Source organism: Trachypithecus francoisi, unplaced genomic scaffold (assembly GCF_009764315.1).
Source record: "Trachypithecus francoisi isolate TF-2019V2 unplaced genomic scaffold, Tfra_2.0 Lachesis_group1, whole genome shotgun sequence".
NCBI classification, from domain to species: Eukaryota; Metazoa; Chordata; class Mammalia; order Primates; family Cercopithecidae; genus Trachypithecus; species Trachypithecus francoisi.
The window spans coordinates 84,327,319-84,615,676 of NW_022681454.1; the positions used below are offsets into that span (position 1 = coordinate 84,327,319).

Here is a 288,358-nt window from a genome sequence, read left to right on the forward strand (position 1 = left end):
AAGTTTAGTTGAGTAGTTAAAATCTAATAGCCTCACTAATGTCACCCTGCATATTTTATCAATAAAATGTTGATATTTTAATGTCAGAACTGACCTATTACAGCATTGCAACAACAACTTTCATTTTATTTGTGTGTTTTTGATAATATAATATTAACTATTTAAAAGAAATGGGCTAGACAAATTACTTCACACAGTTCCAGTTTAAGACTGTGTACTATGACTAAAACAACCATTTGTAATGCTCTGAACTAAAGATACTACCATGGATCTATAATCATAATTCTGATGTTTAGAACAATTGAAGAGGGACTCAGATGTAATTAGTCAAGAATGTTTTTGATGTTTAAATAAGTTGAGCATGTTTCAAAAGCATCTTGCACAAAGTGCTTATTTTTATTTTTATTTTTTTAAGATGGATTCTTGCTCTGTCACCCAGGCTAGAGTGCAGTGGTGCAATCTCAGCTCACTACAATTCCACATTCTAAGTTTAAGCGATTCTCCTGCCTCCGCTGAGTAGCTGGGACTACAGGCACACAGCACCATGCCTGGCTAATTTTTGTATGTTTAGTAGAGACAGGTTTTATAGTGTTGGCCAGACTGGTCTCAAACTCCTGACCTCAGGTAATCTGCCTGCCTTGGCCTCCTGATGTGCTGGGATTATAGATATGAGTCACTGCTCCTGGCCCTTAATAAATATTGAGTGTTATTCCAGTTGTCCATTGCTGCTTAACAAAGTTCCTTGAAATTTGGTTAAAAAACAAAACAACAAAACAAATAACAACAACAAACACTGTTTTTAGTTTTCTTATTCATTTTTCTGTAGGCTTACCTGGGTGATTCTCACTTGGGATTTCTTATGAAGTTGCAGTGAAATATTGCCAAAAATGGAGCCATAGGAGTGCTTTTCTCACTCACAGGCCTGATGCCTGAGTGGAGAGAAGTACAACAGTAGTGGTTGTTTGAGGATCTTTCTCCGAAAGTGGCTACGTTGAGCTTTCTCATAGCATGGCAGTGTCAGAAGTTAGACTTTTTATGTGGCAGCTGGTTTCCCCCAGAGTAAGCATTCTAAGTGACAGGAAGTGGAAATAGCAAACCCAGCTGCCTGCCCAGCCAAAACCACTACTGCCCAGCATACAAATTAGCATACTATTACTTCCGCCATATTCTATTAGTCAGAGTAGATACAGAGTCCACTCCAATTCAAGACAAAAGGATGTAGGCCTTGCTTCTCTATGGAAGAGAGTCAAAGTATTGTGGCCATCTTTAATTGTCATATGTTTTGACACTACTCAGTAGTTTATTTAGTGAATGTCATCATTTCACACCTTCTTGGCTGCTGAAAAACTGAAATTTAGATGACTTGGCCCTAGATCCTCTACAATGAAATGTTAAAAATGTGATTGAGGACTGGTGTGGTGACTTATGCCTTGTAATTTCAGTACTTTGGGAGGCTGAGGCGGGTGGATCACGAGGTCAGGAGCTTGAGACCAGCCAGACCAACATGGTGAAACCTTATCTCTACTAAAAATATAAAAATTAGCTGGGTGTGGTGGCGCGCGCCTGTAATCTCAGCTACTCAGGAGGCTGAGGCAGGAGAATCACTTGAACCTGGAAGGTAGAGGTTGCAGTGAGCCAGGATGGCGTCACTGGACTCCAGCCTGGGCAACAGAGCAAGACTTTGTCTTAAAACAAACAAACAAACAAACAGAAACATGTGATTGGATAATTTGCCTTATAGTTAGTATATAATTGCAGCCTAAGAAAAATAACCCTAGCTATCATTTCCCTTTGACCAGTATTATTTGGTATGTTTTTGTGTATGCTGCCACTACCTAATAGTCAAGCACTAATCCAGATAAGATAATTTAGAGGAAGAACTATTTATTCTTCAATGAAACCCATAAGGATACATATCTCTACATTCATAACACAATAAATAAGACTGTGAGAGAACTGGGTCATAGATGTTTTTCTAGGCAGGGTGTTAAAATTAGAGGTCATTCAGGTTCTAGCAAAAAGAATTGCCAGAGTAGAGGGGCTTCTTTCTAAACCTTCACTAAAAATAGCCATACAATTTAAGAAATCAAGGAGACTCTGAGTTTTGGGACTGTACCTCTGAAGCTATATCCTTCCTGCCGATATTATGCCATTCCCTTAACTGTCCCTTTAATTAGTTGATTAGTTCCAGATCTGATAGTGGGCAGTAATTGAGCTATTAAGTGGCAATTTGAAACTAGGCAAATTTGAAATTAGTTTTTGAGGTTCAAATTTCACAAAGTTAGATGGTCTATGTAACTAAGCAGCTCATAGGATCTAAATAAAGATGCCACTTCTGCCAAATAACTTGCAAACCATTAGTTTAAAAAACAAAAACTTTCCAGAAAGCATGAAATAGAGCCCTTTATAATGTCATGCAGTCAGGCTGCAGGGCTGTGCAGTCTGGTATCATAGATAAAATACATTTTACAAGTGCTAGTATAGCTAAATAATTATTTTAGATTTTAATTCTTTCTTGATCAAGACATTATAGTATGAATTTTTTTTTCTAAATTCCATTGGTTGCTCTCTTTTTTATCTTATTGAAATCAAGAATAACAGCACAGTGATACAAATTAATTTAAAAGGAAATTTATTTACTTGGATTCCTTAAACATCATGAAGTGTGTACATATAACACAAATGAACACTTTTGAAAAACTCCTTTTATCTCTCATCTTTTTTCCCCATATTCCACATTTACTTCCATATCCTTGCCCCCAAATATCTCTATACACATTTTCCTGAGCTTATCCTTCCTGTTTTCCTCCTGGCCCTCTAGTTTAATTTCTCCTCATATTCCATTACAAAAAAAAAGCTAACCTGACAGTTGGCCAAATCTGCTTTACAGAGTTCCAATCACTCATCTCCCTCAAATTGGATTTATGAGGGGATCTAGACTGAGAACAAAGGTAGGATGATTGGTGTTTTGCAAACAGATGAGACTTACATGAAAAGAAGAGGTGAGCACACTGTGCCTCTTCTCACTTCTAAGACTAAGACCTGGGAAGGGGTGGGAGATGGGAATGTAAACAAAATTTGTGTTCTGAAAGATGTTAGGTGAGAGAAGATCTTGCCATAGTAGACTTATATGTGTACTTCATCTGGCAAGTTCTGAAGGCATCAGGCTCACAGAAACACACCATACAAAAGAATGTGTATCTTATTTCTTGGCATCTTGTTCAACACACTATTTATCCCAGATGTTTTATTTTTGTTGAAAAATTACTATTTATATTTGCATTAAAATAAGTCAGTGTGGATTTGTTAGATCTTGACTTTGTACTTCTAGCTTCTGCTATCATCTCATTTTAAAAAGTGTGAAATGTGTGCAGTAAACAATATTATGATTTTAACACGTGGACAAACCTGACAGACAACTAGCAATAGCCTGTCTCTGTTTATCTGACCTTTCCAGATCAAACCTTACTCACCACTGATATAGTTTGGCTGTGTCTCCACCCAAATCTCATGTTTAATAGCAGCTCCCATAATTCCCACGTGTTGTGGGAGGGACCCAGTGGGAGATAATTGAATCATGGGGGGGCAGTTTCCACCATATTGTTCTTGTGGTAGTGAATAGATCTCAAGAAATCTGATGGTTTTATAAGGGCAACCCCTTTCACTTGACTCTCATTTGCTTTTTGCTGGCTGCCATGTAAGACATCACTTTGCTCTTCCTTCATCTTCTACCATGATAGTGAGGCCTCCACAGCTACATGGAACTGTGAGTCAATTAAGCCTCTTTCCTTTATAAATCATCCTGTCTGGGGTATGTCTTTATTACCAGCATGAAAATGGATTAATACACCTACCATTCTATTAAATACATCATTAAGGATACTTACTAATGAAGGAAGGTGATCTAGGACACTAGCAGCACAGGAAAGTTAGAAAAACTAACTATATTGTAAATATATATTTTATTATTTACTAAAACGTACTTTAATTTATGCACTCAAATTAAAACATTGGAAAATTCATTCTTCCAAAGAGTAAAACATCCGCTGCTATTGGGAATGTGATTTTATATTCAGTTCAAGCAATATTTAAAATCAATTATTACAGTAGAATATGAACTTGAATTGGGAAGAACACAAGATCCTAGGAGAAAATAAATATTCATATTAAATTGAGAATCCAGTGGGATAACTATATTCTTGGAATGAGCTGTGGTATGCACACAATTAATTAATGTATCTAAACTGCAGTTGAAATATAAACTGTAGGCCAGGCGCTCTGGCTCACGTCTGTAATCCCAGCACTTTGGGAGGCCGAGGCGAGTGGATCACGAGGTCAGGAGATGGAGACCATCCTGGCTAACATGGTGAAACCCTGTCTCTACTAAAAATAGAAAAAAGTAGCCGGTGTGGTGGCAGGCCCCTGTAGTCCCAGCTACCAGTGAGGCTGAGGCAGGAGAATGGCGAGAACCTGGGAGGCGGAGCTTGCAGTGAGCCGAGATCGCGCCACTGCACTCCAGCCTGGGCTACAGAGCGAGACTCCGTCTCGTGGGAAAAAAAAAAAAAAAAAAAAAAAAAAAAAAAAATATATATATATATATATATATATATATAAATATATATATATATATACACATACACACACACACACGCTGTAATTGTTAATATTCACAAATAGTGTTATATGTAATAATTAGATGAATCTTTTTTGTGTGTGATGAAACTGGAATTGAGTAAAACAAACAAAAAAGTAGACTTAAACATAATAGCATGTTTTGTTTCTTTGTTGCTTCCAAACAGGATTTTGCAAACATTTGATCCTTAAAGAAAACTTTGTAAATAAACTTAAATTATCTACAAAATTAGTAAACTTTTTATGACAGAAAAAAATTGTTGAATTGTGTTAAAATCATTTGAAAATTTTCAAAGAATTCAATCGTTGTGCCAATAAAATATGGGTTTTGAAAATGTAGCAGATTGTAGTTATTAAAAACAAAGCCCATGACACAGGAAAATATTTCAAATACTCACTCAAAATCAAGGGATAATATGAACAACTTCAATTGTATCTTAAATCTTATATAATATTTAATTTTCACATTCTATAATTGTGCTTTGGAATATTTTAAATTTATATAATTTTTTCATAGGATTTCTGCTATAAGTAGTGTAAATTCACATTTTTAGCGACATAAAATTTAAAAGGCTTTCCAATTTTCAGGTTCTAAATATGTAAAACCTTCAAAAGAATCATAAATAACAAAAAAGTTAATGAAATTTGTCTCATACAAACATTTGCTGTAGATAGGTTCCCTTAATAGAGGCAAAAAGAAGGTACTTGCGAATATATTTGGGCTGAAAAAATTACATATTTCAAAATAAAAAAATAGAAAAGATATTTTCTGTTTAGCAGGATTTCTATGAGCTTATTTTCTCAATTTAAAATGCTATAATACATGGTGAAGAGTTAAGTGAAAATGTCAAAAATTTTACATATATCACCCATAAAGTACATATATGAGAAGACTATAGGCGATTTAAAAAGTTTACATGATACCATATTAAAAATACATTCTTTAGAAAATACCAGTGACCCAATCTTATAGACCAAAACACTAATTAAAATACATCAGTATACGGCAAGAATGATATATATATTGAAATGGAACTTCGCTCTTGTTGCCCAGCTGGAGGGCAATGGCACGATCTCGGCTCACTGCAACTTCCGCCTGCATGGTTCAAGCAATTCTCCTGCCTCAGCCTCCAGAGGAGCTGGGATTACAGGCGTCTGACACCACACTGAGATAATTTTTGTATTTTGAGTAGAGACGGGATTTCACCATGTTGGCCAGGCTGGTCTCAAACTGCTGACCTCAGGTGAGCCACCTGCCTCCGCTTCCCAAAGCGCCATTTTATAACGTTCATATTATCAATACAGGCTTTAAAAAACATTTTAGCTTTAATATACTAGTTATATCATTTTAATTTTAAGAACTAATTTGCTTTCCAAAATGAATTTTGAATTGCACTTTATTGGTCCACCAATATAAAGTCTCAAAAATCTCAAAAAATAGTAAAACACATAATTTTAATTAATTTCATTGCCCTCTTTCACTTTCAAGGGTCTCAGTTTGGGCAAAATATTATGTGGTCATCATAATTAGCATTCTAGCATGCTTAGGAGAGATCAGATGGGCTACACTGGATTTATGACTTGCTTTGGGTTGCAGGCCACCTCAAAGTTCCCTCATCATCAAGTGGGATAAAGATGTAACACGGAGCCAGGGGGCTTGCCAAGAGATAGCTGCGACATGGAAAGAAAAGATCCCAACAGGTGTTACTAGGAATTATGTTGGTAGGTAGGAACTCCTATCTCAATTCTTTTGTTTCCTTTATTACAGAGGTACTTATATTAGAAGAACACTCCTAATGGCTGTCTTTTACTTTCTCCTGTGGAGATAGCAATAATTTATCTGATTGGTTAGTTTGGAACGCACAGTCCTTGGACCGCCTCTTCCTTTTGCGGAAACTGCTCATCGGAAGTACCTGTTTAACCGGACCCCTCCAGGCTATAAAACGGAAAGACTGAGAATTTGCCTCTGCGCCATCTTCTTTTGGCTGTTACCCGTGACGTCCTTGGTAAGTTCCTCTAATTCTGGGGTTCGTTATCAGTAAGCTGACAATTATAAGACACAGTCTTCACTCGTTGCTCTAACAGTTATCAGGAAATATTTTGGATTTTTTTTTCCACTTCTTTTGTTTCATTTCTCCCAGAGGGAATGGAAAGACGTTATATTTTGGACCTTCTGTCACTCTGACGTCTAGGACATAGGATGGGAGTAAAAAGAAAATGAAAAGGAAAGGAATTCCATGTTGCAGAGCGATTTGTGTAGTTGTAGCTTTTGGCATGGCTAAAGTGGGAAGTGTTACGCTCTGGCAGAATTCTAGGTACTGATCCCATATGTTCAGTGGTAGTGGCAATTTTGCCCACAGGAGAGTGGCTGTTTGTATATAAGCAGGTTTGCCTACCTTGGGCTGTAAGAAAAAGCCAACAAGCTTTGAGGGACTCAGCAAACAGAATCTGACCAGGAGTGCTGAGGCATGCTGGTGTTGGTTAAGTGATTATTGCTGCTTGGCTTTGAAATCTGTAGACGCAGTTTTTTCTAAGTAGCCTTGACTGAGAGAAGGGTTTGATTATAGAGTCTTTTTGTGTGCGAGCCTTATAGATCTCAAAGTGTTTCTAGTATGGCCAGTGGTATTTTCAGGAAATGTTTAGTGCCAGGCCTACATAGGGGGCATATATAGTCTGCTCAAATTCTCACGGGGTGTGGTGGCTGACACCTGTAATCCCAGCAATTTGGGAGGCCGAGGCGGGAGGATCACGAGATCAAGAGATAGAGACCACCCTGGCCAACATGGTGAAACCCCGTCTCTACTAAAAATACAAAAATTAGCTGGGCGTGGTGGCACTTGTCTGTAGTGCCAGCTACTTGGAAGACTGAGCCAGGAGAATCGCTTGAGGCGGAGGTTGCAGTGAGCTGAGATCGCCCCGTTGCACTCCAGTCTGGCCACAGAGAGAGACTCCGTCTAAAAAAAAAAAAGTCTGCTCAAATTCTGATCTTTTATACTGTTTTGACTCCTATTCAGAGATAAGAGATGGGAGTTTGGAGTGACAAATCTTGGAGTTATCTGACTTGGCCATAGATTTAATAGTTGTTCCTATTTTGTGATCTCAGGGTGGCTTTGAATTGAACAATTCTATGTACTTTGATCATAACTTTTGATCTTTGAGATCCACACTGTGACTCCATCCATAGGAGGTGCATATGGATATCAAATTATGGACATGGATATTAAATTAAAAAGCAACGGGAACCCTTTTTGTTAAGAGCCATATACCTTCTTCATAAATTGATGATGAGAAATCATTCAATACAATTATTGCAAAAACAGTGAGTGAGAAAGCAATTAAAAAGTCTCATGATTGGAATATCTGGTTCTAAAAATCATTTTTGCTTAGGATTTTTAGGTGCTAGAGTAGTTTAAAATTTATGCTTCATTGTTAATAGAGAGTAGTGGAAAAATGGAAGCAATAAGTTAGAGCTGGAGAAAAAGAAACGTTTTTAGGAGCAAATTTGGGAAATTAGGACACCAGCTTAAGATAAATGACATAGTAAATGAGATTTGAAGTTAAAGTAGACATCTATAAGAGGGAAATAGAGATTCAAGAGGATCTAAATGTTGTATGTCATAGGATTGGTAAAAGGAGAGTTTAAGAGTTTGGTTGTTACTAGATTGAGGTAAGAACCTGAGTCAAATTAATCAAAAAGAGAAAGAGGCAAGATCTCAAATGGAATGGCTCCTTCAAAGAGAGTCAGGAAATAGGAAACTGTTAAGAAGTCACAGTTAAGGGATGACGTTAAAGGCAGTTAAAACTAAGACTAGGGAAATCTGTTGAACCCACAGTATCATTAGGTGATTTTCAAGGTAATATAGCCATTAGAGATTTTGAACGTAGTCATATTTTGTGCTTTGAAGGATTGTGCCCAAAAATTAGGATTCAAGACAAGGCTCAAGCAAGAGGAGCATATTGGCATGAGACAGGCAAGAAGATAAATTCAAGCTTAAGCAGACTAGATGTTGATCTAATGAGAGAAAAGTTCCTGTATGAAATTATTTGTCTCAGGGAGGAAGAGGGGAAAATATGTGTTTGAATGGTAGATACTTTTAGTAAATTCAAAATTGACTGATTTCATTGTTACTGATAGAGAAGAAGATTCTGGAACTTAAGAACTAGAGGAGTATGTTAGAAAAAGACTAATGCATAGAAAAAAAATAAGGTAGTGAAGTATTCATCCAGCAAACAGCATTAATGCTATGTGTGTTGGAGAAGAGACCAAAGCAGTTAGAAACTCAGCTTCCTAAGTTGATTACATAGCTAAGAACAGTTAAAACTTTCTGAAAGGTGTAAGAGAAGGATAGAAGAAAATAAAAAGTAGAGGTGTGTTTCATTGTTGCAGAAAAATATGTAGCAGAAAAAAATGCTATTCAAGGTCTGTACAATTTTATGATGAAAGACAGTGCGTAAAAGAGCACATGGAAAAGGAATTAGTTCTCTTTCAGCCTCTGGAGGCTCAGGCTGCGGAATCATCAATTGCAGCTTCAGTTCAGGAATCTGCTGAGAGTGATTTTCCAGCTGAAATAAATAGATGAGCGAGAAACCCTCCCTAAGGGGCAGGTCACCAGCTTATCAATTCTGTAACAAGAAACAGTGGAACGAGCTACTGTAATATAGTATTGAAATAGATGCTTGTCAGAGATGGTAGGCTCTGTTTTGTAAGAGAGTCCATCTTCAGCTACACCAAAGTGGCAGAAACTGAGAGCTCAGAGAGGGAATGAAAATGAAGAGGTTTTAAAAACAGGTTGTAGAGGGAAAATTTTATACTTAATTAAAACCTGGTGATCTTGACTGGAAAATGTTAAACTTTTCTGGAAGGTAGGAATGTCTCAAATGTCATGAGAGAGAGGCAACAGTATGCTGAGCGCACCTTACTCCCAGTCATGATGAATCCTTAATGTCAAAATTATCGTATTGATAGGAGTTTTCTGGATTTTGTGTTACTCCCATAAATGACAAGCATCCTGATGAGGCTGCAACCAGGAATATTTTCATGTCCCCTTCTTCCTCTAGATGACATTCAGCTCTGGTTTCTAAGAACACAGTGTACTTTGGGATAACTGTTTTAGGGTTTGGGAATGTGGCTATGATTATATTACATAGGTGTGTGGGCAGTTGTGTTGAGTATATGTATTCTTTTAGGATTGTTTTTGAACCATACATTTGTAAAATTAAAAGAGATGGAAAAATGCAAATTTGACAAACCTTACTTCTATTCATATATTTACCCATGCCTGCAGGTTCTATTTATTTAGCTGTTTGTTGCTTAAAAAAAAAGTGTATAATACTTAAGTGTCCAAATACAGTCCTATGTACTTTGCAAATATTAACTTATTTATATCTTGTATCAGCTTTTTGAGGTAAGAATGTCTGTACTCACCATATTAAAAATAGGCTCGGAAAGGTTTTAATTTGGAAGCGACAGAAACAGACTTAGGCAATCTGGCTTCAGATTCATAAGTAGGTAGATAATCCGTTTAGTAGGTTCTGCCATACTATATATACCTAATGTGTTGTCTTTTAATATGCAAACACATACAAATAGGAATCTATATTCTTAATTTTTCCGTTTCTCTACAAAAGATAGCAGACTTTACACACACTGCTCTGTACCTCATTTTTTTTTTTTTTTTTTTTCAGTCAACTGTGTGTTTTCAATCTGTGGAAAACTGTTCCTTGTTGCATGGAATTAATACTTTATGATGTGAATGTATCATAAACAGTTTCCTGCTAGTGGATGCTTGCATGTCTAAATTCCTAAAAGTAGAATTGTTTTATCAAAATATAAATGCCTGTGTAATGTTTGTGTATTACCAAATTTCTCCCTGTATATATTGTACCGTTTTGCATTCTTCTTTTTTTTTTTTTTTTTTTTGTTGAGACAGAGTCTGGCTCTGTCGCCCAGGCTGGAGTGCAGTGGCCGGATCTCAGCTCACTGCAAGCTCCGCCTCCCGGGTTCCCGCCATTCTCCTGCCTCAGCCTCCCGAGTAGCTGGGACTACAGGCGCCCGCCACCTCACCCGGCTAGTTTTTTGTATTTTTTTGTAGAGATGGGGTTTCACCATGTTAGCCAGGATGGTCTCGATCTCCTGACCTCATGATTCGCCCGTGTCGGCCTCCCAAAGTGCTGGGATTACAGGCTTGAGCCACCGCGCCCGGCTGCATTCTTCTTATAGTGTGAGATCTGTTTCGTTGACAGAGTATTATGAAAATTTGGATTCTTGACAATCTGATAAGTGAAAAATTTTCTGTGTTGTTTTAATTTGTATTTATTATTTAATAAGAACATGTGAATGAGTTGTATACCTTTGTATTTCTTTAAGGGCTGTTTTAATTTCTTTTTCTGTGAAGTGATTTTCATTTTCTTTGAACATTTTTAGGAATTTATCACTGTTATCTCCATTTGAGTTCTACCTGCTCTTTTTATATGATGGAGATGAATCTTTTGCCTATGATGTGAGTTTGAAATATTTTTTCCCTAGTGTGTTGTCTTTTGACTCTGATTTTTCTTTTAATGTAGTGCAATTTATCAGTACTTCCTTCTTTATGTAATGGGTTTTAGTCATTTAGAAATGTCTTTTTCATTCCAGATTTTAAAGGAATTTGCGTGTTTTCATTTAGTACTGCATGGTTTCATATTTCTTTCCCTTTGTACATTTAAATCTTTGATACAGTTTTAGTTTATCAGAGATCATAAGAATATGGTAGAGATACAGCTACAGCTCTCCTTTTTTTTTTTTTTTTTGCGGATGATTATTCTTTGGGCTTTTTACAATGTGGCTAGGAAAATTTGTCTTTGATGTGATATAATTTCTGAATCCCTGGAGGAACTACAGTCATGCATTGCTGAACAACAAGGATATATGTTCTTAGGTGATTTCATCATTCTACAAACATCATACAGTGTATTTACACAGACCTAGATGGTATAGCTTAGTACACACATAGGCTATGTGGTATAGCTAATCGCTCCTAGGCTACCAATCTGTACAGAATGTTGCTTTACTGAATACTGAAGGTCCTTGTAACACAATGGTCAGTATTTGTGTAGTTAAACATATATAAACATAGCAAAGGAAGAGTAAAAATACTGTATGAGATAAAAAATGATACACCTGTTTTGTGCACTTAGCATGAATGAGGAGCCTACAGGACTAAATGTTGTTCTGGGTGAGGCAGAGAGTAGTGAGTAAATGTGAAGGCCTAGGACATTACTGTATACTACTGTTGACTTTATAAACCCTGTACACTTAGGCTACACTGAATTTATTTAAAAAACTAAGTAATTGTGCTACAATATTACAGGGACTACATTGTCACTAGGTGATGTGAATTTTTCAGCTCCATTTTAATATTATAGGACAGTCCATCATTGTCTGAAATGTTGTTATGTGGCACATGACTGTATGCCCATTCCAAGTATTAAGAATGCCTCTGGGAAGTGGCAGAAGAATAAATTCATCATGATGTTTTATTGATTTTTATCTAAGCATTGTGAGTTGAACATTTTCAAGATGTAGCTCATAAGGAAATGAAAATTTTATTATGGACTTTAATTCCTTTGAGTGTTAATGGTTTTTTATTTGAATTTCCAAGGTGATTTAATTTTTGCCTTAAATTTATTCTTGGGAATGTAATAATTGAAAGGGCTTATTTTCAAATTTGGCATATCTCTGTAATGTTAGAATTGTATTCTTGGAATTTCTTAAGTTGTTTGTTCTCATCGCAGGACCCTGATGTATTATGCTAGATATATACTTGTCATAATTTTTGATAAGACATAGAATTAGAAATAAGTTTTCAGCTTTAGTTATAGACTAACTACAATTTTTTTATTTTTATTTTTATTTATTTATTTTTTGAGATAGGGTCTCCCTCTGTCACCCAGCCTGGAGTACAGTGGTGTGATCTGGGTTCACTACAACCTCTGCCTCCCAGATTCAAGTGATTCTTGTGCCTCAGCCTCCCAAGTAGCTGGAATTACAGGTGTGTGCCACCATGCCTGGCTAATTTTTGCATTTTTAGTAGCGACGAGGTTTTGCCATGTTGGCCAGACTGTAGAATGACTACAGATTTAATTTAATTAATGTAGTTTTGACCTACTTTGGAGAATTCGGGATTCAAAAATCTTAACTGCTAACAGTGGCCTCAGAACAATACCTAAAGTCATAGATAGTGTAGGTGACTCATGAAATGGAAGAAGCAAAGAAGCAATGTTTTGATAGGCTGCTGATTCCCTTCTCTGCAGGAGAGCCATGCTGACTGACCATAAGCTTAATGATTAAGTCCAGTGGTTTAGTAGAACAAAAATGCTGCACATCATTAGTATATGGAAGGGATTATAGAATGCTTTATTTCTTTTTGTGATGTTTCCTTTTATGTGGAAGGTCCACTGTTTGTTGACTTTAGAAAAGGAAACTAGAACATTTTCCTCCTTTTTTTCTTGGGATTCAGCTGTTCTCAGGAAGTCGCTCTGCTCTTCCATTTTACAGGGGTAAGAGAAGGACTTTCTTCATACTGTTGCTGAGACTGAGTGGGAAGATCTGTGTAATATTGGAAAACTCATTGTTCATAGATGTATTAGGCAGGGTTCTCCAGAGAAACAAAGCTAATAGGATATATAGAGATAGACATAGGGATAAGAAGAGATTTGTTAGGGGAGTTGTCTAATGCAATTATGGAGGCTGAGTAGTCCCATAATATGTTGTCCCAATATGGGGAACCAAGAAAGCTGATGGCGTGATTCAGACTGAGTCCTTAAATGTAAGAACCAGAAGAACAGATTGTGTAACTTCCACTCTAATACCTAAGGCCTGAGGACTCGGGGGGACCACTGATGTAAGTCTTTGAATGTGAAATCTGGTGAACCAGAAGCTGCAGTGTTTGAGGGCAGGAGAAGATGGATGTTCCAGCTTAAAGAGAGAGAGTTGGTTTACCCTTTCTCTGCCATTTTGTTCTTTGGACCCCCAATAGATTGGCTGACATAAGTCCGCATTAGTGAGGGTGCATCTTCTTTACTTAGTTTACTGTCTCAAATGCTAATGTCTTCTGGAAACACCCTCACAGACACACCTAGAAATAATGTTTTACCAGCTATTTTGGCATCTTTAAGCCCAGTCAAGTTGACACATAAAATTAATCATAAAACAGATTAAATTGTACTCTCTAAATGTGCTTTATTTGATGCAGAGGTAAGATATTGATCTCAGGACAACTCCTTTGTATCGCTTAATTGTTTAGAACTTGGGTAGGACTGCCAGTTACTGATTTTTCTACCCCCAACTCCATCAGAGTGGGAAGACTATGATGAGGACAGTAGGATGATTTATCAGACATTTCCGTTCATTGATGATGTCTCATAGCTGAGGTGGGAATCAGGTTCATTGGTGAGACCATAACTTTCAGTACCTGCTCTAGTAGCAATCCATGTTTAATACTCATGTTGAGGCAGTATATGACAGGTTATATTACCATAAGATATCACAAATAAAATGAACAAGGATCATCTGAATGCCACCCTTCATACCTCAATGTTACATATGCTTTTTCTGAAACCAGAATAAGAAATCCCAGGAACGTCTGAATTTATAAGCACTTTGAAACTTTATGCTAGACTAGGTAATCAAAGGCAGAAATTATAATACAATGTAGAAATAAAGTTACATATTATACACCTGAGGTTCTAGAACTGCTAAAAATATAAAGTTTACATTGTGTTGAGTTTTTAACATTTGTCTTTGTCTTTTTTTGGGCTGTTACAACAAAATACCATAATCTGGGTAGCGTATAAGCAACAGTAATTTATGTCACATAGTTCTGGAGACTTCCCAGGAAGTCCAAGATTTAGGAGCCAGCAGATTTGGTGTCTGGTGAGGGCACCATTTGCTTATAAATGACATCTTCTTGCTGTATTCTCACATGGTAGTAGGGACAAACAAGCTTCATTGGGCCTCTTTTATAAGGGCACTAATTTGATTAATGAGGGTGACCTATCAAAGGCCCCCAATTCTTAATGTCATCACTGTGGGGGTTAGAATTCAACAAATGAATTTTGGGGGAACACAAACACTCAAATTATAGCAATATTTGTTTGTATTAATTTTATTCTGAATTTGAGGTGCCCCATATCAGTAACAGATTTCTTCATGAGAAAGAAGACTGGCCTCCTCCCCTGCCGCCAGTTCTTACATTTCTGGTGAGACAGTGAGAGCCAGGTCAGTTGTTCTACTCAAGAAGCCAAACTACCCAAGTAAGAACAAGAAAAAACAGATTTTCTCTGCTTTTTTAAGGGCAAGGAGGCAGCTGTCCAACTCTCTTTCTGCAAGGGTATCCTTGGAAACATAATGGGCCTGATTCCTAACTTCAGCACTTTGGTATGTAAATAAAAATCTCCCCAGGAGCCACATAGCCCTGTGTGTCACAGACCTAGAGATGTCTCCAAGTCCTGGGTCTCATTCTTTGTTAGAATATAAATACCTAGGAATTTTCTGCTTTGTGCTTTCACCCAGTAACTAGGTAACTACCCCAGTATGTAACCTTTTGATTTGGGGAGATCTGAGTTTAATGTCGGATCAGAACAGTTAGCTCCATCATTAGGGAAACAAATTGCTACAGATTTAATCATTATGGTATGTGAAAATGTTTTTGTGAGAAATGAAATGAAAGATTTTTTGACTATATAGTGAATATATTTCCATGTTGAAGGAGGCTTGGGATTTTTATAGGAACACTGAGAAATCTAGGGTTGTTTTATTTTTCCACATATCTAGTACATGACTTTTTATCATTTGTGCTTGATGAAACTGTTAACACTATACCTGGAGCATAGCAAGTACTCTACAAATGATAGTTATTATAATGATTACTATACTTATTATTTTAAGATGTCAAAAATGCCTGTGTAATTGTTGCAGAAATCATTCAAATAGAAAATACTTTTATATTCATTTATTTTATTTATGAAATTAATTTGTGGATGAAATTTAAGTTGGATAGAGTCTATCATGAGCCTGGAGACCTACAGAGAAGAATCTATACTTTCTCTTGAAAGGCCAACTATTTAGCTCACGACTCACAATCTCTCTCTCATTGGCAGAAAAGCACCCCCCACATACATAAATGCACAGATCACACACACACACACACACACACACCCTCCGATTGTTAAGCCTGTCTTCTTGAAGTGCATTTAGATTTCCATTCTCTTTAGGGTTTTATCAAAATGGATTTTATGCCTACCTAGGAATTGAGACTGAATCTATGCACTTGTTACTAGCTAAACTCACTAGTTAGGAGATGATTTCTTGCCTTTCTTAGCTCATCTTTCAGATTCTAGTTACAAAGTTTCACATTCTTTTTATTTTCTAATACTGTGACAGTTTTTCAAATAAGTGGGTACTGAAGTCTAGCTTGAAAGACAAAATTGCTATACAGATGGAATTGTTAGCATACAGTATAATAAAGTTATTTTAAAGATATAGTAGTTGAAAAAGGAGAGGGATCAATACAGGTATGTTGGAGTAACTGATAATTTTTATTAGAGGAGAAGGATAATGAGGTAGACCTTATTTTGTATAAGAGGTAAATAAAGAAGATAGCATATCAGCTATGGGAACTGATAAAAACTAAGATCATTTATTGAACACAATTTGTTAATTTTTTTCTCCACATAGTAAAATAGAGCAATGAACAAATAAGAGGTGATGAGCAGTCCCTTCCTTCATGAGGTTACACTATAGTAGGTTTACAGTACACTGTGTTCATTGGTTAATTCTGTCAATGAATTTGATAATCTAATTTTATGCTTAGTGAACAGAAAGATATATGCAAAAGGATATAGGGCTAGACCAAAGAGTTCAGATCAGATACTATGGACAATGTAGCATCAACACAGTTTTTAAACAGGGAAGTGAAATAATAAGAAACAATATTATATGAATATTTATCAATGATAAATTGAGGGGACTGGGCACAGTGGCTCACACTTGTAATCCCAGCATTTTGGGAGGGTGAGGCCAGTGGATATCTTGGGCCCAGGGGTTTGAGAACAGCCTGGTCAACACAGCAAGACCCCGCCTCTACAAATAATTAAAAAAAAAAAAAAAAGCCAGACATGGTGGTGCATGTCTGTAGTCCCAGCTTCTTGGGAGGTTGAGGTGGAAGGATTGCTTGAGCCCAAGAGGTTGAGGTTGCAGTGAGTCATGATCACACCACTGAACTCCAGATTGGGTGACAGAGCAAGACCCTGTCTCAAAAACAATAATGAATGGTGAGATGGAGAGACATATGAATCAGGATGGCCAATTAGGGAAATACTGGAATAATTTGAGAGTAAATGATAAGAACATCTAATATAGATTTGGCTTTTGGAGAAGAGAATTCAGAAGAGTCCAAAGTTCTTGTTAGACCTAAGTTATGAATGGAATAAAAGAAGTAATTCAGAGATAACTTGAGGATTTGGCGAAAATAATACAAATTTGGAAGGGAAGGTGGCAAGTAAATGTTTATGCATATTTAGATATGGCCAATGACTATATCCAGGACAAAAATCCCTTTAAACATTGAACATACAGTACTGGGATTCTAGGTAGGAGATACAGGTTCAGACTTCTCCAACCTAAAGGTGACAGCAGTCATGAGAATGAGTGAGCCCTTTGTGCTATAAGGCCAAAAATTATGTTTAGAGGCAGCCCATAGAGAGTTAGAAGGAGAAACAGAGAGGTGGAGATCAGAGAACATAGCCAGCATAGTTAGGGAAGCTGAGGAAATTAAAGTGTCAAGTTAATGTGGTTAACAATACCAGATTTAGGCCGGGCGCGGTGGCTCAAGCCTGTAATCCCAGCACTTTGGGAGGCCGAGACGGGCGGATCACGAGGTCAGGAGTTCGAGACCATCCTGGCTAACACGGCGAAACCCTGTCTGTACTAAAAAATACAAAAAAAAGCTAGCCGGGCGAGGTGGCTGGCGCCTGTAGTCCCAGCTACTTGGGAGGCTGAGGCAGGAGAATGGCGTAAACCCGGGAGGTGGAGCTTGCAGTGAGCTGAGATCCGGCCACTGCACTCCAGCCTGGGCAACAGAGCGAGACTCCGTCTCCAAAAAAAAAAAAAAAAAAATACCAGATTTAATGTGAGGTAAGAGAAAATGAGGTCTGATAAATTCTCATGTTAACTTTCTGGTTTAAAATATTACCCAGAGTAGAGGTGAGGTGTATAGTGGGGGACCTGATCTCTTGTGTCCATGTAAATATACACTTTAAGCCACTGTCATCCCTTGTTGCAGACTGATTTGTCAGATGAATTGGGAATGGGCTATTTAATTTGAGCAGCGGAGAGGAAGGAGGGATAAAAGTATGGATGGGGATGGGACAGCAGTGCTGAGTTGACAGCCGTTGGGATTATCCTGAGGGATGCATGAGACAGAGTACTTGAGAAAGAACAATAACAGACTAGTTACTAATTTTGTGTTTTCTGATCATATTGGGGACAATGAAGTACTCTTTTTGTTAGCCACAATTAAAATGTTGTCTGTTGAATGGAATGAAAAGGTGACTCAGAGAAACACAACTTTTCCTAATACTCAGGAGGGGACACACTTAGCATTCTCCTGAGACAAAGAGAAAAAATCCAGCTGAACTGGTGTTAGATTGATTTTTTTGATGTGGATAAAGATGAGAAGAAATCTGGGGAGATATCAATTCCTTTTCTTTCTTAAGACCTTAAACATGGGTGGTTGCGGGGGGAAAGGAGTTGAAACCTTTATTTTACAGAAGAGCTGGCAGTTCATGACAGGGCCTGTGGCCTGAGTGACCTGTATTCCCAGACAGTTGCATCTGTCTTGACCCTGTTTGTTCCTGGTTCTGTTGTGTGTGCCCCTGGGGTGAGGCTAACACGGACATTTGGGAAGCCAGCCATAGCCTACCAAACAAGCCTTCAGTTGTCATTTTAATGGGTATACTATTTCACCTTAATTTAATTTCCCTATCTCCAAGAATATATCTTGTTTTGTAAGTTCACAAGCTGACACGTCATCCAGAGAGACTATTTATTTTCCCTATCTTCTTCACACAAAAGCTGAGATTATTCTTGCAACAGTAATCAAGATCTTCTGTCTTTGGGTTGCAAAGAAAATGCATTCAACTGTACTTGAAAGAGAAAATGGAAATTCGGCTACAGATGATAAAGCACATTCTCCTTCTCTTTCAGTTTTGTCTGTCATATCAGCTGAACTGCATTAGCAAAAGCAGAGGGTACCTGTTGCTGGCTATTGGCAAAAAATACAATATTCATTGTCCAAAACTGTATGAGGTGTGTTGCGGTTTACTTCTATTAAGGATTCTTGTTCTTCTAGGCCTTTTTTTTTCTTTTTTGTTAATTCTAGCATGGTACAAAATGAACGAGGAAAACAGTACCCAGAGGAAAGTTTTTCCACTAGCTTTAATGGCTGGCAACTGAGTCTTTTAGAAAAATGATCAAATCTTAAGTGTGATTGGCTTGCTTATATTTCTGTTTTAACAGTTTTACAATGCTGGTGTAATTGTTTTAGGAGACATGTAGACTTCTTAGCATACTTAATGCTGGTTTTAATTATTTATTGCATTTATCGGGTATGTAAATCCTAAAATTGCCACTGGATACATCTACCAATAGCATAACTGCTACAGTAATAAAAAGCATCTAGAAATAAAAGTAGATTGGTACCTCTGAGATAGAGATTTCCATAAACAAAAGGTGTATTGCAGGATTTTCTTTTTCTCTATTAGACAGTCTTATGGGCATGCCAATTGTGAAACCATAGTCAAATTTATAGATATGCAAAGGTAAGAATAAAATACAAGTTTATACTCAGGTATACACAGTAAATAATTCTTTTTAGTCAGCTATATAACAAGAGGCCAGTGACCCAAGTCTAAGCAAAATTGTAAAGTAGGAATAGTTTGTGTTCAGATACTTATAGCCTGTGTTTTGTGTGTTTAATAATAACTTCTCCAGAAGTTTCCTTGATTTTTCTCTCCCCTCCACATTTATTTATTCTCAAGAAGAGAGGACACTTATTCACGCTGAGGTTTAACTGATAATAAAGGTGGTGAAAGTGCAATAGAAAGAACTCTTTGAGACCAACCAGTCCTGGCTTCAAGTCTAATTGTAATTATTTTAATTATTTTCTAGCTAAGTAATTTTACTGAATTTCTCCCTTAGGGGGAGATCGGGGTTTGGTGCAAATTGAAGATTATACAGTTTTGGGGGCTTTAAAAAATACAAAGCAATGTATATAAATTAAGAAAGTGATTACATGTAATTATACATGAAAATGACAAATCAAATAAACTCCAGAAAAACAAATAGTTTCTAACTTCCTAATACTTAAAAAATTTTTATTTTGGGTTTAAGGGTATATGTGCAGGTTTATTATATAGCTCAACTAGTGTCATGAGGGTTTGTTGTACAGATTATTTTGTCACTCGGGTACTGAGCCTAGCACCCAATAGTTATTTTTCTGTTCTTCTTCCTTCTTCCCCCTCCACCCTCGAGTAGGTCCCAGTGTCTGTTGTTCCCCTCTTTGTGCCCATGAGTTCTCATCATTTAGCTCCCACTTATGAGTGAGAACATGCAGTATTTGGTTTGCTGTTCCTGCTTTAGCTTGCTAAGGATAATACCTCCAGCACCAAACACGTTCCCACAAAAGACGTGATCTCATTCTTTTTTGTGGCTCCATAGTATTCTGTGGTGTATATATACCACATTTTCTTTAATCAATCTGTCATCGACGGGCATTTAGGTTAATCATATGTTTTTGCTATTGCGAATAGTGTGGCAGTGAACATTGGTGTACATGTGTCTTTATAATAGAACGATTTATAAACCTTTGGGTATATACCCAATAATGGAAGTGCTGGGTCAAATGCTAGTTCTGTTTTTAGCTCTTTGAGGAATCGCAGTGCTGCTTTCCACAGTGGTTGGATTAATTTACTCTACCACCAGTAGTTGCTTGGCACAACTCCAACAATTGCTTGCTAACCTCAAAAGCATCTGTTATTTTTCAACTTTAAAAAAATAGCCATGCTCGGAGCTTGCAGTGAGCTGAGATTACGCCACTGCACTCCAGCCTTGGTGACAGAGCGAGACTCCGTCTCAAAAAAAAAAAAAAAAAAAAAAAAAAAATAGCCATTCTGACTGGTGTGAGATGCTATCTCATTGTAGTTTTGATTTGCATTTCTCTAATGATCACTGGTTTGGACCTTTCTTTCACATGCTTCTTGGATGCATGTAAGTCTTCTTTTGAAAAGTGATCATATCTTTTACCCACTTTTTAATGGAGTTGTTTTTGCTTGTACATTTGTTTAAGTTCCTTATAGATGCTGGATATTAGACCTTTGTCAGATGCATAGTTTGCAAATATTTTCTCCTATTCTGTAGGTTGTCCGTTTACTTTGTTGATGGTTTCTTTTGCTGGGCAGAAGCTCTTCAGTTTAATTAGATCCCACTTGTCAATCTGTGCTTTAGTTGCAATAGCTTTTGGTATCTTTTTCATGAAATCTTTGCCTATTCCTATGTCAAGGATGGTATTGCCTAGGTTGTCTTCCAGAGCTTTTAGAGTTTCGGGTTTTACATTTAATCTTTAATTTATCTTGAGTTGATTTTGGTATATGATACGAGGAAGGGGTCCAGCTTCAATTTTCTGCATATAGCTAACCTGTTATTCCAGCACCATTTATTGAATAGAGGGTCTTTTCCTCATTGTTTGTTTTTTTCAGGTTTGTCAAAGATCAAATGGTTGTAGGTGTACAGCCTTATTTCTGGACTGTCTATTCTGTTCCGGTACCATGCTGTTTTGATTACTGTAGCCCTGTGGTATAGGTATTGAAGTCAGGTAACATGCATATCTTCAGCGTTGTTCCTTTTGCATAGGATTACTTTGGCTATTCAGGCCCTCTTTTGGTTCCATATAAATTTTTAAATAGTTTTTTCTAGTTCTGTGAAGAACATTGTTGGTAGTTTGATGGGAATAGCATTGACTCTAAATTTCTTTGGGCAGTATGGTCATTGTAATGATATGGGTTCTTCACATTCATGAGTATAAGATGTTTTTCCATTTGTTTGTCTTCACTAATTTCTTTGAGCAGTGTTTTTATAATTCTTATTGTAGAGATCATTCAGCTTCCTGGTTGGCTGTATTCCTAGGTATTTTATTTTTTTCTGTGCCAGTCCGAATGGGATTGACTTCCTGATTTGGCTCTTGGCGAGGCTGTTGTTGGTATATAAGACAATTCTTTTTCTTGCATTTTTTTAAACTATATGCTCTCTGATTCTTTTATGTGACAACATTTTATATCATTTTCTATAGAGAGAAGAGAAAGATTATTTTGACTCTTTTAAAGAAGAAAGATTGGTAGTTTTTGTTAAACTGGAAAAGTTACTTCTACTTTGCTGCATGTTTCTGGAAATGCTACATCTTTGACTTTATCCGTGGATTCTCACTTAGATTGCTTCTTGTTCATGAATGAGCCCTGGAAAACTCCAGCATTTTGAAATTTCCTTGTATTCCTTCACTGATGCTATAACTGCCACAGCTATTGCCACAGAACTCATTCAGGCTTTGAATGTATTTGTTAAACATTTATTCAGTGTTTTCTTTCTGCCATTGTGCCAGGTCTAGAGAATAAAGAAATGAAGAAGGCATTTCTGTTCTCATAGAACTCACAGGCTAGTGCAAATGTATATTTTATAACGCAATGTGAACAGTTCAGCAATGAAGTATGTACAAAAGGTATAGCTTATCAGTGGAGGGAATTTCAACTGGCTGGTATAATGCAGACCACTTGTGTAAAATGCTATAAAGGAACAAATTTTTATAGCCAAGTAAATTTGAAAGACATATAATATTATATATTCCTCTCAGACATTCACAATGCACTCACCATAATTAAGGCTGTAAGAAGTCCTACACCCAAGAAACCTGTTTAATGGTTTAACTAGGCATTCCTTAACTCTGTTTGTCGATGCGTTAGTCTGTTCTCATGCTACTACGAAGAAATACCTGAGACTGGGTAATTTATAAAGGAAAGAGGTTTAATTGACTCACAGTTACTTATGGCTGGGGAGGTCTCAGGAAACTTACAATCGTGTCAGAAGGCACCTCTTCACAGGGCAGCAGGAGAGGGAAGAATGAAAGCCACGCAAAGGGAGAATCCCCTTTTAAAACCATCAGATATTCTGAAAACTTACTACCATGAGAATAGCATGGGGGAAATGCCCTCATTATTCAGTTATCTCCCATTGGGTCCCTCCTGTGACCCGTGGGGATTATGGAAACTACAACTCAGGATGAGATTTGGGTGGGGACACAGCGAAACCATATCGGTCCATGAAAATAATTATTTCCGCAACAACAAAAGTCAAAATAGCTAGTGGTCTGGACATAAAATGACCTATTTCACTCCTTATTTTCTGAAGAGATCGAGGCTACTTCGATTTTCTCCCTTGATAAGGAGTCATTTTTTTCTGATTATGGAAGTTTATGTAGGGATGAAGCCCAAGGTTTTGGGTGAAAGAGTCAAGTGTTAACTGCGTAAATCACTTTTTCAAGTACCCCAGGCTTTATCTTCCATGTAAGCTGATGGGAAAGTCATTACAGTAACTCATATGCAAATAATACATGTCACTGCATGTTTCAGTTTCTGTATCATGGCCAAGCCAGTACACACCTCATGTAAAATGTGTCATGAATTTCATCATGGATAATAGAAGATACATGACAATGATTCAAAACACGTCTGTACTGTCTACATATAATAACTCGTGATGTGTCTGATGGACTTACCCCACTAACCTTATTAAAAACATCAATAAAGTTGAATAAACAATTAGTGTAATATTGTTTTTCTTTTCTTTTTAGTCTATACCATAATCTATAACAGTGGTACCAGTAGTGTATAGTAGTTAATATCAAAGTCAAGAAGACTCACAGGTTATTGTGGTTAGCAAGAGGGAATCCTTGACTCCTCTGGGCAAAAAGGTGATCATCTTTTCTTTGACATTGGTATGTTGATCAGTTCGTTCTGTGAAACCTGTGGGTTGTACTCCAGTAGAGTCCTTAGGATGGCCTCTCCTGAAGGATGCTCAACACTGGCTAAACATAAATTTACCAGAAGAGGGTAAAAAAGTACGGAAATAAATGACTACATAAGATATGTGTTGCACAGAGCTGGACCAAAATAAACCTACTTAGATCTGAGACTCATTTTCTCTTCATTGTATCAGAATAGTGTGCCTGCAATTTAATTTTGTTTTACAATGCTCACAACCAAGCTTGACTTGCAGGATGTATTGCCCTGAAACATCTCTGGTCTATTCTGCTTTTCCTGAATCTTCTGTTATTGCCTAGTTATGCAGGTTGAAGGGAAGGGCAAGAAGCTAGAGTGGGTGAAGGTCTAAACAAACTTACCAATAATGGGATGACACTGAATTCGCTAGTCTACTACATATATTTCAAAGGGATGTGGAAACTCCATTTTTATCTAAGGTAGTGTGTTTTCACCAGGGCTCTGAGATCAGAAACAAGACATGGAAACTTTAAGAAGTGTTATTCAAAGTTAATTCTCTTGGTTTTTTCAGTTGACTTTTGGGATATCGTTCTCTTACTTTCCCCACTTGCCTCATTGCTGCTCCCTGTCAATATTTCTGCTAGATCTTCTTTATTATGACCTCTAAATGTTGAAGTCCCAGTGCTCTGTCCCTGGAACCTTTCTCTTGTTTAAATATGTTCACTTCCTATATTATTTAATTACCATCTGTATATGGAAGATTCCCCAGGTTCTATTTATGCCTTGAATCTTTCCCTCGAACTTTAGACTCATATTCAGATGTCTACTTAAATACAATATATCCAAACTTGATTTCTTGATTTTGTCTGCCAAATCTGTTTCTACCTACCATACTGTTCTCCTTCGAGTAAACAGTAACGTCTAGTTACTTAGGTGGAAGATGTTGGGATAATACCTGTTGTCACTCTTTGGTTCACATCCCACATTAACAAAACTGTTGGTTCTACAACTTTTGAAGTTTATTCTGAGTGTAAACACTCCTCTCTATTTCCACTATCACCCCTTTCATCAAGACAGCACTATCTCTAGCCTAGACTCTTACTTTATCCTTCAACCCCTTGTATTTCGTCTTGCCTCCATTTAGTTATGTTTTACACATGACCAGAAAGATCCATTTAAAATGTAACTATACTGTTATCCTCTGTGCAAAATTCTGTAGGGACTTATTATACTGAATAAAATTCAAAATCCTTACTATCTCCCAAAGCACTCCATTAGCTGTCCCCAAATGACTGTATCTTTCCTCACTGTTCTGCAAGCATTGTTACTCAGTACTTTAAGAACATTCATTCAGAGTTTTTGCACTTTCTAGTCCCTCTGTCCAGAATGCTCTTTATCCAGATGTTCATATGATTTGTCCTTTCACTTCTTTAATTCTCTTTTTAAGTGTCAGCTTGTCAGATAAGACTTCACTGAATATCTTGGTGAAAGTAGCATCCTTTCTCAATTTTTCTTTATTTTTTTGCCTACATCCTGATAAAATGTAAGATCTATGAGGGAAGAGACATTGTATAAATGTTTCATTTATCTTTTTTTGAATACTCAGAGTATAAAATGTTTTGGCATAGGAACTGAGTAGTCCCTCAGTAAATATTTAGGTACTGAACTAATAAAGCATCAATTGTGTTCTAGGGGCTCCATTTGCTTTACAATAATGCCTTTCCTGTTGGGGTAGGCAAAAAGAATATGGCCATAGTCAAATCTGTTATAGTTCCCAGCTAGTTGCCAGATCCTAGCTTTTAGCCACTTATCTCTACTAGAACAGAAGCCAAATCCTTGTGATTATGCAAACATAGCATGTACTAAGGAAGGCGTAGACTTACTTTTCTCCTCAAACACACTAGAGTAACATAAAACTTTAGGGCTCATTCCAGATTCTGCTCAGTGGGAGCTTAAGGCTGCTGTCTGCTTTCTTCATTATTATTAGATCCATTATTTCTGGAGCTGAGGTCAGCTGGCCACGTAGGTTAGAGGTGTCAATGCTCAGATGAGTTTCTTACCATTCAGGATGCTGGCATGTATTTCTTTTTTTGGATAAGTCATTTGTTTTTGCTCTCATAATAAAAGTAAACCAGACTAGATTCACTAGGAAACATTAGAAAAAGAAACTCTACCAAAATGCAGAAAAGTACTCAAAAATTCAACTCCTTAGAAACAACTATTATTAACATTTAGTTGAATTTCACATCAGTTTTAGAGTGTGTGTGTATGTGTGTGTGTGTGTCATTGTAGTGAACCAACAATATTTAGTGAGCACCTTTTTTCCTGTACTAAGTAAACTTAATTAAAAAGCTGAGAGAATTTGACTTTTTGCCCTCATTATGAGCTGCTTCTCAAGAGGCATTACTTTTGTTTGAAGATTATAGACTTTGTTCTATCCACATTGCTGTTACCCATTGATTCAATGTGCACTTGTCCTCTTTTTCATACCTATCTCACCTCTCTCTGTGGCTAATGTTTGACATACAGTGCTCATGGCAGCCTTGCCTGTCTGGCTTCCCTGTTTGTCAATTATTTCTGCTTAGACAAGCCGGGGAATCATCTGAAAGCAGAATTAATCAATGAAAACCTGAGTTAAAATGTGTGAGAGCATCCCTGACTTGAAGAAGAATGTAGTATTGTGGTGTTAGGCCTGGCAGATATGGAGAAGAGTTGAACGTTAAGACTACTTTGTATCCTGAGACTTTGCTGAAGTTGCTTATCAGCTTAAGGAGATTTTGGGCTGAGACAATGGGGTTTTCTAAATATACAATCATGTCATCTGCAAACAGGGACAATTTGACTTCTTCTTTTCCTAACTGGATACCCTTGATTTCTTTCTCTTGCCTGATTGCCCTAGCCAGAACTTCCAACACTATGTTGAATAGGAGTGGTGAGAGAGGGCATCCCTGTCTTGTGCCAGTTTTCAAAGGGAATTTTTCCAGTTTTTGCCCATTCAGTATGATATTAGCTGTGGGTTTGTCATAAATAGCTCTTATTATTTTGAGGTACGTTCCATCAATACCGAATTTATTGAGTGTTTTTAGCATAAAGGGCTGTTGAATTTTGTCAAAGGCCTTTTCTGCATCTATTGAGATAATCATGTGGTTCTTGTCTTTGGTTCTGTTTATATGCTGGATTAGGTTTATTGATTTATGAATGTTGAACCAGCCTTGCATCCCAGGGATGAAGCCCACTTGATCATGGTGGATAAGCTTTTTGATGTGCTGCTGAATCCGGTTTGCCAGTATTTTATTGAGAATTTTTGCATCAATGTTCATCAGGGATATTGGTCTAAAATTGTCTTTTTTTGTTGTGTCTCTGCCAGGCTTTGGTATCAGGATGATGTTGGCCTCATAAAATGAGTTAGGGAGGATTCCCTCTTTTTCTATTGATTGGAATAGTTTCAGAAGGACTGGTACCAGCTCCTCCTTGTACCTCTGGTAGAATTCAGCTGTGAATCCATCTGGTCCTGGACTTTTTTTGGTGGGTAGGCTATTAATTGTTGCCTCAATTTCAGAGCCTGCTATTGGTCTATTCAGGGATTCAACTTCTTCCTGGTTTAGTCTTGGAAGAGTGTAAGTGTCCAGGAAATTATCCATTTCTTCTAGATTTTCTAGTTGATTTGCATAGAGGCATTTATAGTATTCTCTGATGGTTGTTTGTATTTCTGTGGGGTCAGTGGTGATATCCCCTTTATCATTTTTCTCAGGATACAAAATTAATGTGCAAAAATCACAAGCATTCTTATACACCAGTAACAGACAAGCAGAGAGCCAAATCAGGAATGAACTTCCATTCACAATTGCTTCAAAGAGAATAAAATACCTAGGAATCCAGCTTACAAGAGATGTAAAGGACCTCTTCAAGGAGAACTACAAACCACTGCTCAGTGAAATCAAAGAGGACACAAACAAATGGAAGAGCATACCATGCTCATGGATAGGAAGAATCAATATCGTGAAAATGGCCATACTGCCCAAGGTTATTTATAGATTCAATGCCATCCCCATCAAGCTACCAATGACTTTCTTCACAGAATTGGAAAAAACTGCTTTAAAGTTCATATGGAACCAAAAAAGAGCCCGCATTGCCAAGACAATCCTAAGTCAAAAGGACAAAGCTGGAGGCGTCACGCTACCTGACTTCAAACTATACTACAAGGCTACAGTAACCAAAACAGCATGGTACTGGTACCAAAACAGAGATATAGACCAATGGAACAGAACAGAGTCCTCAGAAATAATACCACACATCTACAGCCATCTGATCTTTGACAAACCTGAGAGAAACAAGAAATGGGGAAAGGATTCCCTATTTAATAAATGGTGCTGGGAAAATTGGCTAGCCATAAGTAGAAAGCTGAAACTGGATCCTTTCCTTACCCCTTATACGAAGATTAATTCAAGATGGATTAGAGACTTAAATGTTAGACCTAATACCATAAAAACCCTAGAAGAAAATCTAGGTAGTACCATTCAGGACATAGGCATGGGCAAGGACTTCATGTCTAAAACACCAAAAGCAACGGCAGCAAAAGCCAAAATTGACAAATGGGATCTCATTACACTAAAGAGCTTTTGCACAGCAAAAGAAACTACCATCAGAGTGAACAGGCAACCTACAGAATGGGAGAAAATTTTTGCAACCTACTCATCTGACAAAGGGCTAATATCCAGAATCTACAAAGAACTCAAACAAATATACAAGAAAAAAACAAACAACCCCATCAAAAGTGGGGAAAGGATATGAACAGACATTTCTCAAAAGAAGACATCCATACAGCCAACAGACACATGAAAAAATGCTCATCATCACTTGCCATCAGAGAAATGCAAATCAAAACCACAATGAGATACCATCTCATACCAGTTAGAATGGCAATCATTAAGAAGTCAGGAAACAACAGGTGTTGGAGAGGATGTGGAGAAACAGGAACACTTTTACACTGTTGGTGGGATTGTAAACTAGTTCAACCATTATGGAAAACAGTATGGCGATTCCTCAAGGATCTAGAACTGGATGTACCATATGACCCAGCCATCCCACTACTGGGTATATACCCAAAGGATTATAAATTACTCTACTACAAAGACACATGCACACGTATGTTTATTGCGGCACTATTCACAATAGCAAAGACTTGGAATCAACCCAAATGTCCATCTGTGACAGACTGGATTAAGAAAATGTGGCATATATACACCATGGAATACTATGCAGCCATCAAAAAGGATGAATTTGCGTCCTTTGTAGGGACATGGATGCAGCTGGAAACCATCATTCTTAGCAAACTATCACAAGAAGAGAAAACCAAACACCGCATGTTCTCACTCATAGGTGGGAACTGAACAATGAGATCACTTGGACTCGGGAAGGGGAACATCACACACTGGGGCCTATCATGGGGAGGGGGGAGGAGGGAGGGATTGCATTGGGGAGTTATACATGATATAAATGATGAATTGATGGGTGGTGACGAGTTGATGGGTGCAGCACACCAACATGGCATAAGTATACATATGTAACAAACCTGCACATTATGCACATGTACCCTAGAACTTAAAGTATAATTAAAAAAAAAAAAAAAGACTACTTTGTGACAGTACCTACATCCAGGGAGTAGGTGACAGGTTTATTGTAGGACTACAGTTTGAAATCCAGGCCAGTTGTTAGAAGTCCTAGCCAGAGAAAATGTAGATAATAAGTATAATGGGAGGAGGAAATATGAGAACCATCTATAAAGGTGGTTTAACTAGTTCTATCAAATGGATTTTTCTCCTTAGATTTTATTTATTTATTTTTCTCCTTAGATTTTATTTATTTATTTATCATTATTATTTTTAAAATTTAAATTTGTGGGTATATAATTGGTGTATATATTTATGGGGTACATGAGATGTTTTGATACAGGCATGCAATGCATAATACTCACATCATGGAAAATGGAGTATTTTATCAAGCATTTATCTTTTGTGTTACAAACAATCCAGTTACACTCTTAGTTACTTTAAAATGTACAACTAATGCATAATCATTGCAGGAACACTAGAAGGCACAGATAAGTAGCTGCTCACTTAAAGATATCTGTTGGTGTGTGTTTTGTGGTGTTGGTGGCATATAGAATGGGGGATTAGAGGAAGATACGGAATTGGGATTGTAGTAATTATTATAAAAACACAGTAGGGAAGTAATATCAACAGAATATAAAATGTCTAAGAAGAAACATAATCTGCCCCTGTCCAGCACCGTTATTTAACTTGCATGTATTACTTTTGTGATTATACAGCAAATCTAGTATTTAAAGAGATTAAATTCTTAAATGGGCATGAACAAGCTAGAAACAGGAAACTGGATGGGCCAAGATTTAAATGTGGCTTATTTCCCGTAATCGTAAAGGACTGAAGTCTTGGTTGAAGGCACCGTCTATTACCTGAAGGCACCACTGTGAGATGCAAAAGGCTTTCTCTCAAAGGAGAGCACTGAGTTCTTGTGGCACCTTCAAAGGGACACTGCTTTGCTTCTCCTGTTGAGCTCCTAATGCACAGTACACACCATGTGAGTTATTGCTTATCAGTAAAGTTGTGATCAACACTGTGAAATGTTGTTTCCCAGATGTTTGAGTCCTTAAGAGTGGTGTCAGCACAGCAAGCAGGTCTTTCATTTGGGTATCTATACCGTCAGTAGGGGTTGGCAGCATACTGGTTTTGGCTTGATTAATGGCTCCAAATAGGAGTGAACCATGTCCAGGAGATGACAATGGAATCCACGGCCAACTCCTAACCTTTTTTTTCATTTTCGAGACTACTTGCAGAGTGCAGAGCAGAAATGAGGGAATTTGGGGAATAATCAGGTAGTGAAGACTGCTTGCCTAGTTGGGATGCATTGCCAAATATGACTTGATTATCTTGTCTCTGTGTAGGATATTTACTTTTTAAAGTAGTTTTATGTACATGATCTTAGGTGAATCCTCCAGGATCTGAGCCCTGAGTAGTAGGATGCATTCAGATGAAGGTCATGAGGTAATTTTTTTCTGTTTTTTCTGTTTTCTCAGGATTGTCAAACTAGCTAAGACAAAATAAAGTTCTACCTCTTAAAGGAATGTGTTTGCTTTTTTACCCATACCCTTAAGGGTAGGAAACTAGTATCTTTCAATGGAAAATGTAACATGAAAATGTATTCCTTTTTTTTTTTTTTTTTTTTGAGGCGGAGTCTCGCTTTGTCGCCCGGACTGGAGTGCAGTGGCCGGATCTCAGCTCACTGCAAGCTCCGCCTCCCGGGTTTACGCCATTCTCCTGCCTCAGCCTCCCGAGTAGCTGGGACTACAGGCGCCCGCCACCTCGCCCGGCTAGTTTTTGTATTTTTAGTAGAGACGGGGTTTCACCGTGTTAGCCAGGATGGTCTCGATCTCCTGACCTCGTGATCCGCCCGTCTCGGCCTCCCAAAGTGCTGGGATTACAGGCTTGAGCCACCGCGCCCGGCCGAAAATGTATTCCTTAAAGTGCTTCTCAGAAAAGAAATGGGAAGATTAGGAAGAAGAAATGGGATTCATTCCCTCTCTCTTTTTTCCTTTCTTCCTATTTGATTTTTATTAAGCCTTTCTTTATGTGAGGCATACATAATGATTAGAATTCTAATACAAATTGTTTTTAAAAGGCCTTTGTATTTCATGTTGCTGAGAAGCTTCCTGTGTCGAGTTTAAAATATGTTTGTGATTTTTTTTCCACACCAATTAACAGTCTGTCCAGTAGGTGGACTCCTTCATGTACACATAAGGGTTTTCTCTTTGCTTTAATCAAGTGTTCCTTAAATCTGTGAAAAGGCATTTTTGCATGTTGAACTTTGGGTTTCACCAATTTATTATCTGAAAGGCTGAAAATAGATTCGGAGATTCTGCTTACTTCTGTTTGAAAAAAAAATTCATGTTTAGTTGCTTTCATCTTTCCCTTTGTTTTTGTTTTAGCATATATTCTAACATTTCTTTTGTTTAATCAGGGATCTTTTAAAGAAATGGATTGCGTTTCTTAGGTCAAATTTTAAGATTTATATCAAATTCTTTTAGAACAAATTACATTTCTGAGCTTATATTCATCACAGTATATACACAAAGGACTAAATTAATTATACTTGTGAGGATAGGAGTTGCTTAATGAGTATGAAAATAAGCTAGATAGAATGAATAAGTTCTTGTATTTGATAGTACAATAGGGAAATTAGAGTTAACAATAACTTATTGTGTTTAAATAACTTACTGTAAGGAAAGAATTATAAAGTCCCCCACACAAAGATCAGATGAATGTTTGAGGTGGTGGATATCTTAATTACCCTGATTTAATCATTACACATTGTATATATGTATGAAAATATTACATGTACTCAAAAGTTTATACAACTATGATGTATCAATTAAAATACATTTTTATGGTCTCCATAGTTTTCTACATTTTGTTCTTGAATGCTTTTATAAATGCATTTTATACAGAAGAATCTGGATGAGTCGTTTTTAACCTGATCCCTGTGACTTCTACCTAAAATCAAGTGGCTTTGGCAGTGTATTTGCCTGCCTTCAAGGCCATTGGGACAAGCGCAGATTAATATTATTAATTAGCCTTCTTTTCTTCCCAAGTCTTTACTTTTCACCTTTCTCTTTTGAAAATCTATATCATCATTGGCTTATAGACAGTAAAATGTCTGCATGGTGAAATTTTCAATAGTTGATTCAGTACATTTATTCCAACATGAAAAATAAACTCTTGACCTGGAAACTCAATTTAGGAAAAGCCTCATTTAGGTAACCTTGTGTACTGTTTCTCTGTGACTAGGCCAGCGATCATAGAATGTTGCTCAAAACTAACCTTTACTAAAAATTCGTTGCCTTCTTATGTATTACAGTTTCTACATCCACTGGGTGAATTAAATGTTGAGATAACTGAAAGAATTAAATGTTTAGATAAATGAAAACAAAAAAAACACCTGTTTTCTGAATAATCAAGCCTAGTTTTGATGCTTTTAATCTAGATTTTTAAATTGTTGAAGAGAAAGGTTGTATCTTGTTCATATTTATGTCTGTCCTAGCATCTGATATCAAACATAGAGGTATAATATCCTGCTTATAATCGCTGGTCAGAAGGTGTTTCTTGAATAGAACGGGGTATGTTTATTAATTTCATAAACAAAAACCAGGCACTGTGCAAATACAAATCTACAAAATCATACAAAATATAAATATACTAAGCTGTAGAAGGGTATATATTTCATTTGGAACTTGTTTATATGTTTACTTATCCAACTGCACTATTACATATATATGTATGTGCTATTTCTCCTTGAGAAGAAGAGGCACGTTTCAAAATTTTTATATTTCTATTACCTACTACACAGCTTTATACATAGCATTTATTAGTTGTGTGATTATATGCATGTTTTATTTTCCCTGCTAAAATGTAATTTTCTAGTAAGTATAATGAGTGTTAAATTCACATTTATATCCAATAGTGCCTTATATATTATAGTTTTCAATAAATGTTGTGGAATTAATGGGAAACGGCTACAAGTCAAAACAAGACTTGGATGCAATAATAATGAAAATAATATAAACACTCATATTAGTGGCAATATATCCTAAATTAGCAAATACACGAAAATTGTGTTTGATGTATTTTTGTCTCTGTGATTTATATGTGTTGGCATTTCCTTCTTACAATACATGTTTTCTGAAAAATTACAAACTAGTTTATAAAAAAAAAGATGGGGCAGACAATTGAAAATCAGGGCATTAACAAAAATATTACAGTCCTCAATAAAATGCTAACATAATAATAACAAAAAGAAAGGCAAATAGATTGTTTGAAGCCAATACTCAATAAATTTATAACTTCATCACAAAATAAAGTTGAAAGTAATTTGACAGAAGGAGATGTGAAGAAGGGTTGAGGCTGCTAAGCCAAGGAGACAAGGACAAAATTCAAAAAGATTAGGAAAAACTGCTCAATAAACACTTCCAAAACAGACCAATAAAAGGAGCCAAAGAAAATAAAAAGGGATGAATGAGCAATGTGAATATCACAGTATTCCTCCCTGGCTTGTTGGGTTCATCTGCTGGTACTTGGTAGCATAAAACATTAATGTGTTGGAGAAACAATCATGGATGAACTAATCTTATTTCTGCGTTATACTAACAGTACTCCACTATTTACTAGTGGAGTACACACTAGTACTTATTAGATCACATACGAGCTAATTTTTGTAATAAAACTCAGTGAGTAGAATATTTTCTGTTGCTTCAAAAACAGATAATACAAATTGGAGCATTCTATTAATCTGAATAATTAGGGACATCATTACAGAAAATAAACTTTTCTTAAAAAAGAAATGCAGTCTGGCCATGGTGGCTCATGCATGTTATCTCAGCACTGTGGAATGTTGAGGCTGGAAGATTGCTTGAGCCTAGGAGCTCGAGGCTGCAGGGAGTTATGATGGTGCCACTGCATTCCAGCCTGTGTGACAAAGTGAGACATTGTTTCTAAAACAAACACACCCCCCCCACACACACACACAGTTAGATATAGTTGCAAATTATGACGCTTTTATTAGATGTCTGACCTTAGGCTAATTATTGAAGTTCTTGGGGGTTTAAATTTCTCATTTCTAAAATGAGAACAGCAATACTTAGAAATAATTGAAGACAGGATATTACATAATTTATCCATTTGTTACAAAAAATGAAGATTCAAATTCAGCTCTTCTGATTTTTACTGCGTAACACCGAAATTGTCATTCTGTACTTTAGGTTCTTACAAAGGATTCTCCAGACTAGTTCTATCATCATGTTTCCAGGAAGATTTATAAGGAGAAGAGAAAAGATAATGTTCAAAACTTCATTTTGAAAGCAGTTTATTTAAGTTTTGAGACCTTGACAAGAATTTAAAATTAATGTTCAGGTTGTTTTTTTTTTTATTTTTCCCAAAAGGTTTATTCTGATTAATAGAAGATCTCACTCTGTTGCCCAGGCTGGAGTGCAGTAGCACAATCTTGGCTCACTGCAAGTGCAGTCTTGGCTCACTGTAACATTGGCATCCCAGGCTCAAGCAGTCCTCCCACCTCATCCTCCTGAATAGCTGGGACAACAGGCATGTGCCACCATGCCTGGCTAATTTTTTGTATTTTTGGTAGAGATGAGGTTTTACCATGTTGCCCAGGCTGGTCTCCAACTCCTGAGCTCAGGCGATGCACCTGCCTTGGACTCCCAAAGTGCTGAAATTACAACCTGAGTCACCATGCCCAGCCAATTAAATATTTAATACTGAGTTGATAAATAAGAATTTTTGAGAAAATACTAGTGCAAAAACAAACAAACAAACAAATACAGAAAGGGAATTCTGAAAAGGCCAAATTAGTGAGGTTGTTATTTATGTAATCTAAGCCGGATAACCATAACTTCTACCAAAATACCAAATCTACAAAGTATTTAAGTAATGAGGTAAATAAATGATTGGGATTATCAAAGCAATTGAAGGCAAATGATAATGTCCTTCTCATCGTTAAACATTTCCTTCCAGAATTAAAACATCTGATCTACATATGATGCCAAAATAATTATACTCAGTATTGGTACCAGCTTTACCTATGATTCATTCTTAGATATGAAATTGGTTTTGATTATTTTCATTAAATGTTTAATGTGGAGATATTATTTCTCATTGCCTATCAATATAAGAAAAAAATAATCTTAACATATAAAATTATAGCCTTCAAATTGTTACCTAGCTGAAGCATATTTATTAAACATGTGAGAAATTAAGTCCCTTTCCCATTGCAAAATTTATCACAAGTAATATGGAATAGTGCAGATATATATTGATAATGGTTTGTGGCTTAAATTCACGTATGATGGACTCATTTTGTCTTACAAATCAGAAGATTCATGAAAAAATTTAATAAATACCACTGTGAGAACACACATTCTTTGTGTAATAAGAAACTTTAGAAATACGTAGTTGTTAAAAAATTTGGGTCAGCCAGTAGTATGCTGTCTTCAGGAGACTCATCTCACACATCATAACACTCATAGGCTCAAGATAAAGGGATGGAGGAAAATCTACCCAGCAATCAGAAAACAGAAAAAATCAGGGGTTGCAATCCTAACTTTGGACAAAGCAGATTTCAAACGAACAAAAATAAAAAAGACAAAGAAAGGCATTACATAATGGTAAAGGGTTCACTTTAACCAGAAGACCTAACTATGCTAAATATGTATGCATGCAACGCAGGAGCACCCAGATTCATAAAGCAAGTTGTTAGAGACCTACAAAGAGACATAGACTCCCACAAATAACAGTAGAAGACTTCAGCACCCCACTGACCATATTAGTACAGATCATCAACGCAGAAAATCAACAAAGATATTCAGGACCTGAATTCAACATTGGACCAGATGGCTCTGATAGACCTTTACAGAACTCTACACCAAAAAACAACAGATACACATTCTTCTCATGACCAAATAGCACATACTTTAAAATCGACCACATAATTGGACCTAAAACAATCCTCAACAAATGTGAAAGAACCAAAACCACACCAAACACACTCTCAGATCACAGTACAATAAAAACAGAAATCAAGACTATGAAAATCTCTCAAAACCATGCAGTTACATGGAAATTAAAACAGCATGCTCCTGTATGACTTTTGGGTAAATAATGAAATTAAGGCAGAAATCAAGAAATATACAACGTGCCAGAATCTCTGGGACACCAAAGTCAGTGTTAAGAGGGAAATTCATGGCACTACAGGCCCACATAAAAAAGTTAGAAAGACCTCATATTAACAATATAACATCACAACTGAAAGAATTAGAGAAGCAAGAAAAAAAACCTCAAAGCTTGCAGAAGACAAATGTGAAAGGAAAATATCTTGGGTCCCCAAAATCACTAAGGAAACTCAAGCTGGAAGCTGCTTAGTGCAAAGCTGCCTCCCATTATATTATTATTATTATTATTATTATTGTTGTTGTTGTTATTATTTGAGATGGATCTATCGCCCAGGCTGGAGTGCAGTGGTGCGATCCTTAGCCTCCCTAGTAGCTGGGATTACAGGTGCACACCACCACGCCTGGCTACTTTTGGTATTTTTTTAGTAGAGATGGAGTACCACCATGTTGGCCAGGCTGGTCTCAAACTCCTGACCTCAGGTGATCCTCCCACCTTGGCTTCCCAAAGTGCTGGGATTACAGAGTAAGCCACCATGCCCAACTGCCTCCCATTCTATTCAAAGTCACCCCTCTGCTCACTGAGATAGGTGCATATCTGATTTGCATCCTTTGGAAAGACTAATCAGAAATTCAAAAGGATGCAACCATTTGTGTATCACCTATTTGTGACCTGGAAGCTCCCTCCCTGCTTTGAGTCTTCATGCCTTTACTTACAGTTGCCCCGCCTTTCCAGACTGAAGCAGTGTATTTCTTACATGTATTGATTGATGTCTCATGTCTCCCTAAAATGTATAAAACCAAGTTGTGCCCTGACCACCTTGGGCACATGTCATCAGGTCTTCCTGAGGCTATGTCATGGGTGCATCCTCAACCCTGGCAAAATAAACTTGCTAAATTTACTGAGACCTGTCTCAAATTTCCTGGGTTCACACAAGAAATAACAAAAATTAGAGCTGAATTGAAGGAAATTGAAACATGAAAAAACCATTCAAAAGATCAATGAATCCAGGAGTTGTTTTTTTTTTTTTAAAGGAATAAAATAGATTAGCTAGATTAATGAAGAAGAAAAGAGAGAGGGTCCGAATAAACACAATTAGAAATGATGAAGAGAATGTCACCACTGACCCCACTGAAATAAAAGTAGCCATTAGAAACTACTATAAACACCTTATGTATGCAAACTAGAAAACCTAGAAGAGATGGATAAATTCTTGGACACATGCACCCTCCCAAGACTGAGCCAGGAATAAATTACTTTCCTGAATAGACCAATAATGAACTCTGAAATTGAGTAATAAATAGCCTACCCAGCAAAAAAAAAAAAAAAAAAAAAAAAAAAAAAAGCAAAAAAGCCCAAGACCTGATAGATTCATAGCTGAATTCTACCAAATGTATTATAGAAAGAAGAGTTGGTACCATTCCTACAAAAACTATTCCAAAAAACTGAGAAGGAGGGACTCTTCCTCAACTTTCTATGAGGTCAGCATCATCTTGGTATCAAAACCTGGCAGAGACACAACAAATAAGGGAAACTTCAGACCAGTATTTTTTATGAACGTCGAGGCAAAAATCCTCAACAAATACTTGCAAACCGAATCCAGCAGCACATCAAAAAGTTAAGCCACCATATTGAAGGAACATCCCTCAAAATAGTAAGAGCCATCTTCGACAAACCCACAGCCAACATTATACTGAATGGGCAAAGTTGGAAGCATTCCCATGAAAACTGACACAAGGCAAGGATGCCCTCTCTCACCAATTCTGTTAAACATAGTATTGGAAGTCCTAGCTTGAGCAGTCAGGCAAAAGAAAGAATATACTCATGTAAACAATTATGTCTCTCTATAGAGAAAAAACCGTGAGTTCTCATTAATACAGAGAACACCAGTCCAAAACCACAGCATTTATTTTGTGTTAATTAGTGGCACTTTTTGGGTACACCAAAGAGTTGTCATTACAAGGATCCTGAAGGATTGGAACGACACTCCTTCAAATCAACTATGAAAACAAAATATGTCTCAATTGCTTTTTTTTTTTTTTTTTGAGGTCTTCGTTTCCTTTGATAAATCCATCAAGGATTCATCAAAGCGGTACAATAAATTTATTGAAGTGATACAATAAAATAAAAACTTGCAATTATAAAACAGATAAATATTTTGCAACATACTCTAATGGATCATCATTTAGAAAAGATCAAGGAGAGGTCTAGGTGGCTCCAGCCTATAATCTCAGCATTTTAGGAGGCTGAGGTGGGAGGAATACTTGAGGCCAGCAGTTCAAGACCAGCCTGGGTAACATGGTGAGACCCCATCCCTATGAAAAACTTTAAAAAATATCAGCAGAGCAGTGAGCCGTGATCATGCTGCTGCACTCCAACCTGAGTAACAGTGTGAGACCCTTTCTCAAAAAAAAAAAAAAAATTAGACACAGTGGCACATGGCTGTAAGTAGGACTTACTGGTTAGTCTTTGGAGGACTAGAGGCTACTTGGAAGGCTGAGATAGGAGATAACTTGTGCCCATGAATTCAAGGTCAAGGCTTCAGTGAGTTATGCACTTCAGTGAGCCACTGCACTTCAGCCTGAGCAAAAGAGTACAACCCTGTCTCAAAAAACAAACAAAAAAAAAATCAAGAAAAGAAGTAAAAATCATGGCCTTAGTTCATTATGTCCAGATATACTAAATATATGTGCACATTAATAGTAAGTTGGGAGTCAATCAGAAAAGTGACAAGCGGCCTATATATTGTTTACCTACAATCATCTTTAGGCATGAACTGGTTTAGTAATATAACCTTGAGTCTTAGCTGAGCACATATCTGATTGGCTAAGACTGTATGTCCTTGCTGTTTTTGTTAGGCGTGTCCGTGTGGTTAAGTTCTGGCCAATGAAATGTAAGTAGAACTAGTGATGTAGGCTGGGTGCGGTGGCTCAAGCCTGTAATCCCAGCACTTTGGGAGGCCGAGACGGGCGGATCACGAGGTCAGGAGATCGAGACCATCCTGGCTAATACGGTGAAACCCTGTCTCTACTTAAAAATACAAAAAAACTAGCCGGGCGACGAGGCGGGCGCCTGTAGTCCCAGCTACTCGGGAGGCTGAGGCAGAAGAATGGCGTAAACCCGGGAGGCGGAGCTTGCAGTGAGCTGAGATCCGGCCACTGCACTCCAGCCTCGGTGGCAGAGCAAGACTCTGTCTCAAAAAAAAAAAAAAAAAAAAAAAAAAAGAACTAGTGATGTAGAAAACCTCTGAGTCATGCCCTCAGAGGGAAGGGGTATATTTTACTTCACCTGCTTCCCAGGTTTCTGGAATGTGGATAAGAAAAGCTAGAGGAATCATAGTTGCCCATGAGGTAGAAACCAAATATTGAGGAAGACAGAGCATTAAGATAGGAAACTGAGTGGTTCCTGACACTTTACAACCAACATATTTCCCCTGGACTCTCTATGTTAAGATTATGATGTGAGAAAGAAATATGTTTCTGTCTTGGCACTAAGTTTTTGGGTCTTTAAAAAATGTTATTGTATGTATTTAAGATCTAAAATGTAATATGTGTGTGTGTGTATGTGTGTAGTGCTAATTTATGTGTATGTAGTAAAATGATTACTGCAGTCATGCAAATTATCCTATCCATCACCTTTTTTGTGTGTGTGGTACGAGCACCTAAATCTACTCTTTTAGCAAATTTTTAGTATACATTACAATATAATGAAGTATAGTCATTATGCTATACATTAGATCTGTAGACTTAGTCATCCTATATAACTGAAAATTCATACCCTTTGACCTTTTTCTCCCCTTTTCCTTCCCTCCTCACTCCTGGTAACCACTGTTCTACTGTTTCTATGACTTGGATTTTTTTTAAAAAAACTTCCACATATAAGTGAAATCACACAGTCGTTCTGTGTCTGGCTTATTTTACCTAGCATAATGTCCTCCAGGAACATTCATGTCATAGAAAATGGCAGTTATTACCTCTTTTTTTTTTAAGGATGAGTAATATTCCTCTGTGTGTGTGTGTATGTGTGTGTGTGTGTTTGTGTGTACACTACAATTTTTTTATTCATTCATCCATTGATGGACATGTAAGTTGTATCTTGGCTATTGTGAACTGCTGCAATGAACACGAGAGTACAGATATCTCTATAAGGTGCTAACTTCATTTCCTTTAGATATAGACCCAGCAGAGAGATTGCAGGGTTATGTGATTATTGTGGTTTTAGATTTTTAGGAACCTTCAAACAGTTTTCTATGATGTTTGTACCAATTTACATTCCTACAAACAGTGTACCAGGGTTCCCTTTTCTCCAAATCCTCGCTCATATTTATTATTTTTTGACATTTGGTATTTGGTATACCTATTCTAACAGGTATGGGGTGGTATACCTATTCTAACAGGTATGATATGATATCATAGTGGTTTTGATTTGTATTTCCTTGATTATTATTGATGTTGATGCTTTTCATACACCTATTGACCTTTTTGTGTCTTCTTTGGAAAAATGTCTATTCGTGTTCTTTGCCCATTTTTAAATTGGGTTTATTCCTAATATACATTTAATAACTATACCAGGATCTATATCTATGTGAAGACAACTAGATGTGTGTAGAAAAGTTTACAGTCACAATGTCCTCCTACACCAAAAAAGAAAAGATTAACCAGCAGTGAAAGACAAATATGTTAGGCATTTTAGGGAGAGTGAAAGATGTTTTATCCAGAGACGTGTCACAGTAAATAAGAAATCATCGGTTTTGGACGCAGATGTCCTTGAATTTGGCTATGAAACTTCAGCTCAGTCACATAACAAGCTAGCACTATGTTTCCTCATGTGTAATATGGTAATACTTACTCCATGTACTCATCTCCCACCTCTTGTCCTCTACTTAACCACTCCCTGATACACCAAGTTCAGAGTAATGTGCACTTTAATTCATTTCTATTTTGTGTTTAGGAATTTTAGATCATTTTGCCATCTGTCATACTAGAACTGGAACCGGGTTTTGAGAGTTGTTCCATTCTTATTGCTAATGGTTTTAGTCCAAAAACTTAACATTGTAAACTCAGAGTGATAATATGATTTCTTTCCAGACTCATCACAGATTTGTTTATGTAAAGGTTGGTAAATTTTTAGATATAAAAATAGCTGTTGTCAGAAAAATATCAAGTAGTTTTAGCCTTTAACAAAACTCATACTTGACAAAGTTTCACAAAGATTTGTAATGTAATGACAAAGGAGAATATTGACATTTGGACTTATCTTTTAATTCTCTCATCTTAACACAGCTAAGATTTCTCCTTTTTTTCTATTCTTGTTTTAGAAAATGAAAAGCTTTCTTAAGACAACAGGACAGGCTGGGCGTGGTGGCTTATGCCTGTAATCCCAGCAATTTGGGAGGCCGAGGTGGGCGGATCATGAGGTCAGGAGATCCAGACCATCCTGGCTAACACGGTGAAACGCTGTCTCTACTAAAAAAACACAAAAAATTAGCCGGGTGTGGTTGCGGGGTGCCTGTAGTCCCAGCTACATGGGAATGGCATGATCCCAGAAGGCGGAGCTTGCAGTGAGCGGAGATGTGTCACTGCACTCCAACCTGGGAGACAAAGCGAGAATCCATCTCAAAAAAAAAAAAAAAAAAGACAATAGGACAGACACCTGTGTTTGAAACTGAAAATCTGAGGATCATCTTCCCTTTGTAAAGAGATACAATGAAATATTATTTAAATATCATCATCTGGTATATTTAACCTGCAGTTTTATTTATAAAAATGTTATCTCTAACTTTTTCAGAGCACATGGATTTGCCCCATTCATGTCTCTTAGACAATCATTAATCTATCCCTGGTAATTTTACAGTCAGTACAGCTGTATTTTAAAAACCTTTTATTCTTTTTAAAGCATGTCATACTGAGTTTACTTTGCATCCATAAGATGTAGTGTATTTCCAGCACTGAAAAAGCTCTGTGGTTAATATGAAAAAAATTGCATAATGAATATTCATTTCTTCAATTGTTTTATAATCTATTTGGACTAACAGTAGTTCCATAGGAGAAACAATGCAGAACAGCATATAAACTTCACTGAATTACATAGTCACAATAATTCACTGAGGTGTAGTGTAAATTCAGAGAAAAGTAAGATCAGTGGGCTATAGTAGTTGAAATTTTAATAGAATTTATAACACTTCAGTTGGCTTTGGAAGACAGGTAGAATGTGGACAGCTGAAGAGATGGAAAAAGTAGAAGAAAACATTAGGAAAGTCACTGGGCAGAGTGACATGGGCTACGGGGGATGAAAAGGAATGTATTCTGATGGAAGCAGAACTTATTTGGGAAGTCGTAGGATGTTAGATTGATAACTAAAATGGGATGCTGTTTCCCAAGCCTTGGAAACCTGTCAGTGTAAGGAGAATGGGCTTTTTCCCATAATCACTAGAACCACAGTATGAACTTGCGCAAGATTGTAACATGATGAAAGTGGTATTTTAGGAAATTTAATCTAGAGGATGTTTATAGTGTGCGCTGAAGGTGGCAAAAACTGTCATTTAGGCAGTAAAAATGAGCTGAAATTGTTCAGAATTGAGCTATGATATTAAGGATTGAAAAGATGGAACAATTTTGAACGCTTTTCAAGGACAACTGAGAATATAGTGTGAACAAAAAAAGCAAAGGGTTAAAACTGGCTCCAGAAGCTATTGGGCAAAATTAGTGGGCAATGCTTTTTCGATTTGAAAGAAACTTATTAAAATCCAAAGTTTTACCTGCCATTGAGTTTAAAATGCTTTTGATTTCCTTGTTTAGTATTTATTGTTCCATAACATTTCCAAAAAGTCTACAAAATTCCTATTAAGCAAAACAGAAAAATTACAAAGAACTGGTAATGAATGGTTAGAAACACATACTTGTGCAGAAGGTGTCTTTATATGTAGGGTAACAGTTACCAATAGGGAGATATTTGTTCTAGATAAGTTATGCAGCCTTAATACCCAGCCATAGTCTTGAAAACAAATGGGGAGGTATGAAGTATTTTTAATAAGCAGTACTAGGTGGCAGGAATGAGCCTGTAATTTTCAGAGAATTACCTCAGAGACCAGCCTAGTAACAGCAGACATCTCAGGTAGAAAGCAGATTGGTTAAATAGAACTATGACTATATGTCTGCATACAAACAAAAACAAAAAAAGAGAAACAATAAGGGTAGATTTGCATGTGTCAGTCTTACAAAAATATCAGTGTTGAGAAACATTTCCAGCAAACATCTACCAAGTTTTCAGGAATTTGGCTAAATATACTTTTTTTTCCCCTGACATTTTTAAAGTATTTTATCTAGTCTACATAAATAAATATTGTGTGCTTTCAAAATTCATCAGAGACTATATAAATCCTATGTATCAAAACATAAACTTGATTTCAAAATATGATTAATGTAGCTGAGAATATACTCTGCTCTTGGAACCAAAAAAAAAAAAAAAAAACAAGAGCATTGATATGATGGTCCATATGTTCTTTGGTAGTTACAGAAATGGAATAGAAAATGAAGATCAGATAAGTTTCCGCTTGTTGTTTGTTTTTTGTTTTGCACATTAGATGTAGCAATTGAAAAATCATATTCCCAGTGAAGATTTCAGAGGTGAAATTCTATTCACCGCTTCATTCCTTTGGGAACCTCTTGTGTCTTCACTGCAACTAAAAACACTTCAGCTTTGCCTGAAGCATATTTTGTGGTTCTTAAAAATAACATGAATTTAAGCAAATTCTGAATTTTTTCTGCTTCCCAACTATGTTGCTTATACTTAAATAAAACATACATCTTGGATTTTGGTCTTATGTTTTAAATTATGCATGTATTTTGGTCTTCAAGGAAATCTGAGCTGAATATCCATGCTTTCTTTTTTTAAAAAAAGACAACAACAAAATGTATGGATAAGCCAAGTTCCCAAACTAACTAAGACACAAAGAGAATTATAATCTGCAAGCCAGTATATTTTTCTGCATAGGGTCCATGATCTTTTAATCCCACTTACCCATTGGACATCAGTTTCAGTCTCCTGATAATTTAACCAGTAGAATGGCGTTGTGGCTTAAATAACAAAGAAAATAATACCTCTACTAAAAAAAATAGTAATAGCAAAATTAAGCACCTACTATATTCTAGGTTATTTATATATTAATTAAATTAATGCATCCAATAGACAAATGAAAAATGCTCACTATCACTGGTCATTAGAGAAATGCAAATCAAAACCACAATGAGATACCATCTCACGCCAGTGAGAATGATGATCATTAAAATGTCAGGAAACGGCCGGGCGCGGTGGCTCAAGCCTGTAATCCCAGCACTTTGGGAGGCCGAGACGGGCGGATCACGAGGTCAGGAGATCGAGACCATCCTGGCTAACATGGTGAAACCCCGTCTCTACTAAAAAATACAAAAAACTAGCCGGGCGACATGGCGGGCGCCTGTAGTCCCAGCTGCTTGGGAGGCTGAGGCAGGAGAATGGCGTAAACCCAGGAGGCGGAGCTTGCAGTGAGCTGAGACCCGGCCACTGCACTCCAGCCTGGGCGGCAGAGCGAGACTCCGTCTCAAAAAAAAAAAAAAAAAAAAAAAAAAAAAATGTCAGGAAACAACAGATGCTGGAGAGGATGTGGAGAAACACCTTTTACATGTTGGTGGGAGTGTAAATTAGTTCAACCATTGTGGAACACAGTGCGGCGACTCCTCAAGAACCTAGAACTAGAAATACCATTTGACTCAGCAATCCCATTATTGGCTGTCTATACAAAGGATTATAAATCATTCTACTATAAAGACACATGCATACGTATATTTATTGGGGCACTATTCACAACAGCAAAGACTTGGAACCAACCCAAATGTCCATCAGTGACAGACTGGATAAAGAAAATGTGGCACATATACACCATGGAATGCTATGTAGTCATAGAAAAGGATGATTTCCTGTCCTTTGCAGGGACATGGATGAAGCTGGAAACCGTCATTCTCAGGAAACTATCACAAGAACAGAAAACCAAACACTGCATGTTCTCACTCATAAGTGGGAGTTGAACAATGAGAACACATGGACACAGGGAGGAAACATCACACACCGGGGCCTGTCGGGGGGTGGGCAACTAGGGCTCGAGGGATAGCATAAGGAGAAATACCTAGTGTAGGTGACAGGTTGATGAGTGCAGCTAACCACCGTGGCACGTGTGTGCTATGTAACAAAACTGCACGTTCTGCACATGTACCCCAGAACTTAAAGTATAATTAAAAAAAAAATAACGCCAAAACCCTATGAAGACATTAGCATAATTATCCCCATTTTATGGATGAGGGAAGTTAGGAACAAAATGAATCAGTAATTTGTCCAAGTCACACACCTAGTAAGGGGCAAAGACATGAACTCAGATTCTGACATTCTGACCTCTGAGATCATTTATTTAATACTATGCAATAGAACTGCTCTATTGACATAATTTGTGAGGAACTGCCTTTCTGAGATAGAATTAAGGAGCAACGATGATGCAGGACAGGCCAGCCCCCAAACTGTAGTTTATCTTGGGAGAGTTCTTGGCTTTGCTTGGGAAAGAATTCAAGAACCAGCAGTATTTATTTATTTATTTATTATTTTACTTTATTTTATTTTAGGTTCAGGGGCACGTATGAAGGTTTATTACATAGGTAAACACGTATAATGGTTTTTTTGTACAGATTACTTCATCACCCAGGAATTAAGCCTAACACTCAATAGCTACATTTTCTGCTCCTCTTCCTCCTCTCACCCTCCACCCTCAAGTAGGCACCAGTGTCTGTTGTTTCCTCCAGTGTATTCATAAATTATTATTATTTAGATCCAACTTATAAATGGGAACATGTAGTATTTGGTTTTCTGTTCCTGCATTAATTTTATGATCGCCTCCAGCTCCAGTTTTGTTCCCACAAAGGACATGATCTCATTAATTTTTATGGCTGCATAGTATTCCATGGCGTATATATACACAGTTTCTTTATTCAGCCTGATATTAATGGCCATTTAGATTGATTCCATGTCCTTCTATTGTGAATAGTGCTGTAATAAACATTCACATGAATGTGTCTTTATGGCAGAATAATTTATAGTCCTCTAGGTATATACCCAAAATGGGAGTGCTGGGTCAAATAGTAGTTCTTCTTTTAGCTCTCTGAGGAATCACCATACTGCTTTCTACAACAGTTGGACTAATTTATATTCCCACCAACAGTGTGTAAGTGTTCCCTTTTCTCCTCAACTTTGCCAGTATCTGGTATTTTTTTTAATAGCCATTTTGACTGGTGGAAGGTGATATCTCATTGTTTTTGATTGACATTTTTCTAATGATAAGTTACATGGAGCTTTTTTTCATATGGTTCTTGGCCACATGTATGTCTTCTTTTGGAAAGTGTCTGTTCATGTTTTTTGCCCACTTTTTAATGAGTTTTATTTTGCTTGTAAATATATTTAAGCTCCTTATAGATGCTGGATATTAGACCTTTGTCAGATGCATAGTTTGCAAATATTTTCTCTCATTCTGTAGGTTTACTCTGTTGATAGTTTGTTTTGCTGTGCAGACGGTTTTAAGTTTAATTAGATTCCACTTGTGAATTTTTGCTTTTGTTGCAATAGCTTTTGGTGTCTTCGTAATGAAATCATTGCACGTTCCTATGTCCAGGATGATATTGCCTAGGTTATCTTCCAAGGTTTTTACAGTTTTGGGTTTTATATTCAAGTGTTTAATCCATCTTGAGTTGATTTTTTTATATGGTGTGAGAAAGGGGGGCAGCTTCAGTCTTCTGCAGATGGCTAGCCAGTTACCCCAGCACCATTTATTGAACAGAGAGCATTTCACCTGTTGCTTGTTTTTGTCAGGTTTGTCAAAGATCATATGGTTGTTGGTGCACAACCTTATATCTGGGCTCTTTATTGTTTTCCATTGGTCTATGTGCCTGTTTTTGTACCATTACCATGCTTTTTTGGTTACTGTAGCCTTGTAATATAGTTGGAAGTCTAGTAACATAATGTCTCCAGCTTTGTTCTATTTGCTTAGGATTGCCTTGACTCTTCAGGCTCTTTTTTGGTTCCATAGGAATTTTAAAATAGTTTATTTTTTCTAGTTCTATGAAGAAAGTAATTGATAGTTTGATAGGAATAGCAGTAAATCAGTAAATTGCTTTGGGCAGTATGGCCATTTTAATGATATGATTCTTCCTCTCGATGAGCATAGAATATTTTTCTGTTTGTTTGTGTCTTCGATGATTTAGTTACCAGTGTTTTGTAATTCTCATTGTAGAGATCTTTCACTTTCCTGGTTAGCTGTATTTCTAGGTATTTTATTCTTTTTGTGGCAATTGTGAATGGTATTGAGTTCCTTATTTGGTTCTTGGCTTGGTTGTTGTTGTTGTACTGGAATGCTAGTGCTAGTGATTTTTGTAGATTGATTTTGTATTCTGAAGCTTGTTGATGTTTATCAGCTGGCAGAGCTTTTGGGCTGCGACTGTGAGGTTTTCTGGATATTGAATCATGCCATCTGAAAACGCAAATAGTTTGACTTCCTCTCTTCGCATTTGGATGCACTTTCTTCTTTTTGCCTAATTGCTCTGGCTAGGACTTCCAACACTATGTCGAATAGCAACGGTGGGAGAGAGGGCATCCTTGTCTTGTGCTGGCTTTCAAAGGAAATGTTTCCAGCTTTTGCTCATTCAGTATGTTGGCTGTGGGCTTGTCATAGATGCCTCCTTGTTTTGAGGTATGTTTTTTCAATACCTGGTTTGTTGACAGTTTTGAACAGGAAGGGGTATTGAATTTTATCAAAAGCCTTTTCTGTGCCTGTTGAGACAATCATGTGGTTTTTGTCCTTGTTTTTTTTTTATGTGATTAATCACATTTATTGATTTTAAAATGTACATACAAGTAGTAACAGTAAAATAAACCAAGCTGAGGAAAGAATCCCAGAACTTAAAGACTGGATGTCTGAAGTAAGGCAGTGAGACAAAAATAAATAAGAATAAAAAGATATGAATAAAGCCTCTAAATATGGGATTATGTAAAGAGGATAAATCTAAAATCATTGGCATCTCTGAAAGGGAGGAGGAGAGAGCAAACAACCTGGAAAACATATTTCAGGATATGGTTCATGAAAACTTCCCCAACCTTGCTAGAGAGGCCAACCGTCAAATTCAGGAAATACAGAGAACTCCGTCAAGACTCTATGCAAGAAAATCATCCCCAAGACACATAATCATCAGATTTTCCAAGGCCAAAATTAAATGAATAATTTTAAAGGCAGCTAAAGAGAGAAATGGCAACACCATCAGGCTAACTGCAGACCTCTCAGCTGAAATCCTACAAGCCAGAAGAGTTTGGGGACCTATATTCAACATTATTAAAGAAAAAAAATCTTAAACTAGGAATTTCATATTCAGCCAACCTAAGCTTGCTAAACAAAGGAGAAATAAGATCCTTTTAAGATAAGTAAATGTTGAGGGAATTTGTTACCCACCAGACCTGCCTTACAAGAGAACTTGAAAGCATTACTAAATACAGAAAGGAAAGTTCATATGAGCTATTACAAAAAGACACTTAAACACACAAACCAGTGTCACTGTGAAGCAACCACTCCAATAAGCCAACATAATAACCAGCTAACAACACAATGATGGGATCAAACCCACACATATCCATACTAACCTTGAATGTAAATGAACTAAATGCACCACTTAAAAGACACAGAGTGGCAAGCTGGATAAAAAAGAAAGACTTAGTGGTATGCTGTTATCATGAGACCGATCTCACATGTAATGACACTCATAGGCTCAAAATAAAGGGATGAAGGAAAATCTACCAAGCAAACAGAAAACAGAAAAAATCAGGGGTTGCAATCCTAACTTCAGATAAAACAATTTCAAACCAACAAAGATCAAAAAAGACAAAGGCATTATATAATAGTAAAGGGTTCAATTCAACAAGAAACCTAACTATCCTAAATATGTATGCACCCAACATAGGAGCACCCAGATTCATAAAACAAGTTGTTAGAGACCTACAAAGAGACACAGACTCCCACATAGTAATAATGGGAGACTATAACACTCCACTGACAGTATTAGACAGATCATCAAGGCAGAAAATTAACAAAGATATTCAGTACCTGAACTCAACATTGGATCAAATGGATCTGATAGACCTTTTCAGAACTCTCCACCAAAAAACAACAGAATACACATTCTTCTCATTGCCACATGCCACTTACTCTAAAACCGACCACATAATTTTACATAAAACAATCCTCAGCAAATGCAAAAGAACCACAGTCATACCAAACACACTTTTTGGACCACATTCAAGTAAAAAATAGAAGTCAGGACTAAGAAGATTGCTTAAAACCATACAATTTTGTGGACATTAAACAACATGCCCCTAAGTGATTTTTAGGTACATAATGAAATTAAGGCAGAAATCAAATGGTTTTTCAAAACTAATGAGAACAAAAATGCAACATACCAGAATCTCTGGGACACAGCTAAGTCAGTGTTAAGAGGGAAATTTATAGAACTAAATGCCCATATCAAAAAGTTACATAGTCCTCAGATTAACAATATAACCTCACAACTGAAAGAATTAGAGAAGCAAGAACAAATCAACCCTATAGCTAGCAGAAGAGAAGAAATAATAATAGAAGCTGAAGTGAAGGAAATTGATTGGCAAAAACAAAACAAAACAAAACAAAACAACAACATTCAAAAGTTCAATGTATCCAGGAGTTGGTTTTATGAAAGAAATAATAGGATAGGCCACTAGCTAGAATAATAAAGGAGAAAAGAGAGAAGATCCAAATAAACACAATTAGAAATGATGAAGAGAACGCTACCACTGACCTCATGGAAATAAAATTAGCAATCAGAAACTACTGTGAACACCTCTATGCACACAGACTAGAAAACCTAGAATATATGGATAGATTCTTGGACATATACAGCCTCCCAAGACTGAACCAGGAAGAAATTGATTTCCTGAACAGACCAATAATGAGTTCTGAAATTGAGTAAGTAATAAATAGCCTACCAACCAATAAAAAAGCCCAGGACCTGATGAATTCACAGGCAGATTCTACCAGATGTACAAAGAAAAGCTTATACCATTTCTACAGAAACTATTCCAAAAAACTGAGGAGGAGGGACTCCTCCCCAACTCTTTCTATGAAGCCAGTGTAATCCTGATACCAAAACCTGGCAGAGACAGTATAACAAAAAAAGAAAAAAACTTCAGGCCAATATCCTTGATGAACATCAATGCAAAAACCAAAAAAAATTAGCATACCAAATCCAGCAGCATATCAAAAAGCTAATCTATCATGATCAAGTAGGCTTCATCCCTGGGATACAATGTTGGTTCAGCATAAGCAGGTTTATTGAGGTGGCCATGTACAGCAGAGTGGGTGCTCCTTGTGGAGGAATGCCAACCCATAGGCAGTGCACTCAGATCAGCAGGGTAGGGGCTGTTCGTTAGCTGCATTTATATCCACTTTTAATTACATGCAAATTAAGGGTTGAGCTATTCATAAATATCTGGAGAAAGGAGTGGTTATTTCTAGATGTTGCCATGGTACTTGTGGACTGTCATGATGCTGGTAGGGGTGTCATATGCTGATAAACATCAAAGGCAACTAGAGACAGCCTTTGGCATCACTGGCTTGTTCCAGCCCGTTTCTTGATTTCATCTTGTCAGGATCAGAACATAAATCCTGCTGTTCTCCTACCTTATTTTCTCTCATTAGAGATTATATACTACTCCTTAATGTTAAAGGGCTTGTAGAAGAGTGGAGGTCCATCTTCTGTAACTGCTTCCTGCTGGTCTTATGAGTGTAGGCACTTGCTAACACTGGAGGAGTAGAAACTCTTGTCATCTGATGTAAGGAGGCCAAAGGCAGTATATCTTTGTTTCCTGGGTCAGAAGGCAGGATGAATTGGAAGCCTTGTGACAACATTGTCTTTAAATGGAATTGTTGTAATCTGGAAGATACAAGCTTTACTAAGAGGTAACAAGCAAGGGCCAAAAATACAACACTAGTCCAGGATTACATTTGCCAAGGTCTAGGGACTCTTGAATTATCTTTAGTGCCTCACCTTTGTTGGTGGCCAATGATTCTGGGGTTTGAGTCTAATTCCTTAGGGTTGTCTCAGGTAGGCAAAGCCACTCCAAGAAGCCACTACATTATTGCTGCCCTGCTTTCCACCAGAAATAATGCTATTGTTTGTTTATTTCTGGTATTATTGGGCCTTACAGGGTTATAGACAGTGACCGTCAGAGGGGCAGTGGTGACCAACATACATTTTTGTTTTTATGTATAAGTTTTTGATATACAAAATAAAGCTACTCCTAAAAGAATAGCTGGCTCTCCAGGGAGTCAGGAGTAGTTAGTTGCAGGGTCGGATTTCTTTCCAATCATAGCCACAGACAAAAGTGCGCCCAGTTAGGGCACAAATTGAGGCCATATGTGATGTAACGTCTATTCTCTGCTTCCAAGATGGATCTATAGAGTTATTTTCCCCAAATTCCAATGAGAGTGGTCAAATAGCTCCTATTTTCCAGAAGGGGGAACACTTCCATCTTCCTAGATCAGGCAGTTGCTTTTTCCTTGCATGTATTGACCTTGGCGGTGGCATCATGTATGACTTCCTTACTTAGAATTTGAATCCCATTTATCTTAGTGCAGCCTTGGTACTTGGAAACTAGGGTTGGAACAGAGCATTGTGGGGAAACTTCCATTCTTGTGTCATTAACACAGCAATGGGTGCAAAAGATAGTATCATTACATCACTGGAGGTACCAGTACCCAATCTCCCAGGTGCAGATAACAGTGGTGGAGGAAGTTAGGTAGAGTCTGTTAAGTGGGGGAGAATTCCACCTAACAAGTAGTTGTCTGTGTACTAAGGCATCACGGTGGATAATTAGGAGGTCCAGAGACATGGTCGTTAGATTTTCCAGATGTGCCAGAACGTGGAACTCTCTATCCTGGGGATGTTGATGACAGATTCGGCAACCAAGATTATTCCTTGACGCTATACTTTTTTGAAATATTTACTATAGAGTCTTCTCCCACCCACACTGAAATCGGTTAACTGGGGGAGCAAACAGGATTATCAGAGGCAGTGTGATGTCTGGCTGGACCTTAGAGTGGCCTCTACACCCAACAAGGACAAAAGATGTGTTTCCTAGGAGGAAGCAGTTGTTCAAAGCAGTGAGGAAGGAGTATTATGATTAAGAAGGAGAGAAAAATTGATATTTCTATGCTTACCACAGCGCCACATCTCTGTACCAAACTGAACGTTGGTCCTTTTACAAAGGTAATGGACCAAAGGAGAAGAAGTTGTTATATGAAAAAGATACTTGCACGCATATGCTTATCACAACACAATACACAATTACAAAGATGTGGAACCAACCTAAGTGCCGCCAACTAATGAGTGGCTAAAGAAAATGTGATATATATACAACCATGGACTACTATTCAGCCGTTAAAAGGAACAAAATAATGTCTTCTGCAGCGAGTTGGATGGAGCTGAAGTCCATTATTCTAAGTGAAGTAACACAGGGGGAGAAAACCAAAAAACATATGTTCTCACTGACAAGTGAGAGTTAAACTATGAGTACCCAAAGACTACAGAGTGGTGTTAATATAATACTCAGAAGGGGGAGAGTAGAAGAGGTGCTAGAGATGATAAAACTACACAGGTATACTGTACACTACTCAGGTGATGGGTGCTCTAAAATCTCAGAATTCACTACTATTTAATTCATCCATGTAACAAAAAAAAATGTGTATCCCAAAAGCTATTGAAATAATAATAATTAAAAAAAGAAAAAGGTCAGGCACAGTGACTTAACGCCTGTAATCCCAGCACTTTGGGAGGCAAGGCAGGCTGATCACCAGGTCAGGAGATCGAGACCATCCTGGCTAACACGGTGAAATCCCGTCTCTACTAAAAATACCAAAAATTAGCCGGGCGTGGAGGCGGGCACCTGTAGTCCCAGCTACTCAGGAGGCTGAGGCAGGAGAATTACTTGAACCTGGCGGAGGTTGCAGTGAGCTGACGTGGCACCACTGCACTCCAGCCTGGGCGACAGAACGAGACTCCGTCAAAAAAAAAAAAAAAAAAAAAAGAAAAAGAAAACAACTGTGACCAAAAACTCTAGAAACAACTCTGACAAACAACTCTAGGAATGGGCTGACTGGTCTGATTAGGCTGATGGTGCCTACAGTAGACCACAAGACATTGACCAAGAACGCAGTGATTAACTGCCCATCTGAGACTGCACACGACCATTTCACAAAAATGTTTTGATGATTTCTCTTAACTTCTCTTAAAACTGTTACAAAAATTTCTTTACCCAAGTTCTATTCTATAGCTTTCCTTGTCTTACCTATCAGGGAAAATGAAGTTTAGCCACATGGACAGATCTCAATCTTTGAATAAATAATTTGAATCCAACTATATTTTGTAAAGTGGTGAATTTTATATTGCTATCTTATGACTAGAATTCTGAGGTAAAAGCAAATGGGTCAGTGTTCCATCTTTCTGTTAAAAACTTAAAAAAACTCCTGATCCAGAGGCACAACTTGGAGAGGTGGTTTTTGAATGCTACTTCACTGCCTCCTTTCAGTTTTTGGCTTCTCCAATAAAGCTAACTTTCCTTTAGTTAAAAAAAAAAAAAAAGAAGTAGTGGGTGGCCTTCAGGGACTCACAAGTATAGGTAACATTGTTTGTATCTGAAACCTGTGGGGGCTCATAAGAAACAGGTTTAATCCTGGATAGATGTACTCAGCTGGTGATCCCCTGAAGCTTAATGACAGTGGGGATACTTAACAACACCTGATAGGGGCCCTTCCATTTTGGTTGTAATTCATCCTTGGGGGATCCTTCTCTTCAAATTTTCAGCAAGACTAAGTCTCTTGGTTGAACGGGGCAGTTAATTCTTTCCCTTTTTGGAAAGGGCAATGCTTTATTTCCATATTCTTGAAAGGCCTTTTGAATCTGACCTAAATTCCAAATAGGGGGCATAGTGAGGCATGCCTGGCCCCTGTTTCCCATCATGAACTGAATTAGTTTTTCAGGTTTCTATAGCCAATTAAACATTTTAGTCCAGGTGAGAATGGAGGTTGTCCAACACTCATCAGCCCTTAAAACTTTTTTTAAGCAATCTAAGAATTAAAAACCAAAGGCCAAACATAAAGTTACACATCAAGAACAAGGAGTATAAAATAAAGTTATCCTGGAGGAAAACAATGCTTTTATAGACCTCTAAGATAAAATATTTCAGCATAAGTTAATATCAAGAGTTAAAACTGGAAAAGAAAAAGTCACAGGAGCAGATGAAAAAGCTGGAGCATTATTGTGTTAGGCCTTCTCAAAGGGAGAAAGAATTGAAAACAGCAAGGCACAACAGTAGTTGAATATGAGATATGAATCTGAGAAGTTTTTAAAGGAAGAGGCTATAGAATTAAAATAAAAATTTCTTCTAATTAAGAGCAAATCAATAACTTAAGAATAACTTGCTTTAACATGGGGGACCATTCTCTAGAAAGACAATTATGAACATTCCTTTCTGACAGCCACCTAATTGCACACAAAATTCCTTCATAAATTTTCTTTACAAACTTTATCATGACTTATACAGACTATCACATGCTTGTACTTTCTGACTTGTCCTATGCTATCTCTTTCTTAAAGAACTGGAACTAGAACTTGAGGAAATAATTTGAATCCAACTATATTTTGTACTCTAAAACAAGAATTCAGCATACAAGACTTTTGTTTATTCCCTTCTTTACCAAAAATACATATTTTATCTATAACTTTATTTACATTTCTCTTTCCTTCTTATTAGTTCCTTTCTACCTCATTTCATAAATAACCTTTTCAAGTTGGTAATTTGAATTAACCTTTACATAGCTTTTGAATTAGACAAAGTTATTCTTTTTCTTGATAAAAAGACATCTTTTCTGGCTCATATTATATAAGCCAATGAAGCAAGAAATCCTGAACTCTGTACCAGATGTTAGCATTTTAAAGATGAAAACCATTTCACAATTTTTAGAAACTTATCTTCCCATATATTATGATAATACTTTCTTAATTGGAAATGACCCAGACATCCAGTAAACATCCAAAATGATTTTAAGATTTTAAGTTATACAAAAAGTTCACTTACAAGCATTTATCTCATTACATTTACCTAATTTATTATAACTTGTAAAAATTGTGATTAGCAAGTTTACTTGTAAAAATTGTGCTATTAGACAAATCTAGTCTTCATTCAAAGTTGCTTCCTGATTAAACATTTTTAAAGTCTGAACATTAGGTGAACACCTTAGTAAGAATCTTACGGTTGAATACATGAGCATTTTGCTGATAACCCTGAAGATTTAGGTGTTTTTATTGAATCAACAGTCTTAAATTAGTCTGATTTATCAAAATTTGAAAATTCTAAAGACATTTCTGTTTTTATCGGTAATTTTAAAGCCAGTTTTATTTACCAAATATTCACATGAATTTGAAAACATTTGGACTTAATTTATGAATATTCATTTGCTTATAAGGTAATTTGATAGCATGCTAGACACAACACATAACACATGTACATACACATAAACATATTTAAGCATGTGTATACAGACAGAAAGACGGAACACTTACCCGTTTGCTTTTACCTCAGAATTCTAGTCATAAGATAGCAGTAAAAAATTCACCACTTTATAAAATATAGCTGGATTCAAATTATTTCTTCAAAGATTGAGATCTGTCCATGTGGCTAAACTTCATTTTCCCTGATAGGTAAGCCAAGGAAAGCTATAGAACAGAACTTGGGTAAAGTAGTTTTTATTACAGTTTCGATTTTAAAAACTTCTTTTCTCTTTTTTAATGAGGGGATAGAGGGAAGGGGTTGATAGCATTGTTCCGTGAGTGAGCTTGGAGTCCTTGAGCTGCTGGAGAACTCACCTGGCAGTGGAGAAACTGAAGAAAGTGTTCAGGTGGCCACTTCCTGCTGCTGAATGTCTGCTGCTTCAGGGCGTTGTCCATCAAGTCAGGTGTCTGGGACCTCTAGAAAAATGGACTTGAGCAAGGCAGTGGTAGGGAGTGTAGGCTGGAGCTAATTGGATAACATGGAGGGGTATCTCATGACCTTGGGGTGGAACCCTGAGCTGGAGAACTGGCGGGATCTCTCTTCAGAATCAGAGGACTGAGGACACTCTGTTGGAAGGGAAATGGACTTTCTAGGAGGCACAGCTAAGAGGGGGTTGGTTATCTAGCAAAACTGGCACAACTTCTTCGTGCCTGGAAGTAACATGAGCCAGAAACATTCTACAACCACCCCTTAAGTCAGGATCCTGGTAAAGGACCATAAAGGCCTTTACATATGCGACCTCTCTCCATTGTGTTTCTTTTCTACAGAATAAATCTAATTGTAAAAATAGTTTTATAACCAAGAACCATTTCTAGGCCAAATATTTTGTTTTCCGGTTTGTACTAGACCTGAACAATGTTGCAGTAGAAATGAGTTTCTTTTATTTTAAGCCTTCTAATTTGTTTGATCTAATTGCTAAAAGGGCACCCCAGCACTGAGTCCTTCTGGATGCTCACCATTGTCCACATGTCTAACAGGGTTCTCTACCAGAAACAGAGGTTTATCTAAGTCTAGCAAAAGCTCTGTTATTTTCTCTTTTATATTCCCACCTGCTTTTTCTCAAGTCAGTACACAGTTGCTGCCAATTCCTGCAAAGAGGGCATAGGTACAGGGTGCAGCAAAAGTAAATGATGAGATATGAGTGAGCATTAGAGTGATAACTGCATTCACCAGTAAACAGAATATGACAAAAGAGGTGACTTTTCTTTTACTAAGCCAAGTATAAAAGGAAAGGTAAAAATAGAGTGACAGGGTTAAGAAACCCCTAGAGAGGGACTCTAACCCACACTCATAGAAGGGAAACAAAGGAATAAATGAACCCCCTAGGGTAGGACTCTAATCTACAATCTTAGAAGGACATGCCAATGCTGAAAACCCCAGAGCATCTGAGGGTAGCCAACAGTACTAAATGCTGAAAAACCTGCAGCACCTGGGTATTGGCCAGTGAGGGTCCCCTCATCATAGGCCAAAATCCCCAGAGCATCTAAGGGGTGTTCAAGAGTGAACCCCAGAGGCCACATTGGGGCTACAGAACAATGTGACTCTGATGTCACAAGGTCCTCTCACAACAGGGGACCTCTCACAACCAAGTGATCTGCCTTACATAATTGCCCAAATAAAGTTGGCAGGGTGTAGAAGCAGAAACTGTAAATGAAACATACATTGCAGAGAGGAAAATAAAATGACCTGTGGAAAAATAAAATGGCATTAAAGTAAAAAGAACTAGAGAAGGGGCAATGATGATATAGTTGGTCAGATGGACTTCTTTCTAGGGCACCCAAACTATGGGGGACTTTGAATTGACCATCTAGCCGGACACTTCATTTGCTGGCTTACCAGATGTGAAAGAAGGGGCAGAGGGAACAATTACCCATCTGCAGAAGCCAAAATGATGCTGACTGGTCTCTAACTTGAGGCCCTGGTGAAGGTCTCCCTTAGGTTCCCAAGCTTGGGAGGGCTTGACTGCTGCAAGGAGACCAACATGCGGACCATCAACTTGCCAGCCACAGTTGGTCCAAATGAAGTGTCAGCCCCTTGCCCATCAGCTTAGTCTGCTGCTGTCACCTGACAAGAAAGATGATGGCTCTGAAAACAGCCTTTGACTGGTTTTACAGCTCTGCAGTGTTAGTAGGTCTTTGGTGCTATGACCTCTGTGCTACAGCTCTGCACCTTGGATTGGCACCTTGCTGTCTCTCTTGACTGTATCACCAGTCACCATCTCACTGCCCTGCCACCTCTCTTTACCATCTTCTTTCTATTTGCCATCTCACCACCTTGCCAACTCTTGCCATCTTCTGGGCACGTTGGGCACCAGATGATACAGGGCAGGTAAGCTTCAAAATTTGGGCGTATACTGGGATTATTCATGGCTTCACTCAGGAAAGAATTCAAGAGCAAGCTGATGGTGGAAAAAAGCAAGCTTATTGAAGTGGCAGTGTACAGCAGTGTAGCAGCTCTTTGCACAGCATGGCTAACTCATAGGCAGTGCACCCAGAGTAGGAAGTTATGGGCTGTTGACTAGCTGTATTATACCCATTTTTAATTACACGCAAATTCAGGGGTGGGTTATTCAGAAATCTCTAGAAAAGACATGCCAACTTCTGGATGTTGCTATGGCATTTGTAAACTATCATGGCACTGGTGGGACTGTCTTATGCTGATGAGCAGCAAGGGCAACCAGAGGTTGCATTTGGTGCCATTTGCTGGTTCTGAATGGTTTCTTTATTTGGTCCTATTGAGACCAGAAAATAAGTTCTGCCAGTCTCTGATCTCAAGGTTATGTATTGCTGAAAGTCAGATAAAGATATAGAGGAATCAAAATTGCCATTAATCCCATAAATATAACAGTAATAGCTACCAGACGGACCTCTCAGGTTGTCATAATTACAAGTCCTTCAGTTATTCTACTTCCCCAGCACCATTTTCCAGATGAGAAAGGTAGAGCTCAGAGATGTGAAAGCTCCTTCATCAGGATCACAGACTTGTAAATGCCAGATTCAGAATTTGAAAATAGATATCTTGACTCCTAAAATCTATGCTGCATTTAATAGGACCTAGTAGTTAAAAAAGAGGGAGTGTAGAGAGTAATTGAGTCAACATTGTGAGAAATGTTTGGAAGAAGGTGTACCTGTGGTTACGGCAGTAAAAGGAAAGGAGGTAGCTTGATAGTGCTGAGATCTGGGTGGAAAGATGGAAATGACTTCAATAGAAGGAGAACACTACATTCCTTGTGAGACACAGACATTTTCAGCCATCTCAGCCCATTTATGGAGCCTAAGGGTAAGACTAATTCATCTAATCATGCATTCTTCTCACACTTATCCACATATTTTAAGAACAACACATTATCTTTGAAAGAGTATTTTTTACATCCTAAGTCGACAGATCTAGTTTGAGGTTCTGACTTTGCCAGATACAAGATGAACGGTAAGAGGAAAATCATCTTTTTTGAGCAATAAAAGCATTAATCTCACAAATTTGTAAGTAGCATTTGATGGTGTTTGTGAAATAGCTTATAAAAGTGGTCAGTCGCTTCCTACATGTTATGCTGTTATAACTGGTTACCTTTAATTTCCTTATATGTCTGAAGAATAAGTCACTTCCACATCAGTTACTGAAGTCTAGGGCTGTGACTGAGAATCCTGACAACTCCTAAGACTCAGGCAAATGCCACATCTGTACACACACAGCCACGTGGCATTCATCAGGAATTGGAGTAAGCAGAGCTATAGTGTTTCAAAAAGTCTCCTACTCCCCCCAAATTATTAAGTACTCCTTCTAGGGTGTCTCAACCTTTGCCAAACCAAATAATGAGGTCAGGTATAACTTTGAGATGCAGCATTTTAAAGCTCTAGAATTATATCTTTCCTTCTCTTTTTTTTGTAATGTTTAAAATGTATTAAATATAAAACTAATATTTTCATGAATGAAAAATTGCCTGAAACCCACAAGCTGCTTGCATTAGTGTACTAATATATCTTAAAATATAAGCCATGTGGCCAAGTGTGGTGGCTCATGCCTGTAATCTCAGCAGTTTGGGAGGCCGAGGCGGGAGGATCACTTGAGGGCAGGAGTTCAAGACCAGCCTGGCCAATATGGTGACCCCCCAATCTCTTCTACAAATACAAATTTTTTTTTTTTTTTTTTTTTTTTTTTTTTTTTTTGAGACGGAGTCTCGCTGTCGCCCAGGCTGGAGTACAGTGGCCGCATCTCAGCTCACTGCAAGCTCCGCCTCCCGGGTTCACGCCATTCTCCTGCCTCAGCCTCCCGAGTAGCTGGGACTACAGGCGCCCGCCACCTTGCCCGGCTAGTTTTTTTTGTACAAATACAAATATTAGCTGGGCATGCTGGTGTGCCCTTGCAGTGCCAGATACTCGGGAGGCTGAGATGGAAGAACCTCTTGAACCTGGGAGGTGGAGATTGCAGTAAGCCAAGATCACACCACTGCACTCCAGCTGGGGCGAGAGTGAGACTCCATATGAATGGGATGATACAATAATTATTTACTTTTTTTTGGTATATATTGGGGTGGAATGGGATTGGGATGTCAACCAGTGGCAGGATTTAATAAAGTCATTCAAAAACCCCACCAGCTTCAAGTAGTTACACAAAATGATAAGTTAACACATGCTAGTTAAATTAGATTATGAGGTAAAATGATGTAACTATTTCAGTAGAATACATTTTAGACTCTAAAAAAGAGAAACACAGAGAAACAAAACAAAACAACACAAAAAAGCTTTCATTCCTTTTACTCTTCCCAACACCAGGGTTCGTTTTTCAGGTCTTTTCTCCCATTCATTGGTTCACTGAAACTTTAGTATTGCATACATTCTGAAAACTCTTGTGTTTCGATCTGTTTTTACTTCTGTAGCTCTTCCACTGGGGAATTCTACTTGCTTTTTGTTTAATTTGGCTGTTACATAAATATGTTGAAATGTTCCACTATTTTAGTTCCTACTGTGAAAATATTTTGTAAGCAGCAGTATTAAAACTCTTTTTCTCCCAGCTCTATAGATCATAGGAATTTGAAAGCAGCAAAGTAGTATAAGGCTTTATCCAGTACACCCCCTCATGACACCACTGAAGCCTAGAAAAGAAAATGGTTTGCCCACAGTTCACCTGGAGGTAGAAGACCCTCAACTAGGATCCAGCATTCATGACTCCAGTGCAAACTGGTGTTTAAATTACAAAAAGAAATTTAGCTTTTTACGATATTTGTAAAGCAAATTAAAAGGATTTCACTGAAAAATGTTTTCCATCTCACAGTTCAAATCAAGTAGTACTTGTTAACTGTGGTGTAATTCTGTTCTCACAAGAGCCAGATAGGGTAAGTGTTGTTATTATCTTCATTTACAGTGGGAGCTCTGAGGTATAGAAAGGCTAAGTAACTTGTCGAGTTACAAAGCTAGTGAGAGGTGGAGGGGAGGTGCACTGTTACCACCAGGTTCCAGTTCCGTGCCCTTAACCACTAGCCTTGTCACCATGTGCTTATTTCTTCACTCTGTAATACACTTACGATGTGCATGTAAGAATGGTATAATGGCAAAGTTTTCAGTTTTTTACCTCTGATTACTTGAAGTTTAACTTTTAAAGTTAAAAGTTTCTGCCTTCATTACACAGATCTTTCAAATTCTATCTCTATTGCCCAATTATTTCTATTTCTATTCACCATTTCACCTATCTGTGAAATTCTGAAATTACTATAGTGACGTTTTCTAGTGCAAATATGTCTTACCATTCTTTGCCTCTACAAACACAAACCTTCAGCTATTTTAATAGCTTTGCCTTAAGCCCTTTCTCAATTATTCAAAACAAACCAAAAATACTTCTTTGCCTCTAGGGGCAGTTTTGGCTCTCAACTATTAATTTCACCCTTTCTAAATAAATAAATAAATAAATAAATAAATAAATAAATAAAAAGGTGCTTTCTAGGATGAAAAACTGAAGTTTCTGTTTGGGGTTGCGGCAGGGGCAGTGTTCCCTGTCCAACATTTTGATGTCATTTTTGGCTCAAGTTATATCCCGTACTGAATGAGTCACTAGGGGAGGAAACTAAAGAATAGAAATTGGACTTTGAAGTTGAGAAGGAGAACTTATGAATGCCATGACAAATTACCTTAGTCCATGTAAAATAATCTGAGTAGTGAAAGTTAATGCCCCAGTCCTCTAGTGCTGAGCTGAGGTGAATGTGTGGAGTGAAGCAGGACGGAGTTTGCTGATATTAGCTAAGGACTTTGAAAAGAAATACTGGTCCAGTAGTCACACCTTCTGCTTAGCTCTCAATCCTCATTGATCTTTAGGAACTGGAGAAAGCAGATAATTTAGGAATTTATTTTATTTTATTTTTTGAGATTGAGTCTCGCTTTGTTGCCCAGGCTGGGATGCAGTGATCTTGGCTTACTGCAACCTCCACTTCCCAGGTTCAAGTGATCCTCCTGCCTCAGCCACCCTAGTAGCTGAGATTACAAGGGTGCACCACCATGACCAGCTAATTTTTGTATTTCTAGTAGAGACGGGCTTTCTTTATGTTGGCAAGGCTGATCTCAAACTCCTGACCTCAAGTGATACACCCTGCTTGGCCTCCCAAAGTGCTGGGGTTACAGGAGTGAGCCACCGCACCCAGCCAGGGATTTTTTAAATAAACATTAATTGTTCTTATTATTAAAGAAAACTAGACTTACTTCAGTGTTTTAAAACTATGAAAGTGTTTTAAAACTATGAAAATTACTTGTCACTCCAAGACTCAGAGAAACTCATTGTAAACATTTTTCTGTTTCTGTTGTTTCACGTATTTAAATGCTTAAACACCTGTCTGAATGACTGAATAAAAATGATCTGACACACACATGCTACTTGAGTTAGTATGTTAAAGTATCTTAATATCATGTAATAAGTATTACATATCTCTTCATTATATGAGTTCAACAAATTGGGGATCTTGTTATTTAAATACTTTTTAAGGAATTTTTTGTCAATCTGTAAATCAGAGTTTCATAATACACATGGATAGTTTATCATAGATTAATATTATTCAAAAGCATGTTTTTAATGCCTTCATCATATTTTCTTCTATGGCAATTAGTATCTATTTTGTCATTCTCCCTGTATGCTTTTCTCTCTTTATTTTAAATTAGGAATAAGTATTGAAAATCTTTACTGAAAATCCCTATTTTCAATACTTATTCCTAATATAAAATAGAGAAATATACACAGACACAGAAATCATTGATTTTTTTCCTTTTTTAATCAAATAAATAATACATAAATATTTTGGCTAATGATATTTTGTTAATTTCTTGTGCAATGGTGTGATCTCAGCTCACTGCAAACTCTGCTTCCTGGGTTCAAACGATTTCCTGCCTCAGCCTCCCAAGTAGCTAGGATTACAGATGTGTGCCCCCATGCTTGGCTAATTTTGTATTTTTGGTAGAGACAGGTTTTCACTATTTTGGCCAGGCAGGTCTCGAACTCCTGACCTCAGGTGATCCACCTGTCTCAGCCTCCCAATGTGATGGGATTACAGACGTGAGCCACCACACCTGGCCTAATAATCTTTTGTTAATGTCTTTAAAATTAATTTAAAATTCTGTGACAAAGTGCATTATTATAGAAACTTTATAAAATACATAAAGACAAAAGGAAAAGTATAATATGATAACTTGATATCACTCTTAGCTTTTGATGTTTATATTTTCATAATTATTTCCCATTAAAATGTTACAATAGTGTATTTCACTTAACTATAGAATATAATTCTTTTCAAGTCATTAATTTTTTTCTAACAGCCTTTTTAATGTTTTTTTAATATTCCATTTTAAGAATATATTACTTTAATGACTGCATATAGGTTTTTCTCAATGTCTTATTCTGTAATAAACATCTTTTGATACATGTTGCCAGATTTTGTTCCTGATACTATTGCCATTTATTCACTTCTTTCCCAAATCTGTTGTGTCTACTATGTGTTAAGGCACTGTGCTGGCACAAGAAAAATAGGCACTAGCCTTATGGATATACAGTGTAGAACAGTGCTGCCCAATAGAACTTTCAGCAGTGATGGAGGTGTCTGCATTGTGCAATGCAAGTATTTTATTTTTCTAATGTAAATTTGAATTAAAGTAGCCACGTATGGCTAGTGGCTACTGTCTTGAATATCATCATGAAGAATTTTCCTATTCATACTGTCAAATCTGTCAGCTTCCTTGACTACTGTATACTGTTAGCGCTCTCGTGGGATCTATATTAACATGTCCTTTCATATAGTATGTAAAGAGGAATACTTATTCTATTGCATGTTTTATAAATTCAGTACTGCTTTTTAAAAACTCAGCATATTAGCTAGCCAGTTACCAGAGTAAATGTGAGAACTCTAATATCTCGTATGCTGATACATATTGATGCATGTGTTAATATAGATTATAATATATTTGTTCCAAGCGACTAAGAGGCGCTTTAAAATCAACAAGTAGTCTAATTTTAAAATAATCACTCTATATTCTACTCAACATATCTTTCTGCTTTGATTTATATGGCTAAAAATAGTTTTAAAGAAACAGAGTTAACCTTCAGTTGAATTATCCATAAGTAAGACATTTAATTATTTTGCTTTAAAATTTTCTCATTCCACCTGTGTGAAAACCTATACTTAAATATACAGCTATATGTGGTAAACTTAAGTTCCGCAATTGGAATGGAAAGAGTTTGAATTCATAATTTGTAGATAATGCAGAATCAATTGAGTGAAAACTTAGCACTAATCACACTTCTACGGATATATTTCTTTCTGTAACTAACTTTTAGAATTATAGTACTATTTTATATATTATCTTAATAAACAAACAGTTAAAACAAATACTGATGTTAGGGAAGCCAAAATAAAATACAAACAATACAAGTCAAGTCTAATTGTATTACAAGTGAATAAGATAACCACACTAAAGAGAATAGAGAATAACTAACTAAAATTACTATGGTAAAACATTATCTTGACTGGATACTGTATGGTTAAACTAAAAAAAAAATGTACATAACTGCTGTAATCATAAATGTTTTTATAGGAGTGTTGACTAGCAAAATGTGTATTTTATACACACATATTTTCTGAAATGTTTATGTATATGCCATAATTGAACAAGTAAGTAAACAAATTTTAGATGACGAGAGCCAGATTTCTGACTGTTGGAGAAAGAAGTGTATAAATAAGGAAAAGGGGAAGGGTTAAGTGAATTCCGTGGTGTTATGTGGATTAGAATGAGAGGTATCAATATAAGTTCGTTTTTAGCATATGCTGATAAATAGATAAAGAAATACAGTTAATGCCTCTTACTAACAATAGTGATGGTCCATAAAATCACTGAGCTAGCAAATACAACACCACTGCTCCTAAGAAAATACAGAGTTAGGTTCCCATGAGCCTCTGGTCACGTTTTCGTCAATCAATCAATCAATCAGTTAATGCATAACCTTATTTTATGTGTGTTTCTAGTTAAAGACATCTCATTTAATACATATTGCTGACTCATTGCCATTGAATTCACAGCCAACAGCGCTATAATGCATGCCTAAAGGAAGCTTACCTAACATACATGGGTTCTCTGTAAGGCACACTACAGCCGCTTGTGCCTAAGAACACTAGACAGTGCTTCGGTATTACACTTGGGGTCTGTTGTAAACAGCAAAGTCAGCAACACAAAGTACAGAAAAGTGAAAAATGTGGTACTGGATAGATCTCCAGTGGGACATGTATCTACAGTATGAGAACTGAAACGAGATGGCAAAGCATTGCCTTGTTCAACTTCAGCTGTGATCATGTGCATTGGTTGACTCATATTTTTCACCCCTCTGCCCAGGTCTGTGAATGACTTTGAAAATATCTTGAGAATTGATTTTGGGGTTACAAACAAATTTTAATGAATAGGTGAATTTGCAAATAAAATAGCAAATAATGAAAATCAGCTCTGTGTGTGTGTGTGGTGTGTGTGTGTATTCATACTTATATAACCTAGCCATGGCTGGTAAGAGGGTCAAAAGCAATAGCACTCCTTTAAAAATGATGATTCCTAGCACCTAGACTTTGGCCTTTAAACACCACTACCCAGAAAAGGAAATTAGAACTCCTTGGAGAAGTAGTTGATTTCAGGGTTAGGGCAAGAAAAATGCTAATTAAGTATTTAACACGTTGAGTTATTAGAAAGTTAGAAAGTGCTAAATGAGAAAAGAAAAAAGTGGTTTGTCACAAGAGCATAGGAGACAATCTGAAGGAGCTCCTAATGAACAAATTGAGCAATAAATAATAATAGTACTGTATTTTAATGTCCAGAATAAAACAAAATGCTCATGAGTCTTTGCTGATATCAATAAATAATTCAATAAATAAATTGATAAGTGAGGGAAAAGAGACAACCCCTTTTCACAGTAGAATTTTAATTAATAAATGTAGAAGGAAATAAGGAAATAGAGAACTATCATTAGGCAAACACCATTGTAGTACATGTCCCAGACAAAGTCTCCTATGGATACAAAAATTAATTGGGAGAACAGAATTTTGCATAGTCTCAAAGTATATTCCCAAGATACTTACCAACTACAAAAAGGAATCTGTGGGAAAACCTGGTTAACACCAACTTTATCAAATGATCCGGGTAAGCATCATTTGGAATAAGACACATTGATAAATATCATGAGCCCCTTGGTCTTGATGTACTAAGAAAGTCACAAAACCATTTTTTTGTAGTATTCTTATCAAAAAAATGCATAACCTCATTTTAATTTGATAGATCATTAGACAAACATAAATTGTAGGACATTTTACAAACTAATATTCTTCAGAAGTATCTAGGCCATTAAAGAAAAGGGAAGGCTGGGCGCGGTGGCTCAAGCCTGTAATCCCAGCACTTTGGGAGGCCGAGATGGGCGGATCACTAGGTCAGGAGATCGAGACCATCCTCGCTAACACGGTGAAACCCCGTCTCTACTAAAAAATACAAAAAACTAGCCGGGCGAGGTGGCGGGCGCCTGTAATCCCAGCTACTGAGGAGGCTGAGGCAGGAGAATGGCATAAACTCGGGAGGCGGAGCTTGCAGTGAGCTGAGATCCGGCCACTGCACTCCAGCCTGGGCGACAGAGTGAGACTCCATCTCAGAAAAAAAAAAAAAAGAAAGAAAAGGGAAGACTGAGGAACTATTAGACTAAGTAGAAAACACAGCTAAATGCAATGTGAGATCCTGAATATGATCTTTGGGAACAGAAAAGGGCCATTAGTGGAAAAATTGGTGAATATCAAATAAAGTCTAAAGTTTAGTTAATAATATTGTATCACTGTTAATTTCCTGTACTTTTGTTATGTAAGTTGCTAATATTAGGGGAAATGAGTGAAGGATGTACCAGAATGCTTACTAATTTTGCAGCTTTTATCTATGTCCCAATTACATCAAAATAAAATGCTTAAAATACTATTAAAATACATTGAGTTCATTTTCCTTCTTTCATGTCTGATCTGAAATTAGTTTTATTATCTGGAGTAAGAGAAACTGAAATTCATAAATATCTAAGAATACTTTAAAACTAGTTTTGCTTACCTTAGATATACAATTTCTTTATCTTTTCTGGTTCCTCTCAAATAATACTTGCTCCAGTTATCTCAAGCTGCAGGTGTTTTCTTTTTAGAAGTGGATTAATATCTAATTGCAAAGCCAGTCAATTTTGGGAGTCACCTACCTTCTTGGATCCTCATGGGCCAAAAGATCTCTAATAGCAGCTCTACTGCTCTGTGGGCCTTTGTTCCCCAATAACTTGCACTACCTCTTTCTGTATGCCTCTGTCACAGTCTGTCACTGCTTCATGTTCTTGGTATTTCTTAGTTCACATATGAAAAGAAGGAAATGGTACATCTAGTTCTAGATCCTTGAGGAATCGCCATACTGTTTTCCATAATGGTTGAACTAGTTTACAATCCCACCAACAGTGTAAAAGTGTTCCTATTTCTCCACATCCTCTCCAACATCTATTGTTTCCTGACTTCTTAATGATTGCCATTCTAACTGGTGTGAGATGGTATCTCATTGTGGTTTTGATTTGCATTTCTCTGATGGCGAGTGATGACGAGCATTTTTTCATGTGTCTATTGGCTGTATGGATGTCTTCTTTTGAGAAATGTCTGTTCATATCCTTTCCCCACTTTTTGATGGGGTTGTTTGTTTTTTTCTTGTATATTTGTTTGAGTTCTTTGTAGATTCTGGATATTAGCCCTTTGTCAGATGAGTAGGTTGCAAAAATTTTCTCCCATTCTGTAGGTTGCCTGTTCACTCTGATGGTAGTTTCTTTTGCTGTGCAAAAGCTCTTTAGTGTAATGAGATCCCATTTGTCAATTTTAGCTTTTGCTGCCGTTGCTTTTGGTGTTTTAGACATGAAGTCCTTGCCCATGCCTATGTCCTGAATGGTACTACCTAGATTTTCTTCTAGGGTTTTTATGGTATTAGGTCTAACATTTAAGTCTCTAATCCATCTTGAATTAATTTTCGTATAAGGGGTAAGGAAAGGATCCAGTTTCAGCTTTCTACTTGTGGCTAGCCAATTTTCCCAGCACCATTTATTAAATAGGGAATCCATATGACCCAGCCATCCCACTACTGGGTATATACCCAAAGGATTATAAATTACTCTACTACAAAGACACATGCACACGTATGTTTATTGCGGCACTATTCACAATAGCAAAGACTTGGAATCAACCCAAATGTCCATCTGTGACAGACTGGATTAAGAAAATGTGGCACATTCACACCATGGAATACTATGCAGCCATCAAAAAAGGATGAGTTTGCGTCCTTTGTAGGGACATGGATGCAGCTGGAAACCATCATTCTTAGCAAACTATCACAAGAACAGAAAACCAAACACCGCATGTTCTCACTCATAGGTGGGAACTGAACAATGAGATCATTTGGACTCGGGAAGGGGAACATCACACACTGGGGCCTATCATGGGGAGGGGGGAGGAGGGAGGGATTGCATTGGGGAGTTATACATGATATAAACGTTATGCACATGTACCCTAGAACTTAAAGTATAATAAAAAAAAAAAAAAAAAAAAAAAAAAAGAAGGAAATGAATTGGCTAACATCATCTAAGTTGAACCAGTCCTCATTGAATGTCACAAGCAAACTTAATGGATTCCTTTTCCTTAGATTACAATGGTAATCTTGTCAATTCTGGCCCTTTTGGGACTTGGACACATAGTACAAAGCCTGACCACCTAATGATTGCACTTAACAGGGGCAGTGGGTTAAGTAGCTGAGCATAGTATTGGCAGGCAATATGTTTGACCTATGTACAGTAGTGAAGAATAACAATTTGCCATGGCTTATGTAATACTGTGGTAAATAATTTTACTTCTTTACAGTGTTAGTAATTTATATTTTTTTCAGTGCTTTACAGACTAACAATGTATTCACTCATGTAACTTCATGTGGCACTTTATATTAAAATGAAATGAAGTCTTAACACTTTTAAGAAGTGGAAAACAGATATTAATACTGAGGTATATTGAGATTTTTTACGTGAGATACCTATATTATTTGAATACATTGTGCACTGTGAAAGTACAAGAAATTTTTGTTCATTTAGCAGCCTGCTTTTCCCCCTCGGTCTTGAACATGCTCACCAGCTTGTCCTAATGATTAATTACTGAGGCGTCAATAACACAAAGAGTGATAGTTAACAGAATCGAAGTGTAAATCCTAGGAGGAGGCTTGTATCTTACTCAATCCAGTATCATTTTTAAATCAGTATAATCTTCCGTAAGACCATTAAGGAAGACACATGCTCTTATTTTTGCTTTAGTGTGATCATCCTTGTAATAAATTCCTATTAGAATTTACCACGTAGGAAAATTTCTGTTGTTGAAAAAAAAATCTTTTAGTTGGAAATAAAATTACACAATCTATGTTTCTCATGATAGCTGTGAGAAAGCACAGGACTAGACTTAATTTTCAAGTATGGTAGTTATATGAACATATTTTTAAAAATATTCATTGTCTCCAGTTCATTAAATTGTTAAGTAAAAGCTGTATTAAACATTATGTAATACCTTATTTAGCTGCAATTTATACATGCTTCTCTAACAGCAGTTTTGCTTCTTTAAGTCTCTATTTCCATTTTCATGCAAGCCATCTCAAATCATTTTGGAAAGCTGCTAATCAGTGAATGCTTATTGAGTATATACTATCCATTAAAAGCTACATCAGTGAAAAGTTAATAGGAACCTCTGTTGTGGAGGAACCTACATTCAAATGGGGAGAGGCATTTAAAAAATAGGAAGTTGTAAGTAATAAAATAAGTTAAAAACTCCTCCATGCCATGATCTAATCTTATATTTCTCTGTGTTTCACAATGTCAGAGACATTACTGAGAGAAGTGAACACTGCTAAACTAAACAAAGCAAAACACAGGAGCAATGGATTTAATCTTTTAGCCTTGATGATGGAGCACAACCTGGGGAAAAACTGATGGTGCAAGAGGCAGAGTTCTATTACTAGCAGACGCAGAGACATATAAAGTGAGTGTGTGTGTGTGTGTGTGTGTGTCTGTGTGTTTATAGTTAGCCCTCCATTTCCATGGATTTTATAGTCATGTATTGAAATAACTGTGGATTTAAAATATTTGGGGAAAGAATTGCAACTGTACTGACATGTACAGATTTTTTTTTCTTGTCATTGTCCCCTTAACAATGGCGTAACACTCTGTACATAACAATGACATTGTATTATCTATTACAAGTAATCTAAAGATGATTTAAAGTATACAAGAGCATGTGAATAGGTTATATGCAAATATGACACCATTATATATAAGGGAACTGAGCATCTGAAGATTTAGGTATCCAAGGGAGGTTCTGGCACCAAAGCTTCATGGAATCTAAGGGACAATTGTGCATATGTAAATATATATACACATATACACACAAACACACACCATATATATTATGTATGTAAACACATATATATATAAAGTGTATTGAATACATAAAAGGGACATATTTTGGATGTGTCTTACAGAACTTTACTCTGTTTTTTTAATCCTACTTTCTACTTTGTGTAACTAAGTGCTCAATAAATCTTCACTGAGTGAATGAATAGAAGAAAAATTGCTTTCAAAGCATTATAGGAAAATAGTATGCTCCCTATAGATAAATCTAGATTAGAGCTGAATACTAACCACATTAGGGTGTAACACAATTTTTGTACAACAGTAAAAATAGCATAAGTTTGCATACAAATTATAGGTATACAGAAAGCAACAGGGCCAGCTTTTCTCACTGAGCTATACCTAGTTAATTCAGGGCCTTTTGCATAATAAATGCTCATTAGATTCGATTGTATTGATTTTTTTTTTTGAAAAATAAATGAATAGCCAATCCAAGCATGTCCTATAACAATGAAAAGTTTAAAAATAGGTATGTTAGTGATTTAGTAATTAAAATGAGCCGGCTTTGATTAGTATTAGCGAGTTTTGAAATACCAACCTTCAAAGCCTCATAAAGAGTGAACTAGCACAGCTTTGGCACTAATTGGGTCTTCTCAGGAGCCTAATAAGGCTGAATTCCATTTAGTTAGCAGTGAACAGCTTGGCTAGGTTGCAAGGACTCCCACTCCCCAAAAAATTCATCTGTGCTAAAATCAGCTGTAAATCTTTCTGTGTAAGATTTAGCGTGGTTAGTGAATAAGCATCTAGAACAGAAAGAACAGAAACACTTTTTGGCTTCTACCAATTTCCATGCAACATCACTGCGCCTCTTACTACCTTCCGCGAAGAAGGGGGTAAAATAGAGGACCTTCAGGCTGGAGTGGAAGTGGCTGAACCTGGATTCTCCTGTCCCTTTCAATGCTAATTACCTGTCAGCTTCTAGAAAGTCAGCAGATTCAACTTTCCCTTGCATTTCTGTCTCTATTCCTCTCTGAGAAAGCGGGCAAGAAACCGCTTGCTGAAATGCTTTTCTCTTGGTTGTCCTCTTACCTCAATGGCCTCTCTCTTTCTTGGTCTTTTTATTGGCACCTTCTTAGCTCCCTGGCCTGCAAATGCTGGAGTAACCCAGGAATTACGTTACTTTTCCATTGGTGCATAACAAATTACTACAAATGTAGTGGTTTAAAATAACAGACATTTTGTATCTCATAGTTTCTGTGTGTCAGAAGTCTGCTCACAGCTTACCTGGGTCTTCTGCAAGGCTGCAGTCAGGGTATCATTTCGGCCTGGGATGTCATCTGAATGCTTGACTTCAGAAGGATTTCTTTCCAAATCAAAATTTATTTTCTTCAAGCTATAGGAGGGAGGGCCTTATGTTTTGTTGGCTGGAGGCTGAAGGCCTTGCAAGCTGGCAACTAGAGGCTGCCCTAAGTTTCTAGAGGCTTCCCTCAGTTCCCTGCCAGATTGTTTCCCCTGCATGACTGCTTGCTGCACATACATCTCACCGTCACATATTCTGTTGGTTAGAAACCAGTTACAGATCCTGCCTACATTCTGGGAGATGGGAATCTTACAGGTATGTGAACACGAGAAGGTGAGGATAATGGAGCACCTGAGTCTGTCCACTTGAGGGCTAGTTCTCTGTCCTCTCTCCTCTATCGGCACTCATTTCTTCTTACATCTCACGGCTATATCTACGGTGTTAAGCTTGATCGTCCTCAAACTTCACACCAGTATAACCAACTGCGTAGTTTATACGTAGTTCCTCTTGGATAGATCTAGTGGACATCTCAAATTTCACATACCTAAACCCAGAATAATTATTTCCTACCAATCACCTGTTTTTCCCACACTCTTCTAGCCTCACTAAATGCCAGCTCAGTAACTCAGATAAAAACCTTTGTATCATCCTTGACTCTACATTCTTCATGCCCACATCTAGCTTATCAGAAAATCCTGTCCCATCTATTTTCAAAATATATTCAGCCTCTGACCATTTCTCTCCACTTTGTAAAAATGCTTCCCATTTTATTCCCAGTAAAAGCTACACCATCTGGCTTTTTTATTACCTTTCTGGCCTCTTCTACCACTATTCCCTTTTTCATTCCATTCCAGAATAGTGGATAACTTGCTGTTTTCTGAGCAGCCCAGGCGCCCTCTCACTTTAGAGCCTTTCAACTCACTGTTCCCTTTTACTGAAATCCTCTTCCCCCAGATGCCTCCTTGGCTGACTCCCTCACCTCCCTCATGACCTTTCATATGTGAAACGTTACAGATGTGGCCTACCCTATTCACCTTTTTGCTGTTGCAATCTGTTTTTTTTTTTCTTCCTGTGTTCCAGATGTCCTTTATACTGCTCTCCCCTCTCCTTTTTTTCTTAGTACTTATAATCTTACAACATTCTATATAAATTATTCATTGTATTTATTGTTTATGGTCCCCGTTTCCTACTAGAATGTGAGTTTCGTGAGGACACAGATCTCTGTCTCTTGTGTTCATTACTCTATCTCGAGCCCTTAAATGTTCCTGGTATATAAATAGATGCTCATTAAATATTTGTTGAATCAATGAACAAATAACGCAGTTAGTCTTGTTCTCATCTTGGTATCTGCAGCACCTTCAATTAATCCTGGATTTGTAAGCACTTACAAAACTATTTTACCTTCAAAACTTTTGAAACTTGCCATTTCTTGTTTAGCGTCTTCAGTTGGCACTAGGGTCTGATTTAAAATTTAGGTTACTTGGTAGCCGTCTGGTTACCATTCCAGCCCTAATGGGGGTAAGGTCTATCTCCATTTCCTAGCAACTGGCTCAGAACCTGCTTCTAGCTGGATTGACCACATAGAACCCCAGCACCACTGCCTCTGACTTTGCTGTTGATGGAAACTCATGCAGTTTAACCATATGCCAGATTATTTTACATTAAATGTTGCCTCTCACCAAACATGGCTGCATGTACCTTGGTGAATATCTCAGTTCTTGTTTCACTCCAAGCATTAAGAAGGAGGTAGAACAGGCAACGGTAGTCACCTGACTCCTCTCCCAGCATACCCCTCCTGCAAAGTTTTTTCTGCTGTGAACTGTTTTTCTTTTTTCCTGTGCTCTTTTTTTTTTTTTTTTCTGTGTCCTTATATCCTTGAAAACTATTAATATCTGCTTTTTGGGTAGGACTTTCTGTCATTCACATATCATTTAAAGTAGTAAATAAATGTATCACTTTCTCTAGATTTTTAAACTTTAAATCCTCACTATTGCTATAGAATGAAAAATGTATTCCTTTCAACCACATTTCAGGCATTAGTATGCTGGTTAATTTGATTTGGGGCTCAAACATTAGATAAGTCCATTTCTGTTTCCTTGAACTTACATGAAAGAAGTTGCTGAGAAGTCTCCATGCATATTAGGTAAACGTTGGCTAGAACTTTCCGTTTGAGGTTGGGTACAGGTGGATGGCGATTCATGAAGGTAGCTGGTATGAAAAAGAGGGTTATCTCAACCACATGGATTGAGAAAAGTTTAAAGACTCATTCTCTGCCACTATTGGAAGACAGGTAGCTAGGCCCTTGTCATGTGCTTTATGATTCTTCCTTTTCAACTTTAAGTTGTTCCTTAAAAATTAGTTTAATCAGATATTATTTGTATATTTGTTATTAATGGAGTAGTATATGGTGATTTTCTCTGAGTAACATAGCCTGTACTTACCTTTGTCTTTTTCATTGTCTTTGAAATCTGACACTAATTTTCTAATTGTATTTTGTTAGGAAGCAGAATCTGAAACTTTCTGAGGAGATCATTTGGGCTTCAGATTTCTAACAGGTAATGAGAAAATATGGAAAAGATCCACACTACCCAGATTACACTTTCACAAGGTAGAAGTTCAAGTTCTGGTAGGAAATTTTGTAAAAAATAAAATTCACACTGAATTCATGTTTAAAAATTGTATGTACTTTTAAGCACGATGTTTATTATTGAGAATCAGCTCAACTACACAAACAGTAAGAGACAGATGTCAGTTTAAGTAGACAAATGTTTCAAAAATAAAATATTTTTTATCAGCAGTAAATGTTTTACTTGATAGACTAACTTGATAGTCTTAACTACACGAACAGTTGGATACAAAAGAAAATGTGTATATTGCCAGCAAACATTTTCAAAAGATAAGCACTTGTGCCAAGTACTGCATGCTTAGAAAAATCTTTCATTTGGCCAGCTTAGACCACCACGTGTATTAAAATATGTCATCCATCATTTCAGTGTTAAGAGCGCCCCCTGGTGTGGCATGTATATTTATATGCTTCTGTGACTTTTAGATGTTGTAAAAATTTCATTTTGTTATTAGATGGTGATGGGCCTTTTTTGCTGGGTTGACTTAGTCAGTATGGTGTGTAACTATCTAGAAATTTGTATTTAATGTTTTTCTTGTCTTTATCCATGACCGTGTCTGGAGTCAGTGGTCAGCTTGAAAGCCGAATTTGGGAATAATTACTAAACTTCCTCAGTCAAGCTAATGGCCAATAATATATCATTTATTAAGTGTGAAATTATATATTGTGATAAAATTTTACAGGATAATCAAATTATTTGGTGGTGATAACTTTGTTAAGTGGCAAATTGCTGTGAACAATTTCTTTTTGGTAAGCTCATGGGCAGACAGCATATTTTGCTTTTAAAATATCTGTTGTGTAAAAACTAAATAACCCAAACGCTGATATTTCCTTAGAAGCCAGCAACTCCTCTCTAGTGATATAACTTGCAAATATAAGCAAAATAATTCACCCATATGTCATAAATAGTACTCTCATTTATTATCTGTCACCAGGGAATAGCCCCATAGACTTACAGCTGAAATTGGCAGCAAAGTGCCTGTTTTGTAACTTTTATTTTTACTTGTATTTTATTTTTAATCCTTTAGGAATATAAGCCATTCTTGCAAAGTACACATAATATTCTAAATCACATTTCTGTAAATTTGATAATTGCAATTATTTTCCCTTACTGTCTCTTCTTCAGACTGTTACCTTGATTGTTTTAACCATTTTTCATATAAATTGTTTGAAATTTAATAATTTGCAGAACTACAATTGTTAACTGTTTGCAGTAGAATGCTTTTGTTTTTATTTTTTTCTCAATGTTCCTCTCTCCTTTGATTCTGAAACCATAAGCTCAGTACAATATTTACATTAATTCCTGGCTTGTTGAAAGCATGTTTTTAAAAACATAGATTAAAAAAATCAGAGCAATGAATCTGCCTTAGTAGACCTGTGTTTGAATCCTAGCTTTCATATTTACTTGTAAAAATCATGACTGTGGACAAGTTAATCACTCTCTCGGAGCCTCAGTCTTTTCTGTAAAAGAGGAATGCAAATCACTACTTCAGAGGATGTCCTTAATACATTTTTTACATTAATATGTGCATAAAACTTACTGTGTGCCAGATACGGACGGGGACCTTATGACACCCCTTATTTTTCACAAGTCTGTGAATGTGGTACTATTATTTCGGTATTATTGATGAGGCTTAGTGATGCTAAGAAGCCTCATAAATGGACAATCCAAGATTCTAATTCAGGTCTTTCTGACTTAAAGTGAGCTCATAACCACTGTGCTGTGTGTTTAATTTAATTCATTTCTACTGATTTGTTAATTTATCTGTCATCACTGTCAAATAATCCCCCACTTCACATAGAGGAAAGCAACCTTCAGAAAAAGCATAGAGGAATCATTTTATATGGATGCTCTTGTCTGAAAGCCAGAATTGCTTTGGGCATTTATTCTTCACTATGAAGTTTTTTCAAACCAAGTGGAGCATTAAGACATTGCTTGTTATTAGCATGATTGAGCTGATAATAGCAGTGACAACAAATAGGGGTATTAGGTTAGTGAACTTGAAGCCTCCTTTATGAATAATATAAAATTGGGGTAATGCAATGTTAATTTTAGAAACTGTTGCATCCGTCTGACCCACCATTTATTTTGTGTTTTTTGTTTCCTGGACCTGGGAGCATAGTATAAGTCTTATGTGCATTGCCATTCAATTTAAGTATCTAATTACTTGCACTGGTTTTGTGAAGCTCGTATCATTTTCTTTATGGGTTAAGAATTATTTTTTTGATTTTTATATACTAGATTTTCTGTAATTGCTACAGAGACCAATGTAATAAGTTTCTCATTTCATTAGTAAGTCGTTTTGAAGGCTACTAAGTAGCTCATCACAGAAACACAGCAGAACAGGCCTGTTCTTTGCTTAATAAAATCTAGTGTTGCATATTATTTCCTTAGTCCTTGAGATTTGCTCTAAGAATTAGGCTGTTCAGAGCACATTGTTAGGCTCCTCAGTGGCTGAGTGAATGTTTTCTTGTTTAGGTTGTGTCATGTCCTGCTTGGCTCAGATGTAAAGGCATTATTATGAGTATGTATGCGTATTATTATGTCTTACTGAGAGGTGACAACCTGCTAGCAGCCCTGGCTCTCGGGGCTTCCTCAGACTTGGCATACGCTCTGGCTGCACTTCAGGATCCCTTCAGCCCTTCACTGCATTGTGGGAACCCCTCTCTGGGCTGGTCGAGGCCAGAGCCGGCTTCCTCTACTTGCTGGGAGGTGTGGAGGGAGAGGCGCGGGTGGGAACAGGGGCTGCCTGCGGCGCTCACGGGCCAGCGTGAGTTCTGGGTCGGAGCCCCGCTCTGAGAGCTGCTGGCCGCGCATCCAGCCTCTGGCAGTAAGGGGCTTAGCACCCTGGCCAGCAGCTGCCGAAGGTGCGCTGGGTCCCCTAGCACTGCCAGCCAGCCCCTGCTGTGCTCGAATTCTGACCGGGCCTCAGCCACCTCCCTGCAGGGGGCAAGCCTCAGGACCTGCAACCCGCCATGCCCTCCCAACACCCCCATCCCCTTCTCCGCTGAGCCCTGGCTGAGGGGTGTGGGCGTGCAAGATCCACTAGGCAAAGCCAGCTGGACTCCTGAGGCTGGTGGGGACTTGGAGAACTTTTATGTTTAGCTTCATTGTATATGCACCAATCAGCACTCTGTGTCTAGCTCCGGGTTTGTGGATGCACCAATCAGCACTCTGAATCTAGCTATGGCGCACTTTATGTCTAGCTGGAGGATTGTAAATGCACCAATCAACACTTTGTTTCTAGCTCAAGGATTATCAGTGCACCAATCAGCACTCTGTGTCTAGCTCAAGGTTTGTAAACACTCCAATTATCACTCTGTGTCTAGCTAATCTAGTGGGGACTTGGAGAACTTTTGTGTCTAGCTAAAGGATTGTAAATGCACCAATCAGCACTCTGTCTAGCTCAAGATTTGTAAACGCAGCAATCAGTACCGTGTCAAAATGGGCCAATCAGCTCTTTGTAAAATGGGCCAGTCAGCTCTCTGGAAAATGGACCAATGAGCAGGATGTCGGTAGGGTCAGATAAGGGAGTGAAAGCAGGCTGCCCCAGCCAGCAGGGCAACTGGCTCTGGTCCCTTCTGCGCTGTGGAAGCTTTGTTCTTTCACTCTTTGCAATAAATCTTGCTGCTGCTCACTCTTTGGGTCTGTGCGGCCTTTATGAGCTGTACCACTCACTGCGACGGTCTGCAGCTTCACTCTTGAAGTCAGCGAAACCACAAACCCACCAGAAGGAAGAAACTGCGGACACATCTGAACATCTGAAGGAACAAACTCTGGACGCACTGTCTTTAAGAACTTTAAGCTGCACCGCGAGGGTCTGCGGCTTCATTCTTGCCCACCAATTCCAGACACGTTTCTAAGATAGCATATTATCCCAGACACTAATTAACCTTACGAAACTCAATTTAACCTTTAACAGAACCATTGAATGAGTGAAGAAATGGGATTTGTCTTACTATTTTACCCTCATTTCTGCCCTACAGTGGCATCTCCTGCCAGCCCATCTTACACACACACACACACACACACACACACACACACCACATTTGGTAAGCGGGGTCTTTGACATGTTTACTGTCTGTGAACTTCTGATACTGTTTTAGTTTAGGCCCTGATACTTGAAACAGTTAGAATAGTTTCCTAACTGGATTCCACCTCTCTAATCAATTAATAGCAGGCTAGTTTTTCTGAGGCATGGAACTAATATCAGGTTAAAATAATTCAGTGTCTCATTGCTCAAGACCATCACCTGGTTCTTGTTTACCTCTCTTCTAGCTTATCTCACTGCCTGCCATTGTCCTCCCTCCTTGAATGTTGTGCTTTGCTCTACTGACAAAATTACAGATCCTAGAATGCTTTTTGCTTTCTTTCCTCCCTTTGTCTTTATGCAGCAACTCCTATTTGAGTAACAACCTTCTGTACTTCTTCTTTTAATGAGTCTTTTTATTTTTTTCAAAACTCAGCTGTACTTTTATTTTTTACTGCTATTCTTCCCAGACTAACTTCCCACTGCACAAGCATACACCCAGCCTGAATTAGCTGCCTCCTCAGTGGGCCACTAAAGTCCGTATGACCACTTCTGTTACTGTAAAGTTCTGTTTACAGTGGACGACTTGAAGCAGGTATTATTGTATCACAGTACCAGGTACATTGAAAGTGTTCAGGAAAATCATTATTTATGAAGCTCATGAAGAGGCTGAATGAAAAATATAAAGATGTATTAGAAGTCCCATGAACCCCACGCCTTCAGTCAGGCTTTAAAGCTGATAGATCAAATGTCTGCTGTCAGCCATTAGTGGTCAGGATGGGGAAGCAGCCATTAGTTGACTTCATGTGTGCTCTGTCTTCTATTTACATTGACTCTCTCTCAGCACTCATGTACTCCTCAGTGCATCAAACTATCCCTCATGGCAGAGAGTTCTTGTAGCTTATTTAATATCATCTCTTTCCTACTTGCTGAATCCTATTATTGTTGCAGACAAAAACAAATACACAAGTCCCATGTTTTCTAATTCTCCTTATTGGTGTGAAAGATAATCTGCCATAATTCTGTCCAGTGAGATACAAACAAAAATCCAATGGAATTTCTGGGAAAGTCCCGCCTTATTGATACAGATTTTTGCCTCATCTTCCGTTAGGCCCCTCCTTCCTTTCTCATTCCTGGAAGGTAGACATGATGACTAGAACTAGAGCAGTCACCTTGCAACCTTGAGGGAAGGGTCAGAAATTACTGACACTTTAGCCCTGATATCCTTGAACTTCTAAATCAATACCAGTAATTGCATTCCCTTGGACTTTTCACTACTGACAGAATGTCCTCAGGTTGTGTTGAAGCCTTTATTATCCGGGTTTACTGTTGCATCAGTTGTCTAAGTTCCCTGATGGATACTCATTAGCATTACTGTTAAAATAAATGCATTAAAAGTTAATGGCATAAGTTTCTCATCTCCCCACTTGTATTTTATATTTTTAAATTCATCAACCATATATTAAGATCCACCATTACCATGTACTACCTTAGACACTAAGATATGAGTATTGACACACCGTTATTATGCATATGGCTTTCAGCCTTATGAGGGCACAGAAACATAAAATTAATTGCAATAAGCAATACAGTGTACTTTAGACTATATAATATGATAGGCACAACAGTAGTTATGTAGCAAAGCCTGAGAATTGACAGAAAATATTATTTGCATTTTGATCAGGATGCCCTCAAATATTAAAAATTTCGATAATCAGGAAATGAATCTCTCGTGTGGAATTTCTGGCAGCATGGACAGAACTAATTCCTTGTGCCTTTTCAATAACACAGTGGTCACTTGTGTCAGCCTTACTGCCTCTTAATAATAATTAAAATGCGCACAGTCTAGGGGACTTGGAGCTGCTGAGAGGCTGTCTTTGGAAGGCCAAATTGGTGAAAAGCAATCTGTGGAGAATGAGGGGCCAGAGATGACACAGAACGTTACCAAGGATGCTATTGACAAGCGAGCTGAAGCACTAAGCAAAGAGCTGTAACAATTAGGGCAGTAAACAGGAAACTGAAGCTCTGTGGTTGAAAGGCAGGAGTGAGTTAGTGGACAGAGACATCAAAACACCAGGCAGCCCACAGCCCAGAACAAATGCACAATGAGGGAGGGCTAGGGAACAAGTCTCCTCAAGAGAGCACAAAAATAGGCTGCTCTACTCTGGGAGTCTCAGCAAAGTCTCTGAGAAAAGCCAGAAGCAGACCATAATAAGGACACTATTTATAAAATCACAAGAGGCCCAAAGGAGTTAAAATGAGAAAATATTCCCAAAATAAAAGATAAAAATTATAACGAGTTGATGTTTTGAAAAGGCACTAAATGCACAAAGAACCTGATTCAAAAACAGGGTCTGGGGACTTTGATTTCATGGCATGATCTTGAGATTTATTTGGTGCAGATTTTGAAATGAAAAAAATGAAGTTCCAAGAAAGACAAAATTAATCTGGAATAAAATTTCTATGATTGGGCCAAATGCCATTCAGAATTATCAGGTCTTGGGATAAGCTATAGAAGGAAGCTTAAGCACATTACCACTTCTTCCAACTGTGACACACAGGGTTTTCCCAGAAGACAAGTGAAATGAAACCTGCCAGTGATCTAGGTTTTGAATAGTAAGGACTGACCATCTTCAGTGTGCCTTAACACCACACAAAACTGTGAATACCAATAAGGCATCAAGGTATGTATATGCTATCACAAAATACTCCATACTTTACCCAGGGTTAATGGATCAAGTTATGGTTTGATGCATGACTGCCACGTCTGATAGTGAATTATAGATACTTTTCTACGGCACAAGTTCAACCTTCCTTAAAAATAAGTAAACTGGCTTCTGTGACTATTGTCGGCCTGCACACTTCATGTAATACATAATGCCAATTATGTCATACAATTTTACTGAGAGTGATTTCCTGAAATATATATATTATACATGTTTGCATTTTGTATAGAAATATATGTTAGATCACTTATAATATTATAGATGATTTAAATTATTCCCAGTGCAAGACATAATGCTAGTACTTGCATGATTTTTTTTTTAATTTTAAAGTACTACCTATGAGGCAGCATAATTATTTCACATGATGTCAAATTCCATAGAATAGAGATGTAATGTATATACCCTTTAACTTTCCTTGATAATTTGATACCGATAAAGAATGTACAAATTAACCCACAAATTTTTTGAAACTATTTTGCTTGTAGTTGGCAGACGGCTTTGATCTATGAAACATTGTAATGAACCTCTAGAGTGTACTGTTTTCTAGATTTTTTAAGTTCTAGGCATGTAAGATTCCATAAATATCTATGTTGACTTCCTTGTCTTCAATGTTTACAATAATTTCGGTTATTTCAACCTTAGTTTTTAGACTGACAAGTTGTGACTTTTTGTATCTTTCTTCATTTGTAAGTTTGTTCTGTGGTTATTATTATTCTCCATACCTTATCTTGAGCTTTGGTATTTCTGAAATGTGGGGCAACAAACAGCATATGGCAGTATAGGAACACACAAAGCAGAATGTTACAAAAAAACCTCTCAGGGATATTTAATTGCTATTAGTTTTCTAAAAGTGCTATCTTACCCTTATTTTTATTTTTTTAATGTAGAAAAATATCTATATAATGCAAAACTTTTAATTTTAGCTATTTTTAAGTGTACAATTCAGTGGCATTAGTTACATTTACAGTGTTGTTGAACTATCACCACTACCCATTTCCAACATTTTTAAATATCCTAAAGAGAAACTCTAAACTCCTTAAGCAGCATCTCCCCATTCCTACCTCCCCAACAGACTCTGGCAATGTAATGTGCTTTTAGTCTCTATGAATTTGTCTATTCTAGATATTTCATATAGGTAGAATCATACACTATTTGTCCATTTGCATCTGGCTTATTTCACTTAACATACGATTTTCAGGGTTTATCCATGTTGTAGTGTATATATTACTTCATACCTTCTTATGGCTGAACCATATTCCTGTGTGTGTGTCTGTGTGTGTTCATACTACATTTTGTTTATCCATTCATCTGTTGATGCACACTTGGGTGTTTCCACCTCTTGTTATTTTTAAAGCAGCTATATTTCTTAAACTACTACATTTTTATTGAACTAAGTCTCAGAGTCTCTTAAAGATCTTTAGGCATTCTTTCTTTTGGAAACTGAATCCTGCACTGAAGTTGGCATGTTAAGATGAACATATCTCAATTAAATGTTGCCATATTTAAATATGAAGTGGATTAAACTGTTGACTAATCAATATGTAAAACTGTACACACATTTACTTATAATTCATAATTTTAGTGTCAATATACATTCATGTGCCACATAATGATGTTTCAATTAATGATAGGCTGCATATGTGATAGTGGTCACATGAGTTTATAGTGGAGCTGAAAAATACCTATTGCCTAGTGATGTCAAAGCTGTGGTGAAGTTAGAGCTGTCATGACATTTTAGCTGTCATAATGTCATAGTGCAATGCATTACTCACCTTTTTCTGGTGATGCTGGTATAAACAACCCACTGCACTGTCAGTCATAAAAAATCTATCACATACCATTATATGCAGTTCATTATACTTAATAACAAATGACTGTATTACTGTTTTACATATTCACTCTACTATACTTTTTATTCATTATTTTAGCTTGTGTTTCTTCTTCTTCTTCTTCTTTTTTTTTAATTTAACTGTAAAACAGCCTCAGGCAGGGCATTCCATAGGATATTCCAGAAGAAAGCATTGTTCTCACAGGAGATGGCAGTTCTATGTGTGTTACTGCCTCTGAAGATCTTCCAGTGGGATAAGATGTGGAGATAGAAGACAGTAATATTGATGATCATAACTCTTTGTAGGTCTAGGCCAATGTGTGTTTTTGCATTTTAGCTTCTAACTAGTTTAAAAAACAGAAAAAAAATTAAAAATTTTTAAAATAGAGAAAAAACATAGAGGATAAGGATATAAGATTATTTTGGGACAGTTGTACAGTGTTTGTGTTTTGAGCTAAATGTTTTCACAAAAGAGTCAATAAAGTTAAAAAAACTTACACAGTAAAATTTTATGATGAACTAAGGTTAATTTATTATTGAAGAAAGAAATTTTTAACAAATTTAGCGTAGCCTAAGTGTACAGTGTTTATAAAGTCTATAGTAGTGTACAGTAATGTCCTAGGCCTTCGCACTCACTCACCACTCACTCACTGCCTCACCCAGACCAATTTCCAGTCTTGCAACCTCCATTCATAAGTGCCCTATAAAGATGTACCAATTTTATCTTTTATAGCGTATTTTTACTGTACCTTTTCTATGTTTGGACAAGTTTAGGTACATAAATCGTTACCCTCGAGTTATAGTTGCCCACAGTATTTCTGCAAAGTAACTTGCTGTGCTGCTTTGTAGCAGATGAGCAATAGCATGTATCATATAGCCTAGATGTGCAGTAGGCTATATCATTGAGGCTGCGTAAATACACTTTATGATTTTGTACGTTGATGAAATTGCCTAATGATGCATTTTTCAGAACATGTCCCCATCGTTAGATGACGCATCACTTACTTATACTTTTTCAGACAATACACATTTTCAAAGGCTGTGGGAAAAGCTTGTAGCTCTAAGAAATAAATGGATCTATGTTACTTTATGCACTGAATGTCTAAGTTGATAGTTGGCTGTTCTGTAACATGCTATATCTTATGCAGTTTTTTCCGTTGAAAACCATTTTCACTTCTGTTTCACCAAGAGGACTAGGCCTGTTTACCATCCCAAAATGCAGGTGTCAGACTGTTCTTCCACCATGATTCTCGACCAGTCTGCCTTATTAACATTTGTGTGTGTGTTTTTGAGGGGGATTTGTTTGTGTATCTCGTGAGAGTTACTGCATTTTTTTTTTTCTGATTTTAAAAGCAACCCATTTTCATTTTAGGATGTTTACACACTAGAGAAACATTCCATTTGCTAATTTTGCTATTATAAACAATGTTGCAACATATAGCCTTGTGCCTACCTTTCATGTCTGTGTGCAAGTATTCCTGAAGTTAAAACTAGGTGCATTTGTAATTTTGAATGCTTTCAAATTGTCCTTTATTTTAATCATGCTGTCATACACATTACATTCTCACCAGCAGTGTGTAATAATCCCCCTTTTCTTACATCATCCTCATCAATATCATAACTATTACCATATTTTTGAGTCTTTATCAATCTATTAGGGAAAAAAGGTCTTACTTTTATTTCTGTTATTATGATTAAAAGTTTTTCTTGTTTAAGAATTACTCATATTTCCATTTTTATGAATCATCAGTTTATATAATTTGCTCCTTTTTTTTTCAGGGGATTTTTTTGTTTTGTTTTGAAGTTTGGAGACTTGCACATTGCCTAGCATATTAGTTGTCAATATGTTTCCCAGTTTGTCTTGGATATTTTTCCTCTAGAGTTTTGTCATTCATTATTTTTTACTGTGGTTTTATTTTTGTTTTTCTGTTTATGATAAACAATAGCTTCTATGTGAGATTATTTAAAAACATTTCCATGATTTCTTTTAGCAATATTACGCACACTCTTCGTATTCTATATTTAAATATTTGATTTATTGATAATATATTCTATTGGACTGATAAGGTAAGATAACAATCAAGTGAAGAGGAAAAGTGTTGGGGAATAATTATAGTAAAATGCTTCCAAAGAAAGTTGGATAAAAGCACTCAAATGTTTTTGTTTGTTTTCTGAATGGTAACTTAGTTGCCCTAATGTCTTTTATTGAAATATCATTTTTTTTGCATGAATTTGCAATGCCACCTTTATCCTATACACAATTTCCAAATGTGCTAGGGTTTATTTGCAGTTTTTAATGCTATTGACATTCTGTCTTCATGCTTAGCACTATACTAATTTAGTTATTCTAGCTGTAAAATGTGTTTTAACATTCAAGATAGATATTGTTTTTGTATTTCTTTTCTTGTCTTTTTCCATCAGTCTCACAGATTTTCATGCCTGTTTGTATTACCATTCGAACTCTAGAGTCAACGTATGTACTTCTCCAGAAGAAGACAAAACTTGTTGGTATTTTAAAATTGGGATCATACTATATTTATAGTTTGACTTAAAGATAATTGTCATCTTTATGATTAGTGTTTCTATTCAAGAAAATATATCTCTGGTCACAATTTTTATCTTTCAATCAATATAATGGTTCTTCATAAATAACTTACATAAATCTTTTGCAGATTTTGTTGTTGATTTAATTGCTTTTTTAAGCTTCTTATTTACTCCCATTATTCTCACAACTCTTCTTTACACTCTGTGTGACCTTGTTTTCTCAGTACTACAGTTCACAGCTACATCTTTACATTCTTGTTTTGAACTGGATCTTTACCTTCAAGCTTAACTATTTTCATAGAATTCCAATTTGCCAATCCAACAGCATTTCTGTCAACCCACCATATCTTCAACATTCCATATTTTTTTGCACACTTCTTTTTATTTTCCTTAAGTTATCTGTAAAGATTAGTATCTACACAAGCTGAAGTTTCTCACAATTCACTTATTCTGTCATCCTTTTTCATATGGTTTCTGCTCCCACAACTGTTAAAGTCACAGTATTATAAAGTGACATAATGGTCTCAGAGTCATCAATTCCCATCAGTGGTTTTCTCTATTCATCTTCCTTTCCCCAGTCTTCATGATTTGATACTTCTTATTGCCTCTGCTCTCTTAAAACACTTCCTTTAGATTTTTCATTGAGTTTCTCTGAGTTTTATTTTCTCTTTTGAATCTTATTCAAAAAGCTTATGATTGCTAGTAACCTGTATTTGGGCTATAGTTTTTCCATACTTTCTCCATTGGAATGTCATATTTCCTATGAGTTCTGCATAAGAATTAAGCATACACCTCCCAAATTTATATCTCTATTTCTAACCTCTTTTCTCTTTCTAGTTACATTCTCTTGTTTACATTTTCTTTGGTGAGCCATTCATCAAAGCTATATGCTCACATTTTAATTGTAAAGTTGATGCCAAGACATACTGTGTTAGTTCTCACATTGCTATAAATAAATATCTGAGGTTGGATAATTTATAACGAAAAGAGGTTTAAGTGGCTTGCCGGGGCGTGATGGCTCACGCCTGTAATCCTAGCACTCTGGGAGGCTGAGCTGGGCAGATCACCTGAGGTAGGAAGTTCAAGACCAGCCTGACCAACATGGAGAAAACCCATCTCTACTAAAAATACACAATTAGCTGGGTGTGATGGTGTATGCCTATAATCCCAGCTACTCGGGAGGCTGAGGCAGAAGAATCACTTGAACCCGGGAGGCAGAGGTTGCAGTGAGCCAAGATCGCGCCCTTGCACTCCAACCTGGGCGACAAGAGCAAGACTCCTTCTCAAAAGAAACAAACAAACAAACAAAAAGGCTCACAGTTCAGCAGACTGTACATGAAGCGTAGTGCTGGCATCTGCTTCTGGTGAGGGCCTCAGGGAGCTTACAATTATGGTAGAAGGTGAAGGGGAGCTAGTGCCTCACACAGTGAGAGCAGGAGTGAGAGAAAGTGGGAAGGTCCCAGATTCTTTGAAACAACCATATCTTAAGTTAACTAACTGAACAAGAATTCTCTCATCATCGAGGTTGGTACTAAACAGTTTATGAGGAATCTGCCTCCATGAGCCAATCACCTCCTTCTAGATACCACCTCCAACATTGGGAATCACATTTCAACATGAGATTTGGAGGGGTCAGACATCGGAACCATATCAGTTTACTACCCAGTTACTTCAGTTTTAACCTTTACCTTGTCCTTAAGTATGCCTATGGAACTGGTTCTTGCCAGTGGATTGGCAACAGAAAGGATATGTGACACTTTTAACTCGATGTTATTTGAAATTGGATGTGCTTTCTCTATACTTTGCCTCTTGTGAGCTGACTGTACATTAATGCCCAATAAAACTTTGAAAGCATTTACAGAGACTTTCAGCCAAGGTTCCTAAACTACTGTGGAGCAGACCTCCTTCCTCCTGCCATGCTCTTACTAGGCTTATATGAGCAAGAAATAAGCATCTATTGTATTAAGTCACTTAGATTTCAAGGTTTTTCTGTTGTATCAGTTAGCATTGCCTCAACCAATACAATTGTTCTGTGAACACTTCCTGGTAAAGGTATTTTAGACACTTCAAACTATGTCTAGAATACATTTTCATATGTTTTTGTTACACGTAATCTTTCTCTTTTTCCTTCTTTCTATTAATGAATATGATATACTCTTAGTCACCCAGACTAAAATAGTCATTTTAACTTTTTATTTCGTATTTTCCTCAATGGAGTATAATACTTTCCATTGCCTAGAAAAGTTTTCCTGCATACGTTGTTTTTTTCCTCTCCATTTTCTCTTTCTTTCTTTTTCTTTTTTCTGTTTTGTTTTGTTTTAGAGACAGAGTCTTGCTCTGTAGCCCAGGCTGGAGTGCAGTGGCATGATCTCAGCTCATTGCAACCTCCACCTACTGGGTTCAAGCGATTCTCCTGCCTCAGCCTCTCCAGTAGCTGGGATTACAGGCACACACCACCATACCTGGCTAATTTTTGTATTTTTAGTACAGACGGGGTTTTCCCATGTTGGCCAGGCTGGTCTCGAACTGCTGACCTCATGATCTGCATGCCTTGGCCTCCCAAAGTGCTAGAATTACAGGCGTGAGCCACCGCATCCGGCCTCTCTCCATTTTTATGGTATCTATTCTATTTCAGGTTCTTATTATCTCTAGTTTGACAGTTGCCATAACTTATAACCAATTTCTCCATTTAATTATTTCTTCACATTCTCTATGAAACTGATTAATATTCCAAACTTGGTGTGATATGTCATTAGTTTTTACTCAAAACTATATGTAATAAAGTTCAAAATCTTTATCTGTATTCTGCCCTTCAATTTAATTTTACTGTGTTATTTTATGTCACTTCCTATATGGTATACTATATTGTGTAAACAAAAATACCTAACACATCTTTTACACCCTGTTCATTTTCCTACCTCCCTTTGTTCTGTTTACACGGAAATTGTAAACCTTCTTAAGATCCAGTTCAAATGTTGTTTCTTTCACAAAGCTTCTCTGATCCCCTTCTTTAATAATAAGTAATTTATTCATCCCATGTTGAAGTGTCATCAGATGGAGTGTCATTTATGACACATTGCTTTTCTTATAGCTATGTGTATGTCTTTTTTTTTTTTTTTTTATTATACTTTAAGTTCTAGGGTACATGTGCATAACGTTTATATCATGTATAACTCCCCAAAGCAATCCCTCCCTCCTCCCCCCTCCCCATGATAGGCCCCAGTGTGTGATGTTCCCCTTCCCGAGTCCAAGTGATCTCATTGTTCAGTTCCCACCTATGAGTGAGAACATGCGGTGTTTGGTTTTCTCTTCTTGTGATAGTTTGCTAAGAATGATGGTTTCCAGCTGCATCCATGTCCGTACAAAGGACGCAAACTCATCCTTTTTGATGGCTGCATAGTATTCCATGGTGTATATGTGCCACATTTTCTTAATCCAGTCTGTCACAGATGGACATTTGGGTTGATTCCAAGTCTTTGCTATTGTGAATAGTGCCGCAATAAACATACGTGTGCATGTGTCTTTGTAGTAGAGTAATTTATAATCCTTTGGGTATATACCCAGTAGTGGGATGGCTGGGTCATATGGTACATCTAGTTCTAGATCCTTGAGGAATTGCCATACTGTTTTCCATAATGGTTGAACTAGTTTACAATCCCACCAACAGTGTAAAAGTGTTCCTATTTCTCCACATCCTCTCCAACATCTATTGTTTCCTGACTTCTTAATGATTGCCATTCTAACTGGTGTGAGATGGTATCTCATTGTGGTTTTGATTTGCATTTCTCTGATGGCGAGTGATGACGAGCATTTTTTCATGTGTCTGTTGGCTGTATGGATGTCTTCTTTATCTCTTATACGAAAATTAATTCAAGATGGATTAGAGACTTAAATGTTAGACCTAATACCATAAAAACCCTAGAAGAAAATCTAGGTAGTACCATTCAGGACATAGGCATGGGCAAGGACTTCATGTCTAAAACACCAAAAGCAACGGCAGCAAAAGCCAAAATTGACAAATGGGATCTAATTAAACTAAAGAGCTTTTGCACAGCAAAAGAAACTACCATCAGAGTGAACAGGCAACCTACAGAATGGGAGAAAATTTTTGCAACCTACTCATCTGACAAAGGGCTAATATCCAGAATCTACAAAGAACTCAAACAAATATACAAGAAAAAAACAAACAACCCCATCAAAAAGTGGGGAAAGGATATGAACAGACATTTCTCAAAAGCTATGTGTATGTCTTATCTCACCTACTAGAGGAGATTCATGATGACATTCTTTAAAAAAACTATTACTAATTGAATGTTACCTGGAAAAAAATTGCATGTTAAAATAAACTTATTTTCAAGAGTTGCATCAACAATTTTCTTGTCAGCAATTTTTCTAAAAGATAAAAGTGAGTGCAAGCTGAATTAGAAAATAGATTCTCAAGATGTTTCTAAATAGTTTATTACTAGACAACATAAGACATATTCCATGGTCATTAAATGATTGTTATGAAATGAAATACTATTACTTTATAATATGTAACTAAACTGAGTCATGATTCTTTGCATATTTTTCAATTTAAAACAAGATGGGTCTGGACAGTATCACATACACCATGAAAAATAAGTATATTTTCTTTGGAGGTAAAAACTCTGTGATGAAATGAGACTTTGATGTTTCCCAAGGAATGCTGTATCCATTTTAGTATGCAGAGAGACAGTAATCTCAAGCATATGCTTAGAATACTGCTGTTGTCTTCATGGTTTCTTCATTTGAGAAAGGAGTAATAATAGTTCATATATAAGGGTCAGCAGTACAAAAGTATTAAGGTTCATGAATGTAGAGAAATACTTTTTTTATTTTATATGCAGAGGGTTACTTATACTTCGCTGTTATCAATCTGCACAAGGTCTCTCTTCTTATATTTTTATGCAATTGCCTGTTTTACATTATTTCTCATATTCACTGACATTTCTCTCTTCTCATATCCATAGACAAGACTTCATTTGTATCCCTGGAAACTATATAATATTACTCGGTATATTGATGTGTTCATGTTTTCATTTATATAAATGATGTTGAATTATTCTATTTAGTAGTTTTCTCACTCATAATTTTCTTAGGATTCACTAATTTTACTCTATATGCGCTTTTCTTCTTTTCATTATTGCCTGGAATTCCATCTTGCGAATATTACCACATTTTATTCAGTTTATCTCTTATGATTGGCACCTGGTATTACCAGTGGAAGGTTTTGTAAGTTACTTGCACATATAGTTTTCACTGAGTGCTTCCTGAATGCTTCACAGAATTGCTGACTCAATTTTCGAGTCCATCAGCAAAATCCAGAAGCTTAATTTCACTATTATACTTTCTAACATTTGGTGTTATTCAACTTTCTGATTTTTGTTAATTTGAAAACTTGTAATTTGAACTTTGTGCTTCTTTAGTAGGGAATATAAGCCTTATTTTCGTATGTGAAGTTTTTGTCAACTCCTTCTATTGAATTTCCTGTTTTTCTTTTTTGTTTTTCAGAAATTCCTTGTATAATCTAGATTAATATTGTGTTAGTTTTAAACATTGCAAATATTCCTCCCTGTCTTTAATTTTTCTTTGAGCTTATAGTATTCATTGAACAGAAATTTTTCTTTGTATTTTGTCAATTTTGTTAGATTTTGCATTATGTTTTCCTAAATCAAATTTATTAAGGTATAATTCATATACAGTAAAATGCGGCCATATTAGTACAGTTTGATGAGCTTTGACAAATGCATACGTCTGTGTACCGTCCACCACAAACAACATATAGAAAATTTCCATCCCCTCCAAAAATGTTCTTGTGACCTTTTGCAGTCAATTTCTGCCTTTGATCCCCAGTCCCAGGCAGTCAGTGGTCTGTTTTCTGTCACTAAATATTACTTTTGCTTTCTGTCACTAAATATTAATTTTGCTTCTTCTAGAATTTCATATAAATGGAACCATGTAATTTGTACATTTTGTATTTAGCTTCGTTCACTAAGCACAATGTTATGAAAGAAATTAAAAGAAAAACAAGTATATATAGACACACACACATACATTATATATATTTTTTGCCATTTCTGGTGCTCTTCATTCCTTCCTGTATATCCAGCTTGTTATTTGGCATCACTTTTTTTCAGTCCTTTGAACTTCGTTTAGCATTTCTTTTTAGTGCAGATATGCTACGAATAACTCATATTTTAAAGACACAAAAGGTTTTCATTTCAACTTTTAAAATTTGTTTGTTTTGCTAAGCAATTCCACAGACATAATTAACTTTATTTTTGTAGGGTACTTTCGGTAGTTACAGAATTTGGCTGAAAAACTTTTCCTTCTCTACTTTGGACATGCCATTCTGATGTCTTCTGGCCTCCACTGTTTGTGATACAAAAACCTACAGTTGATTGCATGATTGTTACCATCTACATAATTTCATTTGTTTTTTGGTGCTTCCAAGATTCTCTATCTGTAACTTTCGTAAGTTGACTATGACTTTCTTGGTTGTGATTTTCTTTGTATTTATCCTATTTGGAGTTTGTAAATTTCTTGGACCTGTAAGTTGATAGATTTTTTCGTTTCTTTCTTTTTACCAAATTTGGGAAGATTATAGCCTTTTATTTCTGCAAATATTTTTTTCTTTCACTTTTTGTCTCTATTCTCCTGGAACTCCAGTGACATAAATGTTGAATCATTTGATATTATCCCTCAAGTCTGTGAGCCTTTATTAATTGTTTTTCAGTCTTTTCTTCACTGTACTCCAAATGTTATTCGATCCATTAACCTATTTTGGATTTTATGGATTTATCTTCTTTTTCCATTTTAAAATCATTTGCTCATACTCAGTAAATTGCATTTCAGTTATTGTACATTTTGGCTAGAATTTCCATCTCATTACTTTTTATTGTTGCTATTTTTCTGCTCCTCTCCCTCCTCCATCCCTCCACACTCTAGTAGACCCCAGTGCCTGTTGTTTCTTTCATTGTGTTCATAAGTTCTTGTCATTTAACTTCCACTTATAAGTGAGAATATGCAGTATTTGATTTTTTGTTCCTACTTTAGATCGCTAAGGATAAGAGCCTGTATCTCCATCCATGTTCCCACAAGAAACATGATCTCATTCTTTTTTATAGCTACATATTATTCCATGATGTATATGTACCACATTTTCTTTATCCAGTCTGTCATTGATGGGCATATAGGTTGATTCCATGTCTTTGCTGTTGTGCATAGTGCTACAATGAACATTCGTGTGTATGTGTTTTTTTATGGTAGAATAATTTATATTTTGGGGAGTGATGGAATTACTGTGTTGAATGGTAGTTCCACTTGTAGCTGTTTGAGGAATTGCTATACTACTTTCCACAACAATTAAACTAATTTACACTCCCACCAACAGTGTATAAGTATTTCCTTATCTACAACCTTGCCAGAATGTGTTATTTTTCTGACTTTAATAGTAACCACTTTAACTGGTGTGAGATGGTATCTCATTGTGCTTTTGATTTACATTTCTCTAATGATGAATAACATTGAGATTTTTTCACGTGTTTTTTGACTGCATATATTTCTTCTTTTAAAAAGTGTCTGTTCATGTTCTTTGCCCACTTTTTAATGAGGTTATTTTTCTCTTGTAAATTTTTAAGTTTTTAATAGATGCTGCATATTAGACTGTAAGATACATAGTTTGCAAGTATTTTCTTTCATTCTGTAGTTTGTCTGTTTACTGTCAATATTTTCTGTTGCTGTGCAGAAGCTATTAAGTTTAATTAGATCCCACCTGTTAGTTTTTGCTTTTGTTGCAATAGCTTTTGGCATCTTTGTCATGAAATCTTTGCCCATTCCTATGTCCAGGATGGCACTATCTAGGTTGATTCCTAGGGATTTTATAGTTTTGAGTTTTACATTTAAATCTTTATCTTGTGTGGGTTTTTGTGCACGTTATAGGAAGAGGTCCAGCTTCAGTCTTCTGCATATGGCTAGTCAGTTATCCCAGCACCATTCATTGAGTAGGGAGTCTTTCCCCATTGATTGTTTTTGTCAGGTTTGTCGAAGATCAGATAGTTGTGGGTGTGGCCTTATTTCTGGGCTCTCTATTCTGTTCCCTTGGTTTATGTACCCGTTTTTGTACAATTACCATGCTGTTTTGGTTACTGTAGCCTTTAAGTACAGTTTGAAGTCAGGTAACCTGATGCCTCCAGCTTTGTCCTTTTTGCTTATGATTGTCTTGGCTATACGACCTCTTTTTTGGTTCCATGTGAATTACAATATAGTTTTTTGTCTAGTTCTGTGAAGAATGTCATTGGTAGCCTGATAAGAATAGCATTAAATCTGTAAATTGCTTTGGGTAGTATGGCCATTTTAATAACATGGATTCTTTCTTCTATGAGCATGGGATATTTTTCCATTTGTTTGTATCTTCTGTGATTTCGTTGAGCAGTGTTTCGTAAATCTCATTGTAGAGATCTTTCATCTACCTAGTTAGCTGTACTCCTAGGTATTTTATGCTTTTTGTGGCAATTGTGAATGAGATTGCCTTTCTGATGTGGCTCTTGGTTTCACTCTCCTTGACATATAGGAATGCTAATGATTTTTGAACATTGATTTTGTATCCTGCAACTTTGCTGAAGGTTTTTATCAGCTGGAGGAGCTTTGGGGCCAAGACTGTGGGGTTTTTAGATCTAGAATCATGTCATCTGCAGAGATAGTTTGACTTCTTCTCTTCATATCTTCATATTTGGATCCCCTTTATTTTTTTTTTTCTCTTGCCTGATTGCTCTTGCTAGGACTTCCAATACTGTGTTGAATAGGAGTGATGAGAAAAGGCATCACATCTTTGTCTTTTGCCTATTTTCAAGGGGAATGCTTCCAGCTTTTGCCTATTCAATATAACGTTGGTTGTGGGTTGTCATAGATGGCTTCTATTATTTTTAGGTATGTTCCTTCTATACCTAGGTTGTTGAGAGTTCTTAACATGAAGGTTTGTTTAATTTTATCAAAAGCCTTTTCTGTATCTGTTGAGATAATCATGCGTTTTTTGTCTTTAGTTCTTTTTATGTGATGCATTACATTTATTGATTTGCATATGTTAAGCCAACCTTGCATTCGGTGATGAAGCCTACTTGATAATGGTGAATTCCCCCTTTTTTCCCCCCACAAACAGTAATATCCACATAATAAGCAGGCTCAGAAATATATCAGAAAGGTGAACTTCATTTTTGAGTAGGCTAACCAACAGTAAATGATCCAATGTTTTGTTTGTTTGTTTGCTTTTCTATCTCTTGACTGTCATCATATACGACAGCATGACAGGTTAAGGAATAACGAAAAAGCTGGTTGACTTTGGTTCAAGTAAGGCTGGTTCAACGGGCTCAGTTTCATACACTCATGAGGGCCAGCAGTCTATACCTCACTATCTTGCAAGTATTTCCTCCAAAAGAGGGGCATGTCACCAAATTTTGGTATGAAGATGATGCTTGCCTCATAGTATTAGTTGAGCAAGAGTCCCTCCTCCTCAGTTTTTTGGAATAGTTTCTGTAGGAATGATACCAACTTTTCTTTGTATGGCTGGTAGAATTCGACTGTGAATCCATCAGGTCCTAAGCTTTATTTGATAATGGTAGGCTATTTATTACTAATTCCGTTTTGGAGCTCATTATTGGTCTGTTCAGGGATTCAGTTTCTTCCTGGCTCAGTCTTGGGAGGTTAATTGCATTAATAGATATAAGATTATTCAGGTATCTATTTTTCCTTTAGTGAATTTTGCTAGTTTGTATATTTTTAAGGATGTGATCAATTTCACCGAAGTTATTAAGCTTGGGAAAATAGAGTTTCATAGTATTTTTAAATTGTCTTTTGGGTGTCTATGGTATCCAGAGTGATATCTTCTTTTTTTTTTTTCGTTGCTGATATTAATAATTTGTGTTTTCTCTCTCTCTCTCTTTTTGATCTGTCTTGCTATAGGTTTGTCAATTTTATTACTTTTTAATTTACCTTTGTTTGCTTCTTTGATTTTTGTGTGTTGTTTTCTGCTTTAGTTTCATGATTTCCACTCTAATCTTTACATATTTTTTCTTTATATTTGGCTTTGCATTTAGTTTTCTACCCTTTTTTCAATTTTTGTAAGGTAATTTGTTGCTGACCTTACAACTTTATTTTTAATGTAAGCAATTACTGACACAAATTTCTTTCTAATGCTACCTTAGCTGAATTCCACAATTTTTGCACAATGTATTTTTATATATTAAATTTTTTTATTTTTTAATTGATCCTTGAGAGTTCCTTTTCAATTGATAAGTTATTTAGAAGTGTGTTGTTTAATTTCCAAACATTTGGGGCTTTTTCAGATGTCTTTCTGTTTTTGATTCATAGTTTAATTCCCTTATAGTCTAGAAATGTGCTTGGTTCATTTCTATCATTTTAAATTTCTTAAAGTTTAATATATGGGCAAGGAGATATACACACACATTATATATTATATGTGTGTGTGGACATACATAGAAATACATATACTAATATAATATAATATAATATATATAATATAATATAATATAATATAATATATAAAATTCTACCTACAGATCAAGGCTTTTATTCAATAAGATACCTAGTGGTGATGTATCTGGATGGAATTTTGGAAGTAGTGGCTATTTCCCACCCAGCAGCACCTTGGAGGGCTCTGTTTCAGGATTTTCACTTGATTTTCCTAGTTATCATGTCGTGGGTTTCCTGGAACAAAAGCTTATAAAGCAGAACACATCTATATCTGTAGGCCCTCAGAGGCTTCACAGTGTAACACTGGCACATTTCCATATTAAGGAAATGCTGATCCTGCTTCTCCATGGAGACACCTCTTTCTCTCTAGATTTAGAATGGTTGTGTATATTGAGAACTCAGTTCACTAATGGGCTTAAGAAAATTGTTAATTTGCTGTTTGTATAGTTTTGTTTTAGTTTTTTGTTATCTAAAGATAAGAGTGAAGTTCTTCCTAGCTATTTTTATTTCGGACCTATTATTTTTTATGTATTGGAATACTCAATTATCTACTAATTTATGTCTACATTCATGAACCCTTTTCTTATCTAGTTTTAGAATCTGGGTTTTCATAGGCCCATGAAATAAGTTGGGTAATTCATTTAAAAAGTTCATGTGAGATGGGTATCTGTTCTTTGAAATCTTGAAATCTTGATAGAATCGTGAAAACATCTAGGCCATAAAGGCCATTTTTAAATAGAATTTAAGTTTATTTAATGGTTTTTTAATGTAGTTATTTTTTTCTGTTTCTTTGCCAGTTTTTCTGTTTCTGTGCCAAGTTGGCATGGTGTTGTTTTCCTTCCTGTGACAAAGGGTGAGCAAACATTCACCCAGGTCGTGTGAGGAAGAAAAATATCAACAAATAGATACTTCTTTCTTCCTCTGTGCCCCAGAGCCCTCTCCTCACGTAGATCCTCTCTACGTTATTTTATTTATCTCCTCAAGGTTTTCTCCTAGTTTATTTTGTATTCTGGCCTGTTACAGCTATAATCTCTCACTTTTGAGGCATATGCCATGTTAGTTTTGTGGAAGTCATTTAGTTCATGTTTGTGGTCCTCTCCTCAAGAAACAGAGACTCCCATATTTTCTGTTGAAAACAATTGAGGCCGGGCATGGTGGCTCACCTCTGTAATCCCAACACTTTGGGAGAGCGGGGCAGACGGATCATGAGGTCAGGAGATGGAGACCATCCTGGCCAACATGGTGAAACTCTGTGTCTACTAAAAAATACAAAAATTAACCCAGTGTGGTGGCGTGTGCCTATAGTCCCAGCTGCTTGGGAGGCTGAGGCAGGAGAATCGCTTGAACCCAGGAGGCAGAGTCTGCAGTGAGGTGAGATTGTGCCACTGCACTCCAGCCTGGCGACAGAGTGAGACTTTGTCTCAAACAAACAAACAAAAAAACCTTGAATAACCTTTGTACCTCTACTATATTAAACACTTGGCAACAATTTTGGCAATGTAAGAGACATATGCCATGATTTTAGTTTCCTAGGCTTACTTTATAATATAGATAATCAGCAGAGACTCCATAACATTTCATTATAATCTTCAGTGTTCCATATTGATAATAAAACCTTTGTGACAATGGTTATTTAACTTACACATTTGAATAACACTTCAGATTTTATACTTGTTTACACTCTTTATTCTATTTGATTCTCCTTCCTACATGTATGGTACAGGTATAAATAGCTACATTACTGAAGTTTATGGTACTTGTTGCCCAGAAGGACTAAATGATCGACTTAATATGAAAAAGTAAATGGTAGAGTTCTGTCACATTCTGTATCTAGTTCTTATATCACTGAACACACTGCTGCATAGGATTAGACATTCTTTGCTTATTGTATTGTGTACTAATTTATGTCAGTTCAAGCATAGATTGTTAACACATAGAGTCAAATGTATTTAAGGTTTATTTGGGATTTGCTGCAAACTTCAAAGAATGTTACTGCCAAGTGGAGCCCATGTTTTCTTCTGGAAAAGTAATTTCTCTCAGAAGAAATTATCTGTGCTATCTAACAATGTTTTCTTTGATTAGAGTGACTGAATTCTTTCTGGTGTGTCTTTCAAGTGTCTCTCATGGCTTTTACCTCATGATTCCTTATTGAATTTATTTGACATCTTGTTAAAAATAATTAATTGAAAATGCATATTTGAGATTGAATTCAGAGCAGAAGAGCTTTAACTAAAACAACCAGATATGAAACTCAGAGGTGGTTTTTGGCGGAGCAAGATGGCTGAATAGGAACAGCTCCAGTCTCCAACTCCCAGCACGAGCGACACAGAACACCCGTGATTTCTGCATTTTCAACTGAGGTACTTGGGTCATCTCACTAGGGAGTGCCGGACAATCGGTGCTGGTCAGCTGCTGCAGCCCGAACAGCGAGACCTGAAGCAGGGCGAGACATTGCCTCACCTAGGAAGTGCAAGGGGGAAAGGAGTCCCTTTTCCTAGCCAGGGGAACTGAGAAACACAACACCCGGAAAATCGGGTGACTCCCACCCCATACTGCGCTTTGAGCAAACGGGCACACCAGGGAATTGTATCCCACACCTGGCCGGGAGGGTCCCACGGCCACGGAGCCTTCCTCATTGCTAGCACAGCAGTCCGCGATCGAACTGCAAGGCAGCAGTGAGGCTGGGGGAGGGGCGCCCGCCATTGCTGAGGCTTAAGTAGGTAAACAAAGCCTCTGGGAAGCTCGAACTGGGTGGAGCTCACAGCAGCTCAAAGAAACCTGCCTGTCTCTGTAGATTCCACCTCTGGGGACAGGGCACAGCTAAACAACAACAACAAAAAAAGCAGCAGGAACCTTTGCAGACACAAACGACTCTGTCTGATAGCTTTGAAGAGAGCAGTGGATCTCCCCACATGGAGGCTGAGATCTGAGAAGGGACAGACTGCCTGCTCAAGTGGGTCCCTGACCCCTGAGTAGCCTAACTGGGAGACATCCCCCACGAGGGGCAGTCTGATACCTCACACCTCACAGGGTGGAGTACACCCCTGAGAGGAAGCTTCCAAAGTAAGAATCAGACAGGTACACTCGCTGTTCAGCAATATTCTATCTTCTGAAACCTCTGCTGCTGATACCCAGGCTAACAGGGTCTGGAGTGGACCTCAAGCAATCTCCAACAGACCTGTAGCTGAGGGTCCTGACTGTTAGAAGGAAAACTATCAAACAGGAAGGACACCTATACCAAAACCCCATCAGTACGTCACCATCATCAAAGACCAGAGGCAGATAAAACCACAAAGATGGGGAAGAAGCAGGGCAGAAAAGCTGGAAATTCAAAAAATAAGAGCGCATCTCCCCCTGCAAAGGAGCGTAGCTCATGGCCAGCAACGGATCGAAGCTGGTCAGAGAATGACTTTGACAAGATGAGAGAAGAAGGCTTCAGTCCATGAAACTTCTCAGAGCTAAAGGAGGAATTACGTACCCAGCGCAAAGAAATTAAAAATCTTGAAAAAAAAGTGGAAGAACTGATAGCTAGAATAATAAATGCAGAGAAGGTCATAAACGAAATGACAGAGATGAAAACCATGACACGAGAAATACGTGACAAATGCACAAGCTTCAGTAACCCACTCGATCAACTGGAAGAAAGAGTATCAGTGATTGAGGATCAAATGAATGAAACGAAGCGAGAGGAGAAACCAAAAGAAAAAAGAAGAAAAAGAAATGAACAAAGCCTGCAAGAAGTATGGGATTATGTAAAAAGACCAAATCTACATCTGATTTGGGTGCCTGAAAGTGAGGGGGAAAATGGAACCAAGCTGGAAAACACTCTTCAGGATATCATCCAGGAGAACTTCCCCAACCTAGCAGGGCAGGCCAACATTCAAATTCAGGAAATACAGAGAACACCACAAAGATATTCCTCGAGAAGAGCAACTCCCAGACACATAATTGCCAGATTCACCAAAGTTGAAATGAAGGAAAAAATCTTAAGGGCAGCCAGAGAGAAAGGTCGGGTTACCCACAAAGGGAAGCCCATCAGACTAACAGCAGATCTCTCGGCAGAAACTCTCCAAGCCAGAAGAGAGTGGGGGCCAATATTCAGCATTCTTAAAGAAAAGAATTTTCAACCCAGAATTTCATATCCAGCCAAACTAAGTTTCCTCAGTGAAGGAGAAATAAAATCCTTTACAGATAAGCAAATGCTTAGAGATTTTGTCACCACCAGGCCTGCCTTACAAGAGACCCTGAAGGAAGCCCTAAACATGGAAAGGAACAACCGGTACCAGCCATTGCAAAAACATGCCAAAATGTAAAGACCATCGAGGCTAGGATGAAACTGCATCAAAAAACGAACAAAATAACCAGTTAATATCATAATGGCAGGATGAAGTTCACACATAACAATATTAACCTTAAATGTTAATGGACTAAATGCTCCAATTAAAAGACACAGACTGGCAAACTGGATAAAGAGTCAGGACCCATCAGTCTACTGTATTCAGGAGACCCATCTCACATGCAGAGACATACATAGGCTCAAAATAAAGGGATGGAAGAAGATCTACCAAGCAAACGGAGAACAAAAAAAAGCAGGGGTTGCAATCCTAGTCTCTGATAAAACAGACTTTAAACCATCAAAGATCAAAAGAGAAAAAGAAGGCCATTACATAATGGTAAAGGGATCAATTCAACAGGAAGAGCTAACTATCCTAAATATATATACACCCAATACAGGAGCACCCAGATTCATAAGGCAAGTCCTTAGAAACTTACAAAGAGACTTAGACTCCCATACGATAATAATGGGAGACTTCAACACTCCACTGTCAACATTAGACAGATCAACGAGACAGAAAGTTAACAAGGATATCCAGGAATTGAACTCATCTCTGCACCAAGCGGACCTAATAGATATCTATAGAACTCTCCACCCCAAATCAACAGAATATACATTCTTCTCAGCACCACATCGCACTTATTCCAAAATTGACCACATAATTGGAAGTAAAGCACTCCTCAGCAAATGTACAAGAACAGAAATTATAACAAACTGTCTCTGAGACCACAGTGCAATCAAACTAGAACTCAGGACTAAGAAACTCAATCCAAACCGCTCAACTACATGGAAACAGAACAACCTGCTCCTGAATGACTACTGGGTACATAACGAAATGAAAGCAGAAATAAAGATGTTCTTTGAAACCAATGAGAACAAAGATACAACATACCAGAATCTCTGGGACACATTTAAAGCAGTGCGTAGAGGGAAATTTATAGCACTAAATGCCCACAAGAGAAAGCAGGAAAGATCTAAAATTGACACTCTAACATCACAATTAAAAGAACTAGAGAGGCAAGAGCAAACACATTCAAAAGCTAGCAGAAGGCAAGAAATAACTAAGATCAGAGCAGAACTGAAGGACATAGAGACACAACAAATCCTCCAAAAAATCAATGAATCCAGGAGTTGGTTTTTTGAAAAGATCAACAAATTTGACAGACCGCTAGCAAGACTAATAAAGAAGAAAAGAGAGAAGAATCAAATAGACGCAATAAAAAATGATAAAGGGGATATCACCACCGACCCCACAGAAATACAAACTACCATCAGAGAATACTATAAACACCTCTATGCAAACATACCAGAAAATCTATAAGAAATGGATAATTTCCTGGACACTTACACTCTTCCAAGACTAAACCAGGAAGAAGTTGAATCCCTAAATAGACCAATAGTAGGCTCTGAAATTGAGGCAATAATTAATAGCCTACCAACCAAAAAAAAGTCCAGGACCAGATGGATTGACAGCTGAATTCTACCAGAGGTACAAGGAGGAGCTGGTACCAGTCCTTCTGAAACTATTCCAATCAATAGAAAAAGAGGGAATCCTCCCTAACTCATTTTATGAGGCCAACATCATCCTGATACCAAAGCCTGGCAGAGACACAACAAAAAAAAGAGAATTTTACACCAATGTCCCTGATGAACATCAATGCAAAAATCCTCAATAAAATACTGGCAAACTGGATTCAGCAGCACATCAAAAAGCTTATCCACCATGATCAAGTGGGCTTCCTCCCTGGAATGCAAGGCTGGTTCAACATTCACAAATCAATAAATGTAATCCAGCATATAAACAGAACCAAAGACAAGAATCACATGGTTATCTCAATAGATGCAGAAAAGGCTTTTGACAAAATTCAACAGCCCTTCATGCTAAAATTGCTCAATAAATTCTGTATTGATGGAACGTACCTCAAAATAATAAGAGCTATTCATGACAAACCCACAGCCAATATCATACTGAATGGGCAAAAACTGGAAAAAATTCCCTTTGAAAACTGGCACAAGACAGGGATGCCCTCTCTCACCTCTCCTATTCCACATAGTGTTGGAAATTCTGGCTAGGGCAACCAGGCAAGAGAAAGAAATCAAGGGTATCCAGTTAGGAAAAGAAGAAGTCAAATTGTCCCTGTTTGCAGATGACATGATTGTATTTTTAGAAAACCCCATTGTCTCAGCCCAAAATCTCCTTAAGCTGATAAGCAACTTCAGCAAAGTCTCAGGATACCAAAGTAATGTTCAAAAATCACAAGCATTCTTATACACCAGTAACAGACAAACAGCCAAATCGTGAATGAACTTCCATTCACAATTGCTTCAAAGAGAATAAAATACCTAGGAATGCATCTTACAAGGGATGTCAAGGACCTCTTCAAGGAGAACTACAAACCACTGCTCAGTGAAATCAAAGAGGACACAAACAAATGGAAGAACATACCATGCTCATGGATAGGAAGAATCAATATCGTGAAAATGGCCATACTGCCCAAGGTTATTTATAGATTCAATGCCATCCCCATCAAGCTACCAATGACTTTCTTCACAGAATTGGAAAAAACTGCTTTAAAGTTCATATTGGAACCAAAAAAGAGCCCGCATTGCGAAAACAATCCTAAGTCAAAAGAACAAAGCTGGATGCATCACGCTACCTGACTTCAAACTATACTACAAGGCTTCAGTAACCAAAACAGCATGGTATTGGTACCAAAATAGAGATATAGACCAATGGAACAGAACAGAGTCTTCAGAAATAATACCACACATCTACAGCCATCTGATCTTTGACAAACCTGAGAGAAACAAGAAATGGGGAAAGGATTCCCTATTAATAAATGGTGCTGGGAAAATTGGCTAGTCATAAGTAGAAAGCTGCAACTGGATCCTTTCCTTACTCCTTATACGAAAATTATTTCAAGATGGATTAGAGACTTAAATGTTAGACCTAATACCATAAAAACCCTAGAAGAAAACCTAGGTAGTACCACTCAGGACATAGGCGTGGGCAAGGACTTCATGTCTAAAACACCAAAAGCAATGGCAACAAAAGCCAAAATTGACAAATGGGATCTAATTAAACTAAAGAGCTTCTGCACAGCAAAAGAAACTACCATCAGAGTGAACAGGCAACCTACAGAATGGGAGAAAATTTTTGCAATGTACTCATGTGACAAAGGGCTAATATCCAGAACCTACAAAGAACTCAAACAAATTTACAAGAAAAAAACAAACAAACCCATCACAAAGTGGGCAAAGGATATGAACAGACATTTCTCCAAAGAAGACATTCATACAGCCAACAGATACATGAAGAAATGCTCATCATCACTGGCCATCAGATAAATGCAAATCAAAACCACAATGAGATACCATCTCACACCAGTTAGAATGGCAATCATTAAAAAGTCAGGAAACAACAGGTGCTGGAGAGGATGTGGAGAAATAGGAACACTTTTACACTGTTGGTGGGATTGTAAACTAGTTCAACCATTATGGAAAAGAGTATGGTGATTCCTCAAGGATCTAGAACTAGATGTACCATATGACCCAGCCATCCCACTACTGGGTATATACCCAAAGGATTATAAATCATGCTGCTATAAAGACACATGCTCACGTATGTTTATTGCGGCACTATTCACAATAGCAAAGAGTGGGAATCAACCCAAATGTCCATCTGTGACAGACTGGATTAAGAAAATGTGGCACATATACACCATGGAATACTATGCCGCCATAAAAAAGGAAGAGTTTGCATCCTTTGTAGGGACATGGATGCAGCTGGAAACCATCATTCTTAGCAAACTATCACAAGAAGAGAAAACCAAACACCGCATGTTCTCACTCATAGGTGGGAACTGAACTATGAGATCACTTGGACTCGGGATGGGGAACATCACAAACTGGGGCCTATCATCGGGGGGGTGGGAAGGATTGCATTGGGAGTTATACCTGATATAAATGATGAATTGATGGGTGCTGACGAGTTGATGGGTGCAGCACACCAACATGGCACAAGTATACATATGTAACAAACCTGCATGTTATGCACATGTACCCTAGAACTTAAAGTATAATATTAAAATAATAATAATAATAATAATAAAGAAACTCAGAAGTGGTTTTTAAAGAAGCAAGGTCAGCATAAGGCAGTGGATCTTACTTTAGCTTGCATACAACTCATTTAAAAAAAATTGTTAAAATTCAGATTCTCAGGTTTTGACTGTAGTAACTCTGGCTGACTTCCCGTCATGGACTATTAAATCTAAATTTTCAACTCTTACCTGAAATTGGATTAGTTTTTGAGGTATACTGCCTGCCTACTGCTGTATTATCTTTTTTTTTTTTTTTTTTTTTTGAGATAGTGTTTTGCTCTTGTTGCCCAGGCTCAAGTGCAATGGCACAATCTTGGCTCACTGCAACCTCTGCCTCCCAGGTTCCAGTGATTCTCCCTGCCTCAGCCTCCTGAGTAACTGGGGTTACAGGCATGTGCCACCACGCCTGGCTAATTTTGTATTTTTGGTAGAGACGGGGTTTCACCATTTTGGTCAGGCTTGTCTCAAACTCCTGACTTCAGGTGATCCACCCGCTTCGGCCTTCCAAAGTGCTGAGATTACAGGCGTGAGGCACAGCACCCGGGCTGCTGTAATATCTTAACCAAAAGCAAGATATCAGATTAGATAGAGCTAGGATCCCCAACCCACGGGCCATGGACAGGTACCAGCCCGTGGCCTGTTACGAACTGGGCAGCACAGCAGGAGGTCAGAGGCAGGCAAGTGAGTGAGGCTTCATCTGTATTTACAGCCGCTTTCCATCGCTCACGTCATTGCCTGAATTCCACCTCCGGTCAGATCAGCAGAAGCATTAGATTCTCTTAGGAATGTGAACCCTATTATGAACTGTGCATGCTGAATTGTGTGCTCCTTAGGAGAATCTAATGCCTGATAATAGGTCACTGTTTCCAGTCTCCCCCAGATGGGACCATCTAGTTGCAGGCAAACAAGTTCAGGGCTTCCACTAATTCTACATTATGGTAAGTTGTGTAATTATTTCATTATATATTACAGTGTAATAATAATAGAACAATTCAAGCGTGGTGGCTCAAACCTGTAATCCCAGCACTTTGGGAGGCCGAGGTGGGCGGATCACCAGGTCAGGAGATCAAGACATCCTGGCTACGGTGAAATCCCATCTATACTACAAAAAAAAAAAAAAAAAAAAATACAAAATATTAGCCAGGCATGGTGACGGGTGCCTGTAGTCCCAGCTACTTGGGAGGCTGAGGCAGGAGAATGGTGTGAACCCAGGAGGCGGAGCTTGCAATGAACCAAGATTGCGCCACTGCACTCCAGCCTGGGCAACAAAGCATGACTCTGTCTCAAAAAAAAAAAAAAAAAAATGGAAAGAACATGCACAGTAAATGTAATGTGCTTGAATCATCCTGAAACAATCCCCCCACTGGTCTGTGAAAAAATTGTCTTCCACGAAATACGTTCCTGGTACCGGAAATGTTGAGGACCGTATGTCAGCTTTGAAGAAGTGATGCAATTGCTTGATGGAATGAAGACATCTAATTGAAATATCTGGGGTATGGCCTTGCTCATCCTAATCCATATCTAAGAGTAGATCAGGATTCCCTGTCTAGTCCCAAGTAAGGATTAGAATGATCAAGGTAATTGTGAACGTGCCACAGTGACACTGAAAACGTTTTATTTATTTATTAAATCACACATTCAAAAATAGTTGTTGAGCACCCTAATATATAAAACAGCTGATACGTTGTAATACGTATAAATATATACCGCTTTACTTTAACACAAGCTTGTCTAACCCTTGGCCTGCAGGCCACATGTGGCCCAAGACAGTTTTGAATGTAGCCCAACAGAAATTCATAAACTTTCTTAAAACATAATGAGAGGTTTTTGTCTGAATTCTTTTTTTTTCTTTTTTTTAGCTCATCAGCTATCGTTAGTGTATTTTATGTGTGGCCCAAGACAATTTTTCTTCTTCCAGTGTGGCCTGGAGAAGCCAAAAGATTGGACACCCCTGATTTAACTTTTAACCATGGTTTATAATTGTTGTCTCTTTTAGTGACTTTACTACCTCTGAACTGAAAGCTTTCTAAGAGTGGCATGTTAGTTTGCTGCTCTGCCTCCAGCCCTTAGCATGGGGAGTCCGTATACCTCTGTAGAGAATGAATGAGGTGTGATCCTGAGGTGGTTCCACTAAAGGGTTTTTGATAAATGAGAGTGGGTTGGGAAGTCCTCCAGATAAAATTTACCCTCATTTTATAGATTTTTTTTTTTGCCTGAGAAGTGGTTATTTAATAATCTCTATTATACAAGAAAATCTATCACCTATGAGCCAAGAGAAAGCTACATGGTTTTTTAAAAAGGCTTTGTTTTTTAAAAGGGCAAAATTCGAGGTGATTGTGAACATGCCAAAGTGACACTGAAAACATTTTATTCATTTATTCAATCATGCATTCAAAAATAACTATCGAGCACCCTATTGTATAAAGCACCTGATATACTGTAATAAGTAGAAAGAATCTTTTATGCTTAAAACTTACAGCGTTGGGGGGAAAACAGTCAAATAAGTAATTCATGAAACATTGGCATATCTAAAGTCGTTAGCACAGAACAGAGGCCTTGTGTTTGTGGAACAGGTAAGACTAATGTGTCATCCGTGGTTCATTTTATAGAGATGATTACTCATGTGTGTGCCATGCCAAAGGGAACTGACCATAATAATGACAAAATTTTTGTGTACTTATTTGTTTTTCCATTACAATGAAAGATGCTTGAGGTCTAGTAGTCTGTCTTCTTTGTTCATGTGTTCTTTATCAAGTTCACTGCAATTCTCTGAACAATGGACCTTCAGTAAAAGACATTCACAAACTGACCCTTCCCGTCTTCTGCTGGATGTGCAAAAGATTAGTAAGACAGCAGATTCAATAAAGGTCACTGACTGCATAGAGGGGCATTGATTAATTGAGAATTGACATGTTATTTTTCCTTTACCTATTCTCATTTTTCCAACCATCCTGTGTATTTTCAAACAGTCCATCGAAGTGTGGATGCCAGTGTACTTACCTTTTGTAATGAGCGTAATAAGACTCACTGGAAGCTTCTGCATAGTATTTTGGGAAGAAATCTCTATTTTGCAATTTTGAATGTTTCTGAAATTTAAATTTCTAATCAGTTCCTTTTTCTGTGTTCTGCTGAGAAATGTGTAGGTTCAAAGATTTATTCAAGCATCTCATATACAAAGTAAGTTCTGAAGCTGAGGGAAAAACATGCTTGAAGGGGGTCTCAGTAGGGTAACCCTCCGACTCTTCTCAATAACAAAACTGTAATCTACTGAGATGGTTACGGAACCTGCCCTTCTTTCAGCTGTCCCAGTTTTATCCTCACCTGCTGACTTTCTTTAAATTTCATTGAGTCTGACTCTGCAACTAGACTATAAGCCTCTTCGAGCTATATTCACTTTATCATGTTTCCTTAAGAGGGAAAAGTATTTGAGAAAGTTCTATTTACTTTTTGACCTAGGATTATGAGTTGATTATGTCATTACTCAGAATGTTTAAAGCCTAAAGTTAGATAACAAATTAAAGTTGCCTTTAATTTCTGACATTCTTTAATAGAGTGTCAGAAAAGTTAAGAGAAAAGAGTACAGTAAAAATGTGAATATTCAGATTATATTTGAGTTTATTCAGCATGTTATAATGGAGAGCTCATAGACCTAGGGGACTGAGAGGCTGACATGTATACCCTGGCTTGTCTATTGACCTTTGTAGCTACATTTAAATCCTGAAAGCCTCAATATTCTCATCAATAGAAAGGGGATATTGAATCTACCTATATCCCAAATTGTTGTTATAATGGAATAAAATAATTTATGCAAATCACTTAGCAGAGTGCCTGACTCTTGGCAAACATTAAATAACTCTTAGTTTCTTTCTAATTCTTCCTATTGTCCATGCATATACAGTTCAACCAAGACAGACTCTAGCAGAGAACAGTAACTGGTTATCAGTTAACCATTTATTTGGAATAACTAAGGCTTAAAAATAACTTGCTTCCCCTCTATCCTCTTTTTTCTTGTATGTCTTTTTAAAAAATATTTCCTACTCTGTAGCATGAGCAGCTGCTGAAAGCACTGAGCTAAGATAGAATCACTCTTTCTTTTCATACACTAAATCTAAAAGACAAAGTGAAGCAAAATACTGAATCTAACCTCCCACTTAAAAAAATTCTCAGAGGCTTACCCTCACAAACAAGCTACGAGGATTTCAAAGTAGGACTCAATCAGTAAGCAGTGATAGCTCAGCAATTAGTTATTATATGAATGTCTCCAACATAGACTTATTTCTAGTCTACATACAACCTCACTTATAGTGAAAACAAATCAATGAGAAGTTATATCCTGCTTCAAGTGAATCCTCATGGACTATAATTCCTTTGTTATTTGCAGCAGATTGTTTTTTCTGCCTGTGGAAAAGCATCCTAATGCAAAAAAAAGACATTAAATAATATTTTCAGCATTCGTTTAAGGTCCTATGATGTACAAGATACTTTGCTAGTAACTGTAGGGGATAAAAAGATTCAGACAAATTATAATTTCATGATGATTACAACATCAAAACAGATATAATAACTATAAATAACTTCAGTAGCGACAGGGTTTCACCGTGTGGCCTGGCTGGTCTTGAACTCCTGGCCTCAAGTGACTTGCCTGCTTTGGCCACCCAAAGTGCTGGGATTACAGGTGTGAGCCAACGTGCCTGGTCCTCAAGTGACATTTTCTTAAACCAGATCTAATTTATTGGAATGTACTAAGGATATAGAAGAATGATATAATCGTTAGAATTTTTTAATCAACAGATACAAATACCCTGTATTAAAAATGACTGCTGTAAATGATCATAAATAATGCTGAAAAATCTTCAACAGGAGCAGTCAACTCATCAGTAATACATTGATGTAAAAAGTGATCAATCCTGCAGTATAATCAATTAAAACCATTCATTGCCAAGGACCTTATCGTAACTTACTGTCTATCATTAGTATGAGTTATATAACTCTTACTTTACATACATGTTTTTAAAGTAAACTTTTCTAAGCTGGCTTTATTAAAAAGTAACTATAGACTTAGTTTATATCCTAAATAAGTAAACTTTTTTTTGCTATAAATATTGTATAGTTTGCACTCAGGTTGACTATGTGGTTAGTAATTTTTCTGGGAAAATGAACACATCTAAAAAGGATGCACTTAAAGAGACACATTGTGGATCACTTTTTCCTGGTTTGCATAGGACTGGGGATTAATGATTGACATTAGAAAGTCAAATTTTGTATCACCTTGCAGAAAACACTTCTCCAGTGAATAAGGAAACAAAATGGAAATCTATTTCTGAAATCTGAAACTGCTACAAGTTTGGTGTTCAATGACAAACCAAGATTAGGCGAATAAGTCTTTAAAAACAGTCCCTTTAATATACTGATTTCCTTCCCTTTGGATAAATACCCAGTAATATGATTGCTGAATCATCTGGTTTTCTATTTTTAGGTTTTGAAGAACCTCCATGCTGTTTTCCATAATGGTTACCAACAGTGTATAAGAGTTCCCTTTTCTCCACATCCTGACTAGCATTTGCTACTTTTGTCTTTTTGGTAATTGCCATTTTAATGGGGATGAGATAATATCTCATTACATTTGATTTTCATTTCTCTGAGGATTAGCGATATTGAACATTTCTTCATATATTTCTTGGCCACTGTATGTCTCCTTTTGAGAAATGTCTACTCAGAGTTTTAAAATCAAATTATTACATTTTTTCTGTTGAATTGTTTGTGTTTATTTTATATTCTGGATATTAACTGCTGGTCAGATGAATAGTTTTCGTGTATTTTCTTCAGTCCTACAACTTGTCTCTTTACTCTGTTGATTGTTTCTTTTTTATTTTTATTTTTACTTTAAGTTCTGGGATACACACGCAGAATATGCAGATTTGTTACATAGGTATACATGTGCCATGGTGGTTTGCTGCACCTGTCAACCCATCATCTAGGTTTTAAGCCCCGCATGAATTAGGTATTTGTCCTAATACTCGCCCTCCTATTGCCCTCTACCCCATGACAGGTCCCAGTGTGTGATGTTCCCCTCCCTGTGTCCATGTGTTTTCATTGGTCAACTTCCACTTATGAGTTTCTTTTGCTGTGCAGACACTTTTTCGTTTGATACAATCTCAGTGATCTATGTTTGCTTTCATTATCTGTGCTTTTGAAGTGCTCCATATAAAATCTTTGCCCAGTCCAATGTCCTGAAGTATTTCAAGGAAAAGAAATTCATATATTGAAGAGATAATCTGCACCCCCATGTTTACTGTGGCACTATTTATAATAGCCAAGATATGGAATCATCTGAATGTCCATGAACAGATGAATGGATAAAGAAAATTTGGTAAATAGATGTACATGCACAATTGAATATTATTTAAACATAAAAAGGAATGAAATCTTGTCTTATGGCCTGCTCCCTAGAGCCAAGCTACCATAAAGCTGTTCTTTTACCCCCATCCCAGTTGCTGGTGCATTCTTCCCTCAGGGTCAAGCTGAAGTGGTGCCCTGCCATCAGGAACCTGGAGCCTTTTAACTGTGGGGACACTCATGATATGGTGCCACAGCTGAGGCATCAACCCATTTCCCAGGGACCTCAAGCCACTGGCATACTGGAGCAGTGACACCCTGCCCTGTGCAATAGGTAAGGCAGCAGCCTGCACCCTACAAATATGAGCCTCTGGCCCAATGAAACAGCTGTACCTCTAAGCATCATAGCTGATGCCACACCCTGAGCCCAGTGATCTAGAGGCTCTGCTGACCCATGTAGCTGTACTTTTCTGGGGCTAAACAGACACAGTGCCTTTAGTCCCAGGGAATTAGAGCCTTGGCTGAGCTGTGGTTATGCACCTTCCAGGTCAAAAAGCCCACAGTGCCCTCCATACCTGGAACTGTACTAGATTCCTACAGTCTGAGCTGCCAAGACATCCCACCTCTTCTGGAAGTGGAGGCATCACTGTACTGCTCCCTATCCCCTGGGGCCTAAATCTTATCAGGAACTTACATCCTTTCTGCTATACCTGGCCTTATAAAGTCTGAGATACTCCTGTGTCCTACCATTTCCAGTTCCAGAGTCACCACCTCATGGTACCTTATGGAGCCCACCTGTGAGTGTGCCCTGTTTGTTCTGGGTTCTGAATTGCAGCTGTGCCTAACTCTCTGGGGCCTGAGCCTTTGTAGCACTTCTTTTTGTTGTTGTTGTTCAGATCCCTGCTGGTACCTCCCAGGGTCAGAACCATAGCTACATCCAAGCTCCTGGGATGAAGCATGTGCCTCAGAGAAACAGGCCTCAGCTTAGGGGGAGAATTGCATTCTCTTGTGCTTTGGAGAGCGAGCCTATGGCCTCAAGTTCTGGGAACTGCAGTATTTTGACAAAACCTTTAGCCCAGGAACCCAGTTCCACAGCTGCTCCAAGCACATGTGTCCTATATTCCAGTGCTACTGTATTATATGCTGTATTATATTATAGTGCTGCACTATATTGCAGTGCTGCTTGAAAGCCATGTCAGACCAATTTCAAGGAAAATGCCCAGCTAAGACTCCCACTATGAGAAAAACAAGAATAAGAGGATCCGTAAAGCCTCTGCCCTTAATAACCTATGCAGCCACTATTACTGAAACAGATTCCTATAGTATAGGCCATGTAAGCACCTCCAGTCATCACAAACAAACATTGATCACAGCTGATGAAGCTGAATGTAGATTACACCACTGTGTCCACATGGAGAGTTGCTTGCAAGCTGTTCAACCTGTATGTGAAAGTCTCCCCTATGAAAGCTGCTCTGTAAAGTTTAGAAGAAGTGACTGCACTCTTTGATGCACAGACATCAATGCAGGGACACAAGAAACATGAAAAGGTGAGGAAATATGACTCCACGAAAGGAACACAATAATTCTCCAATAACTGACCCCACAGAAACAAAAATTTACAAATTGCCTAAAAAGGCATTCAAAATAATGATCTTAAGTAAATTTAATGAGATACCAGATAATAGAAATAAATGATTTAATGAAATCAGGAAAACAATGATCTGAATGAGAAATTCAAATAAGAGCTATATAAAAGAACCAGATAGAATTCTTGGAGCTAAATAATTCAATCGATGAAATAAAATACATATATATATATATATATATATATATATAATATATATATGGTGGAGGTTTAACAGCAGACAAGATAAACAAGGAAGAATTTTTGAACTAGGTCTTTTGACATGACTCAAAGGAAAATTAAAAGAGATAAGAAAAAAGCCTGCAGACCAGATGACACACCTTTCAGTGAATAAATATTTGATTATTGGAGTCCTCAAAGACATAAGAGAAAGACAAACGAACAGAAAGTCTATTTAATGAAATAATTTCTGAAAATATTCCAAGTCTGGGAAGAGATATGGACATCCAGATCCATGAAGCTCAAGGATTTCCAAAAATATTCAACCCAAAGAGATTCCTTCTGAGTCACAGTAAAGCAAAACTGTTGAAAATCAAAGATAAAGAGAGAATTTTAAAAGCAGTTAGAGAAAAACACCAAGCCACGTATAAGAGAATCTCTGTTAGACTATCAGCAGATTTCTCAGGAGAAATCTTGCAGTCTAGAAGAGAATGGAATTATATTGTCAAAGTGCTGAAAGTAAAACAATAAATCTATCAGCCAAGAATAGTATACCTAGCAAAGCTGTCTTTCAGAAATAAAGAAGAAATACTTCTTTGACAGACAAGCATAAGCCAAGAGAATTTATTACAACTAGAGCTGCCTTACTAGAAATGCTTGAGGAAGTTCTTCAAGTAGAAACCAAAGGATGATCATTACTGTCATTAATACATATGAAAATATAAAACTCACTGCTAGAGGCAAATACATACTCAAATCCTTAGTGTTCCAACACTTTAATGGTGTTGTGTAAGTCATACAGATCTCTAGTATGAAGGTTAAAAGTCAAAATCATCAAACATAACTAAAACTGTAATAAGTGTTACAAAGTACACAATATAAAAAGATGTAAATTGTGACATCAAAAATTTAAATGGGATAAAAGTCTCGAGTTTTTGTATGTAACAGGAATAGTAGACTATAAGATGCTTTTATCAGCCTCATAGTGACCACAAAAAAAAAAAAAAAAACTGCATCAGATACAATAATGATAAAGACAAAAGAAACAAAGGTTAGCACTACAGAAAATTATCAAATTATAAAGGTAGATGACAAGAGAGAAATAATGGAACAAAGAAACTACAAAAGAAGCAGAGAACAAGTAGCAAAATGGCAGTAGCAAGTCCCTACGTATCAGTAACAACCTTGAATGTAAATTGATCACATTCAACCAATCTGTGTAATTTGATTGGATAATTTGCTCCATTTACATTCAACACAGAGTGGCTGAATAGTTAAAAATCAATAGCCAACTATATGCTACCTAATAGAGACCCACTCAAGCTTTAAGGATATACACAGGTTGAAAGTGAAGGGATGGAAGAAGATATTAGATGCAAATTGTAATCAAAGAAAGCAGTCATGGCTATACTTATAAAATAGCCTTCAAGGCAAAAAGTAACATATCAGACAAAGAAGATTGTGACTGAATGACGTGGATCAGTTTATCAAGAAGATCTAATCATGGTAAATACATATATACACAACATTGGACCACCTAAATACATAAAGTATTAATGAATATGGGGAGAAATAGATAGCAGTACAATAATAGGATGATGTTTCAGTACCCCACTTTCAACAATGGATATATTAACCAGAGAATTAATTAGCAAATGCAGGACTTAAATTGCATTTTGACCAAATGGACTTAGCATACATATACAGACCTTTACATACAGCAGCAGCAGGAAAATAGACATTTTTTTCCAGAATACGTGAAACAATGATAGGTGATAAAACTTTTTCTTTTTAATTATTTCTTATTTATTCAACATTTATTTATAGTAATATGGACTCGTGTATATTTATTTTATGCTTTGGGTTATAATCCAATGCTACTTAGTTTTTGTTTTCTTCTTTTTTTATTATACTTTAAGTTCTAGATACATGGGCACAACGTGCAGGTTTGTTACGTATGTATACATGTGTCATGTTGGTGTGCTGCACCCATTGACTCATCATTTACATTAGGTATATCTCCTAATGCTGTCCCTCCCCCCTCCCCCCACCCTAAAACAGGCCCCGGTGTGTGATATTCCCCTTCCTGTGTCCAAGTGTTCCACTGTTCAATTCCCACCTATTAGTGAGAACATGCAGTGTTTGGTTTTCTGTTCTTGCGATAGTTTGCTGAGAATGATGGTTTCCAGCTGCATCTGTGTCCCTACAAAGGACATGAACTCATCCTTTTTTATGGCTGCATAGAATTCCATGGTGTATATGTGCCACATTTTCTTAATACAGTCTGTCACTGATGGTTCCAAGTCTTTGCTATTGTGAATAGTGCCACAATAAACATACGTGTGCAAGTGTCTTTACAGCAGCATGATTTATAATCCTTTGGGTATATACCCAGTAATGGAATAGCTGGATCAAATGGTATTTCTAGTTCTAGATAAAACATTTCTTTAAAAATTTATGAATATTTAAGTCCTATTGAGTATCATTTGTGACAATAATTGTATGAAACTAGTAATTAGAGAAATCGTGAAAAATTCATAAATTTGTGGAAATTAAATGACATGCTCCTGAACAACCAATGGATCAAAGAAGAAATCAAAAGATAAATTTAAAAAAAAATCTTGAGACAAACAACAATGGGAATACAACATACCAAAACTTATGGAGTACAGCAAAAGCAGTTTTAGAGGAAAGTTTATAGAAATAAACGTCTACATTAGAAAGAAGAAATACCTCAGAAAAAAATAGTCTAACATTAAGCCTCAAGGAACTAGAAAAAGAACAAACTAGGGGAAGGAAATAAATAATAAACATCAGAATAGAAATAAATCACATAAAGAATAGATAAGCCATACGAAGAGTAAATAAAACTAAGAGTTTTTCTGAAGAAAAAAGAATTGTCTAACCAAGAAAAAAGAAAATACTTAAATGAATAAAACCAAAGATGAAAGAGAACAAATTGGGGGCGGAGCAAGATGGCCGAATAGGAACAGCTCCAGTCTCCAACTCCCAGCGCGAGCGACACAGAAGACCGGTGATTTCTGCATTTTCAACTGAGGTACTGGGGTCATCTCTCTAGGGAGTGCCGGACAATCGGTGCGGGTCAGCTGCTGCAGCCTGACCAGCGTGAGCTGAAGCAGGGCGAGGCATCGCCTCACCTGGAAGCGCAAGGGGGAAGGAAATCCCTTTTCCTAGCCAGGGGAACTGAGACACACAACACCTGGAAAATCGGGTAACTCCCACCCCAGTACTGCGCTTTAAGGAAACAGGCACACCAGGAGAATATATCCCACACCTGGCCGGGAGGGTCCCACGCCCACGGAGCCTCCCTCACTGCTACACAGCCGTCTGTGGCGATCTATCCGCAAGGCAGCAGCGAGGCTGGGGGAGGGGCGCCCGCCATTGCTGAGGCTTAAGTAGGTAACAAAGCCGCTGGGAAGCTCGAACTGGGTGGAGCTCACAGCAGCTCAAGGAAGCCTGCCTGTCTCTGTAGACTCTACCTCTGCGGACAGCCCACAGCTGCAGTCCATTAGGGGAAAGAGCGGGGCCGCTGCAGACCGAACTACTCTGTCTGACAGCTTTGGGGAGAGCCGTGGATCTCCTAACGCGGAGGTTGAGATCTGAGAACGGACAGACTGCCTGCTCAGGTGGGTCCCTGACCCCTGAGTAGCCTAGCTGGGAGACATCCCCCACTAGGGGCAGTCTGATACCCCACACCTCACAGGGTGGCGTCACCCCTGAGAGGAAACTTCCAAAGAAAGAATCAGACAGGTACACTCGCTGTTCAGCAATATTCTATCTTCGGCAACCTCTGCTGCTGATACCCAGGCAAACAGGGTCTGGAGTGGACCTCAAGCAATCTCTAACAGACCAACAGACAGTCCTTCTGACTGTCAGACGGAAAACTATCAAACAGGAAGGACACCTATACCAAAACCCCATCAGTACGTCACCATCATCAAAGTCCAGAGACAGATAAAACCACAAAGATGGGGAAGAAGCAGGCAGAAAAGCTGGAAATTCAAAAAATAAGAGCGCATCTCCCCCTGCAAAGGAGCGCAGCCCATCGCCAGCAACGGATCAAAGCTGGTCAGAGAATGACTTTGACGAGATGAGAGAAGAAGGCTTCAGTCCATCAAACCTCTCAGAGCTAAAGGAGGAATTACGTACCCAGCGCAAAGAAACTAAAAATCTTGAAAAAAAAGTGGAAGAATTGACAGCTAGACTAATTAATGCAGAGAAGATCATAAACGAAATGACAGAGATGAAAACCATGACACGAGAAATACGTGACAAATGCACAAGCTTCGGTAACCGACTCGATCAACTGGAAGAAAGAGTATCAGCGATTGAGGATCAAATGAATGAAATGAAGCGAGAAGAGAAACCAAAAGAAAAAGAAGAAAAAGAAATGAACAAAGCCTGCAAGAAGTATGGGATTATGTAAAAAGACCAAATCTACGTCTGATTGGGGTCCCTGAAAGTGAGGGGGAAAATGGAACCAAGTTGGAAAACACTGTTCAGGATATCATCCAGGAGAACTTCCCCAACCTAGTAGGGCAGGCCAACATTCAAATTCAGGAAATACAGAGAACGCCACAAAGATACTCCTCCAGAAGAGCAACTCCAAGACACATAATTGCCAGATTCACCAAAGTTGAAATGAAGGAAAAAATCTTAAGGGCAGCCAGAGAGAAAGGTCGGGTTACCCACAAAGGGAAGCCCATCAGAATAACAGCAGACCTCTCGGCAGGAACTCTACAAGCCAGAAGAGAGTGGGGGCCAATATTCAACGTTCTTAAAGAAAAGAATTTTCAACCGAGAATTTCATATCCAGCCAAACTAAGCTTCATCAGTGAAGGAGAAATAAAATCCTTTACAGATAAGCAATGCTTAGAGATTTTGTCACCACCAGGCCTGCCTTACAAGAGACCCTGAAGGAAGCCCTAAACATGGAAAGGAACAACCGGTACCAGCCATTGCAAAAACATGCCAAAATGTAAAGACCATCGAGGCTAGGAAGAAACTGCATCAACTAACGAGCAAAATAACCAGTTAATATCATAATGACAGGATCAAGTTCACACATAACAATATTAACCTTAAATGTCAATGGACTAAATGCTCCAATTAAAAGACACAGACTGGCAAACTGGATAAAGAGTCAAGACCCATCAGTCTGCTGTATTCAGGAGACACATCTCACATGCAGAGACATACATAGGCTCAAAATAAAGGGATGGAGGAAGATCTACCAAGCAAATGGAGAACAAAAAAAAGCAGGGGTTGCAATCCTAGTCTCTGATAAAACAGACTTTAAACCATCAAAGATCAAAAGAGACAAAGAAGGCCATTACATAATGGTAAAGGGATCAATTCAACAGGAAGAGCTAACTCTCCTAAATATATATGCACCCAATACAGGAGCACCCAGATTCATAAAGCAAGTCCTTAGAGACCTACAAAGAGACTTAGACTCCCATACAATAATAATGGGAGACTTCAACACTCCACTGTCAACATTAGACAGATCAACGAGACAGAAAGTTAACAAGGATATCCAGGAATTGAACTCATCTCTGCACCAAGCGGACCTAATAGACATCTATAGAACTCTCCACCCCAAATCAACAGAATATACATTCTTCTCAGCACCACATCGCACTTATTCCAAAATTGACCACATAATTGGAAGTAAAGCACTCCTCAGCAAATGTACAAGAACTGAAATTATAACAAACTGTCTCTCAGACCACAGTGCAATCAAACTAGAACTCAGGACTAAGAAACTCAATCCAAACCGCTCAACTACATGGAAACTGAACAACCTGCTCCTGAATGACTACTGGGTACATAACGAAATGAAAGCAGAAATAAAGATGTTCTTTGAAACCAATGAGAACAAAGATACAACATACCAGAATCTCTGGGACACATTTAAAGCAGTGTGTAGAGGGAAATTTATAGCACTAAGTGCCCACAAGAGAAAGCAGGAGAGATCTAAAATTGACACTCTAACATCACAATTAAAAGAACTAGAGAGGCAAGAGCAAACACATTCAAAAGCTAGCAGAAGGCAAGAAATAACTAAGATCAGAGCAGAACTGAAGGAGATAGAGACACAAAAAAACCCTCCAAAAAATCAATGAATCCAGGAGTTGGTTTTTTGAAAAGATCAACAAAATTGACAGACCGCTAGCTAGACTAATAAAGAAGAAAAGAGAGAAGAATCAAATAGACGCAATAAAAAATGATAAAGGGGATATCACCACCGACCCCACAGAAATACAAACAACCATCAGAGAATACTATAAACGCCTCTATGCAAATCAACTAGAAAATCTAGAAGAAATGGATAATTTCCTGGACACTTACACTCTCCCAAGACTAAACCAGGAAGAAGTTGAATCCTTGAATAGACCAATAGCAGGCTCTGAAATTGAGGCAACAATTAATAGCCTACCCACCAAAAAAAGTCCAGGACCAGATGGATTCACAGCTGAATTCTACCAGAGTACAAGGAGGAGCTGGTACCATTCCTTCTGAAACTATTTCAATCAATAGAAAAAGAGGGAATCCTCCCTAACTCTTTTTATGAGGCCAACATCATCCTGATACCAAAGCCTGGCAGAGACACAACAAAAAAGAGAATTTTAGACCAATATCCCTGATGAACATTGATGCAAAAATCCTCAATAAAATACTGGCAAACCGGATTCAGCAGCACATCAAAAAGCTTATCACCATGATCAAGTGGGCTTCATCCCTGGGATGCAAGGCTGGTTCAACATTCGCAAATCAATCAACGTAATCCAGCATATAAACAGAACCAAAGACAAGAACCACATAATTATCTCAATAGATGCAGAAAAGGCTTTTGACAAAATTCAACAGCCCTTTATGCTAAAAACGCTCAATAATTTGGTATTGATGGAACGTACCTCAAAATAATAAGAGCTATTTATGACAAACCCACAGCTAATATCATACTGAATGGGCAAAAACTGGAAAAATTCCCTTTGAAAACTGGCACAAGACAGGGATGCCCTCTCTCACCACTCCTATTCAACATAGTGTTGGAAGTTCTGGCTAGGGCAATCAGGCAAGAGAAAGAAATCAAGGGTATCCAGTTAGGAAAAGAAGAAGTCAAATTGTCCCTGTTTGCAGATGACATGATTGTATATTTAGAAAACCCCATGTCTCAGCCCAAAATCTCCTTAAGCTGATAAGCAACTTCAGCAAAGTCTCAGGATACAAAATTAATGTGCAAAAATCACAAGCATTCTTATACACCAGTAACAGACAAGCAGAGAGCCAAATCAGGAATGAACTTCCATTCACAATTGCTTCAAAGAGAATAAAATACCTAGGAATCCAGCTTACAAGGGATGTAAAGGACCTCTTCAAGGAGAACTACAAACCACTGCTCAGTGAAATCAAAGAGGACACAAACAAATGGAAGAACATACCATGCTCATGGATAGGAAGAATCAATATCGTGAAAATGGCCATACTGCCCAAGGTGATTTATAGATTCAATGCCATCCCCATCAAGCTACCAATGACTTTCTTCACAGAATTGGAAAAAACTGCTTTAAAGTTCATATGGAACCAAAAAAGAGCCCGCATTGCCAAGACAATCCTAAGTCAAAAGGACAAAGCTGGAGGCGTCACGCTACCTGACTTCAAACTATACTACAAGGCTACAGTAACCAAAACAGCATGGTACTGGTACCAACAGAGATATAGACCAATGGAACAGAACAGAGTCCTCAGAAATAATACCACACATCTACAGCTATCTGATCTTTGACAAACCTGAGAGAAACAAGAAATGGGGAAAGGATTCCCTATTTAATAAATGGTGCTGGGAAAATTGGCTAGCCATAAGTAGAAAGCTGAAACTGGATCCTTTCCTTACCCCTTATACGAAAATTAATTCAAGATGGATTAGAGACTTAAATGTTAGACCTAATACCATAAAAACCCTAGAAGAAAATCTAGGTAGTACCATTCAGGACATAGGCATGGGCAAGGACTTCATGTCTAAAACACCAAAAGCACGGCAGCAAAAGCAAAATTGACACATGGGATCTAATTAAACTAAAGAGCTTTTGCACAGCTAAAGAAACTACCATCAGAGTGAACAGGCAACCTACAGAATGGGAGAAAATTTTTGCAACCTACTCATCTGACAAAGGGCTAATATCCAGAATCTACAAAGAACTCAAACAAATATACAAGAAAAAAACAAAACCCCATCAAAAAGTGGGGAAAGGATATGAACAGACATTTCTCAAAAGAAGACATCCATACAGCCAACAGACACATGAAAAAATGCTCATCATCACTCGCCATCAGAGAAATGCAAATCAAAACTACAATGAGATACCATCTCACACCAGTTAGAATGGCAATCATTAAGAAGTCAGGAAACAACAGGTGTTGGAGAGGCTGTGGAGAAATAGGAACACTTTTACACTGTTGGTGGGATTGTAAACTAGTTCAACCATTATGGAAAACAGTATGGCGATTCCTCAAGGATCTAGAACTAGATGTACCATATGACCCAGCCATCCCACTACTGGGTATATACCCAAAGGATTATAAATTACTCTACTACAAAGACACATGCACACGTATGTTTATTGCGGCACTATTCACAATAGCAAAGACTTGGAATCAACCCAAATGTCCATCTGTGACAGACTGGATTAAGAAAATGTGGCACATATACACCATGGAATACTATGCAGCCATAAAAAAGGATGCGTTTGCATCCTTTGTAGGGACATGGATGCGGGGAAACCATCATTCTTAGCAAACTATCACAAGAAGAGAAAACCAAACACCGCATGTTCTCACTCATAGGTGGGAACTGAACAATGAGATCACTTGGACTCGGGAAGGGGAACATCACACACTGGGGCCTATCATGGGGAGGGGGGAGGAGGGAGGGATTGCATTGGGGAGTTATACATGATATAAACGTCATGACATGTACCCTAGAACTTAAAGTATATAAAAAAATAAAAATAAAAATAAAAAATAAAAAAAAAAAAAAAAAAAAAAAAAGAACCTCCAAAAAAAAAAAGAAAGAGAACAAATTACTGTAGACACTTTACAAATAAAAAGGATAATAAGGGACTATTATGAACAATTAAATGCCAAAAAATTGGATAATCTAGGTGAAAAGAAAAAATCCCTAGAAAAATACAACCTACCAAGATTGTAGGTATCACCTTGATACCTAAGTCAGACAAAGACCTAACAAGAAAAGAAAACTACAGACCAGTTTCCCTGATGAACAGTGATGCAGAAATTCTTAGTAAAATATTAGCAAATCAAATCCAGCAACACATCAAAAAGATTGTGACCGAATGAGATTTATCCCTGGCACGCAAGGCTGGTTGAATGTATGCAACTCAGTCAATATGATACATCACATTAACAGAATAAAAGATATAAACCATGTGACCATCTCAATTGATGCAGAAAAAGCACTGCCATACTCCAACATCCTTTCTTGATAAATATGCTCAGCAGTTTAGGTATAGAAAGAAAGTTCCTCAACATAAGGGTCTTTTATAAAAAACCCACAGCTAATATTATAATCAATGGGAAAAAACTGAAAATTTTTCCACTGAGATTTGGTACAAGGCAAGGGATGTCCACTCTCACTACATGTACTCAATATAGTACTGAAAGTACTAACAAGAACAATCAGACAAGAAAACAGTAAGAACAAAGGAAATGAAAAGCCATTGAAGTTAAAAGGAAGAAGTAAAATTATCTCTATTTGCCGATGAAATAATTCTATATATAAATAAAACCCAGAATTACACAAAGAAACCTCATAGAATTAATAAATGAATATGACAAAGTTGAAGGATACAATATTGACATGCAAAAATCAGCAGCATTTATATACACAACTGAAAACCCAACCTAACTAAAAAAGACCTTAAGAAAACAATTCTATTTACAATAGCATCAAGAAAAATATATACGGGAACAAATTTAACCAAGGAGGTAAAAGATCACTACACTGAAAACCATAAAGCATTTAATGAAAGAGATTGAAAAGACACAAAAAAATAGAAATGTATCTTGTTTTCATGGATAAGAAGAGTTAATATTGTTGAAATATTCATAGTATAGAAAGTCATAAGCAACATTTTCTTAATCCAGTCTGCCACTGATGGACATCTGGATTGATTCCAAGTCTTTGCTATTGTGAATAGTGCTGCAATGAACATACGTGTGCATGTGTCCTTATAGCAGCATGATTTATAATCCTTTGGGTATATACCCAGTAAGGGGATGGCTGGGTCATATGGTACTTCTAGTTCTAGATCCTTGAGGAATCACCATACTGTTTTCCATAATGGTTGAACTAGTTTACAATCCCACCAACAGTGTAAAAGTGTTCCTGTTTCTCCACATCCTCTCCAACACCTGTTGTTTCCTGACTTTTTAATGATTGCCATTCTAACTGGTGTGAGATGGTATCTCATTGTAGTTTTGATGGCCATCTCTGATGACCAGTGATGAAAAGCGTTTTTTCATGTGGCACATATACACCGTGGAATACTATGCAGCCATAAAAAGGATGAGTTTGTGTCCTTTGTAGGGACATGGATGCAGCTGGAAACCATCATTCTCAGCAAACTATCGCAAGAACAGAAAACCAAACACTGCATGTTCTCACTCATAGGTGGAAAATGAACAATTAGATCACTTGGACATGGGAAGGGGAACATCACACACCAGGGCCTATAATGGGGAGGAGGGATGGAGGAGGGATTGCATTGGGAGTTATACCGGCTGTAAAGGACGAGTTGATGGGTGCTGACGAGTTGATGGGTGCAGCACACCAACATGGCACAAGTATACATATGTAACAAACCTGCATGTTATGCACATATACCCTAGAACTTAAAGTATAATAATAAAAAATAAATAAATAATAAAAAATAAATAAATAAGCAAAATAAAAAAAGAAAGTCATACGAAAATTTAACAAAATCCATATCAAAATTCCAATAGTGTTCTTTACAAAAAAAAGAAACAATTTTAAAACCCATATGAAACTTAAAAGATCATGAATTGCCAAAGCAATTCTGAGAAAGAAAAACAAAGTTGGAAGCATTGTATTTCCTGATTTAAAATCATATTACAAATCTATAGCAATCAAACAGCATGGTACCTGCATGAAAACAAATACATGGACCAGTGGAACAGAATAGAGACCCCAGAAATAAACCTAAATATATACTGTCAACTAATTTTAGACAAGGACTTGAAGACAACGTAATGGAGATAGGATAATTCTTTTTAAAAATGGTGCTGGGAAAACTAGATCTCCATATGCAAAAGAATGACATAGGCCCCTATACCGTACACAAAAAGTCAACCCCAAATGGATAAAAGTGGCTTAAATATGAGACCAAAACCATAAAGCTCCTGGAAAAGTATGTTGGGGAACTGCTTCTGTACATTGACCTTGGTAATGATTGTTTTGGACAGCACCAAAAGCTCAGACCACAAAAAAACAAAAATAAAATGAATGAGACTACATCACACTGAAAAAACTCCTGTATAGCAAGGAAAATAGCAAAACAAAATGACAGCCTATGGATTTGAAAAAGATACTTGCAAACTATGTATCTGATAAGGGGTTAATGTTTAAAATTTAGATAAAATGGATATCACTCTGTAGTGGAATAACTAATAATTCAATTACATCATGGACAGAAGACATGAATAGACAGTTCTCCGAAGAAGACATAATGGCCAACAGATGTGAAAGGTGCTCAACATAATTAATCATTAGGAAAATGAAAATTGACACCACTATGAGACACCACCTCACACCTCTTAGGATGGCTATTATCAAAAAAATCAAAAGATAACAAATATTGACAAGGGTGTAGAGAAGAGGGATCTCTTGTACACTGTGGAACTGTTGATTAGTATGGCCATTATAAAAAAAATATATTAGGTTTCTAAAAAAATTAAAAATAGAACTACAGTATCATCAAGTAATTCTTCTTCTGGCCATATATACAAAGGGAATGAAATCATCACCTCAAAAAGACATCTGCACTCTCATGTTCACTGCAGCATTATTTACACCAGCAATGATATGGAAATAATCTAGAGTGTCCATAGCTGGATGAATGGATAAATAAATTGTGGCATGTAAATACAATGGGATATTATTTAGCCCTAAAAAGCAAGATCTTGCCCTTTGTTATAACATGGATTGGCCTGGAGACATTATGCCAAGTGAATTAAGCAAGACATAGAAAGACAAATATTCCATGATCTAACTTATGTGAACTCTAAAATAAATTCACAGAGATAAAAAACAAAGTAGTGGTTATCAGAGGTGGAAGTGAATGTGGGAACTGGGAGATGTAATTTAGAAGATAAAAAGTGGTAGATATGTATGATGAATAAGTCTAGAGATAATAAGTCTAGAATAAGTGCAGCATAATGACTATAGGCAGTAAAATTGTATTGTATACAGGATTCATGCTAAATGTGTAGCTGTTCTTGCCTCAAAAACAAAAAAAAAGTAAGTGACTATATGAAATGGTGGATATGTTAATTTGCTTCACTATAGTTATCTTTTTAACCTCATAATATCATATTATATCCCTTAAATATACAGAACAAAATCTATTTAAAATAAAAATAAAAAAAATCTCTTGAATATTACATGAAGACGTGGAAAGGTTTTTTTTTTACTTTTTTTTTTTATCAAATGGAACGTCTGTCATTAGTATTGTTTTTTTCTCTTCCATTTTGATGCCTTAATTTATGCCTGTTGTCATTTTACTTTGTTGGTTATGTAATATGAAACATTAAAAAATATAGACATCTGTTACCATCAACATGAATAAAAGGAAGATTGCAAGGCCATATTTACGGTCAGTGCATTAAAAGGGATGTGAATCCATGTAACATACAATAACAACAAAGAGAAGATGAATACGCAATAACAAAAGACTGAATTTTAAACGTGCATTTCCTATGAGGCAATTACAAGGGCACAAATAATGCCTCTGAAATTGTGTATGTCCATATTAAGTAAGCTTACATTCTGTGCCAAGAATTAGGGGGATAAAGGAAGAAGTAAAAATCCTGAATCCCAGATGATTTTAAGGCTAATTTTTAAAGATATTCAAGATATTTTCTAGTAAACGGTTTGTTATCTTCCCCACCTCTTTAAATATATAGAGGTTACATAGAGATGTCTATGGATATTCCTTTTATTTTATTTTATATATATTTAAAGCTACATCTTAGAAGCAGGAGGAAGTAACACTATATCAAAAATTACATTGATCGATGAAAATCCACAAAGTGGATGAAAATACAAAGAGGCATTGTGTGAAGATGAATGAAGAACCAAACAGGGCAAAAAGGAGAGGGAAATGCAAATTGCATCATTAAAACGTTAGATTTAAATTTTTTAAAAAAACCTGAGTTCAACCCATATTTACTGTTTGTTATCTATATAAATTTGCATTTCAGTAGTCTTACCTTTGTCATTACCATCTGTGAAAAGGGAATGAGAATTACTGATGTATTTTCCTTGCAGGATTGTAACACAGATAAAATAAGGTAATGGATGTAAGAGAACTCTCCCATCTATAACATAGTGTCACACACACATAAGTAGTTTTGTGGTATATTATTAACATGTAGCATACTTTATATAGCAAGTGATATTTTCCTAAGAGACCTCAAAAGTAGCACAAAGAGAAGATTTAGTAGAGAAGATAGCTCTAGAAAGCTTCATTTTGATTTTTAAAATAGGAGGTTGGGGAAGGATAAGCTGTATTAAATACTTGTCTTTCTTTCTGGACAACTTTATCTCATGGAATGTAAAAAAAAAAAAAAAAAAAAAAAAGTAAACCAGGCTTAATTTAAGCCAATGAGCAATAAAAATTTTGATATGAAAGCACTGGAAACATGAAGAGAAAATGTCGACGTGATCTGAGAAGGAAGATGTACTCTATTTGTAAATATACACTAAATACTTTGGAGGGAAATTGGGAGAAAGTGTAAGCATATAATTATATAGTTTGAGACTCTTAAAGGAACATTAACTTAAGACATTCTTGTAGTCTTTACAAAGACTAATGAAATGAAATATTTGATGAAGTGGGAAGCATGCCAACTGGATCATATTAACTGAACAGGGAGCACTAACTGAACTCAAAATTTTGAATATATAACAAATAATTTTTTAGTACAATTATATCCCAAATATTTTATCTGGCAACCCTGTCTCTAGAGGGCAACATAACCTTTTTTCCAATGCTTTTCTGGCTTACCTTGTACCTTTTTCTGGGAGTGTAATGATTAAAGAATGAAGAAACTACCCGCAAAGCTACAAACTACTGAGATCTGATTTCAGGGACTTTGCCAAAGATTGTTAAATGCTATAACCCATAGAATCACAAAACTGAAAATAACCTTTATACAACTCCTGGGCAGTTCCCTGATTTTAAGAGGAAAATGGAAAAAGTTAACTTCTCTGAGACAGAACATAATGAGATATAAAAATATTTGTCACAGATACTGGTTTCTAAGAATGTTTATGCAATCTACTTCCTTATAGCCATTCAGAATCACCTAATGGTAATTCTTACTGTATATATGGGAGTGGAACGTAGGACTTCTTCAGGTACCTATTCGCTCAGGAAGCCTATTTTTTTTTTTTTTTTTTTTTTTGAGGCGGAGTCTCGCTCTGTCGCCCGGACTGGAGTGCAGTGGCCACATCTCAGCTCACTGCAAGCTCCGCCTCCCGGGTTTACGCCATTCTCCTGCCTCAGCCTCCCGAGTAGCTGGCACTACAGGCGCCCGCCGCCTCGCCCGGCTAGTTTTTGTATTTTTAGTAGAGACGGGGTTTCACCGTGTTAACCAGGATGGTCTCGAGCTCCTGACCTCGTGATCCGCCCGTCTCGGCCTCCCAAAGTGCTGGGATTACAGGCTTGAGCCACCGCGCCTGGCCAGGAAGCCTATTTTTAAGCATTACTGGAGTCTGCCTTTAGTACAGTCTCTTCACAGTTTTATAGCACTGTGTTTTTCACCTCATCAATCCCTAAAGTTCCAGTAACTTCATTACAGATAGTTGTGGGGATAATTTAAGCAAGTTCCACATTCCTCTAATTTCCTTTTGCACAACTTCTCTTATAAAATAACCCATGCATGAGACACTTTGCAAATGTGACAGCTGAGTTTTTAAGCTTCTGCTGTAGTTAGAAATTCTTGTGACCAGCCTTTGGAGATCTGATTCAAACTAGGTACCCCTCAAGTATATTGCAGTACTGTCATTGACTCTTTGTTGCTTGAATAACTTATATGAATTGAGAGTAATGTTTCTGGAAGGTGATTATCTGACTTGTAATTAGAGCCATGTGTCCCAAAAGCAGCACATTTTTAAAAACCAACTGGAAAATTCTCTATGATCAACGTATCTCCAACATTAGCATTTCTATAAAATCAACATTCATTGGACATTTCATGAAGGAAGTCATAGAAACTAGCTAAATAAGCAAGTTCTTGCCATATCAAAAGAGACCTTCCAGTATGTTTAACATGATTCCCTCACTTAGTTCTGTATATTTCCGTTAAACGATTAGCCTTTCCAATGAAACATGCAGGCAGAACCACAATATAGATCTCATAATCTTTTGTGCTTCTACCTACCCAAAAGGGCCAGGTCTTAGGTAGGAAGTAAAGTCTCTGTTTTGCTTCTTGCCTAAGCACTGGTCCCTTAGAGTGACAATACTTTTTGAATTATTTTGATCACCTGAATGGAAATCACCTCAAACTGAAATCTCATTGCAGAGATTTCACCTCAAACTGAAATCTCATTGCCTTCTAAGCTGGTTATCGTTTACCAAGGGAAGGGTTATGCTCTACTCTATTGACATGTAGTCTACTCTGTCTAGACGCTATTGGGTCTAGGCCTCACTTTCCTGAGAATGAGTTTATCTGTTCTAAAGATCTGAAGATCTATACAAATAAGGGATACGTTCAGAACTTCTTTTTCCCCCACTATTACCATTTTAATTCAATATTTTCTTGGAGATTTAGAGATTCAAAGAAATGTAATAATGTAAGAAAATGAAATGATTAGGACAAATATTAAAAAGAAGTGATAAAGTATTGGAATATTTCTTTTTGCTCATGTTTCGATCTCTTCATTTTTTTCCCCTTCCAACTTTTATTTTCGGTTCAGGAGTACATGTGCAAATTCGTTACATGGGTAAATTGTATGTTGCTGGGATCTAGTTTACAAATTATTTTGTCACCCAGGTAGTGGGCATAACAACCTATAGGTACTGTTTCAGTCCTCACCCTACTCTCACTCTCTCCCCTCAAGTAGGTCCGGGTGTCTGCCATTCCCTTCTTTGTGTCCATGAGTGTTCTCACTTTATAAGTGGGAACATGTGATATTTGTTTTTCTGTTCCTGTTTTAATTGCTTAGGATAATGGCCTTTAGCTACATCTGTGTTGTTGCAAAGGACATGATTTTGTTCTTTTTCTTAGCTGCAATGTATGTGTGTATATGTACCACATTTTCTTCATGTAGTCCACTGTCGATGGGCATCTATGTTGATTCCATGTCTTTGCTATTGTAAGTAGGACTGTGATAAACATATGTGTGCATATGCCTTTATGGCAGAATAATTTATATTCCTTTTTAATATATATCCAGTATTAGGGTTACTGGGTTAAATGGTAGGTCTGAGTTCTTTGAGAAATCTTGAAACTGCTTTCCACAGTGGCTGAACTAATTTACATTCTCACCAGGAATATATAAACGTTTCATTTTCTCCCTAGGTTTGCCAGAGTCTGTTATTTTTGACTTTTTAATAATAGTCATTCTGACTAGTGTGAGATGGTATCTCATTGGAGTTTTGATTTTATTTATTTGATGATTAGTGATGTTGAGAATTTTTCATATGCCTGCTGTCTACATGTGTGTCTTCTTTTGAGAAGTTTCTCTTCGTGCCTTTTGCCCATTTTTAAAATGGAGTTATTTTGCGTTTCTTGAGTTGTCTAAGTCCCTTACAGATTCTGGGTTTAGACCTTTGTGGAGTGCATAGTTTGCAAATGTTTTTGCCCATTCTATGAGTTGTCTGTTTACTCTGTTGATAGTTTCTTTTGCTGTGCACAGACTCTTTAATTAAGTCCCACTTGTCCATTTTAATTTTTGTTGCAATTGCTCTTTTAAGTCTTCATCATGAAATCTTTGCCAGGTCCTATGTTCAGAGTGATATTTCTCAGGTTTTCTTGAAGGTATTTTATAGTTTTAGGTTTTACTTTTAAGTTTTTAATTCATCTTGAATTGATTTTTGTGTATGATGTAAACGAGAAGTCTAATTTCAATCTTCTGCATATGGCTAGCCAGTAATCCCAGCACCATGTGTCGAATAGGGTGCCCTTTCTCCATTGTTTTTTATTGATGATTTGTTGAAGATCAGACGGTGTGTTCTTTTTTTTGTGGTTCTCTAATCTTTGCCATTGGTCTATGTTTCTGTTTTTGTGCCAGTTCCATGCTGTTTTGGTGACTGTAGCCTTGTAGTATAAAGTTTGGTAGTGTGTATAGTGTAAAGTTTGGTAGTGTGATGCCTCCAGCTTTGTTCTTTTTGTGCAGAATATCTTTGGCTGTTCTGACTCATTTTTGGTGCCATATGAATTTTAGAATAGTTTTTCTCTAATTCTGTGAACAATGTCATTGGTAGTTTGATATGAATAGCATTGAATCTGTAAATTGCTTTGAGCAGTATGGTCATTTTAATGATATTGATTCTTTCTATTTATGAGCATGTAAACACCATTTGTTTGTGTTATCCCTGTTTTATTTTCCACAGTGTTTTGTAATTTTCATTGTAGATATTTTTCACCTCCCTGGTTAGCTATATTCCTAAACTCTGAAGAGACTAATAATGAGTTCTAAAATTTAATAATAAAAAACTTACCAGCCAAAAAAGTCCTGAACCTGACAAGTTCACAGCCAAATTCTACCAGATGTATAAAGAAGAGCTGCTACAAATCCTCCTGAAATTATTCCAAAAATTGAGGATGAGGGACTCCTCCCTAACTTATTTTATGAAGCATTATTTTGATACCAAAGCCTGGCCAGAAACACAATGAAAAAAAAACTTCAGGACAGTTTTTTCTGATGAAAATAAACAAAAAGATCCTCAACAAAATACTGGCAAATTTAATCCAGCAGCACATCAAAAAGTTAATCCACCACAATCAAGTAGGCTTTATTCCTGTGATGCAAGGTTAGTTCAACTGCATAAACAGAACTAAAACCAAAACCATCTAATTATCTCAAGACACAGAAGAGGCTTTTGATAAAGTACAACATTCCTTTATATTAAAAACTGTCAACAAACTAGTTATTGAAGGAACTTACCTCAAAATAGTAAGAGCTATCTATGACAAACTCACAGCCAGCATCATAAAGGTAAAAGCTGGAATCATACCTGTTGAGAACTGGAATAAGACAAGGATGCCCACCCTCGCCACATGAATTCAATACAGTTTTGGAAGTCACAGCCAGAGAAATAAGGGGAGAGAAAGAGATAAAAGGCATCCAGATAGGAAGAGAGAAAGTCAAACTATCGCTCTTCACAGATGATATGATTTTATAATTAGAAAACCTCATCATTTCTGCCCAAAGCCTCCTAGATCGGATAAACAACTTTAGCAAAGTTTTAGGATAAAAAAACAATGTACAAAAGTCAGTAGCGTTTGTATACACCAGTAATGTCCAAGCTGACAGCCACATGAAGAATGCAATCTCATTCACAATAGCCACACACAAGAAAGAGAAAACCTTCAGAATACAGCTAACCAGAACTTCTGAAGGTAAAGTTTGTATGACTTTCTTTATCTTTCTAGCAAAGTCCCTAATATTTCTGTGTTAAAAAATGGAGAGCCAGATATATCAAGAGTAGAAGGCACTTAATTGGGAGCCTCTTAGAGCTGAAAGAACTCGTAAGTGCAAGTTATCTGACAATGTAATTTCCTCTGTCATGAGGCCATTGGTGTAGGCTCAGAGAGAAGAGGCACTGTAGTGGGAGTGGGGACAATGGGCATTTGGCTACTACTTTATGTAACTTATTTATGCCTTCAGAGCCTACTCAGGACCCATCATGTATATATCAATTCTGTTTGATGATAGAGTATTGCTATACATGCCAACTTTATGGCTTGGTATTCAGACAACACCCAGTTTATGAAGGGCAACTCAGGTTGCATAGGAACTTGGTGATGCATGGTTAAACATTCAGACTCTACTAAAGCCCGGTAGCAGGCCGAGAGCTATTTCTCAAAAGGAGAGTAGCTCTCTGCAGATCATGACAGGACTTTATTCCAAAGTATGAAAGGCCTGCACTATAATTCACCCATATGGGGTCTCCAAAGACTCCAAATGAAATTTCTGTCTGTGAGTGACACTTTTAAGTACCACAGGGTATGCTGGGTCATATGGCCCAAGTGAAATAGCAGCTTGCATGGCCACCTGAACCTGTTGTAGAGCCTTCCTTTGATGGCCCCACTCAACGCCACAAGCTTTTGGGTCACTAGGTAAATGAGATGGAGCAATATCTCCAGATGAAGAAAATACTACCTCCCAAATCCAAAGAGGCCCAACATGCATTGTGCCTCTTTATTGGTTCTAGGAGGGGCCAGTTGCAATGACTTTTCCTTTACCTTTGAAGAGATATTTCAACATGCCCCACACCACTAGACTCCTAGAAATTTCACTGAGATAGAAGGCCTGTGAATTTTTTTGTATTTCTTTCTCAACATGTGATACGTAAATCTTTTACTAATGATAGAGTAGTTGCTATTTCTTGCTCACTAGTTCCAATTAACATAATGTCATCAATGTAATAGACAAGTGTGAAAGCTTTTGAAGGGGATGGGTGATCAGGATCCCTTTGAATTAAGTTAAGACCTGGGGCTGGCAAGTTTATATAATCCTGTGGCAGAACAGTGAAGTTAAATTGTTACCTTGCCAGCTGAAAACAGACCCTGCTGCTGTCTATACTAATGGATACGGAGAAAAATGCAGGATATTGAGAAAAATGCATTTATCAGATCAATAGCTTCATACCAGTTACCAGAGGATGTGTTATTTGCCCAAGCAATGCAAACCTCATCTGGCACAGCAGCTGCAATTAGAGTCATCACCTTATTAAGCTTATGATAATCCACAGTCATTCTTCAAGATCCATCTCTCTTCTTTACAGGCCATACAGCCAAGTTGAATGGGGATGTGGTGAGAATCATTGCACCTGTATCCTTCAAGTCCTTGAAGGTGGCACTAATCTCTGCAGCCCTTCCAGGAAAGTGGTCTTGCTTTTGATTTACTATTTTTCTGGTCACAGGGAATTCTAGTGGCTTCCACTTGGCTTCTCCCACTATAATAGCATTCACTGTATAGTCAGCAGACTGATACAGGAATTTTGCCAGCTGCTGAGCATATCTATTCCAATTGTGCATTCCAGAACTTGAGAAATAAGTATAGGATGGGTTAAGGACTTACTGAGCCCACAGTGGGACAGACCTAAGCTAAAACTTCATTAATCATATGGCCTTCGTAATTATATCCCTTCTTTGACTGGTGGAATACAGTGATGTTTGGGTTTCCTAGAATTTGTGTCAGTTCAGAGCCAGGGTCCAGTAGTTCCCAAAAGGTCTTATTTTTACCTTTTCCCCAGTGTACAGTTATTCTGGTAAAAGGCTATAGATCCTTTCGGGAAAGACTGGAGAAAGATGAACAAAATTTTTGGTAGTTTATCTGACTCTATTCTAGGGGTTCTGAGGCTATAAATTGGCTTAAATCTGGGAATTCACTGAGGGGCTATTGCTTTCTGTTTTTATGCTTCCAGTTAAAGTTTTGTTCACCTGACCTTGAACTTTTCTGCTTCTGCAGATCCCGTAAGAATTTAGTAGGCTTCCTACTATTTTCTATTCTATGTTTATTACTTCTAGGAGCACCGTAGTCATTTAGCCAACACCATAAGTCTGTGTGAGTCAGATTATTATTATTGCTGCTTTGACTCTGCTCTCCATCATGGTTATCATGCCCACCTTTTCTTTGGTAGTTGAGTGCTACCACTTGGACCCTGCCACCCTAGGAGCTAATTATTTCCTTTACATTTAGGTTCCTGGTTCAGTTTCTATAGTTCCCACTATAAGGTCTAGTCAAGAAAAGAGCAATTACAGAGCTCTTCAAGGATGCTGGGGCTCCCCTCAAAAATTTATTTCTGATAGTATTGGTGAAAGTCACGTCTCTTGGGCTCTCCCAGTATGGGTGACAGATGGGCTCTAACAGTTCTGTCTCCCTAAGCTTTTGAATATCTTCCTATATATTAAACCAAAGCATTTCCAGAATATCTAATTTACTCACTGTGTACCACCTTTTGGTCCATGTTTCAGCCAACCAACCAGACTGTTATAGTCCTTCTTAACTCTGTGAACTGCAATATTAAATGCAGAATCTCTGTTTCGTTAGTCCATGTCAATATATTCAACCTAATCCAACTTGTTTCTTCCACCATTATCCCCACAGCCATTTAGCATCCATTTAAACACATTTTCCCATTTTCTCTGTGTATAAATTAGAAAACTGAAATAGTTCTCTTGGAGTGTAACATACTTTATGTGTTATACTTTATACCTCACCTTTGGAGGCCTGCTGATACTTGAGCCTAGTCATAGATCTAGAAACAAAGAGGGACTGGAGGATGGATACTGAAGAGAATTCCTATTGTCTTTCATGGCAGCTGCTTCAGGGGAGGCCATTATAGTTTCCTTAGGAGATGGAAAAGCCAATATCACTATGAATGTGGATGCCACAGCCAAAGGGTGTGGAGACCAATTTCACTAGAGAAGAAAACTAATCAGAATGTAGGGGTTCAGTGTAACTAGCTTCATCAGGGTCTTCCCACACATCCCAATCCCAGTTTATAGGATCCCATTATTTTCCAATCAATACCCTCACTTCAGCAGCACCTGGCCTGTGAGGCTGGGAGTTCAACTTGCATTGTAATCAGCCAGTCACAGGATGAAATTCTGTGTTTGATCTCCAGCTTTCTCAGCCCTGTGGCTCTAGGAGCTAAGGGTCTTCTTCAGTGTATGCATAGATACCTTCTGGTCATTTATATGGTGTTTGAGCTGCACATCTGAATCCCTGAGCTCATCCTTTTCTTCCACCACTTTGGCGACATTAGGAGCAATCAGCCAAACTTACTATATTTGTTAGTTTTCCAGAAGTCATCCAGTTCCTTGTGACATAGCAGGAGCATCTCCATCTTGGACAAGCCTCTCATTCTAAAGTTCACCTTAATAAAAAAAACATCTAAATCCAAAGGGCATCAGCCTAATGACTAAGGTCAGCATGACCATAAACCATAAATAACATCTCCAACCAGAAACATTGCAAACTCCTCCCCAAGCAGAGACATGCTAGCCCCGAAATAACCCCTCTCCAGCAGGGAAGATGCCAGCCTCCAGATAACCCCCTCTGGCTGGAAAGCTTCGTGCCCCAAGATAAACTCCCCTCTGCCCAGGGACATTCCAACCCCACCATAAAACTTCTCTTGCAAACAGGAACATTCCAAACTTCTGATAAGCCCCTTCACCCTAAAACAAATATATACTCTTTTTTTTTTTTTTTTTTTTTTTTTTTTTTGAGACGGAGTCTCGCTCTGTCTCCCGGGCTGGAGTGCAGTGGCCGGATCTCAGCTCACTGCAAGCTCTGCTTAATCTATAAGAGAAAGTGCTCCTGACCACAGTTGGCCAGGAGCGCCTCTCAGGTTTTAACTAAAGAAAACCTGTCTTTGCCAAGCTGCTTTTTGTGTTTCTTTCCTTGTTCTTCGACTCTTACATTTACCTTGCTTATGGTTGGAACTGTTGGTTGATTTGTGGTTGATTAGGTGTATCCAATGCAGATGTTTTGTGTAACTCTGTTGCCAGATTATACTATGAACTGTCAGTGTGCTCTGTTACTGGAAATAGAGTCATTTGCATCTTAAATCTAATCAAATTAAAGAGACAATTTCAGAAACCCCAGAATCAATTTAGAAAACTTATCCTTAAAATTCTGTTCCTCTACAATCACTCTAGGTATCAAAATCTGTCCTATAGTTCTCCAGAGAATCAGAAGAATTAGGATGGTTGGGTTATAAGGAATTGTCTCACATGATTTTGGAGGCTGAGAAGTCCCACAATCTGCTGTCTGCAAGCTGGAGACCTAGGAAAGCTTACGGTATAAATTCCAGGCTGATTCTGAATGTCTTAAGAACTAGGAGCACTGATAGTGCAAGTCTCAGTCCAAGGGCAGGAGAAGACTGATGTCTCAGTCTAAGTGTCAGGGAGAGAGAGAGAGAATTCAAACTTATTTTACCTTTTTGTTCTGTTTGAGGCCTCAGTGGGCGGGTTGGTTGATGGTCACCCTCATTGGGGAGGACAACCTGCTTTACTCAACCACCCATTCTAGTGACAATCCCTTTCAGAAATACCATCATAAACAAACCCAGAAGTAAAATTTAGCCAGATATCTGGGCATCCCATTGCCCAGTCACATTGATGCATGAAATTAACTATAACACTGGCTGTGAGAATGCCTTACAAGAATTCCAGGTTCAATATATATAGAAGTACTTTCAATAACATCTCCTCCTAGTCAGTATAGAATTGCTAAAGTATCTGAAGGTGAAGGTCTTAGGCAATCCAGTAGGTTTTGCCATCATAAATGATCCCTGATCTGTCAAGGGTACAGTAGGGATTCATACCACAGATGTTGATACCTACTTCTGGGGTTAATCAGGCATGTTTTGTAGGATGTTTGTGATAACTGAAATATTTAGAGGATTTAAGATCCTCTTTGACTCTGCACTGATTTGACCTATGTTATCTCATTTTACTGGTATAAACCCCAGAATCAAAAATGAAAAAGAAGCCATCTTTCTTTTAGTGTATAGTACACACTTGGGTGAACACCAGTAAGCATCATTGGGTGCAAACTGGAACTCACAGACAAGAGAATCAACACATACAGGGGTCTCCTGTTTTTTTCAGTGTCCTGCAGAAAGGACGGCTCGGATTTGAGTGCTGCTGTATGCTGCATGGGGATGGGTTCCAGGAGAAGGACTTCAACACCTGTTGTTCTTTTTACACTGGGCTAGTGTTTAGAGTGTAGACTTTGTTGCATGAAAGGAAATGGACAATTTGGATTTAGGTGCCAGCCATTTAGTTGAGTGTTAGAAAAACAGCTGCCCAACACTGTAGAATTTTGGAGGTTCCTGGTCACTTTTGAGTTTAGAAGGATGGGAGCATTTAGTTCTAGCCAGCTAACTACAAACAGCCCAGAAGAAGCTCTCAATGTTATTTACCAGTTTGTCCAGTGTGTGAAGTTAAAGAGACAAAGAGACAAGTAAAAATACCAAGGTGAGTTAAGATTCACCTATAAACTTAAAACCAATCACTTTTGTTCAAAATAATATTCATTTAGAATTATAAAATGTCATGTTTATCTCCTCATGTTATTTCTACTTAGAAATCTGGGTTACTGTTACATAATATTAGGATGTCAGGCATTAGCTGAAGCTAAAACAAACTTCTCTCATGAAATGGACCGAACTTCACAGTGAAATTTCACTCTCACTGGAATTTCACTCTCAGAAAAGTGAGAATAAACCTAGGGTTTGATTCTTAAGCAGCAAGTATTAGGTATTATCAAAAGTAGGAGGTTAATAGTTCCAAAGTGATGGTCAGCCATGTGACTAGGGTTTATCCAGTAATGTTTTACCTCATCAGATCCCACTGAGACTGTTCATATATTGCCTTCTTTGACCAGATTTGCTGCAGGAATAGTAAAGGATATAGGGACCCAGAACAGATACAGGCTAAAAATAATTAGAATTAATTGGAAGATGAAATGCTAAAAGTAAAAAATACAGTTTGGGATGACTGTAATTGTCTTTGTCTTAGGTGAAAGAGTCCTAAATTGGGATAGTGGCAGTGACAATTGAAAAGGAGCAACAACAAGATAAGCCCAGCAATAATAAGTAATAAATTACCTTGTAAATATATTTGAGTTTTGAAAATGAAATGACCAAACTTATTGCTCAAAAACATATAATTCAGAATGAGGCACTGATGTATGTATGAGTAAATAAAAGATTGAGGAGTCTGACTCTTGAGGAACTATTTATCTGTCTCTTCTCAAATAAAATAAAACTAAATAAATCTACCATGCAAACTGTTAATCATGTATGGAGCCCAGCCTTAGGTTAGAATTTAATAAATATTTGTGGAATAAGTTAACAGACTTACAAGGAATACACCTGATTTGCTTTAATGCGACCCCCAGAGCAAATGCCAGAGAAAAGGCAAGTAGGCAAGGCAAAAAAAACTTCATTTACAAACCAATGTGAGGGAGGGGCGAGGTTCACCGGCCTCCAGCGGTGGAGGCCCACAAAGTCGCTCCGGCATTCTCGGGCGAGGTCCCTGGGTCCCGTGCAGGAGGAGGGGCTGAGGAAGTTCGCTCCGGCGTTCTCGGGCGAGGTTCCTGGGTCCCGCGCAGGAGGTAGGGCCGAGGAAGCTCCCTCCGGTGCTCTCGGGCGAGGTTCCTGGGTCCCACGCAGGAGGAGGGGCCGAGAAAGTTCGCACCGCGCGCCCCCCGGGAGTGGCTTTTATGTCCTGGGCCCGGGAGTGGGAGGGCAGTGGGCGGGACATAGGTGGGTCGGGGGCGGGGCAGTAGGTGTGGCTAGGCAGGCTCCGGTTTCTCTCCGTGGGAGATTGGGTTGCGCCTGCGCAGTCGACCGGTGTCTTTCCCGGGCGCGGGAAAGTTGACAATGAAGAACCCGGAACTGCGCCATCTTGCCTCCGTTTGTCCAAACAGTCCAACCTTTTATTGATAATAGTGATAAGGGGCACCGTGGTCTGTCTGGCTACTTCCTGCTGTTAAGGGATGTCGTTGAGGTTGGGGTCTACGGTTGGTATTTGGACGTACGGATGAAGAAGCATCGGTTGAAGGTGACGCGCGTGATCTCTTGAACTTTGGCTCAGAGAAATTTGATTAAAACAGGAGCGAGACATAAGACAAAACAGAGGATTAGTATGGGAATTAGGAACGGGAGCATCTGCTGTATTACGGGCAGTAGCCATACCAGTGGTCCGGGGGTGACGGGGGTATTGTAGGTTTTTAATTCTGCTTTAATCCTGTTTAGGGTTTGGATGTTAGTGTCTACTAGGCCTGACTCGTTTACGTAATAGCAGCATTCTTCTCCTAAGAAGAGACATGTTCCTCCTTTTTTGGCAGTAAGTAAATCTAATGCTCACCTATTTTGTGCTGCTACCTGGGCCACTGAGGTAATCTGACGCTGCAGAGAGGCCAGGCTTTCAGCTGAAGCCTCTATGGCCTCTCGGATTTGAGCTGCTAGAGATCGGGTAGACTGTACCGAGTGGGCAAGTGCCCCAGTTCCAAGCCCTGACGCCACTAAGGAGGCAGCCAGGGAGACTCCGATGACTAGGGGAAGGCTGCTGTGTATGTGGATAGGAGGACAGTATAGGGGCCTTTCCACCTAGGCTGAAGATCTTTGGCTTGGATATCTTTTAAGTATACTTGGTCTCCTGGGCTGAGAGAGAGATGTGGGCTATAGGTGTCTGTTGGAGAGGGGTGTGCTAGTTCTGCATGTTGTCTCAGGAGTTGTCTCAAGAGGGTGAGGTATGGGAGATAAGTTGCCAGCGGGGAAGAAAGGGTGGGTAACTGCTGGAGGGTGAGGGGCCGGCCGTAAACTAATTCAAACGGACTGAGGCCTGTTGGACTCCGTGGGGCTGCTCGCAGCCGGGTTAGGGCCAGGGGAAGGAGAGTTACCCACGATTGTCGAGTCTCAAGGGAGAGTTTGGTGAGTTGCTGCTTAATGAGCCCGTTGGCCTTCTCTACTTTACCAGAAGACTGAGGTCTATAAGGGATGTGGAGTTTCCAGGAGATGTGTAGGAGGGCTGCCACCTGTTGGACTACCTTGGAGATGAATGCTGGGCCGTTGTCAGACTGAAGAGTGAGCGGGAGGCCAAACCTAGGAATAATGTGTTCAGTGAGTATGGAGGCAACTATATTGGCAGTTTCTCCTGTAGTAGGATAGGCTTCTATCCATCCTGAAAAAGTATCAACGAGGGTTAAGAGATATTTGATTTTTTTTTTTTGCCTTGGCATGTGGGTAAAGTTAATTTGCCAATCTTCGCCTGGTTGGTGCCCTCTGAGTTGATGGCTCGGATGGGGGTTGCGCTGCGCAATGCGCCTTGAGGGTTTGACTTGAGACATGTGGAACACTGTCGGTTGATTATAATTAGGTGTTTCATGAGTGTGGGGCAGTGAATGAGGGGGCTTAGGAGGTTATATGAAGCTTTGGGTCCTATGTGTAGGGAAATATGTATGTCTTTTAGAATGCTGTGGAGTTGAGTTTCAGGAATAACTAATTTATTATTGAGGTAAATCCAGTTGTCTGTGGCTAGTTTGGCTGTTGAATCTTGTAATAGTTTGGTCTTTTCCTCTTGGGTATAAGTAGGGGTATATTGAGGAGTGAGAAAACAAATAGAGGGAAGCGTGGGAGTGGAGAATCCGGCTACCGACTTGGCAGTGGTGTCGGCAAAATTATTGCCAGCCGCCACCGAGTTAGATGGAGTCTGATGACCTTTACAGTGTATGATGGCTGCTCTGGAAGGTGCTGATGAAGCGTCTAGCAGTTTGAGTATCTGTTTGAGTATCTATAGGGGTACCACTGGTGGTTAGGAACCCTGTCTCTTTCCAGATGACAGAGTGGGTGTGTGCAATCAAGAAGGCATACTTGGAGTCTGTGTATATGTTTACCATTTTTCCTCTGGATAGGAGGAGAGCCCTGGTTAGTGCGATAAGTTCTGCCTGCTGGGATGTTGTTCCTTGTGGTAAAGGCTTGGCTTCTAGGACAGCAGAAGATGTAACTACCGCGTATCCTGCCTGTCTGTTTCCTAGAGAATTTATAAAAGAACTGTCATCTACAAATAGGGTTAACTGTGAGCCTTCCAAAGGCTGGTCATGTAAATGTAAGTGACTAGGTGGTTGGGCCTCTAAAAGTTCTGGACAGGAGTGTTCAGTTCTAGGTTGCTTGAGAGGGTCAGGAAGTAGGGTTGCTGGATTCAGAGAGGAACAGACTCCTAGGGCAATGGTGGAGTCCTCTATGAATAGGAGGTGAAAGAGTTGGAGTCTGGACGGGGTTAGATGGCTAATACTTCTGTGGGCAATAAGATCTTGAAGGCGGTGAGTAGAGAAGACTGTTAGGTTACCAACCCTAATTAGTTTCTTTGCTTCTTGGGTTAGACAGGCTGCTGCTGCTAGGGCCTGAAGACAGGGCTGCCACCCTTGTACGGTGGGGTCTAATTGTTTAGATAGATATGTCACGGGGCGGTAGGTGGCGCCTATAGATTGGGCTAAAAGACCCACTGCAACTTTTTGTCTTTCATCTGTGAAAAGCTGGAAGGGGCGTTGGAAGTCTGGGAGTGAGAGAGTAGGATGTGAGAGAAGGCAGTTTTTCAGGTGGGTGAACTGTTTATAGATTAACTTAGGGTTAGACAAAGGTCCTTGGGGAGTCTCCTTGACAGCTGCATATAGAGGCTTAGCCAAGTTTCCGAAATTAGGAATCCAGTGTCTGAAAAATCCTACTAGACCTAGGAAGGATTGAATTTCCTTAGCATCTTGAGGAGGAGAAAGATTTTGTATTAGAGTTAAGCGGTCTGTAGTAAGTGAGCGCATCGTAGGAGTGATCTCAATACCTAAATATATGACACATTGTTGTGCGAGTTGAGCTTTGTGTTTGGATATTCAGTAACCTTTGGATCCTAGATGATTAAGGAGGATCGCAGTGTCTAAAAGAGAGTCCTGCCCCGTGGGACTACAGAGTAAAAGGTCATCTACATATTGGAGAATTTTACTATTGGTAAGAGGACAGGAGGCTAATTCTTCTGCTAGGGCCTGCCCAAAGAAATGGGGGCTGTCTCGGAACCCTTGGGGAAGCACTGTCCATGTCAGTTGGGTGGAGGTATGGGTGTCTGGGTCTTCCCATGTAAAAGCAAAAAGAAACTGACAATCTGGGTGCAGGGGAATAGTGAAAAATGCATCTTTTAGATGCAGTACAGTAAAGTGTGTTGTATTAGGTGGAATGAGAGAAAGAAGAGTATAGGGGTTGGGAACTACCGGATGGGTGGGACAAACAGCTTCGTTGATAAGACGAAGATCCTGCACTAACCGAAACGTTCCATCTGCCTTCTTTACAGGTAGGATTGGGGTGTTACAGGGAGAATGAATGGGGATGAGGATGTGTTGGCTGAGTAACCTAGTAATGATTGGTTTTAGTCCTCGTAAGTGCTGTGGAGAGAGAGAGAACTGTGGGCGGGTTGGAAACTGAGATGGTTTCTTAAGTTTTATAAGTATTGGTGGATGATGTTCCGCCACGACAGGAGTGGAGGTGTCCCACACTTAGGGGTTGATAGGAATGGGGAAATCGGGGAAAGGGTTAATAGGATTGTTGGAGTCATTTGAGTTAGTCAATACTAGAAGCAGATGGCGGGTAGGATGGGGGGGCGCTAGTAGGGATGGAGATACAGGCTTTCAGTTGACTTAAAACATCTCGGCCCAGTAGGGGAGTGGGGCATGAGGGGATAATGAGGAACGAGTGTGCAAAATAGTTGTTGGCCAGGCAGCAATTAAGGGGTGGGGTTTTTCGAGGGCTGGACGGGGAGCCATTGACTCCTACAACAGAAATATTGGAGGGAAGGCTAGGCCCTTCGAAAGACGGCAAAACAGAGTAGGTAGCCCTGCTGTCGATTAAAAAATTAATTGTCTTACCTGCTACCAGGAGAGTTACCTGTGGCTCGGTGAGGGTGATGGGGGTCCCCGAGTCCCGGCACCTTCAGTCGTCATCCAGATGTAAGAGCTGGAAGGAGCTCCCAGGGTCCTGAGAAGGGACATCACGTTGAGGCGCCATGCCCGTTCTCAGGGTGGGGCAGTCAGACTTCCAGTGCCCTTCTTCATGGCATGCTGGACAAGGAGTTGTTGGCAGACGAGGGTTAGGACACTTTTTAGCCCAGTGTCCAGCTACTCCACACTTGTAGCATGGCCGCACTGGCTCAGACGGTTGGGGACTCTGGGGACATCTATTAGCCTAATGCCCTGGGTTACCGCATTTATAGCAAGCCCCTTTTATTGTCTTTGAGCCTCTGGGGGTTTTGCTCTCCAGTTTTGGGTTACGGCTAGGCTGCAAAGCAGCAACTAAGGCTTGAGTCTGGAGCTGTACCTTCTGCTTTAGGTGGGCCTGTCGTTGGGCCTCAGCCGTTTCCTCCCTTGAATTATAGACCTTGAAGGCCGACTTGACTAGGTCTTGAATAGGAGTTTGAGGTCCATCCTCTGCCTTTTGGAGTTTTTTCCGAATATCCGAGGCCGATTGTGAAATAAAATATGATGCTAGAATAGTGGCCCCGGTTGGGGAAGCTGGGTCTAACCAAGTGTATTGAATTAAAGCCTCAGTTAGCCTGTTGAAAAATGTGGCCGGGTTCTCATCTGGACCTTGGATAATTTTAGTTTATTGAAATTTACTACCTTATTTGAGGCCGCCTGCATACCCGCCAGAAGACATTGAGTCATCATATCTCATCTTCGGCGGCCTGGCTGGCCTACTTGATAGTTCCAGTCTGGGTCTATAGAGGGAACTGCTTGTTCCCCTAGTGGGAATGCAGGGTCTGTTAAGTGTAATTGGTTGGCATGCTGCCTGGCGGCCACTAGGATGTGCTCTTGTTCCTCAGGGTTTAGAGTAGAGGTAAGAATAACCTGGAGATCATGCCAGGTTAAATCGTAGGCCTGGCAAAGGTATCTAAATTGTTTGGTATAAATTGTAGGGTTGGCAGAAAAATCTCCTAAGCGTTTTTCAATCTTTGAAAGATCTGCTAGTGAGAAGGGAACATGAACTCTAACTACGCCCTCTGCTCCGGCCACCTCACACAAGGGTGCTAAGACCACAGGGGGGTTGGATAGGGTGGGAGTAGGAGCGGGGGCAGTTAGGCAATCTTTAGAGTGGGTATGGGCAGAGATAGGTGAGCTAAGATGACCAGGCGGAAGTGCCGAGGGGTCGGAGGGAAGTGTAGCCTCAACAATGGTGGGAGGGGCTGAGGAGGGAGGCGGAACAACCACCAGAGCCGGAAAGGGGGAGGTGGAGCCGGAAGAGGAGGTGGGGCCAAAGCGGGAGGGGGAGGGGTTATACGGCGGGAGTGGAAGGGAGGGAGGGGAAGTAAGGTCTTCGGGCAACTCAGACAGGAAAGATGACTCCTCTTTTTCGGACTCTGTTAGGCCTACATCCCCAGCCAACATGACTTGAGCACTGGCCACACAGGTCCGTATGAGAACGCAAGGCCCAAAATCCTTGTATATAATTACAAGGACCACTTGCCTAAGCGTTGACAAAAACTCCTGAGGTCGGTTAAAATGTTATGGTCTAGAGTGCCCTCAGTCGGCCATTGAGACTGATTGTCTAATTTATATTGTGGCCACGCCATAGTGGAGAGGAACACCAGTCGCTTTCACCTGAGATCTTGTTCTAATTGCAAAGTTTTGAGGTTTTTTTAGAAGACACCCTAAAGGGGAGTCTCTAGGTATTTTGGATTGGGGGTTTCCCATTGCCTTCCTCTCGCCAATAGGCGGAAACGGAAACCGAACTCTACCTGGCTACAAAGCATCCTTTGGAGCCACCAGAGACCGGTGAGAGGCTCCTGGAGCCGGAATGGAGATTACCTCCAGGCAGACGTCTCCGTCCTGGACGGGTCTCCCACGGAATGGAATTGAGATTACCTCCAGGCGGACGTCTCCGTCCTGGACAGGTCTCCCACGGAACGGAATGGAGTTCCTTTGCGCAGAGGACTCTGCCTTTGGGAACTTCCCTGGGTCACCTGGTGACCGGAAAAAAAAGCCTTGGGCCTGCGCAGTACTTCTGGCCAAGGGATATGAGAGGGAGGCAGAAGGTACTCACCCCTAGGAGACTTGGAGGTGGGGAAAGCAATGTCCAGGTCCTGGTCCGTCTGGGGCGTGGAAGGAGGAGGCTCCTCGGACCTTGGGGGGCCCTGAGGAGGGGTCTCCTCTCGGGTTTTGGCACCAGCTGATTGGCTTTAATGCGACCCCCAGAGCAAATGCCAGAGAAAAGGCAAGTAGGCAAGGCAAAAAAAACATTATTTACAAACCAATGTGAGGGAGGGGCGAGGTCCACCGGCCTCCGGCGGTGGAGGCCGACGAAGTCACTCCAGCGTTCTTGAGCGAGGTCCCTGGGTCCCGTGCAGGAGGAGGGGCCGAGGAAGTTCGCTCCGGGTTCTCGGGTGAGGTCCCTGGGTCCCGCGCAGAAGGAGGGGCTGAGGAAGCAAGCTCCGGCGCTCTCGGGCGAGGTTCCTGTGTCCGGCGCAGGAGGGAGGGCCGAGGAAGTTCGCACCGCGCCCCCCCCCAGGCGGCTTTTATGTCGTGGGCCCAGGAGTGGGAGGGCAGTGGGCGGGACATAGGCAGGTCGGGGGCGGGGAGGTAGGCGTGGGTAGGCGGGCTCCGGTTTCTCTCCATCGGAGGTCGGGTTGCGCCTGCGCAGTCCACCCGTCTCTTTCCCGGCATGGGAAAGTTGACAGTGAAGAACCCGGAACTGCGCCATCTTGCCTCCGTTTGTCCAAACAACACCTAAGTCAGATAAATTGCTCATTCTGTTCCTGCTTCAGATTTTTCTGTTTCTTGAGTCTAAGCAGACATCATGGTGTAAAGATGTGCTTAGATGGCAAATATAAAGATTATAGAATAGTACCTTTTCACATAGAGTATATTCGATTTCAAGATGTGTCAATGTCTAAAACCAAGTTTTTGCTGTTTTTTTAACCAACCTACACAATTTTTTGACAGAAAAAAATTCTTTCCTTCAGTTACTAAGTCACGATTCCAGAGTCTCACTTTTATTATGTTTTTAAAATCCTAGGAAGTGTCACCTACATTGGAAATATTTGCTAAACCTGAACTTTCAAAACGCTAGTAGGAAGCACTTTAATTGAATCTATAAAAGTAATTCCCCAAAGAGTATACCTTTGATGGGTTTACAGAAACCAATTCAGGATTTACAGAGGAAAATAAATAAATAAAACTGAAAAAATGACTGGTCTTCGTTTGTTCTGCTTAATGTTTAAAATTTGAAAGACTTAGGAATTAAGTTTGAGTGATTCATGTGGATAGCAGTTTGCTTTTTATTCCCCCACTTGGGACAGTTGAATGTATATCTCTATTTTATTTTATGTGGTTCACTCCAGTGGTCCAGGACATTGTTAATATCGTGAACAGTAATATGCCCACTAGAAATTCTTGGATTTCCATGGTAATCGTGAGTGGTAGATCAATGAAATTAACAGATAATTCAAAAAGATATTTTTATTAAATAAACAGTGTTAATATTCCTAGGCAAGATTTAAAAAAAACAGTTTTTTGAGATTATTTTTGTGATGGTTGTTTTTGACCAGAACTAACGTAACAAGTTGGAGAAGCATAATATTTGTCTTCTACGTTCTACGATTCCATAGGCTTGTTTTACTTGTTTGTTTTGAACTTTTCTATACTTGAGTCTTATCTGATAACAATTCAGGTAGACAATTAAATAGTCAAAAGAGAATCAATTGGAGAAAACAAGTAAAATAGCCTTGATAATCTATACACTAGCTAATCAATTTCTTAATTTTTGAATGTTGATTGGATTCATAGACTGTGAAATGTAGTTCTGTAAAGTTTTTGTAACTATACCTCAACTTAATTTTGTTCTTCTGTAAAAAAACTTGCCCATGTTTGTGAAGTTCAGAATCAAAATACTAAGTTTAAATATACCAGAATTGACTTAGGTCCCTAAGCAGAAAATGGAACAAGCAGATATTTTAGGAAACAGGCTGAGTCAGCATGATGCTTGTTAGAAATGGTCATCTGCACACCTAAATCTCTCTACCACCCTGAGGATGAATAATTTTGTTCTATGAATCATCTCATTGGCTGACTGAGATCAATATAGGTTTATGGTTTCCATCAAAAGATAGATGAAATCATGTTTTCCAAGCACTTCTCTGTTTGTTTTCCTATAGCATTTCATTAATCTGAAACAATGTGAGTTTACTATTAGCTTTGCTTTGATCATTATCCTCATTTTGTGACTTTAAAAAATGAGTTTTTTTTGTTTGCTTTAATAAAATTGATTTATTTTCATTTCTTAGATATGATTTATTTATTTATTTATTATTTATTTTTTTATTATACTTTAAGTTCTAGGGTACATGGGCATAACGTGCAGGTTTGTTACATACGTATACTTGTGTCATGTTGGTGTGCTGCACCCATCAACTAGTCAGCACTCGTCAATTCATCATTTATATCATGTATAACTCCCAATGCAATCCCTTCCCCCTCCCCCCTCCCCATGATAGGCCCCAGTGTGTGATGTTCCCCTTCCTGAGTCCAAGTGATCTCATTGTTCAGTTCCCACCTATGCGTGAGAACATGCGGTGTTTGGTTTTCTGTTCTTGTGATAGTTTGCTAAGAATGATGGTTTCCAGCTGCATCCATGTCCCTACAAAGGACGCAAACTCATCCTTTTTGATGGCTGCATAGTATTCCATGGTGTATATGTGCCACATTTTCTTAATCCAGTCTGTCACAGATAGACATTTGGGTTGATTCCAAGTCTTTGCTATTGTGAATAGTGCCACAATAAACATACGTGTGCATGTGTCTTTGTAGTAGAATAATTTATAATCCTTTGGGTATATACCCAGTAGTGGGATGGCTGGGTCATATGGTACATCTAGTTCTAGATCCTTGAGGAATTGCCATACTGTTTTCCATAATGGTTGAACTAGTTTACAATCCCACCAACAGTGTAAAAAGTGTTCCTATTTCTCCACATCCTCTCCAACATTTGTTGTTTCCTGACTTTTTAATGATTGCCGTTCTAACTGGTGTGAGATGGTATCTCATTGTGGTTTTGATTTGCCTTTCTCTGATGGGGAGTGATGATGAGCATTTTTTCATGGGTCTCTTGGCTGTATGAATGTCTTCTTTTGAGAAATGTCTGTTCATATCATTTGCCCACATTTTGATGGGGTTGTTTGTTTTTTCTTGTATATTTGTTTAAGTTCTTTGTAGATTCTGGATATTAGCCCTTTGTCAGATGAGTAGATTGCAAAAATTTTCTCCCATTCTGTAGGTTGCCTGTTCACTCTGATGGTAGTTTCTTTTGCTGTGCAGAAGCTCTTTAGTTTAATTAGATCCCATTTGTCAATTTTGGCTTTTGCTGCCATTGCTTTTGGTGTTTTAGACATGAAGTCCTTGCCCATGCCTATGTCCTGAATGGTACTACCTAGATTTTCTTCTAGGGTTTTTATTGTATTAGGTCTAACATTTAAGTCTCTAATCCACCTTGAATTAATCTTCGTATAAGGAGTAAGGAAAGGATCCAGTTTCAGATTTCTACTTATGGCTAGCCAATTTCCCCAGCACCATTTATTAAATAGGGAATCCTTTCCCCATTTCTTGTTTCTCTCAGGTTTGTCAAAGATCAGATGGCTGTAGATGTGTGGTATTATTTCTGAGGACTCTGTTCTGTTCCATTGGTCTATATCTCTGTTTTGGTACCAGTGCCATCCTGTTTTGGTTACTGTAGCCTTGTAGTATAGTTTGAAGTCAGGTAGCGTGATGCCTCCAGCTTTGTCCTTTTGACTTAGGATTGTCTTGGCAATGCAGGCTCTTTTTTGGTTCCATATGAACTTTAGAGCAGTTTTTTCCAATTTTGTGAAGAAACTCATTGGTAGCTTGATGGGGATGGCATTGAATCTATAAATAACCTTGGGCAGTATGGCCATTTTCACGATATTGATTCTTCCTATCCATGAGCATGATATGTTCTTCCATTTGTTAGTGTCCTCTTTGATTTCACTGAGCAGTGGTTTGTAGTTCTCCTTGAAGAGGTCCTTTACATCCCTTGTAAATTGGATTCCTCGGTATTTGATTCTCTTTGAAGCAATTGTGAATGGAAGTTCATTCTGATTTGGCTCTCTTTTTGTCTGTTACTGGTGTAGAAGAATGCTTGTGATTTTTGCACATTAATTTTGTATCCTGAGACTTTGCTGAAGTTGCTTATCAACTTAAGGAGATTTTGGGCTGAGACAACGGTTTTTTCTAAATATACAATCTGCAAACAGGGACAATTTGACTTCTTCTTTTCCTAACTGAATACCCTTAATTTCTTTCTCTTGCCTGATTGCCCTAGCCAAAACTTCCAACACTGTGTTGAATAGGAGTGGTGAGAGAGGGCATCCCTGTCTTGTGCCAGTTTTCAAAGGGAATTTTTCCAGTTTTTGCCCATTCAGTATGATATTAGCTGTGGGTTTGACATAAATAGATCTTATTATTTTGAGGTACGTTCCATCAATACCGAATTTATTGAGCGATTTTAGCATGAAGGGCTGTTGAATTTTTTCAAAAGCCTTTTCTGCATCTATTGAGATAATCATGTGGTTCTTGTCTTTGGTTCTGTTTATATGCTGGATTACGTTTATTGATTTGCGAATGTTGAACCAGCCTTGCATCCCAGGGATGAAGCCCACTTGATCATGGTGGATAAGCTTTTTGATGTGCTGCTGAATCCGGTTTGCCAGTATTTTATTGAGGATTTTTGCATCGATGTTAATCAGGGACATTGGTCTAAAATTCTCTTTTTTGTTGTGTCTCTGCCAGGCTTTGGTATCAGGATGATGTTGGCCTCATAAAATGAGTTAGGGAGGATTCCCTCTTTTTCTATTGATTGGAATAGTTTCAGAAGGATGGTACCAGCTCCTCCTTGTACCTCTGGTAGAATTCAGCTGTGAATCCATCTGGTCCTGGACTTTTTTTGGTTGATAGGCTATTAATTATTGCCTCAATTTCAGAGCCTGCTATTGGTCTATTCAGGGATTCAACTTCTTCCTGGTTTAGTCTTGGGAGAGTGTAATTGTCCAGGAAATTATCCATTTCTTCTAGATTTTCTAGTTTATTTGCGTAGAGGCGTTTATAGTATTCTCTGATGGTAGTTTGTATTTCTGTGGGGTCGGTGGTGATATCCCCTTTATCATTTTTTATTGCGTCTATTTGATTCCTCTCTCTTTTCTTCTTTATTAGTCTTGCTAGAGGTCTGTCAATTTTGTTGATCTTTTCAAAAAACCAACTCCTGGATTCATTGATTTTTTGGAGGGTTTTTGTGTCTCTATCTCCTTCAGTTCTGCTCTGATCTTAGTTATTTCTTGCCTTCTGCTAGCTTTTGAATGTGTTTGCTCTTGCCTCTCTAGTTCTTTTAATTGTGATATTAGAGTGTCAATTTTAGATCTTTCCTGGATTGTCTTGTGGGCATTTAGTGCTATAAATTTCCCTCTACGCATTGCTTTAAATGTGTCCCAGAGATTCTGATATGTTGGATCTTTGTTCTCATTGGTTTCAAAGAACCTCTTTATTTCTGCTTTCATTTCGTTATGTACCCAGTAGTCATTCAGAAGCAGGTTGTTCTGTTTCCATGTAGTTGAGCAGTTTTGATTGAGTTTCTTAGTCCTGAGTTCTAGTTTGATTGCACTGTGGTCTGAAAGACAGTTTGTTATAATTTCTGTTCTTTTACATTTGCTGAGGAGTGCTTTACTTCCAATTATGTGGTCAACTTTGGAATAAGTGCGATGTGGTGCTGAGAAGAATGTATATTCTGTTGATTTGGGGTGGAGAGTTCTATAGATGTCTATTAGGTCCGCTTGGTGCAGAGATGAGTTCAATTCCTGGATATCCTTGTTAACTTTCTGTCTCGTTGATCTGTCTAATGTTGACAGTGGAGTGTTGAAGTCTCCCATTATTATCGTATGGGAGTCTAAGTCTCTTTGTAAGTCTCTAAGGACTTTCTTGATGAATCCGGGTGCTCCTGTATTGGGTGCATATATATTTAGGATAGTTAGCTCTTCCTGTTGTATTGATCCCTTTACCATTATGTAATGGCCTTCTTTGTCTCTTTTGATCTTTAATGGTTTAAAATCTGTTTTATCAGAGACTAGGATTGCAACCCCTGCTTTTTTTTGTTCTCCATTTGCTTGGTAGATCTTCTTCCATCCCTTTATTTTGAGCCTATATATGTCTCTGCATGTGAGATGGGTCTCCTGAATACAGCAGACTGATGGGTCTTGACTCTTTATCCAGTTTGCCAGTCTGTGTCTTTTAATTGGAGCATTTAGTCCATTGACATTTAAGGTTAATATTATTATGTGTGAACTTGATCCTGCCATTATGATATGAACTGGTTATTTTGATTGTTAGTTGATGCAGTTTCTTCCTAGCCTCAATGGTCTTTACATTTTGGCATGTTTTTGCAATGGCTGGTACCGATTGTTCCTTTCCATGTTTAGGGCTTCCTTCAGGGTCTCTTGTAAGGCAGGCCTGGTGGTGACAAAATCTCTAAGCATTTGCTTATCTGTAAAGGATTTTATTTCTCCTTCACTTATGAAACTTAGTTTGGCTGGATATGAAATTCTGGATTGAAAATTCTTTTCTTTAAGAATGTTGAATATTGGCCCCCACTCTCTTCTGGCTTGGAGAGTTTCTGCCGAGAGATCTGCTGTTAGTCTGATGGGCTTCCCTTTGTGGGTAACCCGACCTTTCTCTCTGGCTGCCCTTAAGATTTTTTCCTTCATTTCAACTTTGGTGAATCTGGCAATTATGTGTGTTGGAGTTGCTCTTCTGGAGGAGTATCTTTGTGGCGTTCTCTGTATTTCCTGAATTTGAATGTTGGCCTGCCCTACTAGGTTGGGGAAATTCTCCTGGATGATATCCTGAACAGTGTTTTCCAACTTGGTTCCATTTTCCCCCTCACTTTCAGGCACCCCAATCAGACGTAGATTTGGTCTTTTTACATAATCCCATACTTCTTGCAGGCTTTGTTCATTTCTTTTTCTTCTTTTTTCTTTTGGTTTCTCTTCTCGCTTCATTTCATTCATTTGATCCTCAATCGCTGATACTCTTTCTTCCAGTTGATCGAGTGGGTTACTGGAGCTTGTGCATTTGTCACGTATTTCTCGTGTCATGGTTTTCATCTCTGTCATTTCGTTTATGACCTTCTCTGCATTAATTAGTCTAGCTGTCAATTCTTCCACTCTTTTTTCAAGATTTTTAGTTTCTTTGCGCTGGGTACGTAATTCCTCCTTTAGCTCTGAGAAGTTTGATGGACTGAAGTCTTCTTCTCTCATCTCGTCAAAGTCATTCTCTGACCAGCTTTGATCCGTTGCTGGCGATGGGCTGCACTCCTTTGCAGGGGGAGATGCGCTCTAATTTTTTGAATTTCCAGTTTTTCTGCCCTGCTTCTTCCCCGTCTTTGTGGTTTTATCTGTCTCTGGTCTTTGATGATGGTGATGTATTGATGGGGTTTTGGTATAGGTGTCCTTCCTGTTTGATAGTTTTCCTTCTGACTGTCAGGACCCTCAGCTGTAGGTCTGTTGGAGATCGCTTGTGGTCCACTCCAGACCCTGTTTGCCTGGGTATCAGCAGCAGAGGTTTCAGAAGATAGAATATTGCTGAACAGCGAGTGTACCTGTCTGATTCTTACTTTGGAAGCTTCCTCTCAGGGGTGTACTCCACCCTCTGAGGTGTGGGGTGTCAGACTACCCCTAGTGGGAGATGTCTCCCAGTTAGGCTACTCAGGCGTCAGGGACCCACTTGAGCAGTCTGTCCCTTCTCAGATCTCATCCTCCGTGTTGGGAGATCCACTGCTGTCTTCAAAGCTGTCAGACAGAGTCGTTTGCGTCTGCAGAGGTTCTGCCGCCTTTTTGTTGTTATTTGTCTTTTTTTTTAGCTATGCCCTGTCCCCAGAGGTGGAGTCTACAGAGACAGGCAGGTTTCTTTGAGCTGCTGTGAGCTCCACCCAATTCGGGCTTCCCAGAGGCTTTGTTTACCTACTTAAGCCTCAGCAATGGCGGTCGCCCCTCCCCCAGCCTCGCTGCTGCAGTTTCAGTTAGATCTCAGACTGCTGTGTTAGCAATGAGGGAGGCTCCGTGGGTGTGGGACCCTCCCGGCCAGGTGTGGGATATATTCTCCTGGTGTGCCCGTTTGCTTAAAGCGCAATATTGGGGTGGGAGTTACCCGATTCTCCAGGTGTTGTTTGTCTCAGTTCCCCTGGTTAGGAAAAGGGATTCCCTTCCCCCTTGCGCTTCCCAGGTGAGGCGATGCCTCGCCCTGCTTCAGCTCTCGCTGGTCGGGCTGCAGCAGCTGACCAGCACCGATTGTCCAGCACTCCCCAGTGAGATGACCCCAGTACCTCAGTCGAAAATGCAGAAATCACCGGTCTTCTGTGTTGCTCGCTCTGGGAGTTGGAGACTGGAGCTGTTCCTATTCTTAAAAAATGAGTTATATACACACATATATAAATTGATTTCTATATGTAGAGATATATATCTGTAAATATGTATATAAATAAAAATATTTTACCAATTGTGGTGAAGCCAAGGATTCTAAACGTTACCATTTGGGTCAAAGCATGTTGGCTAGGAATTCTTTTTACATTTATAACTCCTTATTTTAAATTTCTGACTCCTTACAAATAGCCATTTTACTTGAAATTAATTTTTTAACTGAGAAATGACCCCTAACTATTACAAAATATCATGTATTTAACAAGATAAGGCTTTTCAAGAACACATTATTGTCATCAAAACTCACAAAAAGCTTTTCCTTGTATATCTTAGTTATGTATGATTTTTTATTGTCTGTCAAAGAAATAGCATTGTTTTTTCAGTTCAGATTTTAAGGTGTTATGCAATATTTAGTATTGTTTGATTCTATTTATCTTTGATTTAAATATAATGGGACTGAATATAAATGACCAATCATATTAAATTTGATATATCATGGAATATGGGGCTTCATTCTTATCTCATACTTTGTTTTACATGATATTCTGCTACGTTTTCCTTTACTATTTTTCGTTGGTTTTTACTTATGCTATTTTCTCAATCTGTGAACAAGTCTGTGTGCCCAGCTGAGTTTGTTAAAGCCTTGGTCCCTGAAGTCCTAAACTACATGCAGGAAAGCTATAGAGGAAGGAGTTGGGATCAGAAGCCATACACATTAAGACTGCAAGCTATCCAAGATAAATTGAGTAAGTGAGGAGACGTAATTCATATGGTAGGATGACATAGGTGGTCAGCAATTAGATAAGTAAAAGCCTTTAAAACTTGGGTTGACTAAAACCCCAGGAAAGGAAAAAGGCAGAACACACAGAGTAAGCAGAGCCAAGGCAAGATGTGAGCCATTACAGAATTCATCTCCAGCATTCCTAGGCAGCTCAATAAGGTCTAGCTGAGCAGGTGCCTAGGTCTTTGTGTATCAAGCCTCTGCTGGACACTGTCTCCTTAGCCCTTGCATCTCAAATCTTATCTCTTCAATATAGTATCTTCAGTATCCCCAAAGCCACAGTTAATATGTTCCTCAATACTTTATCAGTTCCTATTTTATTTTTTCTTTCTAATGTTATTCAGTCAACATTGAGCACCTACAGTGTGCCAATCATTCTGGTAAAAGTAAGAAATACAGTAATAAATGAGACAGATAAAGTATAAGTCTACCAAATGAGGTATGAAAGAGCTGTCACATGTATCTTTTTTTTTTTGAGACAGAGTCTTGCTCTTGTTGCCCAGGCTGGAGTGCAATGGCGCAATCTCGGCTTATTGCAACTTTCACCTCCTGGGTTCAAGTGATTCTCCTGCCTCAGCCTCCCAAGTAGCTGGGATTACAGGCATGTGCCACCATGCCTGGCTAACTTTGTATTTTTAGTAGAGACGGGTTTCTCCAAATTGGTCAGGCTGGTCTCGAACTCCCGACCTTAGGTGATCTACCCGCCTCGGTTTCCCAAAGTGCTGGGATTACAAGCCTCAGCCACTGCACCTGGCTATCATATTCTTTAAATCCACTCAATTAGGCTTTAAACCACCATTCCAAAAGGATGCTAGGAAATTCCTTATCAGTTGTTCTTAGTCTTCCATTCCTTCCTAAGATCACACAACGAGAATTTGCAGTACTCAGAAGATGGAAGAAAGCTACTGACTGTTCTGTCTGTCATGGTTGTTAGTATTGTCATCTTCTCCAAGTTCACAGCAGACCCTGGAAGTCCAGGAACTCTGTCTTTTATGCCACATGTGGATTGTGGGTTCTTTGCTCAGATTCAAACTTCTTAGATGTATTATCCTCCTATCATACTTAGGTCTGGCTACCTCTTTAGGGACCAACTATGGTCTGTACTCTGAAGAAACCTACAGGCGTCTTTTTTTCCAGCCAGGCATCCCTACTTGCTACTTTCCTCCCTAAGATACCTGACATAATCTCCTCAGTGATTTTAGGCTTTTTATAAAAAGTAGGCTTCTTAGGCTACTTTCAGTTCCTACCAGGCTGTAAACCCTAAGGGGAAGATTTGCAAAGCTAGATTATCTCAGTAAAATGAGAAAAGAAAAAATATGTCTGAAACACTCAAAAATATATTTGTCTAAAATGGAAAATAGATATTATACAAGTGACTACTATACATGAGAAAAATAATTGTAATGCACGTAGAGAATTTATTCGTAGAAGCAAAATAAGTAAGCATGCCAATATTTAGCTACATCTGTGCGCATCACAACATTACTTAATTACTAAAGACAAAAACAAAAACAACAACAGCAAAAACCAGGAATCAACATTAGTGTTCAACAGTGAAAGAGTGGTCAGATAAAGTGTGGTGCACGTGTACAAGTCTGTAGTATGTAGGTACATGAGTATTATCAGAATTTTCATATTAACATGAGAAGATGTTCATAACATATTTTAGGTGCAAAAGTAAGTTATAAAGAGCATGAATGGCAAGATACTTTCCAACATTTTACCAGTGGTTATGACTAAGTAGCCTGGTTAGTGGGAATTCAGGAGATTGCAGTTTTACTCTTTTTGTTCACTTGCATGTTTTCATCTTTTTAATCAAAGAATGTGTATTTTCTTTTAGCCCTGAAAATAAAAGCAAAAAGAACGATTTTGAATTTCAGATAAAGAACTAGTAGCTTCTATCCATTGCATCTAATTGTGTCAGTCACTTTGAAAAAGCATTTTTCATGCATTATTTATATTCTTCTTATGAATCCTGAGAAATAGGTATAGAAAGATGGATTCTTTTTCTGTTTATTTCCATTTTTTTTTTCCTATAAGAGAGAGTATTAGATTAGTGGATGGAGAGGTCATGTTTCCTCCTAGGCAGGGTTGCTGTATGATAACAGGTTGTTCTCCCATGGGTTGCATCCCATCTGCTGTATTCATGTGGTTAGGTGAAGATCTCCCTTCCTCTGTCAGCCCAGGGTTTCTTTTATCCTTGTCCTTTTATTAATATCTTAACATGCTTGTCATTGCTTTTAATTTGGGTAGAATATGGCAATAAAGTGAGCATAAAAAGCCTTTACACATGTAAATGATACGAAGAAATCTGATCTTTTAAAAGATGTACGTTGAGTGGTTTCCACACAAACATCAAATCGCTGTATCAGACTTTGTGGAATTCTTTCACATCCATCTTTTTCAACAAGAATAGAGATATTTTTAAAATGAAATCAGTATTGTATTAGTTTTAAATTTTTGGTAATTGGTTCTACATTATGGATGGTATACCTTTCCTCAGTAGGTTCTCATCTGCTCAATATTCATGTGAGTGGAGTTCTACTGATTTGGCAACATACACAATATCTGCACAAGCAATGAGACCTAAAGTGCTAAAGTCTGTGCCTTATCTGAGAATTTTTAATGCTACTTAAATATATTTTTAAAACTCTTTGGAGTAATGAAATAGATTTAAAAAAAAATTATTTGCATATTTTAGAATATTTTCTTTGTAACATGCCAGATTTGTGCATGTGCCTTAAACATATTATGATTTAATTATTTCCCTTAGTAAATAATTTTAGCTAAAAGAAATTTTGAAAAGAAAAATAATTTGTTGTGAAGTGAAATATGGTAACAACCTATCAGGATCAAGGAGCTAATATGTGATGATATTTAGTATTTTACAAATACAAAACTGTATAAGCAGCACCTCTGGATGGCATTAAATATAAAACTAAGCAATCAACTCTTATTCATAAGACAACAGTTAAGTCACGAGTATTACAACATGTCTTTGCAAAAGTGATCCTTCTGTGGATCTTGGGTTGAGAATTTTACTTCAGGTGGTTATCAGTAATATAGAAATAGATCATTTACTTGATTAAAGCTTCTTTTCTAAGTCTTTTTTTTTTTTTTTTTTTTTTTCTTGAGACAGAGTCTCGCCCTGTCACCCAGGCTGGAGTGTAATGGCACTATCCTGGCTCACTGCAACCTCTGCCTCCCGGGTTCAAACAGTTCTCCTGCCTCAGCCTCCTGAGTAGCTGGGATTACAGGCGCCTGCTACCATGCCTGGCTAATTTTTGTATTTTTAATAGAGACGGGGTTTCACCATGTTGGCCAGGCTGGTCTGGAACTCCTGATCCATCCGCCTTGGCCTCCCAAAGTGCTGGGATTATAGGCATAAGCTACCGAACCCAGCCCTTTTCTAAGTCTTTTTAATCTTTAATATCTAAGGCTAAATTATATATTAAATTAGTATTACTTTTTATTAAATTAGTATATTCTTTTATTTTATGACATAGTATTTTTTGTGATGCAGTCTGATTTTTTCTACTATATGTTTTTCTGATACAATTACCCTCTCCTTTGTAATTTTGCCCCTCTCTTATTCCATGAGGTTCTGATGAGACTGCTATTCACAAAAGTAACTGGGTTATGTAGCAGAGTTGTGACGTAACTGATGTCTGGTTGTGATTTGGAAATACATGTAACCTAAAACAAGTGAGTGAGAGCTTTTGATGAGATATACACAGACGTTGGGGAAATAGAAAATAAGTTCATGATACTGTCCCAATCATGTTATCTGTCAAAAGACAGGACTCGCCTTAGTAGAAGAAGATGAAACCATAAAGAGAAGTAAAGTTGCCAGATTTAGAGTCCTGATAATATCTGATTGTTTGATGTCTGATGCAGGTACCATCCCTAACTTTCCCAGTTATGTGAGTCAGTTACTTTCTCTCTTTTCTTCTTTCTTTTCTTCCTTGTTTCTTCTTTCTTCCCTTCCCTGCCCTGCCCTGCCCTTTTTGTTTAAGCTAGTTTGAATTTTGTTCATATCATTTGCAAACAAAATGTCATTTGGCCTCACAGAATGGGCCTAGCATGTGTGAGTTTTCCTTAGGAACACTTGGCTTGAAAGAAAGGTTTAAGTAAACAGAAAAATAGGATGATCCCCTCTGTAGATGTAGTCATTCCCCTTCCTTAGTAAAGTCAGGGTTTATTTAGTGGGCTTATTTTCAAAATGGCGGAATAGGGCAAGTATGGAAGTGTAATACATGTATTCAATAATGTGGATTTCTCACTTACTATCAGTGACGTAGCTACTAGTAATGTGACTGTCTAGTTTTCTGAAATCACTGATAAGCAAATGATTCATGTTATGAAATGATACTTCTGAGAGATCAGCCAGCTACCTAGTTACAGGTCAATTACACTGGCTTTTTTCCATTTTACAAAAGTGAGCGATCTGTAGTCTCTAAAGCACTTCTTTTGGATTTGGTTGTGTTTTCCAGTCTGTAATGCTTCTGTCAAAGCCCTTACTCATGGGTTTACTGAATGTTCTAAACAGTGTAGCAATATTCCACTCAAATCATTCTCATCTTCTAATTTACTTTACAGTGGAAAAAAGCAGTACAAAGAACTAATACTTGTTTGTTGTTCTTTTCATGTACCCCATTTTTAGTGGAGTTTCATTTAGAATATGTGGTTATCATTTAGCATTATCAGGTTATCACTTAGAATTATTTTATTAGTGAATAAAGAACTAAGCCAAATATAGTGTGTGTGTAGGAAAGGATTGAAAAGGTTTGAAAACCAAACCTTGAGAAGGGCAGAAACCAGGGAGGCTTTGCTTGTGTCTAGGAAGGTGTATCAGAAGACTCAATTCTAACTAAGCTTGGTTTCTGAATGCGTGTGTTCATGTTAACCATGATTGAAATTTATGGAGGAGAGAATCTGTTTGACTTAATTTGGATCGTGTGCTCACATTTGTGATCAGAGTGAGAAGGGGTCTATTATCCGAATAGCAGTATATCAGTATATTAAATGGTAGGCAGTCCAGGGCAGAACTGTAGTAGCTACATGTTTGCTTTCTCAGTGTGTTGTCTGTGTGCCTCCTCTCCCCTACTGCCCACCTTCTAATAGTAAGTCTATTAGCTATATGTTGGTACATATGATCAAAGCTGTTGGTAATCATATCTGCCTGCTCTTAGGGTTACTTTTCTAATGTAAAAATAACAGATACCCTGTATCTGGCATATTGAAATCCATTACCAGCTGTATACACCTCTGCAGAGATAATTATAATGAAGCATGTTTTCATATTTTTGATAAGTGTTAATGGTTTTTGAAGTGCAGTAAAGTAAGACATTGACTTATGAAAATGACATCATTTTGTGAAGTAATGCAGTGCTGTAATATTCATCAATTTGATGGAGATGATGAGTATGGACCAAGGCCAAATGTTGCTGATGGTATATTCTGTAAACAAAGGTTTCACAGTTGTTCAAATAGATTAAAAATGGGAGCCTAAGTTAGTCTTTTTATGGAGCACAGAAGTAGGCATGCTGAAGACAAGTAAAAAAGCCATAGCAATTAGTATTGTATTTATGTTTCAAGTATATGTAATCACATATCCAATCATTTAAGTCCTTAGGGAACCAAATGTCTCCAAGGCAGCAATCTTATACCTTTATCATTCTGCATGTATTTTTGTTAAAGCTTTTATTATATTAGTTATGAAATTTTTGGTTTTATCCTCTACGTCCCCCATTCAAGCTGTGAGGCAGGGACCTTGTCACTCATTTCTGTATTTCATAATCTGTCCTCTACTGTCCTCTAGTTAAGGAACTGATAATAGTGGTTTAGACCCCTTTTTTTTTTTTTTTTTTGAGACGTAGTCTCACTCTGTCGCCTAGGCTGGAGTGCATTGGCGCGATTCAGCTCACTGCAAGCTCTGCCTCCCAGGTTTGCACCATTCTCCTGCCTCAGCCTCCTGAGTAGCTGGGACTACTGGCGCCTGTCACCACGCCCAGCTGATTTTTTTTTTTGTATTTTTAGTAGAGATGGGTTTTTACCAGGTTAGCCAGGGTGGTCTCGATCTCCTGACCTTGTGATCCGCCCACTTCGGCCTCCCAAAGTGCTGGGATTATAGGCGTGAGCCACCGCGCCCGGCCAGCAGTGATTTAGACTTTGAGCAAGAGCTTTACCTTTAGTCATAACTGAGTTTGATTACTGGATCTACCATATTCTAACCATGTAACCCTGGATTAGTCACTGAATCTAATCAAGCTTATTAAATTCTTTTTAAACAATACTTTTAATACACTTTATTTTTATTATATGTTTGAGTTATACAACAAAGTTTGATATGCATATCCATAGTGAGATTATTACCACAGTCACACAAATTAACACATCGATGATCTCACATAGTTATCTAAAATCTAGTCTTAACACATTTCTACTATACCGTGTAATATTATTCACTACAGTGAGTTATTTATTAGAATAATATATTCCACATAATTGTTAATAAAACTTTCTACCATTTGACCTCCATTTTCCCATTTGCTTCCCCTACTCCATCCCTGGTAACCACCATTCTACTCACTGCTTCTTTGTATTCAAGTTTTTAAAAAATCTTTAAATTTGGTTTAATTTTTTTTTAGATTTCACTGTTAGAATGACAGTTTTCAAAAAAGACAAGAGATAGCGAGTGTTGATGAGGGTGTGGAGAAAAGGAAGCCCTTGTGCACTATTGGTGGGAATGTAGATTGGTCCAGCCCTTGTAGAAAACAATATGGAGGCTCTGAAAGAATTCAAAAATAGAACTACCATATAACCCAGCAATCCCTCTTCTGGGTCTATACCCAAAGGAAATGAAACCACCATTTTGAAAAGGTATTAAATATCTGCACTTACATCACAGCATTATTCACAGTAGCCAAGGTATGGAAACAATCTAAGTGTCCATCAATGGATGAATGGATAAACTGTAAGACATACACACACACACACACCACACACACACACACACACACACACACAATGGAATATTATTCAACCTTAGAAAAAGGAAATCCTCCTATTTGTGACAACATGAATGAACCTAAAGAACAGTTTGCTAAGCGAAATGAGCCAGACACAGAAAAAAAAATACTGTATGATCTCACTTATATGTGCAAGCCTATTAGATTCTCAATATGTGATTTGGAAATAGCATTGCCTCTATGGGTTGCCTGAGAATTAAATGTAATAATGTAAGTAAATTTTGAATCACAGTTTTCGTCATGTAATATTTAAATGAATTGTAGCTATAACGTTGCTTATTCATTAAACACTTGTTGGATTGTCAGGTCAATGACTTCTGAGGACTTCTCAGTTAAAGCCACACTCTTTGTCAAAATAATTATATCAATGAATGTAAAAATTTTCAGTATCTACATTGCAAAAATAACAACATTCATTTTATATTGTATTTTTAGATGCATACTTATGAAAACTCAGTGTATTGTTGAATCAGAGCACAGTTTACTACATAAAATATTATTGTTTTTAAAGGAGTCCAACAATGTAATAAACTAGGCAGATGAACTATTGAATTACTACAGTGAAAATTTAGTTTCACTGATTATTCTACTCACTGAAGTAACAGATGTTAAAAATACTAGCAAATACTTTAATATTGATGGAGCTAATTGATATATCAAATTATTCAGTGGATCATCAGCTGATTTGATTATATACACAAGACAAGCTATATTTAAAAATTACTGATTCTATATGCTTCATCTCACACATTAGCATCAAATGCACTTTTTAAAATTTGGATGTAACAGTGGGAAGCTGTTTAAGTAGGTCATTCATAATTGAATTTGATATACGGTGTTTATTTTTCTTGTTCCACTAGTCAGTGAACATCTTGGTTGACTGGTCATGAAAAATAATGAAACTGAAAATCTGCATGCATTTGCCTAGAAATGCATGCAGTATTACCATAAGAAAATATTAATAACGGAGAGAGTTCAGATGATAACCTGGTTTGCTGACTACATGTTATTGTCATTGTTACTGAATATTGAAAAAGGAAAATTAATAGGAGACACTTATGTAATATGAACTAGGTTAACTACCTTTGGGAGAATTATCAACAAAAATTATAGTGATAGGAGAAGTTTTAGCCTTGTTCATGGATACTCCTGAGAAATAATCTTGAAATTTTCAAAGTTCCTATTACAGAATTTGATTTTCAAATCACATATTCCACACACTTCCCTCCCCACCTTCAGACTCACACCAGTTAAGAAAAATGCCCTTTCTTTGTGAAGGTAAGGATCACTTCATTTTGAACCAATGGTGGTATCAAAATGAGCTGGTAGTGATAATAATAGATCACATTTATTAAATATTTACTTTATGCCAGACACCTTGTAAGTACAATTAAAAGAGGGAAAAAAAGATGGAGATCCATGCCTTCGTGGAGCTTATATTTACTGGGTGAAGATATATATATATCGTGTCGTTTGGCCCATCTGTTTAACTTTATGAAGTAAGCACCAGTGTTATCTCCATCTATTTTTGAGGGAAATTGAAGCATGAAGAAGTTTAATATTTGCCTTATGTCACATGGCTTGTTAAGGACTGAACCAGCTGCAATGTCCAGCTATACCATGATGTTCTGTTTTTCCTAGACTTTTGCTTCTTATTTGCACAATCCTATGCATTTCTTAAACTGAAGCTATCTACTTGCTGCCAGACTTCGAAGCTACATACCTTCCCTTCATTCTTATAGTACAGATGAACTGAGTACCTTTCTGAGGCAAGCTCCCCCATTTATACCCAAGATTCCCTTGTGCTTGTTTAGTCAAAGGACTTATCCTAACAGTTCCTCCTTTTCTTTTTCTACATTGGTGTTTCCTCTGTCTCCACTGGGTAATTCTACATCAGAGGACATACGTGCTATTATTTTTATGTTATTTAACACTCACTTTCTCCTCACTGCTACTGCCTTTGTCTCCCTGTCTCTCTCCCTCACTCCACTTTCCCCTATAGCTACTGATTCACTTACCTGCTCTTTGATAAAAGCAAAATTCTTCATAAGTTATCCATACTAACTGTATTCAGTTGCTTTTCCATTTATTTCTTAAAAGCATTTCATTCAGGCCTTTACTCTCCTTTTATTTCACGGAATTTTTTTGGTCTGGTTTCAAGGTCCAGATTCTGTTTTCAGAACTAAAAAATACCATTTAGTATCCTTACTTTCATATATGCTAAGCCTTGTGTCCGTAACATGAGCTTACTAACACACACACACACACACACACACATATATATATATATATATATATATATTACATTTACTCTGGATGATGCAGCAGTTTAATCTGCATCTTTATCATATGTATATTCAATATGCATTCAGTGGAAGAGCGTAAATGGTAAAAAGAAATTGGGATGTTGACCAGAACCATCTTACTGCCAACTATGACAAATTAGATGTTTCGCCACATAGGTAAAAAGCAAGAGGACAGCGTATAGCATTTAACTTTAAACTAGCTTGTGTATGGTGACCAAGAAAAGCCCTGAATCTCTGGGATAGAACTCTTGGAGATCTTATCCTGCTTTTGTAAGTTCTAAGTAAGGGGTGATGTTCATAATCTTTACTAATCTCTTCCTGGGTGTGTGGAGAAGCCCAAGGGTTTATCTTATTGTTCCATCTGTAGCTCCTGAAATAAAATAGGTGAAGAAAGGAGACAGTCAAGAGGGATTATTAATTACTCTTTTGTGTTTCTTCTTTGCAACCAGCCAGTCACCAAACCCAGGAGAGACTGGTATTTCTTGATCTTCTCCCCTTCTCTGAATTCCCATTGCCAGTACTGTACACGCTTAACCATATCCCACTGAGTTTATTACAACAGTGCTTCTCTTGCTCCCTGGTCTGACACTCTTCACATGGCACAGAGAATTTTCTTTCTACAACACACACCCACACACCCACACAGACACACACTCTCTCTCTCTCTCTGTCTCGCAAACTACTCTCCAGCTTAAAAGTTTGTAGTGATCCCTTATGGCCATTAGGATATAGTCCAGACATTTTAACAGGAAATGGTAAAAAACAAAGTTCAAAAAGTTATATTTTTGCCATCATTATTTTGCTGTTTGGGAATACTGTATGCATATTCCTTTAAAAGGAATTTTTTTAGAGCAGACCCCCACTTTCCCCATATCTCAGGCATGGACTTTGTCTGTCTACTAGATAATCCTCCACTGCCCCATACTCATAGGAGCAATGGTATACGCATTTCAACCTGCCTAGTAGGTCTTATTTACTAGTTTATCTTCAGGGCACAGGAGCATTCCTAATACACGATAAATATATCTTTAGATAAATATTCTTCAATTTAAATAAACATTCCATCTTCTCTGAAATTACCAGGTATTGGCATCTCACATTTTTATAGAAACTTGGGAATAATATTGGGCACGTCTTATCAGTATTTGCATTTGTCTTCTGGCATCAGGCCTCTTTGAACACCTCAGATAACAGGGATCTCGCTACCTCACAAGAAAGTCTGTTTCTTTATACAATACGATAAGCTTTATTATTTATAATCCTCTTTTTGTGTTCACCAAAATTTACTTCTAAATTTCTATTCTAATTTGTAATACTTTAGCCCCATTGAACCCCATCTACTCTTCTTGTAGATATCATATGTAATGGAAGATTTTGACTCTCCATGTATCTTGCTGCTGTAACAGGTTTTACACTGTGGAGAAAAAGGCATTATTCAGAAGCTTCTTTTTATAATACCCATACATAATGGAGAGGGATGTTCATTGAGATATGACCCAATTAGACAAAAGCATTTAAACAGCTTATTCATCACTAAATAGTAAAAGATTCTGCTAATGGAAGTAGTGCCCAGTAATGTGTCATATACTTCAGGAAAATGTAAAAGTCTAAAAACTGAGTATTCTGTTTTCCATGATGAAAGATTTAGTCATCCTAAAATACAATGACTTTTTTGCAATTTTGTTACAACACCAAACTGAATAGAGATTATTCTTTTAACAACATATGACCGTAGCACTAAAATTTGGCTCCAGAAAACCTGATACTCTGGTTTGCAAAATACTGCCTAATAATATATGCTTTTCATAACATACTGGAAGTCATATTTGTTATGCTTCATAAAGAATATAAATAACTTCTGTTTTCTTAGTCATTATCTTAAAGAATCTGACTGGCAAACCATATGTATTTGTAATTTATGTTTAAGTATCAAGCAGTATCACTTACAATGTCAAGAATTGAGGTAATTATGTAGTTTAGGTCTCATATATGTGACCACAGAAAATCCACAAAAACCTAATTTTATTTCATAGATATGGAAACATAAACTATTTGAAAATTAAATAACATATCTTTGTTTATATACTAAAGTAAGTATAAACTGTGCTCTTATTCAGTGCCTTATTTTTTGAGTGAATAACTTGCTTTAAAATTGTCTAGTGAAAATGTAAATCACATTTAGTCAAATCTCTGATACATTTAAAATGTTTCCCTTTTAGATTCTGGATCAGCCCTAAGATCGTTATTCCTTCATTCTAAGAGTGCTTACTGTCAGCTACCATATTACCCACCAGTGATAAGACTTGAGGATAGAAGTGGTCCAGATAAAAATGGATAGGAATATGAGAGAAGAGTAAAGTAGGTATCAGAGAAAGAGAAAAAAAAATCATTTATTTATTATTAAAACTCTGTATTAGTAAACTCCGTATAGCTGTCAGTACCAACAAATGGCACTTTAGACATGGAAACAGGGGGAAGAGACAATAGTCCACCAATGATATAGAGATAAGATAGACATCCCTTTCCCTTTAAAGTCATGTCCCCTACATTGATGCCAATATAGTAGGACTAGCCACAAAATATTTAGAATGGAAATCTTCTGACATGCATGAAAAATTAATAAAACTAAGGCACTAGAGCAGAGTATAGTCAGACAGAGAGTTAGTATAATTTCTCTGAATTTGAAGAGATGAGGTCAGGTAAATTTTAAATTCAGCGCAATGATTGAAAGTAGCCATTGACAGAAGAACCAGATCCTAAGATAATGGATTATAAATGTGTTGCTGACCAAGCCAAGAAAGGCATTTAGTTTTTTGTTTGTTTGTTTGTTTGTTTGTTTTAAGATAAACCCTTGCAAAACTTGGGGGCACTTCCAGAAAGGGAATAACAGAATAACAGCTATTTGAGCTATTGAAAATATCAAAGGAGTGAACATCTTGCCTGAAACGGAATCACGGAAAGCATAACTTAACTAATTCTGTTGGATCTGACTGTCTAGCAGGAGATTGTTAGTGAGCTGTCCATGGATTCTGGAAAATCGGAGTCTGAGAGGAAATATTCAGGTCAGCCTAAAGAGAATGATGGAACAAGGGAATTAGGAGGGCACATGTTTCCAGTTACTGTGGAAGTACAGCGTTCTCTGAATCATGAAATTCAATTTAGTCATTGCTTGGCTAAAACATACCTCTAGATAAAAGCCTCAAAGTGGCAATCTATAGACTAAAGGTAGCCCCCAGGTCTGTTTTGTTTGCCCTACACTGTATTTTAGAAATTAAGTCTATTAAAAATGAAAATATTTTAAATTAGAAATCTAGATGTTCAGCTTCTTTCTAAAAAATTAGATCCAGAAGCCCAGCTCAAATTCCAGCAAGGCAGCAGTCAAGTTGAACATGGTTTTGCTACTTCACCATGATTTTTAATATAGCTTATCTCTCCCCAATAATGAAGCTTTAGTGTCAGATCTTATTTTTTATCATGCTTATACCATGCATTTTCCTTATGTATTAGTCCATTCTCACACTGCTATAAAGAACTGCCCGAGACTGGGTAATTTATGAAGGAAAGATGTTTAATTGACTCACAGTTCAGCATGACTGGAGAGGCCTCAGAAAATTTACAATCATCTAGAAGGGGAAGCAAACATGTCTTCTTCACATGACATGGCAACAGGAAGGAGAAGTGCTGTGCAAAGGGGAAAAGCCCCTTACAGAACCATCAGATCTTGTGAGAACTCACTCACTAACAGCAGCATGGGGGTACCTGCCCCCATGGTTCAGTTACCTTCCATCAGGTCCCTCCCATGACATGTGGGTACTATGGGAACAACAATTAAAGATGAGAGCCAAACCATATTGCCTTATAACAGTAGAAAACTATTTTTCTATTTTCATGTTTCTATATGGAATAGAACTTAAAATCAGTTAAAAAAAATAGACATCGTATTTCATGTGTTGCAAAATAAAAGAAAATACTGTTGGTGGGATTGTAAACTAGTTCAACCATTATGGAAAACAGTATGGCGATTCCTCAAGGATCTAGAACTAGATGTACCATATGACCCAGCCGTCCCACTACTGGGTATATACCCAAAGGATTATACATTACTCTACTACAAAGACACATGCACACGTATGTTTATTGTGGCACTATTCACAATAGCAAAGACTTGGAATCAACCCAAATGTCCATCTGTGACAGACTGGATCAAGAAAATGTGGCATATATACACCATGGAATACTATGCAGCCATCAAAAAGGATGAGTTTGCGTCCTTTGTAGGGACATGGATGCAGCTGGAAACCATCATTCTTAGCAAACTATCACAAGAAGAGAAAACCAAACACCGCATGTTCTCACTCATAGGTGGGAACTGAACAATGAGATCACTTGGACTGGGGAAGGGGAACATCACACACTGGGGCCTATCATGGGGAGGGGGGAGGAGGGAGGGATTGCATTGGGGAGTTATACATGATATAAATGATGAATTGATGGGTGCTGACGAGTTGATGGGTGCAGCACACCAACATGGCAGGGGACTCCTTCTCTCTTCACTCTCACCAACCAGTATTGTCTCTTGTCCTTTTGATAATAGCCATCCTAATGGGTGTGAGATAACTTCTCATTATAGTTTTGATGTGCATTTCTCTGATAATTAGTGATGTTGAGAATTTTTCCATACACCTGTTAGCAGTTTGCATGTCTTCTATGGATAAATGTCTTTTGAGATCCTTTTCTTGTTTTAAATTGGGTTATTTATTGCTGTTGTGTTGTTTGAGTTCCTTATATATTTTGGATATTAGTGCCTTATCATGTATGGTTTGGAAATATTTTCTCTCATTTCTTAAGTTGTCTGTTTATACAGTTGATTTGCTTGATGCAATCCCATTTGTATGTTTTTGCTTTTATTGACTATGCTTTCGGGGTCATATAAAAAAATTACTGACTCAACTAATGTCAAGAAGGTTTGTCTCTATGTTTCTTTTAGTAGTTTTACAGTTTCTGGTCAAATTATTTTTAAGTCTTTAATCTCTTTTGAGTTGATTCTGCATATAGGGTAAGACAAAGGGCCAATTTTATGTTCTTGGATATGGAAAACAATTTTCCCAACACAAGTAAATGAAGATACAATCATTTCATCATTTTATATGATTGGCACTTTTGTTGGAGATCAATTGACCATAAATGTGTGGTTTTATTTCTGGTCTCTCTGTTCTGTTCCAGCGGGTGGTCTATATATCTGTTTTTATACCGGGGCCATACTATTTTAATTAGTAGACTTTTATGGTATATTAGAAATCAGGTAGTGTGGTGCTTCCAGTCAAAATTGATTTAGGAATTCTTTTATCTTATGGTTCCATATGAATTTTAGGATTTATTTTAATTTTTATGAAAAATGCTATTGGAATTTTGATAGAGATTGCATTGAATCTAAGATTTATTTGGGTGGTATGGACATTTTAGCAATTTTAATTTCAATTCATGAACATAAGGTTTTTTCCATTTATTTGTGTCTTCAGTATTTTTATCAATATTCCATAGTTTAAAATGTACAGATTTTTAACTTCCTTGGTTAAATTTATTTTTAAGTATTTCATTTATTTATTTTTGATGCTATTGTCATTGGGATTGTAGTCTTGGATTCTTTTTCAAGCAGTTCCTTATTAGCGTATAGAAACACAACTGATTTTTGCATGTTGATTTTTTATCCTGAAACTGAATTTATTATTTCTAGCAGTATTTTGGTAGAATCTTCAGGGACTTCTTTGTATAAGATCATGTCATCTGCAAACAAAAAAATTTTAATTTTTCCCTTCTGATTTGGATGCATTTTATCACTTCCTCTTGCTCAGTTGCTCTGGTGAGGCCTTCCAGTACCGTGTTGGATAGAAATGGCAAGAGTGGGCATCCTGATCTTGTTCCTCATCTTAAAAGAAAGGCTTTCAGCTTCTCATCACTGCACCCCTGAGTATGATATTAGCTGTGGGCTTATTGTATATGGTCTTTATTTTTTCAAGGAACATTCCTTCTATACCTAATTTGTTTTGTTTTTTTTTTTATCATGACAAGATAGTGAAATTTGTCAATTTTTTTTCTGCATTTAAGATGATTGTATGTTTTCAAAATCATCACTGTTTTGTTTTGTGTTTGTTTGTTTGATTTTAAGACAGAGTCTCACTCTGTCACCTAGGCTGGAGTGTACTGCATGATCTTGGCTCGCTGCAGTCTCTGCCTCCCAGGCTCAGGTGATTCTCCTGCCAGTCTTCTGAGTAGCTGGCATTACAGGCAAATGCCAACACACCTGGCTAATTTTTTTCTTGTATTTTTAGTAGAGATGGGGTTTCACCATGTTGGCCAGGCTGGTCCCAAACTCCCAACCTCAAGTGATCCACCTGCCTGTGATTACAGGCATGAGCCACTGTGCCCGGTCAAAATCATCACTCTTAATGTGATGTATCAGATTATTGCTTTGCATACATTGAGTCATTGTTGCATTTCAGGGGTAAGTCCTTATTAACCTTTTTATAAAAGGTTAATATTTTTATTAACCTTTTATTGTTCTGTTGAATTTGTTGTGCTAGTATTCTGATGAAGATATTTGCATCTGTGTTCATTAAGAATATTGTCCTGTAATTATTTTTCTTGTAGTGTCCTTGTCTGGCTTTGATATCAGGGTAATGTTACATCATAAAATGAGTTGAGAAGTGTTCCTTCCTCTTCAGCTTTTGGGAAGAATTTGAGAAAGATTGGCATATATTTTTATTTAAATGTTTGTTAGAATTTACCAGTAAAGTGATCAGATCCTAGGCTTTTCTTTATTGGGAGGGTTATTGGGAGGGTCCATTCAGATTTTCTGTTTCTTCATAATTCAGTATGGATATCACGTATGTTTTTAGGAATTTTTTTTCATTTCTTGTATGTTATCTAAATTGTTGTATAGTTATTTACAGTTGTCTCTTATGATCCTTTGTATTTTTGTGGTATTAATTGCAATGTCTCTTCTTTCATTTATAATTTTGAGTCTCTTTTTAGTGGGTGTAGCTTTTAGCTTGACCCACTTAATGGTAGTTTGACCATTTAGTTTATCTTGTCAGAAAACTAATTTTAGTTTCATTGATCTTTACTATTGTCTAGTGTAGTTTTTTCATTCTTTCACCTTTAACATTTCATTCATTCTGTTAACTAGTAGCTTAGTTTATTCTTGTTCTGGTTCCTTGATCATTAAAGTTAGATTGTTTATTTGAGATGTTTCTTTTACTTAACGTAGGCACTTACTGATACAGACAAGAGGCAGAGAAACACTAGGTAGAAAAGAGTGGGGTCCCTGGCGAGGGTTCCACCCTCAAGCCTGGACCCATGGCCCTAAATGAGAACTCCACATCTCCATTTTCCCACCAGAATTTTGCCTTTTGGCCTGCCATGCCCCTGTCCTGTTCACATAAAAGCCCCCAACTCCACTGGCAGAGGAGCAGAGTAGCACAGCAGAGGAGAGAAGAGAGAAGCATCTAAATGTCGAGAGGAGAAGCAGCTAGATTTTGGAGACTATGTTTGGAGTGGAGTTTGCCTGGGGACGGCTGAACTCCAGGGGAAGACTGCCTTCCCATTCCATTTCCTTTCCAGCTCCCCATCCTGCTGAGAGCCACTTCCATTGCTCAATAAAATCTCTCTGCATTCACCATCCTTCAAGTCCATGTGACCTCATTCCTCTTGGGTACCAGACAAGGACCCAGGTGCGGGTGCAAGAGGCTTTCACACTGTCTCTCCAGTGAGCTGTTTAACACTTACACCCTCCATGGACAGCAACGTTAAAGAGCACGCTGCAACACACGCCATTTGGGGCTCCAGAGGTTGTGGGCAACCCCTGATGCTGCTGGGACCTGTACAGGGTTCCTTCCTGCCAGTGCCCAAAGGCACTCGCCCCAGCCCTTGCACCTGCTCGCCTGCATGCTCCCCCTCCTATAAGGGGTTTGAGCACTGCAGACAAAGTGAGCCACACCTTCAAGGGTCAAGGGAATTGTCCTGTCTCATTATCACTATAAACTCTTAGTTTATAACTGATTTTATTGAATATCAGAAGTTTTGGTATGTTTTTTAGTTTCCATTGTTTTAAAGATATTTTATGATTTCCTTTTTGATTATTCTTTGAGGAGTATGTTTTATTTTCACATATTTGTGAATTTTCCAATTTTTCTCTTGTTAGTGATTTCTAATTTTATACCATTGTGATAGGAAAATATATTTTATATAATTTTATCTTCTTAAATTTGTTGAGACTTTTTGTAGCCTAATAATATCTAACCTGGAGAATGTTTTGTGTGCTTTGGAAAGAATGTATATTCTGCTCTTGGATAGAATGTTCTGTATATGTCTGTTAAGTTTATGTGGTCTGTTAAGTTTATATGGTCTATAATATTGTTCAAATGCTGTATTTCTTTATTGTTGTTTTATGTTTGGATGATCCATTGTTGAAAGTGGGGTTTTGAAGTTCCTTACTGTTATTGTATTGTCTATTTTCCCTTCAGTTGTGTTAATTTTTGCTTTATATACTTAGGTAATCTGATTTAGAGTGCATAAATATTGCAACTGTTAATTCTCCTGATGAATTGTCCACTTTAGGATTATATAGTAACTTTCTTTGTCTTCTATGACAATTTTTGACTCAAATTATATATTGTAGTTGTAGGTACCCTACTTTCTTCTGTTTGCCACTTGCATGGAATATCTTTTTGCATCTCCTCACTTTCAGCCTTCATGTGCCTTGAAAGCTAAACTCAGTCTCTGTAGGCAGCACAGAGTTGGATCTGTTTTTTGAATCCATTCAGTCACTCAACGCCTTTTGATTGGAGTATTTAATCTATTTATAGTTAAAGCAGTTATTGATGGGTAAGGACATTAGTTGTCATTTTGTTAATTCTTTTCTGACGCTTTTGTGGTTCCTTTGTGTTTTTCTTCCTCTCTTGCTATATTCATGTATGATGTGATAATTTTTTTGTGGTAGTATGCTTTGATTCTTTTCTTTTTATGTTTGGTATATCTATTACAGAGGTTTACTTTGTGGTTACTATGGAGCTTACATAAAATATTTTATAATTGTAGCAGTCAGTTGAATGCAGATAACATTTAACTTTTTGCAACCACATGCAAAAATTCTACACTTAAACTTCCCTTCCCCTGACTTTTTCTTTTCTTTACTTTTTTTTCTTTTTTTTTTTTTTGAGATGAAGTCTCTCTTTGTCACTCAGACTGGAGTACAGTGGCACAATCTCAGCTCACTACAACCTCTGCCTCCTGGGTTCAAGTGATTGTCCTGTCTCAGCCTCCTGAGTAGTTGGGATTACAGACATGTGCCACCACGTCTGGCTAATTTATTTTTATTTTTATTTTTAGTAGAGATGGAATTTCACCATGTTGGCTAGGCTGGTCTCAAACTCCTGAGCCCAAGGGCTCCACCCGCCTTGGCTTCCCAAAGTGCTGGGATTATAGGCATGAGCCACCGTGCCCGGCCCCCTTCCCCTGACATTTTATGATGAAGTGTGACAAAAAAGATGTCACAGTGTACACCTTTTGATATTGTGGATTTATTAACAAATTACTGCAGGTATAGATATTTTTAGTACTTTTGTTTTTTAACTTTTATATAGACTTAAATGTTTTACACACCACCATTACAATAAAAGAATATTCTGAATTTTACTGTATTCCTACACTTCATGGGGTGTTTTATGTTTCTTCGTATGTTTTCATACTATTAATTAATATCCTTTTGTTTCCACTTTAAGCACTTCCTTTAGCATTTCTAGTAAAGCAGGTCTAATGTTGATGAACTCTGTCATCATTTGTGTTGGAAATAGGGTCTGGCTGAGTGCTTGTGTCTGTAGGTTTATGCCTGGAGCCTGTGTACACTGAGTGGACCTGGACTGGAATATGCATCCACATGGGCAGTCTTGGCACCTGGATCCATTAAGACTATCCCAGTGCTGGAGTGGGCCTGAAGACTAGATCCCTGGAGGCTAGCCTGGAACCTATGGTTGTGGGAGTCAGCCTGGCACCGGGATAGGTCTGCAACCTTGATCTGCAGGGACACACCTGGGTCCATATGGGCTGGCCTGATGCTAATATGGGCCTGGAGCCTTGGTTTGTGATCCTGGAGCCTGAGGACTCATTTGTGGTCCTTGAGCTTAGCGCCCCAGGGTCCAGCCTATAGCCTTGGTGTGCAGTAAAGTGCCTGGGGCCACATGGGCTGGCCTGATATTGAGGTGGGCCTGGAGTTATGGGACCTGGCCTGAAGCCTGAAACCACAGCAGCCAGTCTGGAGCCTGGGGTCATGGGGGATTGTCTGCTGTTGGGCCAGGCCTGGAGCTTCAGTTTGCAGTGACTTGCCTTGAGCTGGAGAAAGCCTGGAACTTGAGTCTAGGGGACAGGCCATGTCATCAGTCTGTAGAGAGTGGCTTGGATCTTCGGGCTACAGAGGCTAGCCTAGAGTCAGAGTTCACCAGTGTTGACCTGGTTCCTGTGACTGGTCTGGTGCTACGATTCACTGGAATGCACATGCTGCTAGGGTCCATGGCAAAACTGAGTACTCACTTCACCTTACCGCCTGCAATGGCTCTGTCTCTCCATGCTGTACGGGCTTGAGGGAGGGATGACACAAGTTTTGTGAAACTGTTTTTCCTACTCTCTTCAGTGAGTCCTTTCTTATTCTGTATGTCACCCAGGTGCTCTAATATCTCACTTGAATTTCTTAGCTCTTGAGAATTTTTTTTTTTTTCGTGCATGGATAGTTATTCAAATTGATTTCTCTGAGGGGGCAAGTGCTAGAAGCTTCTATTCTGCCATCTTGTTGACATCACTTCTGCTTAGCATTTCTTTAAATGAAAAAAATTATGTATTTTATTTGTTTTGAACTTTGTGCATGTTAACACTTCAGAATAAGTTCAGAATGAGGATATTTGTCTTTTTTTCTTGCCCTATTGTCATTGTGGTAATTCTTTTCTGACTGTTTTGTGGTTCCTTTGTGTTTTTCTTCCTCTCTTGCTATATTCCTGTACGATGTGATAATTTTTTTTGTGGTAGTGTGCTTTGATTCTTTTTTTCTTGATGTTTGGTGTAGCTATTAACCATGGAGCTTACATAAAATATTTCATAATTGAAAAGGTCAGTTTAATATAGATACCATTTAACTTCAACCACATGCAAACATTCTATTTTTTTTTTTGAGACAGAATCTCGCTTTGTTGCCCCGGCTGGAGTTCAGTGAGCCACCATGCCTGGCCAAGGATTTATCTTTCAATAAATGTGTACATTTCAATGTGACAATATTTTCTTTCTTTCTTTTTTTTTTTTTTTTTTCATTTTTGAGACTGAGTCTCGCTCTGTCGCACAGGCTGGAGTGTAGTGGCCTGATCTCGGCTCACTGCAACCTCCTCCTCCAAGGCTAAAGCAGTTATCCTGCCTCAGTCCTGAGTAGCTGGGATTACAGGCACCCACCACCACACCCAGCTAATTTTTGTATTTTTAGTAGAGAGGAGATTTCGCCATGTTGGTCAGGCTGGTCTCAAACTCCTGACCTCAGGTGATCCACCCGCCTCAGCCTCCCAAAGTGCTGAAATTCCAGGCGTGAGCCACTGCGCCTGACCCCAGTGTTGTCTTCTTATATCTCTAAATAACTGTTACCAAATGGATAGCATCTTCAAAAAGAGGAACTTAAGTAGTGCTCACTGCCTTAATATGTACACTCAAAGGTTGTACATAATAAGCAACTATGTTAAAGAATCCTGTAGTAGCAGTTCTAGAAGATAAATCATTATGGAAAGATAATCTTTGAGATCAGTTTCACCCAGCCATGTAGGTGGTAATCTGCTCCCTTACCTGAGTATATTGTTCATAGCCATATTTTTAATTCCAAACTCTTTCTGACTGCCCTAATGTCCGACAAGAGTTTTAATTGTTTTCTTCGTATAGCTAAATTATATTCAGGCTACATGAACAAGTTCAAGTATTAGCTTAAGTAAAATCTGGACTGGGGAATCAGTTTTTTCTAAAGTCATTAATCATTTGTCTGTTTCAATGTATGTGTGTATGTGCACACACACATATGTTTATATATACATATGTGTTTATGCAGCTTCACGTGTAATTCTCAAAATCTCTGTTGTTTAGTCTTTAGTCCATTAATCGAAACCTTGTTTTTTCCATTTAAGAAATCATATATAATATATACTCTATCCTTGTCTCTTGCTGGATCTCTTCTTTTGTAAGTTCATAAAGTGTGTAATCCATTTGGCAGGGGTAGGGAGATAGTTACATATAAGTATGATGAAATAATGGCTAAATTTGTCTGAATTATAAACATGTGCATGAACTTAATAGAAATGGTCAGAAGCAGAATGGGAGGCCATGTTTTGTGCATGAAAATTTAAATGTAGTCCTCTGGAAAATGTTTGAAAGAAATGTTTAAAGACAACTCGAACAGCTGGATCACCACTGGTAGGAATAGGATTTAACACTTGGGCCCGCTATAAGACCATGCAACACATAGAGAACACATATACACAAACATGAGAAAACAAGCAATAGCTTTTCCTCTAAGAACATGAAATTATACGCTTTATAGAAGGGGAAATTGAAACAAACAATGTGTGTGTGTATATATATTATCGTGTATATATATATATATTATATATATATATATATATTATAGAACAATATATATATTTCCCTTGAACTGATAAAACATATGAACACCTTGATGCATGACTTTCCTCTTACTGCTCCATTTTGTTGGCTTCTTTAATATGGCCATATAGCTGGACACCTGGCCTATCATTCACTCACTCGGCAAACATTGAGAACTTTTATATGTAAGGCACTCTGGTGCTAAGAATTCAAATATGAATAGAAGAGTCCTTATTTTCAACAAGTTTATGATTAAGTAGTAAAACAGAGGGCAGCCATTATTAGTATAGTTTGGTATATGCACTGAAAATTTTAGATATGCTGCTTTCTAATGTTCTAAACTCTGAGTTAGAGAGCATAGAAAATCTGCAGAAGTGGATATTTGACTGCATTGTCCATGACCAATGTCTGTTATTATTTCTTCTCTCTGCTTGATGTATTCCGTTGTCACCTGGTACTACTCTCGTTAAATCTATTATGAGCCATTTCTGTTTAGACTACAATAGGTGTTATTATCTTCATATACATATGAAAAAAGGGAACAAGGAAAGTTTGCATCCTGCTCAAGGTCACATAATTAATAAAGTTGCAGAGCTGACACTAGCATTTTTGGGATCCTGTACGCACAATCATACTGTTCATATGGTTATTTGCAGTCTCGCTTAATGGTTTTTTTTTTTTTTTTTTTAAAGTAGGTGAGTACACAGTAGTTGTGATTAAAGAGATCAGAAAGATGCCTTAATGGACGGTGGGATTTTGGGGTCTTTTATAATTCACTCATCTCAACAACTTCTGACCTATAGTTAGAATTTCTGATTTCTCCTGGGCTCTCTTGATTTTTAATCCCTAGTACTTCCAAAGGTCTGAGAAGGGCAGAACAAAAAGCAATTCATCATGTGGGCGAGCAGAGATCTATATTTCCCTGGAGCAAAGCAATGAACCTTTGAGTTTCAACCAGCTTATGATATTGAGTCCAAACATTCGGATTTCAGACATAAAATGGTGAAAGAACTAGTAACCTCTGGAAAATGCATTCTCAGCCTGAAATCTTCTCCCTCAGAAAGAAAGAATGTTACTATAACATAAACAGTAACAGTTCAGCTCTTTCACCTGCCCTGGGACCAGGAGAACACAGTGGGAATGATTGACATATTAAAGCAATATAATCTATATGTGGAAGGAAAAGGAGACTGTGTATTTAGTGAAGACCATTTCTAATGTGCCTTTCTAAGCTGTGCCAGCTGTTTAATGGATACCTTGGCTGCATGAAAACAGCAGGGAACTATATTGAACTCCAGATGCTACCACCCCCTGCTACTGGTTCTGCTGACAAGTAGATTGTACAGATAGAACAGGGGCTATTTTTCAAGAAGCTCTGGTTTCTGATGTCATAGCATCCTTTTAAAAGCTTGTCCTACTCACTTGAAAATGCTCTAATTGAGATAGAGCTCAGGTCCTACTAAGTGAACTAAGTTTTCCATGGAAAACTTCTTATAAGGCAGATGAGCTACTTACATATCAAGCTAAGTTTTCTCTTAGTAGGAATAAATATTGCCTCAGTTTTTGTAGAACAATGTTATAATTCTTATACTAGTTACAAAATTACCATAAAGTATTGTAGAATACTTATAGAATGATATTACCATAAAGTATTGTAGCTGCAAATAAATCTAAAATTGCTTGGAGGCCTGCAAGCTTCTGCATTATGCTCTCCTGCTGACCCCTCCTAGCTTACCTGATGCCAGCTTCCCTCCACCACATGATGCCCCAGTCACATTGGGCTTTTTTTAGTTTCTGCCTCAGGGCCTTGTGTGTTAAGCTTTCTGCTTGTAATTGCCTTTCTTCTTTGCTACAGAACATTTCTCTTTTTATTTTTATTTTTTCAGTCCACAAATATTTATTGCACACCTCAGCTGTGCCTGTCTCTTAACAGCAGTGGATAAGACAGATTTACACAACAGTGAACAAAATAGCATAAACTCAATAAGAATAGGAGTTTATATTCTAAGGTCGGAGTGACAAACAATTGAACAACTCCCAAAATGCACAGGATGTATGGGGAACAGTTTGGCTCGCGAGAATATGTGTAAGGACTGGGGAAGACAAGATTTTGTAGAAGTAAGGCTAATTGGTAAAGATATTTGGCTTGCAAAAGGGCAATGTTTTGGGGGTTAGCAAAGCAGAGAAGTGACTAGTGAGTTTTTAAAAAAATAACTTATTGTAGTCAATTTAAGAGGTACAAGTGCAAGTTTCTTACATGCACGTATTGCATAGTGATAGAGTCTAGGCTTTTAGTGCACCCATCACCAGAATAGTGAACATTCTAACCAGTAGGTAGTTTTTCAACCCTAATCCCCCTCCCACCCTCCCACCTTTCATAGTCTCTAGTGTCTACTATTTCACTCTGTATATGCATGTGTACATATTGTTTAGCTCCCACTTATAAGTGAGAACATGTAATATTTGATTTTCTGTTTCTAAGTTATTTCACTGAGGATAATGGTCTCCAGTTCCATCCATGTTGCTGCAAAAGACATGCTTTCATTATTTTTTATGACTAAGTATTATTCATAGATAGATAGATATCACACATGTTATAGATAGCACTTTTTTATCCAGTCCTCTATTGATGGACACTTAGATTGATTCCATCCATATTTTTGCTATTGTGAATAGTGCTGTGATAAATGTACAAATGTAGGTATCTTTTTAATATAATGATTTCTTTCTCTTTGGGTATGTACCCAGTAGTTGTATTGCTGGTTTGAATGGTAGTTCTATTTTTAGTTCATTGAGAAATATCTAGCTTGTTTTACATTGTTTATACTAATTTACACTCCTACCAACAGTGTATAAGTGTTACCCTTTCTCCACATTCTTGCCAGCATCTGCTGTTCTTAGACTTTCCCTAAAAGCCATTCTGGCTTTCTTTTAGAATGAGATGGTATCTCATTATGGTTTTTATTTGCATTTCTCTGATGACTAGTCATGCTGAACATTTTTTCATATGTTTGTTGACTGCTTGTATGTCTTTTAGAAATGTACGTCCTTTGCCCACTTTGTAATAGGACCATTTCTTTTTCCTTGTTGTTGCTGAGTTGCTTGAGTTCTTTGTAGATTCTAGATATTAGTCCTTTGTCAGGTGCAGAGTTTGCAAATATTTTTCCCATTCCGTAGGATGTCTGTTTACTCTGTTATTTGTTTCTTTTGCTGTGCAGAAGCTTTTTAGTTTAATTACACTCAATTTGTCTATTTTAGTTTTGGTTGCATTTGCTTTTGAGGACTTGGTCATAAATGCTTTGCCTAGCCCAATGTCCAGAAGAGGATTTTCCTAGGATTTTTATACTTTTAGGTCTTATGTTTAGGTCTTCAACCCATCCTGAATTAATTTTTGTGTGTGGTGAGAAATATGGTTACAGTTTCATTCTTCTGCATATGTCTATCCAATCTCCCAGCATCATTATTGAATAGGGTATCCTTTATCCAGTGTATATTTTTGTTGATTTTGTTGAAGATCAGTTGGTAGTAGGCAAGTTGCTTTATTTCTGGGTCCTCTTCTCTGTTCCATTGATCTATGTGTCTATTTTTATATCAGTACCATGGTGTTTTGGTTACCATAGCTTTGTAGTATAATTTGAAGTCAAATAATCTGATGCCTCCAGCTTTGCTCTTTTTGGTTAGGATTTCTTTGGCTATTTGGGACATTTTTTGGTTCCATATAAAATTTAAGATTATTTTAAATAATTCTGTGAAAACAGATACTGATCATTTGATAAGGATTATATTGGCTCTTTATATTATTTTGGGCTGTGTGATCATTTTAACAATTTTGATTCTTCCAGTTCATGAGCATGGGATGTTTTCCATTTGTTTGCATCATCTACAGTTTATTTAATCAATGTTTTGTAGTTCTCCTCATAGAGATCTTTCACCTCCTTGGTTAAATGTATTCCTAGGTATTTTATTTTTGTATCATGTTAAATGGGATTGCCTTCTTGATTTGGTCCTTAGCTAGATCATTATTGGCGTATAGAAACACTACCAATTTCTCTAACTTTATTTTGTATCTTGAAACTTTATTGAATTCATTTATCAAATATGAGAATTTTTTGACGGAGTCATTAGGATTTTCTAGATATACTCTCATGTGATCAATAAACAGGGATACTTTGACTTCTTTTTAAATTTGAATGCCTTTTATTTTTTTCTCTTGCCTGATTGCTCTGTTGAGGGTTTCTAGTGCCATGTTGAATAACAGTGGTGAAAGTGGGCATCGTTTTCTTGTTCTAATACTTAGATTAGAGGGAATTAGAAATCATCAGAGGGAATGATTTTAACTTTTCCCCATTAAGCATGATGTTGGCCTTGAGTTTGTCATATATGGCCTTTATTATTTTGAGAAATATTGCTTTTATGCCTTGTTTGTTGAGGATTTTTATCATGAAGCAATGCTGAATTTTATCAAAGACTTTTTATGCATCTACTGAGACGATCATGTGATTTTTGTCCTTAATTCTGTTTATGTGATGTACAACATTGATATGAGTATATTGAACCATCCTTGAATCCCTGGGATAAAGCTCACCTTAATATTGTGTATTATTTCTTGATGTGCTGTTGGATTTGATTTGCTAGTATTGTGCTGAGGATTTTTGCATCTGTGTTCATCATTGCATAGTCTGTAGTTTTCTTTTGTTGTTGTTGTTGTTGTGCTCTTACATGATTTTGGTATCAGGGCAATACTGACCTCATAGAATGAGTTAGGGAGAATTCCCTCCTGCACAATTAAAAAAAAATAGTTTCAGGAGGATTGGTATTAATTCTTCGTGTGTTTGGTAGCATTTGGCTGTGAATCCACCTGGTCCTAACTTTTTTGTTGTTGAGAAATTTTATTACCGATGTAATTCTGCCACCCATTACTGGCCTATTCCGGATTTCTTTTTCTTTCTGCTATAGAAAATTTCTAATCATTGTCTGGTCTCACCCTAAATGTCTTTTCCTCAATGAAGTCTTTTCTGCCCACCTAATATAAAATAACTCCTATTATTCTCATTTTTATATCACTGTATGTTTTATACAGTTTATCTCATACTACAATTATATAGGGTTGTGATTGTTAAATAGCTTGCTCTCACACTAAACTGATTTCCACAAGGGCAAAGAATGCATCTGTTTTATTTATCACCACTATTTCAGTATATGCTTGAGTTGACAATAGCATAATGTAAAAATATTGTTTCATTTGCTCTAAACTGAATATAATTAACATGTACATTTTTTGCTAGAAGTGAAAAGAGAATTAAATGCTGATGTAAGAAATGGATTATAAATGTAGACATATAAATAGTCACTAAATAACATGGTATACACTCTTCCATCAACAATGAATAAGTTCATATGTATGCCTGTGCAAAATTTTAAATGATGCATGACATATACCTAGTTTGTCACTTTGAAGTAATTGAAACAATATAGACAGTATAATATCTCCTCCCAGAACAATTTGAGCTGATGACAGGAGCAGTAGTTGGAATTGACTATGTGAAGTGAGAAGCCACAAAACTAAAACAAAATCTTTGGGAAGAAGGAATGTGTGTTCCAGAAAACTGAAAGAAGGTCACTGGGATGTGGAAAGTGAATAGCAGATTTGTGTGAAATGTTGCCGATTAAGTGGTCAAGGACCATGAAAGCTTTATAGTTCATTGTTATGGACTGTTTGTGTCCTCCCCAAAATTCATAATTTGAAGCCCTAACCCTCAATGTGTCTATATTTGGAGATAGGGTCTGTGAAGAGGTGATAAAGGTTAAATGAGGTTATAAGAGTGCATCCCTAATCTGAAAGGGCTGGTGATTTTATAAAGAGACATCAAAATGAGCTTTCTTTCCACCGTTTGAGGACATGACGAGAAGCTGGCCATCTGCAAGTCAGCAAGAGAGCCCTCACTAGAAACGACCCTGCTGGACCTTGATATTGGAATTTCTAGCCTTCACGACTTTGAGAAAATGCATTTTTGTTGTTTAAGCCATGCAGACTCTAGTATTTTGTTTGGGCAACCTAGGCAGACTGAAGAAGTAATATCAAAGAAGTTAACCTTTACCTTAAAAGAATTTAGAAATCTTGAGTGGTATTCTGTCCTGACTTAAAACAATTGACCTTTCCACCATTTTCAAGTTATTTTGGTAAATATCTGGACTCTTTAATAGTTATATCAGGAACATAAAGAGTCTTGATACTAGGTGTCATTATAATAAAGTAAATTCTCATTTATTTGTTTTTGTTTTTGTTTTGAGACAGAGTCTCTTTTGCCCAGGCTGATGGAGTGCAGTGGCATGATCATAGCTCACTGTAGCCTCCCGTTTCTGGGCTCAAGCAGTCCTTCCGCCTCAGCCTCCTGAGAAGCTAGGACTACAGGAATGTGCCACTACACCTGGCTAAAGTGTGTGTGTGTGTGTGTGTGTGTGTGTGTGTGTGTGCAGAGATGAGATCTCATCGTGTTGTCCAGGCTGGTCTTTAACTCCTGGCCTCAAGTGATTCTTCCACTTTGGCCTTCTGAAATGCTGGAATATAGGTGTAAACCATGCACCTGGCCAATAAAAGAAATTCTTAAACTTGTTCTGTCAAATATGTGTAATTGGATAGAACTTAAGTATAGGAATGTACACCCAGTGAAGTCCTTACTCTTTGTCCTTTGGCATACTCCTTACATTAAAATAAAGCCAATGGTATTCCTTTAATGGTAGGTTTGATAGTTGGAGCAAGCGGTTTGGTAGTTGAATCAGATAATAGAATTCTCTGTGCAGAGGAGAAACTCGGGACCATTAAAACTCTAGATCTGAATTATTCCCAGTGCGTCAAACTGCTATACTTGTCACATTCTCATACTTTATCACTACGAAGGCATTAGGCCTGACATAACCTTTCTAATCAGTCACATATCTTGAATATCATTCATCTCATCTCATCAATGAAAAAGTATTTCTAACATCCACTAGATGAATTAACACACCCTCTGATTTATACTTCTATAATTGTGTGGCAGGTATATCTTGTAGCCATTCCTAGAGTGTGGATCTCTGATTAGTGTACTTCAAATGCAAACTAGCAATCCTTACACTATAAATTGAAGTTAATGTATTTACATGTACATAACACTATTTATACTAAAATGTTTTTAAAGTAAATTATCACATAGAGAGTATAACAAAGAGTTTTCATTGTGGATGTGATATAGTCACATGTCTTCTCTTAGGCCACCTTGTTAGCAGTGAGGAAAATAGATGGAGGATGGGGAATGGCAGAGGTATTGTGGAAAGACCATTTAAAGAAAGTACATGAAGTGAAGTTAAGCTAGGATGGAGACATTTTGGATAGAGGAAAGTTAGCAGATTTGGGATATTTTTTAAAATGAAAAATTAAAATAATTTTAAAAATTAAAATTTAATTTCAACTTAAAAATTAAAGAGTTAAATATATATCGTGAGGGAGCTGAAGGCATCAAGAATGATTTCTACATTTAACTTGCTCAGCTAAATTATGGAGATGCTGTTCACTGGGATGAACATCAATCCCAGGCAGTGTAATGCACTTATTTGAAACTTTAGATGTAGAAACAAAATCATAAAGGAGGAAACATTCGTAAGGATCAAACCTGGGAGTAGAAGAACATGATTGTACACTGATTCTATTGATTTTGCTGACACTTTTGAGCTATTTTAGGAGAGATGTTGGGAAGGAAGTTTAATGTACTGTATTGCACTGGAACTGACAAGAGAGTTTATATGTTCAGATATAACATGGGAGTCATCTAATTGCACATGATAATTAAGTTTGTTAGTGTGGTTGAACTACCTAGAGATAGAGAGAACATAAAAAGCAAAAATAGATGAGAACCTATGAGTGAGCCCTGAAGAACTCTCACTTCTAAGAATTTGTTAGAAGATGAGTTTGTAAAGAAGAAATAGCCATATAGACATGAAGAGTAATAAGGGAATATCATGGAAGCTAATGGAAGAAGAATTTCCAGAAAAGGGAAGCATCTTTGGTATTATTGCAGTGAAAAGTCATAAGTGATCTAAAATGTTCATTTTGCGGGATAGAGAGGCCGTTGACCTTTGGACTACCTACCGATATAGAATGATGGAATGGAAACTTCATGCAGTGAAAGAAGAGTGACTGGAAGTTCAGGAAGTGGCCAAGGTTTTTTGAATAGTTGTCTGAACCCAGATTCCTTTTCCTGTGGGCAGCGCCCTTTGCTCTTGCCCACCACCATTATATAATCTCAAGCAGTGTGCAGTTCACACCGTATAAATTGCTGTTTTAGCATAAAGTATTTTTTGTTTTGAGATTGTTTTCTTCAGTTAAGTAAATGAATGTTTTATTTAGGTTACTTTCTTGGTGGGTATATGCTTTATCAGTATTTTTGGTCGTTGCTAACATTTCAGCAGTAATAATTTGTAGGCTCCTAAGACAATTTGTGACAATTGTTGTAAGACATACTTAAGGGAATACCTTCATAAATCTAGCTTAAGTCTGGTCCTGGATGAAGCATGTGCTTATGAAGCATGGCCACTATTGAATTGGCCAGTACTGGTTCCAAGATTTTTAAATTTATTCTTTCTGGTTCTTTAATGTAAATCAGAAAGTTATAGGTGTTGATGCAACAGCATGAACTTTGAAATAAATATAAATGGCTGCACTTTAGATTCTGTTAATTCTAAACACAGTTAGATTTTAACTATCTTGACTCTGATTATTTTATATATATTCAGTATTATAAATTACATTTTTCTTAAAGATGTCTGTGAGGCATGTCAGCTATTATTTCATAGTAACATTAAATACAAATTTTATGGTGATTACAACATGATGTTCAATCAAGATGAAAATGTGTTACATCATTGGCAAAAAGCCAGAAGGAGCTTTATTCCAATATGATGTTTAAGTATAATATCAATATTATATATGCCGTCATTAGGAATTTGACATTAAAGGAGATTCTCTTGATTATATATGGTTGGACTTGAAGGTCACCTTTAAAGGAGAAGTGTTTGAAAACTATATTTTGTCATTGATAGGTAAAGAAAAGTCCACTTATAAGTGGGGGCTAAGGCTGAGTACAGTGGCTCATGCCTGTAATCCCAGCACTTTGGGAGGCCAAGGCGGGTGGATCACGAGGTCAGGAGTTCAAGACCAGCCTGACCAAAATAGCAAAACCCCATCTCTACTAAAAATACAAAAATTAAGCAGGCATGGTGGCATACACCTTTAATCCCAGCTACTCAGGAGGCTAAGGCAGGAGAATCACTTGAACACGAGAGGCAGAGGTTGCAGTGGGCAGAGATTGCGCCATTGCACTCCAGCCCGGACCACAGAGCAAAACTCCGTCTCAAAAAATAAAATAAAATAAAATAAAAAAGTAAGTGGGAGCTAAATGATGAGAATACATGAACACATAGAGGGGAACAACACACACTAGGGTCTTTTGGAGGGTGGAAGGTGGGAGAAAGGAGAGGATCAGGAAAAATAACTAATGGATACTAGGCTTGATACCTGGGTGATGAAATAATCTGTACAAAAAACCTCCATGACACGAGTTTACTTATATGACAAATGTTATATGGGTAAATTTACTCCAGGAGGCTTTTCCTGGTCTGTTTGTTTGGGAAAGATGTCTTGTATTTTTGGTGACATAGCAGCCTAATCGTATTTTTTATTACTTTTTGCATATTGAAACCTTATCATTATCTGTTTGTCTCTTCTGCTGAGCATTCCTGAAAAGATAAATCATTCTTACCCATTTTTTGTGGTAATTCCCATGTTTAGTAGGCTGTAGTCACATAATAGGAGCTCAGTTTAATCATGTTTAAGTAAACAAAATAAGTTTAAGTGACAAAATAGTGCTATTTAGGGTTTTCTAAGGGATCTTGTCATGCACTAAAAACCTTGGAAAGGGCAACTTTTGTTTGTGGAAACAAGTTGCATAAAAAGACTGCGTGTTCCCATCCTCACACATTTAGATTTCCCCTAGCCTTAGACTCATTCTCTGGGGCAGTGTATCACATTTATTTGAAACTTTAGATATAGAAACAAAATCATAGAGGAGGAAGAAGCTTTAGAAAATCTAGTCCACTGGTCTCTATCACTTAATGAATAAACCTCTTCATTTCCACCGCACTTTCAATGTATAATGGACATATTTTGTTTCTGTCCCATTCAATATCCATTCTGCCTACCTCTGATGACAGCATACTCTATGTTCCACTCTTGGTCAATGCCCTGATTTTAGAGGAGGACAAAAGATTCAGGTCCCTTACCTGTTCTACATTTAGATGTTTGTGCCACTTTTATAATTACTTTTCATTAGAAAACACATATATGAGTTTGGCTCTCTGCCTCTTCCTCAATTAGAACGTGAATCCAGGAAAGGAGTATTGGATTCTGTGTATTTACTATTTGCCATTCACACTCTAATTTCTACCCACATTATTCTTCAACATGCATAAAGTCATGAATGTCCAGGGACCAAAAGATTATTAAAAATATTACAGGGCCATATAAAGTGATCACTAGGTCTTTCAGAGCTGATGATTTTTATTTGATGAATATAAAATACATTATCTGTATAAGAAAGCCTACCATTCCATTATCAACAGGTGTGTATAGTTTAGTATAGCTCTAAACTATACACATTGTATCTACTGTGTGAAAATTATGGCCTGTTTGCATAGAAATCTTACTTTTCCAATTAACGAATATTCAAATGATTAAATTATGTTAATTTACTTTAGGGGTGCTCTTTCAAACTAAGAAATTTTAGACTCTATTAGATTAATGAAATAGAGGTTGAAACCTTGTAACCTCTTTGAAAGGAGAATGTAATTGTAAATCGTAGGATTTCAAAACAAAAATCTGTATTCTGATTTTTTATTGCATGTTTTGAGATGGGTAACCTCTTTTAGGCTTGCTTTCTTCTTTAAGATCCTTCCCTCAGGAACTTAAAAGAAGAACTAAAATGAAATATCAGTTCACTAAAATAAGCACCCTGCCCCAAGGTTTAGCAAAGTGCATCCTGCCTCACTGTTTCTGCTGAGGCATCTATAAGAAGGAAAAACAACAACAACAACAACAACAAAAAAAAACAGTTTACCAAAGGTTTGCCCCTCTGGCCAGTTTTTCTCACTTACAAATAATGAATCCAAGGGGGGAAAAAAGGAAAGGCAAAATATCTTTTAAAAAGATTTTTTGACAATATCTTTTGTAAAAGTTTTTTTTAAAGTCTCCAAAATGTTATGAAAGTAAAAAAAAAAAGAAAAGTATACTGAAAGCACTGGACTAGTAAAACAACTTGCAGTGATTAGAGTTCCTGCTTCAATGCTGTAACATGTTCATTTCATCAGATGAAATTTCTCTGCAAATGCACCATAAGTTGTCTAGGTGATAGCAATAACAAGCACCTTATTCATAAAAAGATTAATTAACAGGTATATTTTGAGCAGAATTTAGGAGGACAGAGATGGTCCAAGTTGGAAATAAATAATCCAGAGTTTGCAGAAGCAAGGTGGAAAAGAGTACTTTGCAGTGCTAAATCTTCCAATCTAAAGGGGTAGTTTTATCAAAATTAACTTCTGAATTGGACCCTTACTAGCTTGAGTTCTGGTTGGCAACTGCCAACAATTTTAATGCAAAATGGAAACAATTGGTAAATGTGTCTTTAAAAATTAAAAGGCCGGGTGCGGTGGCTCATGCCTGAAATCCCAGCACTTTGGGAGGCCGAGGCCGGTGGATCACGAGCTCAGGAGATCGAGACCACGGTGAAATCCCGTCTCTACTAAAAATACAAAAAAATTAGCCGGGCGTGTTGGCGGGCGCCTGTAGTCCCAGCTACTCGGGAGGCTGAGGCAGGAGAATGGCGTGAACCCGGCAGGCGGAGCTTGCAGTGAGCAGAGATCCCGCCACTACACTCCAGCCTGGGCGACACAGGGAGACTCCATCTCAAAAAAAAAAAAAAAAAAAAAAAAAAAAAAATTAAAATATCTGGCTGGGCGTGGTGGGTCACGCCTGTAATCCTAGCACTTTGAGAGGCTGAGGCAGGCGGATTGCCTGAGCTCAGGAGTTCGAAACCAGCCTGGGCAACACAGTGAAACCCTGTCTCTACTAAAAACACAAAATTAGCCAGGCATGGCAGTGTGCGCCTGTAGTCCAGCTGAGGAGGAGAATTGCTTGAACCTGGGAGGTGGAGCGTGCAGTGAGTCAAGATTACGCCACTGCACTCCAGCCTGGGTGACAGAGAGACTCCGTCCCCAAAAAAGATAAAATAAAGTATGTTTGATATCTAAAAGGCCAGTGTTTCCTGTATACTTTTACCTAAATATATCAGTGATAGATTAAAGGCAGAAATGACTTTGACAAGTCTGTTTCAAAGTTTTAATGAAAGTTTAAGATTATGCAATGGGAGGTCATTGATTCACCTCTAGTGGCCACTGTAGAATCATGAAATATTTTTATGAGTGAGTCCATTTAGTTAATAAACATGAATGTGTGACCTTAACACCAAGGGTTTGGTCTAGGTTCTGCTGCTCACCGCGCAGAAAGCCAATGACTGAGACGATTATAGCAGAGGTCGGGTGCTATAGCCAAGGAGATGGGAGGGAGCTCAGTCTCAAATTTGTCTCTCCCACCAACTAAAATTAAGGGCTTATATAGCAGGGAAGAAATGTAACAATGCATAGGAAACTAGGAGTTCAGGAGGCCTAAGGAGATAATCATGATGAATGACGGGCCTGGTGTCCCATTGTCTGGATGCGGGGATCTGGTACTTTGATACTTTTTGAGAGGCCTGGGGGTCCTTTCCGTAGGAAGGAACTCAGATGAGACAGATGTAAGTTTCAAGCTTTAAAACAAGAAGCCTCAATTTTCTATGTTTATACAACAACAACAACAAAAAGCTATGGGACTGTTGGGTCAGTTTTAGATGTTGAAACCAGAAAAACATCGGCACAAATATTAAAACTGCCAAAGTTAGAATCATATAATGAAGGCTAGAGTCCATTGCTCTTATGAGTGCTGTTAAGACAAACTGGGATTACCACACATCCTGTACTCCTTGAATCATATGTTAAAAGTTCCCACAAGGAAATGATTTAGTTTGTGAGATACCTCCTGGATCCATTAAGCCTTTGGAAATGAGTACAGTGATGTAGCAGTATTGAGAACACAGAGGCATCCTTTGGTTTTCCCCTAATTGTGTTCTGCAAAACACTAACCTGGAGATATGCTTCGGGGGAAAAAAAAGCATGATATGTTTAGCTACATTTGGAATACACCACATGCCATCCCTCTCAAAGAATCACTGTTCAGCATAATAGAGTTTGGAAAAATACTTCAATACAGAAAATTTGACTTTTTTAACTGCATACTTCTCAAAACTTAGATAACATTGAAACCCCTTTCTCAAGTAACTTCTATTAATATAACATCAAAGAGAACTAGTGAAATAGGCATATTTTGGGAAATACTGACATAAGGTCCCTTTTCAATTGGAATCAGTGTCAAACTATTAAAGCTAATAGACTATGTATTTCAGCCATTGGGATGGAATATAATTTTTTTTAAGTTAATGAAATACATTCCTAATTTCCAGTTTATACATCAGTTTCTGAGAGTTCATTAGCATGAGACAGATCCTCAGAGGTTTGTCCTTTTTAGATACCTGTGCAAAGTAATTGTGATCTTGCCTTGCAAAGCTGAAGATTGAATGCAGAAATGTGATTACACTAAGGGATTAGCACATTTTGGGACCTTAACTGGTAAACTGTACGTATTTGAAAGGTACTGTAATGTAAAAATAACATAGACATCCACTTTGAGGAAATGTGGTGGGCCTACTTGAAGTTTAATAATGAACAAAATAAGAATTGTTGCACAGTTGGGACACTGACATGCAGTGTGACATGTAGAAAAGCCTTCAACCTGTATGCCACTGTTTTGTTATCTCTTACTCATAGCTATCAGAAAGGAAAAAGAGTGACTATAGTTGGAAGAACCTTATGATTAAAGAAAATATTATGGGTACTTAATGAGTGAACCACCTTAATGTGATCCACTCCATAAAAGAAACTGCCTACATTAACAGTGTGATTATTCTCAGACCGGACATTACTGAATACTTTCAACACTCCATATGAGATAGAAATGATCTGTTCATTTAGACTGTGACTGGGAAGAATGTGAGCGAGAGTGCATACCCCAATATCCCTTTACTCTTCAGGCAACATATGGCATTTGAGGACACCAGCTCACAGGTTCTTTGTCCACTCTCTTATTTTTCCTCCTGGCATAACAATTCATTGCTATCATCTGCCTTTCTGTTCGTTTAGGTAGCATCTATTTATGTAACTTTTTAGGCTTAATAAAGTGACATAAAACAGCCTTAAGCAAATGGCCATACTATCCATCAATTCAGTGACTTAGGAGATGATGCCATTACATATAAAATAGGACCATTGTTCAGCATTTTTACCAGCGGCATTGCTTCTTTAAGAGTTCGCATTTTTCCTGTTACCAAATGGCTGAAAACTTGAATATATTGTGAAGGGGGACACTTTGCACTGTGGACACTTAATCCCTACTTGAGCATCATCATCTGCTGACAAATACATAAATGAACTGAAGACACTGCAGGTTATGTGCATTTCCATTCCAGGAAGATAGCCTTTTTATTGTTTCTTATTTTGCATTGATACCATGAAGCTGTAAAAAGAAGAATGGAAATAAAAGCAAGTGGAAATGAAGGTATTTCAATTGAGTAGTGTCCAGGAGTCCTAGCTCCAAAAGTACATCATTCATTTATACAGCAGAACACCTGTATTACTAATGCTTTTAATGTTTTTAAATGCTACCAAATGTTTCTCTTGACTAACTTATTCCCACAGGGTCCCTATAACTCTTTCAGGTCACTCAGGTACTGCTTTCTAAATTACCATGGTAGTAGATTCAATTACTACTGTACACTTTCAGTGGCCTAAAAGAATAAATGGTCTTCCTAAAATGCTTCTTTTTAGTTTTCCCCTAAGGAAAAGCCCAGGATGTTGGAGCTGGATAGTACCTTAGAGATTATCTGATTCAATGTTCCATAAATATTTCTGATGATAAAACCCTCTTGAGAATTTGTTTCAAAAATATAGATTCTCAGGCTGCTCCCCTCAGGCTACTCTGTTACAATACATTTGAAATTGAACCTAGGAATCTACATTTTGTAATAAAGATTCCAGATGACTTTTAGGATCAGAAACGTTTGGAAAAACCAAATTCGTTCAACATTTTTATTTTATAGGGCGTAAGCAGATGTCCGGGTAGCTTAAGTGATTCACCTGAATTGTATCATACAACAGTTTAAATATTGGGATTAGTTCTGGAAAAATGTTGATGGGCAACCTTTGTGCATCCCATGGTGGGGACTAGGATAATGTATTTTCTTAGATTTTAAGTTGCCTTTTCTATTGTATATTGTAAGTTGCATTCTATTGTATAGAATGATGTCATTCATGGTGGAGAAGTGACAGGAGAGGATACACCTTGCTGTATATACAGCAGTGGTTCTGAACTGGGAATGACTTTGCACCCCAGGTAACATTTAGCAAGGTCTGGAGACATTTATGATTTCAAAACTGGAGGACACTACTGCTGTTATTTAGTAAGTGGAGGTAGGGATGCTACTAAACATCTTACAATGCATGGGATTACCTTTCCCCTCTCCAACAGTGAATTATTCAGACCAAAATATCAGTTGCATACACATTGGGAAACCCAGATATACCCCTAAATCCCTTCTTGAGCTTCATCTTTCTTCGAACTATTTTAAGAGTATTATCTGGGCAATTTGAGAAATAGGACTCTGTTTTGTTTCTTTTTGAGATTACACAGAAAGCCTATTATTGAAGCTAAGTGGGTCATTTGTTGGTCCATGTTGGGCTATACTTAGACTGGATACAGTTATTATTTTGTTTTTGGATCATACAGCAAATCCTTTCAAGATGCCTCCCCCTTCTACTCAGGCATCTGAACCTGCCTTTCTGTGGCACACCTCAATTATGTATGCTTTGACCTTTCTGTATTCCGTGTCTAGATCACCCAAAGTCTGATTCCCAAGGTCAGCAACAAGCTACAGTGTCAATATCTGCTGATTTTGAACAGAAATCAGGACAGAGGTTTTGGGTGAAATCAACCCAGAGGTTAAGAGAATGGAATACTCAATTTAGTTTAGAGTAACTTACTTACTAAATTGATCTGATTTTTATTTTATTTATATTTCTCAATTTTATCTTCTATTTCAGGTATCAGTACTTAATTTAGATCCTTATTTTCTTTTTCATGAAGCATTACCATCAATGGTTAACTAACATCTTAAATTTTTGCCATTTTTGTCATCTCTCCATCCATTTTACACCTAACAGTTATGTTTGTAAATGTGTTTTCTGATTATACCAAATCAGTAGTTTCTCCTCACCTATAGGACTGTTTCTCAAACTTGAGTTATGTTTGGAATCTTCTTAAAGGAAAAACATTATTTCATCACTTGTACCAGCTTAAATTATTTTATTATAAAATCACTTACATATGGGTAAACTTGAAACTGAATTAATCTTCATTATGTTGGGAGCTTAATACCATGATAAAACCAAGGCATGTTTTCAAATAAAAAATGAAACCAACTGTATAACAAATAAAGTTCAAATTTGTTATATTAACTTAGTATAACAGTTAACATTGTCCTGAAACTCTAACACTGTAGTGATCATAGTTCTTTTATTTTCACATGTCTGTGGTTAGTAAGCATTGGTATGACTCAGTTCTTCTAATTCTTTATTTTGTCCCTTGCATGAGAACACTTTAACATAATAGCTGCATCTATTCTTTTTGCATTAAACCCGGGGCAAACAATTGCTATATACCATTGCAGCTAAAGTGCAGAACAAAGATAAACAGAAGCACTAGAAGTTGATAAGCTACATCATCCAGGTCTCATATTATTTTTATATTATCATGAAAATAATACATTAAAAATGAATTTTAATTTAATTTATTAAAATGAATTAAAAATTCTCATTTTTAACTCACAGCAAAGGTTGTGAGTATGATAACTATTTTTTAAATAGTGGGAAACACTGACCTGTAGAATTGTGTCAAATGCCATAGCAAGGCATGTAAAGTCCCCAGTGTGCCCTTCTTTTCTGATGTCTCCAGGCTCATTTGTTGGGCATTTGTTGCTTCAACGCTTATTACGTAGTGTTACTGAGCTCACCAGATTGCCCTGTCTCCATATTAATTCCAGCCTGTGTGCTTATGCTTTCTTCTCCATCTGTGTATTCCATCCCCCTACCACCAATTTTTGTTTCTGTCTATTTCAAAATAATATTGCAAGCTCTAGCTTAGGTATCATGTATTCTAAAACCATTCCTAGCATCCCAGGATAAAATGCCCCCTCTGTGGACTAAATAAACCCTGTGCTAATTTCTGGCCTACTTCTTTCTGTAGAGCAATAATTATTTATTCCTCCACTATACTGTAAGCTTCTTGAGAGTAGACATTGTACTGATGACATCTACCCCACGCTCTAATGTACAGTAATTAGTAGGTAAATAAATAGCAAAGCGCTGTGAGCCATTTCCAATTAAAGAGCCATCTCTGGTAACCAGCTTGGTTTTGTTTTGTTTTGGTTGATTATTTTTCTTTTTTTTTTTTTTTCTGAAATTTGATTTGGGGAAGCCTATCAAATATGTTAAAGGTTTTTAAATTATTATTTCATTTTGTTTTATTTTTATTTTTATTTTTTATTTTATTTTTATTTTTATTTTTTATTATACTTTAAGTTCTAGGGTACATGTGCATGACGTTTATATCATGTATAACTCCGCAGTGCAATCCCTCCCTCCTCCCCCCTCCCCATGATAGGCCCCAGTGTGTGATGTTCCCCTGCCCGAGTCCAAGTGATCTCATTGTTCAGTTCCCACCTATGAGTGAGAACATGCGGTGTTTGGTTTTCTCTTCTTGTGATAGTTTGCTAAGAATGATGGTTTCCAGCTGCATCCATGTCCCTACAAAGGGCGCAAACTCATCCTTTTTTATGGCTGCATAGTATTCCATGGTGTATATGTGCCACATTTTCTTAATCCAGTCTGTCACAGATGGACATTTGGGTTGATTCTAAGTCTTTGCTATTGTGAATAGTGCCGCAATAAACATACGTGTTGAACACACTTTAAGAAAACATGGTATGGTTAAAGAATTTGTGGATTTAGAATCAGAGGACTTACATTCACATCCTTTCCTGTGATTTGTTCTTAGGTATAAAATGGGGTTAAACAGTCATCCTTCCACACCATTTTTTCAGATGTACAAAATCTTGGAACAATGTCTAACACACAGGTATATACTTAATAAATGTCAGTTCCCTTACTACATTACTGTTTTACTTCTTTTGATAGCCTTCAGTGATTTGAAATTATTATTGTTACCAGTGAAGCTTCAGATTTATATACTTCCTTATTACAGTTAGACTGAGATCAAGTATTAGTTATTTTTTTCTGAAAGAACTTTAAGATGACTGCATATAATAGATGACACAATCAGTCTTTCAACTTCAGTGAATACTTCACTCCCTTGAACTATTTATATTTATTCAGAACATATTTTTTTTTTTGCCTTGGGCATGAGAGAACTTTTACTTTGTTTTCAGTACCTAGAGAAATCTGTCTTCCTCCATCTTTTTAGTTTATTTTCATCAGAAAGATCTACTTTGAGAAACATTTCCTTTACCTACTATATTATTGAATCTCTTTTTTATGCTTTCATATGGATATTAGAACCTGCAGCTTTAGTTCTTTAGATAATAGGAGTTGGACTCACTGATAACAAAAAAATTATTGTAGAGGTATGTAATGTGAGTTTAAACAATATGGAAAATTCCTTGAATTTTCTTAGCTTTTACATGTATTTTATAAATAAAGATAAAGATAAGATGGATCTGAAGGCAACTGAGACAGATGTAGCTGATGCCGACAAGGAAAAGAAAAAGAGAAAAGAGACTGCAGTTTGTTTATTATAGAATGAAATGCCAACTGCAAACTATGGAAGGAGTTCCTAAAAGAAAATTCTTAGTAGTACACACTTACTGGTTCAAGAAAATTCAGGCTAGATGGAAAAGAAAAGCTTTATAGATATGGGAATAGCCAAAGGATGAACTAAGCTTCTAAGAAATGTGATCAATGTCACTAGAGACAAAGGATCTGAATTTAAATGTAACATCATGAGTGTAGGAAAAATGAAATCAATTTGTCATAAAGCAGCATGACCCAACCCACTAGAGATCCCTGTTATCACAAATTATTCTCTAGTTATGTGTCTTCCTAAAGCATGAAAGCAATGTGTGGCACAGGTCCTTTTGTACTGGATTAAGGCTGCACTTGTCATACCCTGACCGATGTCACCTTCTGCCTATTCTGAATTCAATTCAAATTAAAACCTTGGTATCTTTGAGTGGAAAGATTCATGACTAACAGGAAACATCTTTGAATATCTGGAACCTCAGAAGAAATTAATTTGGCTCTGGTTTGCCCTATTTGTCACAATCATGATGAGTGCCACTTAGACCATATGGTAGGAAATAAAAGAGAACTGTGGGATCTTGTTTTCAAAGTAGGAATAAAGTCTTCTGAGTTGGAAAATCTCAGTGAATAGTTACAAGTTTACAAGTACTGACCTCAGGGCCTTTTATATCTGTGTTGCCTACATTTGGGCCCCATTTAATATATGTGATTGCTGAAGACAGTGTTGTTTGACAACTTGCACACAGGAAGAGAAATTTAAAGAATTATTTTATGTTTCTACTTCCAGATTTCTTGTAACTATCTAAGAAATAAAATAATTTTGGCTATTATGAAATACACATCTAATTTCATTGTATTTTGACTTGCTCTTAGTATTCATTTTAGCTTCCTTTGAGGATACCAATATTCACTTATATTTCGGATTGGTTTTAAAAAGATCCTTTTATGCTTTTGTGTCAGCTACTTTATATGCAGTTATTTCCCTTGTTCTTAGATAACTTGCAGTTTATCTAAAGGAGAATAAAAACATAATTTCTTAAGAGAGTGACAAGACAAGCCACAGGCTTGAAGAAAGTATTTACAAAATCCATATCTAATTGAGGACTGTTATCCAGAATACACAAAGAACACTTAAAATTCAACAGTAAGAAAATGAATAGCCTGATTTTTTAAAATAAGCGGAAGGCCTGAAATAGACACTTCCTGAGGGGGAGATAAAGATGGCAAACAAGCATATAAAAAGATGCTGGACATTATAGGTCATCAGGGAACAGCAAATTAAACACCTATTTACTGATCAGAATGGCCAAATCCAGAACACTAACAACATCAAATGCCAGCCAGCATGTGGAGCAACAGAAACTCTCATTCACTGCTGGTGGGAACTCAAAATGGTACAGCCACTTTGGAAGGCAGTTAGGCAGTTTCTTACAAAGCTAAACAAATTATTACCATGTAATTCAGTAATCATGCTCCTTGATATTTACCTAAATTGGTTAAAAATATATTCAGACAAAACTCTACCTACAGATGTTTATAGCAGCAGCAGTTGTGTTTGTACTGGTAGAAGCTTAGAAGCAATCAAGATGTCCTTCAGTAAAAGAATAGATAAATATTGTGAATAGTGCCACAATAAACATACGTGTGCATGTGTCTTTATAGCAGCATGATTTATGATCCTTTGGGTATATACCCAGTAATGGGATGGCTGGGTCATATGGTACATCTAGTTCTAGATCCTTGAGGAATCGCCACACTGTTTTCCATAATGGTTGAAGTAGTTTACAATCCCACCAACAGTCTAAAAGTGTCCCTATTTCTCCACATCCTCTCCAGCACCTATTGTTTCCTGACTTTTTAATGATTGCCATTCTAACTGGTATGAGATGGTATCTCATTGTGGTTTTGATTTGCATTTCTCTGATGGCCAGTGATGATGAGCATTTTTTCATGTGTCTGTTGGCTGTACAAATGTCTTTTTTGGAGAAATGTCTGTTCTTATCCTTTGCCCACTTTTTGATGGGTTTGTTTGTTTTTTTCTTGTAAATTTGTTTGAGTTCTTTGTAGGTTCTGGATATTAGCCCTTTGTCAGATGAGTAGATTGCAAAAATTTTCTCCCATTCTGTAGGTTGCCTGTTCACTCTGATGATAGTTTCTTTTGCTGTGCAGAAGCTCTTTAGTTTAATTAGATCCCATTTGTCAATTTTGGCTTTTGTTGCCGTTGCTTTTGGTGTTTTAGACATGAAGTCCTTGCCCATGCCTATGTCCTGAATGGTACTACCTAGGTTTTCTTCTAGGGTTTTTATGGTATTAGGTCTAACATTTAAGTCTCTAATCCATCTTGAATTAATCTTCGTATAAGGAGTAAGGAAAGGATCCAGTTTCAGCTTTCTACTTATGGCTAGCCAATTTTCCCAGCACCCTTTATTAAATAGGGAATCCTTTCCCCATTTCTTGTTTCTCTCAGGTTTGTCAAAGATCAGATGGCTGTAGATGTGTGGTATTATTTCTGAGGACTCTGTTCTGTTCCATTGGTCTATATCTCTGTTTTAGTACCAGTACCATGCTGTTTTGGTTACTGTAGCCTTGTAGTATAGTTTGAAGTCAGGTGGCGTGATGCCTCCGGAATCAACCCAAATGTCCATCAGTGACAGACTGGATTAAGAAAATGTGGCACATATACACCATGGAATACTATGCAGCCATAAAAAGGGATGAGTTTGTGTCCTTTGTAGGGACATGGATGCAGCTGGAAGCCATCATTCTTAGCAAACTATCACAAGAACAGAAAACCAGACACCACATGTTCTCACTCATAGGTGGGAACTGAACAATGAGATCACTTGGACTCGGGAAGGGGAATATCACACACTGGGGCCTATCATGGGGATGGGGGAGGGGGGAGGGATTGCATTGGGAGTTATACCTGATGTAAATGATGAGTTGATGGGTGCTGACGAGTTGATGGGTGCAGCACACCAACATGGCACAAGTGTACATATGTAACAAACCTGCACGTTATGCACAAGTACCCTGGAACTTAAAGTATAAAAAAAAAAAAAAAAAAGAATAGATAAATAAATGGTGGTACATCCAGACAATGGAATATTAGCGCTAAAAAGAAATGCACAGTCAAGCCACAAAAAGGTATGAATGAACTTTAAATATATTTTTTAAAGTGAAAGAAACCAGTCTGAGCAGGTATACTGTATGATTACAATGATTTGACATTCTGAAAAAGGCAAAACTGTGGAAACAGTAAAAAGATCAGTGGTTGCCAGGGGTAAGTCAAAACAGAGAGATGAATAGGTGAAACTGAACCATTACCCCGTAGACTGTTATTTTTGATAAACATAGAAATTGACCCTTCTGGTGTTAAGAAGCTTGAAACTTATATTTATTTTATCTGAGTTCCTTCCTCAGGAAATGACCTTTAGGCCTCTCACAAAAAGCATCAAAGAACTGAAACCAGATCACCACATCAGATGCCGGTGTGGCATCATTCACCATGATTGCTTCCTTGCTCCTCCTAAAATGCCTGTTTTCTTAACACATTTTTGCATTTCTTGCCTGCTATATAAAGCCTGGGTTTAAGTCAGTCAGGGAGATGGATTTGAGACTGAGCTCCCATCTCCTCAGCTGCAGCACCTGATTAAACCCTTCTTCCTTGGCAGTACTTGGCGTTTCAGTGATTGGCTTTCTGTGTGGTGAGCAGCAAGACCTAGACCGAACCTTTGGTGTTTGGGTAACATAAGCAGAGCACAGAGGGCTTTTTAGGGCACTGAAACTATTCTGTATGATAGTAAAATGATGGATACGTGTCATTATACATTTGTTAAAACCTATAGAAAGTACAATATCAGGAGTGAACCTTAATGTAAACTATGGACTTTGGGTAATAATGAAATGTCAATGTAGGTTTATTGATTTTAACAGAGGTACAACTCTGGTGGAAGATGTTGATAGCTAGGGAGGCTGTGGGTGTATATAGTCAGGGTACGTGGGAACTCTCAATGTCCTGTGCTCAATTTCACTGTGAACCAAAACTGCTTCCCCAAAACACATCTGTTTAAAAAGATAATGCCTCAATGTTAAGTGTTATGAAAAAAAGGTTGTAAAATATGCGATAACCCAGAGACAAAAGGGCATTTTCAACTTAGCGAGATTTGAAAAAGACTTCACAGAAGTGGTAACTCTTAGAGTGGAATTTCAAAGACAAGCAGAATTTTGGCTGTAGGAGGGGGAAGGCAAGTATTATAGATAAAGGAGAAGGAAAGGGGTTAAGCAGGAGGGCAAAAATGAGGAGGAGAGTGAGGAGGCATGGCATGTTCTGTGAATTTCTGGCTATTGTAGCCATGTTAGTAAGTTTGCAGTCTGTCTGTAGAGTCAACGCATTGAATATTTGTGAGGAGTTGAAAAGTTAACATTTATTACATGCTTACCTTGTTGTTGTTTTGTTTTGGATTATCACACGTAATATTGAGGCAAAAAGAGGTTACATAAATGCCCCAAGTTCATATAGCTAATCTGTGGCAAAGCTGGGATTCGAGTTCAGATATCGTGATATGAAAACTCACATTCCTGAACACCACTCCAAGGGGTGATGTAGCCAAACATTCAAAGCGGAAGGAATTGAATGAAGATTAGACATCAATGCATTTTTTTTTCTCTCTCTCTCTCCCTCTCTTTCCAGGCTTCTTTGCAACAAAATAGACCAGTAGCTGCAGTCACCTGCAATCCTTCATGATGTTTCCCTTGGCCAGAAATGCACTAAGCAGTCTCAAGATTCAAAGCATTCTGCAAAGTATGGCAAGACAGAGCCATGTAAAACACTCACCAGATTTTCATGATAAATACGGTAATGCTGTGCTAGCCAGTGGAACCACTTTCTGTGTTGCTGTGTGGGTTTTTACAGCCACTCAGATTGGAATAGAATGGAACCTATCCCCTGTTGGCAGAGTTACCCCAAAAGAGTGGAAACATCAGTAACCATCACAGGTGCTGTAATGACAGAATTGTTTAAAAAACCAACTTGTCATGTAAGCACTCTACTGCTTATTAAAATATAGCACAATTGAAAAAATAAAATGTGTTTTAAATCTTTAAAAAGTCATTGCAAATGGTCATTATATTGCCTGGAAACCATACAATAGTAGTGGGTATAGATTACAGAGGATTATGAATAGCAAATATTTGAATGTAGGATCAATAAAACATGTATTCCACTGGTTTAGTGACTTACACCAGGTATCTTTCAGTGAATATACACACATATGTAATTTACAAATTAATTTATTTGGCTGGAAAATCCTGTTGAATCTTCCTTGAAACTCTACAGATGTTTCTTGACTTGGGGTTACATCCCAGTAAACCCATTGCAAATTGAAAATATTGTAAGTTGAAAATACAATTAATACCCTACATACCCATTGTAAAGTCAAAAAGTTGATCCATTGTATGTCCAGATGCTCCTCTATTTATGTTACATCTAGATAGATTAAACCCCTCAAAGTCAAAAAATCACAGGCTGAACTATCCTACGTAGGGGACTATCTGTGTTCAGAAACTGACCATTTTTCACATCCTTCATCATTCCCACCCTGGTCTGAACCATTATATTCACTGAGATTATTATAAAAACTTTCTAACCAGCTTTCTTGTCTCTGTAGTTTCTGTCCTCCAAACCTGCCCCCCACCACCACACACAATCTTTTTTCAGCTCATCTGCCCGTGTTCATTTTAAAACATAGTCTAGTGATGTGACTCTTCATTCAAAACCTGATTCTCATTTCAATCCACAGTTAATGCTAAAGTCCTTAGAAAGGTACACAGGTCCCCTCAATGCCACACTGGCCAGTTTACCTCCTGCATCAATAGGTTGCTACTGTCTCCTCCCTCTGGGTGGCATGCACTTCTGGATTCTATATGACTCTCTCACACCTTTCTGGGTTTTGTTCATGTCATCTTTTCAGAAGAGGCCTTTATCCTTTCTAAAATTGCAGCCTTTATTTTGGCGTGGCTTTCTCTCTCTTGCTTCTTTACTTTTTTCTATATCACTTATCATAATCTCACTTAATATGTATATGTTTATTTATTTATTTGAGATGCAGTCTCATTCTGTCACCCAGGCTGGAGTGCAGTGGCACAATCTCAGCTCACTGCAACCTCCGCCTCCTGGGTTCAGATGATTCTCCTGCCTCAACCTCCCGAGTAGCTGGAATTAGAGGCACCTGCCATCAAGCCCAGCTAATTTTTGTATTTTCAGTAGAGATGGGTTTTCACCATGTTGGCCAGGCTGGTCGCGAACTCCTGGCCTCAAGTGATTCACCCGCCTCGGCTATCCAAAGTGCTGGGATTACAGGCGTGAGCCACCGCACCCAGCCCACTCTTAAAATACATTTAACTTATTTGTTTATTGTCTGCGTACAAAACTCCATAAAAGCATAGGTTTTGCAGACTTTTTTGTAAGTTTTTCACAGGACTTGGTGGCTTTAAACTAGTTTGAATTAATGCATTAATGAGTGGCTTTAGTTAATTCGGAGTCCCCATCAGTCTGAAATTAAGAATTTGCTTGTCATTGTGGGTTGCAGTGATTATTGGAAGGCATATTAGTTCTATATTGCTGTTTTGCAAATTATTCCAAAACTCAGTGGCTTTAAACAACACTTGCTATCTCATAGTTTCTGTGGGTCAGATTTGAGCATGACTTAGTTGGGTGCTTCTGGCTCAAGATCTGACATTTCTACAGTCAAACTGCCAGACAGGGCTGAGATCATCTCAAGGCACAACTAGGGGAAGAAGCACATTTAAACTCACTTATAAGAATGTTGGTTGGCCTAATGATCTTGCTGAATGTTGACTGGAACATCATTCCTTGTCATGTGGGTCTCTCCATAGAGCAACTGATGATACAGTAGCTGTCATCACTTAGAGTGAAAGAGGGTACCCAAGACAGGAGCTTTTTGTAACCTAATCTTACACGTGACATATCACCCCTACCACATTCTGTTCACAAGAAATGAGTCATCAAATCAAGCTGATACACAAGGGGTGGAAATCATACAAGGGCATGATTACCTGATGGCAGGAAGCACTTGGGACTATCCTGGGGGGTATTTACCACAGTTGGCAGTACAGACCTCCTCCTGTTACTGGATAACCAACTTCAATCAGTCTGTTTCTCAAGCTCTGTTATATATTAGTATCATTATTCTCTAGATAGAGATCATTACATGTGCCCAGCCCCATTTTTACTATTTGAAAGTTTCTCTATGGTCCCTCCTTGATGTGAAATTGGTAGGTCTTAGGGATTGCCCATTTACAGTATTTCTAAATCATTCTCCAAACTGGTTAAATGGTTTACAGTCTCACCAGCAATGTAAATAACTTCCTCTTGTTCTACCTCCAGACTCACTCTTAAGAGTTGTCAAATATTTTAATATTTTTGTTCTTTCGATGAGTGTGAAATAGTAGCTCATGGCTGGGCGCGCTGGCTCACGCCTGTAATCCCAACACTTTGGGAGGCCAAGGTGGGCGGATCACGAGATCAGGAGTTTAAGACAGGCCTGGTCAATGTGGTGAAACCCCATCTCCACTAAAAATACAAAAAATTAGCCAGGCGTAGTGGTGGGTGCCTGTAGTCCCAGCTACTCGGGAGGCTGAGGCAGGAGAATGGCGTGAACCAGGGAGGCTGAGGTTGCAGTGAGCTGAAATCACACCACTGCACTCCAGCCTGGGCGACACAGTGAGACTTCATCTACAAAGAAAAAAGAAAAAATAAAATGACCCGAGCATGGTGGCATGTGCCTCTAGTCTAGTCCCAGCTACTTGGGAGGCTGAGGCAGGAGAGTCGCTTGAACCCAGGAGGCGGAGGTTGCAGTGAGCCAAGATTGCACTACTGTATTCCAGCCTGGATGACAGAGCAAGACTCTGTCTCAAAAATAATAATATTAATAATAATAATAATAATAGCTCATGTTTTAATTTGTATTTCTCTGATTACTAATGAGGTTGGATTATCCTGTGTTAGCTCTTTCCTTTCTTCTATTTTGTGATTTTTCTGTTTGTCCATGTTGCTGCTTTTCTATTTGGTATTTGTCGTATTCATAGATTTTTTTTTGTATATTTTGCATACTAATTGTATCAGTCAGGATTTAATGAGTGAGGCAGAACCAGTATGAATAGTATGCAATACAGGATTAATTATGGGAATTAAAATGAATGCAAATATGGGAACTGGGGGATAAATCTTTACAATGCTATTGCCTCCATGTCTGGTATTGAATGGTTCTCAGTAAAGGAAGAAAACTGCATGTGAAGTAGCAAAGAGCTAGGACCAACTTAAATTGGGAACACTGAAATCAGGAATACAAATTGGAATGTGTACCTTTTTCTCACTTTATCTAAGATGACATGGATGACCTGCAGGAGAAGTTGATGCCCTTCACTACAGAGCTGTATATTCAACTGGCCCAGGATTCAAAAAAGCTGAAGGAGAACAATTGGTGGGATTTTGAATAGCTGTCAGTGCAGCAGGCCAGAAGATCAGCAACAAATTGCATAAGTTGCCACAGTGTTGGTGCTCTATGCCCACTTTCTAAATATAAAATGGTTGGTGTTTCGTGTTCATCTTTCCTATCTCATACATTTTTTCTTGTGGCCAACTCTAATCTGAAAATATAAGGGAAGGATGTAAGTAGTTCAAGCTTAGCAAAGTTGACACTCAAAGAGCCACAGTAATCTAACCTGTGTCAACTCCATATCGGTGTACATCTTTTCTAAACATACCTGTATTTCCAACAAAGACAGTAGCAACACATGCTTCTACTAGCATGAGGGCAACTTTTCCTCATAAGACTAAAAATATACTGTTTCCCCTTACCCTTGGGGTGGTACTCTTAATTTCCAGTTTAATGACACCATTGCTATGATCCATAGTTGACAACTAAGACTTCTAGAACAGCAAAGCCTAAAGTAATGGAAACAAGAAACAAACGTTTCTCTAGTGGATCGCAAGGGATAATAGTGAAAGGAACCACTCAATTGTTCACCTCTTGATTCCCGGATCTATAAACCTTGGGTCTGGGAAAATAGCACCATGTATTTTTGCTTATTTAGAGCATATTCAGCATTCTGGGAGACATTACCTCAGCCTTGCAAGGTGGTATTATCCATCTGTTACTGTAACTAACACTTCAAAAGGTTATTACTCCATTCTGTCAGTGATGGGAAACATGGCAATACCAGTGACTCCCATAAGCATGAGCTGATTGCTGCACTCATTTGCTGTAAAATGAGTTTCTTCACCAAAGTAAGTGATGCATGATATACCATGATGCTGAATAAGGCATTTTTGCAAGTCCATGGATTTAAGAAGAGTTTTAGGGAGAGTAGGTAAATCTGCAAACTTAGTAGATGTACATTGATGCGAAAACAAAGTGCTGCCTTTTCAACAATGGAAATGGTCCAGTGGAATCAACCTGACACTGATGGCTGCATGATCCCTTACCTTTCCCCAAGAAATGGTGCCAAATGGAGATGCAGTGTTGGTCTGTCCATTTGGTAGGTTGGGGACTTAGCAGTGGCTATAGCCAGACTAGCCTTGATAAGTGAAACTCCATGTTGTTGAGCCCATGCCCAACCTCCATTTCTGCTGACATGGTCATTTTGTCTCTGAGGAATTGTGAAAACACAGGATTGCTAGGAAAGGCTGATGGACATAAGGATGGGTCATCTTGTCCACCTGATTATTGAGATACTCCTCTGCTGATTATCCTTTTGGTGAGCATTGATATGCAACATGAATATCTTCTTCTCTGTGCCCATTTGGAGAAGTCTGTTCACAAAATCCATTCCCAGACTTCTTTTCACACATTTTGCAATAGTGTCTTTCCTAATTTCCCAACATCCTGTCAAGCCACTGGCTGGAACCCATGACTCAGTGTAGAATTGTATCTTTGGCCATCTCTCCCTCCAGGCAAAATGAACAACCATGTACATTATCTAATGCACTGCCCACCAGGAAAATTTCCCTTTTCCTTTAGGGCCAAAATGGAGTTAAATTACATGGCTGAAGCTGTCTACTTTCAGGTATGGTCAGCATATCTTGCAGAACCAGGCTTGAATTTTTTCTTCTTTGGACAGCTCATAATAGGAAGTCCTACTTGTAAACTTTAGATTCAAAGTGACATGAAACTTTCTCAGACATACAGCTTACAAAGAATGGAGCCAGGACTCAAGCCCAGATCTCTCTGGCTTTAGAATCTGTTCTTTTACTTGCAAGTTACACTGTTTGTCAGTCTTTCTTCATATATATAAGTGGCAAGTTCTGGAGAAGGATTCAACTGGAGCTAGAAAAGACAGGAAGTCATTGTAGATTGTTGTAAAAATTATGGAAGTGAATAAGATCAAGAGAGTGCATCAGCCTGCAAATGGAGATATAAAATGCATATGGAATGTAATGAGCTTTTTGGTTGGTTTTTTTGTTGTGGTTTGTTTGTTTTTTGAGACGGAATCTCAGCTAACTGCAACATTTGCCTCCCGGGTTCAAGTGATTCTCCAGCCTCAGCCTCCCAGGTAGCTGGGGTTGCAGGCACGCAACACCACACCCAGCTAATTTTTGTATTTTTAGTAGAGACAAGGTTTTGCCGTGTTAACCAGGCTGGTCTCGAACTCCTGACCTCCAGTGATCCACCCACCTCTGCCTCCCAAAGTGTTGGGATTATAGATGTGAGCTACTGCACCCAGCCTGGTTTTTGTTTTTAAACAGTCTTGCTGTGAGGCCCAGGCTAGAGTGCAGTGGTGCGTTCTTGACTCACTTGGTTCAAGTGATTCTCATGCCTCGGCCTTCCTAGTTGCTGGGACTACAGGTATGTACTACTATGCCTGGTTCATTTTTTGTATTTTTAGCAGAGACAGGGTTTCACTCTATTGCCCAGGTTGGTCCCAAACTGCTGAGCTCAGGCAGTCTGCCTTCCTCGGCCTCCCAAAGTACTAGGATTACAGATATGAGCCACCACGCCTGGACATAGTGAGCATTTTTAAATGATAATGTATTTCTTAAATTTATTTTGAATATTTTCTGATTTGAAATTAGGATTAAAGTCTACCTCTTTGAGTTTATATATGTATATATGTAAGTTCATATCTGGGGAAGAGAGAGAGAGAGAATGTGCATGTGTATGTATCTATATATCTGTCTTTATAGATAGATAGGAATAGATATACATGTATACACAGGCATCGGTTTGTTTTTTTTTTTTTTTTTTTTTTGAGACACAGTCTCACTCTGTTGCCCAGGCTGGAGTACACAGTCACGATCTCAGATCACTGCAACTTCTGCCTCCCGGATTCAAGGGATTCTCATGCCTCAGCCTCCCAAGTAACTGGGATTACAGGCGTGCACCACCATGCCTGGTTAATTTTTGAAATTTTAGTAGAGATGGGTTTTTACCATGGTGGCCAGACTGGTCTCAAACTCCTGACCTCAAGTGATCCACCCACCTCAGCCTCCCAAAGTGCTGGGATTACAGGTGTGAGTCACCACACCTGGCCTACACATCTGTATTTTTAGGATTAAAATTATTTTAGGAGCATATATATGCTTAAAATTATGATTACATCTAAATTTTTGGCCACAGATTTCTTATAATCAAACTCAGATGTTGATTTTATCTACTGTTTCTTTTCTTTTCTTTTTTTTTTTTTTGAGAAAGAGTCTCACTCTGTCACCCAGGCTGGAGTGCAATGGCACAATCGTGGCTCACCACAACCTCCGCCTCCTGGGTTCAAGCAATTCTCCTGCCTCAGCCTCCTGAGTAGCTGAGATTACAGGCATATGGCACCACACCCTGCTAATTTTTTGTATTTTTAGTAGAGATGGGTTTCACCATGTTGGTTAGGATGATCTCAATCTCTTGACTTCAGGTGATCCTCCCTCCTCAGCCTCCCAAAGTGCTGGGATTATAGGCATGGGCCACTGTGTCTAGCCAGTTTTTTTTTTTTTTTACTGTTTCTAACCTTTCTCACTGGAAATTTTATTCAGGTCATATGTAAAACATAAAAAGTATTAAAAATGTGGGCTCCTTTCCAAGATGGCTGAATAGGAACAGCTCTGGTCTGCAGCTCTGAGCATGATCGATGCAGAAGCTGGCTGATTTCTGCATTTCCAAATGAGGTACCTGGTTCATCTCACTGGGATTGGTTGGACAGTGGGTGAAGCCCATGGAGGGTGAGCTGAAGGAGGGTGGGGCATCGCCTCACCCAGGAAGCTTCTCGCCAGCAACAGAACAAAGCTGGATGGAGAATGACTTTGACGAGTTGACAGAGTAGGCTTCAGAAGGTCGATAATAACAAACTTTTGTGAGCTAAAGGAGGATGTTTGACCCATTGTGAGGAAGCTAAAAACCTTGAAAAAAGATGAGATGAATGGCTAACTAGAATAAACAGCATAGAGAAGACCTTAAATGACCTGATGGGCCGAAAACAATGGCACGAGAACTACGTGACACATGCACAAGCTTCAGTAGCCGATTTGATCAAGTGGAAGAAAGGATATTAGTGATTGAAAATCAAATTAATTAAATGAAGTGACAAGAGAAGTTTAGAGAAAAAAGAGTAAAAAGAAATAAACAAAGCCTCCAAGAAATATGGGACTATGTGAAAAGACCAAATCTGCGTTTGATTGGTGTACCTGAAAGTGATGGGGAGAATGGAACCAAGCTGGAAAACACTCTTCAGGATATTACCCAGGAGAACTTCCCCAGCCTAGCAAGGCAGGCTAACATTCAAATTCAGTAAATAACACCACAAAGATACTCCTCGAGAAGAGCAACTCCAAGACACATAATTGTCAGATTCACCAAGGTTGAAATGAAGGAAAAAATGTTAAGTGCAGCCAGAGAGAAAGGTCAGGTTACCCACAAAGGGAAGCTTATCAGACTAACAGTGGATCTCTTGGCAGAAACTCTACAAGCCAGAAGAGAGTGGGGTCCAATATTCAGCATTCTTAAAGAAAAGAATTTTCAATCCAGAATTTCATACCCAGCCAAACTAAGCTTTATAAGTGAAGGAGAAATAAAATCCTTTACAGACAAGCAAATGCTGAGAGATTTTATTACCAGCAGGCCTGCCTTACAATAGCTCCTGAAGGAAGCACTAAGCATGGAAAGGAATAATGAGAGCTATTTGTGACAAACCCACAGCCAACATCCTACTGAATGGGCAGCCAGCCACTGCAAAAACATGCCAAACTGTAAAGACCATCAATGCTAGGAAGAAACTGCATCAACTAATGGGCAAAAATAACCAGCTAACATCATAATGACAGGATAAAATTCACACATAACAATATTACCCTTAATGTAAATGGCCAAAATGCCCAATTACAAGACACAAATTGGCAAATTGGATAAAGAGTCAAGACCCATCAGTGTACTGTATTCAGGAGACCCATCTCATGTGCAGATACACACAGAGGCTCAAAATAAAGGGATGGAGGAAGAGCTACCAAGCAAATGGAAAGCAAAAGATAGCAGGGGTTGCAATCCTAGTCTGCAATCCTAGTCTCTGATAAAACAGACTTTAAACCAACAAAGATCAAAAGAGACAAAGAAGGCCATTACATAATGGTAAAGGGATGAATTCAACAAGAAGAGCTAACTCTCCTAAATATATATGCACCCAATACAGGAGCACTGAGATTCATAAAGCAAGTCCCTAGAGACCTACAAGAGACTTAGATTCACACCCAATAATAATGGGAGACTTCAGCAGGGCTCAGTGGCTCAAGCCTGTAATCCTAGCACTTTGGAAGGCTGAGGCAGATGGATCACGAGGTCAGGAGATTGAGACCATCTTGGCTAAAATGGTGAAATACTGTCTTTACTAAATAGACACACACAAAAAAGAATTAGCTGGGCAGGGTGGCAGGCACCTGTAGTCCCAGCTACTCAGGAGACTGAGGCAGGAGAATGATGTGAACCCTGTAGGTGGAGCTTGCAGTGAGCCGAGATCACGCCACTGCACTCCAGCCTGGGCAACAGAGTGAGACGCTATCTCAAAAAAAAAAAAAAAAAAAAAAAAAGGGGAGACTTTATTTTTTTAATTTTATGTTTTTATTATACTTTATGTTCTAGAGTACATGTGCACAACGTGCAGGATTGTTACATATGTATACATGTGCCATGTTGGTGTGCTGCACCCATTAACTTGTCATTTATATTACGTATATCTCCTAATGCTATCCCTCCTCCCTCCCCCCACCTCACAACAGGCCCTGGTGTGTGATGTTCCCCTTTCTGTGTCCAAGTGTTCTCATTGTTCAATTGCCACCTATGAGTGAGTTCATGCGGTGCTTGGTTTTCTGTTCTTGCGATAGTTTGCTGAAAATGATGGTTTCCAACTGCATCCATGTCCCTACAAAGGACATGAACTCATCCTTTTTTATGGCTGCATAGTATTCCATGGTGTATATGTGCCACATTTTCTTAATCCAGTCTATCATTGATGGACACTTGGATTGGTTCCAAGTCTTTGCTATTGTGAATAGTGCTGCAATAAACATACATGTGCATGTGTCTTTATAGCAGCATGATTTATAATCCTTTGGATATATCCCCAGTAATAGGAGTGCTGGGTCAAATGTGATTTCTAGTTCTAGATCCTTGAGGAATTGCCACACTGTCTTCCACCATGGTTGAACTAGTTTACAGTCCCACCAACAGTGTAAAAATGTTCCTATTTCTCCACATCCTCTCCAGCACCTGTTATTTCCTGACTTTTTAATGATCGCCAGTCTACCTGGTGTGAAATAGTATCTCATTGTGGTTTTGATTTGCATTTCCCTGATGGCTAGTGAAGACAAGCATTTTTTCATATGTCTATAGGCTGCATAAATGTCTTATTTTGAGAAATAGCTGTTCATATCCTTTGCCCACTTTTTGATGGGGTTGTTTTTCTTGTAAATTTGTTTGAGTTTTTTTCAGTTTCTGGATTTTAGCCCTTTGTCAGATGAGTAGATGGCAAAAATTTAAAAATGGGAGACTTTAACACCCCACTGTCAGTATTAGATAGATCAGTGAGACAGAAGGTTAACAAGAATAGCCAGGAATTGAACTCAGCTATGCACCAAGCAGACCTAATAAACATCTACAGAACTCTCCACCCCAAATCAACAGAATATACATTCTTCTCAGCACCACATCACGCTTATGCCAAAATTGGCCACATAGTTGGAAATAAAGCACTCCTCATCAAATATAAAAGAATAGAAATCACAACAAACTGCCTCTCAGATCTCAATGCCATCAAATTAGAACTCGGGATTAAGAAACTCACTCAAAACCACACAACTACATGGAAACTGAATAACCTACACCTGAATGACTACTGGGTAGATAACAAAATTAAGACAGAAATAAAGATGTTCTTTGAAACCAATGAGAACAGAGACACAACGTACCAGAATCTGAGACATATTTAAAGCAGTGTGCAGAGCTGTTTTTTGAGAAGATTAACAAAATTGATAGACCACTAGCAAGACTAATAAAGAAGAAAAGAGAGAAGAATCAAGTAGATGCAATAAAAAATGATAAAGAGGATATCACCACCAATCCCACAGAAATACCAATTACCATCAGAGAATACTATAAACACCTCTATGCAAATGAACTAGAATATCTAGAAGAAATGGATAAATTCATGGACACATAGACCCTCCCAAGACTAAACCAGGAACAAGTTGAATTGCTGAATAGACCAATAACAGGCTCTGAAATTGAGGCAATAATTAATAGCCTGCCAACCAAAAAATGTCCAGGACCAGATGGATTCACAGTCAAATTCTACCAGAGGTACAAAGAGGACCTTGTATCATTCCTTCTGAAAATATTCCTATCAATAGAAAAAGAGGGAATCATCCGTAATTCATTTTATGGGACCAGCATCATCCTAATACCAAAGCCTGGCAGAGACACACACAAAAAAAGAGAATTTTAGACCAATATCCCTGATGAACATTGATGTGAAAATCGTCAATAAAATACTGGCAAGCCATATCCAGCAGAACATCAAAAAGCTTATCCACCAAGATCAAGTTGGCTTCATCTCTAGGATGCAAGGCTGGTTCAACATATGCAAACAAATACACGCAATCCACCACATAAACAGAACCAAAGATAAAAACCACATAATTATCTCAATACATGTAGAAAAGGCCTTTGACAAAATTTGACAGCTCTTCATGCTAAAAACTCCCAATAAACTAGGCATTGATGGAACGTATCTCAAAATAATAAGAGCTATTTATGACAAACCCACAGCGAATATCATACTGAATGGGCAAAAACTGGAAGCATTCCCGTTGAACACTGGCACAAGACAGGGATGCCCTCTCTCACCACTCCTCTTCAACATAGTGTTGAAGTTCTGAAGGGCAATCAGGCAAGAGAAAGAAATAAAGGGTATTCAGTTAGGAAAAGAGGAAGTCAAATTGTCCCTGTTTGCAGATGACATGATTGTATGTTTAGAAAACCCCATTGTCTCAGCCCCAAATCTCCTTAAGCTAATAAGCAACTTCAGCAAAGTTGCAGAATACAAAATCAGTGAGCAAAAATCACAAGCATACTTATACACCAATAACAGGCAAACAGAGAGGCAAATTATGAGTGAACTCCCATTCACAGTTGCTACAAAGAGAATAAAATACCTAGGAATCGAACTTACAAGGGATGTGAAGGACCTCTTCAAGGAGGCCAACAAACCACTGCTCAACAAAATAAAAAGGGACACAAACAAATGGAAGAACATTCCATGCTCATGGATAGGAAGAATCAATATCATGAAAATGGCCACACTGCCCAAGGTAATTTATAGATTCAGTGCCATCCCCATCAAACTACCAATGACTTTCTTCACAGAATTGGAAAAAACTGCTTTAAAGTTCATATGGAACCAATGAAGAGCCCACAATGCCAAGACAATCCTAAGCCAAAAGAACAAAGCTGGAGGCATCAGGCTACCTGACTTCAAAACTATACTGCAAGGCTATAGTAAGGAAAACATCATGGTACTGTTACCAAAACAGATATATAGACCAATAGAACAGAACAGAGGCCTCAGAAATAATGCCACACATCTACAACCATCTGATCTTTGACAAACCTGACAAAGACAAGAAATGGGGAAAGGATTCCCTATTTAATAAATGGTGCTGGGAAAATTGGCTAGCCATATGTAGAAAGCTGAAACTGGATCCCTTCTTTACACCTTATACAAAAATTAATTCAAGGTGGATTAAAGACTTAAATGTTAGACGTAAAGCCATAAAAACCCTAGAAGAAAACCTAGGTAGTATCATTGAGGACATAGGCATGGGCAAGGACTTCATGTCTAAAACACCAAAAGCAACGGCAACAAAAGCGAAAATAGACAAATGGGATCTAATTAAACTAAAAAGCTTCTGCACAGCAAAAGAAACTATCATCAGAGTGAACAGGCAACCTACAGAATGGGAGAAAATTTTTGCCATCTACCCATCTGACAAAGGGCTAATATCCAGAACCTACAGGGAACTCAAACAAATTTACCAGAAAAAAACAAACAACCCCATCAAAAAGTGGGCAAAGGATATGAACAGACACTTTTCCAAAGAAGACATTTATGCAGCCAACAGACACATGAAAAAATGCTCATCAAAGCTAGCCATCAGAGAAATGCAAATCAAAACTACAATGAGATACCATCTCACACCAGTTAGAATGGCAGTCATTTAAAAGTCAGGAAACAGGTGCTGGAGAGGATGTGGAGAAATAGGAACACTTTTACACTGTTGGTGGGAGTGTAAACTAGTTCAACCATTATGGAAGACAGTGTGGCAATTCCTCAAGGATCTAGGACCAGAAATACCATTTGACCCAGCAATCCCATTACTGGGTAAAGGATTATAAATCGTGCTACTATAAAGACACATGCACACTTATGTTTATTGCGGCACTATTCACAATAGCATAGACTTGGAACCAACCCAAATGTCCATCAATGATAGACTGGATTAAGAAAATGTGCCATATATACACAATGGAATACTATGCAGCCATAAAGAAGGGTGATTTCATGTCGTTTGTGGGGACATGAATGAAGCTGGAAACCATCTTTCTGAGCAAAGTATTGCAAAGACAGAAAAACAAACACCACATGTTTTAACTCATAGGTGGGAATTGAACAATGAGAACACTTGGACACAGGATAGGGGACATCACACAACGGGGCCTGTCGTGGAGAGGGGGGATTGGGGAGGGATAGCATGAGGAGAAATACCTAATGTAAATTACAAGTTAATTGGTGCAGCAAACCAACATGGCACATATATACATATGTAACAAACCTGCATGTTGTGCACATGTACCCTAGAACTTATGTATAATAAAAAAAAATTTTAAAAAGCAAGCCATATTGCTGTTCTCTGTGTATCTGAAAACTAAGTTTTGAACAAGTTTTTCAAATTACCAGCCACAACGTCAATGTTATATTGCTTCACACTCTTCGTAGAAATTACATTATTATGTATTATTATTATGAGAAAAATGTTACTTGACAGTTACTGAAAGCTTCATTTTGACCTGTGTTCTTCCTTTATTTGGAAAAACTGTGTTATTAGGGCTGTGTTTTGCCACTGCACTGTGGATAAGTGTGAATAATAAGTTTAGAGAGAAAACTTAGGATTTGCCATATCAATGTGTCGTGACAGTTGTTAAAGGATTAAATTTTTTTCCCATTTGAAATATACGGTAATCCTGTAAAGTCCATAAGCTGGTCATTTACCCTGTTGAATAGATTTTTACCTATTATTAGCCATGGGTTGGTTAAGTGACAAGGAAGTCACTTAAAAATAGAGATAGAAATATAATCCACCCCTCTTGCCTTGTAGTCTACTGCTCTGTTGGGAATTTCACATACTTCCTCCAACCAGACAACCTTGATCTCATCCTAAGCGATGATGGTAAGTGGATAGATAGTGTATCTCCATGCCAAGTTTTGGGAAAATTGGCAAGTAAAAGAATTTGACTGGTGAACAAGGCCAATATGAGGCTGTGTGTTTGATCAGTACAATTTATGTGCAGCCGCTTTTAATGGGATTTGAATGTGAGGTCCAGTATTTACTGGTTCACAGCTTCATCACTAATAGTAAGATCTATCCAAAACACCGTATGGATGTTGGTCTCAGGTGTGACCAATGGATAAAGAGATGTATCTCTGCCATGGAATTTTACTCATGTCCTTTACTGACTTAACAAATGCACTGTGTGACATCTTTAAAAATGTGGTGTAAGGAAAATGAAGTGGAGAGTGCAAGCCAGTTATCAGTAATCATTGCTAAAACATGTTTCATTAAAACCCCTTTTAAACGAGTGTCTGCTAATTTGGGAAATTATTCAAGTATCATGATAGCTCCTCATTTATTACAAATGCAGAAAAGTGCATACGTGTGTAACATACGTCATAAAATCTTTAATGTTTTGCAGTAGCAGCAGTTGTTTTCCTTAGGTGATGACATTAATTTGAGCAATATTTCTTATTTTCTAATAACCTTTTACATTACAAAAAAATCTGCAACTTCATTTTCTTCCCCGTCTGGAAACCATAGAAACCGATGTGAAATTATAGCTAAGAAGCTCGTCACTGGGCTATCTCAAGCTGATCTCCATGGAAACATTTCACATTCTTGAAATGAAAGATCTTCCAATCAGACACACAACCATAACTGATGGGTGTCTGACAAATATAACAACAAAAAGAAAGAAGCATGTAGATATTTTATTGGATAATATATGCAGGAGAGTTTTTAAACTACTTCAAAAATAAGAACATTTAAATGGTAAATATGATGCCAACTACAGAAATAAAGTAGAATACCATTTTGAAAACAACATTCTGTCTGTTACTCTTTTTACATATTGTTCTTCTAGATTTTTGCATTAAAGACAACTTCCTAAAATAGTATGGACTTTAGATTCAGAAAAATCTGTATTCAGAGGCTAACTCAGCCCTCTAGCTAACTGGCTTATTGCTCCCATTTTCTTATTATAAAGTTGAGGGGAATACCTGATTTACACAATTTGAAAGTTAAAATAAATGCTTAATAAGTAAACACAGAGTTTTATCTGGTGAAATGAATAATAGAGTAAAGGAAGTATTGACGATAAGGATGATAATGTTGATCATGTTTTCAAGTTTGTAAAAATTTGGGGTAGTACTTAAATATGAATGCCACATTCTCTAATATAAAGAGCTCTATTATTTAACTTTGATAATACAAAATCTATTCCTAGTTTAAAATATGGATAATCTCCGAAAATTCACTTTTATGATTGTTTGCAGCTTGGATCACATGAATGGTGTAGAGGAAACAGCTTCTTCATATTGTAGGATTGGACTCTAAAAATAAACCTGTTAAGGCAAAAATTATATTTTCAAAATTATCTTAAATTGCACATATAATTTATACACACAATTTTAATATAGCTTTCTCTTATGCATATATGAAATGTATATAGTAATATACATTTGCCAAGGCATATACATGATGAATATAATTGGACAGTAGACTCACAGAGTGTGAAGATGTGCCCTTTTGTGATGGGGAAGTGCAATCAAGGAACATGTAGACCTATTGAGCAGAAAAATAGATGGAATTTTCAGCCCTATGTACATTTTTTGTGTCCTTTTGAGTCTTTGTGATTCTATAGCTACATTCCAGTCTCTTTAGTTTCTCCCTCCCTTTCTCTCTGTTTGCCTTTCCACTGTCTCTGTTTCTGTCTTTGTCACAATGCCTCTATAGTTGAATCTAATTAAGTTAAATACATATATGATGTGATTCCACTATATTACCATAGAAACAATATTAAAATTAAGCAGTTTTTAAACTATTTTTGCGGCAACACATGCTGAATAGTGGATGTATGAAAAATTTCTATGTATATATTCAGAATTTGATTTTCAAAAATAGGCAGGGAAATAAATTGATTGAAACAAATGTGGGTTAAGAAGTCATAAGTGTTTATTAAATTGTTTTAGGCATACATAATTAAATTGATTATATAATTTCTCAAATGACTGTTAATTTTAAGAAAATAACTAGAGATGCATAGGCCATGTGTACATTATTGTACTTTTAAAAATTTTGCTGGGGGGCGGAGCAAAATGGCCGAATAGGAACAGCTCCAGTCTCCAACTCCCAGCGCGAGCGACACAGAAGACCAGTGATTTCTGCATTTTCAACTGAGGTACTGGGGTCATCTCACTGGGGAGTGCCGGACAATCGGTGCTGGTCAGCTGCAGCAGCCCGACCAGCGAGAGCTGAAGCAGGGCGAGGCATTGCCTCACCTGGGAAGCGCAAGGGGGAAGGGAATCCCTTTTCCTAGCCAGGGGAACTCAGACACACAACACCTGGAAAATCGGGTACTTCCCACCCAAATACTGTGCTTTAAGCAAACGGGCACACCAGGAGATTATACCCACACCTGGCCGGGAGGGTCCCACGGTCACAGAGCCTCCCTTATTGCTAGCACAGCAGTCTGAGATCTAACCGCAAGGCAGCATTGAGGCTGGGGGAGGGGCGCCCGCCATTGCTGAGGCTTAAGTAGGTAAACAAAGCCGCTGGGAAGCTCGAACTGGGTGGAGCTCACAGCAGCTCAAGGAAACCTGCCTGTCTCTGTAGACTCCACCTCTGGGGACAGGGCACAGCTAAACAACAGCAGGGGAAGCAGCAGAGGACTGTGCAGACGCGAACGACTGACAGCTTTGAAGAGAGCAGTGGATCTCCCAACACGGAGGTAGAGATCTGAGAACGGACAGACTGCCTGCTCAAGTGGGTCCCTGACCCCTGAGTAGCCTAACTGGGAGACATCCCCCACTAGGGGCAGTCTGACACCCCACACCTCACAGGGTGGAGTACACCCCTGAGAGGAAGCTTCCAAAGTAAGAATCAGACAGGTACACTCGCTGTTCAGCAATATTCTATCTTCTGCAACCTCTGCTGCTGATACCCAGGCAAAGAGGGTCTGGAGTGGACCTCAAGCAATCTCCAACAGACCTACAGCTGAGGGTCCTGACTATTAGAAGGAAAACTATCAAACAGGAAGGACACCTATACCAAAACCCCATCAGTACGTCACCATCATCAAAGACCAGAGACAGATAAAACCACAAAGATGGGGAAGAAGTTTGGCAGGAAAGCTGGAAATTCAAAAAATAAGAGTGCATCTCCCCCTGCAAAGGAGTGCAGCTCATCGCCAGCAACGGATCAAAGCTGGTCAGAGAATGACTTTGACGAGATGAGAGAAGAAGACTTCAGTCCATCAAACTTCGCAGGGCTAAAGGAGTAATTATGTACCCAGCGCAAAGAAACTAAAAATCTTGAAAGAAGAGTGGAAGAATTGATAGCTAGAATACTTAATGCAGAGAAGGTCATAAATGAAATGACAGAGATGAAAACCATGACACGACAAATACATGACAAATGCACAAGCTTCAGTAACCGACTCAATGAACTGGAAGAAAGAGTATCAGCGATTGAGGATCAAATTAATGAAATGAAGCGAGAAGAGAAACCAAAAGAAAAAAGAAGAAAAAGAAATGAACAAAGCATGCAAGAAGTATGGGATTATGTAAAAAGACCAAATCTACGTCTGATTGGGGTGCCTGAAAGTGAGGGGGAAAATGGAACCAAGTTGGAAAACACTCTTCAGGATATCATCCAGGAGAACTTCCCCAACCTAGTGGGGAAGGCCAACATTCAAATTCAGGAAATACAGAGAACATGACAAAGATACTCCTCGAGAAGAGCAACTCCAAGACACATAATTGCCAGATTCACCAAAGTTGAAATGAAGGAAAAAATCTTAAGGGCAGCCAGAGAGAAAGGTCGGGTTACCCACAAAGGGAAGCCCATCAGACTAACAGCAGACCTCTCGGCAGAAACTCTCCAAGCCAGAAGAGAGTGGGGGCCAATATTCAACATTCTTAAAGAAAAGAATTTTCAACCCAGAATTTCATATCCAGCCAAATTAAGTTTCATAAGTGAAGGAGAAATAAAATCCTTTACAGATAAGCAAATGCTTAGAGATTTTGTCACCACCAGGCCTGCCTACCACAAGAGACCCTGAAGGAAGCCCTAAACACGGAAAGGAACAACCGGTACCAGCCATTGCAAAAACATGCCAAAATGTAAAGACCATCGAGGCTAGGAAGAAACTGCATCTCAACTAACGAGCAAAATAACCAGTTAATATCATAATGGCAGGATAAAGTACACACATAACAATATTAACCTTAAATGTAAATGAACTAAATGCTCCAATTAAAAGACACAGACTGGCATACTGGATAAAGAGTCAAGACCCATCAGTCTGCTGTATTCAGGAGACCCATCTCACATGCAGAGACATACATAGGCTCAAAATAAAGGGATGGAGGAAGATCTACCAAGCAAATGGAGAACAAAAAAAAGCAGGGGTTGCAATCCTAGTCTCTGATAAAACAGATTTTAAACCATTAAAGATCAAAAGAGACAAAGAAGGCCGTTACATAATGGTAAAGGGATCAATTCAACAGGAAGAGCTAACTATCCTAAATATATATGCACCCAATACAGGAGCACCCATATTCATGAAGCAAGTCCTTAGAGACTTACAAAGAGACTTAGACTCCCATACGATAATAATGGGAGACTTCAACACTCCACTGTCAACATTAGACAGATCAACGAGACAGAAAGTTAACAAGGATATCCAGGACTTGAACTCATCTCTGCACCAAGCGGACCTAATAGACATCTATAGAACTCTCCACCCCAAATCAACAGAATATACATTCTTCTCAGCACCACATCGCACTTATTCCAAAGTTGACCACATAATTGGAAGTAAAGTACTCCTCAGCAAATGTAAAAGAACAGAAATTATAACAAACTGTCTCTCAGACCACAGTGCAATCAAACTAGAACTCAGGACTAAGAAACTCAATCAAAACTGCTCAACTACATGGAAACAGAACAACCTGCTCCTGAATGACTACTGGGTACATAACGGAATGAAGGCAGAAATAGAGATGTTCTTTGAAACCAATGAGAAGAAAGATACAACATACCAGAATCTCTGGGACACATTTAAAGCAGTGTGTAGAGGAAAATGTATAGCACTAAATGCCCACAAGAGAAGGCTGGAAAGATCTAAAATTGACACTCTAACATCACAATTAAAAGAACTGGAGAAGCAAGAGCAAACACATTCAAAAGCTAGCAGAAGGCAAGAAATAACTAAGATCAGAGCAGAACTGAAGGAGATAGAGACACAAAAAACCCTTCAAAAAATCAATGAATACAGGAGTTGGTTTTATGAAAAAATCAACAAAATTGACAGACCGCTAGCAAGACTAATAAAGAAAAAAAGAGAGAAGAATCAAATAGATGCAATAAAAAATGATAAACGGGATATCACCACAGACCCCACAGAAATCCAAACTACCATCAGAGAATACTATAAACACCTCTTCGCAAATCAACCAGAAAATCTAGAAGAAATGGATAATTTCCTGGACACTTACACTCTTCCAAGACTAAACCAGGAAGAAGTTGAATCCCTGGATAGACTAATAGCAGGCTCTGAAAGTGAGGCAATAATTAATAGCCTACCAACCAAAAAAAGTCCAGGACCAGATGGATTCACAGCTGAATTCTACCAGAGGTACAAGGAGGAGCTGGTACCATTCCTTCTGAAACTATTCCAATCAATAGAAAAAGAGGGAATCCTCCCTAACTCATTTTATGAGGCCAACATCATCCTGATACCAAAGGCTGGCAGAGAAACAACAAAAAACGAAAATTTTAGACCAATATCCCTGATGAACATCGATGCAAAAATCCTCAATAAAATACTGGCAAACTGGATTCAGCAGCACATCAAAAAGCTTATCCACCATGATCAAGTGGGCTTCATCCCCGGGATGCAAGGCTGGTTCAACATTCGCAAATCAATAAACGTAATCCACCATATAAACAGAACCAAAGACAAAAACCACATGATTATCTCAATAGATGCAGAAAAGGCTTTTGAAAATGTTCAACAGCCCTTCATGCTAAAAACGCTCAATAAATTTGGTATTGATGGAACGTACCTCAAAATAATAAGAGCTATTTATCACAAACCCACAGCCAATATCATACTGAATGGGCAAAAACTGGAAAAATTCCCTTTGAAAACTGGCACAAGACAGGGATGCCCTCTCTCACCACTCCTATTCAACATAGTGTTGGAAGTTCTGGCTAGGGCAATCAGGCAAGAGAAAGAAATCAAGGGTATCCAGTTAGGAAAAGAAGAAATCAAATTGTCCCTGTTTGCAGATGACATGATTGTATATTTAGAAAACCCCATTGTCTCAGCACAAAATCTCCTTAAGCTGATAAGCAACTTCAGCAAAGTCTCAGGATACAAAATTAATGTGCAAAAATCACAAGCATTCTTACACACCAGTAACAGACAAACAGAGAGCCAAATCATGAATGAACTTCCATTCACAATTGCTTCAAAGAGAATAAAATACCTAGGAATCCAACTTACAAGGGATGTAAAGGACCTCTTCAAGGAGAACTACAAACCACTGCTCAGTGAAATAAAAGAGGACACTAACAAATGGAAAAACATACCATGCTCATGGATAGAAAGAATCAATATCGTGAAAATGGCCATACTGCCCAAGGTTATTTATAGATTCAATGCCATCCCCATCAAGCTACCAATGAGTTTCTTCACAGATTTGGAAAAAAACTGCTTTAAAGTTCATATGGAACCAAAAAAGTGCCCGCATTGCCAAGACAATCCTAAGTCAAAAGAACAAAACTGGAGGCATCATGCTACCTGACTTCAAACTATACTACAAGGCTACAGTAACCAAAACAGCATGGTACTGGTACCAAAACAGAGATATAGACCAATGGAACAGAACAGAGTCCTCAGAAATAATACCACACATCTACAGCCATCTGATCTTTGACAAACCTGAGAGAAACAAGAAATGGGGAAAAGATTCTCTATTTAATAAATGGTGCTGGGAAAATTGGCTAGCCATAAGTAGAAATCTGAAACTGGATCCTTTCCTTACTCCTTATACGAAAATTAATTCAAGATGGATTAGAGACTTAAATGTTAGACCCAATACCATAAAAACCCTAGAAGAAAACCTAGGTAGTATCATTGAGGACATAGACATGGGCAAGGACTTCATGTCTAAAACACCAAAAGCAATGGCAACAAAAGCCAAAATTGACAAATGGGATCTAATTAAACTAAAGAGCTTCTGCACAGCAAAAGAAACTACCATCAGAGTGAACAGGCAACCTACAGAATGGGAGAAAATTTTTGCAATCTACTCATCTGACAAAGGGCTAGTATCCATAATCTACAAAGAACTCAAACAAATTTACAAGAAAAAAACAAACAAACCCATCAAAAAGTGGGCAAAGGATATGAACAGACATTTCTCAAAAGATGACATTCATACAGCCAACAGACACATGGAAAAATGCTCATCATCACTCGCCATCAGAGAAATGCAAATCAAAACCACAATGAGATACCATCTCACACCAGTTAGAATGGCAGTTATTAAAAAGTCAGGAAACAACAGGTGCTGGAGAGGATGTGGAGAAATAGGAACACTTTTACACTGTTGGTGGGATTGTAAACTAGTTCAACCATTATGGAAAACAGTATGGCGATTCCTCAAGGATCTAGAACTAGATGTACCATATGACCCAGCCATCCCACTACTGGGTATATACCAAAGGATTATAAATCATGCTGCTATAAAGACACATGCACACGTATGTTTATTGCGCCACTATTCACAATAGCAAAGAGTGGGAATCAACCCAAATGTCCATCTGTGACAGACTGGATTAAGAAAATGTGGCACATATACACCATGGAATATTATGCAGCCATAAAAAAGGATGAGTTTGTGTCCTTTGTAGGGACATGGATGCAGCTGGAAACCATCATTCTTAGCAAACTATCACAAGAAGAGAAAACCAAACACCGCATGTTCTCACTCATAGGTGGGAACTGAACAATGAGATCACTTGGACTCGGGAAGGTGAACATCACACACTGGGGCCTATCATGGGGAGGGGGAAGGGGGGAGGAATTGCATTGGGAGTTATACCTGATATAAATGACGAATTGATGGGTGCTGACGAGTTGATGGGTGCAGCACACCAACATGACATAAGTATACATATGTAACAAACCTGCACGTTATGCACATGTACCCTGGAACTTAAAGTATAATAAAAAAAAATTAAAAAAATACAATATATACAGATTGGGAAGGAAGAAAAAAAAAATTTTGCTTACTCCAGGTAAGCAAATGAGGTTTGCATTTACTACAAATTTCAAATACATTATATTTCGCCCCACACCTTTCTATCTCAATGAAACATTGAGATAGAAATACTGGTATGTAAGAAAAGCATATACTAGGAATAACCTTAAACCTTACATTCTCTCCAACTACTTTCTTTTTCTTTGTTTATAGAGATGAGGTCTCACTCTAGCATGTAGGCTGGAGGGCAGTGTTGCGATTATATTTCACTGCAGCCTTGAAGTCCTGGGCTCAAGTGATATTTCTACCTCAGCCTCCCAAGTAGCTGGGATTGTGATTCACCATCCCTGGCTGAACTTGAGTATTTAACTCTTACAACTATAATAGAGTGCTCACAACAGTCTATTATTATTGCATCAACTGATGTAATCAGCATGGTGATTAGGTTCATAGACCACCCTAATAAAGTTTGTGTATCTCATAAGTTCCTTAACTTGTCTAAAATTTAACAGTTCCAGTTACTCCATAAATTACTACCCAAGAATACAAAAGCAATAGAGGTTATCATGCCCCATTGAATGGGATAGGACTTCTGACCTAACACCATTTCAAAAAAGTTATTCATAAGTTAATTACTTATAAGTAACTGCTCAGTTCTCTTATATACGTGAATATTCAATTTGTCAACATATTTACAAGGTACTAAATCTGAAATGCAAGTACATTTGAATTATGCTTCTATTATGTTCCTACTGTGGCAACATTAGGACAACATGAAATGTATTTGTTGAACATGATAATTATTTTGTAAAGTTAAAAAATAGTATTCATTTTACTTTATCTTGATAGAACCATATTGAAACAGTGATTTTCAAATTTTCAAATTTTTGGTTAAAAGAAAAAGTAGAATTTTTATTTGATATGGGGCATCTCTCTGTCACCCAGGCTGGAGTGCAGTGGCATGATCTCGCTCACTGCAACCTTCGTCTCCTGGTTTCAAGCGATTCTCATGCGTCAGTCTCCTGAATAGCTGAGATTACAGGCGTGTGCCACCACACCTGGCTATCTTTTATATATATATATTTTTAGTAGAGACAGGACTTTGCCATGTTGGTCAGGCTGGCCTCCAACTCCTGACCGCAAATGAACTGCCTGCCTCAGCCTCCCAAAGTTCTGGGATCACAGACACGAGCCACTGCACACAGCTCGTGTTTTCTATATTTGTTAAATGTTATACAGCTTAAAAGTGACCAATTCTTGAGCTATTTCCTAATATGTGAGGAAATTTAGAATGGTGGGTTTTCTGAAATACAATTGTAAGAAGAGAAATATATTGTTTGGAGATACTTAATCTGATATATGAAAATTTTAAGCAATATTATTCACTTGATCTTAAGTGTTACTCATTTATATAGTCATTCAGCGAATAGTTTGCATTTATTTATTTATTTATTTTTTTTTTTTATTATACTTTAAGTTCTAGGGTACATGTGCATAACGTGCAGGTTTGTTACATATGTATACTTGTGCTATGTTGGTATGCGCACCCATCAACTCGTCAGCACCCATCAATTCATCATTTATATCATGTATAATTCCCAATGCAATCCCTACCCCCTTCCCCCTCCCCATGATAGGCCCCAGTGTGTGATGTTCACCTTCCCGAGTCCAAGTGATCTCATTGTTCAGTTCCCACCTATGAGTGAGAACATGCGGTGTTTGGTTTTCTCTTCTTGTGATAGTTTGCTAAGAATGATGGTTTCCAGCTGCATCCATGTCCCTACAAAGGACGCAAACTCATCTTTTTTTATGGCTGCATAATATCCAGTCTGTCACAGATGGACATTTGGGTTGATTCCAAGTCTTTGCTATTGTGAATAGTGCCGCAATAAACATACGTGTGCATGTGTCTTTATAGCAGCATGATTTATAATCCTTTGGGTATATACCCAGTAGTGGGATGGCTGGGTCATATGGTACATCTAGTTCTAGATCCTTGAGGAATCGCCATACTGTTTTCCATAATGGTTGAACTAGTTTACAATCCCACCAACAGTGTAAAAGTGTTCCTATTTCTCCACATCCTCTCCAACACCTGTTGTTTCCTGACTTTTTAATGATTGCCATTCTAACTGGTGTGAGATGGTATCTCATTGTGGTTTTGATTTGCATTTCTCTGATGGCGAGTGATGATGAGCATTTTTTCATGTGTCTGTTGGCTGTATGAATGTCTTCTTTTGAGAAATGTCTGTTCATATCCTTTGCCCACTTTTCTCTTTAGAAATTAGTAACATACTGGATTGTGTTACGAGTACCCTAAGAATACATAACTAGTTTATGGAATTGAATTACTGGAATTTGAAGTGATTGTGGGGAAGAAAGTGGCAAAATAACAGAAAGCATCTTCTTTTATGAATTAGTCCCAAATGCAAGCCACATTTCATTTTCATTAGGTGGAACTGATCATTTGATGAAGGTATCTTGTCACTGAGCTAATCTGTCTTTGGAGCTACAAATTTGTTAGGTTTGTCTATGATTAGTTATATACAGTAAAGTGAAGCTGAATAGAGAGACCAGATATGCAGTCTCAAAAAATAGAATTTTATGTCTCTCCAATTTACCATTTCAGTTTAAGCAAACAGTTTAGAGCAGTAGGTTGAATACACCATAGAAATGACTTTCATAAAACAGAAGCCACAGGAGACTCAAGGACAAATAAAAAACATTAATGACTGAAAGGACAGTTACACATTTCTAAAGCCAAAACAGATTATGTTCTAACATTGCCCCAGAACAATATAGAATTTCTAAACAACAAAATTATGTATATGTAGTTGAAATAATATAAATATCATTATTTGAACATACTGCAATTAAAACAGAAATATCCAAAATTATAAAACAGAAAGCTCCTTCCACTTGTAATTTAAAAACAACAACAAAAACTCTGTTAAGCAACTTGTATTAGGGTTCTCCAGAGAATCAAAACCACTTGTGTGTGTGTGTGTGTGTGTTTGTGTATGTATACATATTATATCAATATGTTTTGGCTCTGTGTCCTCACCTAAATCTCATCTTGAATTGTAATCCTCATAATCTCCATGTGTCAAGGGAGGGACCTGGTAGGAGGTGATTAAATCATGGGGGCAATTTCCCCCATGCTATTCTTGTGATAGTGAGTATTAATGAAATCTGATAGTTTTATAATGGACTCTTCCCTCTTCACACACTCTCTCCTGCTGTCATGTAAGACGTTTCTGCTTCCCCTTCCTCCATGATTGCAAGTTTCCTGAGGCCTCCCCAGCCATGCGGAATAGGGTAAATTAAACCTCTTCTTGTAATAAATTACATAGTCTCAAGTATTTCTTTATAGCAGTGTGAAAATGGACTAATATATATATGTGTTAGAATACATATGTATTCTATATATAGATGCATTATATATACACAGGTGATGCACATATACATATACATTATATATACATATATATGTATGTACATAGTATAGCTATAGAAAGACATTTGTTTTACTAAACTGGCAAATTTATGGGGCCTAAGACGTCCCCAGACCTGCAGGTGGCAAGTTGGAGACCTAGTAGAGTCACTGTGTAGTTATGTATATGTACATATATATGTAATACACATATACATATACATTATATGTGCATATCGTATATGTCTATATATATACACACATATAGAAAGATATATATTTACCAAATTGACTGACATGATTATGGAGGCTAAGAAGTCTTGAGACCTGCCGTTGGCAAGCTGGAAACCCAGGAAAGCCCACATTTAGTTCCAATTCAAGTCCAAAGTCCTAAAAACCAAGACAGCCTATAGTATAAGTTCCAATTCAAAATCCAGAAGGCCCAAGACCCAAGAAAAGCTGATGCTTCAGGCTGAGCCCAAAGATCAGAAAGGACTATATCCAAGTTCAACAGACAGTAGGAGGAGTTATTTCTCATTCATGAGACTATCAGGTTTTCTGTTCTATTAAGGCTTCAACAGATTGGACGAAATCCACCCACACTGGGGAAGGCAATTTGCTTTACTCCGTCTACTGATTTAAACATTAATCTCATTGAAATAGTCCCTCATTGACACACTCAAAATAAAGTCTGACCAAATATCTGTGTACCGTGTGACTCCATCAAGTTGACACATAAAATTAACCATCATATGACTGTTGTGTTGAAGAGAATGTACTAAAATTTCAGACCCAAGAAATAAGGGATCATGATAATGCAGTATTCAGAACTGGTGGGATACAGCAAAGTTCAGGTATTAGAGAAAAGTTGCAGATTATATAAATACTTGTAACAATAAAAATGAAAACTGTATTAAATATTCAACTACTGGAACAAGAAAATTTTAGAAAGGACTATACAAACAAATATAAATCAGAGCTGACTCCAAAACTGAAATATATAGCAAATAGAACACCATTAAGAACCAACAATAAATCCAAAAGTAAACCCTGTTATTTGAAATTATCGACTAGACTGAATGAACAACTAATGTTTTTATAAAGTGAAGGGCAGGAACACAAATACAGAAAATTAGAAATGGCAATGTTTCCTTCTCAACTGAAGGAAGAACACCACAGATTATTCTGCATACTTCTATGCAAATATATTTGAAAATCTTGATAAAATGAATAATATTTACAAGCTATCAAAGAAATTGTACAAGATACAAATAAATGGAAGTATCCTTCCCTTTATTATCCTATGTTTATAGATTAGAAGAATTTATTTATTTATTACTTATTTATTTATTATCCTATGTTTATGGATTAGAAGAATTAGTATTGTTAAATCTTCATAATACCAAAGGAATCTACAGATTCAGTGTTACTCTTATCAAAATTCCAATGGCATTTTCAGATAAATAGAAAAAATGTCCTAAAATTCACATGAAATCACAAAAGACCTTCAATAGCTAAAGCAATTTTTAGAAAGGACAAAGGTGGATAACCATCACACTTCTTGATTTCAAACTATGTTACAAAGCTATAATAATGAAAACATTATGCTGCTAGCATAAAAACAGGCATACAGACCAATGGATTAGAGAGCCCAGAAATAAACCCACACATATATGGTTAACTAATCTTTGATTAGAGTTCCAAGAATACACAATGAGTAAAGGATAGTCTCTTCAATAGTCTAGGGAAAACTGGACATCTACATGCAAAAGCAGAAACTGGACCCTTATTTTACACTGTATACAAAATTAACTTCAAATAGATTAAAAACTTAAATAGCAAAATTGCCATTTAACATCTAGAACTATAAAACTTCTAGAAGAAAACCTGCAAAAAGGGCTTTGACATAGGTCTTGGCAATGGTGTTTTGGATATGGCATCAGAGGCACAGACAACAAAAGCAAAAATAAACAACTTGGACGATATCAAACTTAAAAGCAAAATCAACAGTCAACAAAATGAAAAGGCAAACCACAAATTGAGATAAAGTATTTGCAAATCATGCCTCTGGCAAGGAGTTAATATCCAAAATAAAGGAAGTCACACAACTTGGTAGAAAATAACCAAATAACCCAATTTTAAAATGCTCAAAGGACTTGAATAGACATACAGAAGGCCAACAGGTATATGAAAAGGTGCTCAACAGAACAAATTGTCAGGCAAATGCAAATCAAAACCACAAATGTCACCTCACACATGAGAATGTCATTGTCAAGAAGACAAGAGACACAAAGTGTTGGTGAGGGTGTGGAAAAAGGGGAAACCTGGTACCCTGTTGTTGGGACTGTAAATTGGTGCAGCCATTATCAAATACAGTACAAAATTACCTAAAAAAATAAAAACTACTATCATATATCTACCATCCCAATTATTCTTCATGTATATCCAAAGGAAATGAAATTAATATCTCAGACAGATATCTGCATCAGCATTATTCATAATTGTTAAGCTATGGAAACAATTCATGTCTATTAAAGGAGGAATGGATAAAGAAAATAGTGTGTGTGTGTGTGTGTGTGTGTGTATGTATTGTGCACACACACAATGGAATGTTATTTATCCATAAAAAAGGAGATCCTGCCATTTGGACAATATGGGTATGCCTAAAAAACACTATGTTAAATGAAAGAACTCACGTGTAAAAGACAAATACTGCATGATCTCACTTATATGTGAAATCTAAAAAAGTTGCGTTGAAGCAGAGATTAGAATGGTAGTTACCAGGGACTGGGAGTGAGGGAAATGTGGAGATTTTTGATGGAGGGGAAGACTAATTTCCTAGCAAAATACAATTAGTGAAAATGAAATGATCCTAAAACATACAAAGTTTAAACATATTTACCTTAGGACAAATAGAGGAATTACTTAATGAGATTACACAACAAAGCAAAACCAAAACCAAAAATAAACCTGACTGGTTCCAGAGGAGAATTTTGCCAAAATTTGAAAATAAGAAAATCATAAGTCTGTCTAAACTCTTCTAGAACAGAGGTGATAAAGAAAAACCCAAATTCATATCAGGAAGCAAGTATATTATTGATTCCGAACATTATACAGATTGTTTTTTTTTTGTTTTTTTTTTTGATTTTTTTAGAGAAACATTTACTGTTGGGGTTTATTGCTCTGATTTTTGTTTTATATGATACAAGAGAAACAAAAAAATGAAGTATTACAGTAAAAATAAGTCCTTTCCCCCCAACTAGATTTTTATCTTAAGTTAAAACCAGTCATCTGACTTCTTGTTTTTAGTGAAGATCGTGTTTGTTTTTTTGTTTGTTTGTTTGTTTTCGTTTTTGTTTTTTTTTTAATTATACTTTAAGTTCTAGGGTACATGTGCATAACGTTTATATCATGTATAACTCCCCAATGCAATCCCTCCCTCCTCCCCCCTCCCCATGATAGGCCCCAGTGTGTGATGTTCCCCTTCCCGAGTCCAAGTGATCTCATTGTTCAGTTCCCACCTATGAGTGAGAACATGCGATGTTTGGTTTTCTCTTCTTGTGATAGTTTGCTAAGAATGATGGTTTCCAGCTGCATCCATGTCCCTACAAAGGACGCAAACTCATCCTTTTTTATGGCTGCATAGTATTCCATGGTGTATATGTGTTTTCAAAAATAAAATTACAACCAAATCTCATTTCTTAATATTGGAATAATAAATAATGACCATGTTGAAATCAAACTATTCTTGCATCCCAGGAAATTAACAAACAAATTCCAGGAATGCAAGGATAGTTAAAAGTTAACAGAAAACTCTAGGAATATAAGGATAGTTAAATATTAACAAACAAATAATATAATCCATTTTATTAATAGGGAGATAAATCATATACTCATATGCATAGATGCATAAAGAGATTTGACAATATTTACAATCTATTATGCTTTAAAAATAAAAATCTATGACTTTTATTTGTGTGAGCATGTATACACATTCAGACATATACACATCTTGCCTGAAATTCAGTCTCTCACCTAGTGGGAAAACATTGGAGACTTTTCCCTTCATGTCAGTTACAAGGCAAATGTATTCTCTATTTCTATTACTATTCATCATTTTATTGCAGATATTAGGTTACAAAATTAGTTAACAAAAACATAGAGGCATAAGAATTGGAAAATATGAATCAATTTCAGATGATATGATTATATATATGGAAAATCAAAAGAATTGGTAGAGAAACTAAGAATTTGAGGGTGGTATCAGCGTACAAAATCATAAAACGAATCTTCAAAAAGAGGATAAGGATGAAACAGTATCATTTACAAAAGGGAAAATAAACAGAATACCTACATGCAAACTTTTGTCCAACAAATACGTATTTGTGTGTCTTTGTGTGCTATAAACAAAAACACATATGTTCTTGGATAGGGAGACTTAATGTCTTAAATTAATTATGAACTTTATTTAAAAGAACAAATAATAAAGACATAAAAGTCAGGAAAAGGCTAATTTTATTAATTATTATTATTTTTTTATTTGAGATGGAGTCTTGTTCTGTCACCCAGGCTGGAGTGCAGTGGCGCGAGCTCCGCTCACCGCAAGCTCCGCCTCCCAGTTTCACGCCATTCGCCTGCCTCAGCCTCCCAACTAGCTGGGACTACAGGCTCCCGCCACCATGTCTGGCTAATTTTTTGTATTTTTAGTAGAGACAGGATTTCACCGTGTTAGCCAGGATGGTCTCAATCTCCTGACTTCGAGATTCACCCGCCTCGGCCTCCCAAAATGCTGGAATTGCAGATGTGAGCCACCCCGCCTGGCTTTTTATTAATTATGAAAACATTGTCTTGAGTCTCTAAATTACTTTATTATTGTACAAATAGAAGTTAGACCGATGGAATAAGCAATGCATAAATAGACTTGCTGCATATGTAAATGTAGTTAGTATATGCTAAAGGCAACATTAAACAGTGGGAAGGAGATGGACTTTTAATAAGTGATGATGAGACAACTGGTAAACCACAGGGAAAATAGATAAAGTTGTATTTATTTCTGACACTATAGACAGGATAAATTCCAACTGGTTTAGAGTTTAAATGAAAACATAAATTATACAATATCAAGAAAATATGGGAAAACATGAGAATGAGGAAATGTCCTATGAATCAAAATTCAGACACAATAGAAAAATATTGATTAATCATATTAAGAAATGACTTTTGCATTGCAAAAAAATAAAGTAAAAAACACAAATGACTAATTGGAAAAGGTGTTTAAAAAGTCAGCCAGGCGCGGTGGCTCACGCCTGTAATCCCAGCACTTTGGGAGGCTGAGGCGGGCGGATCACGAGGTCAGAAGATCGAGACCATCCTGGCTAACACGGTAAAACCCCGTCTCTACTAAAAATATTTTTCAAAAATTAGCTGGGCGGGGCAGTGTGCACCTGTAGTTCCAGCTACTTGGGAGGCTGAGGCAGGAGAATGGCCTGAAACCGGGAGGCGGAGCTTGCAGTGAGCTGAAATCACGCCACTGCACTCCAGCCTGGGCGACAGAGCCAGACTCTGTCTCAAAACAAAACAAAATAAAATAAAAAGTATATCAATTAAGCTAATTACTATCCCTAATATTTATAAATCTTCTGAAAATAGAAAAGTGAAAGATCAATGAGGAAAAAAGATGAAAACAGTTCACAGAAAAAGAAATGCAAATAGCTCATATATATATGAAAATACAACTCTGTCATAACAAGGGGATGTGCTAATTAAAACTAAACTGAAATACTCTTTCTCACCCATCAGATTGGTAAAAATCCCAAAGTTTGACAATACATGTTGATGAGACTGAGAGAATACAGGGACTGTGATAATTAATGTTGGAAATGTAAAATGATAGCTATCCTAGGAGGAGTTTCTCAATATTCTGCATTTATCCTTTGACCCAGCAATCTCATTTCTAGGAATCTATCTCAAAATCTGATAAATATATGAAAAATTATATGGATAATGCTACTCACATAGCAATGTTTTTTGTAACTGAGGAGACTGTAAATGAGCCAGCTATTAAATTCTTGTGTCTCAGCTTCAAAACTCACCCTTCTATAATTGACTTGGTATGCATGCTGGGATGCATCCCTCCCCATTTGTTTGCTTGCTGTTTTTCCTCAGTCTCTGTCTGCAGGAGGCACTATAAGAAAATTGGAACCTCCAGGGAAAATAAAATGATGATAGCCTTCCTGTCTTGCCTCCAGTTCCTGTGAGTGTCACAACAGCAACACTACTTCATCCCAACTACAAGAATTTGTCCCCCACTGATTTAAGTAATTCCTTTATTATGTACTTAGTGCTTGTGTCTGGAGCTTGACATGTTGATTATAAAATCCCATTTAAAAGAAAAAACAATATCCAGAAAAACCTTGACTTTTTAATAAGTAATTTTGAGCTAACTGATTAACCATAAGAAAAATAAATAAGCTGTTTCAATTTCTGATATCATTGATAGGATTAGTTCAGAGTTATTCAGGGGTTTAAATATTTTAAAAATGAAATTATTTAGCTAGAAAAAATAGGAATACCAAGATTTTACACAAGTAATAATGAGAAAAAACAACTACTACCTATGACCAAGAAAATAAAGGAGGAAAGTTGCAATTTTTAGAATTTGGAAGCATAAAGAGGAGCTCAACAGAACTGGGACTCAGAACTATGAAGAAGGGGTACTGTTTAGATGGTGCTGGGATCTTTGAACTTGGAAGTCCTGTAGAGTAGGCATTCAGACCTCCAAGAGCAGGCTTGTGCTGGTTGCTATCTGCAATCAAATGCTAAAGATCCTTCCACTAGAATTAGAAAAACTCTAAAATAGAATCAACAGCTCCTTTTGAAGAGTATTAGGAAATCACCTCATTTAAAAAATATATATGTGTGTGTATATATATACACATTTAAATTAAATATATATGTTTATATATGTAAACATATATATATAATGTGTAATAATTATTTTAATAATTTTACATATTTTTCTATATACATTGTATATACATATATAACTCATATATAGATATTTTATATATAACATATATTTTCAATCAAGTATTAATCCTACCTCTTTTATGACTGTAATAAAAAGTAAGCAAATACATGGATGATGAGGGGAAGTTTCTTTTCATATTATTCCAACCAATAAATGGAAGGTAAAAAATAAATGACAATTAGAATATTTCCATCAAATGAAAGAATGTATTGAGGCAATGATAATTAGTGACTATTAATATAAAAAAGAAAACAGTCAGACTTACACCAACTGCTTGTACAAGTGCCATCTATTAGCTACTCTTGCCAAAAAACGCAAAGCTGAATTTCAATCTAACTACCAACTTACAGGAACTAAGGAGACAGAGAAAACTGTTGGACGACACCATGGGACTGTAGTGAAGTCAAGACTGTGGGAAACTCTTCTCTACAAATAACCAGTTTCATCCACAAATAAATGGCAGAGAAAGAAATAGAAGGATTGGAAACCAATTTATTAAATGACCCTGATGTGGTTATTAAACATTGTATACCTATATCAAAATATTTCATATACCCAATAAATACCTACAACTGCTATTTACTCACAAAAGTAAAAAATATAAAAATTAAAGAAACAAATGAGACTAATAAGACACAATGAAATCACAAGTTATGGCCCTTTTTTATCTTAATTCAAATAAACAAAAGATATGGGGAATTTGAACAGTGTATATATGACAATTTCGAAGGAGTTTTAGATATAATGATGATATATCAGTTATGCTGAAAATATAAGTGCTCATCTTTTAGAGCTATAAAATGATGAAGCAAGATTTTTCTTCTCAGTCACTCTGCAAGCCAGGCACCTCCGGCCGGCAACACCCCACCTGTGCCTTGCTCGGCCATGCTGGCATGGCCCAGCTTGCCTGTGTTATAGCTTGTACCCATGTTCAATGGCTCCCAAGCTCTTATACTCCACCCAAAAACAAAGAGGATATTCTGGACATTGAAAGATGAGAAGGGTGGAGAAGAATTTTATTGAGTGATGAAAATGGCTCTCAGCGGACAGGTGAACTGGAGAGGGGACAGGAAGAACAGGTTGTCTTCCCCAAAGTCAGGCTGTTTCTTCCCTGAAGTTAGGCTGTCTCTCCCTATATTAGTCTACTTTAACGCTGCTGATGAAGACATACCTGAGACTGGGCAATTTACAAAATAAAGAGATTTATTGGACTCACAGTTCCACGTGGCTTGGGAGGCTTCACAATCATGTTAGAAGGTGAAAGGCACGTCTCACATGGCAGCAGACAAGAGAAGAGAACTTGTACAGAGGAACTCCACTTTATAAAACCATAAGACCTCCTGAGATTTATTCACTGTCATGAGAATAGCATGGGAAAGACTTGTCCCCATGATTCAATTACCTCCCACTGAGTCCCTCTCACAACACATGGGCATTGTGGGAGCTACAATTCAAGATGAGGTTTGGGTGGGGACCCAGCCAAACCATATCCCTCCCTCTACTGACTGAGTTTGGGGTCTTTATAGGCACAGGATGGGGAGTGCATGCTGATTGGTTTAGGACTATGTAAAAAAAGGTTAAAGCAAAGGCACCACTGGAAGGTGGGCACAATAGTGTAGAAAACCAATTAGGAAAGGGTATCTGTAAAATAGGTGAAGGGGGACGAATCAGATAAAAAGCACACCAAATGGGAAGACAAATTCTCAATACAGTCCTAGGATTTAACTTGTGACTTAGCTTTTGGGCTTTAAACTGTCTTTGGCTTGGAGATGTGGTTTCACTGAATACCATGCCTATCTGCTTAGGCATTTGGCTGCCTCTGTCACTATCAATGAGATGTTGTCTGGAACTTGCTTCAAAATAATCCAGTGTTGAGAGGATGGCAGAGAGAGTATGCATAAATGAAACAAGATTGGCCGTTTATTGAAAAGTATTAAAATGCTTAGAATTGTATCTACGAGAGGATTTTTAAATTGCTTTTTTGTATTTCTAACTTGTATTTGAAATTTTCCACAATAAAAAAGAAATATTTAGTATACTCATTTGCAGTATATGTTTTTGATATTCATAATGATGACAGTGTGCATTTGAGTATTACTAAGAGGTGAAGCCACCTGGGCTTCTGGTTTGGGTGGCGACTCAGACAACTTTTCTGTCTAGCTAAAGGATTGTGAACACAACAATCAGTGCTCTGTGTCTACCTAAAGGTTTGTAAATGCACTAATCAGCACTCTGTAAAAATGGACCCACTTCGGGAAGCCAAGGCAGGTGGATAACAAGGTCAGGAGATCGAGACCATCCTGGCTAACATGGTGAAACCCCTTCTCTACCTAAAATACAAAAAATTAGCTGGACGTGGTGGTAGGTGCCTGTAGTCCCAGCTATTCAGCAGGCTGAGCTAGGAGAATGACGTGAACCTGAGAGGCAGAGCTTGCAGTGAGCCGAGATGGTGCCACTGCACTCCAGCCAGGCAGTCAGCCAGACTCTGTCTCAAAAAAAAAAAAAAAAAAAAAAAGGACCAATCAGCACTCTGTAAAAATGGACCAATCAGCAGGATGTGGGCAGGGCCAAATAAGGGAATAAGAGCTGGCCACCCGTGCCAGCAGCGGTAACCCCTTGGGTGGCCTTCCACATAGTGGAGGCTTTGTTTTTTTGCTCTTCACAATAAATCTTGCTGCTGCTCACCCTTTGGTTCTGCACTACCTTTATGAGCTGTAACACTCACTGTGGAGGTCTGTGTCTTCACTCCTGAAGTCAGCAAGACCACAAACCCACCAGAAGGAAGAAACTCCGGACACATCTGAACATCTGAAGGAACAAACTCCGGACACACCATCTTTAAGAACTGTAACACTCATCACGAGGGTCCGTGGCTTCATTCTTGAAGTCAGCAAGACCAAGAATCCACTGGAAGGAACCAATTATGAACACATTATCACGTTTTGGTCACTATAAATGCATGTCAAGTGTATTATTTCTTGATATCCTCCCAATAAATATTTGATCTGTGCATGTTTATCCTCATTTGTTTGATTTCAAAACCTTTACTCTTTCAACTAACTGCCTCTCTGCTGTTATAATTGATACAAGGTGATAATAATTTTAGCTGTAAGTCTGTCAGTTAATACTAAGCCCTTTTATTATTATTATTATTATTATTATTATTATTATTATTTTCTTTTAAGACAGAGTTTTGCTTTGTGGCCAGGCTGGAGTGCAGTAGGATCTTGGCTCACTGCAACCTCCACCTCCTGGGTTCAAGTGATTCTTCTGCCTCAGCCTCCCGAGTACTGGGACTACAGGCACGTGCCACCATGCCCAGCTAATTTTTGTATTTTTAGTAGAGACAGGATTTCACCATGTGGTCCAGGCTAGTCTCGATCTATTGACTTCATGATCCACCCACCTCGGCCTCCCAAAGTGCTGGGATTACAAGCGTGAGACATCACACTCCCCAGAACTATTATTAATATTTAATCATTATGAAATAATAATGGTTAGTGTTTATTAGTGTTATGTGCCTGGCACTATTCTAAGGGTTTATATGTATTTATTTAAAATTTTCAACTACTCTATGAAGTAGAACTACTATTAGCATTGTTTTATAGATAAGGAAATCAAGTTTGCTAAAGGTCATGCAACATGTGAATTGCTTATACATTTTAGAACTCGGATTTGAACCTAGATAGTCTTGTACAAGCACATGATATGTGCTTACCTTTGTACTTCCCTCCCCAGAAGAAGGGCTGAATGAAAAAGATTTACTAATTTATTGTGCTTGGAAAGCTTGTATGATTTGAGAATCACCTATCCAGAATTATTTAAGTAATTTCTCTTCTGTTAGAGGTGTAGATTTCTCCTTCATTACTATTGGCAACAATACTATATTGAGCAACTGTATACACAGATCTGGAACCTTCATTTTGGCATTTTTTAGGAAGAGTCTTATGACTCTACTAGGTATAACCAGTTTTAAACTTTTGTTACATATTGTCAAAATGCTTTGCGGAAAAATTTTGCTAGCTGTCACCAGTTTCACACAGTAGTTTCAACACTATATGAGGTCTGGAATATTTTAGTCCCACTTAGTAATCTTATTTTTAGAAATGAAAAACTGAGAGGTGAAAAATACCATGTCATTTGTATGTCAATTTTCATTTCTTTGATGATTAATAGTATCACATATTTTAAAATATGATTGTTGTGTGTGTGAATATGTGCATGTGTATGTACTATCCATTATTTTTCTTCATCTGTTTTCTGACTGACGTTCTTGTCATTAAATGGTAAGACCTTTTCATATAGTACAGTGCCCGTTCTTTTCGTCATATATACTGGAAGTATTTTATTACTTCATTGTTTGCTTTTTTCATGTGTTCCCGATATTTTTGACAGGTGAGTTTTCAATTTTCATGTGGTTGTTTAATCAATTACATCCTTTGACCTTTTCCAATGGACTTTTTACTTATGTAGTCTTTTGGGATCACATCAGAGAAGGATTTACAGACTCTTGCCTTAATTCATTAGATCTTGAAACATTGTTCTGCCCTTTTTTCATGTTTTAGACACTGATTTTCCTTCCGATCCTTCAGTCTACCAAGCTCTTCGCCAACTTGGGCTGGAAGGGACACGTAATGCCTTCTCTTTTGGAAGTTCAAAGCTGGACAAGCCCAAGTTGTTCAAAGCTGTTTTGTAGTCTGTATTAGTTGAAGAATCCTGGCTGTCAAAGAGCCTGATCTCAGCAGGGACTTCCTGGCATTGAGTTGAGGAGCATTATTAGTCTAAAGGCTGCAAGACTCAACTTGTGACTAGAGAATTAGCAACGCCTTGCAATATGAACATGTGGTTATGATGGAAATAGGTCAGGAATAGAAAAGACAGAAGAGAAGTAATGAAAAGGCCTCAACATTTTTAAAGCAGGACTTAATTTTTGTTGACATTGACTCTTTAGCAATGACATAGTCAATATTTTGTAAAATTCTTGGACTATTTTATTCATGTACATGGCTTATCTAAACTTGAATTTCTAAAGTTTCTTTTCAGTCTTTAACTCACATATAGTACATATTTGACTACAGAAATTCAATGACAACAACAAAGTAAATCTTTCCATTTAATACTTTGGAGATGACTTTCTGTGTCTATTTTCACTATGCAGAATTTGAGCCAGAGTTAAAGCAATTGTGAATTTCAAAATATGATTTTTTGTTTAGAAATCTTATTATTTTGAGAAGGAACATTTTGAAACACATTTTTTGCTTCTATTTTTAACACATTAATTTGTAACAAAGTAATACAAGTGCATGGTTTCAAAACTCAGGGAGTGAGGAAAACCTTAACCTAAAAACAAGCCTGCTATTATACCTCCTTCTTTCTTCAGTCTCTTTCACTAGGACCATTTTACAATTTTCTAATTGGTTTTCTGTTTTTAGTTCATCTTTTAGCTCTACTTCATAAAATTAAATTGACATTTCTTGATTAGTCTGTTGTAGCCATTGTCTACTGATGTCTTATGATAGATGAATTTTTAGCACTTTATTTCTAATAATGTCATGTCCTTATTTTGGGATTGCAATACTTTTTTTAAACATCTGTGAGACTGTGGGTCAACTTTTTAAAGTTCTTTTCAATTCCAAGATAATCAATATTCCCACCGAGGAAGGTTTTCAAATTTGTTCATCCTGATCTTTCTCTTGCTGTAAGATTTTTTCTTCAATTACTAGTACTTATTGATTATCCTGTCACATTGACAATAACTAGTAATGTCAGGTTTACAAATGGGACATTTCAATTGGCAGACTTCACTTTAGAATAAGTGAGCAGAGAATTGGAATTTCTGTAATTGCGAAAGTGGGATAGTTTTTCTTGGGGGGTAAATGCCAATCATTCCAGTTTACCCACATAGAGCCATTTCAGTTTCATTAGAAACAAACGACCCCACCCAACCCCACCACTTTGTAGGTTTGCATTGTATAGGGGTAGGTGTAGATGGAAACTATTTCACCCCGTTTATAAATTAACCCAGAGGTGTTATAACTGGAAGGCTATCTCCCTCTATTTTTGTATCCCTTCTCCATCTGCAATGAATTTTGTGGGCCAAAAGTTTTTATCCCTCTTTATTAAATTTATTTATACATTTTATTCTTTATTGTCCTTTTATGAGGATCTTAAAGAAAAATTTGTATTTAATCTGCTACTCTGAGCCAGAATCCACAAGTTACTTTTTAAAATAAATTGTACTGTATTTTAAAAATAAATATATACTAATTGAAGAAAATGTGCAATACTTAGAAACATGTAAATAAGGAAATAACCATCAACAATGATCTCATCATTGATAATAATGATACTCGGGATTTCGCCCCTAAAGCTATCTCTTTCTACCTCTATACATATATCTATAGTGTACTTTTGTGTCCTACTTTGAATACAGCATTGGATAGTGCAAATTTTTTCATGTAAATGATAATTACTCATAAATAAATTTTAAAGAACACATAATCCTCCATTTTCTGCACATATGTACTATTCCCTCATGGTGGCAATTGGAAATGTTTTCTTCCTCATCATTATTATATATAATGCTATAGGCCAGGTGTGGTGGTTCATGTCTGTAAACCTAGCACTTTGGGAGGTTGAGGTAGGCGGATCATGAGGTCAGGAGTTCAAGACCAGCCTGGCCAATATAGTGAAATCCCGTCTCAATTAAAAATATAAAAATTAGTCGAGCATGGTGGTGCACACCTATGGCCCCAGCTACTTGGGAGGCTGAGGCAAAAGAATAACTTGAACCCAGGAGGCGGAGGTTGCAGTGAGCCAAGATCGATCATGCCACTGCACTCCAGCTTGGGAAACAGAGCAAGACTCTATCTCAGTAAGTAAATAAATACATAAATAAATAAATAAATTAAATTAAATAAAACTATAATGATAATTATGTATGAAAATCTTTACTTGCATCTGTAATTATTTCCTTGGGATTTTATCTTAAAGTCAAACTTATGAATTAAAGGCTATAAAATATAAAAATATAAAAATAGTAAAAGTTCACAATTTGTGTGCCAAATTGCTTTCCAAAAATGTTTCCATCACTGGCATAGAAGAGGGCCTTTCTCACGAATGATTTTATAGAACATAGTATTAAAGTTTTTAAATCTTGCCAACTTTATAGACAGAAATTGCATCTGGTTTTACTTGTTTTTTCTTTGATTATTAATGAGGCTTAAGCTTTTTATTTTTAATTGGATATTTTTGTTTTTCCTTTCATGAATTATCTGCTTGAATCTTTTGCTAATTTTGTGCATTCATGACATTTAATGGTTGCATTTTGATTTTTGTAGCAAACAAAATAAAAATTTGTTCTTTATTGAAAATATGTACATATTAATAGTTCATTTTAGAAATGTTGTAGTGTATAGTCTGACTAAAATGTTCAATTTTTAAGTTTCCTGTGGATATTTTTATCATCTCCATATGATTATATGTGCTGCCAAAATTTTAAAAGTAAACAATAAATGACAGAAACATAAACAAATAGCAAGAATTGTACTAGATTTTTGTTCAAGGAAAATAATTGGAAGACAACTAGAAGGAATGTAAAAAAATGTGGTATCTAGCACAGAGTCGGCCTTGGAGGCTGTCACTCCATAAATATTTAGAATGAAGGAATCAGGAAATTATGACCAAGCAGAGTACTACAGAGTCAGCTGGTGATAATATCAACTCCCTCTTTCAGTCTTTTCTGCAATTCAATAAGTAAATAAAGCAAATCAGAATTTCTTCTGTTGTTTTAGTTTTTCTGTGTGGCTGAAAATAACCACATCTTTAATATGAAGAATGTATTAGCTGGTGTTGTCAAAAATGGTTTAAACTCTTCAAAATAGAGTTGGACAAATATAAGTGGTTCTTATCAAGTTATAATAATGGAGAGATCATTAAATTCACATTCAAGGCAGATACAATTGCCAAATTGGTGTTTCTTTAAATAGCAGGTGGTTTGGTTGTTTCTATAGCAATAGAAACAATCTTCAAAATGTTTTAAAATAATTCTCTTGTTTTCAAGAATTCTCTTTTTTTCCCAAAACTTATAATTGTAAAAACAATGTAAGAATTGCAATAAAGATAATTTTGGGAAAAAGAAACAAGATATTTTAGAGGCACAGCTGCTGTTAATTTACATTGTATTTTTCTTCACTGTTAACGGACGTATATTTGTTAGAGGCTATTACAAAACTAAAATTGGGTGAGAGATTTAATAAATTTTCAGTGAATTTCAGCTTCATGTGCAAAAAGTAAATAAAAATGATGTTGTGTATAAGGAATTTCAATTGTCCATTGAGATAGCTAAATCCATTATCTGAACCTTTTTTTGAGACCCTTCTAGGTTAAAAAACACGGAATTTATGTGTGACCTTTATATCTTGTCTATATTCCTTCCTGGGGGTAAATTCATCTCCTCTATATGGAAGACTCCTGGCTACTGGACAAATAACATAATCCATGCTGGCTTGTAAGAATAACTTACTTTCGAGAACAACAACAGCATCAGGACTTTTCAGATGATTAATATAGATATTGGGGCTGGGTACTGCGGCTGACGTCTGTAATCCCAGCGCTTTGGGAGGCCAAGGCGGGTGGATCACCTGAGGTCCGGAGTTAGAGACCAGCCTTACCAATATGGTGAAACCCCGTCTGTACTAAACATACAAAAATTAGCCAAGTGTCGTGGCACTTGCCTGTAATCCCAGCTACTCGGGAGGCTGAGGCAGAAGAATTGCTTGAACCCAGAAGGCAGAGGTTGCAGTGAGCCAAGATTACGCCACTGCTCTCCAGCCTAGGTGACAGAGCAAGATTCTCTCTCTCTCTCCTCTCTCTCTCTCTCTCTCTATATATATATATACATATATGTATGTGTGTGTGTGTGTGTATATATGTATGTTGATAGGAAAGGGACCATGATACTTCCATGACAGAAATATTAGCGATAAGGAAACAGCAAGCCTAGAACTCCCATCTTTGTTGAGATGAGGACATTGTCCATTTGAAAATGTGGAGACAGGATTTTATTGGTAACATTGGAACCTCTGAATGGAGTCATGCATGAAGCAAGCAATGCATGAAGCAAGTATAATAAGAATGTACTGTCTTATTAAATGAGCCAACAGATTTCCTTTTTCAGCCTAAGCTAATTTGGGTTGGTTTTCTGTTCCTTGTTAAATAATAATATCCTGATGACTTGTATAGACACTGCCTGAGTATATAGCTTCCCACTTCAAGTAAAACTAGCAAAAAGCAATCTAAATCCTTGTAACCTAGTGTAGATTTGTGTAGAATGCTGCAGCAAGTGCAGAGAAGCTCAAGTAAGTACAGTAACTTGTGTTAAGACCTCGAGGTAAGAGAGATACCAAGACATATTAAGAAAATGAACAGTTAACAACATTTGCAGTTTTCTGCTTCATCGTGTAAGGAAGCCTGGAAGATCTCACTTTGTCTTAACAGTAAAATGCTGCAAAAACTGAAAATATACAACTCTTCTTAGATCCACCAGAGAATTGATATCACAAGACAAACTGTTGTCTTTCAAATTGGAGAGGCAGAAAGGCAGATACAGAATTGACCTATTATTGATGAATCAAGTCTAAGATGTAAAAACGCCAGGAGGTCCAGGCTTGGGTTGGTGGGAGCACCACACTTGTGAGTTTTACCTCCAGAAGCCCTATCAGGTTCTTACAGATAATATTGTGAAAAATGCTCTCATGCCTTCAGTTGAGGGAGGAAAAAAATTAACTATTATGTAATAAATGCAGAGCATTCTGTTCTTCTTAATCCCTGATGTCAAGAGGAAATAATTTACTAGAGTCTAACCTATTGGGGTTTTGCCAGAGCCCAACTGTATCCCAATCTAAAACATCCTGTCCCACCTAAGGGTGAGGGTGAGGGGAACTGAGAAGCAGCTGTGAAGGTCATGACCCCTATGCACAGGCTTACTAAAAGACTGAGACCTAATCATAGGACTCTAGACTACTTTCTCTTTCCCCACATCTTACCACCACATCACTAACAGCAATAAGAGCATATTCACTAGCTTCTTTTACGCAATACATTATGTACAGCTTTCAATATGTACAAGGCATAACAAAAGCAGAAAACAAAGTTTGAAGAGAGAGAGCGAGCATTAGAAACAGACTCATTTGGCAGAAATGTTGGAATAATCATACAAAGAATTTTTAAAAACTATGATAAATTTGCTAAGGACTCTAATGGAAAAAGTAGGCAACATGCAACAACAGGCAGGTAATTTAAGTAGAGGGGTAGAAATTCTAAAAAAAAAGAAAACGTATAAAAATGCTAAAAGTCAAAACTACTGTAACAGAAATGAAGAATGCCTTTCATGGGCTCATTGGTGGACTAATCAAGGTGGAGAAAAAAATCAGTGATCTTGAGGATATTGCAATTAAAACTTCTAAAGTTGACAAGCAAAGAGAAACAAGCAAACAAAAATCCTCAGAACAGAATATAAGAACTATGAGACAACAAAAGGTGTAAAATATACATAATAGGAGAAAAAAAGTGAAAGGAACCGTAGAAATATAGAAGAAATAATGACTAAGAATTTCCCCAAAATTGACATCAGGTACCAAATCACGGATTCAGGAAGCTCAGAGAACATCAAGAATGATAAATGCCAAAACAAAAACAAAAATAGCATACACCTAGCATGGTATATTCTAAGTGTAAATTCAAAGGCAAAATCTGGAAAGAAAATAATCTTGAGAGAAGCAAGGGTGAGGGATTTCTATGTATAGAAGAGCAAGGATAAGAGTTGTATCAGTCTTTTCCTCAGAACTCATGCAAGCAAGAGAAGAGGGGGGTGAAATAAAGTGCTGAGAGTAAAAACCCACCAACATGGAATTCTATATCCTGTGAAATTATCCTTCAAAAGCAAAGGAGAAATAAAGACTTCCTCACAACAAAAATGAGGGAATTTGTTGCCAGTAGACCTGCCTTTTAAGGAAAGTTAAAAGGAGTTCTTCAGAGATTAGGGAAATGACAGAGGTCAGAAACGGATCTACATAAAGAAAGAAAAAGCATTTGAGAATGAATAAGAGAAGGTAAAATAAAAACCTTTTTCTTATTCTTAATTGATCTAACATAATATTTTATTAAGATAACAATAGCAACAATATAGTCAATAATTATAGCTATGAATAAGTAAAATGAATGACAACAGTGATACAATAGATGAGAAGGAGGAATTAAAAATAATTTGCTATGGTAAGGTACTTGTACAATCTGGGAAGCAGTATAGTTTTATCTGAAAGTGAACTTGATATAACAGTAATAGTTGTAAATGTATATTGCAAATTCTAGAGGAACTGAGAGGTGACAATGTGCTAGCAGCCCTCACTCTCAGTGCCTCCTTGGCCTCCAGCCCCAGAGTCCACTCTGGCAGCACCTGAGGAGTCCTTCAGCCCGCCACCGCACCGTGGGAGACCCTCTCTGGGTTGGCTGAGGCCGGAGCCTCCTCCCTCTGCTTCCGGGGAGGTGTGGAGGGAGAGGCGCAGGTGGGAACCCGGGCTGCGCTCCTGGGCCAGTGTGAGTTCCTGCGGTCGCGGGCTCTGTGGGCCCCCGCACACGGAGCGGCCAGCCTGCACCGCCAGCCCAGGGCAGTGAGGGGCTTAGCACCCAGGCTAGCAGTTGCAGAGGTTGCTCAGGGTCCCCCAGCTTGCCCGCCCGCCGCCACACTCAAATTCTCGCCAGGCCTTAGCTGCCTCCCCAAGGGGCAGAGCTTAGGACCTGCAGCCTGTTATGTCTGAGCTCCCCCCACTGCAGTGGGCTCCGCACCGACTGAGCTTCCCCTACAGGCGCTAACCCCTGCTCGGTGGCACCCCCGGTCCGATCTTGGGCTGTGGAGTGCAGGCGCCGCTGTGCTTGGGACTGGTGGACAGCTCCTCCTGCAGCCCCCATGCAGGATCTACTGGGTGAAGCCAGCTGGGCTCCTGAACTGGATGGGGACTTGGAGAACTTTTATATATAGCGGGAGGATCCTATGTGCACCAGTTAGCACTCTGTATCTAGCTAATCTAGTAGAGACTTGGAGAACTTTTCCACCTAGCACTCTGTGTCTAGCTCAAGGATTGTAAATGCACCAGTCAGCACTCTGTGTCTAGCTCAGGGTTTGTGAACACACCAATTGGTACTTTGTATCTAGCTAACCTAGTAGAGACTTGGAGGGCTAGCACTCTGTGACTCTGTGTCTAGCTCAAGTATTGTAAATACACCGATCAGTACTCTGTGTCTAGCTCAAGGTTTGTAAATACACCAATTGGTACTCTATCTAGCTAACTCTGTATCTAGCTAACTAGCACTCTGTGACTCTGTGTGTAGCCCAAGGATTGTAAATGCACCAATCAGCATTGTGTCAAAATGGACCAATCAGCTCTCTGTAGAGTGGACCAATCAATTCTCTGTAAAATGGACCAATCAGCAGGATGTGGGTGGGGCCAGATAAGGCAATAAAAGCAGGCTGCCCAGCTAGTGGCCACCCGTCCTCTTCCACACTGCGGAAGCTTTGTTCTGTTACTCTTTGCAATAAATCGTGCTGCTGCTCACTCTTTGGGTCCACACTGCCTTTATGAGCTGTAACACTCACCTCGAAGGGCTGCAGCTTCACTCCTGAAACCAGCGAGACCATGAACCCACTGGAAAGAATGAACAACTCCAGACATGCTGCCTTTAAGAGCTTTAACACTCACCGTGACGGTCTGCAGCTTCACTCCTGACAGCAAGACCACGAACCCACCAGAAGGAAGAAGCTCCAGACATATCTGAACATCAGAAGGAACAAACTCCGGACACACCATCTTTGAGAACTGTAACAGTCATGGCAAGGGTCTGCGGCTTCCTTCATTCTTGAAGTCAGTGAGACCAAGAACCCACCAATTCCGTACACAGACCCACTAAGAAAAGCTTTTGAAAAATATAATTTATGTGCTAAAAAAAAAAAGACAGAAAAAGAGTCATATGAAAGAAACCAAAGAGGAAGTAAATACATGAAAATATATATCATTTTATTCCAATTTTGTGGATAGGAACACTTAATATTATCAAGATTTCAGAGTTTCCCAGCTTGTTATATAGATCCAACATAACACCGAATAAAATCCTAGCAAGTTATTATGTGGATATCAACAAACTGATTCTAAAGTTTTTATGGTGAGGTGAAAGACTGGGAATACTTAAGACAATATTAAAGGAAAAATGTCGTAGACCTGAGTAGTCTTTGTGGTTTTTTGGTTTTTTTTTTTCCCTTCAATATTGAAGGGAACTGACTGACACTTGTGCTCTGCAAAAGACACTGACAAGATAATGAAAAGACAGGACACAGACTGGGAGGAAATATTTGTAAAAGACTTATCTGATGGAAGACTGTTATCCAAAATATACAAAGAACAATTAAAAATAGAAAATAACCACATTAAAGAATGGGAAAAACATCTGAACAGTCACTTGACCAAAGAGGATATACAGGTGGCAAATAAGCATGTGAAAAGATGCTCAACATTCATGTCATTAGCGAATTACAAATTAAAACAATGGCAAGATACTACTACTCACCTGCTAGAATGGTCAAAATCCAAAATGCTAACACCAAATGCTGACAAGGATGTGGAGGAACAGGAACTCTTATTCATTCTAGTGATAATGCAAAATGGTACAGCCTCTTTAGAAGGTGGTTTGGTGGTTTCTTATGACACTGAACATATTTTTATTATGAAATCTAATTATTGCACTCCTTGTTATTTACACAAATTAACTGAAAACTAATGTCCAAAAACCTACATACAAATGTTTATAGCAGCTATGTTCATAATTGTCAAAACTTGTAACCAACCGAGATACCTGTCAATAGATGGTTTATCCAGACAATGGAATATAGTTCAGCATTAAAAAGAAATTAGCTAGTAAGACAGAAGAGACATGTAGGAATCTTACGTGTATATTAGTAAATGAATTAAGCCAGTCTGATAGGATTACATACTATATAATTCTAACTATATAACACTCTGGAAAAAGCAAAACTGTGGAGACAGTAAAAAGATCATTGGTTTCCAAGGATTAGAGAAAAGGAAGGGATGAATAGGTGGAGCATAGAGATTTTTAGGGCAGTGAAACTTCTATATATGACAGAGGTCCTCAACCCCTGGGCCACAGAAGAGTACATATAGTGCCTGGCTTTTAGAACGAGGCCGGGGCCACGTAGCAGGAGGTGAATGGCAGGTGAGCAAGCGAAGCTTCATCTATATTTACAACTGCTCCCCATCACTCACATTACTGCCTGAGCTCCGTCTCCTGTCAGATTAATGGTGGCATTAGATTCTCATAGGAGCATAAACCCTACTGTGAACTGCAAGGGACCTGAGTTTCGAGCTCCTTATGAGAATCTAATGCCTGATGATGCATCACTGTCTCCGACCACCTCCAGATGGGACTGTCCAGTTGCAGGAAAAAAGCTCAGGGCTCCCATGGATTCTACATTATAGTGAGTTGTATAATTATTTTATTATATATTACAACGTAATAATAATAGAAATAAAGTGCACAATAAATGTAATGTGCTTGAATCATCCCCATGCCACCCCACTGCAACCTGGTCTTTGGAAAAATTATCTTCTACAAAATCCATCCCTGGTGCCAAAAAGTTTGTGGACCGCTGCTGTATGATACTGTAATGGTGAGTATATTGACACGACACATTTATACATCATTATGAACAGTTAAAAATTACAGAGTGCACATCACCGGGGTGAACCCTAGTATAAACCATGTGCTCTGGGAGATAATGTTTCAATGTATGTTCCTTGATTGTAACAAATCCAAATTTGTTGGATTTGTTGCTGCAGGATGTTGATATCCGGGGAAGCTGTTTATGTGTGGAGACAGGGAACATACGGGAACTCTGAGTACTTTCTTTTCAATTTGGCTGTGAACCTAAAACTAATTTAAAAAATAGTCTATTAAAAATGACCTAGAATATAAGACCAGAAATAAGGCATATGAGAAAATTACAAGGGGCCAAGCAAAAAAATCATGCAGTGTTCTTGAATGTTGTGATAACACGTTCAGGTTTTATTCATAATTGGGGGCTTTTTATGTACTTAAAGCAAGACGATTATATCAACTTGTTCAATATATAGAAAAAATGCTTTTTGAATTGTGATAAATTGATTTGATGAGAGTTAGAATGGAGAAAATGAGACCAGTTCAGGGAAGACTATTGTAATCATCTAGGTTAAATCCATGAGAATGTGAATAAATAAATGGCAGGTAAAGGGAAAGATTCAAGAAGTATTTAGGAACTGGAGTAGTAGGACTTGGGTTAGTATCAGGACGGGGATTGGATGTAGATAAAGAAGACCAGGCTGGTCACACACATTTCAAGGTGCCAGTATCTGAGTCAAAGACATTCTTTAAATGTTATAAATAGAACCATCAGCCTTTCAACTAAAATATGCTCTATTCTCCTATCTTGAAAAATAGAGCTTTAGGCCGGGCGCGGTGGCTCAAGCCTGTAATCCCAGCACTTTGGGAGGCCGAGACGGGCGGATCACGAGGTCAGGAGATCGAGACCATCCTGGCTAACACGGTGAAACCCCGTCTCTACTAAAAAAAATATAAAAAATTAGCCGGGCGAGGTGGCGGGCGCCTGTAGTCCCAGCTACTCGGGAGGCTGAGGCAGGAGAATGGCGTAAACCCGGGAGGCGGAGCTTGCAGTGAGCTGAAATCCGGCCACAGCACTCTAGCCTGGGCGACAGAGCGAGACTCCGTCTCAAAAAAAAAAAAAAAAAAAAAGAAAAATAGAGCTTTATAACAATAAATTAACCACTGTGTTAATCTGTGATTATTATATGATGATGTTGGTAAAATATCAAAGACAACTCAATTTAATAATTATTGTACATTCTGAGTGTTTTGGTCAGCATTTGTTACATAATAGCAATCATTTAAGGAATTAAAAACTAAAATGTAATTTTACTTAAAATATATATAATTTAGTATATTTTCAACAAAATTGTAAATATAAGTAAAAGTTGTTTATTATACTTTTATGAAGAGTTTTGCCTCCAAAATAATTCAAATTATATATTATAATTAAAATGCAATATGAATACTATAATAAAAATCATCATTTTAAGTACAGTTTTGACATTCACTGTCTATCTAGTTGCTAATGTAAAGAATTGGTATCATGCTTCATATATGTTTCCTCTACACCTCTATACATGCCAATATATATGTACTATTACATATACAAATCAATACGAATTTTTATAATTGCTAAGTGTTCTGCAGTCTCCATTGAGCAGTTTTGGAAATACAATACTAATTATTGAGGACCTCTGGAACTACAAATTGGGATATGAAGAGAACAAGAAAATGGATGCTTGGTGCTAATGGGAAATGATATTTCATTATTGCAAACATTTATTATAGTCACGCTTGCTGAAGAAGGATTTGGTAAGTTTATTAATTTATCTTTTCATTTAACTAAGCACATCCACAGCCTGAATCTTCATACCGCTCCAAACCAGTTCTCTTTGTGAAGTCAGTAGTGACACAATCCCCACATCTTCTCATCATTAAGAAATGTTCCCTTTTGTTTCAAGATTATCGGACAAGAGATGTGAGAACCTTTCTCATGGATTCTAAAGGGTGCTAGTTAGTCAAGAGAAAAAAAAAATGGTTATACCGTTCACCTTGTGCCAATGCTGAGTGCCAGATCCAGAGTGACAGAGGTGCTCACGCCTCCCTTTATAATTGTGTGTATCTGTGTGTGTGTGTGTGTGTGTGTGTGTGTGTGTGATGTTCAGTCTCCTCTAAATGTGTGACTCCATGCAGGGATCCCTCTTGCCTCAGTACAAGGCCACTTGGAGGAAGACTATGGCAATTTTACATTGTGCCTGGGTCACTGGTAGGTTTTCAGAAGGGACAGGGATAATCATTGTAAGAAGAACAGGTTTAGAAGAAAATTATAGGTTCAATTTAGACAAGTTAATTTTGAGATAATGGTGGGATAGCCAAACTGAGAGAGTTAGTTGAGTTAGAATACAGCTCTAGGCTACTGAATAGAAGACTGAGTTTGTAGTATAGACTTGAGAATTGTCAGCTTTGTTGGTTCTAGAGAAAAGGAAGATTTCAAGGCTTTAGCCTCACATTTTCCTCCTTATTTCTCCCAAAGGAGAAATCTGTTTATTAGATCCCACACTGAACAGGCTAGATCAGCCAATGAATGAAGTTAATTTGTGTTAAATGGCTAGCACCATTTGAATTTATCTCTCATTTCTCCTTTACTCTTGAAGTTAACTTGTCCTTCTCAACGTCCTAGGGTCTGCTTTCTTTGTCTTTCTTTGCATATATCTGCCTCTTCCTGCCATGATGTTGTAATGTGATGATACTGAAAACCTGCCTTAGATTGAATTGGTGTGTGTCTGAGAGTTTAAGTGAAATAGAGAAGGTAACAGATCACGCTCCAAAAATCCCAGTTTATAAGGGTCATAAGTTTTGAGAGTTAGGGTTACAGACAGCCTTTGCTAAAAGCTTCAGTCTGCCATTTTTCATTGTTCATTGCATGTCAATCTCTGAAATACAGTGCAGTGTAGGTTAAGATTTCAGTATTACTAGATATCTAGTTTATCTAGAGTTGTGAAATGTTACTATGATATTAAGTGCCAGGATATTAGATAGTAATACTCTTATTATTTGCATCGATAGTAATAAAAGAACAAATTCAAATGGTAGCAATTGAACATATGCACAATAAAAAGTTTTTATCCCAGTCTAAGTCCTGAGTCCCAATTGTCAACACAAACGGGAGCATTCCCTACATATTCCTCAGTGCTGTACTTTCTTCATTTAACAATATGCTGATGGACAACAGCACCGTTAATAAATGCCAGTACTTATATTTTGTATATGTGTACATATAAGAATATATTCCCAGAAGTAAAATTTCTAAATCAAATAATTTGTGCCTTTGAATTTTTATTTTTGTTAAATTGTTCTCTAAGGAGATTGAGTCAATTTTTTTTTCCTTCACCAGTGTATGAAAATGTCAGATTAATATTACTAAATATTTTTGGTTTTGGTAATGTTTATGGTAAAGATGATATTAATTTTTTATTTTAAATTGCATGTTGTTTATTATGATAAGTTTGTAAATTTATAATATTTCTTGTTTATATAACCTATCCATTTTTAGTGGGTTATTGTGTTGTTAATGTGTTATCTTTAATGCCTTTATATCTTCAAAAAACATATTCTTAGTTTATTATTTGCCATTTGTACTTCTTTGTAAGATTTTCTCCTGTACTTACATTTAATAATTTTGGTATAGGCAATTTTAACAATAATTTTCTCTATAGTTCCTGGGGTGTGTGTCCCATGAGAAAAGTTATTTCCTACACTAAAATAATAAATAAATGCACTCGTTTATTTATTCCTTATGACATTAATTTTTACATGTTCCACTTTGATCTGTCTAAAAATTATTGTGGTAAAAGGGTGAAGATACAGATTTATTTATTCCAGATTGCTAGCAGTTATTCCAAACCACTTTAATAAAACAATCTTTTCTCTTATTGGTGTAAAATGTCACATCTCTAAATCTCCATATATGCATTTGCTTCATTTATGGTTTGTATTCTATTCTTTGGATATGTCTACTTTTCTCACCCCAAGAAAGATTAAGTGAAAAGCAATTATGAAATTTAAATAACTTCTTTTTTTTTTTTTTTATTTTTTTATTTTTTATTATACTTTAAGTTCTAGGGTACATGTGCATAACGTTTATATCATGTATAACTCCCCAATGCAATCCCTCCCTCCTCCCCCCTCCCCATGATAGGCCCCAGTGTGTGATGTTCCCCTTCCCGAGTCCAAGTGATCTCATTGTTCAGTTCCCACCTATGAGTGAGAACATGCGGTGTTTGGTTTTCTCTTCTTGTGATAGTTTGCTAAGAATGATGGTTTCCAGCTGCATCCATGTCCCTACAAAGGACGCAAACTCATCCTTTTTGATGGCTGCATAGTATTCCATGGTGTATATGTGCCACATTTTCTTAATTGCGGCACTATTCACAATAGCAAAGACTTGGAATCAACCCAAATGTCCATCTGTGACAGACTGGATTAAATAACTTCTTAAAATCAATAGAGTAGATTTTATATAAACACATATACCTGCACATATATATATATAACCAGCAAATATTATGTATAGACAATTTATAGAAGAAATGCAAATGCCTTGTAGAATTCAAAGTATAATCAGTTTCACTCAAAATCAAAGACAATCAAATTAATATGACAATGACATTCCATTTTTTGCCTCTCAGGTTGGCAAAAATTAAAATATTTGATTGACACAGGCTCTCGCTCACCATTAATGGAATTAAATTGGCACTCTTTCTTTTGATTAACCACTTGATAGTAACTGTCAAGACTGAAATTGCTCATAATCTTCAACCCAATGATTTCCTACAGATATACTGGTATACATTTAAAAAGATACATATACAATATGTAGCATTACTTGTAGTATCAAGTACCAGAAATGACCAATCATAAGTATGAAACATATTTCAGTGAAATATTACATACAGATCATGCATGATAGGTTACACCTCTGATCCTAGCACTTTGGGAGGCCAAAGCAGGAGGAATGTTTGAGGCCAAAAGTTTGAGTCTGAAGTGATCTATGATCACACCACTGCACACCCCCTGGGTGATAGAGTGAGATCCTTTCTGAAAAAAAAAATTACATACATTGTAGTGTTACCATTCTTTAAAATGAGAGTGTTAATATATATTGATGATTAAAAAATAACTTCTGCATATATATTATAAAAGAAAAAAATAAAAGCTTATAAAGCAAATACTGAATAGCTTGTAAGTTAAGATGTATGATAAAGGGAATACATCCCTCATATAGAAAAAGTATACACATATATAGTTGCATATGGATAGAAAAATTCTGAAATATACAAAACTACTGAAGGTTGATCACTCTAATCAGTGATGGGATGGAGTTTTTGCAGCATAATTGACATATGGATTATTTGTTTAGTTATAAGATGTTTTTATACAAAAGAAAGTCAACAGTTCTTTAAAAAAAGTGGACAAAATAATCCAGTAAACACTTTACATAGAAGAAATCAAATACAGTTGGCCAACCATACCACAAAATGATTCTTAAAATGAAATTTCATTCTTTACCTATTAGATTAGGAAAGTGTGGCAATATAAAGTGTTAGTAGTTTTTCTTCATAGTTTGTAATTTAGAATTACTTTATGTCTAAGAATAGCTAAATAGTCTATTTTGTGTGTGCGGGGGGGGAGGGGTGGGTGTTTTCTGGCTTTTGAAAATAAAAAGATACGATAGATGTCTTTTTTTTTCGCTATATATTCTTGATTTTCTGTTTGCCTCCACTCCCACCTCAGACACCTTCTCTGACATCTTTGCGCAGCTCTAGTACCCAGGGAGCTGACCTTTAGAGACTGTTTATCCAAGCTCTTTTCTGACTGGCTTCCTTTTAGGTTTTACAAAAAAGAGGCATTGAGATCATTACAGAGAAATCAGAGAGAGATTGGGAAATTTCCTTCTCCATGATCCATTCTACTATGATACTGTTGAAACAGGAAAAGTTCCCTTATTCCCCTCGCAGGACTTGTGACTAGGGGTGTGACTCATGCCCTGTTGTTCAAATCCCTAGGGGGAGCATGCAGATGGGCAGGTCATGGTCATGGGCTCCAACCCCAAGGCAGTGTCCAGGGATGAATGTTTACAGCTCCTGAAGCCCCACCGGGCAGGCTTTACAGTGTGCTCTTTTAGTTTTGCCACCTGTAACTGGCTTGTGTTAATCAGCTCAATTAGACCCTCTGCCTTATGGTAAGGACAGAGGGCTTTCTGTATCCCGGGGCTCTTGTCCTAGTGTACTGGAAAAATCGGATCACACGTGGGCTTAGAGAACGAGTGCTGGTTTTATTGAATGATGCAGATAGCTTTCAGCAGATGGATGCGAGCCAGAAGGGGGATGGTCCCTCCCTGAAGTCAGGCTGCTTACCAGTGGGGCTGTCCTCTGACCGCCCTTGACTGAGCTCCCCGCAGACCGGCTGTAGATGGCCTCCTGGCCTCTGCTGGTTTTTGCTGGTGTGTTCTTCTGCCGGTGTGTGTTCTTCTGCCGGTGTGTTCCTCTCGACATGCAGCTGCTTGTGTGTGTGTGTGCTAGTGTCTCAGGGTTTTTATAGGTACAGGATGGGGGTGTGGTGGGTCAGGATGATCTTAGAAAATCAACATTTGGACATGAAAACTGGAGTGCCTGTCCTTACCTAGGTCCGTCGGCACAGGCAGGAGGGCAGAACCCTTGCCAAGGACCCTGCTTTCCTCTACCCAGCACTTCCCTGTCCCCTTGCTATATCACTCTTTCTCTATAAGTTGCTGAATCCTTCTTCAGTTAAAGCATGCACCAGTTGGGTCCTCTTGCCTGGATCCAGTTCTCAATGTGTTTCAGGAGTACTATCCCCTTCAAGCCTAGGAGTGGTAATGGCTTCTTTTGTGAGTTGCTGCATGCTGTTTCCCTAGTTTGTTATCTTAACCCTTCCAACACTTCTGTAAATAATCTCTTCAATAAAATCCCTTCATTTAAACATTGACAGGAACCACATAAGGAAATCCGTGTGAAAAGCCTCAGAGTACAAGCAAAACCAAGAAAAAACATTTGCACAAAGGGCAATGCAAGGTGAGATTTTAAATTACTAAATATTATATGAGATCATATATGGCAATGACATCAAATCAACGAAGCAATGAAATTTGGCATTCAACATAAGGACAGCATTGGTAACTTGGTGGTCTTATTGCAAATAATTTCAGCAGAGGACTGGAGCAGAACAAATAGATTGAGTTGGTCATTATTGGCATACCATATTTAGAAGCCTTAATTAAAAACTCTATTGTGTTTATTTCATATAAAACTGGACAATTCAACCAACCCAGTGAATTAAAACACTGGTTAATTTTTTTTTTTTTTGGACTAAACATAGTGTATTTTCTCATCTTTGTGAAATTAAAAATTCAGCTATGGAATGTGAAGGCAGTAGAGGATAGATTTAAACTATTTTTCATTAAGATTTTTCACCAACCACCCAGTCACTAAAATGGTTCTTAAATTTATTTTCAGAAGGGTTTTGTATAATCAACCCTATTCACTAATACAGCTCAATAGTGAAACAGTGCCCTTAAAATTCTGTTACCGTATACTGGAATTGAAGATCACTCCTCTATCACCTCTCTTAATATGAAATATTAATAACCACCTAACTTAATATTTTCATAGATGTCAATATCTAAAAAAACTCTAACATCATTAGAATAATATCTACATTAGAGTTGATAAATAAAACATAAATAAACAAGCTAATGGAACTATCCAGTGAAAATGCTTGCCAGAAAAAGTTTAGTTTAATGGAAACTCATATATCTTTCATAATGTTCCTAAGAAGGAATTTTTTGGATAGTGTCTTACTTTGCTTAATTGCAGCTGAATCATGTCAATTTTAGTATAGTTTTCAGTATATCAGTTTAGAAATGTAATGTTTTCTGGAAAATCAAGCACTAAAAAGAAAGCAAAATCAAGACCTTTACCCACATCTTATGAAATGCAGATAGGATACTAGATTTTGGCACAGTTTTCAGACATGAATTAGAAGACTATAGACATCAATTAATATGAGACCTTTCAAGCATTTTAAATTTCAATGAAAAGCCATGTCTATTGTTTTTTCTAAAATGAGTGTTGACTTTATATTAGTAGCAATTAAAATTATCATCAAATTTAGTTCTGAAGAAAAGCATCCACCTTCAAGAAAGAGTAATTTCCTATATTATTTAACTTGGGCACCGGATCAGAACACTGTTTTTTACCACTCAAGTCACAAAAGCTATGCCTTTTTATGAAATCCAAGAGGGCACTGAAGGTAGAGCCAGAGACGTGCAAATCACTTGATTGAAATGATACTAATAGAGTCAGATATAAAGAGAGCCATGTTCTATGAGAAGGAGAATAAAAAAGTAAGTGAAACTGAAGGAAACATTTACTGAATGAGGAAAATAACTTGACGGTGGCTGATGGTCTGATAATTCTGCTTTGCAATAATCTGTCTACACAGTATATCTAGATGTGGCATGGCCAACTGTGTCAAGGTAGAAAATTAAATTTTCTATAAGGATAGAAGGTTAAAACTTTTGGTGGAACCTGACTTTGTCTGCCACAGTCTGATCATTTTTCTTTGCAAAGACATGGAAAACAAGGTGATGATTTCCATGGTAGGTGGGGTCTAGATGGAAGAAGATTAAGTGGCCGGCTCTATGCTTGAGACATGGAAACAGAAACCCAGAGTAACCAGAAACAGTATGCCACATAATTTATTGTAACATAAAGGAAGTTAGCTTTTCTTACCTTGTGTCCATATTTTAATCTCAGAGCAGTGCTGATAGTTTTGAGATATTTCTAACTAAGAAATTTACTGTGCATTTTTCTCACTAGATGTTTTGGAAGAAAAACAAAGAGAAATGTCTTTCTGTTTGCCTTTTCCAAGATAGCCATAATTTTTATCTCTCTAAGCTCTCTTGAGAATCGGTGAATATATAATAATTGAATCTCTTTGGGGGGAACACCTTAAAACAGGTAACAATCCAGGCATTATTTATGAAGACAGGCTCATCAAAAAGCTTATCTGAAATTGTCCGTGAGCAGCACTGTCCAATAAAATATAATGTGAGCCATACTTGTAGTTTTAATTATTTTTATAGCTATACTTTTTAAAGTAAAAGGAGTGAAAATAATCTTAATAATATATTTTAGTTAACTTAATATATCTAAAATATTCTTTCAATATGTAGTCAGTGTAAAAATTATTAATGCAAGTACTTTAAGTTCTTCCTTTCATATGAAATGTTTGACACACAGTATGATTTTTATATCTTTAGAATACCTAATTCAGACTGGCCACATTTTCATGGTGCTCAATAAGCTATATGGAGCTAATGGCCACTGGATTGGATAGCACTGCTCTTGAGAGTTAGAGGCAGAGAGAGCAGGGTAGAGATAGCCTGATCTGGGAAAAAGTGTGAAAAATTCTCTCATACTGTGAGAATTGAGAGATGTCAGAAATCTATTCTCCATCTCCTGCAGTGTGACAAGTGTTCAATGGGGGAAGGCTACAAAATACCTATGGAAGTTGGTTCATGGACACTGTGGCTGTGAGAGCAGTGATGAAGGTTCTTTTTGAATAATACTGGATTAAAGCTTTAGGAGCATCTCTGTGGTTCACCAGAAAGAACACGGCTCATTCAGGATTTATGGATCAACATTAGGCAGCTACATACTCTATGCTGTCTCCCATGTTCCTGAAAAATATTGAGTAGGCCTCAATATTCTTTTAATATCTTAAGGAGAAAGGATGGAGTTCCCCAAATGCTTAGACATTCTGTCATCTTAGTGGCTGAAGACTGCAAGCTAGGATAATTTCATTTAAAATATGGCATTTCTTGTATTTGGTTACTTTTTATTGAATTCACAACCCTTTTCACGGGCATTTACCTCCAAATAAACAGTTTTATTTTATTTATTTACTTTTTTCCCAAAATGGAGTCTCTCTGTGTCCCCCAGCCCGGAGTGCAATGGTGTTATCTTGGCTCATGCAACTTCTGCCTCCTGGGTTCAAACAATTGTCCCTGCCTCAGCCTCGCGAGTAGCTGGGATTGCAGGCACCCACCACCAAGCCCAGCTAATTTTTATATTTTTTAGTAGAGGTGTTCATCATGATGGCAAGCCTGATCTTGAACTCTGGACCTCAAGTGATCCACCCACTTTGGCCTCCCAAAGTGTCAGGATTACAGGTGTGAGTCACCATGCCTGGCCCAAATAAGCAGTTTTAGACTAAAACTTCTAAATTGAGTAAGGTATACACAACACCTCTACTTCAAAACCTACCACTTGTGACTCAATCTGATGTGGCCTAATTTACGCTTTAATCCCCTGTTAAAATTAATTACACTAGTACAAAAAAGAAGAGAGTTACTAAAATCAGAAAATAAAAAACTCATAATTAGAAATTTATATGAATAATACATTTTATGAAACTATTATCATTTTCTTCTACAGCAAATAAAGCTGGTTAATTGAGAATAAATTCTAGATGCCATGTAACTTGATATTATTATAGTACCAAATGTTTCATTAAGGATTTATAGTATACTCAGTATTACTTTACTCCTGGGGAAATGAGGTTTACAATAGAGGAAACATAACAAGCAGTTTTCATTTGATATGTTAACTCTAAAGATTTGGTGATGGCCACTCTCAGCTCTTTGTGAAGAAAGTACCTGGGGCTACATTCAAATGTTCCGGGGTTGATTAGCAATGTCTGCATTGAGTTCAGGAGGTAGACTGGATTAAAGCATGCTTTAGATGGATTAGATTATGCTTTTACTGGACTAGATAATAAAACTGCATACATTTTCTGCAAATGCGTTAGACTCTTTTCCTCCAGAAGTCATCTTTGGAGAGGAAGACACACCTTAGACTTGTTTTATCTCATTTTAGTGTGCAGCCCCAAATCACTGCTCAAAGAGCCTCTGTGACTACCAGGAACAGACACGGCATCAGTTAAATAGAAGCATGGTGTAGTGGAATGAGAATGGGCTTTATAATTACTTTGATGTTAATCTTAACTCTGCACACTTAGTTATGTGTCTTTGGAAAAACTGATTTCCTCTTCTGTAAATGAGGATAATACTAATAACTGTCTCACAGGAATGTTGTGAAGTACTCCTTAATGAATAAAGCATTTGACATTTGTTGTTTTTAACTAAGTATGCTTTGGGGCCACTATGAAAATTTTAAGGGCAGGGACCATTACTTATTTTTTTGTATGTATGCATGTATTTGGCATAGGTAATCAATAGGTGTTAAAGCAAATTAAAGACTTTTAAACTGGAATGTTTTCAAGTTTTACTTTTTGTGCACTTCAAAGCAAAAGGATAAATTTACATTCTTTTTGAGTGGATCTCAATCTAGGCTTTATTAGAGACAGGATAAGACACTGAATGACCTCTTTGACATGCTTCCAGCCCTTTGTTTCTTTGCCACCTACATATAAAGGCAAAAAACAAACAAACAAACAAACAAAAAACCTTCCCATGAGAGTCTTCAGTAGGGATTCATTGGTAGTCATCATGCAGTTGTTGTAAAATACAGTTTAGTATTTTATGGCAGCTTAATCTACTTTGCCTTTCATCCATGCATCTGTGAAAAAATAGTGACAACATGGAAAATATTCTAAATCAAACATATGGAGTGCTGGATACTGCAGCCAAATCCTGTCCCTACCAAACTGTTATTGAGAGAAAGTAGAAATTTCAAGGCTGGTTTGTATACTAGATGTTTGTAATGTGCTCAAATAGCCACTCCCTCAAGTTAAGATTATGTTTAAAAAAATACCCCCAGAAGAGAATAAAGTGCCACTAGAAACATTTTTTTACTGATCTTATCAAATGTTTATAAAAGAAATAAAATAATTTTCAGTGAATCCATAATAGGACCACACACACAGCATGCATACTTAAGAGAAGATTTGAACACAAGTTAATATGCGTGTATTCAAAATTAGAGATTTTGAAATAAAAATAAGCTAACACACATTTTCTGTTTCTTACAGTGTTGTTGTTGTTGTTGTTTTAGTGCTGTACTTTGCCTCATGCATATGCATATAGGAGAAAAATGGAGCTCACAAAGTGCTACTTGCAGAAGATGCACAGTGTTTTTTCATCCTGACTCTACCATCCACATCTGCAGAGGAAGTCAATCACATAGATATGGTGTGTAGGGCAACTTTTGAATTGTGCGTTGAAGAAGCATCCAATTTAGAAAGGTGTTCGTATCATATGAACTTCAAATAATTAACTTTTGGGGTGATGGGATGGTGATGCCATCTTTTAGTATGACATTGTAAGTTACTAGATTTTCTACCTCTTGGCACAACATGCATTACTTAGCAATCTTTCTGCTAGAGCAATGTTCCTCAGAGGTTAGCTACATTATAATCACTGGAAGGTTTGTTAAAAATTCCTGAACTCGGCCGGGCGCGGTGGCTCGCGCCTGTAATCCCAGCACTTTGGGAGGCCTAGGCAGGCGGATCACGAGGCAGGAGATCAAGACCATTCTGGGTAACACGGTGAAACCTCATCTCTACTAAAACTACAAAAAAATTAGCCAGGCGTGGTGGCAGATGCTTGTAGTCCCAGCTACTAGGGAGGCGGAGGCAGGAGAATGGCGGGAACCCAGGAGGCAGAGCTTGCAGTGAGCCGAGATGGCGCCACTGCACTCCAGCCTGGGCGACGGAACGAGACTCCGTCTCAAAAAAAAAAAAAAAAAAAAAGAAAAAAAGAAAAAGAAAAACAACACACAACAACAACAACAACAAATTCCTGAACTCCACCCATAGTTTCTACATTTGGGATAGAGTTAGTAAGTTTGGGTAGAGAACAAGAATTTTAATTCCTACCTAGTTCCTGGTAGGATACTAATTCAGCTGGTCCAGTGACTACATGTTGAGAACCACTTTCTTTGAGTGATAGTTGAAACAACATACATATGAGTAAATGAGCAAAACAGCAGAGCTGTAAAAATATTTTTAGTAATTATTTTTTTAAATTTGCACACATGGAAATTTATTTTATATAGCACTCTGAATAGAAAATGTCATTGTTGATTATTTAATTAGACGCTCTTTTTTTTTTTTTTTTTTTTGAGACAGAGTCTTGCTCTGTCACCCACGCTGGAGTGCAGTGGCACGATTTTGGCTCGTTGCAACTTCCATCTCCCAGGTTCAACCAACTCGCTTGCCACAGCCTCCAGAGTAGCTGGAATTAGAGGCACGCGTCACCACACCCGGCTAATTTCTGTATTTTCTTTTTTAGTAGAGACGGGGTTTTGCTATGTTGGCCAGGCTGGTCTCAAAGTCTTGGCCTCAAGTGGTCTGCCTGCCTCGGCCTCCCAAAATGCTGGAATTACAGGCATGAGCCACTGCACTGAACCTTATTAGATACCTTTTTACTCAACTTTAAATATCCAGATATTTAGCACCATGTAGACATTTGCTTTTATTACCCTATATTTTACCTTCTGCTTCTTTATATGAACTTGCTGGATGTGAGATTGTATTTCTAGTCAAGTTGTTAAAATAATTTTAAAAGAAATCAGACTACTTTGGAATATTCTTGCTTGAAGAGGGGTTGTTCAAGCATTCAAGATGTCAAGAAAAGTTTCACTTCAGGGCTTGATTATTGAGTAATATTTATTCTTTTTCTGTGTACAGTCATCCCTCAGTATCTGATAGGAATTCGTTCTAGAACTCCTGCAAATACCAAAATCTGTGCATGCTCAAGTTCACAGTAGGCCCTGCAGAACCCACATATATGAAAAGATGACCCTCTGCTATACACAGGTTTTACATACATGTGTATTTTATTCACAATCTTTGTTTGGTTGAAAAAATCTGGGTGTAAGTGGATCTGTGCGGTTCAAATCCAAGTTGTTCAAGGGTCAACTGTCCTGCGTTTTCAATTATTACGTCTATCACTTGGTGCTTGTTAATTGTGATGTAGGCTTTGCAATTAGGCTACTTCCAACCATAGATTAATTAAGAGATAAATAAACCATAGAGAATTTGGCATATGAATCAAACCCTTTACTTCCAAGTTAAGGAGAAATTCTGACTTTTTAAAAAAATTAATATTTAATGCACCAAATAATACCATAGGATGTTCTTTTAAGGAAAAACAACCAAAAATATCTAAAAATAAAACCAAAATTTAAAAAATGGAAAACAGCAAAATGATTACTGATTACATTCATTGTATTGTTTAATATTTCTATTCACCTTAATTAAATATAATGAATGGTATTTTTGAAAAATACAAAAAATTACAAAACATACAAAAACATAAATCAGGAAAATTAACACAAATTGTACATACAAACACAGCAGAATAATTGAATACATGATTTTTAGACTTTGACATCCTTTCTTTTGTTGATCAGGAACAGAAATCCAATCAAGCTTAACCACAGAGAAAAGAGACAAAAATCCCATAGAAATCCACAAAAGCTGAAATACTTCTCCTTAGACAATCAAAAATTGGAGTAGCTTCAGGTGACCACCACCTGGTTCTGGAGGGCTTCTCTCTAATTTCTCTTACTTCATTTTCACCTACATGTTCTTACTTTGTCTGCTTTTGTTCCACTTTTGCTAAACTGTGTCTCAGTCTATCAGTACCTGTACTTAAATTCCAAATTCCAAATTTAATGGGCGGCCTAGTCTGTGGGTAGAATAATCTCAGGCCAATAGTTTGTGGGTTTGTTTTTTCTTTTTTTCTTTCTTTCTTTTTTTTTTTTTTTTTTTTGAGAGTGAGTCTCGCTCTGTCGTCCAGGCAGGAGTGCAGTGGCGCGATATTGGCTTACTGCAAGCTCCACCTCCTGGATTCACACCATTCTCCTGCCTCAGCCTCCCCAGTAGCTGGGACTACAGGCGCCCGCCACCACGCCCGGCTAATTTTTTGTATTTTTAGTAGAGATGGAGTTTCACCGTGTTAGCCAGGATGGGCTGCATCTCCTGACCTCCTGATCTGCCTGCCTTGGCCTTCCAAAGTGCTGGGATTACAGGCGTGAGCCACCGCGCCAGGCCGGTTTGTGGGTTTCTTAATCATCTTTGGTCAGATATCATAGAGGCACATGTTATATGGAATAGTCTTTTCCAGGGATTCTGGCTTAGTAGAGTTCAAATATGAAGGCTAGGTGGATATCATAGGCAAATGATTTTTTTAAAGCATTCTTAGAGGAAGCCGGACTGGTTGGGTCATCATATTATAAGTAAAACCAGTGATTCATGTGCTGAGGGAGTACTCATTTTACAGAGAGAATAATAAAAGGGAAATAAAAGACCTGTTAGGAATTAGATTAAAATTTAAATATATAAAATAATGAAATCACACACAATAGGAACAAAGCACAGAGGCCATTGAGGAAGCAAAACATTTCTTGTAGTAAAATAGTATTTGATATAGAAGGAAGTAAACAGCATTTTCTGGGAGAAATCAAATATACTCAGTCCATTAGAAGTGCCTTGAGATTTTTGATGAATAGCTTACCTTTATACTTCATAGTAATATTATGTTATAACTTTACTAATTCTATTTATAAAATGAAAGATTTAAGCCCTCATGTTTACAACTACTAATGTCATCTAGTATTATCTGGTTATGGATCCCTTATTAAATGTTTTTCTATTTATTATCGAATGCTTCAAATTTAGAAATACATAGATTTTCCTGTCTTGAAATTAAGCTTTACGTTTATGTTAACAACCAATTTTCAACAATGGAAGAAATGGATGAAAACTGATAATATACTTTGTCTCCTGAACTTTTCGCAATTTACAATTCAATTATATAGTGATTGATGTTCAAGAGTGATGTATTATACCAAATAAGAAAAGTCTCTCATTAAAGAAATTTTTTAATATAGTTTTAAATTAAGTTGGTTTAACCAATCTTCAATATTGACCAGAACCAAAATTTGTAATGAGAACATGCCTTTTCACCAAGTGGAATATTTTTCACCTAGTTATCTCTTTAGAGTTAGCCATTTAGTTGAACAGATTAAATTTTAAAAATCATAGATGACTTTTCATCCCCAGAAAAAAAAAAAAATCTTCTCTTTCTTGTAGTTTCTCTTAACCAACTCGCATACTTTCCCACGTGTAACAATTTATTTCTATAATCTAAGGTCACACATTAGTTAGCTGTCTACACTTTCTCATGCATTGAGTGGATAAAATGAAAGAGAGAGAGTGAAGACTAGAAAGGTAAGTTAAGGCCAGATTTCTGAATTAACTGGCATGCTTTCCTAAGACTTCTGGGTTTGTAACCCTTGAAATGAGTTGTGCCTTTAATCATGTTTTAACAATGACCTCGTAATATAGATTTGTATTAGCAAAGTTTCGGATAAGACCTTGGAAACTACAGGTGGAAGAACAAGCACTCTGATATTTAGAAAAAACTATCTTTGATATTTGATAGTGGGAGTCAATGAATTTTTTTTTTTTTTTTTTTTTTTTTTTCTTGAGATGGAGTCTCCTTCTGTCACTCAGGACGGAGCGTGGTGGCACAATCTTGCCTCACTGCAACCTCTACCTCCCGGTTCAAGTGATTCTCCTGCCTTAACCTCCCGAGTAGCTGGGATTACAAGCGTATGCCACCAGGCCCAGCTAATTTTTGTATTTTTAGTAGAGACGGGTTTTCACCAATGTTGGCCAGACTGGTCTTGAACTACTGGCATTTAGTGATCCGCCCGCCTCAGCCTCTCAAAGTGCCGGGATTACAGGCATGAGCCACTGTGCCTGGCCTCAATGAAGATTTTTGAGCACAGAAGTATGAGCAAAGACATACTTTAGAAAACCCCTTTAGAAAATGATGAGTTTTAGGAGTTGGAAACTTAACACAGGGAAACAAGTTAGAAGATAGTTACAAGAAGCTGAGAAAGAGTTGATGAAGGCCTAAGTCAAAAAACACTGGAAATGAGAATTGGAAGAAAGAAAAAGATTCAGTGATGGAACAAAAATTTGCTGAGTGTTTCCTACAAATCAGGTATTATTCTAGGTATTGTGGATACAGCAGAAAACAAAACAGAAAATTAAAACATGTTTATTCTTGGAGATGTTGTATTCTATTAGTGTGAGACAAAAAGCAAACACATTAATTAAATAATAATATATGCATGTCAGAGAGTCTCAAATACTTTGGAGGAAAAACAAAGAGAGACGAATAGGAAGTACCTATGCTGTATATGCTTGATATATACAGCATGCATATATCAAGAGGGTATGAAAAGCTCACATAATGGGACTATCAGTGACAGCAGGATAGGCACAAAAGCTTGAGCAAAAGGAAGGGCTTTGTTTTTATTGTCATTAAGGGCAGCCTATAGTAAGAGTTTCTATGTGCATGGTTTAAACAACTTCCTGCCAGTGGCAAGGGAGGAAGAGTGAGGCCTTCCTTATTGGCTTTCCCAGCTGTGGGACAAGAGGAGAAAAGGGATTTGGACACACAGTGGCCAAACATCAAAAATGGAGTCAAATTATAACAAAGGAACTTGGTGGAAAATTTTGAGTGAGGTTATGAACAAGAGATGAAGATGGTTCTCTAATTTGAAGCTTGAGAATTGAAGATATTGATGCTGTTCAACTAAGATAGGAAACATATAATACAATCAGGTCACATCTAGAAATGCCAGTCCATTCTGGCCATAAGAAAGAAGCAAGAGGAATAAGCGAAGAAAGGTGAGCAGAAAGTTAAGGTAAAGCAATAAATGTTGACAATGTGAATTTTGCCATTTGGATCTTGAAGCAATCTTCTCTTGTATCTCAATTTATCTGCGTTAAAAAACGGTTCTTGTTTAGCTAGGATTTTTGAATTGTGAGAGGCAGAGCCAAAAGGATCGCTTTCTCTGGAGTCTGCCTTGTCTCTCGTTTTTAATTACACTGAATCTTTTGTTGTCAATGTAATCTTTAATAGCATTCAGTGAGGTTCTGTTATGAATCTTCTTGACTTCTGATTTTAGTTCTAAAGTGTAAATAGTTTGGAAGTCATCTCTGTTGCCCTTACAATAAGAAAAAGAGCTGAAGAAATGCAAAAGCAATGACTTTTCTTGACTCCATCAGATAACTGAAATTGCAGGGCAAATCATCACCTCCAAATCTGGGGGAACGTGTGAATCGAGAGAATCACAGTCAAAATCCTACTTACCTGGAGTAGAAGACCCTGGGGCCATAAATTGGCAGAAACACGAAGTGGTAATTTTGATGAGTTGCCGGAGGCTGAGTGTAGACTAGCATGAATGAGAGAAACTCACAGGAACTACAGTCTGATGAGATCCCCACACTCTCTTGGGTTTTACCTGTAGGAACACCATTCACCTCTTAGGTTGAAGAACTAAGAAAGATCCCCTCCTGGCTCTGGTAAGGGTAAGAGAAGACTAATCACTTTGAAATATACATGATCATTCTTCATAATAAAGACCTACTCTGCAGTAGAAAGGGCCTTATTAGAGAATTAACTCCCTGGAGACAGGGCATTCTTCATACTCTAGCCCCCTCTAGACTTCCTGCATCAACTAAGGAGAAAAAAAGTTAAGAAACACTTGTGAAGCTCACAGTCCAGTATACCAGCCTTCTAAAAGCCTGATATTTAATGGTAAGATTATGGGGTATTTCCTCTTCCCCAAATATTACCCCTAGAGAAAGAAGGCTTCCCTGTAATAGCATTGCAATGTAGCTAAAAAGCTCCAAATTGTAGACTCCCTTTGAGAAGGAGTACTTAGGAAACCTGAAAGACAACGGGAGAGGTAAAAGCAAGCATACTATAGGAATTTGGAGTCTCTAGCACCTACAACTACTGCAAACATTAAACATAACAAAACTCTTAGCCATATTCAGATAAATGTCTATTTATTTCAGATCCTGTTATCTGATCATACGTATCTGGTTTTCAACAAGAAAGTCACAAAGCCTGAGAAAGGCAAGAAAACACACACACCACACACACACACACACACAGTATGACAAGAGAAAGCAATAAGCAGAACCAGACTCAAATATGACACAGATGCTTGAATTATTGGACTGCACATTTAAAAAATCCATGGTTAATGTGTTAAGGGTTCCCAAGGAAAAAGTAGACAGCATGCAACAACAGATGGATATTATAATCAGAAAGATGGAAACTCTAAGAATAAAAAGGAAATGTTATACATGAGAACCACAATAAAAGAAATGAATTATGCCTTCTGATGGAATCATCAGTAGAATGAACATAGTTGAGGAAAGATTTATTGAGCTTGAAGAAGAGTCATAAGAAACTTCCCAAACTTAAATTCAAAAACAAAAGGATGAAATATACACTCATACATAACATCACACACACACACACACTCACACACTAGGAGAGAACACCCAAGAACTGTGGGGCAGTTTCAAAAGGTAAAATATATGTGTAATTGGAATTCCAAATGTAGAAGAAAAAGAGCACAGAGAAGAAGAAATGTTTAAAGTATAATGGCAAAAAACTTCCCCAAATTAATGTCAGACATGAAACCAGAGATCCAGGAAGTGCAAAGAACACCAAACAGAATTAATTCCAAAATATCTGTATCTAGGCCTACCTTATTCAAATTGAATAAAAGAAAAGGCAAAAAGAAAAATTTTGAAAGAAGCTAAAGAAGATGTGGTAGGCCGGGGATCTTACTTATAAAGGAACTAGGATAAGAATTAAATGATATAGGTTAGAACATGAGTCTACATAAAGAAAGAGCAACAGAGAAAGAATAAATTAATATAAAATAAAATGATTTATGATGCTTAGAATAAAAGTTAAGTAAGGGGACTGGATTCAATGTCACAAAAAATTTTGGCCAATGAATTTTAGGAAGAAAGTTGTAATTGGCACTTGTTAACGTGCAGCAAGTAAAATACATACTAATTCCAAATGTAATTAATTGAAGAAATACTGTTCTAAAGACAATCATGAAAACTAGAGCAATAAAATGATTTTTATGCTGCTCAATGTTTTCTATGTAATTCCTTCTTCCTCAGGGTGAATACTCAAATATACGCTCTGTAGAGGTGAGACTTATTTTGTTTTATTGACTTCAGTACTTCCCAGTACTAAAACTGCTTGGGATATAGCAGGCAGTCACTACATTTTCTTAAATAAAGATAGCTAATGAAGAATAAGCAGATGAGACAGAGAAGAAGTGAGGGTTTCTAAAGCTATTTCGAAGTTTAAATGAACTGATTCAGTTTTGGATTCTTTGGTGCCTTGAGAGATAATGGGGGCATTAGCTGACAATGGCAAGTAGGAGGAGAAGGAGCATATGAAGGGCAATTTAATTTTGGATTCCTTGAATTTCAGACTTCTCAGGGACACACATGCAGTGATATTTAATAGTTGGAAGAGATAGAATTGGTAAACGTTAGCATAGTGATCAAAGTTGAAGCCCTAGGAATACATAAAAATAAGTATTATGTAGACCAGGGGTCCCCAACCCTCGGGCAGGTTAGGACCAGTACTGGTCCAAGGCCTGTTAGGAAGTGGGCGACACAGCAGGAAGTGAGCAGCAGGCAAGCAAGCATTACTGCCTGAGCTCCACCTCCTGTCAGATCACCAGCAGCATTAGATTCTCATAAAAGCCGAACCCTATTGTGAACTGTGCATACAAGGGCTCTGGGTTGCGTGCTCCTTATGAGAATCTAACTAATGCCTGATGATTGGAGGTGGAATAGTTTATTCCTGAAATCATGCCAACCCCTGTGTCCTGTGGAAAAATAACCAGTCCCTGGTGCCAAAACGGTTGGGAACTGCTGATATATATCTGAAGCATATCTACCCTCTTCCAGATTCACTCATTTATGTTCAACCTCAACAAACAGTAGCAACCTCCACATATTTACTCAAGTCAGAAAGATAGATGTTAGTTATGATTATCTTTACTCAGCAAATCCAATTTCATTAACAAGTATGGGCTCTAATAACAAGACATATAGTAAATCTGTTCACTTCTCTCCATCCTATTTTTCTCCCTTCTCCAAGTCCCTTCCACTCTCATCTGGACTTCTGTGTTAGTTCCCAACTGACTTTGCTACTTTTAGGCTTGCCTTATTCCTACCTTTATCTATACCCTACATGCTCTCCAATGACTATACATCATACTTAAAATCCAAACTCCCTACTTGGTCTGGTTCTCCTCCATCTCAGACTTCATCACATACATTTTCCCCCAGGCAATGATACCCTAGCCTTATTGACTTAAGAAAGCAAAAAGAACAAGGCTGGAGGCATCACGCTACCTGACTTCAAACTATACTACAAGGCTACAGAAACCAAAACAGCATGATACTGGTACCAAAACAGAGATATAGACACATGGAACAGAACAGAGGCCTCAGAAATAATACCACACATCTACAACCATCTGATCTTTGACAAACCTGACAAAAATAAGAAATGGGAAAGGATTCCCTATTTAATAAATGGTGCTGGGAAAATTGGCTAGCCATATGTAGAAAGCTGAAACTGAATCCCTTCCTTACACCTTATACGAAAATTAATTCAAGATGGATTAAAGACTTAAATGCTAGGCCTAAAACTATAAAAATACTAGAAGAAAACCTAGGCAATACCATTCAGGACAAGGGCATGGGCAAGGACTTCATGACTAAAACACCAAAAGCAATGGCAACAAAAGCCAAAATTGACAAATGGCATCTAATTAAACTAAAAAGCTTCTGCACAGCAAAATAAACTACCATCAGAGTAAACAGGCAACCTACAGAATGGGAGAAAATTTTTGCAATCTACTCATCTGACAAAGGGCTAATATGCAGAATCTACAAAGAACTTAAACAAATTTACCAGAAAAAAACAAACAACCCCATCAAAAATTGGGCAAAGGATATGAACAGACACTTTTCCAAAGAAGACATTTATGCAGCCAACAGACACATGAAAAAATGCTCATTATCACTGGTCATCAGAGAAATGCAAATCAAAACCACAATGAGATACCATCTCACACCAGTTAGAATGGTGATCATTAAAAAGTCAGGAAACAACAGGTGCTGGAGAGGATGTGGAGAAATAGGAACACTTTTACACTGTTGGTGGGAATGTAAACTAGTTCAACCATTGTGGAAAACAGTGTGGCGATTCCTCAAGGGTCTAGATCTAGAACTACCATTTGACCCAGCTATCCCATTACTGGGTATATACCCAAAGGATTATAAATCATGCTACTATAAAGACACATGAACATATATGTTTATTGCAGCACTATTCACAACAGCAAAGACTTGGAACCAACCCAAATATCCATCAATGACAGACTGGGATAAGAAAATATGGCACATATACACGATAGAATGCTATGCAATCATAAAAAACATGAGTTCATGTCCTTTGAAGGGACATGGATAAAGCTGGAAACCATCATTCTGAGCAAACTATCGCTAGGACAGAAAAGCAAACACGGCATGTTCTCACTCATAGGTGGGAACTGAACAATGAGAACACTTGGACACAGGGCAGGGAACATCACACACTGGGGCCTGTCGTGAGGTGGGGTAATGGGGAAGGGATAGCATGAGGAGAAATACCTAATGTAAATGATGAGTTAATGGGTGCAGCACACCAACACAGCACATGTATATACATATAACAAACCTGCACATTGTGCACTTGTACCCTAGGACTTAAAATATAATAAAAAAAAAATCAAACATGTTAAGTTTGTTCCTACCCTATGACTTTTGCACTAGTTCCTTATTCTCCCTGAAATGCTCCTCCCAGTCCTTGATCTTGCTGTTAGGTCTTTATCATTCAGAACTTAATGTAAATATCATACTCATAGAGGCCTTATCTCACTATCTGATTTAGAGTAGCTAGGCTGTCTCTCACTTTCATATTCCTCTGTTTATTTAAAAAACATTTTTATTCACAGCATTAACTATGATAAAATATTATTCTTATTTATTTGTCTATATCTTGTCAGTCTCCCTCAATAAAATATAAAGTCCATTAGTATAAAGATTATAGCTGTCTTGTTCCCTATCTGCAGTACTAAAACAGGGCCAAGCACATAGTAGATAGTCAAAAATATTATTGAATGAATTAATTTCTCTGAAGAAAACATATTTGACATTAGGTTTGATTTGCTTTTCAAAGTAAGGTGTTGCATCTTACACATCTTCAAAACCCTCAGATGCCCAATGGATTGCTTTTCACAGAGCACTCAAAGTGTGAACTCATGTATGTATTATTGCAAAGTTTGTGTTTTCATGAAAATACTACATCATATTCTATACTATGAATATTCAGGTCTCTCTGTCTCTCTCTTTCTCTGTCTCTTCATCTCTCTCACTCCCTTATCCAAGTGTTAACAGTATTTTCGTCTAGGTATTGAAATTATAGTAGATTTTTCTTTATTTTGGGGAGAGGGCTGAATTTCTGTGGAGCAGAACATTTCTTCTTTGTTATGCCAGGATCAGAGAGAGTCTAACTGAAACAGTAATTTAAGGTAGAGTCATAAAAATGTTACATAATTGCTGCTTACTTCACGTCATGAGTTCCTTTATTAACATAAACTAAGATGTGGTCTGAAGGGTCCACCATGATGACAAATAAATTCTTACTACTTAGGAAATTTCAAAAGCTTAAGAGATTACCTCCCAGGAGCCAGGAATAGTTTGGAACTCTCTTTGGGCAAGGCCAAATCCATTATTACACAGGTAATAATTATAGTAACATGAACATCTGAAACAAGTAACTCTGGTGACAGACACAATGGTCCTATTGCAATCCTAAAGTTCAGTTCTTGAGGACTAGAAATTCATATGCATCATAGGAAATGAATAATAGAGAGAGAATTCGCTTGGTCAGTATACTTTCAAGGAACTTGTCAGTATACTTCATGTTATTTGAGGAAATGAACATGATGAAGTCATGAGGATTTTCTGTTGATGTTTTGAACTCTTAAAAATGGTTATGGATTCCTTGACTTAAAAACATACAATTAAATACAATTATTAAAATAGTTAAAAGGTAATTTTTAAAAGTTTGATATTGTTTGAATGTTTGTTTCTCCATAAAATTCATATGTTGAAGTCTTAATCTCCAAGATGATAATATTAAGAGTTGGAACTCTTGATACGTGATTAACTTATACAGATGGAGCCCTCATGAATGGAATTAGTACCCTTATAAAAGAGACCCAAAGCTCATTGGTCCCTTTTACCACGTGAGGACACAGCTGGAAAGCACTTTCCATGAACCAGAAAGTGTGCCCGCAGCAGACATTAAATCTGCCAGCACCTTGATGTTGGACTTCTCTGCCTCCAGAACTGTGGGAAATTTCTGTTGTTTATAAGCTGCCCAGTTTGTGGTATGTTTTAGCAGCCCAAATGGACTAAGACAAATAAGTATTAGTAAACAGGATTAAATATTTATGATTTTACTTGGAAAGAGTTTATTTTTAATTATATTACAAAGTATCTTTTAAAAATCATTATTTATTGTTATCTTATCTTCCAAATATCAAAATGTATACTGTCAGAGGTGGAAAGATCTTCAGAGTTCCTAGTTCAGGCTCTCATTTTTTATATGAGGAAACTGTAAGATGTTAAATAACTTGTTCAGTATCAAACAATTTCTGGCAAAGCCCTCACTGCATTCACGGTTCCTGAGTTCAGTCCAGAGTTCTTTATGTAGAACTGAAAAGGCAAAACGTATGACAATTGCTTATGTTCTAATTGAGAGACAGCATGACACAGGAGAAAGAGCTTCATTTTGGAATCCGGTCCACAATTATATATATTTTTTAATTATTAAACGTTAAGTACTTTCACACTTTCTACATTTCTGTTTGAACTAGAATATGAGTAAGGTAACTTATCATTTCAAATAAGGTAACTTATCATTTCAAATCTGAGCCCTTCTGATTTCTAAATACAACCATCTGAGTTCATGCTTTGTAGTTCATTGCTTCTTTAACTATCCCATGGAGACCATTATTGCATCATTCAAAGGGCTGAAATGAAAGATTTCTATTTTCCTGGAGTGTTTTAAAAGTCACTGAGAAAATTCACTGAGACTTAAAACTTTTCAAGCATGCTCAAATACCAAGGCAGTTTTCTTGTATGAAATATAAAATATATTGAGGTAAAAATATGGACAAGAGGCTAAAAAGGAAGAGAACATGATTGTAACAACTTCTTAAATAGGAGTAATGTAAAATAATTATGTTTTAGTTTGCAAAAGTGCACTTTAAAATTTTGGCTGAATGCTAAGCTTTCAGTTAAATGTATTTTTTAAGTCATTTACAAGTAATTTCGTTATTTTAAGATCTCACTTGTGGCACACTTCTATATTTGCCAAGTTAGGAACTTTGTAGCAAAACATCTACTACATATTTCTCTCTTTCCGTTCCTATCTTATTTGTATAATGAATTTATGATGTTAAAGGGCAACTGGGAATTATGTGCAATAACTGTAGCACAAAATTCTAAAGATATTATCTGCAACAAATTTATATCATGTGAAATATGAAATCATTTAATTTAAAGACATAAGAAGAGTTCACTTGAATGCATAAACATTTGTTTTTTTGTGTGTGCTGGGCACTCTGCTACGAACTAATATAGAAGTTAATAAGACATAGCTGCTGACTCTTCAAATTTCTCAAACTAGTGCTGGAAAATTGTATCTGTCCATTTGCTATGGGCAGTTTCTTCACGTTTACCTAGATACACATGATGATTAGGGAACTTCCAATCTTAATTGGTGCAAACAATTAAGATTGGAGGGAAAAGGGAAAAGCAAAGGTACTTTTTCAATTTATTTAATACATGTGGTTGAGAGTTACTCAAAGCCAATACTGCTGTGTGTCATGCGATGCTTTCTCTTCAAATATCAGAAAAGACTGTTTATTTTTAAGAACCCAAAAGGAGAAACTAGTTGATGTAATAATATACTACCAAAGTATGGTATTTTGAGGCTCAAATTAACATTGCTTTAAGTTGCCCAAGAAGATGTTTTGGGAGTTAGGCAGACCCCTGAGTAGTGCTCCTAAGAACACATACTACTCAGATCACAGAACTAAAATTAAAGAGAAGGTTTAAACCATGCCCTTTTCCTGATAGAATTTTATTGAAACCAGATACATGAAAAACTGTTACCTCTTTGGTTATTTGAAAAGAAATAATCAATAAGGATGGAAAAAGGCATAAGTCAGGTACTCTACACTTTGATCGAAAGACCACAGACAGTCTGAGATGTGCAATATGACTTTATACCACAAAGATAGAAGCATAATTGGAGTGGCTAAGCTTTTCAAAGGCCATTATCAAAGGAGAGCTAGAGCACATGGAAAGAAGAGTGCCAGATCAAGCACTACTAGATTTCCAGAAGACTCAGTTATGCTGCTGGAACACAGAATTGCCAGGCTTAGGACAAGGGTCCTTGGGTTGCATACAAAAAGAAAAAAAAATAGCAATAATTATAACCTTACATGAAAGAAAGGCAAAAGAAAAACAATGTCATTTTAGCAGTTAAAAAAATGGGACAGAATTTGAGGCAGTGGCTACATCCTCTGGGACAAATGTTATGAAGTCATATAAATGTGTTGCAATTGAATAATGACAGCAGGAAAGTGGGATTACATTTATAATTACAAAAAATTATGTTTTATATACAGGTCTAGTCAATTGTATGATAATACTCTAATTCACTCAAGACAATAATACATAGTCAATTTTAAAATACATTTGGGAGATAAAAAGCAATTCTGTAGAGTTTGAAATTGTAAAGGAGGTAATTGTGAACAATTTTCAAGTGTTTAGCAATTAGAAAAGCTATATTTGAGATAAATAATTGAGCACAAAAGTTAGATTAGATTATAAAATTTGTGAATTTTATATTGTTTAAAACATACATGAGAGACAAGGGTTCTACAAGAAATGTTAAACATATTGTTAAAATCCTGGTATAATTGAGTAAAATAGAGGTTCATCAGTTATTGTTTAAGAACTATTAAAAAGAGAAAGATGAGAGATTTTATTGTTACTTTTTAAAATACTAGAAACTGGATTGCTTTAAGGAGAAGAAAAATGATTCTGTAAAGGAAACTTTAAAAATAATTTCAACTTAATGTTTAGCTACAAGACATATGGTTACAATGAACGTTCTGTATGCTAAGAACGTGCACTTTTTTTCTCTACTGTATTTAATACTACTTTGTTGGAACTATACAACAATGCATGCATGATTGAGATAAGAAAGTTGGGTCTAATACTCACTCAGATGAATGGAGAGTGAACTATCTATTTAAAAACAATAGGAGATTAAATTCATGTGAAAAATGTGATGTCAGCAGTTGACTACATGTTTTGATGCTTAAAAAGTTTTAATTCTGTAATCTTTTTTTTTTTTTTTTTTTTTTGAGATGGAATTTCCCTCTTGTCACCCAGGCTGGAGTACAATGCCGTGGTCTGGACTCACCGCAACCTCTGCCTCGCAGGTTCTAGCGATTCCCCTACCTCAGCCTCCCGAGTAGCTGGGATTACAGGAGCCCACAACCATGTCCAGCTAATTTTTGTATTTTTTAATAGAAATGGGGTTTCACCATGTTGGCCAGGCTGGTCTTGAACTCCTGACCCCAGATGATCCACCTGCCTCGGCCTCCCATGTAGAATATGTTATTCTAAGAAAAGCAAGACAATTTTTTTATATAACTTCTTTTACAGCTGTATACAGTGAATGGTAGATAGGAAGATACTAGCACTTAAGAGAGGATTTAAACCATATCCTTTTCCTTAGAACTTTACTGAAACCAGGATAGTGCTTCTTAAACTTTATGATACATCTGAATCATTCACTATCTTGTGAAAAGTGCAGATTCCTGTTCAGTTAGGTATGGAGTGGGGTCTGTGATTCTATACTTTTATTTTTCTCCTTGTCTGTGGGCCACACATTGAATAGCAAGTCTCTAGGTCATGTCTGTAAAATGAAGGATGTGGGCTACCAAGCCTCTGAAATCTCTAAGTGTGCTTACATTCTGCATTCTTTTAAAGCTGATACTTTTGCTACTGGATCAGACTTAGCTTGTATTTCTGGAAAGATATATTGTTCTGAAACACACCCCAGTAAAGATGATAGGCACTGAAGGACACTGGGAATGCACATCCAGATCACTGGAAGGAGCAGATATTTTCTTATGAGTACATAATGCCTCACTAAGATATTAGTTTTCACAACTTTTATACCACCATTAGAGTACCTTTAAATTCTATTTATGTGTACTATAAAAGCTTATATTCTAGTATAGATGCGATGATGCAAACTGATGCTTCCTTGCTAAAAAAGATAGACTGGGAAGTAAGTTTCCAAATGGAAGAAGACTGGGATGATTATAAAAAGGCTATTGATCAGAAGTGAGTGGCTTGAAGAAGGGCTCTCATCTCCTGTGTTTCAAAATGAGAGGGACTCAATTTGAGCAAAAGATAGCAAAGTTAAAAAAAAAAGGGCAAGTCAGGGAAAGTAGAGGTGAGTCACAAAATGTTATATAGTGCAAAAAGAAAGAAGTGTCTCGGATAAGAAAAGTTGATCACTAAGCACATGGGTGAATGGTCAAGCTTTAGTACAAGTAAGTATTTTTTTAAAACTCTTGAAATAAGGACCAGTAGGAGATGATGATGAAGTGAGGTAGAAGGAAATGAGAAGCACATTTGAAAGTCCAGATTTGGGCAGATCTTTTTTTAATGACCTAAAAGAACTGTGGTTTTTGGTTTACTATTTTAAGTCTTTAGAAGGGAAAAACTTGGAGTCTGGAATTTTCTTATTTCTCAAAAAGAAAACAAATAATAACAATAACAAATAGGATAAAAAATATTTCAAAAAATTAATGAAAAGAGGAAGTACTGTAACACTATAAATCATGACTTATCAAAAATAATAAGAAGTTATAAAGTGAATCTGTCCGTTTTCCCATAAGTAATTCTTAACTCCTTCCCTATCTACCAGCTTGATGCTGAGAATTGTCTAGGAGATGGCAGGGCCATAATATGGAAATAACCAGAATGGCAGAATCATCATGTAGAGGAAAACAACAGGAACGTACGCATAGAACTGCTATGTGATTGAGAAACGCTTTTGCAGTCTGGTCAGCCACTTATTCGGTGGTTGTTTATTACAGTAGTTAGGTTAACCTAACATAAAAATTGATATCAGAAGTGGTGTGCTGATTTAAGAAATCACTTAAATTTGTGCCATTGGTTCAGCAGGCTGGTTGTAGATAGTAAATATTGAAGGCCATACAGCTGGAGATCCTTATTTGCCAAGACAAAAACATTTGATAAAACTGCCACTTGTGATAACTTGGAAAGTGGATCAAGTGCCTACTAAGTCTGTAACTCTTAAGAAGTTTTTGAAAAGAGCCAAAATATTAGGATATATTATTTGCCTTTCACTGGTATTACCAACGTATCACCAAAAAAAAGATAATTTTCAGGCATAAATGATAAAGATTTTCCATGATTGCAAAAGCCAATCAATAGCTTCTGGAGTTCAAATAATAGTAAATAAGACAGAAAAGACATTGAGGGCATAAGGACCATCTAGACTTCTCAGGTAACAAATGTGGTTTGGTTGTGGAGCCATATAATTATAAGATTAACAGAGTTGCCCTTCAATTGAAGCATATTATTTCAACTGGACTCAAAGTAGTAGAAATTTAAATTTCAAAGTAGTAGTAATAGAGCTTTCTTTTGTGGAGGGAGGAGCAGAGATGAAAGAAAAAGATACGCTAGCAGGTAGCAAGGAAGACTTGAGAACTATATTTAGAAAAGACTTTTGAGTGTTTCAGAACATTAAACTGACTGAATGACAATAGATATAGTTTTTGAGGGAATTTTTTTTCTGTATTCTCTTATGGAACTGTATTGGTAAGGAAACCATGAGCCTCACCAAAAATAACTTGACTCTAACCAGCCTTTAACACATACTTCCAACTTGCCATAACAACAAACAGCCTGATAAGGTTATGCAGACTGCTATCTCCTAAGGAGGACAAAATTGCCTACACCCTCCCAGTGGGCGCAGCCAGGTACTACCTAGTCCAATGGATAATGTGGTTGCTTCCAGGTAACCAAGTCCGGGTCTGAGCAAAGAACCTGGAAGGGATCTTCACAATCACTGCACAGTAGGATTTCCTCATTCCTGTGGATCCATGACTGCTGTGTGTTTCCTGTTTTCCCTTTTTAAAGCAGGATTCATGAGGTATATCTTGTCCCTGCTTCATCATTGCATATCGGGTTGTTTGTATTAGCTGGCGATGCAGCAAGTTTGTCACTTTGGTTTATATGTTGCTACACTATAAGGAGTACCTTAGGACCTAAGGAAGACGATATTATATTACCTAAAGATCCTGCAATGCAAGCTGGGTTAAATAGCCAAATGGAGCTTTGGGTATTCTTTCTTTAAAAGGGGAATGAATGTGTCTTGAGAATTAAAAAAAAAAAAAAGATACAAACAGATAATTGGTGTCAAGAAGAGAGATTGTAGCAAAAACCAGTAGCTATTTGCCAAATCTGTTTCTTTTTTTGGGGGGGCGCACAGAGCGAGACTACATTTCTCGGGCTCCCTTGCAGTTAGGGATACCTATGGGACTGAATGATATCCAATAGAATGCAAGCAGAAGTAATTTGCACAACTTACAGACATGACCCAAAAACTATCATGGACAGTGATGTGCCCCATAATGGAAAATATGATATATAAAATGTTACAGATATAATAGGGAATAAAGAGATGAAAAATCCTAATAATCAATTTCTTTGTAATTAGCAGTGGGTTTAAAGACAATCTTACTTGAGTTCTCTGTGTACTTTTGGCTGTCGTTGATTTATTTTTTACTTTGTGAAAGAACAGACTGATTGAAGGAAAAATTTAAAAAGTGGCATAGTGATATGTTTTCTCTCCTCTTCCTCTGGAAGTCATATTTGTAGCTCTTGCCCTATCAATAAAGTATTATTTATTTGTTTAAAAGTTTTAATCTGGCCTGTTAATGCCCCTCTTCATTAATTTCTTCATTTTGGCAGGATACTAAGTAAAAGCACTTTTACAATGGCAATGCACAGAGCAATAGTGATTGCAATTGGTCTATGTGGATAGGCATAATAATGAACCAATGATGAACTCTGACTGCTATGCTTAAAAGTACATTTCTAACACAAGCACTAATGAGTCCTTTGGAGCCATTATATTTTGCCTGTGTCATTACCAGACTGAGAAAAACTTTTGGAGAATGTGGGACCACTGAGTCTGAGTTATATCTGAATTCCTTTTCTTGGTCTATTCCTGTAGTTCTTGATAATTTCTCAATACAGAAATTATAAAAAATGTGAAAGTTGGACACATATATAAATATTATATTTTCTCAATTCTATATGGGCAGTTATATGTGATTTTATGTATATCTGAATTATATACATGGATTTATATGTTATTTTACATCTCTAATGTAGGTAACAACAGAAAGGTCATCTTTTGGTGTCTGATTTGAAAGATATTTTTTAAGTCTTGGGAGGTGTATAGAATTATGTCAAAGACATTATATTTTACAATACTTCTCATAGGCTATTAGCTAGCAGCACTTGTGAGCGTGGGGTGACAAACTGAGGGGGTGAGTAAACCAGACTATGAGTGAATTGTGTATAAATTGAACTAAAAGCAAAAGCAAAAAAGCAAAATCAAGAGAAGAAAAAAATAGAAGGTTAAAACAAATGGACAATTGAAGAGGCAAAGTAAAGGGTCATCTGAAATAAAAGAAAATAGTGCAGTAAGTGAAATAACTTAGAAAGGAAAGGTTATGTCCATACTACTACTGTGCAGAGAAATTTCATTTTCACAAGAATAAATTAACCAGTCACCCTCACATGTCACATGTTCACATGTGCACACAAACACACACACAACCATTCTGTAGCAACAGTTGATAGTTATAAAATACTGGTTTAGAGTGTTTCTCTCTCTATGTGACAGAAGTGTCTCTAAGTAATTGAAGGATCCCTTTGTTGAAGTCTAGGACTCTTGACCAGATCTCTCCTTTTGCCATATATTTTCTTTATCAATTGTTGCCAGGCAATGTTGAGGCATGCTTGAGCTTGAAATAAAAATGTTTAATTCATAAAATGAGCCAATTTGGTATACCTGAGGTGGAAATCCTTTTTATTGCCAAGGTCTTTGCTTTAGCAGAAATGAGGTTGCCTCTAATTGTCTGCTTATTGAAGATCTGTGTATGAGGAAATATCATCAAATCAGCAAGAGTACTTTTGTTTTGTTAAGGCAAAGACCTATGGTCGGTTGTTAATTGATCCACCGAACCTTAAGCCTGTTTCTTCCTACACTGATGCTAACATATATGTACCATTTGCAGACACTCTCAGTACACATGGCCCATTCATCTCCTTTGTTTTACTCTTCTTAATTATTGAACCATGAAAGTAGTTAATTATTAACAAAACACCATGGATATGTTTTATGCATACCTGCTGTAATTGTTATACCATCATCTTTATGATTTCCTCTTATGATTAACTATTGCCATTACCATGATTGGTATATGACTTGACCCATAACAACTACTCACTTATAGTTGCCAGCAGAGATTAAATGCATGTGGGGAAGATCAAACGCAATTAATACTCCAACTTGTGAACACCAAATTCTTGGTAAAATTTTTCTCTTATGCATGATATAGGATTTCCATTAGAAAGAGTTGGGCATGAGAGCTGCAGAATCTAAGCACAGATCTTAGGAACAGAAATCCACACACAGGAGAGTTACTAATAGAGGTGCTACATGCCAGTCAATATCTTTCCCAACATTGTTGTGTTAAAAAAAAATGTAATTTCTTTTTTTTTTTTTTCCAGTAGAGGTGTCACTCTTCCCTGATTCTAATACTATATGTAAATCAACTATAATAGATTTCTAGAGCTGCCATAATAAAGTATCATAGAATATGGGGCTTACACAACATAAATTTATTTTCTCAAAGTTCTGAAAACCAGATATCTGAGATCAAGGTGTTGGGAGGGGTGGCTTCTTCTAAGGACTGAAGAAAGAATCCATTTCAAGCCTTTCCCATTGGCTTATAGATAACCATCTTCTCCCTGTGTCTTGACATCATCTTTTTTCTGTTGTCTGTGTCAAAATTTCCTTTTCTTATAAATACACCAGTCATAAAGGATAAGGACCCATGCTAATGACCTCATTTAGCTCAATTACATCCTTAAATAATCTATATCCAATTATAATTACATTGAGGTACTTAGGATTAGGACATCAACCCGATCTGAAGTTTGGAGGAACAAAATTAGTTGTATATCATCCACCTTCTTAATAATTGTTTATCTCTTATGGTGCATATTCCACTGTGAGACACAGTGTATACGGAATGTATAGAAGTTAAATACTTTTTTTTTTTTTTTTTTTTTTGAGACAGAGTCTCACTCTGTCACCCAGGCTGGAGGGCAATGGTGCAATCTCGGCTCACTGTTACCTCCACCTCCTGGATTCAGGCAATTCTCCCTACCTCAGCCTCCCAAGAAGCTTGGATTACAGGTGCCCACTACCATGCCTGGCTGATTTTTAAAATTTTATGATTTATTTATTTTTTTAGTAGAGACAGGGTTTCACCATGTTGGCCAGGCTGGTCTCAAACTCCTGATCTCAGGTGATCCACCCACCTCAGCCTCCCAAATTTCTGGGACTACAGGTGTGAGCCACCATGCCCGGCCCATTTTAAAATAGATTTAGGGGGTACAAGTGCAATTTTGTTACATAGATATATTGCATAGTGGTGAGGTCTAGGCTTTTACTGTAATCATTTCCCAAATTGTGTACATTGTGCCCAATAGACAATTTGATTCCTTACCCTCCCACCTTTTGAAGTCTCCAAAATCTATTAATCCACTCTGTATATCCATCTGTACACATTGTTTAGCTCCCACTTATAAGCGATAACATGTGGTACTTGATTTTCTCTTAGTCATTTCACTTAGGTTCATGGCCTCCAGCTTCATCCATGTTGCTACAAAAGACATGATTTTGTTCATTTTAATAGATGAGTAGTATTTCATGGTATATCTGTGTGTGTGTGCGTGTGTGTGTATCTCACATTTTCTTTATCCAATTATCCATTGATTTGATGGACAGTTAGATTGACTGCATTATCTTACACATTTCTGTGCTATTGCGAATAGTGGTGCAATAAACATAAGAGTACAGGTGTTTTTTCTTTTTTTTTTATACAATGATTTATTGTCCTTTCCTCCTTCTCAATTTTTTGAAACAGTTTCAGTAAGATTGCTAGAGACTGAAAAGCAAACAATTGCTTGAGAAATTTGCATAACTAGAAGGGAGTCAAGTGCTGATAGCAAAGACAACAGGAAAAAGGCCTCCAAGGCATTTCAAAGATCTCCAGGGTAGACCCCTCCCATCATTGGCCCTGAGGCCTAAGAGGACTGAATGGTTTCGTGAGCCAAGCCTAGGGCCCCACTGCCCTGCACAGCCTTGGGACATTGTTCCCCACATCTCTGACACTCCAGCTCCAGCCTTGGCTTAAAGGACCACAGATATTGCTAGGACCTTCAGTTGGTAGAGCCGAAGACACCATAAGCCTTGGTGGCTTCCATGTGGTGGTAAGCCTGCAGGCACATAGAGTGCAAGAGTGGTGGGGACTTGTCAGCCTCTGCCAAGATTTCAGAGGATGTATGAGAGAGTCTGGGTGCCCAGACCAAAGCCTGCTGTAGGGGTAAAGGTCTCACAGAGAATTTCTCTAGGACAGCATGAGGGGTTGGAGGCGCCACATAGGGTTCTCACTGGAGCACTTCTTAGTGGAGCTGTGGGAAGAGGGCCACCATCCTCCAGACCCCAGAATGGCAGATACACCTGCAGCTTGCAATCTCAGCATGGAAAAGGTGTAGGCACTCAATGCAAATCCATAAGAGCATCTGCAGGGGCTGAATCCTCCAAAGCCGCAGAGAAAGAGATGCCCAAGGCCTAGGGAGACCACACCTTGCACCAGTGTGCCCTGGATGTAGGTCATGGAGTCAAAGGAGATTATAATATTTTGGAGCTTTAACATTTAATGACTGCCCTGCAAGGCTTCAAATATTCATGAGGCCTGAAGTTTCTTTCTTTTGGCCAATTTCTCCTATTTGGAATGGAAATGTTTAGTGAATGCCAGTACCACCATTGTGTCTTGGAAATAGATAACTTGTTTTGATTTTACAGGCTCATAGGTGGAAGGAGACAGGTCTCAGATGAGATTTTGGACTTACACTTGGGACTTTTGAGTTAATGTTGGAATGAGTTAAAACTTTGGGGAGACTATTGAGAAGGGTTGATTGTATTTCGAGATGTAAGAAGATGAGATTTGAGAGGTATCAAGGTGGAATAATATAGTTTGAATATGTGTCCCTGTCCAAACCTTATTTTGAACTGTAATTCCCAGTGTTGGAGGTAAGGCCTGGTGGGAGGTTATTTGTTCATGTGGGTAGATTTCTGGTAAATGGTTTAGCAATAACCACTTGGTGCTGTCCTCATGATAGTGAGTGAGTTCTCATGAGATCTGCTTGGTGAAGAGTTTGTGGCCTTTCCCACTCCTTACCTTGCTCTTGCTCCCACGATGTGAAATGACTGCTCCTGCTTTGCCTTCTATCTTGTGTAAAAGCTCTCTGAGGCCTTTCCAGAAGGCAAGCAGATGCTAGCACTATGTGTGTAGAGCCTGCAGAACAGTGACCTTTAAACCTCTTTTCTTTATAAATTACCCAGTCTCAGGTATTTCTTTATAGCAATACAAGAACGGGCTAACACAGGGGTCTCCAATCCCCTGTTAGGATCTGGGCCACACAGCAGGAGGCGAGTGGTGGGTGAGCAAGTGAAGCATTATGTCTATTTTCAGCCCCTCTCCATTGCTTGCATTACAGCTTGAGCTTGAGCTCTGTCTCCTGTCAGATCAGCCACAGCATTAGATTATCATAGGAGTACAAATCCTGTTGTTAACTGTGCATGCAGGAGATCTAGATGGTACACTCCTTATGATAATCTAATGCCTGATGATCTGTCACTGTCTCCCATCACCCTCAGAGGGGACTGTCTAGTTGTAGGGAAAAAAGCTCAGGGCTACCATTGATTCTATAGTATGGTGAATTGTATAATTATTTCATTATATATTACCATGTAATACTAATAGAAATAAAGTGCACAATAAATGTAATGTGCTTGAATCATCCCCAAACCATCCAAACCCCCCAGTTCCAGCCTGTGGAATAGTTGACTTCCATGAAACTGGTCCCTAGTGTGAAAACGGGACCAGACATGTCTCCTTGGGGACCGCTAGCCTATTAATTTTAGGACTGTTTTAAATAATTCTATGAAAAATGATGTTAGTAATTTGATAGGAATTGTGTTGAATCTGTATATTCGTTTGAGCAATATGGTAATTTTAATGATATTGATTCCTCTAAATCCATGAGCACGGATAGTTTTTCCATTTGTTCATGTCATCTAGGATCTAGGATTTTTCTTTTTCTTTCTTTCTTTTTTTTTTTTTTTGGAGACAAGGTATTGCTCTGTTTCCCAGGCTGAAGTGCAGTGGCACAATCATGGCTCGTTGCAGCCTTGACTTCCTAGGCTTGGGTAATTCTCCCACCTCAGCCTTCTGAGTAGATGGGACTACTGGTCCATGGCAATTCACTTGGCTAATTTTTGTAATTTGTGTGGAAATGGGGTTTTGCCATGTTGCCCAGACTTGTCTTGAGCTCCTAGGCTCAAGTGATCTACTTGCCTCAGGTAGTGCTGGGATTGCAGACATGAGTCACTGGACCCATCCCTATGATTTCTTTCATAATTATTTTGTAGTTCTCCTTATGGAGATAATTTCCATGCTTGGTTAAATGTGTTTCTAGGAATTTTAATTATATTATATCTATTTTAAATGAGATTAAGTTATTGATTTTGATCTCAGATAGATTGTCATTGGTGTATAAAAATACTACTAATTTTTGTATATTGATTTTTGTATCCTGTAACTTTAATGAATTTATTTATCAAATCTAGGGTTCTTCTGGAGGAGTCTTTAGGGTTTTCTAATGTAAGATCATATCATCAGTAAACAGAGATGATTTGACTTTCTTTTTCAACTTGGATGGCCATTATCTCTTTCTGTTGGCCTGACGCTGTAGCAAGGACTTCCACTACTCTGTTGATGAGGAGTGGTGAATGTGGGCATCCTTTTCATGTTCCAGTTCTTAGGGGAATTGCTTTCACACTTCCCTGTTCAGCATGATGTTAGCTGTGGGTTTATCATCTGTAGCTCTTACAGTTTTGAGATATGTTCCTTTTATGCCTAGTTTGTTGAGGGGTTTTATCATGAAGCATTGCAGAATTTTATCAAATGTGTCTTCTGCATCTGTTGAGATCATCACATATACTTTTGCTTTTAATTCTGTTTACGTAGTGAAAGACATAGTTTGATTTACATATGTTGAAGCATTCCTTCATCCCTTAAATAAAACTCACTTGCTTGTTATTAACATTTTTATGTGCTATTGGATTTGTTTTGCTAGCATTTTGCTGAGGAGGTTTGCATCTGTGTTCATCAGGGATATTGAACTGTAGTTTTCTTTTGTTGATGTGTCCCTGTCTGGTTTTGGTACCAGGATGATACTGGCCTTGTAGAATGAATTAGGGAGAATGTCCTCCCTCTCAATTTTTTGAAACAGTTTCAGTAAGATTGCTACCAGTTCTTCTGTGTATATCTATTAGAAATTGGCTATGAATCCATCTGGTCTTGGACTTTTTTGGGAGGAGACTTTTTATTACTGACTCAATCTCACTACTCATTATGTGTCTGATCAATATTTCTGTTTCTTTTTGGGTCAGTTTTGGAAGGTTGTGTGTTTCCAGGAAAGTATTTATTTGTTGTAAGTGTTTTAGTTTGTGGGCATAGAGATGTTTATAGTAGTCTCTGATAATCTTTTGTATTTCTGTGGTATCAGTTATAGTATTTCCTTTCTCATTTCTGATTTGGCTTATTTGAATCTTCTCTCTTTTTGTTCTTAGTAAATTTAGCTAATGTTCTATCATTTTTGTTTATCATTTCAAAAAGACAGCTTTTCATTTTAATGATCCTTTGTAATTTTTCTAGTCTCAATTCCATTTAGTTTTACTGTGATCTTTGTTATTTATTTTGTTCTGCTAGCCTTGGGCTTGGTTTGTCCTTGTTTTTCTAGTTCCTTGAGATGCAACGTTAGGTTGCAATTTTTCTTTCTTTTCAATGTAGGCAATCAATGCTATAAACTTGCCTCTTAGTACTGTTTTGCTGTATCTTATAGGTTTTGATATGTTATGTCTCCATTTCCATTTGTTTCAAATAATTTTTAATTTCCATCTTAGTTTCATCATTGTACCAAAGATCAATTCAAGGGCAAGTTGTTTACTTTTTGTGTGTTTTCATGGTGTCAGTAGTTCTGCTTGTTCTTGATTTCTAGTTTTATTTCACTGTCATCTAATAAGATTCTTGATATTATTTAGATATTTAAAAATTTCTTTAGACCTGTTTTATGGTTGTTGTCTATCTCTTCTTAGGTGTGGTATTGTTTTATGAATCTGATTGCTCTAATTTGGGGTGCATATATATTTCATTGTTATATCTTCTTGATTAATTGATCCCTTTATCATTATATGACGATCTTCTTTAACTTGTTTTCACTGTTGATGATTTACTCTTGCTTACTTTTGGTTTCCATTTGCATGAAATATCATTTTTGACCCTCTTACCTTGAGTATCTCAGTGTCCTCACTAGTTATGTGAGTTTCTTGTAAGCAACATTGTATTGAATTCTTTTTTAAAAAAATAAACTCCATTCCTCTCATAATGTATGTAAGGATGCATTTATACCATTTACTTTCAAGGTTAATATTGATATGTGAGGTTTTGTTCTTGTAATAATGATAGTTGTCACCTAGTTGTTTTGTAGTCTAAATTGTGTTATAAAAATCGTTTTATAAAACCTGTGAGTTATGTTCTTTCATATTTTTTAAGATGGTGAATATGACTTTTTGTTTCCATATGTAGAACTCTCTCAGGTATTTCTTGTAGGATCAGTCTAGTGATGACGAATTCCCTAAGCATTTACTCTTCTGAAAACATTATTTCTCTGTCATTTATTAAGCTTAGTTTGGCTGGATGCAATATTCTTGGCTGATAGTATTTTTCTTGAAGAAAACTAATAGAACTCCAGTCTTTTTTTGACTTGGAAGGTTTCTGCTGAGAAGTTCAATGTTGAGCTAATGGAGATTCTTTTATAGGAGACTAAACCATTTTCCCATGTTGTTTCTATAATTTTTCTTTCATGTTGACTTTATGAAGTCTGATGAATACATACCTTGGTGAAGTCTATCTTGCAACTTATCTTTCTGGAGTTGTCTCAGCATCTTATAACTGGATGGATAGATCTCCAGCAAGGCTAGGGAAATTTTCCTAAATTATTTCCTCAAATAAGTTTTACAAACTTTTTACTACTATTTCACCTTCTCACTCAGGAATTCCTATAACTTGTAGATTTTGGTATTGTACATTATCTCTTTGAAAACTTTATTAGTTTTTAAAGTATTTTTCCTTTATTTTTGTCTGTCTTAGTTAATTTGAATGATTTGTCTTCAAACTCTGAAGTTCTTTCTTCTTCTTGGTCTAGTTCATTGATAAAGCTTTCTGCTGTATTTTGTAATTCCTTCAGTGAATTTTTAATTTCCAGAAGTTATATTTAAAAAAAAAATACCTATCACTATTGAATTATTTATTCATATGGCAAACTTTTTCTAGTGTCTTTATGTTGGTTGTCTACTTTCTCTTGGACTTCACTTAGCTTATTTAAAATTAACATTTTGAACTATTTATCAAGTATTTTAAAAAATTCATTTTGATTAAGATCTACTGCTGGAGAGTTTGTGTGATCCATTGGGGGTGTTATAACACTGTTTTTTCATATACCAGGATTATTTTTCTGGTTGCTTCTTATTTGGGAAAAACTATCTCATGATTTTTTTAATTTACTTGTTTTTGGATGGGTTTACT

The 288,358-nt window shown here is 37.5% G+C and overlaps 1 protein-coding gene and 1 long non-coding RNA gene across 8 annotated transcripts; both read left to right on the plus strand.

Annotated features, from left to right (window-relative positions):
• Positions 1-6,147: 6,147 nt before the first annotated feature.
• LOC117085655 (cytochrome c oxidase subunit 7B2, mitochondrial) lies at positions 6,148-200,760 on the plus strand. 7 transcript variants are annotated; one of them, XR_004438036.1, is made up of 4 exons: positions 6,148-6,638; positions 74,888-74,942; positions 111,599-111,754; positions 133,525-133,615. XR_004438036.1 is itself a non-coding variant. In XM_033214765.1 (4 exons), exon 4 carries the CDS (start codon positions 200,401-200,403, stop codon positions 200,644-200,646), a length of 246 nt encoding a protein of 81 aa, XP_033070656.1. In that variant the 5' UTR covers positions 6,239-6,638; positions 74,888-74,942; positions 111,599-111,754; positions 200,351-200,400; the 3' UTR covers positions 200,647-200,760. The 7 variants fall into 7 exon arrangements, 6 of the variants coding, with proteins under 6 accessions (XP_033070656.1, XP_033070658.1, XP_033070655.1 ...); XM_033214765.1 differs by lacking the exon at positions 133,525-133,615 and adding an exon at positions 200,351-200,760 and having other exon boundaries at positions 6,239-6,638; XM_033214764.1 differs by lacking the exons at positions 111,599-111,754; positions 133,525-133,615 and adding exons at positions 11,057-11,132; positions 200,351-200,760 and having other exon boundaries at positions 6,244-6,638.
• On the plus strand, positions 192,773-214,053 carry LOC117085656. Its single transcript, XR_004438037.1, has 3 exons — positions 192,773-192,783; positions 198,427-198,476; positions 213,866-214,053. It is a non-coding gene; the product is annotated as an uncharacterized LOC117085656 (long non-coding RNA).
• The last annotated feature ends 74,305 nt before the right edge of the window (positions 214,054-288,358 follow it).

Coding starts and splice junctions, on each gene's coding strand:
- LOC117085655 (XM_033214765.1), top strand. CDS start 200,401: ATGATGTTTCCCTTGGCCAGAAATGCACTAAGCAGTCTCAAGATTCAA.